The sequence below is a fragment of the Nerophis lumbriciformis genome, linkage group LG11 (assembly GCF_033978685.3).
Source record: "Nerophis lumbriciformis linkage group LG11, RoL_Nlum_v2.1, whole genome shotgun sequence".
NCBI lineage: Eukaryota > Metazoa > Chordata > Actinopteri > Syngnathiformes > Syngnathidae > Nerophis > Nerophis lumbriciformis.
In genome coordinates, this window is record NC_084558.2 from 30,721,749 (window position 1) to 31,010,106 (window position 288,358).

At 40.8% G+C, this 288,358-nt stretch overlaps 15 protein-coding genes, 1 long non-coding RNA gene and 15 other non-coding genes across 36 annotated transcripts in view; 20 read left to right on the forward strand and 11 right to left on the reverse strand.

Moving 5' to 3' along the window:
* LOC133610518 (voltage-dependent calcium channel gamma-4 subunit-like) overlaps positions 1 to 8,908 on the forward strand; it is a 13,480-nt gene extending 4,572 nt beyond the window's left edge. The window contains exons 3-5 of the mRNA XM_061966853.2: positions 3,148 to 3,231; positions 4,077 to 4,217; positions 6,420 to 8,908. Of these exons, the coding sequence (XP_061822837.1) occupies positions 3,148 to 3,231; positions 4,077 to 4,217; positions 6,420 to 7,231 (1,037 nt within the window). The 3' untranslated portion in view covers positions 7,232 to 8,908. The remainder of the gene's footprint in view (positions 1 to 3,147; positions 3,232 to 4,076; positions 4,218 to 6,419) is intronic.
* Positions 8,909 to 19,878: 10,970 nt separating this feature from the next.
* LOC133610522 (voltage-dependent calcium channel gamma-6 subunit-like) lies at positions 19,879 to 41,168 on the reverse strand. The gene is made up of 7 exons (XM_061966858.1): positions 41,126 to 41,168; positions 30,893 to 31,346; positions 30,721 to 30,831; positions 30,557 to 30,665; positions 30,379 to 30,453; positions 22,489 to 22,626; positions 19,879 to 20,823 (listed from the first exon to the last, which is right to left on the reverse strand). The coding sequence occupies exons 2-7, from the start codon at positions 31,082 to 31,084 to the stop codon at positions 20,603 to 20,605; spliced, it is 846 nt and encodes a 281-aa protein (XP_061822842.1). The 5' UTR covers positions 31,085 to 31,346; positions 41,126 to 41,168; the 3' UTR covers positions 19,879 to 20,602.
* On the forward strand, positions 30,390 to 66,025 carry LOC133610515 (uncharacterized). Of its 2 annotated transcripts, XM_061966847.1 has the most exons (8): positions 30,390 to 30,436; positions 30,536 to 30,701; positions 40,892 to 40,962; positions 53,992 to 55,126; positions 55,663 to 56,290; positions 60,064 to 60,314; positions 64,479 to 64,658; positions 64,732 to 66,025. In XM_061966847.1, exons 4-8 carry the CDS (start codon positions 54,320 to 54,322, stop codon positions 64,939 to 64,941), a joined length of 2,076 nt encoding a protein of 691 aa, XP_061822831.1. In that variant the 5' UTR covers positions 30,390 to 30,436; positions 30,536 to 30,701; positions 40,892 to 40,962; positions 53,992 to 54,319; the 3' UTR covers positions 64,942 to 66,025. The 2 variants fall into 2 exon arrangements, with proteins under 2 accessions (XP_061822831.1, XP_061822830.1); XM_061966846.1 differs by lacking the exons at positions 30,390 to 30,436; positions 30,536 to 30,701; positions 40,892 to 40,962 and adding an exon at positions 51,105 to 51,280.
* A 6,659-nt stretch (positions 66,026 to 72,684) lies between these two features.
* LOC133610517 (solute carrier family 2, facilitated glucose transporter member 1-like) lies at positions 72,685 to 100,322 on the forward strand. The gene is made up of 11 exons (XM_061966852.2): positions 72,685 to 72,901; positions 73,047 to 73,151; positions 76,778 to 76,879; positions 87,746 to 87,906; positions 88,032 to 88,272; positions 88,342 to 88,504; positions 88,816 to 89,003; positions 97,412 to 97,516; positions 97,593 to 97,691; positions 97,769 to 97,972; positions 98,051 to 100,322. The coding sequence occupies exons 2-11, from the start codon at positions 73,140 to 73,142 to the stop codon at positions 98,360 to 98,362; spliced, it is 1,587 nt and encodes a 528-aa protein (XP_061822836.1). The 5' UTR covers positions 72,685 to 72,901; positions 73,047 to 73,139; the 3' UTR covers positions 98,363 to 100,322.
* Positions 100,323 to 100,401: 79 nt separating this feature from the next.
* Positions 100,402 to 111,982, forward strand: LOC133610514 (polyhomeotic-like protein 1). The gene is made up of 15 exons (XM_061966845.1): positions 100,402 to 100,552; positions 103,427 to 103,557; positions 103,632 to 103,748; positions 103,830 to 103,901; positions 103,985 to 104,113; positions 104,183 to 104,341; positions 104,410 to 104,476; positions 104,546 to 105,408; positions 105,479 to 105,596; positions 108,439 to 108,596; positions 108,671 to 108,728; positions 110,435 to 110,522; positions 110,608 to 110,791; positions 110,855 to 111,044; positions 111,117 to 111,982. The coding sequence occupies exons 2-15, from the start codon at positions 103,432 to 103,434 to the stop codon at positions 111,266 to 111,268; spliced, it is 2,481 nt and encodes an 826-aa protein (XP_061822829.1). The 5' UTR covers positions 100,402 to 100,552; positions 103,427 to 103,431; the 3' UTR covers positions 111,269 to 111,982.
* A 23-nt stretch (positions 111,983 to 112,005) lies between these two features.
* LOC133610521 (uncharacterized) lies at positions 112,006 to 118,930 on the reverse strand. Its single transcript, XM_061966857.1, has 2 exons — positions 118,812 to 118,930; positions 112,006 to 113,906 (listed from the first exon to the last, which is right to left on the reverse strand). Exons 1-2 carry the CDS (start codon positions 118,867 to 118,869, stop codon positions 113,035 to 113,037), a joined length of 930 nt encoding a protein of 309 aa, XP_061822841.1. The 5' UTR covers positions 118,870 to 118,930; the 3' UTR covers positions 112,006 to 113,034.
* A 4,964-nt stretch (positions 118,931 to 123,894) lies between these two features.
* On the reverse strand, positions 123,895 to 135,819 carry LOC133610510 (uncharacterized). Its single transcript, XM_061966840.1, has 2 exons — positions 135,679 to 135,819; positions 123,895 to 127,974 (listed from the first exon to the last, which is right to left on the reverse strand). Exons 1-2 carry the CDS (start codon positions 135,731 to 135,733, stop codon positions 127,028 to 127,030), a joined length of 1,002 nt encoding a protein of 333 aa, XP_061822824.1. The 5' UTR covers positions 135,734 to 135,819; the 3' UTR covers positions 123,895 to 127,027.
* A 1,221-nt stretch (positions 135,820 to 137,040) lies between these two features.
* On the reverse strand, positions 137,041 to 144,390 carry LOC133610508 (uncharacterized). 4 transcript variants are annotated; one of them, XM_061966839.2, is made up of 2 exons: positions 144,058 to 144,390; positions 137,041 to 138,429 (listed from the first exon to the last, which is right to left on the reverse strand). In XM_061966839.2, the coding sequence occupies exons 1-2, from the start codon at positions 144,080 to 144,082 to the stop codon at positions 137,123 to 137,125; spliced, it is 1,332 nt and encodes a 443-aa protein (XP_061822823.1). In that variant the 5' UTR covers positions 144,083 to 144,390; the 3' UTR covers positions 137,041 to 137,122. The 4 variants fall into 4 exon arrangements, 2 of the variants coding, with proteins under 2 accessions (XP_061822823.1, XP_061822822.1); XM_061966838.1 differs by lacking the exon at positions 144,058 to 144,390 and adding an exon at positions 139,903 to 140,035; XR_009815888.1 differs by lacking the exon at positions 144,058 to 144,390 and adding an exon at positions 143,908 to 144,049 and having other exon boundaries at positions 138,294 to 138,429.
* On the forward strand, positions 143,173 to 149,059 carry LOC133610509 (uncharacterized). The gene is made up of 2 exons (XR_009815889.1): positions 143,173 to 143,460; positions 147,469 to 149,059. It is a non-coding gene; the product is annotated as an uncharacterized lncRNA (long non-coding RNA).
* On the forward strand, positions 144,182 to 144,255 carry trnan-guu (transfer RNA asparagine (anticodon GUU)). The gene has a single exon. It is a non-coding gene; the product is annotated as a tRNA-Asn (tRNA).
* Positions 149,060 to 151,596: 2,537 nt separating the features above from the next.
* On the reverse strand, positions 151,597 to 155,199 carry LOC140679147 (uncharacterized). The gene is made up of 2 exons (XM_072914116.1): positions 155,084 to 155,199; positions 151,597 to 153,590 (listed from the first exon to the last, which is right to left on the reverse strand). The coding sequence occupies exons 1-2, from the start codon at positions 155,136 to 155,138 to the stop codon at positions 152,620 to 152,622; spliced, it is 1,026 nt and encodes a 341-aa protein (XP_072770217.1). The 5' UTR covers positions 155,139 to 155,199; the 3' UTR covers positions 151,597 to 152,619.
* Positions 155,200 to 159,117: 3,918 nt separating this feature from the next.
* On the reverse strand, positions 159,118 to 163,625 carry LOC133610178 (uncharacterized). The gene is made up of 2 exons (XM_061966262.2): positions 163,507 to 163,625; positions 159,118 to 160,142 (listed from the first exon to the last, which is right to left on the reverse strand). Exons 1-2 carry the CDS (start codon positions 163,565 to 163,567, stop codon positions 159,316 to 159,318), a joined length of 888 nt encoding a protein of 295 aa, XP_061822246.2. The 5' UTR covers positions 163,568 to 163,625; the 3' UTR covers positions 159,118 to 159,315.
* Positions 163,626 to 179,552: 15,927 nt separating this feature from the next.
* On the reverse strand, positions 179,553 to 183,565 carry cart4 (cocaine- and amphetamine-regulated transcript 4). The gene is made up of 4 exons (XM_061966118.1): positions 183,459 to 183,565; positions 183,234 to 183,397; positions 180,837 to 180,920; positions 179,553 to 180,007 (listed from the first exon to the last, which is right to left on the reverse strand). Exons 2-4 carry the CDS (start codon positions 183,375 to 183,377, stop codon positions 179,900 to 179,902), a joined length of 336 nt encoding a protein of 111 aa, XP_061822102.1. The 5' UTR covers positions 183,378 to 183,397; positions 183,459 to 183,565; the 3' UTR covers positions 179,553 to 179,899.
* Positions 183,566 to 189,964: 6,399 nt separating this feature from the next.
* LOC133610056 (uncharacterized) lies at positions 189,965 to 201,518 on the reverse strand. 2 transcript variants are annotated; one of them, XM_061966117.2, is made up of 5 exons: positions 201,222 to 201,518; positions 197,612 to 199,457; positions 196,449 to 196,523; positions 196,237 to 196,354; positions 189,965 to 190,358 (listed from the first exon to the last, which is right to left on the reverse strand). In XM_061966117.2, the coding sequence occupies exons 2-5, from the start codon at positions 197,658 to 197,660 to the stop codon at positions 190,346 to 190,348; spliced, it is 255 nt and encodes an 84-aa protein (XP_061822101.1). In that variant the 5' UTR covers positions 197,661 to 199,457; positions 201,222 to 201,518; the 3' UTR covers positions 189,965 to 190,345. The 2 variants fall into 2 exon arrangements, with proteins under 2 accessions (XP_061822101.1, XP_061822100.1); XM_061966116.1 differs by lacking the exon at positions 201,222 to 201,518 and having other exon boundaries at positions 196,176 to 196,354; positions 197,612 to 199,427.
* Positions 201,519 to 219,106: 17,588 nt separating this feature from the next.
* rrm2b (ribonucleotide reductase M2 b) lies at positions 219,107 to 229,523 on the reverse strand. The gene is made up of 9 exons (XM_061966836.1): positions 229,356 to 229,523; positions 228,046 to 228,207; positions 226,075 to 226,191; positions 225,873 to 226,006; positions 223,381 to 223,475; positions 223,167 to 223,300; positions 222,987 to 223,091; positions 222,809 to 222,922; positions 219,107 to 219,585 (listed from the first exon to the last, which is right to left on the reverse strand). The coding sequence occupies exons 1-9, from the start codon at positions 229,410 to 229,412 to the stop codon at positions 219,433 to 219,435; spliced, it is 1,071 nt and encodes a 356-aa protein (XP_061822820.1). The 5' UTR covers positions 229,413 to 229,523; the 3' UTR covers positions 219,107 to 219,432.
* Positions 229,524 to 240,086: 10,563 nt separating this feature from the next.
* LOC133610505 (nuclear transport factor 2-like) lies at positions 240,087 to 250,269 on the reverse strand. The gene is made up of 5 exons (XM_061966834.1): positions 250,124 to 250,269; positions 248,007 to 248,119; positions 247,851 to 247,922; positions 240,438 to 240,536; positions 240,087 to 240,334 (listed from the first exon to the last, which is right to left on the reverse strand). Exons 2-5 carry the CDS (start codon positions 248,109 to 248,111, stop codon positions 240,218 to 240,220), a joined length of 393 nt encoding a protein of 130 aa, XP_061822818.1. The 5' UTR covers positions 248,112 to 248,119; positions 250,124 to 250,269; the 3' UTR covers positions 240,087 to 240,217.
* An 8,199-nt stretch (positions 250,270 to 258,468) lies between these two features.
* On the forward strand, positions 258,469 to 258,542 carry trnai-aau (transfer RNA isoleucine (anticodon AAU)). The gene has a single exon. It is a non-coding gene; the product is annotated as a tRNA-Ile (tRNA).
* Positions 258,543 to 258,801: 259 nt separating this feature from the next.
* trnai-aau (transfer RNA isoleucine (anticodon AAU)) lies at positions 258,802 to 258,875 on the forward strand. Its single transcript has one exon. It is a non-coding gene; the product is annotated as a tRNA-Ile (tRNA).
* A 1,561-nt stretch (positions 258,876 to 260,436) lies between these two features.
* Positions 260,437 to 260,510, forward strand: trnai-aau (transfer RNA isoleucine (anticodon AAU)). The gene has a single exon. It is a non-coding gene; the product is annotated as a tRNA-Ile (tRNA).
* A 1,853-nt stretch (positions 260,511 to 262,363) lies between these two features.
* On the forward strand, positions 262,364 to 262,437 carry trnai-aau (transfer RNA isoleucine (anticodon AAU)). The gene has a single exon. It is a non-coding gene; the product is annotated as a tRNA-Ile (tRNA).
* Positions 262,438 to 262,694: 257 nt separating this feature from the next.
* On the forward strand, positions 262,695 to 262,768 carry trnai-aau (transfer RNA isoleucine (anticodon AAU)). The gene has a single exon. It is a non-coding gene; the product is annotated as a tRNA-Ile (tRNA).
* Positions 262,769 to 263,688: 920 nt separating this feature from the next.
* Positions 263,689 to 263,762, forward strand: trnai-aau (transfer RNA isoleucine (anticodon AAU)). The gene has a single exon. It is a non-coding gene; the product is annotated as a tRNA-Ile (tRNA).
* Positions 263,763 to 264,008: 246 nt separating this feature from the next.
* Positions 264,009 to 264,082, forward strand: trnai-aau (transfer RNA isoleucine (anticodon AAU)). Its single transcript has one exon. It is a non-coding gene; the product is annotated as a tRNA-Ile (tRNA).
* Positions 264,083 to 264,338: 256 nt separating this feature from the next.
* Positions 264,339 to 264,412, forward strand: trnai-aau (transfer RNA isoleucine (anticodon AAU)). Its single transcript has one exon. It is a non-coding gene; the product is annotated as a tRNA-Ile (tRNA).
* Positions 264,413 to 264,956: 544 nt separating this feature from the next.
* trnai-aau (transfer RNA isoleucine (anticodon AAU)) lies at positions 264,957 to 265,030 on the forward strand. The gene has a single exon. It is a non-coding gene; the product is annotated as a tRNA-Ile (tRNA).
* Positions 265,031 to 265,837: 807 nt separating this feature from the next.
* On the forward strand, positions 265,838 to 265,911 carry trnai-aau (transfer RNA isoleucine (anticodon AAU)). Its single transcript has one exon. It is a non-coding gene; the product is annotated as a tRNA-Ile (tRNA).
* A 576-nt stretch (positions 265,912 to 266,487) lies between these two features.
* trnai-aau (transfer RNA isoleucine (anticodon AAU)) lies at positions 266,488 to 266,561 on the forward strand. Its single transcript has one exon. It is a non-coding gene; the product is annotated as a tRNA-Ile (tRNA).
* A 1,704-nt stretch (positions 266,562 to 268,265) lies between these two features.
* Positions 268,266 to 268,339, forward strand: trnai-aau (transfer RNA isoleucine (anticodon AAU)). The gene has a single exon. It is a non-coding gene; the product is annotated as a tRNA-Ile (tRNA).
* Positions 268,340 to 268,595: 256 nt separating this feature from the next.
* Positions 268,596 to 268,669, forward strand: trnai-aau (transfer RNA isoleucine (anticodon AAU)). Its single transcript has one exon. It is a non-coding gene; the product is annotated as a tRNA-Ile (tRNA).
* A 2,498-nt stretch (positions 268,670 to 271,167) lies between these two features.
* On the forward strand, positions 271,168 to 271,241 carry trnai-aau (transfer RNA isoleucine (anticodon AAU)). Its single transcript has one exon. It is a non-coding gene; the product is annotated as a tRNA-Ile (tRNA).
* A 4,370-nt stretch (positions 271,242 to 275,611) lies between these two features.
* The window catches only part of sf3a3 (splicing factor 3a, subunit 3), a 26,482-nt gene continuing 13,735 nt past the window's right edge, over positions 275,612 to 288,358 (reverse strand). Inside the window, exons 10-17 of the mRNA XM_061966833.2 lie at positions 287,587 to 287,654; positions 287,309 to 287,416; positions 287,165 to 287,234; positions 283,315 to 283,479; positions 277,808 to 277,918; positions 277,084 to 277,174; positions 275,939 to 275,994; positions 275,612 to 275,865 (exon numbers count right to left, since the gene is read on the reverse strand). Of these exons, the coding sequence (XP_061822817.1) occupies positions 275,788 to 275,865; positions 275,939 to 275,994; positions 277,084 to 277,174; positions 277,808 to 277,918; positions 283,315 to 283,479; positions 287,165 to 287,234; positions 287,309 to 287,416; positions 287,587 to 287,654 (747 nt within the window). The 3' untranslated portion in view covers positions 275,612 to 275,787. The remainder of the gene's footprint in view (positions 275,866 to 275,938; positions 275,995 to 277,083; positions 277,175 to 277,807; positions 277,919 to 283,314; positions 283,480 to 287,164; positions 287,235 to 287,308; positions 287,417 to 287,586; positions 287,655 to 288,358) is intronic.

Here is a 288,358-nt window from a genome sequence, read left to right on the forward strand (position 1 = left end):
GAATTATTTAACCCAAAAGTTGAGTTATGCTAACTCAATGCCGGGTGATTGTAAATAATGTTAAAGAGATTAATCCATGATAAAATTCCCTTCAAGAAAAAAGTAAATTTTTAATTTAAAGAAAATAGCTGTTTACCCAAAAATGCATTACTCTTTGAAAAATAACCCAAAAATGATTAATCATTTTGTAAACCCAGAAATTGAGTTAAAATAATACCCTTATAATCCAAAAAATGGATTGCTATTCTTAAAAATAACTCCAAAATTTAACCCAACACCAGCAACTCATAAATTGGGTTGTCAAAATAACCCAGTATTTTTTTAGTGTACATGACAGTGCTATTGGTTCTCTGTCCTCATATTGCCACGAATCAGCAAGGAGCCTTGGAATTACTTTTGACAGCTTGCTTAAGATGGACAAACAAATTAGCTCTGTCATTAAATCTAGCTTCTTTCAGCTAAGACTCTTGGCAAAAAATAAAACAGTATCTTCCACAGGCCGACCTTAAAAGAGCTATCCAAGCATTTGTGACGTCACACCTGGATGACTAGGTCTTTTAACTAAAATCAAACGACGTGAGCACATTACCCTTGTACTGGCTTCCCTTCAATGACTCCATGTTACTTTTAGAGTTCATTTGAAAATGGTACATATTGTTTCTCAATGCTTACACCAAGAAGCCCCGCCTTATCTTATTGAGCTGCTGCAGCCTTATCGTCCCAGCAGGACCCTGACGTCTTCAGACCAGCTCCTCCTAGCTGTCCCAAAAACTAGGCTAAAAACGAGAGTGGCAGGGCCCAGACTATGGAACAACCTTCCACTATCTATTAGGTCCTCCCAGTCTCTGAGCTAATTTAAATCTAGGCTGAAAACATCAGCACCTCCAAGTCCGAGTCCATGGTTCTCACCCGGAAAAGGGTGGAGTGCCATCTCCAGGTTGGGGAGGAGATATTGCCTCAAGTGGAGGAGTTCAAGTACCTCGGAGTCTTGTTCACGAGTGAGGGAAGAGTGGATCGTGAGATCGACAGGCGGATCGGTGCGGCGTCTTCAGTAATGCGGACGCTGTATCGATCCGTTGTGGTGAAGAAGGAGCTAAGCCGGAAGGTAAAGCTCTCAATTTACCGGTCGATCTACGTTCCCATCCTCACCTATGGTCATGAGGTTTGGGTTATGACAGAAAGGACAAGATCATGGGTACAAGCGGCCGAAATGAGTTTCCTCTGCCGGGTGGCGGGGCTCTCCCTTAGAGATAGGGTGAGAAGCTCTGTCATCCGGGGGGAGCTCAAAGTAAAGCCCCTGCTCCTCCACATCGAGAGGAGCCAGATGAGGTGGTTCGGGCATCTGGTCAGGATGCCACTCGAGCGCCTCCCTAGGGAGGTGTTTAGGGCACGTCCGACCGGTAGGAGGCCACGGGGAAGACCCAGGACACGTTGGGAAGACTATGTCTCCCGGCTGGCCTGGGAACGCCTCGGGATCCCCCGGGAGAAGCTGGAACAAGTGGCTGGGGAGAGGGAAGTCTGGGCTTCCCTGCTTAGGGTGCTGCCCCCGCGACCCGACCTCGGATAAGTGGAAGAAGATGGATGGATGGATGGACGGCTGAAAACATATTTTTACTCCCTGGCATTAAAATCCAGTTAGACAGTATATATTGGTTGTTTTTATTGATTGTTTTATCCCTTTTTACTTATTTATTACATTTTGAGAGATATATTCTGCACTTCTTTTAAGGTATATTTTACTACTGTATTCTATTCATCCTTCCGTGTTACAATGTAGACTTGTTAGCATATTTGCTAATGCTAGCGACACTATCTTGATTACATTACGATAGCGCGTACACCATACTTGCCAACATTGAGACCTCCGATTTCGGGAGGTGGGGGGGGGGTGCGGCTAAGAGGGGAGGAGTATATTTACAGCTAGAATTCACCAAGTCAAGTATTTCATATATATATATATATATATATATATATAAGAAATACTTGACTTTCAGTTAATTCTAGCTATAAAAATATATTTATTTTATTGTATATATATATATATATATATATATATATATATATATATATATATATATATATATATATATATATATATATATATATATGAAATACTTGAATTTCAGTGTTCATTTATTTACACATATACACACACACATAACACTCATCTACTCATTGTTGAGTTAAGGGTTGAATTGTCCATCCTTGTTCTATTCTCTGTCACTATTTTTCTAACCATGCTGAACATGATGATGCATTGCTGTGTGGCACGCACAAAAGTGCTTTCATCAAATGCACTAGATGGCAGTATTGTCCTGTTTAAGAGTGTCACAACATTGCTGTTTACGGCAGACGAACTGCTTTAGGGTAGACCAAAACGTGACTGCTGAGTCCGCCTGAATTTCGGGAGAATTTCGGGAGATAATTTGTCCCGGGAGGTTTTCGGGAGAGGCGCTGAATTTCGGGAGTCTCCCGGAAAATCCGGGAGGGTTGGCAAGTATGGCGTACACATATGCATGAAAACACTCTTACTGACATCACACGTGGGACAGTTTAGTGAGTACGAATGGTTTTAGTTATATTTTAAAACTTACAAACATTGCTTGGAGTAATAAATAATCATTTTGAATAGAAACACTGTCGGCGAGTGTACTTCCGGCACAAAAGAGGAAGCACATTGTCACACAAAACATTCTGGCCGTTAGCGAAGAAAATTCCATAAATTAAATAGTTTTATAAGCCGCATGGCTTCAATGCATAGGAAAAAAGTAGTCTGGAAAATACAGTAGTTACAATTGTTAGCCATTTCTGTTTGTATTTGTATATATTATTTATTCTCAGTTTTCTGGCGCCCTTTAGAAATTGCCGACCTCTGCAATCGCCCATGTGGCCCATATCAAAAAGCACCACTGATTTTTACATGAGTAAATGAAAATGTTATGTAACATTTCATGTTGAGTATTTGTGTTTCTTGGCGTCCCCTTGGACAGACTGACTCAAAATCAATAGAGGGAAGATGAAATATTAAATGTTTTTTCTGGTTGGTTTTTGCCTAGTCGAGAACATTGCTGGACGCTAAGTGGCTAAGCTAACGCTAATGTTTTTTGCTCCTGTCTTCATCGTATTCCACCTTGTCTTTGCTGTCAGGCTTGAAGCAAGGTGTGTGTTCCCAGATCAATCATTTCCCAGATGATGCCGACTACGACCAAGACGCTGCCGAGTATCTGCTGCGTGAGTGATGCACACACACACACACACACACACACACACACACACACACACACACACACACACACACACATAGAGAGAGAAAGAAGAGGATGTGGAAAGGACAGAAGGGGGTGGTGGGCGGACATCAATGCACGAATGTCAGAGTCAAGCAAAGAAGGTATGTATGTGTTAAAGCCCAGGTGTGTGTGTGTGTGTGTGTGTGTGTGTGTGTGTGTGTGTGTGTGTGCTGTTGAGTCTGGGGGTGTACACAAAAGCAGCTTTCACAGAAAAAAGCAGCTAATGGGTTATTTTCAGCTCAGGTTTCACATGCTGCCTCCGTTGTCAAGTGTACCGAATGTACTGTGTTCCTTTAGAACTTGGGTCTTGTCCACATGATTCTATCCTGGAATGTTGTAATGTTTCAAAGCAGGGGTGCCCTCGTAGGAAAAAATGTTTGGGCACCCTTGTTTTGTACTAAATCTTCAATCTGTAAAACAGGAACATTTGTCGGGTAAAATGTAAATACAGGGGCTGGTTTTACAAGAAGTACAAATTACAAGTTTCCCTTTCTTTCTTGATTTTGTTATAAAAAAAAACCCTAAAAAACCAGCAAATGTAATAATAAAGGTAACTGTTCAAATATGGAATAGAAATGAGAATGTGTGTGTTTTGCTGCCAAGTTGTAGTGTAGCACTTCCTCTGCAGAGTCACACCTGCTGCAACAACTATGTACACACTTTTAGCAGAATGCAGCCTAATTGTGTGTGTGTGTGTGTGTGTGTGTGTGTGTGTGTGTGTGTGTGTGTGTGTGTGTGTGTGTGTGTGTGTGTGTGTGTGTGTGTGTGTGTGTGTGTGTGTGCGTGCAGGTGTCGTGCGGGCGTCCAGCATCTTCCCCATCCTGAGCGCTGTTCTTCTTCTGATGGGTGGTGTGTGCGTGGCTTCCAGCGGCTTCTACAAGAGAAAGAGGAACATCATCTTGGGAGGCGGGATACTATTTGTGGCAGCAGGTGAGCAACGCTTATAGACGAGCAAAATGTATCCCATCAGACAACACAGGACGTTTTATTGTGTGGAGTTGATTGACACCATGATGTCGCTGTGCCATGATGTCACTTGGCTAGGATGTCACTTCTATGACATCACACTCTATTACATCACACAGCTATGCTGTCACTTTGACATCTACCCAGCTATAATGTCATTGCTATGATGCACATACTATGACATCATACAGTTATAATGTCACGAACTATGACACGTCACTGCTATGATACCTCTGTGCTATGATATTTTGCACTGTGCCATTACACAACTATGATTTCACTGCTGTCATACTATGACATCACACAGCTATTATGCCATTGCTATGATGTCACACACTGTAACATCACACAGTTCTGATGTCACTATGCTATGATGTCACAGTGCTGTTGTTTCACACTATAACATCAGTTATGATGTCACTCTGCTGTGATGTCACAGTGCTGATGTTTCACACTATGACATCACAAGGCAATCACAGCACTGGTATGATGTGACACATTGACATGACACACCTATTTTAAAATGCTATGACATCACACTGCAATGATGTCACTGCTATGCCACTGCGCTGCACGCGTGACATCACACAGTTATGTGTGATAGATAGGCTCCAGCACCCCCTCGCGACCCCAAAAGGGACAAGCGGTAGAAAATGGATGGATGGATGGACATGACATCACACAGCCATGATGTCAAAATAGTATGACATCACATCACTGTCACTGTGCTATAATGTCACACACTATGACATCTTACAGCTATAATGTCACCATTATGCTACACACTATGACATCATACAGCTATGGTGTCACTATGCCATGACATCATATAGCAATGATGTCACTGCACTATGATGTCACACAGCCGAGTCAGCATTAAAGGTCTACTGAAATGCGATTTTCTTATTCAAACGGGGATAGCAGGTCCATTCTACGTGTCATACTTGATCATTTCGCGATATTGCCATTATTTGCTGAAAGGATTTAGTAGAGAACATCGACGATAAAGTTTGCAACTTTTGGTCGCTGATAAAAAAGCCTTGCCTGTACCGGAAGTAGCAAAAGATATGCGCGTGACGTCACAGGTTGTGGAGCTCCTCACATCTGCACATTGTTTACAATCATGGCCACCAACAGCGAGAGCGATTCGGACAGAGAAAGCGACAATTTCCCCATTAATTTGAGCGAGGATGAAAGATTTGTGGATGAGGAAAGTGAGAGTGAAGGACTAGAGGGCAGTGGGAGCGATTCAGATAGGGAAGATGCTGTGAGAGGCGGGTGGGGTCTGATATTCAGCTGGGAATGACTAAAACAGTAAATAAACACAAGACATATATATACTCTATTAGCCACAACACAACCAGGCTTATATTTAATATGCCACAAATGAATCCCGAATATCAAACACCTCCCCCCTTCCGTCCATATAACCCGCCAATACAACTCAAACACCTGCACAACACACTCAATCCCACAGCCTAAAGTACCGTTCACCTCCCCAAAGTTCATACAGCACATATATTTCCCCAAAGTCCCCAAAGTTACGTACGTGACATGCACATAGCACCACGCACGTACGGGCAAGCGATCAAATGTTTGGAAGCCGCAGCTGCATACGTACTCACGGTACCGCGTCTGCGCATCCAACTCAAAGTCCTCCTGGTAAGAGTCTCTGTTGTCCCAGTTCTCTACAGGCCAATGGTAAAGCTTGACTGTCATCTTCCGGGAATGTAAACAATGAAACACCGGCTGTGTTTGTGTTGCTGCAGTCGGCCACAATACACCGCTTCCCACCTACAGCTTTCTTCTTTGCTGTCTCCATTGTTCATTGAACAAATTGCAAAAGATTCACCAACACAGATGTCCAGAATACTGTGGAATTTTGCGATGAAAACAGACGACTTAATAGCTGGCCACCATGCTGTCCCAAAATGTCCTCTACAATCCGTGACGTCACGTGCCGGCGTCATCATACCGAGAAGTTTTCAGCAGGATATTTCGCTCGAAATTTAAAATTGCACTTTAGTAAGCTAACCCGGCCGTATTGGCATGTGTTGCAATGTTAAGATTTCATCATTGATATATAAACTATCAGACTGTATGGTCGGTAGTAGTGGGTTTCAGTAGGCCTTTAAACCTTCCTATGTTGTCATTTTGTGCCTTCAGGCCTCAGCAACATCATTGGAGTGATCGTGTACATCTCTGCAGCGCTCAGCGACATTTCTCCCAAGAAGGACGAGGACAAGAAATGGCACTACTCGTACGGGTGGTCCTTCTACTTCGGTGGTCTGTCGTTTATCCTGGCGGAGATGGTGGGCGTGCTGGCGGTCAACATCTACATCGAGAAGAACAAGGAGCTGCGCTGTCGTTCTCGCGCCGACCTCTTCAAGAGCACCACGCACGCCATGTTGCGTCTGCCCAGCTATCGCTTCAGGAGACGCTCGCGCTCTAGCTCGCGCTCCACCGACCCGCCCCGCTCTCAAGAGAACTCTCCCATCGGCGCCTCCAAAACCTTCAGCCTGCCGCCGTCCGCCCCCCCGTTTTCCGTAGCCACCCTGCCTAACCCTCACCACGGCGGTGGCGGTGGAGGCGGGGATATCTCCATGTATACTCTGTCCAGAGACTCCAAGTTGGGTAGCCTGGGGGGTGGTGCCCCGCCCCTCTACGGCACCGTGGACCGCGCCACACTCTACCAGCTCCACAACTATTTCCCCAAGGAGGCCGGCGGGGGTGGCAGCGGCGGAGGGGGCAGCGGCACGCTACCCTCCCATTCAAAGTCCAACCTGGCGGCCGCCGCCCAGAACACAGCCCCACTGAATAGTTCCTCGTCAGCCGCCGCTACCACCCCCCAGGCTCCGATGTCCACCACCACCATGGAGAGGGACAGGGGCAACGTGGGAACCCTGGACCGACTTACGGCCAAGAGGGAACGAGACAGCAACTCGGACACGCTCAACAGGAAAACCACGCCAGTTTAAGAGCTCTCGTCCAAATATGAGCCAACATGAAGTCAAAGGAGGGCTAAGTTCTGTCCTCACATTAGGACACCTAGCAGCCATACGGACTTTAGGACACACTATACGCACTAAAGTATTGGGACACTCCCCTTAGTCAATCAGGGTTCATTAGACATTATTGAATGCTTCTTACTTGGAAACACATCGGAGAAACCCCATTTCTGTCTCCAGTGCACACAAAGTCAGGTCTTTAAAGCCATGTTTGCATGAGTTTGATATGAAAGAATGTCAGTGACCACCAATGGACAATACTCTGTTCTACTTTTTCCCAGAAGACTTAGCTGCCCCAATACTTTTGAGCATACAGTGTGTGATCAGCAGCTGACATGTGTTTGAGACATCTGCCTTAAAATGACCCCAGACCTTCTTAGCAGGACCAGCAAGGGTCCAGACTATGAATATTTATAATTATAGTACATGTTCATAACTTATTTATTCAGTTTATTATTATTATACATTATAGTATATGTTAATATGTATTTAAGTATATTTTTAACGTCGTGTGGTACTTTTCATTTTAGTATTAATACATGCTAATATATAATTATTTAATACCAATGATATTTTTTAGCAATTTAAATTTGAATTTTATGTATATATCTGTTATTTAAATAGTACTATTCTTGTTAGTAGACATCACTGTAAAAAAACTGCCAGGTGACTTCCTTCAAGCCTGTGAAATATTTGCTAAATCACTTCAAGGTCCGTCGGGTTTTTTTTTTCCTCTCACAGGAAGTTACATGGTTCTTTCCAGAAGACAAACGTATTTTTATAGCGACTTAGTCTCTTTCTGTTCGTAAACGAAACAAGACTTTGTTGGACGTGCTGGACGTTATGGACATTTGACTGTTGTGAAGACAAAATTTGGAATTCCACATTTTGGGTTGTAGCCAATCTGAGACACTTCTTTATTTCAGCGCACGCTCGCCGTCTCCCCTCATGGAACGACGTGGTACTGCGGGCACTCGGTCTCTAGCTTAAGTTCGTACTTTTTAAACGCGTTGACTGCAGCGTTTGAGCCTCAAAAGAAAAGCACATTTTAAGATGAAACTTCTCAAGCACCAAATGAGGAACTCTCTAAGAATTCTTCACTCTACTTTCTAATGTACAAATAATGTACATGTAGTGTATTCTCAGTGCGTTGTTTCATTGTTCGTGACTTTTTGCGTTTTTTATGATCTTTGTTGCTTTTTCTGCTCTCAGTGGACTTGACGTGTGCACAAAGTGTTGATGGTCAAACAACTTCACTTCAATTTTTATTATCGTTGTTTTGTTCGTTTGATTTCTGCCTTTTTATTACGGAGTGTTTTTTTCATGTTCTGGCTCGTGTACTGATGAGTGTAGGAAATAGAATTGATGTTGATTTATTTATTGGTGGAACGTAACAGATATATATGTAATATATTAATGTGTGTCATGTGACGTCAGTACTGAGAAATCGAGCTTTGTGTTAAAGCTTTTTGCCTCCAAAGCAGTGATGATATAAACATTTGAACGTAAACGCCAGCTCCTTTTCCCAACACACCGCATATATCAAATTAGAACAATAAAAGAAAGCAATACGAAATAGTGGTCAGAATATCAAATACATATATGAACATATATACAGGTATACAGTAGATATATTCAATAAAACTTTTTGAAAATCCCTTGTGTCATGCGGATTACTGAAGAGAAAAAGTCTTTCATACTCCAGGCCTGCAGGGGGCAGAATATACTGTGTATAATGGCCGCCATCTTTAACAGGACATCCTTCTATCCATTTTCTACCGCTTGTCCCGTTCAGGGTTGCGGGGGTGCTGGAGCCTATCTCACCTGCATTCGGGCGGAAGGCGGGATACACCCTGGACAAGTCGCCACCATTAACCATTTATTTGACGATTTTAATAAAGAAATATACCCGAAGACACTGTACAATAAAGTATTGTGGAATATATAATATTTATTTGTTCTTTATAAAGTATAGTCTGACATGTTTTCGCTTGTTGTGGGTCAAAGTGGATGTTTATGCTGAGCTCTGCACTATGATCGTACTTTTAGACTATTTTGGAGTTACAGATCTTGACGGCAAGAACATATTTTGCTTGAACACGGTCTGGTGCGAGCTACGTATTCGTTTATATTCCAATTTACGCTAGCCGCTAACAAGCTTGCTAATAGTTGAACATCAAAGCAAATGCTTAGCAACGAAATGGGACGCAGCACAAGAAACATAAATACACTAACTCAGAGGATGTGTGCCCAGAAATATCGAGCTAATGATGACAGAGTAGGTGGACAAACAAGAAACGTCATCTTTTGGAGAGTTAATGATGAGAGCGTTAGCTGTGTGGAAGGAAGTGAGGATATGGATAAAAAAAAGTGCAACAGTGATTGGAGGTCTAAAGATAAAGGACTACTGACATGATCAAATCCAAAAGGGAGGAGGTTGCTACTCACTACCGAACTGGTTGGAAACGGAGAGACTGATAAACTACAAAAAAACAGCAAATATAAACTTTTGCACAAAGTGGATAGACGGTGGGAGAGGAGGGGAAAGGATGGCTGAATCTTCAGCAGGAAGAGGATGGGAAAAAACATGGAGAAGTGTGACAAATAAACATCCTGAAATCCCTCTGTCAATGGCAGTTGAGCACGAGTGTTCCGCGAATGGGTCAGAAGTTGGCAGCGTGGTGGAAATGGAATGTTGGAAGAATGAATGGGCATGAAACATAGGTCTACGATCTGGGGAGTGTTGCATGCGACCAGTCTTCCTCTCAGGGAAAAAAACACACTGGTCAATCCCAAGTTCTTTTGGATGACATATATGTTGAGTAAGAAGAACCACAGAGACAGAATAGTACTTGGCCAAGTTTTACTAAAGATTTAGGAGACCAGCCCTTACAATGTGATAATAGCAGCATCAAGAAGCGGTCTAAACTCAAACAAAAAGAGTCAGCTTATTTAGTGCGAAAACAGCCCCTCCCGCCCAGAAAGAAATACAGTTTTTGTTCTAAACAGATAAGGCTTTGTCCACAAAAAGGGAGTATATTATACTCCCAGTAGACATTCCAGGCCTTCAAGGTGAAACACAGAGTTTACTAACGAACATAAGAAAAAAACACAACATGTACACATGGGAAATATTAGCTGCTTTAAAAATGACTATGGATACAGAAAGAACACATAAAAATATATGCATTCTCCACAGAAGCATGTGGGAGATCAATCAATCAATCAATCAATATTTTTTATACAGCCCTAAATCACAAGTGTCTCGAAGGGCTGCACAAGCCACATCGACATCCTCGGTTCAGAGCCCACATAAGGGCAAGGAAAAACTCACAACCCAGTGGGATGTCAATGTGAATGACTATGAGAAACCTTGGAGAGGACCGCAGATGTGGGTGACTTAGATTGGTCAGATCTAGTCTTAGACTTAGATTGGTCAGATCTAGTTTTGCGGCTGGTGCCAAAACCCCAAATATTTATACTCCAAAACTAGGAGAGTGTGCCTGGGCAAGGATGGGTTCACCCTATTGTAGTGAGAAAAACAACTGTTTTATTGCAAACAAGCAATCCTAACTGTCAAAGCCAACGACAGTCGTTGAAGTGTAATTTCCCCTCGTTAGCATTGAGGTATTGTGTGGCAGAACAATCACTGTGGATCAATTACTGCCAGTTCAAAATAGTCGGAATCCCCCACGTTAGCATTCTATTCAGTTGTAAACAAATGGCACAAATGGCATTCTGGTCACAGAAGGTGACCAGAATGTTTCTAACTCCTGTTATTTGTTGGAAGCTAAATTGCAGAGTATTTTAGGAATGGTTGAAAGGACGATGTTGTATGTGGGAGATAGGCGGTGTCGCAGTCCACCTCCTCTGTTCAGGGATGGTTTTTCAACCTTGACATAGATGGCTTCCCTCACTCCTCTTTCGTACCATCCGTCCTCCCTTTGCAGAATCTGTACATTTTTGTTCTCAGAGGAGTGCTGTTTCTCCCTGAGGTGCAGGTAGACAGCTGAGTCTTGGCCTGAAGAATTCGCTCGTCTATGCTGTGCCATACATATGTCAACTTAGTGGTTGTCTTGTTTCTCCAATATATGAATCAGTGCATTCATCATAACACTGAATAGCATACACCAGATTGTTTTTGTGGGTGTGGGGTATCCAATCTTTAGGATGCACTAGTCTATGTTTCAGGGTGTTGCCTGGTTTGAAGTGTACTGGGATGTTGTCATGGTTAAAAATTCTTCTGAGTTTCTCAGATAGACCTGATACATATGGAATGTTTTTTTTCCCCTCCTCCTCCACTCTGTTCTTGTTATTTCTGGAACTGCATGCATTTTTCAGTTTAAAAGTTAAAAAAATATATGATTAGAACATTTTAGCATATGTTTATGTTCAATTATAGTAAGCATGTTTATCCTAAACATACCTACCACTTCATTTTACACACTATGGCATTTTTACCAAGCTTTTTTGGGGGACATATACTGCAATAATATCGTACCGTGGCCTTAATACTGTGATAATATCGTACCATGAGATTTTAATATTTAGGTCATATATTTTAGCGAAATACCTGTGTGATGACAATAATATTTACAAGCAGCGTTGGTACAGTATATGCACAAGCAAACAAGCTTTGTGGAAAGCTTAGCATGTGCTCAGTATCTGTGAAGATCACACTTTTTAGAGCATATTGCAGTTGTATACTGCCTACCTGTGGTGTCGGTATAAACCAGGGGTAGGGAACCTATGGCTCTAGAGCCAGATGTGGCTCTTTTGATGACTGCATCTGGCTCTCAGATATATCTTACCTGACATTGCTTAACACGATAAGTAATGAATAATTCCGCTGATAATCACAGTGTTAAAAATAACCACGTATCAACCAGACTACAAAGCCATCAGCAAAACCATGCAGCACCAGAAGTTGCATTAATGGTAAGAAGTATTTTATTTATTATTGGTTAGCATCAGAATAACACTGTTATTTAAAATAATAAGAAACTTATTATACTCTAAAAATGTTGGTCTAACTTAAAAATGCACGCATTTAGTTGTATTCAGTGTTAATATTTTTTATACGGCTCTTACGGAAATACATTTAAAAAAATATTTGGCTTTCATGGCTCTCTCAGCCAAAAAGGTTCCCGACCCCTGGTTTAAACTAACCCAGTATTAAAAAGCTGTGTGGAGAGATTGAACATTTAGTAATCCACCCATCCATTTTCTACAGCTTGTCTCTTACGGGGTCGCGAGAGGGAGGCGCTAGAGCCTATCCCAGCTGCACATGGGCGGAAGGCGGGGTACTCATCGCAGGGCCAACACAGATAGAAAGACAACATTCACACTCACATTCATTCACTAGGGCAAATTTAGTGTTGCCAATCAGCCTATCTCCAGGTGCATGTCTTTGGAGGTGGGAGGAAGCCGCAGTAAACGAAGGGAACCCACGCAGTCACGGGGAGAACATGCAAACTCCACACAGAAAGATCCCGAGCCCAGGATCGAACCCAGGACCTTCATCTTGTGAGGCACATATACTAACCCTTGGTCCACCGTGCTAATTTTAGTAATGTTACTCTAATTTACTCTACTGTTTGTATTGCTTTTATTGCTCTTTCTGTTGTGGTTGTTGTATCGTTTTTTAATGTGATATGGATCCCCTGGGTGTAAAATAAAGAAATGATGATCTATAATTACATTAATAATACATGATAAAGGCTAACTGAGCCGTTGTGGAAGTCAGATATAGAAGTTAACTAAATACAGCTGGCTGACGGACGGCTGGCGAACAAATATAAAAGCAATAACATCACAAATCTCGACAGTGTCGTCAAATGTCTTGAAAACATAATCCAGGCTAACAAGAAGGATCCATGGAAGAAAATAACTGCACAAAGGAACAAATCATAGAGCAGATGAGGTGTGGAATATGTCATGATGCGTTGCCCGGGTCATGGCTTGATTTATGTTTAGTAGCTTTTTTCCTATGTTTTAGTCTGTTTCCTTGCTGTAACCTCTTTCCTTTCGTTTACTTTTGGTTCCCATGGACACTAATTCTCCACACCTGCCCTTGTTTAGTAATTAGTGTTCCCAACAGCTGTTTTGATTAAAGGCCTACTGAAACCCACTACTACCGACCGCGCAGTCTGATAGTATATATATTAATGATGAAATCTTAACATTACAACACATGCCTATACGGCCGGGTTAGCTTACTAAAGTGCAATTTTAAATTTCGCGCAAAATATCCTGCTGAAAACATCTCGGTATGATGACGTCTGCGCGTGACGTCACGGATTGTAGAGGACATTTTGGGACAGCATGGTGGCCAGCTATTTAGTCATCTGTTTTCATCGCAAAATTCCACAGTATTCTGGACATCTGTGTTGGTGAATCTTTTGCAATTTGTTCAATGAACAATGGAGACAGCAAAGAAGAAAGCTGTAGGTGGGAAGCGGTGTATTGCGGCAGGTGTTGTGCCTGATAACGCAACCCTGCCGTAGAATGCACCCCCTGACTGTTGTGCCGGATAACGCAGCCGGTGTTTCATTGTTTACATTCCCGAAAGATGACAGTCAAGCTTTACCATTGGCCTGTGGAGAACTGGGACAACAGAGACTCTAACCAGGAGGACTTTGAGTTGGATACGCAGACGCGGTACCGTGAGTACGCATGCAGCTGCTGCTTCCAAACATTTGATCGCTTGCCCGTACGTGCATGCCGCTATGTGCATGTCACGTACGTAACTTTGGGGACTTTGGGGAAATATATGTGCTGTATGAACTTTGGGGAGGTGAACGGTACTTTGGGCTGTGGGATTGAGTGTGTTGTGCAGGTGTTTGAGTTGTATTGGCGGGTTATATGGACGGGAGGGGGGAGGTGTTTATTATGCGGGATTAATTTGTGGCATATTAAATATAAGCCTGGTTGTGTTGTGGCTAATAGAGTATATATATGTCTTGTGTTTATTTACTGTTTTAGTCATTCCTAGCTGAATATCAGGTCCCACCCGCCTCTCACAGCATCTTCCCTATCTGAATCGCTCCCACTGCCCTCTAGTCCTTCACTCTCACTTTCCTCATCCACAAATCTTTCATCCTCGCTCAAATTAATGGGGAAATCGTCGCTTTCTCGGTCCGAATCGCTCTCGCTGCTGGTGGCCATGATTGTAAACAATGTGCGGATGTGAGGAGCTCCACAACCTGTGACGTCACGCTACTCGTCTGCTACTTCCGGTACAGGAAAGGCTTTTTTATCAGCGACCAAAAGTTGTGAACTTTATCGTCAATGTTCTCTACTAAATCCTTTCAGCAAAAATATGGCAATATCGCAAAATGATCAAGTATGACACATAGAATGGACCTGCTATCCCCGTTTAAATAAGAAAATTGCATTTCAGTAGGCCTTTAATCTCTCTACTTTATAGTTTTCAGTCACACAGCACAAGTTGTTGGGTCAATGCTCGCTCTTCATTTACGTTTTGTCCTGTTTTCTCCACGCTTAAGTGCTTTTCCCTTGTTATAGACCATCTCGCTGTTCACCCTTGGTGACTATTTGGTTTTTGGCCCCACGCTTGTTTAGCGTCCGAGTTTTTGTATTTTTTGTCCTGCCTCATCGAATTAAAGGCAGACTCCTACCTGCACACTGCTCCTGCTTGTCCTTCTGCATTCGAGAGAACACAGTGGCGAGCCGTGCATTTCTCACCTAGGCCTTCAGTGATGCCCTCCCTACCTAGTCCGGCTTCACCTCTCAAAATATCGTAATTTATGTCACCACATGGACACAGCTGAAGATACTACACAGAAACACACGTGACTGGGCATTGTGTAATGGCCATAGGGGTCCATCGATACGTATATATATAATAAATATTGCCAGTCACAATTAACTTGTGCTCAGCTGGGAAAATAAATATATATATACTTATTATGTCATCCATTTACTTATTATGAACTGTTACAGGCGTATTCTATAAATCATGCTAATATTAAAAATGTAACTTAATAATATGTGGGGATATAAAAGGCATCTGGTGCTATCAGACCGGGCGGAAGTGGAAATTGACGTCACAAACCACCTCGGAGCACCTGTCAGACCCAGCGTTTTTGCTACGGAGCCACTTCATGGAAGAATCCTCATTTTTGCCCTTTTTTGTGGACTTTCCATTGGCCTGTGGAGAACCGGGACAACAGAGACTTTTTCCAGGAGGACTTTGAGTTTGATGCGCAGACGCGGTACCGTGAGTACGCTGCTGCGGCTTCCAAACATTTTATCGCTTGCCCGTACGTGCATGCCGCTATGTGCATGTCACGTACGTAACTTTGGGGACTTTGGGGAAATATATGTGTTATAAGAACTTTGGGGAGGTGAACGGTACTTTGGGCTGTGGTATTGAGTGTGTTGTGCAGGTGTTTGATTTATATTGGCGGGTTATATGGACGGGAGGAGGGAGGTGTTTGCAGAGTTGGGTAGAGTAGCCAGAAATTGTACTCAAGTAAGAGTACTGTTACTTTAGAGATTTATTACTCAAGTAAAAGTAAGGAGTAGTCACCCAAATATTTACTTGAGTAAAAGTAAAAAGTATGTTGTGAAAAAACTACTCAAGTACTGAGTAACTGATGAGTAACATATACACACACACACACACACACACATATATATATATATATATATATATATATATATATATATATATATATATATATATATATATATATATATATATATATATATATGTATATATATATATATATATATATATATATATATATATATATATATATATATATACATACATTGATATATACAGTATATCATTTATATTTATTTATTTTGCCGTTTTTGTTTACATGTTAAAGGTGTTTTAATGAATATACAAGCATGTTTAACACATATAGATTCCTTTCTTTCATGAAGACAAGAATATAAGTTGGTGTATTACCTGATTCTGATGACTTGCATTGATTGTAATCAGACAGTAGTGACGATAACGTCCACGTTTTCAAATGGAGGAGAAAAAAAGTTCCTCCTTTCCGTCTAATACCACATGAAAGTGGTTGGTTTTTGGCGTCTTATTTGTCCAGCTTCCATATTCCTTTCTATACACTTTACAAGAAATACATTGGCGGCAAACTCCGTAGCTTGCTAGTGTGTTTGCGCTGGCTTTCGGAGACTCTTATTTTGAAAGCGCAGGCACGATGGAGCGGCACTTTTATTGTGAAGACAGGAACTGTGCAGTCAGTCTTTAGGCTTTTGACAGGATGTACGGTTGAAATAAAAAAGGGTCTTTTTTCCTTCACACTTTTGATTGATTGATTGGAACTTTTATTAGTAGATTGCACAGTACAGTACATATTCCGTACGATTGACCACTAAATGGTAACACCCCAATACGTTTTTCAACTTGTTTAAGTCAGGTCATGTGACCCCTGGCTCTGTTTGATTGGTCCAACGTCACCAGTGACTGCATCTGATTGGTGGAACGGAGTGAACGTCACCAGTGACTGTATTTGTTGAAACGCAAGCACTATGAAGGTCTGTCTGACAGACCAAAACAAAGAAAGCGTGCATTAACAGATCGATAAAAATTAGTAGCGAGTAGCGAGCTGAATGTAGATGAAAGTAGCGGAGTAAAAGTAGCGTTTCTTCTCTATAAATATACTCAAGTAAAAGTAAAAGTATGTTGCATTAAAACTACTCTTAGAAGTACAATTTATCCCAAAAGGTACTCAAGTAGATGTAACGGAGTAAAAGTAGCGCGTTACTACCCACCTCTGGGTGTTTGTTATGCGGGATTAATTTGTGGCATATTAAATATAAGCCTGATTGTCTTGTGGCTAATAGTTATACATGTCTTGTGTTTATTTAATGTATTAATCATTCCCAGCTGAATATCAGGTCCCACCTGTGACTCCTTAATTGCGTAGTGGCAAAGACACCCGGGGAACTTGGGTGCGTTTGTTACAAGTGTACAAAATGGTCTATTTTTGAGTATCCAATCACAGCGTTAGGCCAGCTAGTAGGCCTTACTGACAACAACTCGTGATCTGATTGGCTATCGCAATTGTCTATCACCTGTATGTGTCCATTCACGTACAGTGCACAGACGCCTGCATTGTTGATTCTGAAGGCCCCGGACAGATTTTGTACAGCATGGCAACATAAGCTAGCTGAATTCTGATTGGATACAAACTAAACTAAAAACAACAGCATTGGAACGAACATAATTTGACATGAAGTGAATTATATTTATATAGCGCTTTTCTCTAGTGACTCAAAGCGCTTTACATAGTGAAAACTCAATATCTAAGTTACATTTAAACCAGTGTGGGTGGCACTGGGAGCAGGTAGGTAAAGTGTCTTGCCCAAGGACACAACGGCAGTGACTAGGATGTCGGAAGCGGGGATCGAACCTGCAATCCTCAGGTTGACGGCATGGCCACTCTACCAACCGAGCTATACCGCCCCAATGACTAGAATATGAATACTTTTAGATACTTATGGAAAGTAAATTAGACATTACTTTTATCTTTAATTATGATCATGATTTCTGGTTATGTTAGGCCAGCAGAGAAGGCCTTGCTGGCAGAATTACACGTATTTATCCAATACTGAGGCAGTGAAGAACAGAGAACCAAAAAAATTGATCTAGCTTCAAAATAACAATTGGCCAACTGTTTCCAATCTAGAAGGGTGAATGTGGATGTCAACAACGTCGACACATGCATTTGACTTTTTATTTTAACACACTTGAAATGCTAAGTATGCGTAAGTCTCTCCTATCATGCACCTGGCTGGGATGAAGTCACCATTGGAGCCAACGTTTTAATTTCCTTCCTTGTCTGCTCTCGCTGATAACGTGCACAGCTTCCTGAGCCGCGTGCGCACTTTACTCAGGTGTGGGTGAGGCTGCCAGTCAAGATGACATTTTTTTTTTACTTGCTTTGCCACTTAAATCTGCCGTAACGCTCAGGCGAGGGTGCATCTTGTCACTCCAAGGGGGGAGATGGGAGGGAGGGGTCGTCAGATGTGGGACACGAAGACAACCAGGACATGTTAAATGGAAATGATGGCGCTGACTCAACGTGAAGACATTTGATGACAAGCCTCTGACTTGATGAGCTCTTAGTTAACTCATACTGACGGCGTACGAGTGTGAGTGTGCGCGTGTGTGTTCGTTTGTGTATGTGTGTAATGTTGTGTGGTTGTGTTCCTGTTGACCACGCTCTATATTTAGAGAAGGGGTCGCAGCCAAACTACGTAGGAGAGGCTCAATTAAGCCTGCAAGCGGGTCAACATGGAGACTGAGATGTACTGTGAGCTACACATCACTTGTCAATGTCACTGACAACATTGTCTTATTTTTTGATATTTTGTATTGTTCATTAGCTACATGAGGGGCTCTTATTAAAGAAACATAATGAAATAACACACTTTATTAAGTCCCTCGAATAAAATCTTCTCTACAAAGTGCACACTATCATGTGTCTTGTTTTTGAGGAGGATACATGTGATTAGCAACTCATGTGCAGTATATAATAATAACATGAATAACAACAACCCAAAACACAAAGAGGACATTTATTAAAAATTATCAACAGTCAGCACACACAGTATAACAAACACTTCCTGCAAGAGCACATGTTTAAATGATTAACGACTGGTTATTTTTTTAGCAACATGTTAGCAAAACATTTTTTATAGCTGCAAACAAAGGGATGTACAAAGTGCAGCCCAGGGGTCATTTCTTCCTGTGGCTCATTTTTCCATCCATCCATTTCCTACCGCTTGTGTATTGTCCAAATATACAATTAAACTAAACCAAATAAAAAAAAAAAAAAAAGATCTAAAATGAAGACTGGAGAAAAGAGCAGTGATTTTATAAGAATACAGTCTAAATATTGTTAGAATAAAGAGATAGTATTAAGAGATTAAAACAAATACTTAAACAGAAAAATGTCTTAATTTTGCAATAATAAAGTAAAAATAGGTTGGGGGAAATACTTTTAAAAACAAAAAGTTGAAATATTAAAAGAAAAATAAGTTAAATAATTTTTAGATGCTTCCGGCATGATATTAAGAGAAAAAAGTCATAATTTTGTGAGACTAAAGGAAATATTAGGACGATAAAGATTTTTCATACAATTATTTATTTGTGGCATAAGAATCAACAAAGAGAAGCGACAAAATGTCAGTTTGTAGTTTTAAAAATTGGTTTTGATTGTAATTTTTTGTACTCACTTTACAAATGCGTCATTGCAACTTATGCAAATGATTACTATGTTATTATAAGTCCTTATTATATATATATATATATATATATATATATATATATATATATATATATATATATATATATATATATATATATATATATATATATATATATATATATATATAATATAAGTCCTTATTATTATAAGTCCCCCAAAGCCCCTCTTCTCCCCGACAACCCACCACTAGATTGCTGTACTGTGAGAAACACTGTTAAATCATAATATCAAGAGAAAAAAAGTTGTAATCTTACGTGCTTTTTTAATAATATAATATAGTTATATCATAAGGGAACTAAATGTAATTAATTTGTTTGTTGTTTGCTTTTCTTTTCAGGTCAGAATAATATGAGGAACAAACAAACAAAAAAAAAGTTGGAAAAAAGGAATAAAGACGAAAAAATTAAGTCAAAATATTAAAGAAATAAGATACATTTTCAAATTGAATTTCAGAAAAAACTAAGTTTGAATATTTGTAATATGCAAACAAAAAAGGGATGAAAACGAGCACAAATTTTAAATACAGGGAGAAAAGGGTCATCACTTATAATACAAAGCTGTTTTTTCTTTAGATATATTTCACTTTCTGGGCGAGGCCACCGCTGCTGCCCACTGCTCCCCTCACCTCCCAGGGGGTGATCAAGGGTGATGGGTCAAATAATTTCGCCACACCTAGTGTGTGTGTGACAATCATTGGTACTTTAACTTTAACTTATCAGCTTGCAGCTTGGTTGGTTTCCTAAAAATGTCAAATATCAAAATGGCCGCCGCATGCTTTATTGAATTTTTTCAAAATGTGACCCTCGGTTGGAAACAATGGACAACGCTGTCATAGCAAGCCAAACAATATTAGCTTGCAGGCCGGAGACAACTGTAGTTGAGAGAGAATGAATCGTTTAAATGAGGCAGGATTGTCTGTGGATCCCATCTGAGCTTTAAGACTCCATATTGGATGTTTACATTGTAGTAAAGTAAACACCTTTAGCCAAACGTCTTTCCGAAAATGCCTCCATAGCCCCTCCCCCCAGCCCACGCTGACACAAAGTGCAATACGGCCTCCGGGCCACTAGCTGCTGCTGTCGCTGTGAGGGAGGCACCTCTGCCAGGGGCTGTAAGGCAGCGCCAAGAGCAGGAAGAGCACCCCGCCCACGATGAGGATGGGCCCCGCGCAGCCCAGGCAGGACACGGACCACGAGAACTGGTGATGGAGGGGGACAGAGTGGTCGCTATCCAGGAGCGCCCACACCGCCTGTTGGAAGACCAACAGGGACAGGAGGACCAGGACGCCTGAGGACGAGAAGACAGGATGTCTGTCCTGAGTACTTCCTGTGAGCTGGACTCTTTGGACTCAATCGAAAATTCTGAAATTCCACCACATAGTGAATTTGCAAACAGCTAAAATTATGCACAAAGCAAACTATAATCTGCTACCCAAGAATATACAACAAAAGAGGAGGAATTTAATCTTCTAGAAAAATGTAATTTAAAACATTTGTACGCACGTACAACACTTAAGACCTTCAGTATATTAGTATGTGGAATTAAACTATGGAATGGATTAAGCAAAGAAATCAAACAATGTACTACGGTTGTACGGTATACCGGTATTAGTATAGTACCGTGATACTAATGTATCATATTCGTTACTATAATGCCTCTGAAAAGTAACGGTCCACCAACCCCTCCGTCGTCGTCACGTCGTGTCATTGCTGGTTTACGAGCAGACGAGCATGTTCGGCAGCGCACAATCACGGAATACTTTCAAACAGACAATGTGTGTAGACAGAAAAGGGAGATCGGACGCATTTTGGCTTAAAAACTAAGCCAAAATGCTAATGATGTTAGGTATCATTACACCTAACATCCACTGTAATGATACCAAGTACAGGTACGTATCTAGTCGATACTACTATGATTACGTCGATAGTTTTTCTTTTCTTTTTAATTTATATTATATTTATAAACTCAGGAAATACGTCCCTGGACACATGAGGACTTTGAATATGACCAATGTATGATCCTGTAACTACTCGGTATCAGATTGATACCCAAATCAGTGGTATCATCCAAAACTAATGTAAAGTATTAAACAACAGAAGAATAAATGATTATTACATTTTAACAGAAGTGTAGATAGAACATGTTAAAAGAGAAATTAAGCAGATGTAAATGAACAAGTAGATTAATAATTAATTTTCTACCACTTGTCCTTAATAATTTTGACAAAATAATAGAAGGGGAAATGACACAATATGTTACTGCATACGCCAGCTGCTAAATTAGGAGCCTTTGTTTACTTACTTACTAATAAAAGACAAGTTATCATGTATGTTCACTATTTTATTTAAGGACAAACTTGCAATAAGAAACATATGTTTAATGTACCGTAACATTTTTTACTAAAATAAAGCCAATATTGCAATTTTTTGTGGTTCCCTTTATTTAGAAAAGTATCGAAAAGTATCGAATAATATCGAAATAATTTTGGTACCGGTACCAAAATCCAAAATATTGGTATCGGAACAACACTACAATGTACTAATATGATCCACTTCAAGAAACGCATCAAACTTAAAGTGTTTACAAAGTACAAAGAAGAAGAACCATGATAAACATTCTGAATTTATTTCATCCATTTATTCATTTTCTAGATAACCTTATTTATCTCACCATATGAAATAAAACTTACTTCACTAATTATCATTTATTTATTTATTTTGAATGTTATTACTTATGGAATATATTGTGAATAAATTGAGAACAGGAAGTGAACAAAAGTTTTAGCAACTACTATGTATAGGAAAAGGGGTAGGATTAAATAAGCTCTGCTTCTCCCTACTCCTTTTCGAACATGTTGAATAGAGAAACTGGAAATTGCGATGTATCATGTTGTATGCATGCATGTTCCAAATAAACACAGACTCAACTCAACTCAACTCTTTGGCACGGTACCTGACAGGATGAAGCAGATGGAGGCAGGCTTGAGGAAGAAGACGATATCCTTGCTTAGCGCCATGCTGATGCAGATGGCGCCCATCACCATCAGCACCAAGCTGAAGAGGGACAACATGGCCGCCGCCACGTTCAAATCTGCATGGGGGCGGAAGAAAGTCATTTGGAAAAGGCACAAGAATTGAAGACGGTTGAAAAAGGCTTACTGTGTCGCTTAACCAAAAAAGGAAGAGCGCCCCTAGGTGGCCTGACTTAGGACATCTTAAAACAAATGGCTGGACATATGTGTTCTTTCCAACCCAAGGGTGCCAAACCTTTTTGCCTCCAAGGGCCGAATTGAAAATGTGCCGATGGGCCGCTGGCCAAACACGGCGATTTTAAGCAGGTGTGTCCCGATGCAACTTTTTCACTTCCGATACGATCCAGATATTGGAGTCTTGAGTATTGACCAATAATGACATTATTCCGATACGATAAAAATAAGAATCATGCATACTTGTATTTTTTTTGTAGTGTGGAATGTGGAATAGACTTATGCTGTGATCAAATTGTGGAAAAAAATAATTTTTGGTGACACCTAGTGTCCACAATAATCAAAGATCATGATGCAGTAAGTTAATTAATGCGGACCCGTCTGTTACTGGATACTTTTTAATACGCTTCTGCTTTGACTCTGCATGTGTAAGTAGCATGTTCTATATTTATGTGTGTGTGTGACAATCATTGGTACTTTTAACTTTAACTTTTACCTTTTGTAAATGACTAAAATTCAATAAAACACCTACCACCATTACCTCCCTGCTTGGCACTCAGCATCAAGGGTTGGAATTGGGGGTTAAATCACCAAAAATGATTCCCGGGCACGGTCACCGCTGCTGCACAATGCTCCCCTCACCTCCCAGGGGGTGAACAAGGGGATGGGTCAAATGCAGAGGACAAATTTCACCACACCTAGTGTGTGACAATCATTGGTACTTTAAATTTAACTTTAATGTGTGCTTAGTGGATGAAATGTAGCTGTCAAATGGCTGCCCACCTTAGCAAAAATAGACTCTCTGCAGGTCTGCTTGCATCAGAGCTTATATCGGACATTTTACATGCAAGCCGATATAATTTGATACTTGTTTTTTTTCCAGAATGAGATTGGGGAATCCCTAATTTTAAGTGTGAAACACAAGCAGCCTAATATTAAAGTTCCCACCCTTTGGTGGGCCAACGAAACAACTTAGCGGGCCAAATTTGGTCCATGGGCCCCACTTAGGACACCCCTGTTCTAACTCATAAGAAGACGCAACAACGCTTTTAACAAATAACCAAGTTGGGTGCTGATTTAACCTATAAACAGGCATGGTGACACTTTAAATATGCTCAAATGTGTCCTAAAGAGCTTTGTTTTTGACTGTAAACCTACGTACTATGAACGCTACAAAAACTGAAATCTAAGTAAGATTAAATATGTCAAATAAGGGTGATATTTGCTTATTTTCTGTGTGATAAGATAATTCTTCTCACTAAGCAGATTTTATGTCAGAGTGTTTTACTTGTTTTAAGGGTTTTGGTCCTAAATTATCTCAGTAAGATAGTACAGCTTGTAGCTGAGATTTTATGACCTATATTGAGTAAAACATGCTTGAAACTAGAATATCAACTGATGCAAACCTGTGTCATCAACACTCACAAGTATAAAACTATTTTTTAAAGTAATAATTTCATACTTCAAGTATGAAAAAAAAAATCATGATGCTGAGCGCATATCATTATGTTAAGATAATGGCACTAGCATTTACTTAATTTAAGAATATTTTTCAACATATTGAGCAAAAAGGTCTGTTGTTTTTTCTACTAAGAAAAGTGCACTTGTTATTAGTGAGAATTTACTCATTTTAATGTATTTTAGGGTTCATTGAGGTTAGCTAATTTTACTTGTTTTGGAAAGTCTTGACAAGCCGAATTTTCTTGTTCTATTGCGGTGGTTCTTAACCTGGGTTCGATCGAACCCTAGGGGTTCGGTGAGTCAGGCTCAGGGGTTCGGCGGAGGTCAAAACACACCCGACTCATCGTGTAAATAAAAACTTCTCCCTATCGGCGTATTACGGATACGGCAACAGCAGAAGTCACACTGATTTGCAGGTGTGTAATTTGTTGTGAGTTTTTTGAACAAGGTGATGTTCATGCACGGTTCATTTTGTGCACCAGTAATAAAACATGGTAACACTTTAGTATGGGTAACATACTCACCATTAATTAGTTGCGTATTAACATGCAAATTAGTAACAAATTGGCTCTTAACTAGTCATTATTAAGTACTTATTAATGTTGACCCTGGATCTCAGGAAACAGAGTGGACCGACACCAGCAGATGACATGGCACCCCAAACCATCACTGATGGTGGAAACTTTACACTAGACTTCAGGCAACGTGGATCCTGTGCCTCTCCTGTCTTCCTCCAGACTCTGGGACCTCGATTTCCAAAGGAAATGCAAAATTTGCATGGTTGGGTGATGGTTTGGGGTGCCATGTCATCTGCTGGTGTCGGTCCACTCTGTTTCCTGAGATCCAGGGTCAACGCAGCCGTCTACCAGCAAGTTTTAGAGCACTTCATGCTTCCTGCTGCTGACCTGCTCTATGGAGATGGAGATTTCAAGTTCCAACAGGACTTGGCGCCTGCACACAGCACAAAATCTACCCGTGCCTGGTTTACGGACCATGGTATTTCTGTTCTAAATTGGCCCGCCAACTCCCCTGACCTTAGCCCCATAGAAAATCTGTGGGGTATTGTGAAAAGGAAGATGCAGAATGCCAGACCCAAAAACGCAGAAGAGTTGAAGGCCACTATCAGAGCAACCTGGGCTCTCATAACACCTGAGCAGTGCCAGAAACTCATCGACTCCATGTCACGCCGCATTAACGCAGTAATTGAGGCAAAAGGAGCTCCAACCAAGTATTGAGTATTGTACATGCTCATATTTTTCATTTTCATACTTTTCAGTTGGCCAACATTTCTAAAAATCCCTTTTTTGTATTAGCCTTAAGTAATATTCTAATTTTGTGACACACGGAATTTTGGATTTTCATTTGTTGCCACTTCAAATCATCAAAATTAAATGAAATAAACATTTGAATGCATCAGTCTGTGTGCAATGAATAAATATAATGTACTAGTTACACCTTTTGAATGCAATTACTGAAATAAATCAAGTTTTTCAAAATATTCTAATTTACTGGCTTTTACCTGTATATATATATATATATATATATATATATATATATATATATATATATATATATATATATATATATATATAGGTATATATATATGTATATATATATATATATATATATATATATATATATATATATATATATATATATATATATATATATAGGTATATATATATATATATATATATATATATATATATATATATATATATATATATATATATATACATACATACACAGTGTTTCCCACAGGACAGGCATCTATTTGTGGTGGTGTGGTTGGGGGGCTTGGGGTGGCGGCGGCAGCGGCGATGACCAAGAAGAACGCGGAGTTGGAATATAATTACAGCATTTTATGTACATATTTATATACAGATTTGAACAATTAGTGATTCACTGAAATATATTTATTAATTGTGGTTCTTACAAAAAATATATCTTATAAAATATAAAAGCTAAAATGTCTCTTAAAGCTCTGCCCCTTTAATTAGTGAATACTAAATAATTTAACTTTAGCCTACTACTACAACCATATTATTTACCAGCAACATGAAGTGAAACAGAGGCAGAGGTGTCCTGCCACAGTCAGTCAACCTCCTCCTCCTCCTCCTCCTCCTCCTGCTGCTGCTGAACTGGTCGCACCTGTGGTCCGGACTGTAGGTCTACCTCCTCTCAAAGTCGAGCCCTTTTTGGCCGTTGAAAATATTTTTCTATACTCATCTGTGTGAAGGAGTGAACATCCAACAATAGAATTTATTACTAACGAGCAGAACCGCTCTATGTACAGTGCCGTCTAACCTTAAGCGGCAGCAGCTCAACACATGCAGGGTTCAACGTTAAGGTTTTTTTCTACTTGCCTGACTTCTCAAATCTACTTGCCCCAATATTTTTACTTGTCCTGCCTAGGTTTTTTTCTGGCTGTGTAGTGCTCATGGCTTATATCTTACTAAAATCCTTCCCGTTGACTATTTACAACACTACACAGTATTTATTATTATTATTATTATTATTATCTATAATTACATTTAAATGGCATTGCATACATGTAAAATTAAAAGGCTATTTCACATTATTTGACCAGTAGCAGTTACACTCATCTGAACAGGTCAGCCACCTATTTAAAGCCCGATCACAGTTGAAATCTTGAAATGAAGGGCCTTTATTGGCCAAAACATTAACCTGGACAACATTTTAACAGCTGGTTGGCTCACATTTTATTCTTTTCATTGCATTCACATACTGTAGTGGACAATTTAGCTTCAGTCCATGTGTGTTTATTGACAACAGGGTTATAACCTGGACACGTTAGCTCGTCGGTATGAAAACACGTGACTGTTACTACGTGCGTCTGCCCGGCCCCCGAGTCAAACAGCGGCGATGTTAATGAAGCAGCGTCAAGCTGCTCACCGTTAGTGAAACGCTCGGTGAAATCGCGGATTAACGTTAAATATATGACGAGCCGCGAGCGATGCAGCTATAACCTATCTACTAGTGATGGGTTGATGAGGCCTCATGAAGCGTTTCGACACATTACAAAACTGTATTGATACTGTGTCGATACTGTGTCACGAAATACTGACATCTGCTGGACATTAAAAATCCCTACAGGCAACCTATGGACCGACTCAACTGACACTGATTTTATGACCTAGTACAGTGGTTCTCAAATGGGGGTACGCGTGCCCCTGGGGGTACTTGAAGGTATGCCAAGGGGTACGTGAGATTTTTTAAAAATATTCTAAAAATAGCAACAATTCAAAAATCCTTTATAAATATATTTATTGAATAATACTTCAACAAAATATGAATGTAAGTTCATAAACTCCGTGAAGCACAAGCTCAGGTTTGTCACTAAAATGTCTGTCAAAAAGAACTGTGAAAAGAAATGCAACAATGCAATATTCAGTGTTGACAGCTAGATTTTTTTGTGGACATGTTCCATAAATATTGATGTTAAAGATTTTTTTTTTGTGAAGAAATGTTTAGAATTAAGTTCATGAATCCAGATGGAGCTCTAATACAATCCCCAAAGAGGGCACTTTAAGTTGATTATTACTTCTAGGTGTAGAAACCTTTATTTATAATTGAATCACTTGTTTATTTTTCAACAAGTTTTTAGCTATTTTTATATCTTTTTTTCCAAATAGTTCAAGAAAGACCACTACAAATGAGCAATATTTTGCACTGTTATACAATTTAATAAATCAGAAACTGATGACATAGTGCTGTATTTTACTTCATCTTTTTTTTTCAACCAAAAATGCTTTGCTTTGATTAGGGGGTACTTGAATTTAAAAAAAATTCACAGGGGGTACATTGCTGAAAAAAGGTTGAGAACCACTGACCTAGTATATACAATAATATAAACCAAGTCATTGTATTTCATTTAGGATTATTTCATAACTTCATTTAAATAAAAATATATTTTTTGTCTTTTTTAGATACAGTCAATAAATAATGTGAACATGTATCATAACATGGAAATCTAAGAGAACGTGTTGTGAATGAGGATGCTTGTGGACCTGGAAATTATTATTATTTTTTTTTTACACATTTTTATTTTAAAAAGAAAACAGTTTTTCCAACGTATTCAATTTTAGACGCTTTCTCTTCTTAGTTATTATTTCTCCGGCTGTAGAAAAGAGCCGCTCACAGGGCACAGAGGAGGCGTCAGTGCGACACAGTTCGCGTATCGGTCACGTGATCAAAACAGCTCATGATCGATCACGTGACTTTCTAAAAGCCGTACGCGCACCGACACAGGGTTTCGCTCTATGAGCTCGACGCATGCGCCGATGCATCGGTGTTGCCGGACCCATCACGACTATCTACCTATAACACCTGTAAAAATGAAGCAATGCTACCATGCTAGCAAGCGTTAGCTAGCCGGCTATGAGCCACCAAGCTGCTAACTATCGCCAAAAGGCACCATTTAAGTTTTTTTCCCCATGGCATCCTGGATCAAGGCTTTCAGCAGCTTTTGGACGTTTGAGGTAGAAACGTAGGAAGCGCCATCATTATGAAAAGTAGCCGGCGAATATTTTGATCCCGTCCGTCGCTCTTCTTCTTCTTCTGCTTCTTCTTCTTCTTCTGGCCCACCAGGTGAATTAAGCGCTATTGGCGGAGTTACAATGCATAGTAGGCTACCGCCACCTACTGCACCGGAGGTGTAACTACAAGCAACATTCACAGACAGTCCCATTGCTTTTATGAGCGGTCGAGCGAGTCAAAAGCCGAAAAATCCATTTGTGGCGGACGTAATTCTTTCGTGGCGGGCCGCCACAAATAAATGAATGTGTGGGAAACACTGCATACATACGGTGCACAGTAATGAAAACACAGTTGTTCTACTAACTGTACTGTACTTGCTGCTTACTTTAAAAAACAACACTTACCTTTCACTATTTGAGTAGCCTTTGTTCTGCTATTTGAGTACTGGCGAGCGATCTCTGAATCCGGAAACATATCCATCACGGATTTGTTGAAAACATCCGCAAATGAGAACGGGATGTTGCTTGCAGCTATCAGCATGGTCATCTTTGTCTCGGCATATGTTACACCCTCGGGTCTCCATTTAGCAAGGTGGCCCATAATACTGCGTTGCCGCAGCCTTGTGCTTCTCTGACCGTTCATGAGTGACTATATCCATTCGGCCACCGTGTTATGGGTTATAGATAAACCTATGGATAACGGAGACATATATAATAGTCTCCTTTTCAGGTGAGAGGACGCTAAGGCAGTGCCTTTAAGGCACGCCCCCAATGTTGTTTGTCCAGCTGGAAATTTTGGACATTACTAATTGCCGTAGTTTTGAAGCAATGCATGATGGGAATCCGGATGTTGTGTGTCAGTGTATTAACGTGCCGGTTGGTATAAACACACGCTGAGAAATAGCTCCGTGCCTGCCTACTTTATGGGTTATAGATAAACCTATGGATAACGGAGGCATATATAATAGTCTCCTTTTCAGGTGAGAGACGACGCTAAAGGCAGTGCCTTTAAGGCACGCCCCCAATATAGTTGTCCGGCTGGAAATCGGGAGAAATTCGGGAAAATGGTTGTCCCGGGAGATTTTCGGGAAAGGCACTTAAATTCGTGAGTCTCCCGGAAAATTTGGGAGGGTTGGCAAGTATGCTAATTTCTAATCCTATTTCTTTCCATTAAAGGTCATTTTAACTATTCTATTGCTTTGGTAGGGTGTCAGATATCACAATTCAACATGTTTTACTGTATTTCTTGAGTTAATTCATTCAAAACAAGCTAGCACAATATCGCTTAAGATAAGCTATGGAAAGGCTAACGTGATGTCTAAATTAAAACAAGCTACTCAACATGTTTACTGTTTTAATTATTTGGAATGAATATATGTTATTTGGTTCATATCTGTAGTAATATATTAGAAACAAAAATGTCTTCTATGTGTTTCACTAGTCTGTGATATAGGTCAATAAATGTACTTCAAGCGCAAATGTCTTCTGCTAGCTCAAGTGGCAAAATGGCCATGTGATGTTTGCATCATGCGGCTGCACGGCGGCGGTGAAACACTGGAGCACAACGTCGTGGGCGGACTAGTCAGCAAGGCCACGGGAGCGAGGGGTTTAGCACCAAAAAAAAAAAAAAAAGCGTGGGCGGTGTGAGGCGACGCAGCCAAGTATGAGCTGACTCACTCTTGTGTGTCGTCTTGTTGAACACTACGGTGTTCTCCCCTGTGGTGAAGAACTTGAAGTAGGTGCAGTTGGATTCTGCAGGAAAGACGAGAGCGAGGCGCAATAATCCAAATAGTTTTGGACCATGTGATTTGCATCTATTTGTTTTTTACTGCAGGTCAAAGGTCGGGTAGTTCACCTCCAGGCAGCTCAGCGGGTCCGCAGCTCTCTCTGGCAGGGTCGATGTCGGCCACCCACAGCGTCTTGGTGCATCCCTTCCACAGGCCCAAGTGGACCGCCGGACATGTCTGCCACACAGGAAGTCACATGACAAGCACTAGCAGGTGAGTGTACGTGTCCTACCTGGTTGTCGTAGAAACTCTTTGAAGGTGCCAGCTCTACCCAAAACTCTGTGCACACCCCCAGGACCGTCAAAACTACGCCCACAATGGCCACGAAGAAGGCCAGCTTGATCTGTGTACAGCAACAACAGTTATGCTAAGACATGATGATAATGCTAATGGAAATGGCTAACCTTTCCTTCCTGGGCCTCCGTCATGACATGTCCCGTCCTGCGCCGCTTGTTGCCTCCGAACGTGCTGCGTCCACTCATGAGGCCGGCCAGGCCCCCCATGCTTTGGGCCGCGCCAGCTGGCGCAGCAGTGCCGGCGGCGGCAGGTCCCACGCCACGGCCCTCCTCGTCAGTCACCAGAAAGGTCGACCACATGTCGGCGAGGACCGACCTTAGCGGACGTGATGGTGAGGAATAGGCAGTGGGAAGTCAAGTATAAAAAAAGTACAAGCGGATTTTGCGATTTGAAGAAAATAAACGAAAAGTGTTCATAAAAACATCTTCAGCAGAAGGCGGACGTCTGCCTTTTGTTGGGGGAAAATGCCAGCTTTGACCGAAACGTGCGACTCCACAAAAGAGTCATCGTGAACGAATCATGAGTGAGTCATTTGCCAGGTCAAAGGACAGAGATGGAATGCTGCATGGAAAAACAAAAAATATATATTAGCCTCATGTTGGCTCTACTCTAATCATGCACTTCCATACTTACTTCCTTAATTCCGTACACATAGATAACTATACTACAGTATGTACACTGTGTACTTACTTGGTACCTAAGGCAGTGTGTGTGACCCCAATCTATTACATAGCTATCATTGTGCACTTTCTGAAAAATGACGATCATTATTCATTATTCTCTCATAGAGATGGGTTGATATGGTCTAAAACAGTGGTCCCCAAACTATGGCCAGCGTCCAAAATCCGGCCGGAGGGAAGTCCCAAGTTTAACATTTGTATTTATTTTTTCTAATTATTATTATTTTCAATCTGTCCTTTCTGATCCATTTTCTAACGCGTGTTACTCTTGGTGTCTCCTCGTCGCTCAGGCAAATCATATTGTCTAAAAATGCATTTTTCCATCGATAACATGACATCAAGTGCGCACTCTGTCAGTCAATTAGTGCGCAAGGAATATATATATATATATATATATATATATATATATATATATATATATATATATATATATATATATATATATATATATATATATATATATATATATACATACATACAGCCCGGCCCCCTGCCAAATTGTTTTAACCCAATGCGGCCCCCGAGTCAAAAAGTTTGGGGACACCTGGTCTAAAATATATTTTGTCATATATATTATTACTATATATTATATATATATTATATACCGTATTTTTCGGAGTATAAGTCGCAACTGCCGAAAATGCATAATAAAGAAGGAAAAAAACATATATAAGTCGCACTGGAATATAAGTCGCATTATTTGGGGAAATTTATTTGACAAAACCCAACACCAAGAATAGACATTTGAAAGGCAATTTAAAATAAATAAAGAATAGTGAACAACAGGCTGAATAAGTGTACGTTATATGACGCATAAATAACCAACTGAGAACGTGCCTGGTGTGTTAACGTAACATATTATGGTAAGAGTCATTCAAATAACTATAACATATAGAACATACTATACGTTTACCAAACAGTTTGTCACTGCAAATCGCTAAATCCGATGAAATCTTATACGTCTAGTCTCTTACGTGAATGAGCTAAATAATATTATTTGATATTTTACGCTAATGTGTTAATCATTTCACACATAAGTCGCTCCTGAGTATAAGTCGCACCCCCGGCCAAACTATGAAAAAAACTGCGACTTATAGTCCGAAAAATATGGTTAACCAAATACGATATGTTATTTGTTATATAAATGATAATTGAAGCATTTTAAAAGGGGTACAAAGGCTTCTAATTTAGCTGCAGACATATGCGGTAACATATAGCGCCATTTTCAGTTGTATTATTTTCTCAAAACTATTATTAATCTACTTGCTAATTTACTAATTATATCAGGTTACTTCCTGCAGTAACTTAGACTTGGACTTAGACAAACTTTATTGATCCACAAGGGAAAGTGTTCCACATGGTTGGTTTTATCTACACTTCTTTCAACGTGTATTAAACACATATTGTTCTGTTGTTTAGCTACTTTATATTAATTTTGGGTGGTACTATAAATATAAGAATCAATCCAATATCATGTAGTTACAGGAGCAGTATTGGTCAAACCAATAATGATACCTAAATTGGCAGGATGAATTGAATGATTCGATTTTTGATCACATTTCCAATCAGACAAAAAACACAGAATATCAATTCAATACTTCAATCCATCCATCCATTTTCTACCGCTTGTGCCTTTCGAGGTCTTGGGGGCGCTGGAGCATATCCCAGCTACATTCGGGAGGAAGGCGGACAATTCGCCACCCAATCGCAGGGCCAACGCAGATAGACAGACAACATTCACACTCACATTTACATACTAGGGCCAATTTAGTGTTGCCACTCAACCTACAAATAGTTTCCTAATACTGGTTTTGATTTACATCCTTTGGTGTTCGCCGTTAAGGGGAACTGCAATTTTTCGGGAATTTTGCATATCATTCACAATCCTTATGTTAGGCTTATACAACTGGCAGCCAGCGGGCCACATCCGGCCCGCCAAAGCTTTTCATTTTGCCCGCCAAACCTCACCCAAATAGGCTTGATGAAACCATTAAAACTAGGGCTGATCACGTATGCAGTACTCCCACCACCCTGAAGTGGGCAACAGCAAGGCATATGTGTCACAATGAAGCAGCAATGGGGTGAGTAGAATAAGACTACTCACTCAACCCTGGAAAAAAAATTACAATAGATTGCAAAAATCTGACTTTTAACAATGACTGGACAACAAAGTATGAATGTTCTATACCGAGCAAGTGCTTGAGTTTGAAGCGACAGACACTTTGATCCAGACAAGCAACAATGGTAGAAATCCCAGCGTGTAAGTTTAATCACCAAACCTGGTCAAACATTTGTAAGTAGATATAATTTGTGCATAAAGATATTTAGTTTGTTTTGTATTGAAATTGCTGACTTTGTGATGTATTTTGTATTTGTGGCCGTGTTGTTTTTTAACTGAGAGTAATGATCAAATCTTGTTTAATATATGTAGTGCTAAAATTGACTAGTAGAGGGCGACAACGCTAATAGTGTTAAGTCCTATGCAATGTTTGGTGTGTGAAAGTTGTATAATTTCTAAACGTGTAAACGTTTATATTAACACTAAACATTCTATTTTATTTATGTAAACTACACAATGGACGTTATACTTTTATGTTTATATTTTCAGTCTTACAAATCTAAATGAAGGAAGAAGTGTAAAGAAATTAAACTGAGAAAATAAAACTTTTCAGAAAAAAGAACATCAATCCTCAACAAAAACTAGAGCTTATTTTTCTTCATACTGTTAACTAGCTGCACACGCTGGAAACAAGTAGCAAGGGTAGAATAATTAATTTTTTAACAGTGCAGTGTGAAAGCCGAGGTGTTCACTTCGCAATTAAGTAAACACAGCCTCAAAGAAATATAACCTGCGGAGGCCTTTTCTTACGAAACATCCACATTTTGATGTCCGGCCCCTGAGCCCTTGGGCTCTTGAAACTGCGTCCCTCTTCATTATGTAGTTAAATAGCCATGCCTTATGTCAAACAGGCGCACATATGTTTCTTTTTTTATGCATTCTAACGCTAGCAAAAGTCAGCTAAAAACAAGCTAATGGGATTGGCTCTATTCCGCTCATCCATAAACCTCAATTAATGTTGGAAATACATGCTGTAAGTATATAAGTAATGTAGTGACAGGCACTTTGATAATAACATGTATATTTACATATTTTGGTCATTTTCAGCATGCAGTGGCAGTGTTTCCTACAACAACACAACTTATCATGGCAGACTCCATGAGAGCCAACAACGGCTACTTTGGAACAAATGATGATCCACAACCTTATCTTTCTGAGCCTGAATATACAGAGGACGTTTTAGAAGCTGCGTGCTAAACAGATCCAGCTTTGGGGAAACATTAAGCATCGTGCAGCAGTATTGCTAAGTGCTAAACAAGAAATACAAAATACTCTATAAACATAATAAATGATAATGATAAATGATAAAACAATCAGTTACTTAGTGTACAATATCTGCTCTCATTAGGATGCCGACTGATGGGATGTTTATATCTTACCGTTTGGATAAAAAAAAAAAATCATTACCTATATGCAGGAAAAAAAAATGCAAAAATGTGGTCGCAAACAAGCGTTTTTTGTGTCTTTCCTGTCATTTCAGTGTCTAAGTGGAATGTCAAAGTTGATCAACTTCCCGATGTATGGTCACAACATTCTACTTTACTAGTGAGAGGCATAATTTATAATCTTGAATTAATTTTCAGCAACTCGACTCAGTATATCAACAGCTGCATAAGCTAGTTGGGGCTCTGTGATCACGGCACCACTAAAAGCGTTAGCGCTTATAATAACGATGTTGCTAAAACTTGGTTTATATGCAGGTTACGACATGTAAATGGAGTATTCTTGGCGTTTTTTTTGAGTGTTTAATAGGTGAAATAGATTACTCCAAATAGCTCAGTGCTTCTCAAATATTAGGGAGGGCCCCCCGGGGGGCCGGGGGCCCGGTGAGGTTTCAGGGCGGGTCTGAGAGTCTTTTATCATTCTTGAATGATACACAAGCCTCCAGCCAGACTGCAGCACATTTAAAGTGTTGTAATCATAGACCAATACTTCTCAGATAGTGGGCAGGCATGATAAGATGTCTGGGTGGGGTGCGTCAGAAAATAATACGCTTCAGTTAAGTGGCATGTGTTGGTGCTGTAGTGGTTTGTACGAATAAATAAATACATATCAGGTTTTCAATCATATTTCAATCTGGTGGGCTTGATAAAAATGATATCCCCAAGGAGGGGCATGACAAAAAAGTAATTAAGAAGCACTGTATTTGCTTCTTGCTTGTCGTATATTATAGTACAAGTTAGAATGCATTAAATGAAGTAAGACATATGTGTTCTTGTCTTACATAAGAATTGTGAATGATAAGCAAGCTTTTTAAATAGCGCCGTTCCCCTTTAAATTCTTCCTATGTCCAATCACTTGTAAACAATAACAAAAACAACAACTGTTGTAATAAAAAATCTTGATCTAATTACTGAAATATTGACCATATACCGGCACTATTCTTGGTATCATTACGGTTGATATATCTATCGATCTGCCCACCTATGTTTTTATTCCAGAGCTTAGCAGTTAGAATGGCTTAATGTGTCCTCCTACAGTGTGTAGTGTAGCATGTTTAGCAATTCCTCATCTTGCAGTGATGATAATACGTGTAAGAAACAGTTCATTTGCCGCCATGGAGGAAAGGATTGCTGGCTTAGCCCCCGTTTACAAATCAGAATTTTTTTGCCCTCAAGTGAGTCAGATCAGATTTTTTTTGCCAGTCTTAACGCTTCAAAGTGCTTCAAATATGATCTTTTCACACCAGATTTAGGCCAATATGCCTACGTTTACACTGCAGGCCGAAGTGGCCCAAGTCGGATTATTTCAAAATTAGATTTTTTCCAGCTAACTGTTTACACTGTAAAATGTGATCTTTATCAGACTCCAGTATAAACGCACAAAGTGCCCAATGTGGCCCCAATGGGCCTCAACATGAAGAAAGTTGAACGAAGTCCGTAAATCAACAATGAAGTCGCTACTACTACTACAAAATAAAATAAAAGTCGCCACCATAGATATGGTCGCCACATCTTAAAAATGTATGTTTTTTTTTTTTTTACATAAAAACAAATGAAAGTAATATACTGTATGAATGGATGTGTATGAATGGATGTATAAAGTGTAATATATTTGGGAGGGTTGTAATCTTGTTATGGCTATTAAGTAAATCTACATGAGATTTATTTTTAACTCACATGAAAGCAAATACGCCACAGCATCAATTCCGGTCCTTCAACAATCGCAATTTTTTTGGAATGAAAATATATATTCATATATTACATGTAGCCTATTATTTGCGCACTATTGACTCGTGATGGACCAAAAATTTGGCCGTCGAAAATAGAAACCGGATGCACACGGCATGGCACGGTTGGGAGAGTGGCCGTGCTAGCAAGCTGAGGGTTCCTGGTTTGATACCCAGCTTCTATCAACCTAGTCACATCCATTGTGTCCTTGAGCAAGACACTTCACCCTTGCTCCTGATGGGTCGTGGTTAGCGCCGTGCATGGCAGCTCCCGCCATCAGTGTGTGAATGTGTGTGTGAATGGGTGAATGTGGAAAATATGTCAAAGCGGTTTGAGTACCTTGAACGTAGAAAAGCGCTATACAAGTATAACCCATTTACCATTTACCATTTACACAAATGACGTAGCTTGCCCAAAGCTGACCCAAAAGTCACATACGCATCGCATTAGGTCGCTTTGCATTTAAACTGAAGTCACATTTGAAAAGATCAGATTCCAATCGGATTTGGACTACCTCCTCATGTGGCCTGAATCGGATGTGAAAAGATCAGATTTGAAGCACATTGGAGCGTTAAGACTGGCTCAAAAAATCAGATCTGTGTCACTTGAGGGCAAAAAAATCCGATTTGGTGCAGTGTAAACAGGGTCATCAGGTGGTTTCTACAAATCCGATTTGGAATCGGATCTTTTCAAATGTGACTTCAGTTTAAAGGGCATTTCGACCTAAATGCGTCTTTTTCTTCAGTTTTGAGCGAGCAACATCAATCGTGTGCGTGGGGAAAGACGCAGTCCGCTACTGGAAGTGGATACTTCATCACAACATCCAGTTTATTGAGCAGTCTTTTTTTCGGCAGCCAAATTTTCGGGGCATCACTAGTCAATAGTGCGCAAATTAATAGACTAATGTAATACAGTATATGCATTATATATTTTGATTCCAAAGAAATAGCGATTGTTGAAAGACCAAAAATTACGTGCACACTGTGGTGTATTTGCTTACATGTTACGTATGTAAGTTGTTTACATAAGTAAGTTTAAAAATATAGCAAAGGTCGACCCATGCTGATGCTCATGTTGCCTCTTCGTAACAGCCATCAGAACCCATCCATCCATCCATTTTCTACCGCTTGTCCCTTTTGGAGTCGTGGGGGGTGCTGGAGCCTATCTCAGCTGCATTCGGGCGGAAGGCGGCGTACACCCTGGACAAGTCGCCACCTCATCACAGGGCCAACACAGATAGACAGACAGCATTCACACTCACATTCACACACTAGGGCCAATTTAGTGTTGCCAATCAACCTCCCCTGGTGCATGTCTTTGGAGGTGGGAGGAGTACCTGTAGGGAACCCACGCAGTCACGGGGAGAACATGCAAACTCCACACAGAAAGATCCCGAGACCAGGATTGAACTAAGGACTACTCAGGACCTTCGTATTGTGAGGCACATGCACTAACCCCTGTTCCACCGTGTTGCCCAAGTTGTTTACATAAGTGAGTTTAAAAATAAAGCTAACGTGGACCCATGCTGATGCTCATGTTGCCTCTTCTTAACAGCCATCAGAACCCAACCAAATATATTACACTATATACTGTATGTCCATTCATACATTATATACTTTAATTTATTTTCACATTAAAAAAAACACACATTTTTAAGGTGTGGCGACTTTGATTTTATTTTGTAGTGGTAGTAGCGACTTTCTTGTCCATATACAGAATCTGGTCAACTGTTTTCACAATATCGAACTGCACATGCAAGTGCATCCAAAGACATGCACTTGGGGATAGGTTGATTGGCAACACTAAATTGGCCCTAGTGTGTGAATGTGAGTGTGAATGTTGTCTGTATCTGTGTTGGCCCTGTGATGAGATGGCGACTTGTCCAGGGTGTACATCGCCTTCCGCCCGAATGCAGCTGAGATAGGCTCCAGCACCCCCCGCGACCCCAAAAGGGACAAGCGGTAGAAAATGGATGGACATGCAAGTGACGTTGAGGCCACAGTGGGGACACATTGGGGTCTGTGTGCGTTTATACTGGAGTCTGATAAAGATCACATTTTACTTGCAGTGTAAACAGCCAGCTGGAAAAAAATCTAAATTAAAAAAAAAGCCAGATTTGGGCCACTTTGGCCTGCAGTGTAAACATAGTATTAGATGCGGCTTTGCACTATGGCGAGGCGTTACATTTGGCGACAGCTCTCTTGCTGTCAAATTTGCGGGACACAGCTAGAATGTGTCATCAACATGCATTATTATGATATAATTTCTGTATATCGCCTATATCTTTGGTTCTTAAACTTTGTTCACCAAAGACCACCTCAGAAAACACTTTGTTCTCCAAGTACCACCATAATGACCAACATTAAAATACAGTAGTGCAGTGGTTCTTAACCTTGTTGGAGGTACCGAACCTCACCAGTTTCATATGCGCATTCACCGAACCCTTCTTTAGTGAAAAATAAAAAAAAAAATTTTCAAATTCAAGACAAAGTTATATGTTTTTGATAACACTTTAGTATGGGGAACATATTCTAAGTAACAAAGACTTAATTTAGAGTTTTTTGGACACTAGGGGACATATTCTATGTAACAAAGACTTAATTTAGAGTTATTTGGTTAGGGTTGGGTTAGAGGGTTAGGGTTATAATAAGGCCATGCCGAATAAGGCATTAATAAGTACTTAATAATGACTAGTTAAGAGCCAATATGTTACTAATTTGCATATTAATAAGCAACTAATTAATGGTGAATATGTTCCCCATACTAAAGTGTTACCGTGTTTTATTACTGGTGCACAAAATGAACAGTGCATGAACATCACCTTGTTCAAAGAACAAAACCAGCACAGTGCATAAACTCACAACAAATTACACACCTGCAAATCAGTGTGACTTCTGCTGTTGCCGTGTCCGTAATACGCCGATAGGGAGAAGTTTTTATTTACACGATGAGTCCGGGTGTGTCTTGACCTCCGCCGAACCCCTGAGCCCGACTCACCGAACCCCTAGGGTTTGATCGAACCCAAGTTAAGAACCACTGCAGTAGTGGCTTAAGTATTCATTAAAAACAAGCAATAGGTTTTATTTAACAAGTATACTTGATTTGTTTGGCGACTGTAACATTACACACAGTTTCAACAGTGACACTGTGTTTGAATATTTACTAGATGGAGCCCGCTAGTGGTACACATACCACAGTTTGAGAATAACTGCTCTATATCATGGAATCCTCTTCTCTCATATTTAATTGTATATATCAAGTTAGTCCCTTTCCCTTCTGCTACGTAGTCAAGATGGCTCCGTCACTACAAACTCACCCCCAACCACCGGTTACTGACAGGCTCACTACATTTTGCCTTACAATGTGAACGCATTTAACACATGCCAGCAATTGTGGCTGTGTGATAGTATGTGTGTAAACCACACTTCTTCACACCTTAAGAGTCACGCTGGACATCAATCACACAACTCTTGTTGCCGAGCACTATCGTCTCTCAATCTGCTGACCGTGGTCGCTCCTTGTCCAAGGCGGGTTACAGATGCACTAATGCTAAGTGTACGTGTTGAACTGTAACACGGCCACAGGTCACGAGGCTAAGTGCATGCCAAAGCAGCAGGTGACGCTATAACCCCAAAGGCCGCTTTAGCCAATCAGGGAAAAAGGACGTTCATTCAGTTCCTGACTTGTATTAATAATCCATCAACAAAACAGACGAGCTAGCGGGCATCTACGTTGAGGTCTAACTTTAGCACGCTAGGCGGATAAAAAACCCCAGCACGTTGAAATCAAAAGCTGTCGTCTATTTCTGGACCTGCCATGCTTCCTCAGCAGCTTCAAGACGGCCATCTTTTTTTAGAAGCTGCTGTACCTTCTTGCACCAGCAGGGTTAATGTCACAATGTGCGTGTGTGCAATGTTGAGAGACTTTCTCTCTGAGCCAGGATAAAAGAAATGAACCGATTGAATGCATCACAACATATCATAGCCATCCCGAGGTACTGTGCAAACGGGCCACCTAGTGGCAGCGTCTTGCAGAAAAAGTCAAACATTTGGCAACGGATGAAGAAAAAATAATTGTGAGATGTTGTCCTCGACGGCAACGTCGCAAATGCCCTAATGCAACAAATGTATGTTTTAGGCAGCAGTGCGAGGCATTGGCGAAGCGGGCGTGGACAAGTAGAAAGGACCGCTACTGCGATGCATTGACAGGTGAGTAAAATTTGGTAAGGTTTTGCGTTTGGGTGAATCTGGCAGTGACACATTAACAGCTGGTAGGTCACACGCACACATGGCGTCAGCATACAAAAGGTTCAGAGCAACAAAGCAGCGTGTTACCTTTTAGCTTTAAATGAAAATAAAAAAGGGAAGTTACCTGATGTCCAGTTCGGCTGCGCTCCTGCCTAAAAAGGCGCGGGATTGGAAGAGTGCAGCCTGAGGAAGAAACTCATTAGAGCAGCGAGCGGCGACAAACACCTTCTGACATGTTGAGCGCCTGAAAATATCTCCTCCACATCCTCCAAATATAGGCCATCGTAAAGCAGCCTCATGGGAGATTAGCCTCCAATTTATCATCACACAAGCCAGGAGACCATTTCCATGATACAACCCCCCTCCCTTCACACACACACACACAACCTCCTTAGCCCTGACCCCTGCTGACACAAGTCAAGACGTGAGCGCGTTAACATGACACACATTTTTCACTCTTAAACACAACAATGATGTTAACAAGCTGCTCACCGCCCTTGTGTGTAAGTGTGTGTGTGTGTGTGTGTGTATGTGTGAGTTGCATGTCTGTGTGTTAGCGTCCAAACACTTTTCAACTGTATTATACTTGCACAGTATTTAATGACGTGTCTCTGTTCTATGTCTGCGTGTGTTTGTGTGTATTGTAAGTGCAGACACACACACACCTCTGTATAGATGTGTAGTGTATCTGCATAGTGTCTAATGTTGAATGTCAACTGTGTGTTAGCTTTAGTCACTTGTGTGTACGTGTTTTGTACGTGCAAACCGTCCAATGACGCATGTCAGAGTGTGCGTGTGTGTGTTTTGTACATGCAGTGTCTAATGTTGCAAATCAGTGTGTTGGCTTACAGACACTTTTCCATGTGTGTTTGTGTGCGCGCATGTGTGTGTGTGTGTGTCTATTTCTGACACCCACCTGTTAATGACATCAGAGCTGACCCTTGGGGGGTGTTCGGGTTGAGGTGGTTGGGTTGGGGTGGCTGGGTGGGTTTCACATTGTGTGTGTGTGTGTCTTTGCGCGCGCGCGTGTGTGTGTGTTTGTGTGTGTGTATGTGTGTGTGTGTGTGTGTGTGTGTGTGTGTGTGTGTGTGTGTGTGTGTGTGTGTGTGTGTGTGTGTGTGTGTGTGTGTGAGATGCACATTAAAATGTGCACCATGCTGATCTTCAGATGTTTACATCAAGTTGTGGTCCAACATTGTAGAAAATGCTGCAGTAAATCCACTCTTAGTGTTGAGTAGTTTTAGCCAACCAGGTTGTGGGAGGGGCCTATCACTTCCTGTGTCCATATACGTCAACGTCTCGAACGACTGCTGTGCAGCACGGAGACTTGCAGTGGCAGGGCCTCTCCACGGAATGGCGCCACTATGCCGAGCTCTAATCATGGACTCACAGTCATGACCTCATGTCAGGGGTCATAGCTGGAAGATTATGTAACACGCTTAGGCTTGAGAAAGAGGTGACGACCTGTTGGGAGGCTGTCAAGAAACACCTGACGCCGTAAAAATAAATGTTGCCTTCATGTGTGGTCAACAGCTATCTATCTGTCTGTCTATATATATGTGTGTGTGTATATATATATATATATATATATATATATATATAAATGAAACTACAAAAAAATGTATATTGTGCAAAAGTTCATTCGAGTCAGCAATTGAACTTTAAATGTAAAACTAAAATGTTATATAAACTCATTACCTGCAGAGTGACATATGTAGAGCCTGATTTTTTTATTTTATTTTGAAGATCATTACTTACAGTTTTTGAAAACTCCAACATTTCTGATATTTTCAATCCAAGGTTTTCATAAGCTGTACAACATAATCATCCAAATTATATGAAAAGAAGGCTTGGAATATCTTGAATTTCATTTTACAAAACCCAAAAGCAGTGAAGTTGGCACATTGTGTAAATTGGATCTGTTGTGTAGGACTAGATGTTACAATCCCCTAATGCATACTTGAGACACCTATGGGACTTTGTGGGATGGTCAAGTGAGTGAAGGCATCCTCTGGGTTATCAAGTGGGCGCCCCCCTTCCTCAGTGTTTCGCTGATAGGCCCACGACACCTCCAGAGGGTTCAGCATTGAGTCCCAGCATCCCAGGATCACTCCCTAGATGCCATCACTCACTTGAAAGCTCAGGTGGAGTCCCTTCGCTTGACCCACAGCCACTGACTCCCCTTTTCAGCGGCTTTTGAGAGGTCTTTCACTGCCTGCCGGTGGGCTTTCCCTCGCACTCCCATTTCCCTGAGGAGCCTGGATGTTGAGGTGGCCACGAACCCTCTGCAGCCTACTTCCACTGGGCGTACCCTCGCTTTCCAGCTTTGTTGTTGCGCATCGGCTGCAAGCTCAGTGTACCTCAACTTCTTGCGCTCGTAGGCCTCCTCCATTGCACTCTCCCAGGGCACCGTGAGCTCTATGATGTACACGAGCCTGAGCGAAGCTGACCACAGAACAAGATCTGGCCGCAGGATGGTGGACACAATCTCAACTGGGAAGCAGAGTCTCTGGCCCATGTCTGCCAGAAGTTTCCAGTCCCGTACCCCGCCTAGCTGTCCAGTGTCTGGTCTTGTGGGGGTGAGGTTGGCTTGACCCTCGCCCTCCCGGACAAATGTTGTTGCTTGCCAACGGGATGACAGGGGAGGAAGGGCATTGACACTTGTCCATCGACTTTCCAGCACTGCTGCAAGACACTTTAGCACCTGGTTGTGCCGCCAGGTGTAACGGCCTTGGGTGAGGCTGGTCTTGCAGCTTCAGTGTTGCTGGACTTGGACACAGAGGGCATGTGGGGTCTTCCCCATACCACTGGCTGAGGTTTTTTGGAGAAGGCAGGACATCGTAGGCAGCCCTGATGGTAAAGCTCGCCCTGAATGCCTCCATCTCCCACAGCTCTTTCTAGGAGATCTTCCTCTTCTCTACTCTTTCCCATGTCATCCACTGCCCTTGTTTTGTAAATAAAAACAGAATACAATGATTTGCAAATCATTTTCAACCTATATTCAATTGAATAGACTGTATATTTAATGTTCGAATTGGAAAATTGGCAAATATTAGCTCTGGAATTTCATGCCTGCAACATTTTTCAAAAAAGCTGGCACAAATGGCAAAAAAGACTGAGAAACCTGAAGAATGCTCATCGAATACTTATTTGGAACGTCCCAGAGGTGAACAGGCTAATGGGTAACAGGTGGGTGCCATGATTGGGTATAAAAGCAACTTCCATGAAATGCTCAGTCATTCACAAACAAGGATGGGGCGAGGGTCACCACTTTGTGAACAAATGCGTGAGCAAATTGTCGAACAGTTTAAGAACAACATTTCTCAACGAGCTATTGCAAATAATTTAGGTATTTCACCATCAATAATATACCATCAGTAATATCATCAAAAGGTTCAGAGAATCTGGAGAAATCACTGCAAGTGAGCGGTGATATTACGGTCCTTGGATCCCTCAGGCGGTACTGCATCAAAAAGCGACATCAGTGTGTAAAGGATATCACCATATTGACTCAGGAACACTTCAGAAAACCACTGTCAGTAACTACAGTTGGTCACTAAATCTGTAAGTGCAAGTTAAAACTACTATGCAAAGCGAAAGCCATTTATCAACAACACCCAGAAACGCCGCCGGCTTCGCTGGGCCCGAGCTCATCTAAGATGGACTGATACAAAGTGGAAAAGTGTTCTGTGGTCTGACGAGTCCACATTTCAAAATGTTTTTGGAAACTGTGGACATCGTGTCCTCCGGAACAAAGAGGAAAAGAACCATCCGGATTGTTCCAGGCGCAAAGTTCAAAAGTCAGCATCTGTGATGGTATGGGGGTGTATTAGTGTCCAAGGCATGGATAACGTACACATCTGTGAAGGCACCATTAATGCTGAAAGGTACATACAGCTATTTTATTTATTTATTTTTTCCAAGATGGTGCCGCTGTAGTGCCTGCTGTTGGCAGGAGCCCTGTGCTCTTGTGTCATCCTTTTGGGTTTCCCTCTTGTTTTCATGTGTTATTATATATATATATATATATATATATATATATATATATATATATATATATATATATATATATATATATATATATATATATATATATATATATATATATATAAATATATATATATATATATATATATATATATATATATATATATATATATATATATATATATATATATATGGCCGAGTTAGTGGGCGGCCGAGAGTAGAGTCGGCTCTCTTGGTTGCTTTGTTGGGTCTGCTCCTGTCTCTGGCCATGCTCCCTCCACCCCAGCAGACGAAGGCGTGGAACACCGCAGATGCCACCACAGTGTATATGTTTCCTTTACTTTTTATTCATAGCTGTATGTAGAAGTGGCTGGTTGCATCAGCTGTGCTCTTTTAATGTCTTTAATGGCCTTTTGGTTCTTTGATGTTTGATGTTTCCCTCTTACACACATGTACGAGGGATGTGTGCTATGGCTATGAGTTGTTTTTCCCTTGGCCTCAGTCTAGACCCTTCGCCCCCCCAGTGTTTACCTGTATCTCACCTTTTTTGTAAGGGGTGCCGGAAGTTGACAGACCCGTCAGCGATCCTGTTCTGTCTCCCTGTAATGTTTGTCTGATCTTGAATAGGATTGTGCTGAAAATTTTTATTTCCCCTCGGGCATTAATAAAGTTTTTCTGATTCTGATTCTGATTCCGATACAGGTTTTGGAGCAACATATGTTGCCATCCAAGCAACGTTATCATGGACGCCCCTGTTTATTTCAGCAAGACAATGCCAAGCCACGTGTTACATCAACGTGGCTTCATAGTAAAAGAGTGCGGGTACTAGACTAGCCTGCCTGTAGTCCAGACCTGTCTCCCATTGAAAATGTGTGGCGCAATATGAAGCCTAAAATACCACAACAGAGACCCCGGACTGTTGAACAACTTAAGCTGTACATCAAGCAAAAATGGGAAATAATTCCACCTGAAAAGCTTCAAAAATTGGTCTTCTCAGTTCCCAAACATTTACTGTAACACAGTGGTAAAAATGCCCCTGTGACAACTTTTTTGCAACGTGTTGCTGCCATAAAATTTTTAATTAATGATTATTTGCACAAAAAAAAATAAGATTCTCAGTTCGAACATTAAATATCTTGTCTTTGTAGTTTATTCAATTGAATATAAGTTGAAAAGGATTTACAAATCATTGTATTCTGTTTTTATTTACGAATTACACAACGTGCCAATTTCATATGTCATATCCTAGGTTCACCTTGTGAATCTGATATAAATAAACTAACCTTTGTCAATGTTAAAAAAAAAATGAGTTTGACCTGTACAGTGCATCCGGAAAGTATTCGCAGCGCTTCACTTTTTCCACATTTCGTTGTTCCAAAAAAGAATACATTAATTTTTGTCCTCAAAATTCTACTTATAATACCTCATAATGACAATTTGAAAAGGTGTTTTTCTTTGAAAAAATTTGACATGTACATAAGTATTCACAGCCTTTTTTAATACTTCGTTAATGCATTTGGCAGCAATTATAGCCTCACGTATTTTTGAATGCAATTCCACAAGCTTTGCACAACTATATTTGGGCATTTCTGCCCATTACTCTTTACAGCACCTCTCAAGCTACATCAGTTTGAAGGCACAGTAATTTTCAGATCTCTCCAAAGACGTTCAATCGGATTCAAGTCTGAACTCTGGCTCAGCCACTCAAGGACAAGTTATAGCATACTTGCCAACCCTCCCGGATTTTCCGGGAGACTCCCGAAATTCAGCGCCTCTCCCGAAAACCTCCTGGGACAAATTTTCTCCCGAAAATCTCCCGAAATTCAGGCGGAGCTGGAGGCCACGCCCCCTCCACCTCCATGCGGACCTGAGTCCGCTTTCCCACAATATAAAGAACGTCTACAGTAAAGCAGTCCGTCTGCCGTAAACAGCAATGTTGTGACACTCTTAAACAGGACAATACTGCCATCTAGTGCATTTGATGAAAGCACTTTTGTGCGTGCCACACAGCAATGCATAATCAGAGAGGGTGTTCAGCATGGTTAGAAAGATAGTGACAGAGAATAGAACAAGGATGGACAATTCAACCCTTAACTCAACAATGAGTAGATGAGTGTTATGTGTGTGTATATGTGTAAGTAAATGAACACTGAAATTCAAGTATTTCTTTTATTTATATATATATATATATATAGCTAGAATTCACTGAAAGTCAATTATTTCTTATAATATATATATATATATATATATATATACATATATATGTATATATATATATATATATATATATATACATATATATGTATATATATATATATATATATATATATATATATATATATATATATATATACATATACATATATATATATATATACATATATATATATATATATATATCCATCCATCCATCCATCCATTTTCTACCGCTTATTCCCTTCGGGGTCGCGGGGATATATATATATATATATATATATATATATATATATATATATATATATATATATATATATATATATATATATATATAATATATATATATATATATGAAATACTTGACTTGGTGAATTCTAGCTGTAAATATACTCCTCCTCTCTTAACCACGCCCCCAACCACGCCCCCGCCCCAACCACGCCCCCCGAAATTGGAGGTCTCAAGTATGAGTTATAGAGTTGTCCTGAAGCCATTTCTTTGATATCCTGGCTGTGTGGTTAGGTTCGTTGTCCGGCTGAAAGATGAACCGTCGCCCCAGTCTGAGTTTAAGAGCACTCTGGAACAGGTTTTTATCCAGGATGTCTCTGTACATTGCTGCATTAATTTTTCCCTCTATCCTGACTCGTCTCCCAGTTCCTGCCGCTACAAAACCATCCCCACAGCATGATGCTGCCACCACTATGCTTGACTGTAAAGATGGTATTGGCCTGGTGATGAGTGGTGCCTGGTTTTTCCTCCAAACATGGCGCCTAGCATTCATGCCAAAGAGTTCAATCTTTATTTCATCAGACCAGAGAATTTTGTTCTCTCTCTCTTTGTGTGTCTCTGTCTCTCTCGAAGGGTTACCTCCCTGACTAGGGCCCTTCTGTCCCCAACGCTGAGTTTAGGCGGCCAGCCAGCTCTAAGAAAAGTCCTGATGATTCCAAACTTCTTCCATTTACAGATGATGAAGGCCACTGTGCTAATTGAGACATTCAAGGCAGCAGATACAGTACTTTTCGGTACCCTTCCCTAGATTTGCGCCTCAAGATAATCCTGTCTTGGAGGTCTACAGACATTTCCTTTGACTTCATTCTTGGTTCGTGCTCTGCCACGCACTGACCTTATATAAGCAGGTGTGTGCCTTTCCAAATCATGTCCAATCATCTGAACTTTCCACAGTTGGACTCCAGCTAAGCTGTAGGAACATCTCAAGGATGATCAGTTGAAACAGGATGCTCCTCAATTCACTTTTGAGATTCATAGCAAAGACTGTGAATACTTACTGTATGTACATGTAATGTCTTAGTTTTTTATTTTATTTTAAATATATTTACAAACACTTCTAAAGAAAACTTTTCACATTGTCATTATTGGGTATTGTGCATAGTGTTTTGAGGACAAAAATGATTTGTTTTCCATTTTGGAATAAGTGTGACGACCTGGTCGCATGGTGATGCGGGGTTTCGTTCTCCCAGGAATGCAGACGGGTGTCAGACACAGCGTGCAGGTAGGAAAAATTATTTATTAAGAATTAAATCAAAAAAAGGGAACAAACAAAAACGAGCTCATAGCACTTAAGGCAAAAAACTAAATGGGGTAGCGTGGGAGCTAGCAAGTGACCAGAGTAGGAAACAAAAGTCGTCAACTGTTGTACGAGAACAAACTAGGAAGCAAGACAGAATGACAGGGAAGGCAGGCTTAAATAATAATGTCAGTGATGACCAACAGGTGCGCGTCGGGAACACACGCGGCAGGTGAAAACAATAAGCAGCCATGGCAACAAACTCAGGTGTACAAAACAGGCATTCAAGGAGTCCAAAACTAACAAAAAACACAAGTACCTTGAAAACGTAAACAAAAATATGATCCGGGCAGCGGATCATAACATTAAGACTTCAAAGGGGAACTGCACTTTTGGGGGAATTAATTCACAATCATTACGAAAGACATGTTGATGGATGTTATTTATTTTTAAATCATGGTAAAATTGAGGGTAAAATCATGGCACAACTTAAAAATACAACTACGACAACTTCAGATGGTTTTCTTTGTTTTACTTTTGCCCAAAAAAGAACAGGCACATTCTGAAAACGTACACATCACAAATAATCCTCTTGACAAAACACTTCAAGTTATTGAAAATTCTGAGGAGCAAATCGGTGCAGTTTCAAAAACACGATGTAGAACACAATTAACTTAGACTTAATCTCAGTGTATCTACAAAGCAATCACACTTTAAATCACAGCCCATCTCGGATTGAACAAAAAAACAAATAAAGCATAAATAAAAACTGTAAGTACCAACTCCCTTATTTGTCATTTCCACATCATAATCCTGTGCTAACTCAACAAACCAAACAAACTGAGGTAGAAATTGTTCAAGAGGGTTAATCTACTCCCTGCCTTCTAGGCATCACTGTGTATCGATAGAAAATTAAAAGTCGTGCAATGCGTGAACAATTTCAACAAACCCAACAATAAAAACTTGAAAGACTGACAGTATTGTAGTAAATCACAAACTGTTCACTTTCTTTAAATTTGCACTGAAGACAATACTTTTCACAGAACTATATCAATGTGCAGTGTCCCATTCAGCATTCTAGGTGGCGTTACCAATTGTTTGTTTTACATTTGGTCGAGGGGGAGGAGTCGCAGCCCTGCTTTAACATGTACCTATCACTTGCTCGCCCTGGTATAAACTATTTGCTTGCCTAACAGAATTGCTATCCGACATCCAGTGGACACATTTAAAACAGCGGTTTTCTTTAATTTAAAATGCAGCTCTATTTTACACATAGCAAACTCATCTCGCGGGCCACATTGAACCTGTTCGCGGGTCTGATCTGGCCCACGGGCTGCATGTTTGACATCCCTGATCTACAATAAACCTACAGAGAGCAAGGAAGCGAGAAAGCAGCAGACCACTCAATGATGTAAACGTAGGCACATAAGCTTATGATCACGGCGCCGCTATAAATAGTTTGTCTGCGTTAGTCCTTATAATAACAATATCACTAATGCTTGGTTAATACTCAAGTCACGAAATGTAAATGGAGTATTTTTGGCGCTTTTTGAATGGTTATTTATTGGATTTTATGGGCGAAATAGTGGAGCTCCCATTGGCTACGCTGTAAGCAGACTTTTATTTACGTTTATTTGATATTTAGAATGCTTTTTCATTTTCAAACCCAACCGTTGTCATGTCTTTCGTAATGATTGTGAACAATTGGCAAAATTCCCAAAAAAGTGCAGTTCCCCTTTAACCTGCCAAAATGTGGAAAAAGTGAAGCGTGTGAGTACTTCAAGATGCACTGTATATACTGTAGGTGTCCAATCCAATTCTAGTTCCTATACATCAGAGAGCGACTATTTGGTATCTGTGGTTTGCTATGATACGTTGTGATGTATTTTATTTCATTGACATAATCTCAGCATTTAGTAGCAATATAGACATAGCATGTCCAAATGTTTTTTACACCAGATGGCCGCATATAGAAAAATGGAGAATGCATTTGCCTTTAACCTATTTATTAACCACGCTAAAACTAATCCAATGTCCTTTGGAAAAGCTGCAACATAAGATTATTGATTAACTATGACTGTATTAGTACACATTTTTGTGTCTAATGTAAGTCAGTAATACACATAGACATGAGCTTGGTTGAATTGTGCAAATGTAACTTTGGTAAACATTTCTAAAAAACATGCTGTACTAATATTCTGTGGGTAAATGAAAAAACATATAGGCTGCACTTTGGACACTCCCGCAGTAGCCAATGGAATAAATGGAGAACATGACATTGGTTGTGTCACATTTAAGTTTATTCTTACAGTATGTCATATCTCATGTTAAGATTGTCTTAAATTGGCTGGCAGCAAGAAATCATGTCGCATCCTAGCAAAGGGTCTTAAGTTCATTGAAAAACACCTGAGCAAGAGAGCATCGTTTGTGGTGAAATATTTGATTAAGGTGAGGGGCAGGGCTTCTGCATGACTGCACTGAGAGAGAGAGTTAAATTTATCTTCTAAAGCCAATCCTCTTCAAGCTGATCAGCAGGATGGACTAACAGGTTGGGAAGAGCGGAGTTGCAAACAGGTAGGAACATTTTATATTTACTTCTTTATATTCACTAAAGTTCATGTTTGGATTGACTCATTGTTTGTGTTGTTGCTTCTACTTCATGTGAACATTTTGAAGCGACAGACACGCTTCAAGACAGGGACGTCCCAACTTTTTCTACTGAAAAATTTAAAGAATGCTGGGGACAACTTTCATACATTTTGTACATGAAATATGCAAAAAAAAAACAGTCCAATGCAGGTTAAAGTATGCTGCACTACCTCAACAAAACATCCTATCTTAACAAAGCAAATTCGTGCAATATTTTATTAATATCTTAATATTAGAATATGCTAAGAGCCAATAAGAAACAAGGTGCGGAACACCCTTTGGATGCCCTTGCTTTGGAACATTAGACAAGCTCGTCTGCCTAAAATCACCACAAATGTATTATCAGCGGTGTTCAAGGTGTGACAGCGGCTCGATAGTTATTTGCCTGCGATACATGGAAAAATAAAGAAGCAAAAAGGCACAGTGTAAAAAGAAATGTTGAAATGTTTACACTAATAATCACACAAAGCTTTGTCTTTAAATACATAAATATATATATATATATATATATATATATATATATATATATATATATATATATATATATATATATATATATATGTATATATGTATGTGTATATATGTATTCATATATATATATATATATATATATACATATATATATATATATATATATGTAGATAGATAGATAGATATTTATGTATGTGTATATATGTATTCATTCATATATATATATATATATATATATATATATATATATATATACACATATATATATATACATACATATACACATACATATACATACAGTACATATATACATCCATATATATATACATTATATATATATTAGCCTTTTCACATATCTTTTTCGGTCTTTAAAGGGGAATGATTGCACACCCCTGGTATATACAGAAGTACAATTTGTAAATTTGGTGCCATTTTAAAGGTAAAGAGCACAGTCGTTTAGCTTTAGCACGACCAACGTCAGCATTTTGTAACGAAAACAAAACAAAATTCAGCATTCAGTTTGCTGAAAAAGTACTAGAGCGTACGTGAAAACACCCTGAATCGCCGTGACAACATTAGCATCAATGTACAGGGGTCACGTGCAGTGTATACCTGCCACCTTTACATCCTGTTAGCCTCCCCTAAAAGTTTCTGGATTTGGTCTAAATTAAAGATGAGAGTTAGAGATGTGACGTTCACAAACAAACCAAGTCTATTGAACGTCTCTTTTAAGTGAACAGGGAGAACCGTTTCTCAGTTGTGAGACGTTTTTTCAAGCACATGCAGATACAGCATGACCCGACTAGAAAATGAGTCAAAGAAAACATACAGGGATTCACTGTTTTGTTATTTTTACTAGTAATTATTTTTGTTTATTTATTATTATCCACTTTTTTTTCTTTTTTTTCTGGTATGTCAGGTAATTGAAGTGTACACACACAAGGTAGAGTGTACTGTACAATTTTGTAATCACATTGTTATTATTACTTAATGTTCTCATTGTATTTATATTTTTTCTGTATTGTTGAAATGTTCTTGCGCTACAAAGTTCTTTCGGTGAAGGACAATTCTAAATAATGAACTAAATAATTACTGTCAAAGCATGTGGATGTTGCACCACCTTAAGGAATATTTACAACAAAAACAAATCATGAATAAAATGATAGCCAATATTTGAGAATATTTACAATTACAAAAAAGTGATACATATCTTATCTTATAACTGCCACCAGTGATTGTTTCCTTGGTAAAGAAAAGACAATTAAAAAAGAAATAACTACAATAACGAGACAGTCTTTTTACTGGCTCTTTGAATCAGAATCAGAAATACTTTATTAAAAGGAACTGATCAAAGCCGGAAAAAGGAACTGATCCTCAAGATCCGGCTCCCTTCAAAGATCCATAAATCCCATTTCTAAGGGGAATGCAGAGAACGCACCGTTAGGCCGGAATTTGTAACCACAGGGCTGCGCAGCGCCCATACATGTAGCTGCTCATGTGGGAAGCCGCGTGCCTCGACGAGGCATCATGTCTGCTAAGTCTGTGCTAATGTTGTTTTTAAGTATCAGACAGTGGGGCTCACTGTCGGATTAGCATCTTAAACGCCCAACGGCTCATTAAAAGGCTCTCAGGGGTCCAATTGTTTGTTGTTGTGTTAGCGGCCATTACTGTAATGGTTCTGGCCCACACCGTTTTTACCTTCTGTTTGGCTTAAGGTTGAAGCTTACTGTTGGGACAAGCAATTTCATGCAGGAGAGTCACGACACAGAACACTAACTTAACCCACTGTATGCAAAACAATGACAGCGCAATACTTAAAAAGTAAATACAACTCACAAGGCTACTACAACACAGAAAATTACACAACTCACACAGAGACAATCATACAGCAATTGCAACATCCTTCTAAAAAGTGTTGCAAGGCATGCTGGGAAGCGGCATCACTCGCAGCCATGTTACAAAATACTTGCATTGACCTACATTGGATTCTTTAGCTAAGCACACATTGTTTATGTATGTACCTGTAATCTGATTACTCAGTGGCCCACTTAGGACTTGATGACCACACTGTTTCCCAGCGTCGTCATCGTTGTAAAAACGTCAGTGTCAGTCACATGTTTTGTCTGAGTTGTACTTGACTTGTCATATCCATGTCCTCCATTCAGGTGATGCTGCTTGCTCCTGTGATGTTTAGAGGCTAAACTTAAAGGGATTAATCTTGGCTGACAAACACAGGACGTCCTTCGGGCCAAGTCCGATCATCAGGTTGGAAGTGGCCCAGCGACTTGTTTCAGGGACAAGCGGAAGGATGTCTCATTTGAACCACCAGGGACCATAGGAACCCATTGTGGAAGAATGAGGTCATTCGTGGAGGTCTTCTTGAATACTTGAGATGTTGCTTTTATGTTTTCTGAGGGGAGGAGTTACCAGCTACTTCACTGTTGACATGGTGCACCTTGACGTCATCCAGTCCAGGGCAAATGTCCACCACTCATGGTGTGGGCCACAAAAAATCTAAAGCTTTGGAGGACTTGCAGGTCAGTTGACAAGGTGTACTTCGGATCTAAATCAAAGATGGCGAGAGTCAGTCTTCTGAGCCTTGACAACACAAGGCACCTGAGAGGCACCAGCCTGGTGTTCTATATCGCCTTGCGTTCTCTGATCGTCAGCTGCTTCCTTTTCTGCTCGGCGGCGTCCGCTAGCTTGCTCGGCGCGGAGCATGACTACGGCATTAGCCCCAAATTTGTTTGCACTCCTATACCCCCCGAAGCGGACCCCAGCTGCTACTCCCCGCCCAGCGTGCCGCACGGACCCAGCGGCCACACCAACGGCCACGCCAACGGCCACGATGGCAGCAACCGCAGAGTGGTGATATCTGACGAGGCCAAAGCCACCATCCTGCACCTGCGGGAGAGTCTGGTGAGGCAGAAGGAGACCATCTTAGATCAGCGGGAGACCATTAGGGAGTTAACCGCCAAGCTCACCTTGTGTGAGGGCTTTGGTGGTCATCATGGCAACGGCCACCACGACGACCACCACGATGACCACCACGATGACCACCATGACGACCACCATGACGACCACCACGATGAGCACCTTGGCCACCATGGCAGCCAACACACGCCTTCTTCGTCACACCACGGCTCGCATCACAGCACTGATCATCAGTTCTCCCACGGCAGCCACAGACCGGACCTCCATCCCAGGGAGGTGTCATCACATGGTAAACACAGCTCCTTCTCACCGGAGCAAACCGGCAAGACTCTGCAGACGTTGAAGGAGCGCCTTGAGAACCTGCAGGTAAGACCAGCAGAGACATGGCAATGTTTAGATGCCAGAAGGTGTTTGGCTGTGAAGCATGGGGAGATGCGTTTGAGGGAAACACTAGCATTAGCTCCCTTTCCCAAACTTGACTTCCTGTCGGGCTGTAAATGTCTCTATTAGGGTTAAGGTGATGCTGCCAAAAATCCGCCTGGATCCTGTTCATAGATGTGAGACAAACTTGTGGACAAGCCAGGATTGACCCCCGCCTCTACCTTGTCTAACAGGATGGAGGCAACTCCAGCCTCCAAGGGGCATAGGCCGGCGTCACCGTCAATTAGCTTCATCCCGCCTGACGAGGCTATTAATCGTGGCGTGCGCTGGCAGGGAACAAAGCCGGATTTTGTGGTGGGGAAGATGAGGGTGAATTAGGGAGAGGAAGGAGGAAGAAGAAAAACTGAGATGATAACTTAATCAATTAATAGAAGTTTTCCTGAGCTGTGTTTCGTTGAAGCTCGGCTACATCTTGACTCTTTCAAACTATCTAACTGAGTGAACTGTGTACATGTCGGCAGGCGAGGAACTCCTCCAGCTCCTACTCCAGCTCCCTGAGAGAACTCCTCCAGAGGAAGATCAATGCTCTCGAGGAGCAGCTGCACAGCTACTACAGGGACCACCATGAAGGTCACCATGATGACCACCATGACGACAACCGAGATGACCACCACGGTGACCACCATGACGATCACTATGGTACCGGTCACCACGAGGACCCCCATGAAAGCCATCGCAGTAACCACCACGGGGGGCGTCCCTATAACCACCACAGTGATCACAGAAACCGCCATCGCGATCATCACCGCGACTGGCACAACGGGCGCCGTTATGGCCACTACGGCAACTACCATGACGACCATCACGACGACCTCCACGGCCGCCACGATGATCAACACGGCGAGCATCACGAAGATCACCACGGCAGTGATCACCACGATGACCATCATGAAGATCACCATGGCGGCGATCACCATGAAGACCATCACGAAGATTATCACGGTGGCGCTCACCACGACGACCATCACGCTGGCGATCACCTCCCTCGACGACTTCCTTTTAGCAGCAAAGAGACGAGCCCTCGGAGCGGCGGACACAGCAAACTGGAGACTGTCCTCAGCCAGCTTCACCACAGCCACTCTGACTATGGTATACACTACACCATCACCATACACTCTACACCAGGGGTAGGGAACCTATGGCTCTAGAGCCAGATGTGGCTCTTTTGATGACTGCATCTGGCTCTCAGATAAATCTTAGCTGACATTGCTGAACACGATAAGTAATGAATAATTCCGCTGGTAATCACAGTGTTAAAAATAACAACTACAAAGCCATCAGCAAAACCATGCAGCACCAGAAGTTGCATTAACGGTAAGAAGTGTTTTATTTATTATTGATTACCTTCAGAATAACAATGTTATTAAAGAGAATGAGAGACTTAATATACTCTAAAAATGTTGGTCTTACTTAAAAATGCACGCATTTAGTTGTATTCAGTGTTAAAAATTATTATATGGAAATACATTTTATAATATCTGGCTTTCATGGCTCTCTCAGCCAAAAACGTTCTCGACACCTGCTCTACACTATCTCCATACACACTACACCAGGGGTCTCAAACTCTGGAGGCACTGTCTAGGTGGGGCTGGGCCACTTCAGGTATTCCACAAAAAAAGTTTTGTTAAAAAAAATTCCAATCTTCTCAAATGTCTTTAATTTTATTTTTTAACAAAAAATAAGATGAAGAAATAAGTAAACAAATTAAGAATTCATAAGAAAACAAGAAATTAAATGTTTGGGGCTGTGGATTATATTTCAATTACACTTAGTGTCACGCATTGTGCATCATTTCCACTTCTTTTTCCTGTAACAGCAGCACGGCAGTTGCAGTCTCCTTTTTTTTTTTGGCGCTCGATGTCCTTGCTGTTGGTACAAGAAAAAGAAGTGGAAATGACACCATGCTGTTATTGTTGTCGTAAACATAGTCATAGGAACAAAGACATTTTTTAATTACATCATAGAGAAATATATGTAATGTTCATCGTGTGAGGCAATGCAAATACAATACAACATGTGCAATGCAATTAAAAAATAATGACCCACAAATAACTGTGCGACCCTATAATCGGTCCAGGTTATCTGAGACTGTTATTGCCGACTGACAGGTGTTGCTATGTGAGCGCAGACTACATTAGGCTACATTGAGTTCCTTATTTTTCTTTTATCCCGCCACATACGCATCCCTTTAAATGAATTGGGTCAGAGAGAGATATATATATACGTATAATGTCCCACTGGGCAGCAACTTAAAAAACTCTTTATGGCAACGCTGCTGTAACTTTCACTCATTGAGGAAGGTTTCCCTGCTTGCATCAAGCTTGGTCGATGTCCCGCCCCCGAGAGCAATATACCCCATTGATTGGTAGGTTCATTCAGCTCCGCACACAACACTGTGAAGTGCCATTCATAAAAACTAACATTAAACTTTCATATTAAGGTGGGGGCTACAAAATATCGTCTAATGGGCCAATAGTTTGAGACCCCTGCTCTACGCCAACACCTTAACATTTCAATCACATCGACTCCTTTGAATGACCCACTTGTGTCCTGTAAACCTGGAAAACTCTGCGACTTAAATATGAAATCAGTGTACGACTATAGCACATTTGCCTTTTGCACACTTAAGTACTTACACTTAATCCTGCATTCACACTGACAAGTACGACAAAATGCAGCACACTGGAAGTTATAAAAGTACCTGCAAGTTGCTCTCAAAACCGTCAAAATAGTATTGGACTGCAATGATGGATGCTTAACATCTTTAACTGGATACGTAGCAAGAGGGGTAGGATTAATTTAAAATTATGCAGGTTTGGAGGCAACTCGTAGCAAAAGAAAGTAGTGTATAGAAGAAGCGGTGGGTAAATACTGCGTTATTTCGAAAGTAATGGATTAGAGGCAGAACAAACAGCAGTATACTATTTGAGACACAGCCATGTCTCAAATGGAATACCTCTGTCAGTAGGCTTCAATAAGTATACTGTGTACCCTGTGTACTACCCTTTCTTCTATGTACTACAGTACTTCCTGATGCTGTGAAATTTGACATGGTAGTGTCATTGTAGTGCCATTGTTGCGCGCTTTCCGGAAATGACAAATGCAGACTGTATATACCCATAGTGCACTTCATTTGGCACACTTGTGCACTGAAAAGAGTGTCCGCCCTAAGATTGGTAGGTTGTGAGTTCAAACCCCGGCCGAGTCATACCAAAGACTGTAAAGAAGGGACCTTTTACCTCCCTGCTTGACACTCAGCATTAAGGGTTGGAATTGGTGGGTTAAATCATCAAAAATGATTCCCGGGCGCAGCCACCGCTGCTGCTCACTGCTCCCCTCACCTCCCAGGGAGTGATCAAGGGTGATGGGTCAAATGCAGGGAATAATTTCGCCACACCTAGTGTGTGTGCGACAATCATTAGTACTTTAACTCTAACTTAAAAGACTAAGAACCTGATTTACTGAGATCCAAATACCACGTGCTAACCAGCGTGTGCAAAAAATAAAATAAGGCGTCCTATGACTGGTCGTGTTGCGTGTGATATACTCACCCATAATGAAAGACGTATTTACATATAAGAGGTATATTATAGAAATATGTTTCTTGAATAAATAAATAAAAAACGAACGATAATAAAAAAAAAACGCCAGCAGACACCAAAAAGCATGAATTGAATTCCTTTTAATCAGCACCATAAGTCATCCAGTGCTATAAAATTATAACATTAAATTGCTGAATTGATCTAATATTTTTATTTCTGACAGTCCAACAAAATAATAACACACACACGTAGGACAGAGGATTCTCGTCTGCCTATCGTCTGTCTGTGTAGAGCAGTGGTTCTTAACCTTGTTGGAGGTACCGAACCCCACCAGTTTCATATGCGCATTCACCCAACCCTTTAGTGAAAAATAAAATGTTGGTTTTTTTCAAATTCAAGACAAAGTTATATGTTTTTGGTAACACTTTAATATGGGGAACATATTCTAAGTAACAAAGACTTAATTTAGAGTTATTTGGACACTAGGGGAACATATTATAAGTAATAAAGACTTAATTTAGAGTTATTTGGTTAGGGTCAGGGTTAGAGGGTTAGGGCTATAATAAGGCCATGCCGAATAAGGCATTAATAAGTACTTAATAATGACTAGTTAAGAGCCAATATGTTACTAATTTGCATGTTAATAAGCAACTAATTAATGGTGAATATGTTCCCCATACTAAAGTGTTACCATGTTGTTTTACTGGTGCATAAAATGAACCGTGCATGAACATCACCTTGTTCAAACAACAAAACCAACACAGTGCATAAACTCACAACAAAGTACACACCTGCTAACCCGTCAGCTGTTGCCGTATCCTTAATACGCCGATAGGGAGAAGTTTTTATTTACACGATGAGTCGGGTGTGTTTTGACTTCCGTCGAACCCCTGAGGCCGACTCACCGAACCTCTAGGGTGCGATCGAACCCAGGTTAAGAACCACTGGTGTAGCGCAAGCCCTGATCCTGCAGCTGTCAATTTGCACGTCCTTCTAGCACATGCTGAATAAAGCGCCATATAATGCTCGCAAAACAATGATGAGTGTTGATGAATCACATTGCGCGTGCTAAATAATTATATTTGCATTTTCTCCTCCCTGTATTGTGGCCGTTTTGATGATCAGCATATATTTTGCATATTAATGAAGACATTGAGGCAAAATGGATTGCCCGCCTTGTTCTGCTCACTTGACAGTTGCAATCCATTTTACACATGTTTAGTAAATCAGCACGTAATTTAGTACACGCAAACCTTTAATAAATTAGGCCCTAAGTGCGCCAATTGAGACACAGCTTTGATAAATTCCTTCCGTTCCTAGGAAGCCACAAGAAGCTGAAAAATTCAAGCGCGTTCCTGCTGGACTTCCCCATGAGGACTAACTACATGTACGCCAGGATGAAGCGCTCCCTGGTCACTGAGATCTTCGCCCTCACGGTCTGCCTGCGTCTCAAAGCGGGTGCCGGTCCCGGTGTGGGCACGCCCTTCTCCTATGCCGTGCCGGGCCAGGCCAACGAGTTGGTGCTCATGGAGTGGGGCACTAACCCCATGGAGCTCCTCATCAATGACAAGGTAGAGAGGCCTAACACTCGGCTCAATCACGTAGATCGAAATAGCATTGTTTGATTTTTTTTTTATAATGGGCGGAGCTATGCAGATTAGTGTCAGCAGTTAATGGTGACCCAGTTTTTGGTTGGACTGTCAGGTCTTAACTGTGACACTTTCCGCCTGGTCGTCAGCAGTCTGGTTATTTCATTACTCCATTAACCTTCTAAGCTTACATTCTCAGAAACGCCGGTTGCTCTTGACACCAAACGGAAGACATTTGTCTTTTCTCCTTCTCTGCTTCAGTGACTATTAATCCTCTTAGTTTAATTGATTGACCTAATTGTTGTAGGAGCGCCATGTTGTCTCACGCCCTGCCAACAACAACACAAGAGTCGTGTCAGTGAGCTCAAGAGGGAACATTAGACACTTGGCAGCTAGAATATGAAGCTGAGTTTAGAGGCTAACTTCCAGCACAGTTGCCGAGGAGCATTATTTCTTAGATAACAACCCTTGTGCCGTCATTGTTTGATATTAGACTGCTTCCACACGTTTCGACATATTTAAACCATTCCAACATGAAAACGTTATTGTCATTCAGGACAAAAAGACTAATTATTCAACAAACCTAAGAACTCTCTTTTCCAAAAGTTCCACATTTTTGCAAATCATTTTAATATTAAGAACCATCCTCATTTCTGAACTGATTCAAAACATTCCACCGTCAGCTCACTCAGGACATTCAAATAAACAATTTCCATTTACCATAATTCCAATTTTTTCAGCCCTAACAGTCGTATGGAGAAAACATTAAACCTATTCAGGCAAAAAAATTTGATTGCACATTTTCCGGTCAAATAATTCTAAATTAATTACGTTTTTTTCCACGTCTCAACCCATTGAAAACATTCAGGCTAACAGTTTTCCGCATTTGCAAAATTCCAACTTATCCCAATATCCTCAATTTTCCCTAACTGAAATTCACTTTGATCTTTAGAATTTTTACTAATTTCGAACATTTTACAACTGATTCAAACCCTTCCAGCATCAAAATATTGAGCTCATTCATAACATTTGGGTAATCCAATTTTTGACATTCCAAAAATGTGTATTTTTCCTGGAATTTAACATTTTCCAACCAAAAAAATGTCATTTATATACATGACATGCATTTGTTTTCCCATTTTGCAACCTACTGAACATTTTCAAGCATCAAAAAAGTCAAGCTCATAAATATTGACAGTCCCAAAATTCCCATTTCCCCACGCCTTCATTTTCCATAACAGATACATTTTTGATCTTAAGATTTCTTACTATTGATATATTTTAAGACTGATTCAAACCCTTCCAACAACAAAATATTCAACTCATTCAGGCTGTTTTTCTTAAATCCAAAGATTTCTGATTTCCCTGGGATTCCACATTTTCCTGTCCAAAAATTCGAAATTAGATTTTTTTCCCACATTTCTCAAACTGCACAACATTACCAGCATCAAAACATTCAGGCAAACAAATTTTCCACATTTCAAAAATTCCCAATTTTCCCTAACAAAAATTATATTTTATCTTTAGAAGTCTTACTACTTCCATATTCCCCAACTTATTTAAACCCTTCCATCCATCCATTCATCCATCCATCTCTCTCCGTTTATACGAGGTCGGGTCACGGGGGCAGCAGCCTATGTAGAGAAGCCCAGACTTTCATCTCCCCAACGACTTCGTCCAGCTCCTCACAGGGATTTCTGAAACGATCCGAGGCCAGCTGGGAGACATAGTCTTCCTAACGTGTTCTGGGTCTTCATCATGGCCTACTACCTGTTGGACGTGCCATAAACAACTCCTCAGGATGACATAGCTTCTCACCCTATCTCTAAGGGAGAGCCCCGCCACCCGACGGAGGAAACTAATTTCAGCCGCTTGTACCCGTGATCTTGTCCTTTCGGTCACAACCCAAAGCTAATGACCATAGGTGAGGATAGGGCTATAGATCGATTGGTATATTGAGAGCTTTGCCTTCTGGCTCAGCTCTTTCTTCACCACAATGGATCGACACAGGGTCAGCATCACTGCAGATGCCGCACAAATAGACCTGTCAATCTCCCGATCCTCACTCGTGAACAAGACTTTGAGGTACTTGTACTCTTCCACTTAGGGCAAGATCTTTTTAAAAAGGTTCCAGCTGATTCAAACCATTGCAGCGTCAAAAATTATTGAGCTCATTCAAAGAATTTGGGTCATTAATTTTTCAACATTCCAAAAATTCAAATTGTTCTTGGAATCTAAAAACATTCTAAATTACATGACTGCCATTTTGTTCCAATTTTGCGACCCATTGAAATCTATCCAGCATCAAAACATTCAGGCTAACAATTTTTCACATCCCCAAAATGCTTTCCCTGACACAAATTTCCTTTTGATCTTTGGAATTCTTACTATTTACATATTTCTCAACTGACTTAAACTCCTCTAAAACCAGTGTATTCCACTCATTCAGGCATTTTTTTTATAATCCCAAAATGTCCTATTTCCTGGAATTCCACGTTTCCCGTCCAAAAATCCTAAATGAATGCAATTTTTTTTTTCATTTTTCCTCAACCGATTGAAATATTTCCAGCATCAAAACATTCTGAGTAACAATTCCACGTTTCCTTGAGACAAATTCCCTTTGATACTTAGAATCCTTACTAATTCCACATTCCCCAACTGATTCAAACCATTCCAGCATCAAAATTTTGAGCTCATTCATTAAAGTTAAAGTACCAATGATTGTCACACACACACTAGGTGTGGTGAAATTTGTCCTCTGCATTTGACCCATCATCCTTGATCACCCCCTGGGAGGTGAGGGGAGCAGTGGGCAGCAGAGGTGCCGCGCCCGGGAATCATTTTTGGGGATTTAACCCCCAATTCCAACCCTTGATGCTGAGTGCCGAGCAGGGAGGTAATGGGTCCCATTTTCTATAGTCTTTGGTATGACTCGGCCGGGGTTTGAATTCACAACCTACCGATCTCAGGGCGGACACTCTAACCACTAAGCCACTGAGTAGGTATTATATTTGAGTAATGTATTTTTTCAAGTTCTTTTTTACCTAGAATTTAACAGATTCCAGACCAAAATTCCTATTCACATGATTGCTATTTTGTTCCCAGTTTCCAACACATTGAAACCATTGCAGCATCAAAGCATTCACACTAACACTTTTTCACATTCCCCAAATTCAGTACAACACATTCATTTTGATTTTAAGAATTCTTATTACTATATTTACATATTTCTTTACTGATTCAAACCATTCCATATTGAAAATATCTGGGCTATTTATTTTTGACATTCTAAAAATTCACAGTGTTCCTGAATTTTTCAGGCCAAGAATTGTCATTCATTGATTGATTGATTGATTGAAACTTGTGTTAGTAGATTGCACAGTGAAGTACATATTCCGTACAATTGACCACTAAATGGTAACACCCGAATAAGTTTTTCAACTTGTTTAAGTCGAGGTCCACTTAAATTGATTCATGATACAGATATATACTATTTTCATAATACAGTCATCACACAAGATAATCATCACAGTATATAAATTGAATTATTTACATTATTTACAATCCGGGGTGTGGGATATGGAGGGGGTGGGGGGGTTAAGTTTGGTTGGAATCAACACTTCAGTCATCAACAATTGCATCATCAGAGAAATTGACATTGGAACAGTGTAGGACTGACTTGGTACATATGTACAGCAACTATTGGACACAGAGAGAGAGATCAGAAATTATAAGAAAAAGTGACTACCGTATTTTTCGGAGTATAAATCGCACCGGAGTATAAGTCGCACCTGCCGAAAATGCATAATAAAGAAGGAAAAAAACATATATAAGTCGCACTGGAGCCCGGCCAAACTATGAAAAAAACTACGACTTATAGTCCGAAAAATACGGTACATTTGATTATTTACAATCCGAGGAGGTATGATGAGGAAGGGAATTGGAATTAATGTTTTTTTTCCCACATTTATCAACTGATTTAAAATAAAATCCAAAAATTCCCACTTTTCCCATGACTCAATGTTTTCAATCCATCATTTCAGTTAATCTTAAGCAGTCATCTTCTCTTGCTGTCAATGAGACGCCAGACAAAAGTACCCAACAAAATGGTAATAAACATGCTAATCACTGAGCCTGTCCTCGTAGGCGGTCACCTTGCCTGTGACCATGACGGACAGGAAGTGGCATCACGTGTGTGTTACGTGGTCGACACGCGACGGCGTCTGGGAAGTCTATCAGGACGGGGCGAGGAAAGGCTCAGGTCAGAACCTTTCCGCATGGCACGCCATCAAACCAGGAGGGATGTTTCTGTTGGGACAAGAGCAGGTGAGCACACAAAATAATCTGAGGTCAATAATATCCTCTGTTGTCCTTCCTGACTGACGCCGCCTTCTTCCAGGACACAATGGGAGGTCGCTTTGACGTCACACAGTCCTTCATGGGAGAAATGTCCGACCTACAGTTCTGGTCCAGGGTCCTCACACCCGCTGAGATCTACAGTCAAGCCACGTGCGGCGGTCACCTGGTCGGGGACATCGTTTCCTGGGAGCAGGAATCATTGGAGCTCCATGGCGGCCTCACTGAGTTCCCCTTTGACCCCTGCCACTGAGCACGGATTTTCAAACTTTTGTCGTTTTCGCCATTCCAGTCCAATCTGTCTGCCTTCTCCGAGCACATCTGTACATTGTCCTTTCAAGGATTGGACAAACGCTAGCGCCTTTAGCAATGTTAGCATAGCAGGAGGCGGGTGGAGACACATGATACGCATCATGGGCGTCTTCATTATGACTTGAAGGCAAATTGCAGAAAGATATTTCCGCAATAATTCCAAACGGAGCACTTTCGTAAAGATTTGGACAGGACATCTCAATGGACGCCATGTTTTAAGATGGGTGAGCTGACATGCGGTTACGTAAGTTCCACATGAGGCGGCCCGTCCAGGCTAACTTTACCTCGACGTGTCCTAATGGCTGACGTATCCTTGGCAACCGGTGGCTTACGACAGGATTTGCTGATGCAGCCATGATCCCGCCTAATTCTCAGCTCTCTCACACACACACACACACACACACCTTTACTGAAGGTGCAGGCCAGGTGAAGGATTATTTGTTGATCTGCTAACTGTTTTTAGCTGCACTTTAAGTTTTTATAAGGTTTTGTATGAGTACCAAAATACATTATATTTTTAAAGGAGTTATTTAATATCTTTTTGTTTTGCACTTGTCAACAAGTGTATAGCACGTTGTTGACAAGGAAGGCGTTTGTCCTCAGACCTTGTCGCCATAGAGATGTCTCTGCATCAGGACCACTGCTGTAAATATCTGCACCACATTTTGACTGTAATGCCAAGTTAAGCTTGTTTCCTCCTATAGAGGGCCAAATGCCAGATGCATTTTCTTTGCGTGTAATATTTCTGACAATATTTAATTACAATGTTGTACTTCCCGACTTGTACGTTAAAACTCGCTCCAACTCGCCTTTGGTGCAAATGTCAACAGTCGATTGTTTCTAGAGTCTGGTGTCTTTTGCTGTAAATATATGAAATATGTAAATATGAGTACAACAGTGGCTTGAGTCAACAGTCATTTGAAAGCCAAAACTATAAACTTGTAAATGTAAAACTTGAACAAGGAAGAAGCTGTCAAATATTTGTCAAATGTTTGAATAAAGTTGTTCCGTATATGAAGCAGGTACACTGAGGAGAGAACATAACTTTCTCTTTAGCACTCAATCATGCATGCAGTACCGTAATAAGACACAAGAGGGCGGCGTTGCTCAGGCCTATAGCTAATTTTTAATGTTCACTGAACATGTAGATATATTTACGCATATAGTTCCTATTCATATATGAGCACATTCAACATTAGTAAGAAAAAAACTAAACATTAGTGGAGTCCACGTGTGTGATTTAGTTTGGCTGCACCAACTCGTTCCTCCAGCAGGGGTCAGTGACATCCCATCCATCCATCCATCTATCCATTTCCTACCGCTTGTCCCTTTCGGGGTAGCAGGGGGTGCAGGAGCTTATCTCAGCTGCAATCGGGCGGAAGGCGGGGTACACCCTGGACAAGTCACCACCTCATCGCAGGGCCAACACAGACAGACAACATTCACACACTATGGCCAATTTAGTGTTGCCAATCATCCCATTAAAAATAAATCAGGCTAAATAGTGCCAGCAAATATCACTATGGCTATAAATAAACACTCGTTTTTAAAGTTTCCCATTTATACGGTTGAATTTAATCCTCTGAAATGGTACCTTCACGTTTGGGGAAAGTGGTCTTCTTTTTAAACTTGATGAGAATAGGAAGAAAATAAATGTTAGAATGTTCCCTGACTGCTGGTACTTGAAAGGAAACCTTTCCTCACACACGTTGCAGCTGAACGCCTTTCCGGTGTGTGTCCTCATGTGTCTCAACATGTGTGCCTTGACGGATAACTTTTTTGGCGCAAACGAGGCAGGCGAAGGCCTTCTCTCCCTGTGCGTTCTCATGTGCACTGTCATGCTCTTCTTATCCCAAAAGCTTTTGATACACCGAGCAGTAGAACGGCTTCTCGCCCGTGTGTTTCCTTGTGTGTCGTATCAAAGTTCCTTTAACAGTGAAGAAGAAAACGGCTTTTCTCCGGTGGTGTGCCGTCAGGGCCAGCAAGGACTTCTCTGCTGGCCTAACATACCGTAACCAGAAATCATGATCATAATTAAAGATAAAATTGTTTTTTAATTTGCTTTCCCTAAATATCTAAAAATATTTATATTCTCTTGATATCATATTATGCTCCTTCCAGTGCTGTTGTTTTTAGTTTTAGTTTGTATCCAATCAGAATGCAGCTAGCTTATGTTTCCATGCTGTACCAAATCTGCTAGAAGCCTTCAGAATCAACAATGCGGGCATCCGTGCACTGTAAGTGAACGGGGACATACAGTTGATAGACAGTTGCAATAGCCAATCAGATCACGAGTTGTTGTCAGTAAGGCCTTCTAGATGGCCTCACGTTGAACGTGACATTTACGTGTCCTGTGATTGGATACTCACCGGGACCGTTAGCGGATGAGTTTGAGAACACATAGAGTTGAGAGACAGTTGCGATAGCCAATCAGATCACAAGTTGTTGACAGTAGCCTATCTAGGTAACCTGATGTTAACGAGACTGTGATTGGATACTCACTTGTCACTCCAAAGTGAATATCCATTCACAAGTTTCACTTTAACAGGAAGCGGGAAGTGTTGCGCCGTAGCCAGACCGGTATAGCAGAGAAGGAGAACAAAACGTTGATTAGGTGGCAGATATATATTTGCAAGGCCATTTTCAAGAAGGATATTTAAAGAGAAACTACATCTTGTGAGACCATGTCGGCCAACTAGCTAGCTCAGCTGTTCTGGCGATGAAATGGGGAAATGCCCGCCTCCTCCACTTGAATAAGCCGACGACGAGGTGTACCACTGGCTTATACGGCGTCGAATAGCTGCTACAAATTGTGAGTTCAAATATTTTATTTTTTCACTTTTAATATGTTTTTTGCAATTTTAATTTCGACAGTACCACATAAGATATGTTTTAATTGCTGATGCGTTTTAATTGATTTTTAAACGCGCCAGAAAATAACCCGTTTTGTACACTGTTGATGTGATTCAATGCTTAGTAGGGCGTAAATGTGTTCTGGTATAGTATTTCTCCAGCAATGCTCATGTGGGGACATAAATGATGGTATTTTGAGAGGTAATCATTGAAGTCGGACATCACTGAAGGCCTAGGTGGGAAACGTACGGCCCGTCACTGCTTTTCTCCCTCATACATCTGCACACAGTTTTTGTAACAAAACAATTTGCCACATTTAGAGCAGCAAAACTTCTTGTCGACAGCGTCCGTAATGTATTTAGACCTGACAAAGTGGTTCTGATCCAATAATCACCAACCTCAAGGAGTCGTGGCTCTTTCAAGATGGTCTCGCTGTGACTGTAATGGAGCTGAGACAACTCTGCTTGCTCTTCTTCATCGTCTTCACTCTTCACAATCACAAGTGTCCCTTGGCTGATGTCATCATCCTCCAAATATTTTTCTATAAAGTGAGGACACTTCTGCTCCAACCTGCAGGAAAAGGACTGGGGGATGTCTTTCTTGCAGCTGCTGGATGTCTGCAGGACACAACAAAATTTAAAGTCGTATTTATTAGGGATGCATGATATAAACGATGTGAATTTGGCCAACGATAAAGGTTTTTAATACATTGTTATATCGTGATCATGCATGTTGATGACACATTTCAGCTGTGTGCTGCAATTTTGACATCGACAAGAGAACGAGCGTGTCCTCAACACACTGTAGCATACTCCATAGCGGCTAACGTCCCTCCACAGTGCAAAAACACGTTCAAGTCAGCAATACTCACCTCCATGTGATATGGTTACACAGAGGGAGATGACGGCTCAGACACCAGGGGGCTTGTGATGTTCAAAGATTTATTATATATATATAATAAATATATATATATATATACATATATATATATATATATATATATATATATATATATATATATATATATATATATATATATATATATATATATATATATATATATATATATATATATGTATAATAACAAACAATACTACTAAACTATAGAATGGAGCGTGTGACCAAAATCCAAGAGTGTGTGGTGTAAGACTGTGTGTGTAATTAATTGTTGTATATTGCCGAGTGTTGAGGAGAGAGAGAGCGAGAGAAGCGGCAAGGTCCGTGTCCAGGCGAGGGTCAAGGATAGGGTTGAGGCAGCGTAGTCCGTGTCCGAGCAGGGGTCGAGGAACGAGGGAGGCAGTCAGAATCCAGAAGGGAACGACAAGAGATCACGACGGGAAAACTCTGGAAAGCACTGTGGGAGATCAACAAAGGACATCAGACACGGAAGGAAACGCAGAGAGCAAAAGAGAGCATAAAGCCTGTGTCGGCTTACGGTACACAATAGAGAACTAAGCACAAATACATGCATTATATAAGAGCTATATAACTGTCATTTTTTTTACTAACGTGTGAAAAGGACGCCATGTGTAACAAAAATAAAACAACTTTTCTTCCCAAAAATGTTTATAAAATGTTGATTTGTATGTCGAAATGATGATGATTATCACTCTAGCCATCCCCCCGGAGAGTTGGCTCCGTTGCCCTGGTTATATACCGGCTGATGAGCGACAACCGGCAGAACTCGCTGGTTAATACTCTCTGCCCACGAGAAGCGCGATCTCATCAACTACTTTTCTTTTGACTTGTACTGTGGGTGAGTGAGCCTATTATTATGTTTCTGACTTAATGCAGTGGTTCTCAAACGTGTGTACCACCTCAGGAAACATTTGGCTCTCTAAGTACCAGCATGATGAACAACATTAAAATACAGTAGCGTAGAAGGCAGAGGTTTTATTTACAAGCATATTTAATATTTTTGGTTTGTGGGGGGGGGGGACAAGTGCTTTTCGTGTCGTTCTCGCCAGTTCCAGGTCTTATATGACTGTCAACGTGTCCCAACTTGTCGGAAAAATCATTGGCTGCCCCCTCCCCTCCCTGAAGGATTTACACAACTCCCGCTGCCTCAACAGAGCAAAAAACATTACCAAGGACAGCACACACCCTGGCTTCCACTTGTTCGACCTGCTACCATCGGGCAGGCGCTACAGGTGCATCAGAGCCAGAAAAAAGAGGCTCAGAGAAAGCTTCTTTCCCAGAGCTGTCACCATCTTGAACTCAAACTTGTAATAAATAATTCACTCCTATACCTCCTATATCCCACCCTAATACTCTACTCTGCAATATTACCCTTCTAGTGCAATACGTTCTCCACTGATTGTTACTTTATTACTCTGGTACTCTTGTTTTGTTCTGTATATTGTGCAGTATTTTGTATATTGTTTTGTATATTGTACAGGATTGCAAATGTTTATTGTTTTATTGTATAGTAGTCTATATATTTAAATTATTATGTTATATCTTTATTACTTCTTGTGTGGTTTATTCTTATTCCATATTTGTTTCCACTACCAAACCTTAAATTGGAGTCCTTAATCTCATTGTATGCACATATAATGACAATAAAGTCCATTCTATTCTATTATATTCTATTCCATTATACCAACAGCCACCTTCTGTCCAGGTCAGAGGCATGATTTATGATCGACAATAAACTTGCAGGGAGCAGGGAAACGAGGAAGCAGCTGATCAGTCAATGATGTAAACATCGGTACACAGGCAGTGATCACGGCGCCGCTATAAATAGTTTGTCTCTTTTAGCCAAAGTTAAAGTTAAAGTACCACTGATAGTCACACACACACAAGGTGTGGTGAAATTACCCTCTGCAATTGACTCATCCCCTTGTTCCACCCCCTGGGAGGCAAGGGGAGCAGTGAGCTGCAGTGATGGCTGCGCTCGGGAATCAAAGCGCTTGTAATATTAATATTACTAATGCTTGGTTAATTAGACTTAGACTTAGACTTCCTTTTTATTGTCATTCAAATTTGAACTTTACAGCACAGATAAGAACGAAATTTCGTTACATAAGCTCATGGTAGTGCAGGATAAAAAAGCAGTACGGTGCATATATAAATAAATAAATATATATAAATAATATATATATAATATATATATAAAATAAATACATATATATAAATATATATAAATAAAATAAATAGATTACTGTACAGATAAATATATTGCACTTTTTCACATGCGTCCATGTTTATGGATGTATGTTATATTGTCTTTTTTATTCCAGCGAGTTAATCCATTTTGGGGGGAGTTGAGGGGATAATTTAATTTAATTATGATGCGTTCAAGAGTCTTACGGCCTGAGGGAAGAAGCTGTTACAGAACCTGGAGGTTCTGCTTCGGAGGCTGCGGAACCTCGTTCTAGAGTCCAGCAGTGAAAACAGTCCTTGGTGGGGGTGGGAGGAGTCTTTGCAGATTTTCTGAACCCTGGTCAGGCAGCGGCTTTTTGCGACCTCCTGGATAGGAGGAAGAGGAGTCCTGATGATCTTTTCCGCCGTCCTCACCACTCTCTGCAGAGACTTCCAGTCTGAGGCATTGCAGGCTCCTGTCCAGACAGAGATGCTGTTGGTCAGCAGGCTCTCTATAGTGCCTCTGTAGAATGTGCTGAGAATGGGGGGAGGGAGCTGTGCTCTTTTCATCCGACGCAAAAAGTGCATGCGCTGCTGAGCTCTTTTTAAAAGAGCTCCGGTGTGTAGGGACCAGGTTATATTGTCAGTTATCTGCACCCCCACGAACTTGGTGCTGCTTACTATCTCCACCGCTGTGCCGTTGATGTAGAATGGAGTGTGGCTGGACTGGAGCTTCCTGAAGTCAACAATGATCTAATATTCTAGTCACAAAATGTAAATGGAGATGTTGGCACTTTTTGAATGGTTATGTTTTGGATTTTATGGGTGAAATATTGCAGCTCCCATTGGCTCCACTGTAAGCTGACTTTTATTTACGTTTATTAAATATTTAGAATGCATTCAAAAAGGATTTCATAATGATTGTGAACGATTGGCAAAATAAAAAAAAATAAAAAGTGCAGTTCCCCTTAATCATTTTTTTTTTTTAAATATTATTAAATTGTATTCTAGCTCTGCATTGCTTTAAGATGCATATTATTGTCTTTCATGCATGCATACTGTTTTGTGCGAATAATCATCTGCTCTGTTATTAACATCTAACACTGTGAATTGTCAATTGGATGTCTTTCTCTGATGATGCAATTGTTGATGACTGCAGTGTTGATTCCAACCAAACTTAACCCCCCCGCCCCCCTCCATATCCCACACCCCGGATTGTAAATAATGTAAATAATTCAATTTATATACTGTGATCATTATCTTGTGTGATGACTGTATTATGAAAATAGTATATATCTGTATCATGAATCAATTTAAGTGGAGCCCGACTTAAACAAGTTGAAAAACGTATTCGGGTGTTACCATTTAGTGGTCAATTGTACGGAATATGTACTTCACTGTGCAATCTACTAATAAAAGTTTCAATCAAAAAAAAAAAAAATTCAATAAGGGGTAACAACAAAAAAAGACCTGCGAACTAAAAAAAAAGCGTGGTTATATTTCTCATTGTTTATCTTTTTGCATTCATATGTAATTGTATTAAGGGGTGGCGCATACTTAAAAACTCTGTTGTCCTGGAAACGGCAGGGCGCACGGTGTTACGTCATCCTGCGCAGCATCAGCAACAGTCAACCAGCGCGGCAAAAGTCAAGGTCGCAAGCGCGGGGCATCACGGGAAGGTGAGGTGACTGGCGTGTTTACAGCGCGCATGCGCCCTCTCTTTCAGTGGGCTGACCAACTCACCGACTGAACGCAAATACAGCAGGACGTGATGATGAGGATGAGGATGACGACGACGCGGACGTCACGCGACCGGGGGGGCGGAGCTACGTCACGACATCCCTTTTTCTAAATAGGATGCTAGAGCGAAGAAGAAAAAAAAAGGTGGTGTACGTGCGGCTCTTCACGAAGCCGAGGACAGGCGGCATACATCCCTGAGGATCGTCCACGCAGAGGACGCACAGGTCAGTTATATCTTGTTACCACCATCTTGTTTTACCATTTTGTGAAGCACGCCGCGTTAACTCGTGCTTCTTGGACGCGGAGGACATTTTAGCACGTTTTAGCACCACGGACAGCGCCTAAGCAGGTGCGTTCGCTTCCCCGCAGGAGCGAGCTCAGACGGGTGGGTCCTGCCTGCAGAAGAACCAGCGGGGATCTCGGTTTGCTTCTCACTTTAAAGCCGACTGACCGAGGAAGACGATGGAAGGAAAGGCAAGTGTCGTGCACGTATGAGCGCCATATAAGCTTAACAATGAGCTTCATGCACAACTTCAACAGTATGTTACATCATCTTTGTAAAGATCAAAGTTGGCTTTAAAATAGAGTGCCATTTCAGTTCAGCACAAGAATGTTTGATGTTATCAAACAGTCTGTTTTTATTGACTCCCTCACGTGTACACACAGGTCAGATATTCACACACATTTGAGTTGCATGTGGAGACGAGAGATTATTGACAGGGGTCAGGGGGCACTTCTTAATAGACAGATAGATAGATGTATAGATAGAGATGTATGGATGGATAGATGGATAGATAGATAGATAGATAGATAGATAGATAGATAGAATCTGATAGATGGATAGATCAGTGTTTTTCCCTACCTCTGTGCCGCGGCACTAGTGTGCCGTGAGATACAGTCTGGTGTGTCGTGGGAGATTATCTGATTTCACCTATTTAGGTTAAAAATATTTTTTGCAATGTGTTGTTGTTGAGTGTCGGTGCTGTCTAGAGCTCGGCAGAGTAACCGTGTAATACTCTTCCGTATCAGTAGGTGGCAGCCGGTAGCTAATTGCTTTGTAGATGTCGGGACAGCAGGAGGCAGGGTGCAGGTAAAAAGGTGTCTAATGCTTGAACCAAAAATAAACAAAACTCTAAGAAAAGGCATTGAAGCTTAGGGAAGGCTATGCAGAACGAAACTAAAACTGAACTGGCAACAAAGTAAACAAAAACAGAATGCTGGACGACAGCAAAGACTTACTGTGGAGCAAAGACGGCGTCCATAATGTACATCCGAACATGACGTGACAATCAACAATGTCCCCACAAAGAAGGATGAAAACAACTGAAACGTTCTTGATTGCTAAAACAAAGTAGATGCGGGAAATATCGCTCAAAGGAAGACATGAATCTGCTACAGGAAAATACCAAAAAAAGAGAAAAAGCCACCAAAATAGGAGCGCAAGACAAGAAGTAAAACACTACACACAGGAAAACAGCAAAAAACTCAAAATAATTCAGGGTGTGATGTGACAGGTGGTGACAGTACACCTACTTTGAGACAAGAGCTATAGTGATGCATGCTTGGCTATGGTTTAAAGTCATATCCAATAATTGGGACAACGACTTTTTACTGTCAACAAGGTTTCGTTTTTTAATGATTTCTGCTAGCGGTGTGCCTCCGGATTTTTTCAACGCAAAAAATGTGCCTTGGCTCAAAAAAGGTTGAAAAACACTGAGATAGATAGATAGATGTTTAGATAGATGTATAGATAGATAGATAGATAATACTTTATTGATTCCTTCAGGAGAGTTCCCTCAGGAAAATAAAAATTCCAGCAGCAGTGTACAGAATTGAGAACGAATTAAAAAAGTAAAAAGTAAATAACGGGGGTGTAAATGGAAATAAAATAGAAAATATATAACAATAAGAATAAAAATAAAAAGCAACAATAAGAATAAAAATATAACAGTAAAAATAAGAATATAACTAAAGAAACTAGGCAGTAGTGACCATGTTATGAAAATGTATTGCACTTTAAAAAAAAATTGTTATTGTTTTGCATCCCCTGTCATCCTCGTACCCACCTCCCCCCCAGAGAGGAGTTTGTACAGTCTGATGGCGTGTGGGACAAAGGAGTTTTTTTAGTCTATTAGTCCTGCACTTGGGATGAAGCAGTCTAGCACTGAACAGGCTCCTCTGGCTACTGATAACGCTCTGCAGAGGGTGACTGGCATCATCCAGGATGCTCACTAGTTTTTTTCCACAGTCCTCTTCTCTGCCACCGTCGCCAGTGAGTCCAGTTTTATCCCGACAATAGTTTTTTGCAATGAGGGAAGTTCTATAATTCCTTCTACACTGCTTTCCACGTTGTTTACTGGAAGATACTAGTGGGATAATAGCAACATGCTAATGTGTTTGAAGCCTGATGAAATTCTGCCTCTTATCTGCCTCGTAACATCACATCTTCATAGATTAGTTTGCAGCGAGGCTTTAATGCGCGCAAACCAATACAATGCTTTTAACTTCGATGGCTGATGGAGCTAACACCTCACCCCACCCGGTGCTGGTATCATCTGACGGAGCAAGGGCGGCCTTCAATGTCCTCTGATATGCTTCCATTTTATGCTCCATCAGCGCCAGTGACTGTGCATTACTGACCTCAGCGCAAACAAGAGACCCACTGGCCCAGTTTCTACTGTTATGACCCGCCAGAACTTTCATCCTGGTCCTTAGTCTCCTCAGATAGACGTGTGACTGACCCTTAAAGTCCTTTCATGCCTTTTATACAGTTATGATATGGCAATTCAGTGTAGGTCAATGTATTCAACATGTGGCCTGGGGGAATGTGAGTTCAGTTCTTAACTTTGGAGACAAGATTTTTGCAGCTAGTTCCTAAAGCACTCGAGTGCTTCTGCTGTATAGAGGAACTTGGACCACTCAGATACCTGCACTGACTTTTTTTAAACTTGCTAACAAACAGGACACTGGTCCAAACTTGTTATTCACATAACCAAGACTTCCCTTAAGTCACCTCTTTAGGATAAGATATAATATACTTTATTTATCCTGCATTAAGTACATTAAATGGTTGCAGTACAGATTCAAGAAGTCCACAAAAATAAGTTAAAAACATATGAAAACAAGAGGGAAACACTAAAGAACACAAAGGACATAAAAGACATCAAAGGAGCACAGAGCTGATGCAACAGGCTGTCAATTTAGCAGAGTCATTTCTACATACAGCTACAAAAGTAAAACACGACGACAAAACAAAAAATGAGCATTAAATAATATTGCACACATATGCTTGCACCTTGCATAGACAAACAACAAAACAAAACGAAAACACAATTTTAACACTCACCTGCACAGTGGTGGCCTCTTAAGTCCTCCTCTTTGTTGGGATTTATGTAACTTAGTTGTTGCTGTAGCTTGTTTACTTCAGATGCAGTCTTAAGTCATTTCTTCATCTTCTTTAGTTACACTATTAGTGTTACTCAAGGCTCCATTTTAGGTCCTCTCTTATTCATCATTTTGGGCTATTAACTGGTGGCCCGCAAGTTCAGTTAAAAAAAAATTGTAAGAGACTCACATTTTTGCAGCAGAGTCTTAAAAATAATATAGTGCTTTCATAGAAATGATCTTTGACTATCTTTTTTGCAAAACAATTAAGTTGAATATCAGAAGCAATCTGAACAAAACACTGTAGCGTTGTAGTTGGAATACGGACGCCCCTTCAAAATGAAGCAGATCACAACAAACCAAACTGGTTGTTTATAACGAACCAGAGTTAGTTTTAACAATCATTCAATGATGCTTGCTGCGAGCAAATAGATGCTGGCAATTGACTTGAGTTCTGTTACCATGACAACAGCGAGGTTTAATCTAATACTGATGTTGATTTTGTTAACGAGATGAATGGAGCATGACTCACAGCTTTAATATGAAGATGTTGTTTTGCGTTATTTAATATGTGTGTGGCAACCATGAGGACAGTCAAGAGTTCACTGATACCACATAATTGGATTGGTTTGTCTGAGCGGTTTGTTTTTCTTTGTTAATAATAATTACACCTCTTTCTCCTTCCTCCTCCCTGTCTTCTCATCCTCGCCCTGCAGGAGAAGCAGGTCACAGGTTACCTCCTCTTCTCGCTGGGCACGGCTGTGATCGGCTCGCTGCAGTTTGGTTACAACACAGGAGTCATCAATGCACCAGAAGCGGTAGCTGTCATAGTGTATCACATGTGTATATTTATGTATGGATGTGTGTGAATGAATGTATGAAGGTGTGTATAGGGATGATGTTTGATAAGAAATTATCGAGTTTGAGCCCATTATCGAATCCTATTATCGAACCGATTCCTTTACGATTCTCTTATCGAATCCAGATAGGTTGTTGTGTATGGAAAAAAACACAATATTTGGTTTAACATAAGCTCACAATTATTTTATAAGAAAAAAATAATAATAAATAAATTTATAAATATTGACTGTTGTTACCCCCCTAAAAAAATAAAATAAAAAAAATAAATATTGACTGTTGTTACCCAAAGTATATTAAGTGGGCTTTTTCAGAAAACAAATATATACAGTAACACAAAAACAACCTGTCTCTGTGATCACTATAGGTGTATAAATAATAATATAGTGTTAAATAAAATCAGTCTCTTGGGCACAAAACTGAAAATAATACAGCTCTCCAAAAAGTGCACTTCTGCTGCTATTGGAACATCCTTCTGGGGTCCATCAGCGTGGCCTTCTCCAGGAATGACTGCACGTCCTTGTCCTGGAGGGAAAATGAGGGACAGACACAGCATAGAATTAGGGGGGAAATTAGCTGAATGTGAAGACTAGGGTGTCTGTTATTAAGTCTTTAGCATTAGTATGTGGAATTAAATGATGGAATGGAATAAGTAATGAAGTTAAACATTGTACTGATATGATCCACTTTAAGAGGTTGTTCAAATTAATAGTGCTTACAAAGTACAAAGAAGAATTATGAGAAATACTTTCAACCTTATTGAAAATAAGATATTCTTCATCTCAGTATATTAATAATGACTGAATTAATTAATTACATATTACAAAACTGTTGTATATACTAATTCACAGATGTTATTTTATTATAAAAAGGTCAGTAAATTATGTATATATTTGTAAACGCTCTGAAGTGGGAAATGGGTAGGATTAAATAAGCTTTACTTCTTCCTACTCCTTTTCGGACATGATGTAAAGTGAAATGATATGAAACTGTGATGTGTTATGCTGTAAGTGTGTTCATGTACGAAATAAACTAAAGAAAGAAAGAAAGCACTAGTTTATTAGACAGACCTGCAAACTCTGGAGTGGTGTAGGCTACAAGATACCGTTAACATTATCAGACACATACAAAAAGGCTAACGTTAACGTTAACGTTAGCCACTGACTATGCTTAGGTAACGTTAGTCTAGCTAACATTACTGCAGTCCTGTTTGACATAAGAGGTAACGTTATTTTAGCCTAAAGGCTACGAGTGAGCTGATATGGAAATTAACGAGCAACAGTTAACGTTAGTTACTCACCAGCACTATCACTGGAATTGGCGCTGCAGATTGAAGCAGAAGAAGAGGGGCGCACTTCGTCATCTTTGTCGCTGCTTCTCCACGACACCTTTCTTGAACGTTCAGGTTATGTACGCCCTGAACATGTTTCAACATGCTTGTTGTACTCCCCCCCCCTTACATGAGAGCGAAGCCTGGCAATAATTGCAGATAGCCGTTTCCTCGTCATATTTTTTTGTAAAATAAAGCCATGCCTTTAGGCGTTTTTTCCTGTCCATTGTTGTTGCTGCTTCTGTATCTGCCGCCTAATGACCGAGCTACGTCATTTCCTGGGACGTGCCACAGGGCATTTCCTGTAGGACGAGATTCGTTCCCAGGGATTCGAATAAAGAACCAACTATTTTTCTTTACTATAGTGGCCTCGATAACGGGAACCGGTTCTCAAAAAGGGATTTGGGTCCATGGAATCGGTTCTTTTCTTATCGAACAACCGGGAAAACCGGTTTTGACCATCATCCCTAGGTGTGTATGTAGGAATGTATTACACTTGGCTGCGATGGTTGTCTTCCCTCCAATGCAAAAAGACAAGCAGGAGCTGTGTGCAAGTAGGAGTCTGTCTTTTATTCTTTGAGGCAAGCCAAAAAATACAAAAACTCAAGACGCTAAACAAACATGGAGCCAAAAAAGCAAATAGTCACCAAGGGTGAACAGCGAGTCTATAATCGGGGAAAACACTGAGGCGTGGTGAAAAACAAGAATGAACATAAATGTCGCAAAAGCGAGCATTGACTTGTGCTGGGTGACTAGCACATATAAAGGGTAGTGATTAACTAAACAGCAGGTGGGAACACTAATTACTAAAACAAGGGCAGATGTGGATAATTAGTGTCCATGGAAACCAAAAGTAAACGAAAGGAAAGCGGTTAGGGCACGGAAACAGACTAACGTAGGGAAAAAAATCCACAAAACATAAATCAAGCCATGACGCGGGTAACGGATCATGACAGAATGTATACACACCTAACACATTGATCCGGACAAGCAACAATTGTAGAAATCCCAGCGTGTAAGCGTCATCACAAAACTTGGTCAAACATTGTAAGTAAATATAATTTGTGCATAAAGATATTTAGTTAGTTTTGTCTTGAAATTGCTGACTTTGTGATGTCTTTTGTATTTGTGGTCGTGTTTTTTTGTTTGAGAGTAACGATCATGTGTAGTGCTAAATTTGACCGGTAGAGAGCGACAACGCTAATAGTGATAAGTCATATACAATGTTTGGTGTGTGAAGGTTGTGTAATTTCTAAACGTGTAAAAAAAAAGGTTGTTTATTGTGTGAATGTACACTAAACATTCTATTTTATTTATGTAAAATACACAATGGACATTATGTAAAATACACAATGGATGTTATACTTTCATGTTTATTTTATGTTTATATTTTCAGTCTTACAAACCTAAATGAAGGAAGAAGTGTAAATCAGTCGTGGTCAAAAGTTTACATACACTTGTAAATAACATAATGTCATGGCTGTCTTCAGTTTTCAATAATTTCTACAACTCTTATTTTTTTGTGACAGAGTGATTGGAGCACATACTTGTTGGTCACAAAAAACATTCATGAAGTTTGGTTCTTTTATGAATTTATTATGGATCTACTGAAAATGTGAGCAAATCTGCTGGGTCAAAAATATACGTACAGCAATGTTAATATTTGGTTACATGTCCCTTGGGAAGTTGCACTGCAATAAGGCGCTTTTGGTAACCATCCACAAGCTTCTGGTTGAATTTTCTCTGTCCATTGGCAGAAAAACAGGCCCAAAGCATAATACTACCACCACCATACTTGACAGTAGGATTGGTGTTTCTGGGATTAAGGCCTCACCTTTTGTCCTCCAAACATATTGCTGGGTATTGTGGCCAAACAGCTCCATTTTTGTTTCATCTGACATCCCATGGACAAAGATAAGACCTTCTGGAGGAAAGTTCTGTGGTCAGATGAAACTAAAATTGAGCTGTTTGGCCACAATACCCAGCAATATGTTTAGAGGAAAAATGGTGAGACCTTTTTATCCCAGGAACACCAATCCTACTGCCAAGCATGGTGGTGGTAGTATTATGATTTGGGCCTGTTTTGCTGCCAATGGAACTGGTGCTTTACAGAGAGTAAACGGGACAATGAAAAAGGAGGATTACCTCCAAATTCTTCAGGACAATCTAAAATCATCAGTCCGGCGGTTGGGTCTTAGGCACAGTTGGGTGTTCTAACAGGACAATGACCCCCAAACACACGTCAAAAGTGGTAAAGGAATGGCTAAATCAGGCTAGAATTAAGGTTTTAGAATGGCCTTCCCAAAGTCCTGACTTAAACTTGTGGACAATGCTGAAGAAACAAGTCCATGTCAGAAAACCAACAATTTTAGCTGAACTGCACCAATTTTGTCAAGAGGTGTGGTCAAAAATTCAACCAGAAGCTTACCAGAAGCTTATGAATGGCTACCAAAAGTGCCTTATTGCAGTAAAACTTGCTAAGGGACATGTAACCAAATATTAACATTGCTGTATGTGAAGTGAAGTGAAGTGAATTATATTTATATAGCGCTTTTCTCAAGTGACTCAAAGCGCTTTACATTGTGAAACCCAATATCTAAGTTACATTTTTAAACCAGTGTGGGTGGCACTGGGAGAAGGTGGGTAAAGTGTCTTGCCCAAGGACACAATGGCAGTGACTAGGATGGCGGAAGCGGGGATCCAACCTGCAACCCTGAAGTTGCTGGCACGGCCGCTCTACCATTCGAGCTATACCGCCCCATGTATACTTAAGACCCAGCAGATTTGGTCACATTTTCAGTAAACCCATAATAAATTCATAAAAGAATTAAACTTCATGAATGATTTCTGTGACAAACAAGTATGTGCTCCAATCACTCTTTCACAAAAAAATAAAAGAGTTGTAGAAATTATTGGAAACTATAGACAGCCATGACATTATGTTCTTTACAAGTGTATGTAAACTTTTGACCACGACTGTAAATTAAATGAAGGAAGGAAAATAATTCAAAACATGGAACATTAATCCTCAAAAAAAACTAGAGCTTATTTTTCTTCATCCTGTTAACTCGCTGCACACGATGGAAACTACAGTGCCGTGTGAAAGCCGATGTGTTTACTTTGCAAGTAGGTAGACGCTCAAGAAAATATAACCTGCGGAGAAACTTTCTGACGAAAATATCCACATTTCGATGTCTGTAGTTGAATAGCCTTGGTTTAGAATGATCAAGCGCCAGTGTTTGGTTTCTCATGCAGGTTTATTGGAGGCAATTCACATTAACTCTCTACCAGCGTGGTAACAACACACAAGAGCAACAGTTACGTTTGGTCTGCCGTAGATCAGTTCTTCTGCCGTAACTGTCATGACACTCTTAAACATGGAAAACTGCCATCTTTATGCACATGTGACATCTGCCTACTTTTCAAGTTATCTCAAATAACTGCAAAGTGTATCCAACATAGGTAATAAAAGGTCTATAAAAACAAACAATATTACAATTGTGATGCCAGCAGTACTGCTGTGCTAACTTCTGTGGTAGTGCAGGGAGTTGAATGATAGCACATTAAGGGTATGAGTGGCTCTTCTTGCTGTAGGGTTCTTTTCGTTTCTCGTTTCGCAAGACCGCTTCCTTGATGGTGATGAGGGTTGGATGTAACATGTCTAAAGTCTAGCTGTCGTGCCAACTCCTGGAATTACACACTGCAGAATTAAGGTCCATTGTTACTCAACACCTCATCCGGGATCCCAAACCTAGCAAAGGTAGTTTTCAGTCTCTGAATAACAATAGCGCTAGTCTTTGGCGGTAAGTGTAAGATTTCTAGGTACTGTGAATACCGCAAGATAATTGTGCTTGTTGTGGTCACTGAGGTGAAGAGCGTTTTCATGGACAATGAGGTGTGGAGATGAGTGGCTTTTTCCGCTGAGCCCGCTTCTGCTCCTGACAGGTCCTGCATGACTCTACAATGTTCTTAAGTTCTAGAGAGAGCCCTGGCCACCAAACCGATGTTTTGGCCATTTCTCTGCACTTTGTGAGTTAAAGTTAAAGTACCAATGATTGTCACACACATACGGTGGTGAAATTTGGTGAAATTTGTCCTCTGAATTTGACCTATCCCCTTGTTCCACCCCCTGGGAGGTGAAGGGAGCAGTGAGCAGCAGCGGTGGCTGGGAATAATTTTTGGTGATTTAACCCACAATTCCAACCCTTGATGCTGAGTGCCAAGCAGGGAGATAATGGGTCCCATTTTTATAGTCTTTGGTAGGACTCGGCCAGGGTTTGAAGGCACAACCTACCGATCTCAGGGCATACGCTCTAACCACAAGGCCACTGAGCAGGTCCTGAGCCCCTGATGTCTGTCGATTGTATATTTTCTGCAAAATGTCTGCTCTTAAAGGGGATCATTATCACAATTTCAGAATTGTTAAAACCATTAAAAATCAGTTCCCAGTGGCTTATTATATTTTTCGAAGTTTTTTTCAAAATTTTTCCCATCACGCAATATCCCTAAAAAAAGCTTCAAAGTGCCTGATTTTAACCACCCGTCCATTTTCCTGTGACGTCACAAAGTGAAGCCAATACAAACAAACATGGCGGAAAGAACAGCAAGCTATAGCGACATTAGCTCGGATTCAGACTCGGATTTCAGCGGCTAAAGCGATTCAACAGATTACGAATGTATTGAAACGGATGGTTGTAGTGTGGAGGCAGGTAGTGAAAACGAAATTGAAGAAGAAACTGAAGCTATTGAGCCATATCGGTTTGAACCGTATGCAAGCGAAACCGATGAAAACGACACGACAGCCAGCGACACGGGAGAAAGCGAGGACGAATTCGGCGATCGCCTTCTAACCAACGATTGGTATGTGTTTGTTTGGCATTAAAGGAAACTAACAACTATGAACTAGGTTTACAGCATATGAAATACATTTGGCAACAACATGCACCATTGCTTGCCGTGCTAGCGAGGTCCTTTGTCCCTGAATTGCTCACACACTCCGGCAGATTCAATGGGGGTCTGGCGGCAGATTTCTTTGGCTTTATCGTTGGAAATGCATCTGCTTTGAGTGTCGCAGGATATCCACACATTCTTGCCATCTCTGTCGTAGCATAGCTTTCGTCGGTAAAGTGTGCAGAACAAACGTCCAATTTCTTGCCACTTTCGCATCTTTGGGCCACTGGTGCAACTTGAATCCGTCCCTGTTCGTGTTGTTACACCCTCCGACAACACACCGACGAGGCATAATGTCTCCAAGGTACGGAAAACAGTCGAAAAAACGGAAAATAACAGAGCTGTTTTGACCCGGTGTTTGAGAAAATGGCGGATTGCTTCCCAATGTGACGCCACGTTGTGACGTCATCGCTCCGAGAGCAAATATGTAATTCGCCAAAATTCACCCATTTAGAGTTCGGAAATCGGTTAAAAAAATATATGGTCTTTTTTCTGCAACATCAAGGTATATATTGACGCTTACATAGGTCTGGTGATAATGTTCCCCTTTAATTACTGCGTAATAACAATCCTGTTTACTCGTGTGACCAAGCAACAGCGCCTGATAATTTGTTTTCGAATTTCAGGAAGCACGTGGTGGGACGTTACCAATGTATTATGGCCATCCTGACCTGATAAGTTTGATAACCGCCTGTAGCTGGCTGTTGGCTGTTGTTGTCGTTCTGATGCTGTCCATTCTGGTTGGATATGCTGTGATGCCCTGCATCACCCATGGCTACGTAGCACCCCACATCATCCTAAGTGTCAGTCTCTCTTGTGTTTGTTTGAGGGCTACGAGACAGGGCCTCAGCAACTACAAGAGTTTTTCCTGGCACACATTCTGCTACCGGTTTGTACCTTAAGAAAGAGTCTCTCATCAGTAAGCGCTGACATCTCAAGGTGTCTAGACTTCTGTTGATGACAAGCAGTACTAGTGGTTTGTGATTGGTCCCAAGCCTGAACTGGTCCAAGCCGCAAAAACACTTGTCAAAATTTCTCACAGGTCCATACGCCAGCCAGACACTCTTTCTTGATCTGGGCATAGCGTGTTTCGGCTTTGGTGAAACGGAGCTGGAGGATTACACCCCGCAGGCCGCAGCTACTGCCATCGGTGGACACAGCTGTGGGCTTAGCAATATTGCAGAAGGAATGAACCAGCGCTGTGGTCAGCGTCTCCTTAATGTTCTCAAAATTTGACTGCTGTGTGTGGCTCTATGTCCAGATGTTCTTGGTTTCCAAAAGCTTGTATAGTAGTTGATCTATTGTAGATAGGCTGGGAACGTACCTCCCCAGGGAGTTCACCATGCCAGGGACTCTTTTTAGCTCCTGGACATTTTCTGGTGGGGCCTGCTGTTGAATGGCCTTAACCGTTGACTGATCAATGAGATATCCCAAAAAACGTAGTTTGTGTTTGTCTGAGGGAGTATTTAAACTTCACGCCTGCTGATTCAACACGTTGAAGTACCTTCTCAAGCCTGATGTTGTGCTGTTCCATCGAGGTCCCATAGACCAGGATGTCATCCATGAATATTTAGAAGCCTTCCAGCCCTTGCAGTGTCTCCAGCATTTTTCCGCTACAAGATTTCCGGTGCACTGGTAGTCCTGAAAGGTAATCTCTTGAAACAATATCTGCCAAACGGTGTGATGAAAGTTGTTAACTTTCAGCTGTCTCAAAGCTCAAAGCATTCTAACTGGTTCAGTTTTTAGTGTGCCATGCTCACCATAAGCTTGCTGATGTTGTGTGTTACCTCGTCGACTCGTCGCACCAAGTTCATTCCAATTGACAGGGACCAGCTGAGTGGATGGTTGACACTCCGGCCGCAGACCACATATGCTTTGAAGGGGCAATTCTGCTTTTTTTTTTAGCTAACTGTCGCTTTAAACTGGCCCAGACACACCAGTTTGCCTCCAACTGTCCAAAGGAATGTCAGCAGGTTCCAGTGCTTTCGGTGTGTGAAATGCATCCTCGATTAATACACTGACATCAGCTCCTATGTTGATTTTGAATTAAAGTGGGATGGAATCAACTTGTAGTTGTACAGACAACTGCTCTTCCTCATCTGCACTGCACACTGACCTTAAAAAATAGGACGTCTTGTCTGTTCAACCTGCACAGTTTCTGTGACTTCATTCACTGATCTGTTGCTGTTGAGACAGACTGATTGTATGGCAGCTGTGGCATGTAACTTTTCTTGCAGGGCACTTTTTATCCTACATTTAGTAACATTTATTTTCCTTCCCCGATTTTCAATCTTTTGTCTTGCCTGGTTGTTGTTGTTGCTGCTTTTAATTTTTTTTTTGTTCGTAACGCACCTTCTGTACGGAACCGATATTTCCCCAATGCAGGTTTACTTGTGCTGCAACCTCCTCCGATTGTCCGACTGTCTCAATTGTCAGTGCGAGCGTTAGGTCTGGCATTAGCTGTAGCCTGTGCGAGAGTTCCTTTTCAATTATCCCGACAACAATACAGTCGCGGGTATTTTCTTCTCGGCTGATACCAAAGTCACAGTGCTCTGATAGATCATACTGGGCTAGAATAAAACACTCTGCATTCTCCCCTGGCTGCTGGACAAGCTAGTGAAAATATCCCCTCATGGATAATATTCCTCCTCAGGAAAAACTATTCGTCAAACTTCTTCACCAAGCGGTCAAAGTTGTTTTTATGTCCATCTTCGGGAAAGGTGAACAATTTATATATGTAACAGCCAATCAGCAGTGCATATTCAGAGCGCATGTAACAGCCAATCAGCAGTGCGTATTCAGAGCGCATGTAACAGCCAATCAGCAGTGCGTATTCAGAGCACATGTAACAGTGCTCAGGCAGGCAGAGAGGAGAGACGTTGGAGTAAGCAGAAAGGTGTTTAGCAGGGGAGCATAATGCAGCGGACTCTCCCCAAATTATAATAAACACTTCCAAGTCAACTACTAGTAACATCACTATGAGCCCGTTGACGTTCTAGAAACATAAGCGGCAGCTCAGCTCGCTCGCAGTCCTTGAGGTGAAGGCTAATTAGCTTTTAGCGTAATGTTAGCTCACTGTGCGGTGTGCGTGCGTGTGTGTGTGTTACGGACAGCAAAGCCCTGTCTGTTTGAGAGAAAGACAAGCATTATTGACCTACAGTTAACAACTAAGTTATTTCACTTTAAAGTTAAAAGTTAAAGTTAAAGTACCAATGATTGTCACACACACACTAGGTGTGGCGAAATTATTCTCTGCATTTGACCCATCACCCTTGATCACCCCCTGGGAGGTGAGGGGAGCAGTGGGCAGCAGCAGTGGCCGTGCCCGGGAATCATTTTGGTGATTTAACCCCCAATTCCAACCCTTGATGCTGAGTGCCAAGCAGGGAGGCAATGGGTCCCATTTTTATAGTCTTTGGTATGACTCGGCCGGGGTTTGAACTCACAACCTACCGATCTCAGGGCGGACACTCTAACCACTAGGCCACTTACCTTTTTCTGTGTTGATTGAGCTGTGTTGACGCAGCAAAAAAGGACATTATGTTAAATGAAGAGTTTCCTGAAGCTGTCTCTGATAGTTGATATAATAATAATGTAACTGTATCATTAAGCCTACATGAACTCCATGGTGTTCAGGGATGAATAGTCTCTCCTATTGCTATTGTGCTATTTTTCCAGTTATAGTTACATTAATCATTAGTAATGTAGCAGCCTAGTTTTGAATGGCAGGGTCCCTGCTATCACATGTTGATAAAAATATAACATTTACATAATAAAAATCAACTACAGGCTTCCCAAATGCTGTAATAAATTAAGCATGATGAGTTGAGTAGCACCCCCCGCGACCCCAAAAAGGGACAAGCGGTAGAAAATGGATGGATGGAGTTGAGCATTTGTCAGCATGTGGCCCCACTTTTAACTATTTTTTTCAAACGCTTATTGCAAACGCTTACTTACAGTAAGTCATTAATTTGACTTTGTAAGTCATTATTTTGACTTATTAAGTCATTATTTTGTCATTAGTTTGACTTAGTAAATTACTAAGTCACAATAATGACATACTGAGTATCTCAGGTAACTAGGACTGTTTTGTTTTTACTTTACGGAAAACATATCGAGATATATATCGTATATATTACCATTCAGCAAATGGAGCGGAAAACAACCAAAAGTTGTAGGCTTCTTCACGCGACGAAACCGGCCTACTTCACCGCAGTCTGTCGTCTATTGCCCACCAGGCTGTGGTGGCAGCAACGAGGTGGAGACGTGATGGCGACAGGCCGAGTTACACCGATCCTTACACACACCCACCCACCCCCTTCCCCCAACCCCTCCCCCTGGAGAGTCACCACCTTAACTAACAAATTTTCCGGGGGGAAACACTGAAATGGCTGCCAGCGGGACACACTATGAATGAATGAATGAATGAAGCGTTCGTACACTGGGCACATTTGGCTCAAGTTTGTAAACCGAAAAGTTGGCCAATAGAGGGGTTCGTAAATCAAGTTTCCACTGCAGGAGGCCTAACTCTTCTTCTCTTCCCCAGAAACTTCGCTCTTTCTTCAACGACACATGGATAGAGCGTTATGGCACCCCCATCAGCTGGGACGTGTGCACTACGGTCTGGAGCATCACGGTGGCCATCTTTAGTGTGGGCGGCATGGTGGGCTCCTTTAGTGTTGGCGTCATGGCCAACAGATTTGGCAGGTGGGGAGCGGAATTTCCTCCTTTACTGAATTAAATGACTGTGAAAAGCAGAGGAAATACCTTTTTGTGTAATTAATGAATGATCCTTGATATTGTGCTGATCTAATGGTGCCCGTCCCCTGCAGGAGACGCTCTATGTTTCTGGTCAACATACTGGCGGTGATCGGCGGCTTACTGATGGGCTTCTCCACCATCTGCTCCTCCTACGAGATGGTGATCGCTGGCCGTCTGGTCATCGGACTCTTCTGCGGCCTCTTTACGGGCCTCACCCCTATGTACGTGGGTGAGGTGTCACCCACCCCGCTCAGGGGGGCCTTTGGCACCTTGCACCAGCTGGGCGTAGTGGTGGGCATTCTGGTTGCGCAGGTGAGAGAGGGCATGGGAAGAAGAGGTGCCACATGTGCAGGGAATGTGACTGCCTCCATTTTCGTTCAGATCTTCGGCCTGGAATTTCTGCTGGGCTCCTCCAAGCTGTGGCCCCTGCTGCTGGCCCTCACTGTGGCCCCTGCCATAGTGCAATGCATCCTGCTGCCCTTCTGCCCCGAGAGCCCCCGGTTCCTGCTCATCAACCTCAAGCAGGAGGAGCAGGCACGCAAAGGTAAATGAAAAAATGATTCACGTGTCTGCAGCAAGGAGAAAAAGTGAAGCATCCTTGAGCTGACAGAAGGTTTAGACGGGCGTTAAAGGCACTTCTTGTTTACGCCTGTCACCCTAAGCAAGCACCAGGAGATAAACATGGAGGCCCTGTGAGAAGCACAGGATTCTTCATGCTGACATGTTGACGAACGACATGTGTAGTCTTCTGTGACGCTGGAAGAAAGAGAGAACATAGACGATGCTCTGTGGTAGAATATATCAATACAGTATTGACAATCCATCAGGTGTGATGTTGTTTGTTTGTGTCGACAGCGCTGGTGCGTCTGCGCGGGAGTGAGGACGTGAGCAGAGACCTTCAGGAGATGAAGGAGGAGAGCAACAAGATGGCGCTAGAGAAGAAGGTGACCGTTCTGGAGCTTTTCCGCTCGCCGGCCTACCGCCAGCCACTCCTCATCGCCGTCATGCTGCAGCTGTCCCAGCAGCTGTCTGGCATCAATGCGGTGAGTCCACTCTTGCCAACGCTCACATCTTTGGTCAGTTTTCAATGCACACTTGACAACTGATGTCCCCTTTGGGATTAAATGAGCTCTGCTTCTTCCTATTCCTTTTCACGCGTGTTCACACATGTCCTTCGGCTGTGTCTCAAATGGAATACTTCTATCAGTACACTTCAATAAGTATACCTTGTATGTTGTGCACTAAGGCCCTGATTTACTAAAGGTTTGTGTGTACTAAAGCAGATGCAAACTTGAGGGCACATGCAAAGCTGATTGCATTTGTTAAGTGGGCAGAATATAATGTGCAATTCATTTTGCGTCTCTATCTTTATTAATATGCAAAATATATGCTGATCAAAAATATGCCCACAATACTGGTAGGGGGAAGATTATTTATCACATGCAATTAGGGATGATGTTTGATAAGAAATTATCGAGTTTGAGCCTATTATTGAATCCTCTGATCGAACCGATTCCTTATAGATTCTCTTATCGAGTCCATAAAAAAACACACACAATTTTTGGTTTAACAAATCACTTCACATTCTCTACTGCTCGCTACTATAGTATTACCATATTTGAGTTATTGTGCAGAAAAGTGGGGCAATAACTACAAATGTGCGCTACATTCGTTAACTGTGTTACAAAAAAGATCAATTAGACTGATACATAATGTTGGATATAGAGAACATACAAACACTTTATTTATTGAGTCAATAATATTAAAGTTCGATGATTTGGTAAAATTGCAAACAGCTAAAATGATGTGGAATTGAATGATGGAATGGATTAAGTAAAGAAGTTAAACATTGTACTGATATGATCCACTTTAAGAGGTTGTTCAAATGAATAGTGCTTACAAAGTACAAAGAAGAAGAATTATGAGAAATACTTTCAACCCTATTGAAAATAAGATATTCTTCATCTCAGCAGTGTTGGGTTAGTTACTGAAAAGCAGTAACTAGTTACAGTTACTAGTTACTTCATTTCAAAAGTAACTCAGTTACTAACTCAGTTACTTACACCAAAAAGTAATGCGTTACTGTGAAAAGTAACTATTTAGTCACTTCTTTTTCTTTTTTTTTTAAAGCTCCAATTAATGCCCTTTTAGCCTTCATTTCAGTACTGTTATTGTAGTGGAGAATAATACAATCTGTTGATCAACTTGACATGCATTTGCATCACTCAACTCTGCTAAGCCATGTGGTCGACATACAACACACAAAGACAAAGATATGTTACAAAGGCCAATTTGTTTCTGGCCAGAACAAATTGACAAAACTATTTTAAGTAGCTGCAACATAACATACATAAACAAACAGCATAATAACAGCATAGATGTAAACCAAGAAAGGCACACACTACATACACAAAGTCTAACCAGGCATTTTCTTCCTCAAGTAATTCTTATACAAAATCATGTCTGAAACCCAGAACACTACACATTTCCCCAGTTTTAGTTTAGAGATAAGGAAAGATTGGCCTGGCCCACTAGGATCCCTCTTTATGTTTGTGAACTTTATAGTCTATACATTTAGAGTGATGTGATAATCAAACACTCTAGAAGTCTAGAATGAAAGAGTATATAAGAGAATTGACAGCAACGTTCCCTCTCAGGAGCGCGCATGTACAATTGCGCACTGCTCAAGCGTCCTCTGCGCACGGCAAATCTATGCCATGCACAAAATCAAATAAAAAAATAAGCGCATAACAATTTTCGACACGACACGGACACGACAGAGAAAACCGTTTTCGTCATCATTGTTCAAATATTGTAACGTCTGTCGAGACGCTTTGAGGACACGAATTCCATCCATCACTTTACTGAGCAAAACTCTTTACTGTCGGCCATAAACACATCACCAAAACATTAGTAAAAAAAATTATATCTGGCAAAACTGGTCATTTTCTGCAGTACAAACCAGACCAAAAGCAACTTTGTTATATCAACAGCAGCCGCTCGCTCTCTCACGTGCGCCAACACTTGCACATATGGCACTTAGCCAGTGATGCGTTTACAGCCACACAAAAAGTCGGACAACTCCAACACCACACATAAAGTGTCATTCCAGGTCGTTACACTATGATTTACCAATCAAATGTGTGCTTATTCTAGTGTCATTTATTAGGAATCTTAATTTATAAATATTAATCATTAAATGCTGTTAGTATATTAAATAAATACTAATAAAAATATATTTTTTACAAACAGGAAGTTGCAGGAATGTACACATGATCCCCTGCTTACATCTCATTGTGCAACATGTGAATGTTTTAATGGGAACTAAATGCAATGTCTGAAAGGGGTACAAATTATTTCCAAAGCAGGACCTCCACCCAGACAAACAATACAAGTACACAGTTCATGAAAAACAATATTTTTTGTTATTGTCATTATAAGTGGGCCTAAACACTTATATTAGTAATGGAAATGACTGCTGTCATTTGATTATAATAATAAGAGAATGTTGTCTGTCTATCTGTGTTGGCCCTGTGATGAGGTGGGGACTTGTCCAGGGTGTACCCTGCCTTCCGCCCGAGTGCAGCTGAGATAGGCTCCAGCGACCCCGAAAGGGACAAGCGGTAGGAAATGGATGGATGGATGGAGATGTAAGTTGTTATTTAGTGAGGTTTGGGACAGGTGTGCTGCTGGTGTAGCCACAGTGTGCACGTCTAAAGTTGCTCACATGGACTCCACTCAATGCTCAGGGAGTTTTTGCGTTTGCTCACACATGAACAATTAGAGGGAACATTGATTGACAGAGTGTGTACCTTCAGCGGTGAATGGTGGTGGTGGTGGAGGTGAAGTGGCATCAGAGTCTCTGTCTCTCTTTACTAGCTTCGTCGAAGCATGTTGCTATGTAGCTTGTTTCAGCAGATTTGAATTGCTGTTTTGGGCAGTAGATGGCATCTTTGATCCAAAGCACAATTTACATTTAACTAAAATGTTATTTTCTTTGTGCTCGACAAAAGAAAAGTAGTGAAAATATCTCCATGTTAGCAAACTCGACTTCTGGCTCCGCCATGATCAGACACGCCCCCCCCCACCCCCCCCCACCCCCCCCCCCCACCCCTCGCTCCCCACACTCACACTCAGACACACCCACACAGAGCGCGTGTCTCTCTCTCTTCTCCGGATTGTGACACAAGAAGAATCAGAACGCGGCGCTCCGATAAAACACACTTTATACTACATAAAAAGTAACATAAAATAACGCAGTAACGCATCATGTAGTAACGGTAACTGAGTTACTGAATATAAAAAAATAGCGCGTTAGATTACTAGTTACCGCCGAAACTAACGGCGTTACAGTAACGCGTTACTTTGTAACGCCTTAGTCCCAACACTGCATCTCAGTATATTAATAATGACTGAATTAATTAATTACATATTACAAAACTGTTGTATATACTAATTCACATATATTTTATTATAAAAAGGTCAGTAAATTATGTATATATTTGTATGAAGTGGGAAAGGGGTAGGATTAATTAAGTTTTACTTCTTCCTACTCCTGTAAAGTGAAATGATATGAAACTGTGATGTATTATACTGTAAGTGTGTTCATGTTCCAAATAAACTAAAGAAATAAAGAAAGCACTAGTTTATTAGACAGACTTGCAAACTCTGTCGTGGTGTAGATTACAAGATAACGTTAATGTTATCAGACACATACAAAAAGGCTCACGTTAACGTTACCGTTAGCCACTGACTATGTTTGGGTAACGTTAGTCTAGCTAACATTACTGCAGTCCTGGTTGACATAAGAGGTAACGTTACTGCAAGTGAGCAAATATGGAAATTAACCGGCAACAGTTAACGTTAGTTACTCACCGGCATCACCGCCACTGTAACTGGGACTGGGGCAGCTGGCAGAAGAAGAGGGGCGTTCTTCGTGGTCTCTGCCGTTGCTTCGAAGACACGACACGCTTGTTGTACTTCCCCCGCTTACACGAGAGCGAAGCCTGGCAATAATTGCATATTGCCGCTTCCTCGTTTTTTTTGGTGAAATGAAGCCATGCCTTGGAGCACTTTTTCCGGTCCATTTTTTTCCTGTTTTTCCTATCTGCGCCTAATGACTGAGCTACGTGACGTCATTTCTTGTGATGTCACACGGGGCATTTCTTGTTGGGACGAGATTCGTTCCCAGGGATTCGAATAAAGAACCAACTCTTTTTCTTTACTATAGTGGTCTCGATAACGGGTACCGGTTCTCAAAAAGGGATTCGAGTCCAAGGACTCGGTTCTTTTCTTATCGAACAACCGGGAAAACCGGTTTTGAGTATCATCCCTACATCCAATGTGATTTATCAACACTCATTGCCATTTTGCAAGCCCTATTTTGCGTTGTATCTAGCATGTGCCGGAAGGACGTGCAAATAGGCAGTTCCACGCACAGCTGCAGGATTGGTGCTCGTGCTGCACAGACAGACGATCAACAGAGAATCCTCCGTCCTACATGTGTGTATCAACATTTTGGATGGTCAGAAATAAAAAAAATATTAGACATATCGTCTATTCAGCAACATCATTTTATAATTTTATAGCTGCTATGGACTTAATAGTAAAAGTAGAGTGGAAAAACATGTTGCCTCTATACTGAAGCTATTATCATATATATCTGATTTATGCCACCTTAAGACTTTTAAAGTTTGTGAATAAATAGATATGATCAAAATAGTATCAATTTTACGAGGATTCCCGAGCCTTTTTGAAAAAAATGAAAAAGCCAGTAGCGTAGTCGCGTGACGATGCGCTAGAAACCAAAAATCCCTTCCCCATCAACAACAATGACTTTGTAAGAGCCAACAACGATTACTTTCGGAAAAAATATGATCCAGGACCTTATATTTTCGAGCCCGAACACAAAGGGGATGAGCAATACGTTTTAGAAGCCGACTGCTACCCGGCAGATGCAGCTTTATTGAAACACTAGCATCCGCAGCATTGTTAGGTGCTAAACAAACAAAGTAACCCTTTTAAACCATAATAAAACAAACATTGGAAGATTTGTGTCCACTCTCGCTGGGATGCTGACACTCACATCATCTCGTTGAGATGAAGAATTAATCGCAATCCCGATGAAGGGTTTTAAAAAACAGAATTGTTAGCTATTTATTTACGATATCGAAGGCATAAATAAAGCCAAGCTTATTTGTTTCAACGACAAACACCACATCTCTTTCCAATTTTTGCGTATTTCCAGTATGACTGATCTGATAACATGGTCAGAGTGCAGAAGCGTTACTCCAGTGATGTCAATCTCCGAAAATAGCCGAAGATATTCAGAGTGGAATACTCAAAATGGCTGACTGAATTTGTGCCATTTTGTGATGTTTAAACTGTGTTTTCACATACTTTGCGAAATATAAATACAATTGGATATGGTTTAATAGATACAATGAAACACAATTAAGCATATAAAGTCAACTTTTTTCCACTCTACTGATATTTTAAGTTGTTAAATAAAACAAATTCAATTGATGCGTTTTGGTGTCCTTTAGAATTTTTTTCATGAGTTTTTTTTGAGGGGGTTTACATTGAATATACAGTATACTATTTAAATATTTTTAAATGAAAAAAACAACTTATTTGCTCAATGCCACCCACACTGGTTTAAATGTAACTTAGATATTGGGTTTCACTATGTAAAGCACTTTGAGTCACTATAGAAAAAGCGCTATATAAATATAATTCACACTTCACTTCTTTAAGCAGGTGTATCAATTTGTTTGCGTCTTGAGCCGGTGTAAGTGCAGCCTCTCACCAATGAGTGCACCTTTAGCTGTAAAAAGACAAAATCAAATGGAGGGTTCAATGTAGATGCACTGCATGACTGCTTCTAAAATGCCCATAAAAACTAGAAGATGTCTCGGGCTTGTTTGAAAACATAGCAAAACTCCACAGGCAGGTGCATCTTAACATGGATGTCAGGTAAATGAAAGTATCTCCATGGTGATGCCCTGTATAGTACACACAAAATTCTAATTTAAATAAGGCGGTCGGAACCACTATACAATTGCACACGCAGTGTTAGTAAGTCACACGCAACAAGCCCACTAAATAGTACACGCTATTGTAGAGATTCCACACTCTTTAGCACGTGGTATTTGGATCTTCATAAATCAGGCCCTTAGTGTGCACTTTGTTTTTGAGTGTGTGAATTTATGACACTGTAGTGCTGTTCCAACGACAAACCAATAATTACCAGCTTCTTTTTCTTTTGCGCAGTACTTTCCTACCGGCTACTCCTCAGCCGCCATTATTTCATGTTAGTTGTTCCCTTGCTCTGCATAGCCAAAATGGTGACTATTGAGGGTAGTACAAGTGCACGCTCCTCCTTTTGATTATTTTGAGTGGAACATCGAGGTACTGACAGTGCACTGCATTTCTCAGGATAAACGCACTTACGCATTCAAAACACTAAAAGTAATTTTGTGAGGGCGCCAACTGAGAAACTCTATGGGCTGTGTTCTAAATCGTGCACTTCCACAAGTACACTTAAGTACGCATACTTAGTTCCTGAGGGCGTGAATTTGAAAATATTGCTGTCGGGGAGGCTGGGGCCGTGCTCTGGCTTCCACGCACACTGGGCGTCAAATATATTGTACATACAAATTCACATATACTCACATACATACATACACACACACACATACATACATACATACATACATACATAGGTACCTACGCTCCCACATACATACACAAATACAGTACATATTTACATACTCAAAGTTCGTACATCCACACGCATATTCATTATACAAACATACACATACTGTACATATACACTCACTGTACAAACACATATACACATTATGTACATATACATTCACTGTACAAACATACATATACACATGCTGTACATATACATTCACTGTACAAACACATATACACATTCTGTACATATACAAGTACATATGCATACGTACACTCATGCACATAATCACGTTTCATCAAACATATATTAACGTTGTTGCCCTAGGGTAAACTGGGTATAACACATGGCACACTGACAAAGCTGAAGCTATTGTTACTATAACAATCTACAAGGTTAATGTAGGTTGCTTCTCTTTCTCCCCCTCCATTTTTCTGCATTCTTTCGTATCTCAAGTTATCATTACGTATATGTATTGTTGCATTTGAACAACTGTATTGTTGATAATAGAGGTAAATGATTGGTATTGTTCATTATCAATAGTGCTATTTCTATTGGTATTTGTATTGCTCCATTTGTAGGGTAATAATGCTCATTGTCATTTCTGTATTATTTTTTATTTTCGCTAACTGCTTATTTGCTATCACTTTTACCATCATATTTGTACATGTCGTATTTGCTGATGTTGCTCTATTGTTGTTGTTGTGTTTGCTGTTGTTGTTCTGCTTTATAAATAAAGTTGATTTGATTTGATTTGATTTTCGTCTCTCTGTCTAATCCCCCTCTTGTCCCCACAATTTCCCCCTCTGTCTTCTTTTTTTCTCTTTCTATCCCCTCCTGCTCCGGCCCGGCTGCACCAAATGATGATATGAATACATTTAATAAAGTCAAATACAAATAAGGCAACAAGAGAAGTATCCTACACTTCCCTTTTGTAAAGTAAATCTGAACAGCCGTTATGGGCATCTATATCAACTATATGATTTGCCTGAGAAGCTGGACAGGACAAAAAAAATAAATAAATAGAAAAAATAAAAAAGTGCTGTCCCAAATCAATTGCTGTCGTTCCGCACTTGCCGGAAATAACAATTGCAATTATTCCCTTTTCTTAGTCTGTTTTTGTAACAGTGAATTGCAACCACTCCATTTCGTCCCTGCCCTTCTGCTATGTAGACTAAATGACTATTGCGGGTGGTCATTTTCCAGCACTGTGCACAGACACCATTTTGATTGTTCCGAGCGCAACATCCGGGTACTGATAGTGCACTGCATTTTGCACTACTTCTCAGTGCCAACGCACTTATGCACTCAAAAGACTAAAAGTAAGTACGTAAGTGTGCCCACTGGGAGGTGTTTCAAATCGTGCACTTCCACACTTACACTTAAGTATGCATACTTGGCAAGTTGCATACTTAACACCTGAGGGTGTGAATTTTAAAATGGTTTGTCCCATATTCATTACTGCCGTTCCGCACTTTCCAGGAATAAAGAATACAGTGAATTGCAACCATTCCATTTAGTCCCTCCCCTTCAGCTGCATAGCTAAGATGGTGATTATTATGAAAGTGTCCAGCACTGTGCACAGACACCATTTTGACCAGTTTGAGTGTAACAGCCAGGTGATGACAGTGCACTTCATGTTGCCATACTTCTCAGTGTACTCAAAAGTGTATAAGTATGCAAGTATGCTAATTGATTTATGCACAGCCTGAAAGATGTCATTTGAGATGATTGTTCCTGTCATCTCAGGTGTTTTATTATTCCACAAGCATCTTCACGTCAGCCGGCGTCAAACAGCCTATCATCGCCACCATCGGCGCCGGCATCGTCAACACCATCTTCACGGTCGTCTCGGTGAGTGAAGGTGGAATTCGCTCTCGGTGCCGTGAGCGCTTCTGCGTCATGGTGTGCTCGCTTTTGTGTCTCGCAGCTCTTCCTGGTGGAGAAGGCGGGGCGGAGGACGCTACACCTTTTGGGCCTGAGCGGCATGGCGGTGAGCGCCCTGCTCATGACGGTCTCTCTGCAGCAGGTGAGCGAAGGTGTCCTCCCGTTTCCTGTGAAGTGCGTTTAAACGTCGCTTTTCTATCTCCCCCGTCGTTCGAGCAGAAGGAAATCGTCGCCATGAGCTACGTGGCCATCTTTGCCGTCATGATGTTCGTCGCCATGTTTGAACTGGGCCCCGGTCCAATCCCGTGGTTCATCGTGGCCGAGCTGTTCTCGCAGGGGCCGCGCCCAGCAGCAATGGCTGTGGCTGGCTGCTGCAACTGGACGTCCAACTTCCTGGTTGGAATAAGCTTCCCCAAACTGGAGGTGAGAGGGGTCAGACGTTTCCCCAAAGTGACCTGGCGGACCTTTGATGGACTTGACTCTGTCTCCCCTTATCCGCAGCAACTATGCGGTCCGTGGGTCTTCCTGATCTTCACCGCCTTCCTCATCTTCTTCGGCGTCTTCACATTCTTCAAAGTTCCGGAGACCAAAGGCAAGACTTTCGACGAGATCGCCCGCAGCTTTGGTGGCGAGCTTCCTACCGCCCCCTCCGAAGAGGTCCCGCCCGCCAGTCTGCCTGCCGCCGGCGAGCCGCTCGCCTCGTCGGCCAAGGAGAAGGTCCCCTTGGTGGAGGAGGCCGGGGTGACCTTGGAGCTGGCTGAAACCACGCCCCTTGAGGATAAATCCAAGCCTGCGCCGCAGGAGAGCGTGTAGGCTGCGAACGTGAATGAAGGAAGGGATTTTAAATCGTTTACGTTTAAATCCTTCAAATTTCCAAACCACACTGCGCTTGTTAGCCTCTCAATGGCGCCATGACGCCTGTTGAGGTTACATGACAGGTGTGTTTAAGGAAAGATCACCATGACGACCGTACGCAACAGTTAATCTTTGTAATATTTTAGTGTGTTACGAAAATCCTATTTTCTATCCTTGAATTCGATCTTAACCTAAGCAGTGACGTTCCTCTGCTGTAGCCACAAGCTAGCTGAGCTTCGTTACGCCACCATACGTTCTCATCGTTGAGTTCTACGCCGCCACCTGCTGACGCCGCATTGTGTTGTTCTGTTTTTGGTCGACGTTTGCCTTCAACCACTGGCCGAGCTAGCACCGCCCGTCAGGATACCAAAGTTTTTTTGTTATGTAACATATTTATTACAAATCGCCTATGTTCACCATAAATAAATATTTTATTACACTACTATATGAAAAGTATTTATTGAAGATTAGAGAGAGATATTTATTAGATGTTAAGAATATATTTACGATTAGTAAGTCTAAAGGTTAGCTTATGCTAACATGTTAACATTGAGCTGAGCACATACGCAGCAAAGCAATCGCAATAAATTGTTTAGCACTTTTAATCTAAAATATCTACCTAATCAGGTGCTCCTATTTGGCCTCGTCAATCTTAAGCGTTAAAACGTATGCGTTTTTTGCAGCTTACAACGTGTGAAGGGCAAGTGCTAATAACGAAATGACATATGCTAATGTACGTACGTCTTCAATTGTTGCCTTGTCATCCATAAATTATTTTGGTTTTCATATGAATTGTTAGACAATGTGGTCATCAAAAGTAATGTCTTTGTTTATAATGTACATTTTAAAACAAGACCTAAATTGCGCGCAAAACTAGACATAGGTCAGGCCCTCCGGTTGCTAGGCTAGTTAGTGGCTAGCTTGCCAGTAAGATAACACTCAAGCTCATGTACTGATTATTGTCGAGATACGAATTATTTTGTGTGTGTCCTTATGTGTCTTCCGGTGTGTTTTAACGTGACTTATTTATTTAAACAATCCGAGGTGTGGACGTGAATTCGTTTTGTGAGAAAAGAGCTCTCTGAATGATAGAATAACCAAAAATGCTGTCAAAAACGCTTTATTTAATGGAATAACTTAAAATTCCTCCAATGCTTTTTATTTTTATTTTGAAGCTACACGTGTTTTGATGCATGATTGTAGTAGTTGGCGTCGCAATTGAAGTGTTCCTAAGTATTGCTCTCTAATGCGGACAGACAAATTAAATAATTTTTTGTTTTACATGTAGCAGCTAAACACACTGACAGCGTTTATGTTGTCTTGTTCAGATTGTGTCTTTCATTGGATTTGTGGGACAACTTTGTGCGGCCTTGTCGTCGACCTTAACTGATGTGTGTTGTTTTCTTTCGGTGCAAGTTGTGTATTGTTGCATTTGTGTGTGTTGTGGTCACCCTGCGGAATCTACAGTTCCACACACACACACGTACACACACACCCACGCACACACACACGTACACACATTTTTGTTTCTCAAAACCTAAATACCACTTTTTGCAAAAATGCACAGTGAGTTGTGTTGTTGTTGTATGCAGGCTGCTTGTGTGTACAGGAGGATGGAATTATAATGTAAAATTGTTTGCTTTTACACCTTGTTTAATAGACAGGCTTTGTAATGTCATGTTGCGCCTAAGTAACACTGAAATGTTCACATTGTGATGTTGTGTCGATGAGCTTGTGTGTTTATTGCTTAATATACTGTTTTTTTGTACGTTATATAATGTTCTGTAATAAATTATATAAATATATATATATCAACACAACCGTTTTTATTGGTTCATTTAAGATGAACACTTCATAATAAGGAATAGTTTTAGTTGATAGGTGTTTTCATCAATAGTAAATAAAACATGTATAAATATTTTTTGTCCTCATCAAGAAATATGACTGCCAACGTCATCTTTTCGCGCCGGCTGAAAAGTGGGCGTGGCCGCGTGAACATCAGCCGCAGATCTGTCACTGCTTGTGCGGCTCCGTCCGGTGGAAGCGTTCTACCGGAACCCAAGAGAGACGTTCCGTAACCAACCGCGCCGCACCGTCTGCTTGGTGGCCGCCGGAGCGGTGCGGGGCTGAAGAAGAGGGCCGGTGTCGGTGAGCGAGGAAGCTTTTCGGGGATGCTAGCTAGCTAGTTTGCTAACGTTAGCTTGTGAGAAGGGTTGCCCACTCCCTGAATAAATAGTCACTCTTTGGTTGGCAGGGCTTGTCCACCCGATAATATGTATTTTTTTTATTTGTGTTAAGTTTCATACTTGCTACAAATGTTGAAAGGACTCTTCCTTGTTGAAGATTCAATAGTGCAGTTGCCTCTATTCGACCCTTGGATAATTTGACCTAATGAATATCAGTCAACATACTCTTATTTGTATACTGTTTGACTCCAACCAGGGACAAGCGGTAGAAAATGGATGGATGGATGGGATGACTCCAACCACAATTGATATTTTGTTATGTTATACAGCCTTATTCCAAAATGGGATACACTCAGTTTTGGTCTCAAAATTCTAGAGAAAATACCCCATAATGACAATGTAAGAAATTGCACATTTATTTAAAAAAAAACACAAACTCAATTTACGTGGGGGCCACTGGATACAGAAACTGGGTGCTTACTTTAAAAAAAAAATAATACTTACCTTTCACTATTTGAGTAGCTTTTGTTCTGCCATTTGAGTACTGGCAAATCCCAGGAATGTAGGCTCATACGACGTCTTTGTTTGTTTGTTTTGAGGGACGGCGTGGCGCAGTGGAAGAATGGCCGTGCGCGACCCGAGGGTCCCTGGTTCAATCCCCACCTAGTACCAACCTCGTCATGTCCGTTGTGTCCTGAGCAAGACACTTCACCCTTGCTCCTGATGGGTGCTGGTTAGCGCCTTGCATGGCAGCTCCCTCCATCAGTGTGTGAATGTGTGTGTGAATGGGTAAATGTGGAAGTAGTGTCAAAGCGCTTTGAGTACCTTGAAGGTAGAAAAGCGCTATACAAGTACAACCCATTTATCATTTATCATTTATCTTGTCTTTATTGCACAAGATGTAATTCAACCACACAACAGCTCCAATGTGTGTCTATCCTCCATGCTCTGGAGATTATACTGGGAGACACATCAAATCTTGCAACAGCACGCATGGATGTGCCATCCTGGAGGAGTAGGACAATCTGCGCAACTTCAGGAGGGTTAAGAAATCGCCTCATGCTCCCAGTCGTGATAATGACTCTAGCTAAAGCCAACACTTGTGGAAAAACAGTTAAAAAAGATCAAGAGGGAGGAACTTGAAATGGCCTCCACCTGCAAAACCAGTCCTGTTTTGGGGGCCATCTCGTTGTTGCCCCTCTAGTGCACCTGTTGTTAATTCCATCAACACCAATGCAGCTGAAACTGATTAACAACCCCTTCTGCCATGTACCTGACCAAAACCTTATCTGAAAAGTGCAATTGAATTCATGCCATACCCTGATAAAGAACTGTTCCTTTAATTTTTTTGAGCAGTGTAGGTTTTCTCCTTCGCTGTATACTTTTAATGTGGGGACAAGTGCTTCTGTCTCCAATATTGTCCACACCGGTCTCCGTCTAAATACAGCAGTGCGAGGGAAAATGACGTTAAACCAAGCGCTTAGCTTTGTTTATTTCGAGGGGAAATCTTCCCAGCAAAGTCAGTGTAGTTAGTCCGCCATGATTATCAAGCCAAACAACGCTAGTGCGCATGCGCCGGACTTTGTGTTGCCTAAAATACATTAATAAATGACAGGTTTTCAGTAATTAAAAAATTAGACGGTAATACTAACCGTCTGGAATTTTATCGCAAATTATCATTATACCGTTTACCGTTACATCCGTAGTCCATTAACAAATAAAAATTCAAGGGCAGTCACGGCATGTTCTTTTTAGGGCATTACGGAAAATGACAAGGGTGGTCGCGGCAATCGCCGCGGTTGCCGTGGTTAAATTCGAGCCCTGTATACTGTATGTATATATGTACAGTTCAGTTCTGTTGCAGTTAATTTCGAACATGCATTCGATACAATGAAATGCATCACATATTTCCAGATGTTTCATTACAGCACGTACGAAAAGGAGTAAGAAGAAGCAGAGCTCATTTGATCCTACCTCTTTTCATTCCATAGCAATTTATCCCATGTCCTTGTTCTCTATAACAGAACAGTGAATAAATAAAGAATACATTAATAATATACCATAGTAAGTAAACAAATATGAAATACATAAATAATCTTTATGTCAAAAGAAAAAACGAAAAAAAGGGTTCAAGATGTTCATCATAATTATTATTCTGTGTATTTTGTGAACACTTTTAGTTTAAACAGTCTCTTAAACTGAATCATATTGGTGCTTTGTTTTATTTCTTTGGTTAATCCATTCCATAATTTAATTCCACATACAGTGTTGTACGAGCATACAAATATTTTAAATTAAATTTTCCTCTAAGTTTATATTTATCCTCTTTTGTTGAGAAAAATTGTTGTACATTCTTGGGTAGTTGTGTGGCTTTATATGTGTGTAGTTATATATGTGTATATATATACATATGTATGTGTATAATGTGTATTTATAAATGTGTATATATGTACATATGTATGCGTACACCCTGCTTGACACTCAGGTTGGAATTTGGGGTTAAATTACCAACAATTATTCTCGGCCGCGGCCACCGTTGCTGCTCAATGCTACCCTCATCTCCCAGGGGGTGATCAAGGTTGATGGGTCAAATGCAGAGAATAATTTCACCACATCTAGTGTGTGTGTGTGACAATCATTGGTACTTTTTACTTATATATTTATGCGTATATATGTGTGTAAATATTCATATGAATATATGTCATTGTTTTATCACATCCTGTCAAGCTCACTGCTCCATGCTTGCTACCTTATTGCCCAGTTCACAGGTCATGTGGCGCTGACATTGTTGACAGATGTCTGTCATTTTTTTTTGACGTCGGCTATGTGCCAACAGTCACCATGGATACGGGTGACGAGAAGAACCAGCCGCAGGAGGCATCGGCCAATGACAGCGCTTCATCTGGAACGAGTGCCCGCTCCTCTGCCATGAACTCCATGTCTTTGTACGAAAGGCAGGCTGTGCAGGTAAGTGTGTGTGTGTCTTCTGACCTTCATCATTATCACCATCATGGTCGTTAACTTGTGTCGCCCCCATGAAGGCCCTGCAGGCGCTCCAGAGGCAGCCGCACGCCGCTCAGTACTTCCAGCAGCTCATGCTGCAGCAGCACATCAACAAGGCGCAGCTGCAGAACCTGGCGGCCGTGCAGCAGGTCCAGGTGTGTGTCCTCGTCTTACTTAGCGTGTCGCCTCTCATCAAAATGCAAATAGTATGCTAGTTCAACTTCTTGTCCCTCCAGGCCAGTCTGGCGGCAGGTTGTCAGCCCAGCCAATCCGGCGGTAGCCCTTCTCAGACTGCCATCACTTCAGCAGTAAGTGCCATGCTATTTTCCCGCAAGTTAAAGGTGAAAGACAGAAATTGTGGTAGATGACGTCTTGATGGTGTCTGTTTCAGGCCAGTGTGACGTCTAGCTCCGCCTCCACAGCAAGCAACCGCCCTGTTGGCGTCTCGGCGACGACCACCATTAGCCAGTCGGTGCTGCTGGGCGGAGGCGCTGGGGGGCGGGGACAAATGTACCTCAGGGTCTGTTTCTTTTTACTCAACATTTTGTTAAGGTTTTGTCATGATCTTATCATTACCTCGCTCCTGCAGGTCAACCGTTCGCTGAGAGCGCCCATCTCCCCGCAGCTCATCTTCATGCGTGGTAACACGGCGACCGCTGCCGTGGCAACCCTCCCTCAGCTTCCTCAGCCTCGGAAACCAGAAATAGCGGCCACATCGTCCTCCGGCTGCCAAACTGATAGCGATCAGGTCAGTGACGCCAGCAGCCATAATGGAGTTATTGCCACTAGGACGCATTTTTATCTCGTCTTATTCAGGTGCAGAACCTGACTGTGCGGAACGTGTCCGGTCCAAAAGGTGTCAAAACTGAGAGGAGTGATGCTGGTGAGCCAAATGTTTGCTCAGTATGTGAGGATTGTCTCTGAAATAAAAGCACTTTTTTTTCCTGTGTAGCTGCCTACTCGCTCGTCCACTCCACCCCACAGTCTCCCAACAAGGCCAGTCAGCCTCAGCCGCCCCCCATCAAGATCCCAACATACCCTCAGCCCGCCAACATCAAAGCACCCCCTCCCCTGTCCTCCACTAGCGGCGCGTCTTCCTCCGTCCCTCTTACGCAGCTTCTGCTTCACAGTACTCAAACTACCGCTCCCGCCGTGACACACGCTCTGGTCCTAACATCCACCGGGACATCGCAGGCCCACGCGTTCCCGGTCGGCACGGCGACAATCAAGCCGGCAGTCGGTGCTCAGACGTTGGTAGTGCAGCCTCTGCAGAAGAGCTCACTGGGTGGGGACAAATTGGGTCATGGCAACAATCCTGTCCCCATCCAGCCTAAAACCCTGCAGGGTCTGCGCCTGCCCCTGCAGCTACCTTCGAGGAACCCACCTCCCATCATGCCTGCTCCGACGCCAGCCAGCAGCTCCGCCATGACGCCGCATATCCCCGTTCAGATTGTTGGCGCCAGGCAGAGCACGCTGGGAAGCAGCCAGGCGTTAGCCTTAGCCAGGGGTGGTTGCAGCCAGGAAGGGGCCGCCATCCTCACCAGCTCGTCCAGCCTGCTCACCATGGTAGCGTCCATTGCCTCAAGAGAGAGCGGGGTCATGGGTGGAGGGGTGGGCGTAAAGGCGCTGTCCCAAGAGCCCCACCCATCATCCCTGACCTCTAAGGTTCATGCCAATCAGAGTGAAAATGGACCCCTCACTGTAAGAGCCGCCTCCTCTCAGTCTGCAACAGTCTCCTCCCCCACCTCCTTGCTGGCTAGCGCCCCCCTCCCCTTGGCGGCCAATGGCGACTTAGTGGGCTGTCGGACGGCGCAGGTGAGCTGCCTTAAGAGGTCATAGTTCAACTCCTCTATAAAAAAAAAACATGTCCTTTGGCCTTTTGTAGGTAAAAGAAGCGACCAGCATGCTTAAACGCAAGTTGGATGAAGATGGCCCCTCTCGTCCACAGTTGCTGCCCGTTAAAAATTGTTCCTCAATGCTCACCAGCGTTTCCATGGAAACAGGTAAACTAGCAGATACTTCTCACTCTAGAACAGGTAGGTCAATTTTGATGGTTTTTATTTCCTGAAAAGGCTAAAAGAAATCTGTGTGGTTGCTTGTAAATATTCTACATATCAGCTTTGTGTAATAGGTGACAAGGCGTATTATTGTTACAAAACCCAAAACCAGTGAAGTTGGCACGTTGTGTACATTGTAAGTAAAAACAGAATACAATGATTTGAAAATCCTTTTCAACCTACATTCAATTGAATAGACTGCAAAGACAAGATACTTAACGTTTGAACTGATAAACTTTGTTATTATTTGCAAATGTTAGCTCATTTGGAATTTGATGCCTGCAACATGTTTCAAAAAAGCTGGCACAAGTGGCAAAAAAGACTCAGAAAGTTGAGGAATGCTCATCAAACACTTATTTGGAACATCCCACAGGTGAACAGGCTAATTGGGAACAGGTGGGTGCCATGATTGGGTATAAAAGCAGCTTTCATGAAATGTTAAGTCATTCACAAACAAGGATGGGGCGAGGGTCATCACTTTGTGAACAAATGCGTGAGCAAATTGTCGAACAGTTTAAGAACAACATTTCTCAACGAGCTTTTGCGAGGAATTGAGGGATTTCACCATCTACGGTCTGTAATAACATCAAAAAATTCAGAGAATCTAGAGAAATCACTGCACGTAAGCGGCAATGCCGAAAACCAACATTGAATGCCCGTGACCTTTGATCCCTTCTGCACTGCATCAAAAACCGACATCTGTGTGTAAAGGATATCACCACATGGGTTCAGGAAAAATTCAGAAAACCACTGTCAGTAACTACAGTTGGCCACTACATCTGTAAATCCAAGTTAAAACTCTATTATGCAAAGCAAAAGTCATTTATCAACAACACCCAGAAACGCAGCCGGCTTCGCTGGGCCCAAGCTCATCTAAGATGGACTGATGCAAAGTGGAAAAGTGTTCTGTGGTCTAACGAGTCCACATTTCAAATTGTTTTTGGAAACTGTGGACGTCGTGTCCTCCGGACCAAAAACGAAAAGAACCATCCGGACTGTTATAGGCGCAAAGTTCAAAAGTCAGCATCTGTGATGGTATGGGGGTGCATTAGTGCCCAAAACATGGGTAACTTACACATCTGTGAAGGCACCATTAATGCTGAAAGGTACATACAGGTTTTGGAGCAACATATGTTGCAATCCAAGCAACGTCTTTTTCATATTTCAGCAAGACAATGCCAAGCCACATTATGCACATGTTACAATAGCGTGGCTTCGTAGTAAAAGAGTGCGGGTACTAGACTGGCCTTCCTGTAGTCCAGACCTGTCTCCCATTAAAAATGTGTGGCGCAATATGAAGCATAAAATACGACAACGGAGACCCCGGACTGTTGAACAACTTAAGCTGTACATCAAGCAAGAATAAGAAAGAATTCCACCTGAAAAGCTTAAAAAATTGGTCTCTTCAGTTCCCAAACATTTACTGAGTGTTGTAAAAAGGAAAGACCATGTAACACAGTGGTAAAAATGCCCCTGTGCCAACTTGTTTGCAATGTGTTGCTGCCATTAAATTCTAAGTTAATCATTATTTGCAAAAAAAAATGTTTCTCAGTTCGAACATTAAATATCTTGTCTTTGCAGTCTATTCAATTGAATATAAGTTGAAAATAATTTACAAATCATTGTATTCTGTTTTTATTTACGATTTACACAATGTGCCAACTTCACAGGTTTTGGGTTTTGTAAAGTAGTTAGGTCTGGGCAATATGGCGAAAAAATTATATTTACTTATTTTTATTTTTTTTTCAAATTCTTTACCCTACTTTTTAAGGAAAGTTTAGAAAAACTAGTGTACTGCATATACTGCATCTTACTCTTAGCAAAATTCTCATTTTTATTCGACTTTGTATAAAATATTTTTAACGGATGAAACTGAATACATTTAGCTGTTGTAGTAGCTAATTCTGGCATATTTACTGTGATGCTTTTGCTCATATATTGATCAATGTGCATTGTCCTAAACAAATAGTTATTCAATACAGAGCTTCCTATAGGAGGCAAACTTATGTCTTGAATATAATACTTATGTAAATAAAAATGTAGCATTAGGTTTATAAACGCAGGCTTTTTCACTGTTTGGGCACCACATGTTTAGCAACGTGCAGTGCGAACGCTTTAGTGATCGTTCTCCACTGTGCTTCTCTCTTGTCAAACATGGTACCTTGTGTAAATGATTCCACCAAGGTAAGTTGCTTTTTAGCTGGAGTTTGTTAATTTGTTGTTATGGTCTTGTTTGCCTTGGAAAGAGTTGCATTTCCACTACTCGAATAGATGCTTCTGTTTCAGATGCTGGCATATGTTTGTTGTGCTGCTGCCTTTTTGAAACAAACTTTTCACGGGGCAGTCATGTGTTCCATGCCTGTCAACCCAAAACCAAACCACCGACAACAGTTTTTCTTTTTTTTGGAACATCTCTCTCTTGTTAGCGTTAGCATTAGCCATGTTGAGCTATGTGTGTCTGAATCTCTTTAAGGAGCCAAGGGGGTTGGCGAAATCTACGGAAGCTCCTGGGGGCAAAAAATGTGCCGTAGCAAGAAGAGAAAAACATAGTTTGTCATTTTTAAATAATCTGGAACAAATTTTTTTTATTTATTGACAAAAATCGATTTATCGCCCAGGCCTTTTATTATTATTACTATTAGTTGTAGTAGTTGTGTCTACTACTTTTTCCATCATTATTGCTGTTGATTTATTTCTTGTTCACTTGTAGCAAATAAATTGTCCCCAGGCCACACTTTGGACCCCCTTGATCTTGACAACTATGATATGAACGCTCTCTTACCTACAGGCTCAGCCCCTCCCCCAGCCTACCCAACCCTGCCAGTGTCTCGCAGTGGCTGCGCTCGTAGAGAGAAGGCTCCTCCCCCTCAAGCCGTGATCAAACCGCACGTCCTCACGCACCTCATTGAGGGCTTCGTCATCCAGGAAGGGCCGGAGCCTTTCCCCGTGAGTTCCCAGGATGCGTTAATGTCACACTTTTTCAAACTAAGTTTTGTCTCTTATGCTTGCTTGACTGACAGGTGTGTGGAACAATAAAAGACTCAGCCGGGGAAGATCAATCTGTTACTACGACAGCAGGTCAGTGCCTCTCACACTGACAGTGGGCACAAGGAATGGGTACGGAATTCTGTACTTTTATAGGCACGGACCGAATTCCGTCGGTACTACCGGGTATCGATTCATGTAAAATCAAACAGTACCTTTGCTGCATGTGACGTCACGTCCGGTGGCAGACCGTGACGGGCTCAAGGAATCGATCACTCAAGCAGCGCTCAGGGCAGACTCAGCCAAACTCTCTAAGTAATGTTGCAATTTTCAACACAAACAAAGGCAAGTATGTTTGGTAACGTAAAGTAAGGCTCCACTCTTCCATAACGCTCTAGCTTGATGCTAACTGACATTGGATTTGCCATAGACAGGCTACTATTAGCATGAGCGATTTTACATGGAAATTTCAACAACTCCAAATTTGATAGTGAAAACTACAGCTGAGATTAATGTTACATTCAAACAGCTAGTGTGTAATCAGCTGTAATTGGCTACTTACAGTCTAAAGCCTTTGTATGGCGCAACATACCACATAGAGGTTCCTGGAAAAAGCTACTTCAAATTATCTGCTACTTCTGCTTTTGTTTTTAAACATAAAATATTACAATATTAATATATAAAATAAGGTGAAACCAATCTCTTCAGGTTAAATTAACAGTGGATTTAACTGCTACTTTTTCGGTTGTTTTTTGAGATAGAGATAATACAAATACAAATTAAATTATTATTAAAAAATAAATGCAACAAATCTCTTCAGGTTAAATGAGCAGTGGTTTGACCTGCTCTTACTCTTATTTTAACAGCTACGCTAGCAGAGAAAAGTCACAATAGATGCAAATGTCCCAACACATCAACTGTAGGCCAAAACACAACAATATAAAGACGGAATGGAAATGAGAGCGAACAGGTTTCAGCGACTCACCGACATCCTAAAGCGGAAAGTTGAAAACCTGGAATTGACAAAGCTGGAAAAGTAAGAAAAGCGTGACCAATTTTTCAGTCATAAATAACTTTTTCAATAATAATAATATACTTTGTTCATTACACTGTTTTCAACCTTCCGGTTCAGGAGGTCAGTCCATCGCCGTAACATGCTCCGCTGTCACTTTCCTTTTGTCCATCGCGTCCTCTGTGGCTTAAAGTTGTGTTTTGGAGTTTATATTTGCTGTGGCTTTTGCAATCATACTGTCGCTGAAAGTAGTTAAGTTATGTGACTTTTCTTGGCCATCGTAGGTATTCGCCATTTTTGTTTGGATGACTGATGGCTATGACGCCACAGCTGGGCAGACAGACTGGAGTAAGGTTTAACTTCCTTACCGTTAAAAGTGCTGAACTTTACATAAAGTATGTTCTTAAATCCAATGTTTTACTTTTTGTAGTATCGATTAAAATCGATTGATTGCCTTTCAAAACGATGTTGGATCAATACCTATCTTCCTGAAAGCAAACTTGCCGAGCACAGATAGATGTAGTTTAATCTGAAGAATATGAATCTTTACACTGATTAAATCATTACACCCCTAGTTATCATAAACAGTTAATTTTTAAATCTTACATTAAACTATAAAATTAACATTTATTAAAAGTAACAAAAATTGGTACTGTCGATTCCCAGATACCGGGAATTGGTACTGTATTGGTTCAAATGTGAATGGTACCCATCCCTTGTGGGCATCCCACGTCGTCACACGTTTGAACAATACTGGTGACGTCCTTATGTCTCCCGTCCCCCGCAGTGCTGGAATGTGAGTACTGTAAGAAGTTTGCACCCGCCAGCCAGTTCCGAGGCACTAAAAGGTTTTGCTCCATGTTGTGTGCAAAAAGGTACAAACAACAACATAATTCTGCATGCACGTCCTCATCTTGTTGTAATCGCAACTAAGTGTGTGCGTCTACGATGCTTCCTCAGGTACAACGTCAGTTTCAGGCAGCCATTGAGCGTGCGGCACACTCGGGAATGCCGCCAGCCTCCCCGTCAAGATCAGCTGTCCCACTCAGACGAGGACGCAGGGGTAGCCAGGAGGAGGGTTCCTCGCAGGACCAGCTCAGAGATAGCCAGCGCCAAGATAGCGGGAAGACCCCTTCCTGTCACGGTGAGACGGCTCTAAAAAAAAAAAATTATCAAGTTGTGACCTATGACCTGCTCTGCACCACAGCGCCACTCCGAGTCCAGCCACTCTGACACAGAGTCCAGCGGCGAGGAGGAAGAGGACAACCCCATGTCTCTCTCGCCTGCCTCTTTAGCTTCCTGCCATGCCAAGGAGACTCCCAGCCTCAGCTCCCAATCTTCAAGCCCCGCCCACTGGAGTGTTGACCAAGTGTCGCAGTACATTTCCTCCTTACAAGGTGCGGATAGCCTTGTCTTCTTAATGTCCATGCCCCACCCATTTTTTTTTTTTAATCTACCCCTCTTTGCAGGCTGCGAGGAGCTGGCCTTGCACTTCCTGTCGCAGGAGATTGACGGACAGGCCCTGCTGCTGCTAAAGGAGGAACATCTCATGTCCACCATGAACATCAAGCTGGGCCCCGCCCTCAAAATCTGCGCTCACATCAACAACCTGAGGGACTAAGGCGGGTCAAAGTGGAGGTACTGAACTTGTCCTGTTCCAGTATTTTTTCGAACTTCTAAAAGAGAAATTTGGTTTGGGTTTTTGTCTTTCCTTCACGTTTGAGTCCAATTCATCATGTGACAAAAGTTGGACCGAACCAAGGAAGACAAGGATAGTTTTACTCTTCAGTCTTAAGTGGTTTATTTGGACAGGACCACATCCTCGGTATTGACTCTTTTCCTTCAATTTAAACTGAGAACATCAAGGTTCTCGCACATTTTTGGACCTCACCTCCAAAAGAAATATTTTTTACCACCAGGTTCATCCAGATCTGGATTTGATCACATCAGACTAAACAAGCACTTGGACTTGCAGCGTGTCCCCAAATCTACTCTAATGTTCTGTGTAATGTGTGTGTGTGTGTACCGCTATTTAAATTTGTGTATGTTCGTCGTGTGGACCTTGACGACTGTCTGGATCGTCCCTTATAAGGGTTTTGTCACATAGCAACACTTGTTAGCTTGATAGGTAGCGCTCTTCATCATTATTGGTAACTTCTAGAAGGTTCTTGAGTCATTGTCAGATGTTTGACACTGTGATGAAGCACAAACTGACTTATTTATAAACTCCAAAGCACTTAGCTGTGTAAGAACAACGAAAAGCCTGCAATGACACTCAACGTGTTCAGAATGTTAGCTCAAGCAAATAAAACATGGAGGATTTGATCAAAATGAAGCCGACTGCTGCTTTAATGCTGCTTTTTATTGCCGCCTGTGCCGTTGCCATGGATACAGGGCTTTTCCTCCATAAACTACAAATGACTGTATTTGAAAGACCGTTTGTGTTACTTGAAACAGCGCCCCCTGCCTACATGTGGCGGGAAAAGACCTCAACAGATGACCAGACATGTTTGGACATCTGTGTCCACACTTGACAGGTAAGATTTTAATACAGTTCACAAAGCACTGCTGTACAATGTGGTGGTCCTTTTAGAGTTTCTGATTGGACGCTGACAAGTTTACATAATTATTAAATACCACAGTTTTACTGCCATAAAAGATTCAACAAATCTCTGGAAAAATATTAGAGTCATGGCGACATGATCCTTTTTCCACCAAGGGATGCATACTGAAAAATTGTAATATATTTATTTAAAATATTGTAAAAACGCTTTAAAAAAAACTTGCAGGCAGAACTCGTGTTTTCATTTCGTGGTTATGATGCAGTCCCACAAATGATTAATACTGTATAAAAATACAACCAGCTGCGTGCGATTCACTTTTTCCCCATCATTGCATCTTCCAAGCGGGAGGCAGACTTTTCTGATGGCAGTACGTCAAAGAAAATGAAAGTGAAATGAAATTAGAAATGGTAAAATGTTAAGAAAGTGGGGAAATCAACACTAGATGCCTGGTCCAATTCGCTTAAATGCTGCGACTGAAGGATAAAGACTATCTTTAAACTTGGAAAAATCCCGCTCCAGCGAAAATAAAGCAATGCAATGGTCTCTCTCCCAAGCCCGCAAAGGAATAGAAGAAAAGCGTTTGAGGGACGTAGGTGGTCATTTAGAAATAATGTAGCTTTAAGTTACGACGTTTCTTTAACTCTCCTCTTTTTTATTGTCTTTTTGCTCATAAAAAACAAGCTGCTGGCCACACTTTGGACACTGCTGCCTTAGGTCAAGGAATGCTTGAACATTTGTTTAGCGTGTTGGATTCAACATCCAACACGTATGTATTAAAGTACCAATAGTTCCATATTTTTCAGACTTTTTAATCATCACACACTCAACTACAAATCTCTCCTGTGTGTGTTCTCATGTGATGGACCAAAGCTGACCGCCGACTGTAGCTGGTGTTGCAGATTAAGCAGGAAAAAGGTTTCTCCCCGGTGTGGCTCCTCCTGTGTCTAGCCAAGCTACCTTTTTGAGAGAACTTGACACCGCAAAGTGAGCAAGTGAAAGGTTTTTCTCCGGTGTGAATGCGAGAGTGGACGATCAAGTCGGAGCGCTGACACAAACTTACGTTGCAGACCGGGCAGGTAAACGTCTTTTCTCCAGTGTGAGTCGTGGTGTGTCTCACCAAGCTGCCTTTCTGAGAGAACTTAAGGCCGCAAAGCGAGCAGGAGAACGGTTTCTCTCCGGTGTGAATACGACAGTGGGTGATTAAATTGGAGCGCTTCTTAAATGTTTTACTGCAAAACGAGCAACTAAAAGGGTTTTCTGCCGTGTGAAGCGACATGTGTGTTGTCAGATTCTTTTTTTTCCCAAAACTTTTGTTACAATGAGAACATTGAAAGTGTTTGTCGTGGTCGCCTATCGAGTGTTTTTTAGTCTTCAGAAGTTCTTCATCAGTGTCCGTAGATTGTGATGTGTCTTCACAGTCTGACAGTGGATCTAAGATGTAGTCTTCGCCTCTCATCTCCTCACTGTGATGAAAATGTGACCACTCGGCTCGCTCCTCATCATCTTCTTCATTCTTCACTTGGACCTTGCTTATGTCCACCTCCTTAAACCCTTTTAGTTCCTCTTCTTCTTGGCTGATGCTGTGCTCCTCCTCTTCCTCTTTAATGTAGGCGGGCAGTGGCTCCTCCTGCTTCACCCTGCGCTCCTGCTGCTCTTCTTCACCAATGACTACTTTTAGCACATCTGATGGTAAAACTAAAACATAGACCAAAACAATGGATAAAACATACAGTTATCAGCAAATGCCATGTACAACTGAAGTATAGCACACCTCCCTCTTGTTCCGGTAACAGTATTGATAATACAAGTGGTACCTCAGTTTTTTGTACACCCCACTTTTTGCACAATACTGTCTTCATCTGAACTTTAAGATCGGATGACTATTGAAACCCAAGGTACCACTGTATTTGTTTTTATGTACCTATACTACGACTACACACAGATAGGAAAATAGAAATTGGTTAGTTGAAATTTATTTCGAACATCTATACAGTTTCAATATGATACATTAATAGTTTCAATTTCTCTTTACAACATGCCCAAAAAGGAGTAGGGAAAACTATCCCACCTCTTTTCCACTTTATAGCAATTACTAACACATATGTTCACTTCTTATTCTCAATTTGTAACACAATTTGCATCAAGGATATCTAAATACAACAGTTCTGCTAATAAATAGCTATGATTATCGCAATAATTTTTCCTTGTACTTTGTAAACACTTGTAGTTTGATGAGCCTCTTAAACTGAATCATATTAGTACATTATATGTATATATTATATGGGCTGCAACAACTAATCGATTAAAATTGATTATAAAAATAGTTGGCGATTAATTTTGTCATCGATTCGTTGGATCTATGCTATGCGCATGCGTAGAGGCTACTTTTTTTTTTTTAAGAAACCTTTATTTATAAACTGCAACATTTACAAACAGCTGAGAAACAATCAAAATAAGTATGATGCCAGTATGCCGGTTTTTTTTTCAATAAAATACTGGAAAGGATAGAAATGTAATTTGTCTCTTTTATCCGATTATTAATCGACAGATTAATTGATTAATTATTAGTTGCAGCCCTAATTATTTGATTTATTTGCCTAACCCATTCCATAATTTAATTCTACATACTGTTTTGCTAAAGGTTTTAAGTGTTGTAAGTGCATACAAATGTTTTAAGTTAGATTTTTATCTAAGGTTATATTTCTCCTCTTTTGTTGAGAAGAATTAGTACATTCTTAGGTAGCAGGTTATAGTTTGCTTTGTGCATAATTGTAGCTGTTTACAAATGCTCCAATTCATTGAATTGCAATATTTTAATTAAAAAAATAAAAGGTGTGAATGTTCTCTATATCTAACTTTATGTAACATACTAACTGACTGACTTTTTGTAACACGGTTAGTGAACAAATTGTACTTTTGTAGTTATTTCCCCATATTTCTGCAAAATAACTTAGATATGGTAAAACTATCGAGCATTAGAGAATATGAAGTGATTTTTGGCCTAGAACATATTTTGCTTTGGTTATTATAGAAATATTTATTGCCACTTTATATTGTATATTTTGTATATGCTATTTCCAGTTAATTTGAACATATATTACACACAAAAATGTTATTTATTTCACCCTATCAATGTCTACTCTATCTGTTTGTATGTGTGTTTGACTTTCTCTTCTACTGTTACCAAATTGAATACTTTTTAATAATGCTGTTTCTTCCTATAAAATGGTTGAACAAAAACAGAGTTAATTAATCCCAGCCCTTGTCTCAGCTATGACTGATTTTTAGTTTTTGTTTACTTTCTGTATTTAACACACTATACAAGTGAAAGAAACGGATAAAGATGTATAACAGTAAAGTTAATGTTTGTAGGTAGAGATGTCCGACAATATCGGACTGCCAATAAATGCTTTAAAATGTAATATCGGAAATGATCGGTATCGGTTTCAAAATGATCGGTATCGGTTTCAAAAAGTAAAATTTATGACTTTTTAAAACGTTGCTGTGTACACGGACGTAGGAAGAAGTACAGAGCGCCAATAAACCTTAAAGGCACTGCCTTTGTGTGCCGGTCCAATCACATAACAACTACGGCTTTTCACACACACAAGTGAATGCAGGCATACTTGGTCAACAGCCATACAGGTCACACTGAGGGTGGCCGTATAAACAACTTTAACACTGTTACAAATATGCGCCACATTGTGAACCCACACCAAACAAGAATGACAAACACATTTCGAGAGAACATCCGCACCGTAACACAACATAAACACAACAGAACAAATACCCAGAACCCCTTGCAGCACTAACTCTTCCAGGACGCTACAATATACACCACCCGCTACCCCCCACCCCACCTCAACCCCGCCCCCCCAACCCTGCACCACCTCAACCTCCTCATGCTCTCTCAGGGAGAGCATGTCCCAAATTCCAAGCTGCTGTTTTGAGGCATGTTAAAAAAATAATGCACTTTGTGACTTCAATAATAATAAATATGGCAGTGCCATGTCTGCATTTTTTTCCCATAACTTGAGTTGATTTATTTTGGAAAACCTTGTTACATTGTTTAATTCATCCAACGGGGCATCACAACAAAATTAGGCATAATGTGTTAATTCCACGACTGTATATATCGGTATCGGTTGATATCGGCATCGGTAATTAAGAGTTGGACAATATCGGATATCGGCAAAAAAGCCATTATCGGACATCTCTATTTGTAGGTATAGCTTAATAGTTATCTCCACACGATAATACAGATTTTAGTAATGCCACTGATTCAGAACATGTTTTGCTTTGGTCAGTATTGGAGTGTTTGTCACTTTGTGTTGTCTATAATGCAATTCCTATGCAGAGCAATTCAAAGTCCTTTACAGATGGACAAAATTACATAAAGGCAAAAAAAATAATGAACAAAAATACATTTATTATTTAAAAAATCATTAACTAAAAGCAAATAGTATTTCCAACTACCTTTGTCTATTCAAATGTGTAGTTTGTCAATGTCTATCAGAGGTGGGTAGTAACGCGCTACATTTACTCCGTTACATCTACTTGAGTAACTTTTGGGATAAATTGTACTTCTAAGAGTAGTTTTAATGCAACTTACTTTTACTTTTACTTGAGTATATTTATAGAGAAGAAACGCTACTTTTACTCCGCTACTTTTATCTACATTCAGCTCGCTACTCGCTACTAATTTTTATCGATCTGTTAATGCACGCTTTGTTTGTTTTGGTCTGTCAGACAGACCTTCAAAGTGCCTGCGTTACTGGTGACGTTTCACTCCGTTCCACCAATAAAATGTAGTCACTAGTGACGTTTGACTCCGTTCCACCAATCAGATGCAGTCACTGGTGACGTTGGACCAATCAAACAGAGCCAGGCGGTCACATGACCTGACTTAAACAAGTTGAAAAACTTATTGGGGTGTTACCATTTAGTGGTCAATTGTACGGAATATGTACTGTACTGTGCAATCTACTAATACAAGTTTCAATCAATCAATCAAAAGTGTGAAGGAAAAAAGACACTTTTTTATTTCAAACGTACATCCCGTCACAAGCCTAAAGACTGACTGCACAGTTCCTGTCTTCACAATAAAAGTGCGGCTCCATCGCGCCTGCGCTTTCAAAATAAGAGTCTCCGAAAGCCAGCGCAAACAAGCTAGCAAGCTACGGAATTTTCCGCCAATGTATTTCTTGTAAAGTGTGTGAAAACGAATATGGAAGCTGGACAAATAAGATACCAAAAACCAACCACTTTCATGTGGTATTAGACAGAAAGGAGGAACTTTTTTTCTCCTGCATTTGAAAACGTGGACGTTAAGCACTGCTGTCTGATTACAATCAATGCAAGTCATCAGAATCAGGTAATACACCAACTTATATTCTTGTCAACATGAAAGAAAGGAATCTATATGTGTTAAACATGCATGTATATTCATTAAAACACCTTTAACATGTAAACAAAAACGGCAAAATAAATAAATATAAATGATATACTGTATATATCAATGTATATATATATATATATATATATATATATATATATATATATATATATATGATATGTGTGTGTATGTTACTCATCAGTTACTCAGTACTTGAGTAGTTTTTTCACAACATACTTTTTACTTTTACTCAAGTAAATATTTGGGTGACTACTCATTACTTTTACTTGAGTAATAAATCTCTAAAGTAACAGTACTCTTACTTGAGTACAATTTCTGGCTACTCTACCCACCTCTGATGTCTACACAGTCTTTCTATTTGTGAGTGTCTTTTCTACTACTACCAAATAACATTGTTTTTAAGTTTTGCTTGCGTTAAAACATTGTCTGTTTTTTTTAATCAACACACATTTTTAACGTGTTAATTTCCACTGATTTTAATGTTTTAGCTCCCGTACATTTTTACCTGAATAATGCTTTGTAAAGGTGGTAAACTTCCAAATTGAGTATTATTATTATTATTTTATTTTATTTATTTTTTTATATATAAACCTTTGTTTATAAATTTCAACATTTACAAACAGTTGAAAATAATAATCAAAGTAAGTACAAAAGAAGTACATAACAGTACAAAAACAGTACAAAACAGCGCGGGTTGTAAATTCAAAGTAACTAAAACAGAATGCAAAATATATATATAATAAACAAAGTGCAAAGCCATAGGCTCACTCAATCTCAGTAACTTAAATTTGGAACACAGCATCATATTTTTTTACAGCTTTTTGGCTAAATTGAGTATTATTTCCATCACTATTGCACTCCACGTGATGTCACTCAAGCAGGTATTTATGCTGAACTTAGCAGCACAATTCAATTTTACTTTTGAACGACAGTTGAACAATGCAGAGTAAAACATTTATGAGTTACATAACCAGGTAGATGTTATAAACACACTGACAAAGAAAAAGTGAAAATAATAATATGCTCTTTAAGTCAGCATGTAAACATGGCAGTATTGAGTTAGCTGAGGCTAGTAGTATGAGTGGATGTTTAGCTAGCTTTAGCTTAACAATGGTTGCATTATTCGTTATTAGTCATGTTTTCAGCAACGCTATGTTCCTTTATAGAGCGGATATACCACAAACCTTCACATTTCAGCTTCGTTTCAGGACATAAACATGTTTGCAGGCGGTGGTCCATCATGATGTCCCAGAGACTGTCGTTGATATTTTACGTGATGTCGTTATTTTTAACATCCGGAAAGGCACTTCAAAATAAAATATTGTACTGGGATCTCGCACTTAAGGTTCAAGAGACAAACTATCTTCGTGCCTTGTTTTGAAATTCGAATCAGAAATTGTTCTTGCTTCTAATTTTCTCACTCGACTTTAAAAACTTAATACTGAAGTCCTACATACCATTGTGTATTATTAACAGAGGTGGGTAGTAACGCGCTACATTTACTCTGTTACATCTACTTGAGTAACTTTTGGGATAAATTGTACTTCTAAGAGTAGTTTTAATGCAACATACTTTTACTTAAGTATATTTATAGAGAAGGAACGCTACTTTTACTCCGCTACTTTTATCTACATTCAGCTCGCTACTCGCTACTAATTTTTATCGATCTGTTAATGCACGCTTTGTTTGTTTTGGTCTGTCAGATAGACCGTCAAAGTGCCTGCCTTACTGGTGACGTTTCACTTCGTTCCACCAATCAGATGCAGTCACTGGTGACGTTGGACCAATCAAACAGAGCCAGGTGGTCACATGACCTGACTTAAACAAGTTGAAAAACTTATTCGGGTGTTACCATTTAGTGGTCAATTGTACGGAATGTGTACTGTACTGTGCAATCTAATAATAAAAGTTCCAATCAATCAATCAAAAGTGTGAAGGAAAAAAGATACTTTTTTATTTCAACCGCACGAGGACGTTCCTGTCTTCACAATAAAAGTGCCGCTCCATCGCGCCTGCGCTTTCAAAACAAGAGTCTCCGAAAGCCAGCAAACAAACTAGCAAGCTACGGAGTTTGACGCCAATATATTTCTTGTAAAGTGTATAAAAACGAATATGGAAGCTGGACAAATAAGATGCCAAAAACCCACCACTTTCATGTGGTATTAGACAGAAAGGAGGAACTTTTCTTCTCCTCCATTTGAAAACGTGGACGTTATCATCACAACTGTCTGATTACAATCAACGCAAGTCATCAGAATCAGGTAATACACCAACTTATATTCTTGTCTTCATGAAAGAAAGGAATCTATATGTTAAACATGCATGTATATTCATTAAAACACCTTTAACATGTAAACAAAAACAGCAAAATAAATACATATAAATTATATACTGTATATATCAATGTATGTGTATATATATATATATATATATATATATATATATATATGATATGTGTGTGTGTGTTACTCATCAGTTACTCAGTACTTGAGTAGTTTTTTCACAACATACTTTTTACTTTTACTCAAGTAAATATTTGGGTGACTACTCATTACTTTTACTTGAGTAATAAATCTCTAAAGTAACAGTACTCTTACTTGAGTACAATTTCTGGCTACTCTACCCACCTCTGATGTCTACACAGTCTTTCTGTTTGTGAGTGTCTTTTCTACTACTACCAAATAACATTGTTTTTAAGTTTTGCTTGCGTTAAAACATTGTCTGTTTTTTTTAATCAACACACATTTTTAACGTGTTAATTTCCACTGATTTTAATGTTTTAGCTCCCGTACATTTTTACCTGAATAATGCTTTGTAAAGGTGGTAAACTTCCAAATTGAGTATTATTATTATTATTTTATTTTATTTATTTTTTTATATATAAACCTTTGTTTATAAATTTCAACATTTACAAACAGTTGAAAATAATAATCAAAGTAAGTACAAAAGAAGTACATAACAGTACAAAAACAGTACAAAACAGCGCGGGTTGTAAATTCAAAGTAACTAAAACAGAATGCAAAATATATATATAATAAACAAAGTGCAAAGCCATAAGCTCACTCAATCTCAGTAACTTAAATTTGGAACACAGCATCATATTTTTTTACAGCTTTTTGGCTAAATTGAGTATTATTTCCATCACTATTGCACTCCACGTGATGTCACTCAAGCAGGTATTTATGCTGAACTTAGCAGCACAATTCAATTTTACTGTTGAACGACAGTTGAACAATGCAGAGTAAAACATTTACGAGTTACATAACCAGGTAGATGTTATAAACACACTGACAAAGAAAAAGTGAAAATAATAATATGCTCTTTAAGTCAGCATGTAAACATGGCAGTATTGAGTTAGCTGAGGCTAGTAGTATGAGTGGATGTTTAGCTAGCTTTAGCTTAGCAATGGTTGCATTATTCGTTATTAGTCATGTTTTCAGCAACGCTATGTTCCTTTATAGAGCGGATATACCACAAACCTTCACATTTCAGCTTCGTTTCAGGACATAAACATGTTTGCAGGCGGTGGTCCATCATGATGTCCCAGAGACTGTCGTTGATATTTTACGTGATGTCGTTATTTTTAACATCCGGAAAGGCACTTCAAAATAAAATATTGTACTGGGATCTCGCACTTAAGGTTCAAGAGACAAACTATCTTCGTGCCTTGTTTTGAAATTCGAATCAGAAATTGTTCTTGCTTCTAATTTTCTCACTCGACTTTAAAAACTTAATACTGAAGTCCTACATACCATTGTGTATTATTAACAGAGGTGGGTAGTAACGCGCTACATTTACTCTGTTACATCTACTTGAGTAACTTTTGGGATAAATTGTACTTCTAAGAGTAGTTTTAATGCAACATACTTTTACTTAAGTATATTTATAGAGAAGGAACGCTACTTTTACTCCGCTACTTTTATCTACATTCAGCTCGCTACTCGCTACTAATTTTTATCGATCTGTTAATGCACGCTTTGTTTGTTTTGGTCTGTCAGACAGACCGTCAAAGTGCCTGCCTTACTGGTGACGTTTCACTTCGTTCCACCAATCAGATGCAGTCACTGGTGACGTTGGACCAATCAAACAGAGCCAGGTGGTCACATGACCTGACTTAAACAAGTTGAAAAACTTATTCGGGTGTTACCATTTAGTGGTCAATTGTACGGAATGTGTACTGTACTGTGCAATCTAATAATAAAAGTTCCAATCAATCAATCAAAAGTGTGAAGGAAAAAAGATACTTTTTTATTTCAACCGCACGAGGACGTTCCTGTCTTCACAATAAAAGTGCCGCTCCATCGCGCCTGCACTTTCAAAACAAGAGTCTCCGAAAGCCAGCAAACAAACTAGCAAGCTACGGAGTTTGACGCCAATATATTTCTTGTAAAGTGTATAAAAACGAATATGGAAGCTGGACAAATAAGATGCCAAAAACCCACCACTTTCATGTGGTATTAGACAGAAAGGAGGAACTTTTCTTCTCCTCCATTTGAAAACGTGGACGTTATCATCACAACTGTCTGATTACAATCAACGCAAGTCATCAGAATCAGGTAATACACCAACTTATATTCTTGTCTTCATGAAAGAAAGGAATCTATATGTTAAACATGCATGTATATATTCATTAAAACACCTTTAACATGTAAACAAAAACAGCAAAATAAATACATATAAATTATATACTGTATATATCAATGTATATGTATGTATGTATGTATGTATGCATATATATATATATATATATATATATATATATATATATATATATATATATATATATATATATATATATATATATATATATATATATATATATATATATGATATGAGTGTGTATGTTACTCATCAGTTACTCAGTACTTGAGTAGTTTTTTCACAACATACTTTTTACTTTTACTCAAGTAAATATTTGGGTGACTACTCCTTACTTTTACTTGAGTAATAAATCTCTAAAGTAACAGTACTCTTACTTGAGTACAATTTCTGGCTACTCTACCCACCTCTGATTATTAAATACGTATGTTGCGTCATGTTATTTCGTAGCGTGCTACCTGTGGAACTGGCGGAGGCTTCCACGCCGTCATCCTAATTTTGATGAAATGGTAGTATTATTTATCAACTTGAGACGATGTTAATGAAATCGATACATTTGTCTTGTTTATTTCCACACATATATAGGTAAGGATTTTCCACATTGTTACATAAAGTTATATTTAAATATTGTTATATATTTAATTATCAATATACTAGGGCTGCAACAACTAATCGATTAAAATCGATTATAAAAATAGTTGGCGATTAATTTAGTCATCGATTCGTTGGATCTATGCTATGCGCAGAGGCAATTTTCTTTCTTTATTTTTTATTTTATTTTTATAAACTGCAACATGTACAAACAGCTTAGAAACAATAATCAAAATAAGTATGGTGCCAGTATGCTGTTTTTTTTCTTCAATAAAATACTGGAAAGGATAGAAATATAGTTTTTCTCTTTTATCCGATTATTAATCGATTAATCGAAGTAATAATCAAGAGATTCATCGATTATCAAATTAATCGTTAGTTGCAGCCATACAATATACATTTTTAGACAAATCTGAACATACAAATGTACCAAACTTTAAACAAATCACTCAAACTTAGCACCAAGCTTTAGTGACAAAAACACAAAAGCCTCTAAATCGTCGACCAGTTGTGTTTTATAAACATTTTAAATTTGGTCAAAGTCGGTTAAATTAAGGTCAAACAGTCAGGTCGGGTCCACAGAAAGGTAAGATTTTTTTTAATTTTTTAAACGGTCATAGGTAAACGTTACAGCGTTGGTCTCACTCCTGCAAAAGCACACTAAAACTAAAACAGTGTGTTTTTACAATTGCAAGATGGCTGCCTCAGCACAGCAGCAGCCTCGCCGAGAACATCGCACTTTTAATCTTAAATGTTTTAAACCAAAACCTCGTTTAAAGACAACTCATTTAGTTCTCTTCTAAATTCATTTTATAATAGAATCCCACATACAAACACACTAAATAACTTCAAAATTGTGTGTGTGCATAAGCATGCTTCAAACATCATTTATTCCTAAAATGGTATTTTCCTTCTCTTGTTGAGAGGTATTGTACATTTCTGGGGAGCTCAATATTTGCTTTCTACATGATGTTTGCAGTTTGAAAAGGTACGAGATCTGTTAGTTTCTGTGAGGAACTCTGTGAGGTAGTTGTGACCCCAAGATGCAGGAAACAGGAGGGCGATGTGCAGGTAAGAGTCTTTTATTGAAGTCAAAATAGGAGGAGCAGTCATGCCTGCAGCAAATGGTCCTCAACATAATCAGTCCTCCAGCCCTGACGAACAGGTGAGGCAGGCATAAATAGCAGCCTGATTGGCAACTTCAACCAGGTGTGCAGGCTGCCAATCAGGGACAGGTGAGGAAAACGAGCGTTCAGTGAGACATGCAGGTAGTGGAACAAAAATAAGAGCGCTGACAGGAAATAAACATCAACTAAGGAAACATAACCAGACATGAAGTGACAAATCGTCGCAAGTTTCAATTATTCAGAATTAATGAACAAATAATATGTGTGTTCTCTATTTGTGTATAATTCTGACCGATCTTTTCTGCAGGACTATTTGAATCCTTCCCCCATATCTCCACACGATAACTCAGGTATCGTAACACCAAAGAACAGTACAGAGTATGAAGTGACTTTTGATTCAGAAGTTCTTTCGTCTTACTCAATACTGAAATGTTCTTGCACTTTATAGACGGCGTTGCTCAGATGGTAGAGCAGCTGTTTCAGCAACTTAAGGGTTCCTGGTTTGAATCCGTTGTGTCCTTGGGCAAGACACTTGACCTGCTTTGCTCCTGATGGGTCATGGTTAGCGCCTTGCATGGCAGCTTCTGCCATCAGTGTGTGAATGGGTGTGTGAATGAGTGAATGTGACGTATAGTGTAAAGTGCTTTGGGTATTGTGCAGGTATAGTAAAGCGCTATAAAAAAGACCATGTTGTTAAAGTTAAAGTACCAATGATTGTCACACACACACTGGGTGTGGTGAAATTTGTCCTCTGCATTTGACCCATCCCCTTGTTCACCCCCGGGAGGTGAAGGGAGCAGTGGGCAGCAGCGGTGCCGTGGTGATTTAACCCCCAATTCCAGCCCTCGATGCTGAGTGCCAAGCAGGGAGGTAATGGGTCCCATATTAATAGTCTTTGGTATGACTCGGCCGGGGTTTGAACTCACAACCTACCGATCTCAGGGCGGACACTCTAACCACTTGGCCACTGAGTAGGCATGTTGAGTGGTTTCCAGCTCATTTTATTATCTATTATGACTCCTTAAAGTCAGTTTTCTTGCACTATGTCAATGTCTACCCTATTTATTTGTATTTGTGTTTGACTATTTGTCTTATCTTTTCCAAATAACAATATTTTACTACTACTTAAAGGTAATCGGTTTTCATCAAAACAGTTTTAGGTTTTTCATTTATACCTGCACTATTTTCATGATTTCTCGAGCAGAAGGTGACATCTGCAAATAGTTTTAACTTGAGGTCTAGATGTAATAGTTTTTGGCCCAGAAGTGACCCTTGATCTAATAACAACAATAACTAAGCAGTCAGATGTGTATTCTCCTATCCTGTTTGTTAGCTTTTCACCCAATTCAGACCAATCCCCTAATGCCGTCTCGTTCTCATTTGTCGATTAGGATATTGTGATTGTGTCAAATGATTTTGAACATGTATGTATGTTAACATCCCCGCGTATAAAAACATTTGAGGTTATTACTTGTGTAAGTTGTATTGATCCTGTCCATGCATTTCTCTGACTGATTTTGGTCTTCTGTATAAGCAGCTGACTATAACAATAGTTCTTCTCCTGGTGGATTTCTATTGTTATACATTCTGGTATGTTATCAATAGCCTTTGTTTAATCTTTTACTACTTAAAAGTTATTATTTTACTATATACTATATACCCCTACTCCGCCTCCACTCTTATGGTTTCTGTTCTTCTTAGTCTTAGTCTTAATCGTCTTGGCCCCCTTGGGAGCATAGGGCGTCCACCATGGATCTCCACCTCACTCTCTTCTGCGCGATGGTCTTCACTTCTTGCCAGGAGGTCCCCATCTTGGTCAGTTCATCAAGAGTGGACCACCTCCAGTTGGATTTTGGTCTCCCTGGCTTCCTCTTGCCTTGAGGATTATAGTCCAGGGCACTATGTTTCTCGGATCCTTCCTAAGTGTATGGCTGATCCATCCCCACTTTCTGCTTTTGATTTCTGTTGATGTAGTTAAATTCATATCCTTCCAACTCAAACGTGAGTCCCCTTTCTACATCAAGCCATGTCTCTGAAATTGTAATTACTTTAAAAGGTTGATTATCTCAGGAAGTTGGCGTACATGCTTTTGCTATTGATAATGGTAATTGGGTTGTACTTGCATAGCGCTTTTCTACCTTCAAGGTACAAAGCGCTTTGACACTATTTCCACATTCACACACACATTCACACACTGATGGCGGGAGCTGCCATGCAAGGCACTAACCACGACCCATCAGGAGCAAAGATGAAGTGTCTTGCTCAAGGACACAACGGATGTGACTAGGTTGGTAGAAGCTGGGGATCGAACCAGGAACCCTCAAGTTGCTGGCACGCCACGCCGTCCCATTGATGCGTATCATAGATAGCCTATCTTCTGAATGTATGTTTTTATTGTTCCACTTTGTAATAGTGACAAATACTGCTAATTGTGTGGGAAAAAATGGTGTCTGGGTCTATGTCATCCGGTTTGAGCCGTGTATCGTCTGCGTAATGAAGGGTCATGTAAACATTTTCATTACTCACTGAAAATGCTGTTTTCTGAGTAGGGCCTGCAGGGCGAATTTTTTCATTAGAGATTGTGTGTGACATATCACGGAACAGAAGTAGAAGGAAGCAAGTAAACGTGTATCAGAATTAATTGTATGCTGAATGTTAGCAGCTAACAGCTTGCTGCCCGGAAAGTTTGGGTATATTTTGTCTGGCCGGAATATACACTCAGTACACTGGATCAACTTGAGGTACGTGAGCTGGCAGTTGCATGTCCATGCCCTCTTCCGACTTCGAAATGAAGCGGCTGATTCAGAGCCTCACCTCACCAGCCATGAACCTCACAGCACATCACTGAATAAATGTATCTACATGATGAGTTAGGACTAAATGTAGCGTTGCCATGGCGACAGCCACAGTACTGGTAGACCAGCAGGAAAGAGGAAGAAGGAAGCTTATGTTTTATGTGTCACAACATACAAACCTGAGAGGAGGTCTGACAAAAGCAGTGCGAACATGCAATACTTTAGTCGTTTATTAAGTTAGAAGTGGAATAAATGTTTTGCAAGTGCCACATGACAATGACAGAACCACTAGGTGGCGCTCTTCCCCTCAACACACTTGTGTCTTTTAAACTGCGAGTGCCAGGTGAAGCGCTGCTGGCAAACGTCGCAGCCGAACGGTTTCTCTCCGGTGTGGGCCACCATGTGCGTGGTCATGTGACCCTTCTGAGAGAACCTTTTGCCGCACACTGAGCAGGCGTACGGTTTCTCTCCGGAGTGCGCCGCCATGTGTCTGGTCAAGTGACCCTTCTCGGAGAAGGTTCGCCCGCACAGCGAGCAGGAGAAAGGTTTGGCGCCGGTGTGCGTGCGCATGTGTATGTTCATGTGACCTTTTTGAGAGAAACTCTTGGCGCAAACGGAGCAGCTGAAAGGCTTGGCGCCGGTGTGCGTCCGCATGTGCTGAACCAACGCGTTGCTCTTGGCGAAGCTGGCCTCGCAAACGGAGCAGGAGAAGGGTTTCTCCCCGGTGTGGATCCGGAAGTGAACCACCAGATCCGAGCGCTTCCGGAACCTTTTGCTGCAAACGATGCAACTGAAGAGTTTCTCAGCGTGGACCTTCTTGTGCCATTTCAGGCTCGACTTGGACAAGAAGGTTTTCCCACACTGCGAGCACGTCAACGACGCTTCGTGAGGCTCGAACTTCTCGCTCGCAGCCGCTTCTCTGGGGTCGCCGGGGTTTAAAGCGGGCGCGGTGGTACTGATCCAGTTGTCATCGCTGACGTCCGTCTCACCAGAGTCCGACGTCACGTCGTCAGCCTGAACCAGCGAGCCCAAGATAAGGTCGGCTTCTTGTCGACTCGTCGCCTCCTTGCCGCCATGAAGCCGTGACCACTCGGCTCGCTCTTCATCTTCTTCACTCTTCACCTGGAACTGGCTGATGTCAGACTCCTCCTCTTCCTCTTTCAGCTGAGGGGGCTCTGGCTCCTCCTGCTGCTCCTCTTTCACAACGACCACCTTGAGGACGTCTGATGGCAGCACTAAAACAAACGCACGCATTAATCCGAGGAAACACTGGAAGTCTTGTTCATCAGTAGTAGTCCCTTCAAATATCGTGGCTTCACTTAATAACAGATTTTTTCAAACACTTTTTTTTAAGTAGATTCTATATATTTGTGGTCTAAATCAAGTGTTATGTCTTATTTATGTTAAAGTTAAAGTACCACTGATAGTCACACACACACTAGGTGTGGTGAAATGACCTTCTGCATTTGACCCATCCCCTTGTTCCACACCCTGGGAGTTGAGGGGAGCAGTGAGCAGCAGCGGCACTCTGGAATCATTTTTGGTGATTTAACCCCCAATTCCAACCCTGGATGCTGAGTGCCAAGCAGGGAGTATTATATTTATTACAGTGCAAGATTTGTCTTATTTTCTATTACTATGCCGTAGCGATCGATAAAGATATTTACAAAGCGGGACTTCTGTTTCCGGATTAGAGCTAAATGCTCTCTCTCTCTCTTTGTGGCGAAGTTGGTAGAGTGGCCGTGCCAGCAATCGGAGGGTTGCTGGTTACTGGGGTTCAATCCCCACCTTCTACCATCCTAGTCACGTCCGTTGTGTCCTTGGGCAAGACACTTCACCACTTGCTCCTGATGGTTGCTGGTTAGCGCCTTGCATGGCAGCTCCCGCCATCAGTGTGTGAATGTGTGTGTGAATGGGTAAATGTGGAAGTACTGTCAAAGCGCTTTGAGTACCTTGAAGGTAGAAAAGCGCTATACAAGTATAACCCATTTATTATTTATTTATTATCACTACTTGCTGTACATATCCTACCATGTCAGACCTACACTGTTTCAATATCCATTTCTCTGTTCTCAATTGTTGATGACTGATAATAACAACCAAACCTAACCCCCCCCCCCCCCCCCCCCCCCCCACCACCACCCTCCACACCCCGGATTGTAAATAATGTAAATAATTCAATGTATACACCCTGATGATTATCTTGTGTGATGACTGTATTATGATGATAGTATATATGATAGTATATATCTGTATCGAATCAATTTAAGTGGACCCCGACTTAAACAAGTTGAAAAACTTATTCGGGTGTTACCATTTAGTGGTCAATTGTACGGAATATGTACTTCACTGTGCAACCTACTAATAAAAGTCTCAATCAATCAATCTCAAAAAAACATGTCGGCTAATCTTGTCGCTACTGCAGCTTCACCACAAAAATACATTTGACTAACTTCGGTGTTTCCCACAGATTGCTAAAATACATGTGGCGGTAGAGGCATGGCCAGGTCAGTGTTATATGTAGGCATGTGAACACCTTTTTTTTTTTTTTTTTTTAAAGAGGAAAACTGACAAAAAAAAAATAAAAATAAATTTTGGCACACAGTGCTGCCGCGCAAACCTCAAAAGAACATTTTGAAAATCAAGACTACATTTCCTGCAATTGAGTGCATGTCTACACTATATTTTACTGTTAGGTTTATTCTCATCTACCAACCCCTTTTGCCTGTCTTTTTGACACCTATGTGTCCCATGAATGTACCACAGATTTTTTTGCAAATAATTTATTATTATTGAAAATGTCATGCATGCTAAGAACTCAGAAAACGTTTACCTTTTGGCAACTCTATCTTGTAGCCACGCCCCGTCATGTAATATAGTTAATCAGCTGTGTGTCGGGCCCCACCCGGATTAACTGCGGCCCTGGACGTGCTGGCCCCCGCCAGGTTCGGTCTTGTGAACGCAAGATCTTTGACAAACAAAACGTTTATCCTGAAGGATTTCTTCACTTCCCGCGGACTGGACTTCCTCTGTGTGACGGAGACATGGCTGAGAGCCGGTGAGTCCGCCCCTCTTAATGAACTTCTGCCTCCGGAGTGTTCCTACTTTAATTCCCCACGGCCGTCCGGTCGAAAAGGAGGAGGATTAGCAGTCGTTTTTAAAAATGACTTTAAATGCCGTCAGATCCGCCTACAATCCTCCTTTTCAAGCTTCGAACTGTGCATGTTTGAACTGGGTCTTTCTGATGTCGTCCTGTGTGCCGTCATCTATCGACCACCCAAGTACCACAAAGACTTTATAACTGACTTTTCTGAATTTCTGGCTGAAATCCTGCCCAAATATGATTGTGTCCTTATTGTGGGTGATTTTAATATTCACACCTGCTGTCCAGACGAGCCGCTTTCCAGGAGCTTCCTGAATATAATCGACTCATTTAACTTTGTACAGTCTGTGTGTGGTTCTACACATGAACGCGGGCATACACTCGATTTAGTGCTCTCGTATGGTTTGTGTGTTTTTAATTTGGACATTTGCGACGCTGTGTTCTCTGATCACATGCCGATCTTGTTTGATATTCCCACGCAGTGTCCAGTTAAATTGTGCGCTCCGCCCCAACGCTCTCGCATGTTTAATTCTTCGTCTCCTGCTCGGTTTTCCTCTATTTTTTCGACTCTTTGTGATGATAATTCTGCAGCCTCTGTATGTCTGAATACTGAAGAGTTGGTTTCTGGGTTCAACTCTATTTGTTTACAAACACTGGACACGATCGCGCCTTTCAAATTCCGCCGCTCTAAAGCTACGCCTCAGCCCTGGTTGAATGACGTCACTCGTGCTGCAAGGCGCGTATGTAGAAGAGCAGAGAGAAAATGGAAAAAAGACAGACTGCATGTGTCCTTTGCCATTTTTAAAGAAAGCCTGTTTTCCTTTCAGATGACTGTAAAAGCAGAAATGAATATACATCTATCTCAGATTATATCTTCTAACTGTAACAACCCCAGAGTTCTGTTTAAAACTATTAACACTGTCATGGATGCTCCCAAATCTGTTGGTTTTGATGCTTCTTGTGAATTCTGTGAAAATTGTCTCCATTTTTTCACTGACAAAATTGTGTCAACTAGAGCCAGTCTATCTCAGCCTTCATATGACCCTTCTGTTCCTCTGCATTTCTCTTCTGTTTTCCATCAGTTTGATGTTTTTTAAGTGACACAGTTAGTCATATGAAGCCCTCTGGTTCTCCTGCAGATGCCCTCCCACCTCGCCTGTTTAAGGAGGTACTTGCTACTATTGGATCAAGTGTCCTTAACATTATCAATAGTAGCCTCTCTTCTGGAATAGTTCCAGTAGAGTTTAAACATGCAGTGGTACGACCTCTACTTAAAAAACCCAGCCTCGACCCCTCTCTCCTCTCTAACCTCAGACCTATCTCTAATCTTCCATACATTTCCAAAATATTAGAGAAGGTTGTCTACAGTCAGTTGTTGCCCTTCTTAGAGGATAATGGTATCACTGAGCTGTTCCAGTCCGGTTTTAAAGCCCTCCACAGCACAGAGTCAGCGCTTTTAAAAGTTTTTAACGATATCCTCCTGTCCACTGATTCTGGTAAATATGTTGTCCTGGTGCTTTTAGATCTGTCCGCTGCGTTCGACACCGTCGACCACGCCACCTTAATCACTCGTCTTGAGAACTGTGTGGGCATTAAGGGCGCCGCCCTCAACTGGTTCCGGTCGTACCTAACCGACAGGAGTTTTTGTGTAAAAGTAGACAGTTTTATGTCGTCCACAGCTCCTTTACCACATGGGGTCCCCCAGGGCTCAATCCTTGCCCCAATTTTATTTGCGCTTTACCTTCTCCCCCTTGGTTCTATTTTTAGGAAATACAGTATTGCATTTCATTTTTACGCCGATGATTGCCAGATTTATTTTCCCATGGCACAAAATAACACGGTTCAACATCTTACTGACTGCCTGCACGACATCAAAGTCTGGCTTTCAGCTAACTTCCTGAGCCTAAATGAAGACAAAACAGAAGTTATGTTGTTCGGTCCAAGTCGCTCTCCCTCCCCCAACGTTGACCTCGGCACTCTGACCCCGTATCTCAGCGACTGTGTCACAAACCTGGGGGTAAAGTTTGACTCAGATTTTAAATTCGAAAAACAAATCAGCAGCGTCGTTCAAAAAAGCTTTTATCAATTACGCCAAATAGCGAAAGTGAAACCGCTTCTATCAAGTCATGATCTTGAGAAATTAATCCACGCCTTTATCTCGACTCGTCTTGATTACTGTAATGCCCTGTATGTAGGCATTAGCCAGGCCTCCCTCGCCCGCCTGCAGCTCGTGCAGAACTCTGCTGCTCGTCTGCTAACACAGACCCGCAGACGTGAGCACATCACCCCTATTTTAGCGTCCCTTCACTGGCTCCCTGTGCGTTACCGAATCAATTTTAAACTCCTTTTATTTGTTTTTAAATGTCTAAACAACCTCGCGCCAACCTATCTCTCCGACCTCCTTCAGCCTTACTGCCCCACCCGATCCTTAAGATCAGCCGATCAGCTGCTGTTGACGGTCCCTGACACAAGGCTGAAGCTTAGAGGTGACAGAGCTTTCGCCGTGGCTGCTCCCAAGCTCTGGAACGACCTACCCCTGAGTGTTAGACAAGCCTCCTCTCTTCCTGTTTTTAAATCTCTCTTAAAAACATACTTTTATTCCATGGCTTTTAACACTGAGTGATATCCATCCTGCAATGGCGCCCCATAATACACCTGCTGTGAACCTGTTTTTATGTTTTTATTTATTCTATTTTAATTATTTATTTTTTATCGTGTTCTGTTTGTGTTGTGTTGTGTTTGCTTGGTACTCGTTTTATCTTTTAACCTGTTCATTATACAGCACTTTGGCTACCCCTGTGGTAAATTTTAAATGTGCTTTATAAATAAAGTTGATTTGATTTGATTTGATTTGATCAAAAATATACCTTCTTGCTGGATACTAATAAATGCTCTAGAGCAGGGGTGTCAAACTCATTTTAGCTCAGGGGCCGCATGGACGGAAATCTGTGCACATTAAAATCATGGCATTAAAACTAAAAAAATAAAGACAACTTAAGATTGTTTTCTTTGTCTTACTTTGGCCAAAAATAGAACAAACACATTCTGAAAATATTACAATAAAAATATGGGAAAAAAATACCGGCAGCGGTAAAGTTTAGATCCACGAAGGAAAGAAGAAAGTGAATGAACGTTTATAACTGAATCAATTTACATATCCATAAAAATGTGTTTTCTTTTGTATTTTTTTTTTTAACGAATTAAGTAACGTTTATGACAACCTTGGAGTCTTGTTCACAAGTGAGGGAAGAGTGGATCGTGAGATCGACAGGCGAATCGGTGCGGTGTCTTCAGTAATGCGGACGCTGTATCGATCCGTTGTGGTGAAGAAGGAGCTGAGCCGGAAGGCAAAGCTCTCAATTTACCGGTCGATCTACGTTCTCATCCTCACCTAAGGTCATGAGCTTTGGGTCATGACCGAAAGGACAAGATCACGGGTACAAGCGGCCAAAATGAGTTTCCTCCGCCGGGTGGCGGGGCTCTCCCTTAGAGATAGGGTGAGAAGCTCTGCCATCCGGGGGGAGCTCAAAGTAAAGCTGCTGCTCCTCCACATCGAGAGGAGCCAGATGAGGTGGTTCGGGCATCTGGTCAGGATGCCACCCGAACGCCTCCCTAGGGAGGTGTTTAGGGCACGTCCGACCGGTAGGAGGCCACGGGGAAGACCCAGGACACGTTGGGAAGACTATGTCTCCCGGCTGGCCTGAGAACGCCTCGGGATCACCTGGGAGGAGCTGGACGAAGTGGCTGGGGAGTGGGAAGTCTGGGCTTCCCTGCTTAGGCTGCTGCCCCCGCGACCCAACCACGGAAGAAGATGGATGTATGGATGGATGGATTATGACAACCTTTTTCCAAAACACAATATAGAATGTGAGATATAACAGGATATTGCATACATTGTTTTCTAAACGGTTACAAAAAAGTGGGACCCCAAAAATGTACTGTAGGACCCCATTTTATGACTTGATGGGGTCGCTGGGACCCCAGTTTGAAAATTCCTAGCGCCAACACTGATGGAGTATTGGTGCGTGCAAAACAGCAGCAGGCGGCTGTGGCCTGCGGGCCGGTTCTAATACTACTCTAATATCATTCTCGGGGGCCATAGATAATTCATTCAGATCCCGCCCGCGGGCCTTGACTTTGAAACCTCTGGTCTAGAACTACAACCGGTTCGGAACTAAGAGTGTTCAAATCATCCAAATAGGGCTGCAACTAACGATTAATTTGATAATCGATTAATCTGTTGATTATTACTTCGATTAATCGATTAATAATCGGATAAAAGAGACAAACTACATTTCTATCCTTTCCAGTATTTTATTGAAAAAAAACAGCCTACTGGCACCATACTTATTTTGATTATTGTTTCTCAGCTGTTTGTACATGTTGCAGTTTATAAATAAAGGTTTATAAAAAATATTTAAAAAATAATAATAATTGCCTCTGCGCATGCGCATAGCATAGATCCTATGGAAAGGATGACTAAATTAATCACCAACTATTTTATAATCGATTTTAATCGATTTAATCGATTAGTTGTTGCAGCCCTACATCCAAATATGATTAGCAGCAGAGTAGACGGCCGTCAACATTGTGCCTCGGAGAACACTGAAACACTGAACTATAGGCAGAACACCTTTTTGATGAGCTTCATCTACAACTCCTGCCTCATCAATAACCCATATCCCCACTGGTGACACCAGCGATATCGCAGCATCGGACACTTTAGTCTAATAAGACAATGAACGGGCATAATGGAGATGAATTAGTTTTGATGGACGGATGGATGGACATCAATAACATGGTTTAGGCTAGAGTGATGCGGAATGGAAACATATACAAGCAATCCCAACAACACGGAACGCTAACAACAAAATCTAATGATCATTGTGCGACTGTCAAGTTGACCAAGTTTTTGCAAAACAACACGTATCCGTGGTTTTACACGTGGAAGCTTAATTCTAACTTGGAGAAATGACCCAGGATGTGACAATTAAGAATTTCCAAAATTGTGGAATTACTTCTGTCAATACATGGCATTGACAAGTGAGGCAGTTCTGGATTATTACATCTGGAGTTTAAGGTGGCTTGCTGCAGTACTGAAAATATGAGTCCGTTATTTGGACTGCCACAAATAGATTGGCCACGACCTGTGAAGTGGAGGTTGGCATCATTATTGCTCCAAATACACATCAGACACAGCATAAAAAGGGATATACAGGTAGTATTTGTTGCATTATTCTAATAAAAATACAAGGAGTCGAGCAAGGCACAGGGGAGACGAGGCGTGGAAGAGTACAGAAATCTCCACAAGAGTGCAGTTGCATGTCCATCCATCCATCCATTTCCTACCGCTTGTCCCTTTCGTTAAAGTTAAACTTTGTTTAAGTACCAATGATTGTCATACACACACTATAGGTGTGGTGAAATTTGTCCTCTGCATTTGACCCATCCCTCAGCTGCATTTGGGCGGAAAGCGGGGTACACCCTGGACAAGTCGCCATCTCATTGCATGTATTTATATTAAATTCGTTGTAGTTGATAAAAAATTTGTTTTAAAACAAGTTTTCCACGGACAAGTGGATCCCTGCATTGTAATAGCGTTAGATCGGCTGCTTTAACGCAACCACTAAATGATGAAGTGTGAATGCTGAACAAGGAGGTAGAGCATATGGAAACATTATAAACACGCTGACACCGAAAGCGTGCAGAAAAGAGTCATTGCGTCAGCAAATTGAACATGGAGCTAGCAGCGTCTCCAAACATGTTATGCTAGCATTAGCTTAGCAATGAAGGTGCTATGGTCGTAAAACATGTATGGAGTAAAAATGTCACAAACCTTCACTTTGTAACTGTGTCTCGGGATACAAACTTCGCGGCAGCTCTCGATCCATCTCAAGTTTTAAACTTAATGTTTACGTCTTTGTTTTATTTGTTCACGCTACCATTGTCTCTAGTGGGCGCGACCACTGTGCTTGTCTCAACATCCGGAAACACTTTTCAAAATAAAATACTCCGAAGCGACCAGCGGTTAAACAACGTAGAAAGTATCCGAGGCAGGTCTTTTTTTTTTTTTTAGCTTATTTAGAAATTTCCTCCGGATATTCCTATTCGGTTACTTCGTTAAGAAACAGAATGGTCTTATTTGTTTTAATTATTTAACGTGACACACGTACACTGAGTTAGTGTCTGGCTGTGACGAATCTATGTCCAGACTTGACAATTGTTGTATAGAATACGATTTAAAAATGACGTATCCTATTTAATGTAATATCGTTACTGATTTTTGTGTGTCTTTGACTCTTTCTAACAAGGTTATTTGGTGACCGGTAGGCGGCGTGGCTTTTGGCTGCTTTTGCAACACTTATATTCTTCATTTATGCTAAAGTTAAAAAGTACCAATGATTGTCACACACACACTCGGTGTGGTGAAATTTGTCCTCTGCATTTGACCCATCCCCTTGTTCACCCCCTGGGAGGTGAGGGGAGCAGTGAGCAGCAGCGGTGGCCGCGCCCGGGAATCATTTTTTATGATTTAACCCCCAATTCCAACCCTTGATGCTGAGTGCCAAGCAGGGAGGTAATGGGTCCCATTTTTATAGTCTTTGGTATGAATCGGCCGGGGTTTGAACTCAGAACCTACCAATCTCAGGGCGGACACTCTAACCCAGGGGTCGGGAACCTTTTTGGCTGAGAGAGCCATAAAAGCCAAATATTTAAAAATGTATACCGCTGCTGTTCACTGCTCCCTCACCTCCCAGGGGATGGAACAAGGGTATGGGTCAAATGCAGAGGACAATTTCACCACACCTAGTGTGTGTGACTCTATCAGTGGTACTTTAACTTTAACATAATTCTGAAGCTAACCAATAATAAATAAAATACTTCTTACCATTAATGTGACTTCTTGAACAGGTGCGGTAGAAAACGGATGGATGGATTAAAATGCATGAGAATATTTTCTCTTTTCAACGTTATTTTTAACACTGTGATTACCGGTGGAACTATGTTAAGCAATGTCAGCTAGATGCAGTCATCGAAAGAGCCACATCTGGCTCGAAAGCCATAGGTTCCCTACCCCTGCTCTAACCACTAGGCCACTCCAGTAAAGACAATACTTTATTAGATGTAACAAGGAACAAGATACATCATACACCTGTCAGTAAATGATGCGTACCACAGAAAGAGTAGAAAACAAAGAATAAAATGTCATGTCCATCACATTCACTTCCAACGATGACATCTTGTTGTTTGTCCACATGGACCTCATTCATCAGCATGGGTCAATGAGGAAAATGCGTCCTTGTGTGTCTCATCATGCTTCCCTTTTGAGAGAACCTTTCATTGCACACTGAGCAGGAGAAGGGTTTCTCACCAGTGTGCGTCCTCATGTGTCTCATCATGTTCTTCTTCACGGAAAAACTCTTAGCGCACACTGGACAAGGAAAAGGCTTTTCTCCCGTGTGTGTCCTCATGTGTATCATCATGTTTTTCTTATCTGAGAACTTTTTCGCACAAACCGTGCATGAAAACGGTTTTTCTCCAGTGTGCGTTCTCATGTGCGTCATCATATTTTTCTTAATTGAGAAAGTTTTAGCACAAATTGGACAAGCAAATGGTTTTTCTCCAGAGTGTGTCCTCATGTGCGTCATCATGTTTTTCTTCACTGAGAAGGTTTTGGTGCAAACTGAGCAGGAAAAAGGTTTCTCTCCCGTATGAGTCCTTGTGTGTCTCATCAAACTGCACCTCTGAGAGAATCGCTCGCCGCAAGTTGTGCAGCAAAAAGGTTTCTCTCCGCTGTGTGTTCTCATGTGAATCATCATATTTTTCTTATCAGAGAATCTTTCACCACAGACCGAGCAACAAAAAGGTTTTTCACCCGTGTGCGTTCTCATATGAACCGTCATGTTTTTTTTATCGGAGAACCTTTTAGCGCACACCAAGCAGGGGAAAGGTTTCTCTCCAGTGTGCGTTCTCGTGTGTTTGACCAAAGCTGATCGCCGACGGAAGCTTGCGTCGCACTCTGAGCATGAAAAAGGTTTCTCTCCTGTGTGTCCTCTTGTGTGTCTCACCAAACTGCCTTTTTGGGAGAAGCTTCCGCCGCAAACCGAGCAAGTGAAAGGTTTCTCTCCAGTGTGAATGCGACAGTGAACTATTAAATCTGAACGCTGCTTGAACATCCTGCTACAAAATGAACAAGCCAGAGTCTGGTCTCCTGCGTGGGTCCTCATATGTCTCGTCAGATTCTTCTCTTGAACAAAACTTTTGTCACATGGCGAACATTTCAGGGGTTTGTTGTGGTCACCTTCCGAGTGTTTGTTAGTCTTCAGAGGTTCTTCAGTGTGGTCGCTGTCATCACGGTCAGTAGATTGTGATGTTGTGTCTTCACAGTCTGACAATGGACTTAAAACATAGTCTTGACGACTCGTCTCCTCACTGCAATGAAGTTGTAACCATCCAGCTTGCTCTCCGTCATCTCCTTCACTTTTCACACGGAACTTGTCAGCTTCCTTGTCTTTGTCTTTCACGCGGGAGGGCTCTGGCTCCTCCTCTTTCACAACAACCACTTTGAGGACATCTGATGGCAGCACTGAAACAAATCAAAGCCCATCAATTCAATTGATAAGAAGACAATTGAAAGCCAAACCACTCCACCTCACTCATCAAATGCAAAATGTGTGTTTTCTTTTCAGAGGCACTTAAATCTTGCAAAATGGTCAAATATATATATATATATATATATATATATATATATATATATATATATATATATATATATATTTTATGTTGCTTCTATGCCGCGGTGCATAATCAATATATATATATATATATATATATATATATATATTTTTTTTATTTTTATTTTTTATGTTGCTTCTGTGCCGCGGTGCATAATCAATTAAATTGGTCATATGCATGTATGCCCTGGCTCACGATTTTCATAGTTTCATGACCAAAGCAAAACACTTTTTACAGTTTTATACTAAAAAAAATACACCTACAACTTCCATCCATCCATCCATTTTCTACCGCGTATACCCTTTTTGGGGTCGCGGTGGGCGCTGGAGCCTATCTCAGCTACAATCGGGCGGAAGGCGGGGTACACCCTGGATAAGTCGCCACCTCATCGCAGGGCCAACACAGATAGACAGACAACATTCACACACTAGGGCCAATTTAGTGTTGCCAATCAACCTATCCCCAGGTGCATGTCTTTGAAAGTGGGAGGAAGCCGGAGTACCCGGAGGGAACCCACGCAGTCACGAGGAGAACATGCAAACTCCACACAGAAAGATCCAGAGCCCGGGATTGAACCCAAGACTACTCAGGACCTTCGTATTGTGAGGCAGATGCACTAACCCCTCTCCACCGTGCTGCCCCACCTACAACTTATTAAATAAAAATATTTAAAAAAAAATTGCGGCAGCGGTAAAGTTTAGATCCATGAAGGAAAGAAGAAAGTGAATTAATGTTTATACTGTAACTGAATAAATTGACTTATGCATACAAATTTGTTTTCTTCTGTTTTATTTTGGGATGAATTAAGTAACGTTTATGACAACCTTTTTCCAAAACACAATATAGAATGTAAGCTATAACAGGATAATGCATACTTTCATCATTTGTTTTCAAAACGGTTACAAAGAAGTGGGACCCCATTTTTATGACTTGATTTGGACAATTCCTAGCGCCAACACTGGATATGTAAGATAATGTATCTCAAAATACGATAATTGTAAGCTTCTGGGACGATAATTTGCCCTTTCCCAAATGGCAACACTGCTTCTACGGGCGAGGGTTGCAGAAACCACTCTTCACCTTTATTGGGGATACAGCATAATAATCAGTAAATACTCAAATGAATTACACAACAACGAGGTAGAAGATAAACACATTGAGACACAAGATGTGTACAAAATGCGTCTTATGTCAGCAAAACATTGCAGCAGGAGCTAGCGGCGGCGAGTAGTCTTATTGTGAATGTTTAGCTCGTTTTAGCTTGTTTGACCTAGCAGTGGCTCAACTGTTCATAAAACACGTCGGGAGTTGAAATTGTACAAACCTTCACGTTTTAACTTGGGTTCGGGGTTTAAAACTGATTGACGATGTTGTTCCATTTTTTGTTTTCTTTTAAACCGAACCGTTTCCCACGATTTGGCTTCATCTGGTTGTTTTCTCCACATCCGAAAAATATTTTTCAAAATAAAACAAATTGCTGCGAACAGGTGTCGTTGATGCGCGCAGTCTAAGACTTTACTTTGAAAGCTTGCCCAGACATCCGCTCTAGCTTGTTGTTGTTTGGCGTTATAACAATAATTTAACTTTACAACGAGATAGACTGTTCAGTTTTCGTCTTTTGGCTTTGTGGAATTTGAGACGCTAAATATATTCGTCAGCGGCCGTCGTGGAAATATTTGAATACTTTGAGAGGACATTTATGGAATAGGAGAAGGAGCGCTAGATGTTTTTGTAAGCAGTGTTGGGTTAGTTACTGAAAACCAATAACTAGTTACAGTTACTAGTTACTTTATTTCAAAGGTAACTCAGTTACTAACTCAGTTACTTACACCAAAAAGTAATGCGTTACGGTGAAAAGTAACTATTTAGTTACTTCTTCTACTTTTTGTTTTTAAAGCTCCCATTAATGCCCTTTTAGCCTTCATTTCAGTACTGTTATTGCACTGGAGAATAATACAATGTGTTGATCAACTTGACATGCATTTGCATCACTGAACTCTGCTAAGCAATGTGGTCTACATACAACACACAAAGACAAAGATATGTTTCAAAGGGCCAATTTATTTCAGGCCAGAACAAATTGACAAAACTATTTTAAATAGCTGCAACATAACATACATAAGTAACAAACAGCATAATAACACTAACACTAACACTAACCACGTTAAACCCAGATTCCGAACTAACAAAGGTCTTAATACATTCTCTTTCTATGCCACTTCAATATGGAATGCACTCCCAACAGGTGTAAAATAAAGGGCATCTCTATCCTCCTTCAAAACCGCACTAAAAGAACATCTCCAGGCAACTACAACCCTAAACTAACACCCTCCCTTCCGCATAATACCTCTTCGGATTGTAAATAATCAAATGTAGACATTTTTTCTTATACTTTCTGATCTCTCTCTCTGTGTCCACTACTTGCTGTACATATCCTACCAAGTCAGTCCTACACTGTTTCAATGTCCATTTCTCTGATGATGCAATTGTTGATGCTGATTGTTGATGACAGAAGTGTTGATACTAACCAAACCTAAGCCACCCCCCCCCCCCTCCATATCCCACACCCCGGATTGTAAATAATTCAATGTATATACTCTGATGATTATCTGGTGTGATGACTGTATTATGATGTTAGTATATATTTGATAGTATATATCTGTATCATGAATCAGTGGACCCCGACTTAAGCAAGTTGAAAAACTTATTTGGGTGTTACCATTTAGTGGTCAATTGTACGGAATATGTACTGTACTGTGCAACCTACTAATAAAAGTTTCAATCAATCAATCAATCAATCAACAACATAGCTATAAAGCTGGCTTCACCGAAGGAAGGCACACGTGACATACACAGAGCCTAACCAGACAGATTTGAATTGTTGTTTTGGGCAGTAGACGGGATCTTTGATCCAAGACACAACTTACATTTAACTAAAATTTTATTTTCTTTGTGCTCGACAAAAGAAAAGAAGTGAGAATATCTCATACTTGCCAACCCTCCCGAATTTCAGTGCCTCTCCCCAGAACAACCATTCTCCCAAATTACTCCCGATTTCCAGCCGGACTTAAGGCACGCCCCTCCAGGTCCGTGCGGATCTGAGTGAGGACAGCCTGTCGTCACGTCCGCTTGGCCAACCAAAAAGTAACCACAGAACACTATACCGTATAGTCGTATAGTGTTCTGTGGTTACTTTTTTGTTGGCCAACGGTTTACGTTGTATTGCGCACCCCCCTCCCCTCCCCTCCCCTCACCCAGACACACACACACACACAGAGAGCGCAGAGGAAGAATCAGAAGCATGTCATTGCTTCGCTGCCATAAAACACGATCAGATCCTCAGTTTCTAGCCGATACTACATAAAAAATAACGTAAAATAACGCAGTAACGCATCATGTAGTAACGGTAACTGAGTTACTGAATATATAAAATAACGCGTTAGATTACTAGTTACCGCCAAAACTAACAGTGTTGGGACTAACGCGTTACAAAGTAACGCGTTAGTCCCAACACTGTTTGTAAGTTAGGAGATCATATTCTGAAATCCCAAAAAGAGGACACATATATGGTGCCAAGGCGGGCAGCACGCCAAGGCCGGGACTAGGTGAACATTTTCCAATGATACTCGAACTTGCTTTATAAATAATATATTTATTTGAATAAAGCATTTTTTCTCCTCTGTTGATATCAGTGTTGCCGCTAGGAATTTTCAAAATGGGGTCCCAGGGACCCATCAAGTCATAAAAATGGGGTCCCACAGTAAATTTTTGGGGACCCACTTTTTTGTAAGCGTTTTGAAAAAAAATTATAAACGTATGCATTATCCTGTTATATCTCACATTCTATATTGTGTTTTGGAAAAAGGTTGTCATAAACGTTACTTATTCATTAAGAAAGAAAAAAAAAAAGGAATATTTTTTTTATACATATGTAAATGTATTCAGTTATAAACATTCATTCACTTTCTTCTTTCCTTCATGGATCTGAACTTTACCGCTGCTGGTAGTTTTTTCTATGTTTTTATTTAATAAGTTGTAGGTGTATTTATTTCAGTATAAAAATGTAAAAAATGTTTTGCTTGGGTCATGAAATGATGATAATGGTGTGCCAGGGCATACATAAATTTTATATTTAATGCTTAAATCTCTGGAGTCTGCATCAACTTCAGATCTATTCCTCATTTCAAAATGTTTTAGTTTTTTTAATGTTGTTTTTTTGTTTGTTTGTTTTTTCTATGTTTTTCATGGCAAACACAAAATATGCAAAATCTTCCACCAAAAATATTTTTCAAAGTGGAATATTTGGTGTGAAGTAATCGGAACCTTGGATAGGTCAATAATTCATAATAACAATGATTTTAATTCAATATTATGTTTTGAGCAATGACAGTTTGAAAGAAAAAAAACAGCTTTGTTTTATTAGTCAACATTGCAACTTTTTCTAAATTACATTTCACCTTTGAGCTTTTTTATTTCACTTTTGTTATGTTTTTGTTTATTTTAATTGTATTTTTAGAATGTGCCGTGGGCCTTTAAAACATTAGCTGTGGGCCGCAAATGGCCTCCGGGGCACACTTTTGACACCAATGCTATAGATAATAAAAAATTAAATCTGATAAATGTATCGATAAAAAGCAGAGCTTGGCGACGCATGCGCATTTATCATAATTCTCTCGCTCTCTCTGTCTCTGCCCCTCCCTCACGAATGCTGCTGCACGCACAGTTTTGTTTTTAACCCCTTCTTAACCCTGAACATACATTGAAAATACACGCAACCCTAACTCAAAATGCCGGACATTTGAGGCATTTAAGATACTCCGCCCGGACCCAGGCCCGCAAAAGAGGACATGTCCAGGGGAAAGAGGACGTATGGTCAGTCTAGGTAAGAGATTCAATAAAGCTGCCACACACAGGTGTGTCACATTTTAACACACTAACCTAAAGTTAGCAGCCTGTTAGCCGTGGTGAGCTAATGCCCAAGTCTTCGTATTATTTTTCTTCGTGTTTTACGGTGGTTGGCATCCAGCTTAATGGTGCATTACCGCCACCTTCTACTCCACAGAGTGGGTCAGACAGTGGGTCACAAACAGCAGTCATTTGGGGGCTGGGGCAAGATGGCGGGCAGATTCAGGGAGCTCCCGACGTAACCGACGTTACCGCCACCTTCTACTCCACAGAGTGGGTCAGACAGTGTGTCACTAACAGCAGTCATTTGGGGGCTGGGGTAAGATGTGGCGGGCTGATTCAGGGAGCTCCCGACGTAAGTCCCCAATGAAAGGCAAATATACAACATCAATTCACAGAAAATGTGAAAGAAAAAAAGGGAAACCTTCAAGATCCGTCTGCTCTGTGGCCCAAGAAAGGAAGGTTGTGGCTGACGTATAGGCGCGCTTTTTGAAGTGGGAATTCGAGACAAGATGGAAAAAGAACACGACTATGCTTAAAAGATGGCGACATCAAACAAAAGAGATAGTTGCACCTTCAACTCCAACCAAATCATCCATCCATCGATCTATTTCCTACCGCCAGGCTGTCCCTCTTGTGGTCAAAGCATGGGGAAAAACGACAACTGCATGAAGCGGTGAGTAAGCGGAGGTTTCCATGTCTCTGTGGCGCAATCGGTTAGCGCGTTCGGCTGTTAACCGAAAGGTTGGTGGTTCAAGCCCACCCAGGGACGAATTTCTTTTACCATCAATTGATTAACGTGGACCCCGACTTAAACAAGTTGAAAAACATATTCGGGTGTTACCATTTAGTGGTCAATTGTACGGAATATGTACTGTACTGTGCAATCTACTAATAAAAGTTTCAATCAATCCTCCAACTTTATTCTAATTATTTCCGGGCAGCGCGGGGCGTGGTCATCCCTGCTCTGCGCGAGGGTTCCGAAGCTCCCGCCCTTTAGCTTGGTAAAGACGCACATTGATGACGTTTATCCTCGCGCCAATGAACACGGGCTTGTTAAAACTAAAGCTAAAAAACAATATTCAATTTTTTTTTAAATGAGACAAATTGTTATGTCATTAGTCTTTTTTATTTTTTTTTGTCTGTTTTTGTATTTTATTTTCTTTAACATATTTTGTTCGTTATGGATTTTTTTCTACATGTGTTACATTTTTTATTTACAAACCCCGTTTCCATATGAGTTGGGAAATTGTGTTAGATGTAAATATAAACAGAATACAATGATTTGCAAATCCTTTTCAACCCATATTCAGTTGAATAAACTACAAAGACAAGATATTTCTCCTATTATCTTTTCTCCTCTGCTCCCCTCTTCCTTGTGGAGGGGGGGGGGACAGGTCCGGTGGCCATGGATGAAGTACTTGCTGTCCAGAGTCGGGACCCGGGGTGGACCGCTCGCCTGTGCATCGGCTGGGAACATCTCTGCGCTGCTGACCCGTCTCCGCTCGGGATGGTGTCCTGCTGGCCCCACTATAGACTGGACTCTTACTATTATGTTGGATCCACTATGGACTGGACTCTCACAATATTATGTCAGACCCACTCCACATCCATTGCATTCGGTCTCCCCTAGAGGGGGGGGTTACCCACATATGCGGTCCTCTCCAAGGTTTCTCATAGTCATTCACATCGACGTCCCACTGGGGTGAGTTTTTCCTTGCCCTTATGTGGGCTTTGTACCGAGGATGTCGTTGTGGCTTGTGCAGCCCTTGTGATTTAGGGCTATATAAATAAACATTGATTGATTGATTGATGTTTGATTTTTCAAACTCATAAACTTTTTTTTTTTTTTTGCAATTGATAATTAACTTAGAATTTCATGGCTGCAACACGTGCCAAAGTAGTTGGGGAAGGGCATGTTCACCACTGTGTTACATGGCCTTTCCTTTTAACAACACTCAGTAAACGTTTGGGAACTGAGGAGACACATTTTTTAAGCTTCTCAGGTGGAATTTTCTCCCATTCTTGCTTGATGTACAGCTTAAGTTGTTCAACAGTCCGGGGGTCTCCGCTGTGGTATTTTAGGCTTCATAATGCGCCACACATTTTCAATGGGAGACAGGTCTGGACTACAGGCAGGCCAGTCTAGTACTCGCACTCTTTTACTATGAAGCCACGTTGATGTAACACGTGGCTTGGCATTGTCTTGCTGAAATAAGCAGGGGTGTCCATGGTAACGTTGCTTGGATTGCAACATATGTTGCTCCAAAACCTGTATGTACCTTTCAGCATTAATGGCGCCTTCACAGATGTGTAAGTTACCCATGTCTTGAGCACTAATACACCCCCATACCATCACAGATGCTGGCTTTTCAACTTTGCGCCTATAACAATCCGGATGGTTCTTTTCCTCTTTTGTCCGGAGGACACGACGTCCACAGTTTCCAAAAACAATTTGAAATGTGGACTCGTCAGACCACAGAACGCTTTTCCACTTTGTATCAGTCCATCTTAGATGAGCTCAGGCCCAGCGAAGCCGACGGCATTTCTGGGTGTTGTTGATAAACGGTTTTCGCCTTGCATAGGAGAGTTTTAACTTGCACTTACAGATGTAGATACCAACTGTAGTTACTGACAGTGGGTTTCTGATGTGTTCCTGAGCCCATGTGGTGATATCCTTTACACACCGATGTCGCTTGTTGATGCAGTACAGCCTGAGGGATCGAAGGTCACGGGCTTAGCTGCTTACGTGCAGTGATTTCTCCAGATTCTCTGAACCCTTTGATGATATTACGGACCGTAGATGGTGAAATCCCTAAATTCCTTGCAATAGCTGGTTGAGAAAGGTTTTTCTTAAACTGTTCAACAATTTTCTCACGCATTTGTTGACAAAGTGGTGACCCTCGCCCCATCCTTGTTTGTGAATGACTGAGCATTTCATGGAATCTACTTTTATAGCCAATCATGGCACCCACCTGTTCCCAATTTGCCTGTTCACCTGTGGGATGTTCCAAATAAGTGTTTGATGAGCATTCCTCAACTTTATCAGTATTTATTGACACCTTTCCCAACTTCTTTGTCACGTGTTGCTGGCATCAAATTCTAAAGTTAATGATTATTTGCAAAAAAAAAAATGTTTATCAGTTTGAACATCAAATATGTTGTCTTTGTAGCATATTCAACTGAATATGGGTTGAAAATGATTTGCAAATCATTGTATTCCGTTCATATTTACATCTAACACAATTTCCCAACTCATATGGAAACGGGGTTTGTATATACTAATTGTGACACAGGGGTTAGTGTGTGTGCCTCACAACACGAAAGTCCTGGGTTCGATCTTTCTGTGTGGAATTTGAATGATCTCCCCGTGACTGCGTGGGTTCCCTCCGGGTACTCCGGCTTCCTCCCACCTCCAAAGACATGCACCTGGGGATTGATTGATTGATTGATTGATTGATTGATTGATTGATTGATTGATTTAAACTTTTATTAGTAGATTGCACAGTTCAGTACATATTCCGTACAATTGACCACTAAACGGTAACACCTGAATAAGTTTTTCAACTTGTTTAAGTCGGGGTTCACGTATTCAATTCATGGTAGGTTGATAGAATAGGTTGATTGGCAACACTAAATGGTCCCGAGTGTGTGAGTGTGAGTTTGAATGTTGTCTGTCTATCTGTGTTGGCCCTGCGATGAGGTGGCGACTTGTCCAGGGTGTACCCCACCTTCCACCCGTGTGCAGCTGGGACAGGCTCCAGCACCCCCTGCGACCTCGAACGGGACAAGCGGTAGAAAATGGATGGATGGATGTTCTGCCAGCCTGATATCGTTTGTTTGTTTGCTTTGAAAGTGCCTTATTTAATTTGTATAGTCATTGTTTAATTAAAAAAAGAAAATATATAATTATTGACAAAGTGTCTGTCAAATGTCACTTACTGTGTATAAGATAATCACGTGTTTGTGTTCTGGTGTTCTGCAGAGGCCCAAAAGATTCTTCTTGTCCTCCAGGGTGGAACAGGACGAGCCTGAGAGCCCCACATCAAAGAAGAATAAGATGATGGGGAGGAGCCGAGTCCCACTTGTCCTGGCTGATGGGGACTGATCCAACAGGACAGGTCCAGGATCGACAGACGCGCACTCTCACATCAAACCTTTCACCTGCAACAAGACCTTCCTCAAGTAAGTCGTACTTGAGGAAGCACCTGAAAGTTCCCTTGCTCGCTGTGCGCCAAAAGGTTCAAGCAGCACCGAGAACTCGTTGCTCACTTCCGGGTCCACACCGGAGAGAAACCTTTCCGCTGCACCATTTGTCACAAGCGCTTCCAATACAGCGGACACATGAGACTCCACACAAAACTGTGAACGTTTGGACTCTCCTGACTTGTTATTTCTTAATTTCCATCCATCCATTTTCTACCGCTTGTCCCTTTTGGAGTCGCGGGGGGTGCTGGAGCCTATCTAAGCTGCATTCGGGCGAAAGGCGGGGTACACCCTGGACATGTTGCCACCTCATCACAGGACCAACACAGATAGACAGACAACATTCACACTCACATTCACACACTAGGGCCAATTTAGTGTTGCCAATCAACCTATCCCCAGGTGCATTTATCATTACGATTTATTTTGTCTTGACAAAGTCTACTGTATTACGTTATGCCTTAGGAGCCGCGGTAGACAATGAGCCGATAACTCAGGGCTTTTACTCATTGTCTAGTGCTTGTACTTAACTTTGATTCATCGGGGAGCCGTGGTCGCTGGTTCTATGCTGATTCCAGAGGCTGGACTGTGCAGACAGGCTCACTTCTTGCTTCAGGAAAAAACATTTATAGTCCTGGTTGAAGTTAGAAAACAGGTTTTCTGATGTTGTTTGACTTGTTCCAACAAAATAAAGTCAATAGTTAATTGAATCACATCAACAAAACTAGGGATGTCCGATAATATCGGCAGTCTGATATTATGGGACATCCCTTAAAGCCGATAAATGCTTTAAAATGTAATATCGGAAATGATCGGTATTGGTTTCAAAATTATCGGTATCAAAAAGTAAAATGTATGACTTTTTAAAACTCCGCTGTGTACACGGACGTAGGGAGAAGTACAGAGCGCCAATAAACCTTAAAGGCACTTCCTTTGCGTGCCGACCCAGTCACATAATATCTACGGCTTTTCACACACACAAGTGAATGCAACGCATACTTGGTCAATAGCCATACAGGTCACACTAAGGGTGGTCGTATAAACAACTTTAACACTGTTACAAATATGCGCCACACTGTGAACCCACACCAAACAAGAATGATAAACACATTTCGGGAGAACATCCGCACCGTAACACAACATAAACACAACAGAACAAATACCCAGAACCCCTTGCAGCACTAACTCTTCCAGGACGCTACAATATTCACCCCCCGCTACCCCGCCCCACCGCCCCCCAACCCCGCCCACCTCAACCTCCTCATGTCCCAAATTCCAAGCTGCTGTTTTGAGGCATGTTGAAAAAAATAATGCACTTTGTGACTTCAATAATAAATATGGCAGTGCCATGTTGGCATTTTTTTCCATAACTTGAGAGATTGATTTTGGAAAACCTTGTTACATTGTTTAATGCATCCAGCGGGGCATTAGAACAAAATTAGGCATAATAATGTGTTAATTCCACGACTGTATATATCGGTATCGGTTGATATCAGAATCTGTAATCAAGAGTTGGACGATATCGGAATATCGGATATCGGCAAAAAAGCCATTATCGGACATCTCTAAACAAAACACACTAAAATTCCAAAATTGTAACATTCTCTGTGTGTGTGTGTGTGTGTGTGTGTGTGTGTGTGTGTGTGTGTGTGTGTGTGTGTGTGTGTGTGTGTGTGTGTGGGTGGCTGTGACGAGTTGACTTTGCAATAAAACTAAGTGAAGTATGTTTATTAAATTGCGATAATGGAAGTAAACTTTATTACTAACTAATACTGACTAATGCAGGATGTGTGTGTGTCAATTGTTACACACTTCCTGCATTAATCCCGATGACATGGTGAACATCTTGTGTTGTCCAGGTGCAGACAGAGATTTTTAGGGGCCCCAAAATTTGTAAAAAAAATCATTTAAAAAAACAACAACAACGTTTTTTGTCTAAATGTGTGCGCTTCTATCGTTAATTAGTTAATTCATTATTCATCAATCAATTAAAAATATTCAATCAATCATGATCGTTTTTTTCCCCATGCTATTACACATTCGCAGACTTGATTCTGGAAGTCAGACCAAAACAGAGGCACAGAGAGGTTTTTATAAAGATTAAGCTAAAACAAGATGAAAGCAAACCGTTTTTAATAAAACTACCACTCAAAATGTTAAACTGGTAGGATGTGGCAAACTTGGCAGGTAGGAGCTCAAGATGTACTTAAAAAAATTTTTTTTTTAAAAAGCAACAGTTTCATCTCTTGTTCACGGCCACCAAAAAGAGACCTCTGTTTTCCACCAGTCACACACTTCCGGCCTTCACAATAATAGCGACGTGTGTCACATCCTGTCCAACTGTGCTAACAAAATAATGATCTCCAAAAATGCCTTATACTTTATTAAATGTTTGTAACTTCCTATCATTAGTGTAAATGTGTTAGGATCAGTAATACTTTATTGTGCCGCTCTCACGGTTGTATGGAACAACATGCTAAATTACAATGCCATCCATCCATTTTCTACCGCTTGTCCCCTTTGGGGTCGCTGGAGCCCATCTCAGCTACAATCGGGCAGAAAGCGGGGTACACCCTGGACAAGTCTAAATTACAATGTTGTTTTTCTAATGGAATGTGCCCCAATGACTAGGTTTGCCTTGGGCCCCCAAATGGCTAAATACACCTTATGCTTGTGGTGTTAACCCTCTTCTTTTGTTCAAGGGTTGTTCCTCAGCCAGCATCATTTCAAGTTAGTCTCTCCCCTTCAGCTTGTAGCCAAGACAGCAACACCTGCGTGTGGTAAGTGTTCATGACTGCACTCACCATTTTGAGTGCAATATCCGGTTGCCGACAATGCACTGCATTTTGCTGTACTGTGAATAGAGTGTAAATGCACTTATTCACTCAAAAGACTAAGTGCAAGTATGAAGTGGGACGACTGAGACAAAGTTTTTATTGAGTGACAAGAACAAACATTTACATCACATGACAGGATTACTTTATTTTAGGGCATTTAGCAAGAGTGAGTGCACTGACACGTGCTCAAGTACGGCACATTTCCCCTCCTTTGACACGGTTTGGAAGAGGTGGTCTGGGGATGAGTCCACGTGGGCGAGTCCCAATCGCTCCTCACTAGTTACTAATGATAACCACTATATTTCATAATGGAAATTAAATACAAAGAACATTATCCAAAAGTTAAAAAAAACATCCCTACATTTATAACTTCTGACTCATTTTAATTTGATGCCGTTGAACCTCCCAGTAAATACCATATTTCCCGGACTATATGCCACTACTTTTCCCCCCTGCTTTAAACCCTGTGGAAGTACCGTATTTTTCGGACTATAAGTCGCAGTTTTTTTCATAGTTTGGCCGGAGGTGCGACTTATACTCAGGAGCGACTTATGTGTGAAATTATTAACACATTACCGTAAAATATCAAATTATTTAGCTCATTCCCGTAAGAGACTAGACGTATAAGATTTCATGGGATTTAGCGATTAGGAGTGACAGATTGTTTGGTAAACGTATAGCATGTTCTATGTTCTAGATATTTGAATGACTCTTACCGTAAAGTTAACATACCAGGCACCTTCTCAGTTGGTTATTTATGCGTCATATAACGTACACTTATTCAGCCTGTTGTTCACTATTCTTTATTTATTTTAAATTGCCTTTCAAATGTCTATTCTTGGTGTTGGGTTTTATCAAATACATTTCTCCCAAAAAATGTGACTTATACTCCAGTGCGACTTATAGATGTTTTTTTCCTTATTTATAATGCATTTTCGGCGGGTGCGGCTTATACTCTGAAAAATACGGTATTCATCTATAGCAGTGCTTCTCAATTATTTTCTATTACACCCCCAAGAGGGAGAAGAAAATATTATGCGCCCCCCCCCCCCCCCCCCCCCCCCCCCCACTTTCCACTGTGACTATGAATAGTATAATTTGTCTATAATTTTTTTTTTAATTACACCTCTGCATAACTTTGTAATTTTATTAACATTAAAGGAAACAACACACCAGCATTTCCTCGCCTCCTACCGTGGTTACAGTGAAGCCGTATGTTACATACACGTCATCATATTCTGGTATGACAAAAAAAGCATGTTACCCGAGGTTACACGCCTCACCCGACTATTTGAGAAGGTATGATATATAGCATTTTGGCTCGCAAAGGATTCTTCATTCATCACTCCAAGCAACGGTTGTAAGTTTACAATATAACTAAAACAAGTCATACTTACTAAACCATCTCATGTGTGATGTCTGTAGGAATGTTTTCACGCATGTGTGTGTGCGATTGTAATGTAATCAAGCCAGTGTTGTTAGCCTAAGCAATATGCTAACACGTTTACAAGTGTCTGTGTATTAAGTATTGATAACTTACAATGACATTCTTTTTTGTGTTGTTTCAGTTTGGTAAATTCACCAAAACGTCACAGTGGAGTTGTTAAATCTGTTTAGCTGATTGGAGAGCTAGTTTCTGCAGCTAGTGGGTCCATGACAATGACTTCTGTTTTTTTTTTTATCAGCCGTTTTACTACCCTGTGACAGGCACTGTTTGGAAACAATTAAGGTATGTGAATAAACATTAAAAAAATATTTTGTACCGGTATGTATCTGCGGCTTATAGTTTGGTGAGACTAATATGTGTTAAAATATTTAATTCTTCTAAAATTTGGTGGGTGAGGCTTAAATACCCGTGTGCTCTATAGCCCGGAAAATACGGTAATGAGAACCTCCTGTTTTTCCAGTGGTAATAAACAGAAAGACTCAACGTGAGAGTGGAAATAATATCCAAAGTCAGGGAAATTGCATTATAAAAGCACGAGAGCGGGAATTGCGCCAAAGTCCATCACGATACGAACGGCAAATTGTGAGTACGTCATTAGAAGTTACTTCATTTGAGTACAAAAACTTTGTGAAGACATGCCCAGCTGTCATTGACTGCTGCTGCTGTCACACAAGCACTTGTGTCTGGTGATCTGGTACTTGTGTGGGAATCTTTTGTGACACACAGTGCAACTGAAAGGTGTCTCTCCAGTGTGCGTCCTCGTGTGTATTATCATATTCCTCTTCGTGGCAAACAGCTTCCCACACAGCGAGCAGGAGAACGGTTTCTCCCCGGTGTGCGTTCTCACGTGTGAGATCATGTGTCCCCGTTCGGAGAAAGTCTTCCCGCAGAACGAGCAAGAAAAAGGTTTTTCTCCCGTGTGCGTCCTCATGTGCGCCCTCAGCTGTCCCTTCTGGCAGAAACTCTTGGCGCACACCGAGCAAGAGAAAGGTTTCTCTCCGGTGTGCGTTCTCATGTGCAGCACCAGCGACATGCGGTAACTGAAATCTGCATTGCACACCGAGCAGGAATAAGGTTTTTCCCCTGTGTGTGTCCTCATGTGGGACATCAAATATCTCTTGACTGAGAATCCTTTGCCGCAAACAGTGCAAGTGAACGGTTTTTCCCCCGAGTGCGTCCTCATGTGGGTCCTCAGATTGCTCTTGCTGGAGAAGTCCTTGCCGCACACACAGCAGATGATCTTTTCTCCGGTGTGCGTTCTAATGTGGTAGACCAGCTGATACTTATTGGCGAATATTTTGTCACATTCAGAGCAGCGGAACTGCTTTTTGTCCACTTTGGAATCGTCATTAGAGTCGGTGTCCTCAGAATCCGAGAGCGGACCTGAATGACGGTCTGCTTCAGCTCCTTCCCGGCGGTCTCGGCTGCGACGATGAAGTTGAGACGACTGAGCTTGCTCTTCATCACCTTCACTCTTCATACGGATCTTGGCGACGTGAGCCTCCTCATCTTCTTCCTTGATGTGGGGGGGTTGTGGCTCCTCCTGCTCCACCCTGGAGCTGCACTCCTGCTGCTGGTCTTCACCAACGATCACTTTGAACACGTCTGATGGTAAAGCTGAGGCACAGACACACACGACATGAATAAATAAAGGAATAAAATTATGACACACAGACTGATAACATTAGGTTAACAGGTTAACGCATGTGATTAATAAAAAAAAAAAAAAGAAAATTAATCACAGTGTTTGTTTTGACCGCCAGAAGGTGGCACACATTGCACATGCAATGATCACGTGACACCCCAGTGTATTTGTATGTGGTGTGCTTTGCATGGTGTGCTTTGCGCCCTTCAAAACAAACTCCCACGAAACTTGGGATAAAACTGAGCTAATTAAAAAAAGACCAGCGCTGTCGTCTAAAAAAGTAAAAATGCTTGGTAAAATAACTGGTTAAACTAGGGAGAGAATAAATGCAGATGTAAATGATAAACTATGTAACATCGTGTAATGAGGCCTTTCTTACATTATCTATTAATATAGTGTACATGGGGCGGTATAACTCGGTTGGTAGAGTGGCCGTGCCAGCAACTTGAGGGTTGCAGGTTCCACCATTCTAGTCACTGCCGTTGTGTCCTTGGGCAAGACACTTTACCCATCTGCTCCCAGTGCCACCCACACTGGTTTAAATGTAACTTAGATATTGGGTTTCACTATGTAAAGCGCTTTGAGTCACTAGAGAAAAGCGCTATATAAATATAATTCACTTCACATCTATACCTAGTCTGCTACATTTCATTTCATTCATTCAAATTTTTTTTCATTTATTCATTTATTTCAGGCAATGACATAAAAAAAAGTACAAGATAGACAACACATAATAATATTAATAATATAATGCAAAAGGTAATGTACAATATGTAAGACCATGAATTGATTAAAGGGACAATTGATCTAAGTTGAAAAACTTATTGGGGTGTTACCATTTAGTGGTCAATTGTACGGAATATGTACTGTACTGTGCAATCTACTAATAAACGTTTCAATCAATCAATCAAGCAAGCAAACATTATAGCTAAGACTTTCAAAATGAACACTTAATTCTTACTATACTTACTGTCACCAAGTTTTGAGCAAATCAATGACTTGCAGTTCAGTAAAACATTTATAAACATTCCCGTATGACATGATTGCATTTGTATCCAAATATTGGAGTATTTTCTTAAGCAAATTTGACTTATGCAAGCAAATGGGAAACTGTGATTAATCATGATTAACCAAAGTTCAAGAGTGTGATTAAACTGATTTTAAAAAGTAACCAAGTGACAGCCCTAATATTTATGTGTTATATTTATGGTTATCTTTTGTGGTAAAAATGAGAAACATTTTCCTAATCCCGGGGGAATTGTAAACGTAGTCTATGGATGCATTACAAACACGGTGTGTATGCATGTGTGAATAAATATAAATAAGCGTTCAATAAAGAGTTATTACACATGTTGCACGTACAGCTACGGCTAAAAATATTAGTCGCCGTTTAGCTAGCCTTAGCATAGCACTGGGTATCCACTGTGCTCATAAAACACAATTTGAGAATGCAGCGATTACAAACCTTCCGCTTTCGAATTAGGTTGAAAACGTAAACTCAATTGCACACGTCTTTCCATTTCTTCTTAGTTTACAATGATCGATTGTGATCACTTGTGACAGTGGACTCCTTCGTCATCCATTACAAGGAAGTACATGTTCTGTATCTCTCATTTTTTCAAAATAAAATAAACACCGGGAACCAACAGCGTTCTTGTCACATCGTTAAACCACCGTTACGGTTAATATATTCGGATTGGTTATTAATATATCTATGGTTTATCATAATGTACGGGTAAAATCTATTATGTGATACATTTTTAATCAAAAAGGGAAGGCAATACATTTTATTTTGAAATAAGACCAATAAATTGTCACGTGAGCGCTTGGGTCAAATGACAAGTCCAGCTTGACAGTGTACTTTGCAGCTAACAAGAAAATACATATTCTCGTGCCGCTGCCTTTTCAAAATAAAATGAACATGTGGTGAAACTGCTTTTTTTAAAAATAGAACTAGGTGGGTTGCAATCACGTGAACACGAGGCACATCCGGGCACTTCCGGGTTTCAGGCGATGGTCTAGAGCAGTGGTTCTCAACCTTTTTTCAGTGATGTACCCCCTGCAGGGGCGCCGCTAGGGATTTTGGGCCCCATGAAAAGAATCTTTACAGGGCCCCCAACACAGTGTCATTATTTTTTCTGTATTATAATTTCATCATCATTATAGGGGCCTCTCTGGGCCCCCCTCCATCATGGGCCCCTAGAATCCGTCTCTTTTACCCCCCCTTTCGGCGCCCCTGACCCCCTGTGAACATTTTTTTAATTCAAGTACCTCCTAATCAGAGCAAAACATTTTTGGTTGAAAAAAGGAGATAAATAAGTAAAATACAGCACTATGTCATCAGTTTCTGATTTATTAAAATGTATAACAGTGCAAAATATTGCTAATTTGTAGTGGTCTTTCTTGAACTATTTGGAAAAAAAGATATAAGAATAACTAAAAACTTGTTAAAAAATAAACAGGTGATTTATAAAGATTTCTACACATAGAATTAATCATCAACTTAAAGTGCCCTCTTTGGGGATTGTAATAGAGATTCATCTGGATTCATGAACTTAATTCTAAACATTTCTTCACAAAGAAAGAAATATTTAACATCAATATTTATGGAACATGTCCACAAAAAATCTAGCTGTCAACACTGAATACTGCATTGTTGCATTGTAATGAATGGAATAGCCTACTTGATGTGATGTTCAGTTTATGAACTTACATTCATATTTTGTTGAAGTATTATTCAATAAATATATTTATAAAGAATTTTTGAATTGTTGCTATTTTTTAGAATATTTAAAAAAAATCTCACGTACCCCTTGGCATACCTTCAAGTACCCCCAGGGGTACACGTACCCCATTTGAGAACCACTGCTCTAGAGCAGTGTTTTTCAACCACTGTGCCATGAGATACAGTCTAGTGTGCCGTGGGAGATTATCTAATTTCACCTATTTGGGTTAAAAAATATTTTTTGCAAACCAGTAATTATAGTCTGCAAATTAAGTGTTGTTGTTGAGTGTCGGTGCTGTCTAGAGTTCGGCAGAGTAACCGTGTAATACTTTTCCATATCAGTAGGTGGCAGCAGGTAGCTAATTGCTTTGTAGATGTCGGAAACAGCGGGAGGCAGCGTGTAGGTATAAAGGTGTCTAATGCTTAAACCAAAAATAAACAAAAGGTGAGTGCCCCTAAGAAAAGGCTTGAAGATTAGGGAAGGCTATGCAGAACGAAACTAAAACTGAACTGGCTACAAAGTAAACAAAAACAGAATGCTGGACGACAGCAAAGACTTACTGTGGAGCAAAGATGGCGTCCACAATGTACATCCGAACATGACATGACAGTCAACAATGTCCCCACAAAGAAGGATAAAAACAACTGAAATATTCTTGATTGCTAGAACAAAGTAGATGCGGGAAATATCGCTCAAAGGAAGACATGAAACACCAAAAAAAGAGAAAAAGCCACCAAAATAGGAGCGCAAGACAAGAACCAAAACACTACACACAGGAAAACAGCAAAAAATGGCGTGATGTGACAGGTGGTGACAGTAGACCTACTTTGAGACAAGAGCTATGGTGATACATAGTTGGTTATGGTTTAAAGTCATATCCAACAATTGCGACAACGACTTTTTACTGTTAACTGAGTTTCGTTTTTTTAATGATTTCTGCTGGTGGTGTGCCTCTGGATATTTTCAACGCCAAAAATGTGCCTTGGCTCAAAAAAGGTTGAAAAACACTGGTCTAGAGCCCCTAGTACGCAATTGTTTATTTACCTGAATCCTTGTAGATGTAGGCATATTTTTAAAGGTTTAGAGGCAAATATAAAAGCAATCATGAAAACATATTCAAAATGGGATGTAGTGGAATTTTTATACTCTAATGAAAAATATTTGTTAAAAAGATTTAAATCATTTTTCATCACCAAGATGTTACTGCTACCTCACTTCACACTTACGGTATTTAGACAAGAAACATTTAAGGCACATCATGTCTTTACATAATTAAACATTCATCTGTGAAAGACAAAAATGGATTTATATGGATAAGTCCATCTTTGTGTTTAATTGACATAACGAGTGCCGTGCTGCTGTGATCGTGACGCTAATGAGAAAAGGATACGTTTGAAGTTGATTTCCTGCTACAAACATTAATCGAATCTACAATTCTTGTTTGTAGTTATTTTATGCTGGGAAGTTCATATTTTATTTCATTATTTAGCTGTATATGTCCCTGTTGTTCAGCAATGTTTGCTAGCGATATTAAGATTCAGTATATGCTGTTGAGCCTACAAGAGATGTATTCATCTAGTTTATTAATACTATTAAGGATATTTGCTTGATGCTAACAAATAGCACCAAAGACGCTATAATGTGGTCATCCGTGTCGAATAAAGCACTTGGTTTCCTGCACAACTAAGCGTTTAGTTTCTGTTATGAAAATCGGCAACAAAAATATGGTAGATTGTACCAACAATTACAATATTTATTACTAGGACTTAACATGACATTAGTTTATTTGCACAAGCAGGTTTATATTTAGGCATAACAACCACAAAATAACAAACAACTCATGCGATCTATTGCCCTTTCTGTACGTTTAGTTCTGCTCTCCAACACTACTAATAGTACAGAATAAACTTGATTGCATCACAGAAAGTTTCTCAAACAAATCAAATGTTCATCCATTCATTTTCTACCGCTTGTCCGTTTCGGGGTCGCGGGGGGTGCTGGAGCCTATTTTAGCTGCATTTGGGCGGAAGGCGGTGTACACCCTGGACAAGTCGCAACCTCATCACAGGGCCAACACAGATAGACAGACAACAGTCACACTCACATTCACACACTATAGGGCCAATTTAGTGTTGCCAATCAACCTATCCCCAGGTGCATGTCTTTGGAGGTGGGAGGAAGCCGGAGTACCCGAAAAAAACCCAGGCAGTCATGGGGAGAACATGCAAACTCCAAACTAACATTTTACAAAGTGATCGTTGCAGACACAAGCGGTCTGATTGTATTCCACAAGGTGGGGAAAGTGATATTTTTAAAAGTCATTTCCTTTAACGCACTTTTGTTTTTCCCTGACTTCATTACCTTTATGAGCCACTTCTTTAGGGCCTCTATGAAAGCTATTTCCCATCTCTCCGTATGAACAACTGGAACACCCCAGAACAAAACAGCATTACAGCGTTTTCTGATCAAAGTCTCCATTCACTCTCTCTTAATTTAATGCTACACTCAAGCTGCTTGACCATCGTGTGAATTAAGCCGCGAAGAAGAAAACGGATGTGACATCATATGCAACCCATCGCAATTACGGCTAACAAGGTGAGTTTTACAATCAATATGCAAGTATCAACGTGTAGATCATGTATTTATGAAAAACTATATGCAGCAGCATTTATTTTTGAATAAGAATAGTAAATCATTTTGATAATCTTTGTTTAGCTTCTACTTTCCGCATAATTTGCTATCTTTTGTGGTGTTCGATTATAAGTATATAAATAAGCTCACATAAAAACAGAATGTGCATGTGTTGATTTGCCAGAGTTTCAGGACTTTATTTAGGATCACATGATGACTAATCTTGAAACATATGTAGGGAAAATCTACATAGAGATGCAGATGTCTGCTGGCGCTATTCATGGAAGTTGTCATCTTCTGTCAGCATCATGTGGTTGTCACCAGAGGTCAAAGGTTGCCATCATCCATCACACACACACTTCTTCTCATCAGCATGACTTCTCGTGTGTATTGTCATGTTTCGCTTATCGGAGAAAGCCTTCCCGCAAAATGAGCATGTAAAGGGTTTTTCTCCCGAGTGTGTTCTCGCATGAGACATCATGTGTCCTTTCTGAGAGAACAGTTCCCCACAGAACAAGCAGGGAAAAGGTTTTTCTCCCGTGTGCGTCCTCATGTGTGCTCTTAGCTGTCCCTTCTGGCAGAAACCTTTTGCGCAAACCGAGCAAGTGAAAGGTTTCTCTCCGGTGTGCGTTCTCATGTGCAGCACTAGCGACATGCGGTAACTGAAATCTGCGTTGCACACTGAGCAAGAATAAGGTTTTTCTCCCGTGTGTATCCTCATGTGGGACACCAAATATCTCTTGACAGAGAATCCTTTGCCGCAAACAGAGCAAGTGAAAAGTTTTTCCTCAGAGTGCGTCCTCGTGTGTGTCATCATGTTGCTCTTATCTGAGAAGTTTCTGCCGCACACTGAGCAAGTAAATGTTTTCTCTCCGGAGTGTGTTCGTGTGTGCGTGATCAGGTGTCCTTTGCGAGAAAAGCTTTTGCCACAAAGCGAGCAAGAAAAAGGTTTTCCTCCCGCGAGAGCATCGCGATACCTCAGCGTCTCCTCCTCTCTGTGATGATGCTGTGACCACTCGGCTTGCTCTTCCTCACTCTTCACATGGGACTTGCTGACGTCAGCCTCCCCCTCTTCCTCTTCCATGTCTTCCTGCTGTTCCAGCCTGGAGATCCAACCCTGCTGTTGGTCTTCACCAACAATCACCTTTCTTACATCTGCAGGTAAAACTGACAGACACACGTTCTTGTCAATAAAATATCCTGACGGGGGCAAACACAGCAACATTCAAATGCTCAATACAATTGATCCGAACCATAAATCACAAAACGCCAAACAAAAGTTAGCCAGGCTACCAGGGGAGACGGACCAGTGGGAGGTTCGTCTTTGAGCGAGATGCCCAGTAGACATTTGGCTGACTTTTGGCAAAAAAAGGTGTTGATCCTAATATCTTACAATTTCAGAGCTCAATCGATTAAAAAATCTAATGTTAGCACAACCCATAGGACTACAGAATATATGTGGCATTGAGTTGCATTGTCCAATTTGCATATTTGGCCATGATGCATACAAATTTAAAATTAACAAATCTGTTTGTGGCGGTCCATATGTATTCATGGCAGGCCACAACAAACAATTGAATAAATAGGAATCTGCATTAGAATGAAATCCAAGATGGACGCTCAGGTTTGGCTTCCCTGTTTCTAGAAACTTCTGTTTTGTTTCCTTCCATCAACTTGTCACATTTCTGTCATGCAAATGTTCTAATACTGATGTGTTTATGTAATTGCAGTATTTCCCCATTGTATTTGTTTTATAAGGTTGTGTAAATTGTGGTTTTAGATCATTTCTGTGTATGAAAATATTAAGGCAAAGTTAGAAAGAGATTGGCACATTCAGAGATATCGGCTCAATGACTCAAAAATGAAGCGCAAATGAGAGATCTTTCTAACCACTGTAAATAAAATCTGTGCTCTGAGCAGGGAACCTAACAATTTGCATTTTCAACAGGTGATGCTGAGAGGAGTGCACAGGAAAAATGAATAAAATGTCTTATTTTGAAAAAATATTTTTTTTCTCAGAAATATTTTTAGTTTTAATTTCAAATAGCGTTATGAATGTACATTATAACGTCCCAAAAAGACATAGTGTGTTAATGTTTCAAATAATATCCTACAAGTCTAATTTGTCAAAATTAATGTGAATGTGAGTGTGAATGTCATCTGGTCCAGGTGGCGACTTGTCCAGGGTGTACCCCGCCTACCACCTAAATGCAGTTGAGATAGGCTACAGCAGTGTTTTTCAACCTTTTTTGAGCCAAGGCACATTTTTTGCGTTGAAAAAATCTGGAGGCACACCACCAGCAGAAATCATTAAAAAAACAAAACTCAGTTGACAGTAAAAAGTCGTTGTCGCAATTGTTGGATATGACTTTAAACCATAACCAAGCATGAATCACTATAGCTCTTGTCTCAAAGTAGGTGTACTGTCACCACCTGTCACATCGCACCCTGACTTATTTTGAGTTTTTTTTGCTGTTTTCCTGTGTGTAGTGTTTTAGTTCTTGTCTTACGCTCCTATTTTGGTGGCTTTTTCTCTTTTTTTGGTATTTTCCTGTAGCAGTTTCATGTCTTCCTTTGAGCGATATTTCCCGCATCTACTTTGTTTTTATCCTTCTTTGTGGGGACATTGTCGATTGTCATGTCATGATCGGATGGACATTGTGGATGCCGTCTTTGCTCCACAGTAAGTGTTTGCTGTCGTCCAGCATTCTGTTTTTGTTTACTTTGTAGCCAGTTCAGTTTTAGTTTTGTTCTGCATAGCCTTCCCTAAGCTTCAATGCCTTTTTCTTAGGGGCACTCACCTTTTGTTTATTTTTGGTTTAAGCATTAGATACCCTTTTATCTGCACGCTGCCTCCCGCTGTTTCTGACATCTACAAAGCAATTAGCTACCTGCTGCCACCTACTGATATGGAAGATTATTACACGGTTACTCTGCCGAGCTCTAGACAGCACAGACACTCAACAACAACACATCATTTGCAGACTATAATTACTGGTTTGCAAAAAATATTTTTACCAAAAATAGGTGAAATTAGATCATCTCCCACGGCACACCAGACTGTATCTCACGGCACAGTAGTTGAAAAACACTGGGCTACAGCACCCCCCACGACCCGAAAGGGACAAGTGGTAGAAAATGGATGGATGGATGGAATATGTTGCCGTTTATTCAGAAAACATTTTTAATAGCTTTATTACGGTGGCCGATAGGGGCAAACACGCAGCAACGTCTTGTACTAGAAAAAACTAGGCACCATCTATGTGTCATGATTTTAGACCTTGTAATGTATATTTAAATTTAAAAAGAGCTCTGAAAAATCTGCAAAATATTTATTTCCAAAATAAAACTTGCAGTATATTCATTCCTATGAAGGTTCTCATTCATCCATGAATTGATTAACGTGGACCCCAACTTAAACAAGTTGAAAAACTTATTCGGGTGTTACCATTTAGTGGTCAATATACGGAATATGTACTGTACTGTGTAATCTACTAATAAAAGTTTCAATCAATCAATCAATCAATCCAGGTCGTTGTCATCTCAGGGCGTTCAATCGTTGGCAACTGGACTGCTTGGTTTGTCGCCCTGAGTTGTTTATATTCATTTTACAAGCCATATATGTGCCATGTGTTTTAGAACCATATAATTTAGATCAGGGGTCCCCAAACTTTTTGACTCCGGGGCCGCATTGGGGTAAAACAATTTGGCTGGGGGCCACGCTCTATATTATATATATATATATATATATATATATATATATATATATATATATATGTGTGTGTGTGTATATATATATATATATGTGTGTATACATATATATATATATATATATATATATATATATAATATATATATATATATATATATATATATAATATATATATATATATATATATATATATATATATATATATATATATATATATATATATATATATATGTATATTCATACATATATATTCCTCGCGCACTAATTGACTTAAAGAGTGCACTTGCTGCATGTCACGTTATCGATGGTAAAATGCATTTTTAGACAATATGATTTACCTGAGTGGGTAGGAGACGGTAGAAAATGGACTAGTAAGGACAAATTTAAAAAAATTATAACACAAAAAAAATTTTTTAACTTGGGACTTCCCGCAGGCCGGATTTTGGACGCTGGGGGGCCGTATCCGGGCCGCGGGCCGTAGTTTGGGGACCATGATTTAAAGATCCCTTAAGTACGGTGGCCTGGAAGTTGCTGCGCGTTTGCCCCTATCAGCCACCGTAAATATCACATTCATATTACGTTCATGGACTCTATCACTTAATTTTTCCACAAACTAGTTCGTCATTATATTGTAAATTTTACATCAAGCGCAAAACGATGAAGAGTGTTGTATAATTACTTTAGCTATAAAGCAATGAGCACGGTAGCATGAGGAGCTAGCTGCGGCTAGGAGCTAGCTGCGTGGATTTTTATCTAGCATTCGCTTAGCGTCGAGTTCCTTCAATAACACATTTTAAACAAAGCACAAAAGTGACGAACCTTCCGTCGTTGACTTGTGTTTAGTGTTACGAAACAAATGTAGGCATTGTTCCGTCTCCATTCTGTTGGTGCTGGTTTTCCCAACTCATCGGCACCGGAAGACACGATCGGTTTACGCATGCGCGTAGGTACGTCACTTTCTAGACTTGCATTTATTTATTTTTTACGACAAAGCTTTGCGACGTCATGTTCTGTGATATTTGAATGTTTAATGAATGTTTTGTATAAAAAATGCTTTTTAGGAGTAAAAGGGAACGAGAATATAAACATAAACAAGGGGTAAATAAAAAATAAAAAAAACGGAGTATTATCGCCCCCAGGGGCGTCACTAGCTTTTAAGGACAGGGGGGCTTAGCCCCCAGGAGATGCACAGGATGTGAGCGAACGTAGCGCAGAGCACAAAACTTCACAAACGGCTAACAAAGACTTAGAAATTATTCATTGTTATTATTATTATTTCAGTCGGTTTATTTTCAATCTGTGTTCAATACAACAACAAACATGGGTTTGCAGAGTGACATTTTGTTTACAGCATCAACAAGAAACAATTACTTGCATGATCCTTCAAGATACACTGAAACACAATGAAAGTCATGGCATTAGTCTCTATGTTATTAATTCACAACTTAGAGGCTAATGCCACGACTTTCGCTCACAATACAATAATTGTTTGTTCCAAATATTTTGAAGTTGCACAGATTACATTTTGGGCATATATGTGACTAAAATGGTTGTAAATTCAAGCCCTGGAAATATTACTTAGGTACTTGAATTAAAGTATAATTTGGCTTATATATATATATATATATATATATATATTATGGCAAGCCGTTAAGGAAATTAAATGTATATGGAAGTCTGAATAGAAATGAGAAGCGTTTATATATACTGTAAATAAGAAAGACTTAGAGTCCGTCTGCTGATCTGAAAAAGAGCCAAAGCTGTCAAAGAGCTGAGGGACCATCTTCAAAGTGTAATGCTGAAACAAATAATGCAAACAATAAAATGTAACTTCCAGGGTTTGAGATTAATGTAGTCCCGTCGTCCCGGGGTCGGTAAAAAAAATGCACGGGACGAAATGAAATGCTCCCCCGGACGATTTTTTATTTTATTTATTTATTTTTGTCATAAAGAAATGCAATTATGTGTGCTTACGGACTGTATCCCTGCAGACTGTATTGATCTATATTGATATATAATGTGGCCTGCCAGGCTTTTATTCATTTATTATTGTTATATATATATTTTTTATTTTTAATGTATTTATTATTTTTATTTTTATTATTACTCATTTTTATTTTATTTTATTTTTTAAATTTTATTTTTTATTTTATTTTTTTATTTTATTTTATTTCATTTTTTTTAAATCTTATTATTTATTTGTGTGTGGCGTCGCGCGGGTCTCACTTCCTGTTGGATGGGGTCCGTGCCCGTGTGGCCCGACCTTGCGCTGTTGGGTCTCTGTCGGTGACTTGGTGTGGTGGCGGCGCAGCCCCCGTGTCTGGTCTGGATGCTGTGTCCCGGTTGTTTGGGCGGTGGTGTGTTTGTGCGGGTTTGGGTTGGGGTGGGGGGCCTTTTGGTTGGGGGGGTTGTTGGTGTCTCTTGTTTGCGTGTTGGCGTTCGGGCTGACCGGCGGGCTGGCGCCGGCTGGTCTCCGTGGCCCTGGTGGCGTGTGGTTGCTGGTCGCAGTTTTTCTTTGATCGCTTTGATTTGATTGGCTGGTGCTGGCTGTCTGGGGTTATTGCGGCTGCTGTTTCTGCTGCCGTTTGTTTGTGGTGTGGGCGCCCGTGGCTGCTGGGTCTGGTGCAGGGGTGTGGCTGATGTTGTGACTGGTGGCAGCGCGCGCGCGTGATGGCTGTCGGGGCTGACGAACTGTGTATATGTATGTATATGTGTGTGTATGTATGTATGTTTATATATGTGTATGTGTACATATGTGTATGTATATGTATATATGTGTATGTGTGGGTATGTATACGTGTATGTGTGTATGTGTATGTGTATGTGTATGTGTGTATGTATGTATATGTATGTATGTATATTTCTGGGGGTACGCTCTGGGCCTGCCTGTCAGACGGGGGTCGACGCCTCAGGCTACTGCATCCGAACTGCGTGTCTGGAGCTCTTGGGTCCCGCTGTCCATCCCTTCCGGGTGCCCGTCTTGGTTGGGGCCTGTTGGGCCTAGTCCCTGCGTCTATTGTGGTAGCTTGGTGCTGCAAGGTATTCCGAGGTGCTGCGAGTCGGCCAGTTGCTGGGGTAGTGACCTTGTTTGTCAGCATGTCTGTGATCTTCTTTTAATTCTTTTATTTTTTTTATTTATTTATTTTTTTTTTTTTATTAATTAATTAATTAATTAATTTATTTATTTATTTATTTTTTTAAATATATTTTATTAATATTATTTTTTAATTTTTCCCCTCCCTCAGGGGTGGGGCTCGGCGGGGCGGTTGCTGGTTGTTCCATCTCCATCGTTGGGGTCCCTGCGGGTGGGGTGGGTGGTTCCCGTGGCCTTGTGCCTGGGTGGTCCTGCGGCGGCCGGTTTGGGTGGGGTGGCCGGGGGCTGGCCTCGCCGCGCTCTCCGGGGGTGGGGGGTGGGCTCGTGGGGGCCCGGTTGCCGGTGGGGCGGGGGCGGTCTTCCCGTCCGGTTGCGGGGAGTCTCTGGGTCCCTCGGGCGGGGCGTCTCGCCTTTCTGCCCGTGTGGGGTGTGGTCTCTCGCTGGCTTGGGGTCTGGCTGTCCCCTGCTTTTCTCGTGCCCTGTCCTCTGCCGGGTGCGTCTGTCTGCGGCCTGCTGCTGGCCCTTGTGGGCGGTACGGTGGGTCGGGCTCTGGGGTTCCTGTCGCTGGCCGGCTTGGCTGCGTGGGGGCGGTGGTCCCTGGTTCCCTGGGCACCACGCCTCCTGTTTGTGGGTTGGGCTCTCGGGGGTGATGGGGCCGTGCTCTGGCTCCCACGCACTCTGGGAGTCGAATGTATTGTACATGCAAATTCACATATGCTCACATACGTACATAGGTACCTACGCTCCCACATACATACACAAATACAGTACATATTTACCTACCTAATGTTCGTACATCCACACGCACATTCAATATACAAACATACACATACACATACTGTACATATACATTCACTGTACAAACACATATACACATTCTGTACATATACATTCATTGTACAAACACATATACACATTCTGTACATATACAAGTACATATGCATACTTACACTCATGCACATAATCACGTTTCATCAAACATATATTAACGTTGTTGCCCTAGGGTAAACTGGGTGTAACACATGGCACACTGACAAAGCTTAACCTATTGTGACTATAACAATCTACAAGGTTAATGTAGGTTGCTTCTCTTTCTCCCCCTCCATTTTTCTGCATTCTTTCGTATCTCAAGTTATCATTACGTATATGTATTGTTGCATTTAAACAACTGTATTGTTGATAATAAAGGTAAATTATTGGTATTGTTCATTATCAATAGCGCTATTTCTATTGGTATTTGTATTGATCCATTTGTAGTGTAATAATGCTCATTGTCATTTCTGTATTATTTTTTATTTTTCGCTAACTGCTTATTTGCTATTACTTTTACCATCATATTTGTACATGTCATATTTGCTGATGTTGCTCTATTGTTGTTGTTGTTGTTGTTTGCTGTTGTTGTTTTTGTCTCTCTGTCTAATCCCCCTCTTGTCCCCACAATTTCCCCCTCTGTCTTCTTTTTTTTTCTCTTTCTATCCCCTCCTGCTCCGGCCCGGCTGCACTAAATGATAATATAAATACATTTAATAAAGTCAAATACAAATAAGGCAACAAGAGAAGTATCCTACACTTCTCTTTTGTAAAGTAAATCTGAACAGCCGACATGGGCATCTACATCAACTATATGATTTGCCTGAGAAGCTGGACAGGACATAAAAAAAAAAATAAAAAAATAAAAAAATTTAAAAAATGCCTTGGAAAGTGGTATGATGATTCCATGACAGATAAAAACAGCATCTCCAGCACCGAAAATCAAGTTGAAGAATGGTTGAAAAAGATTGACAAGTCTGGTCTGCCTGGGAAATACAAGTGCTGGATATACCAGCATGGCCTACTCCAAAGACTTATGTGGCTTCTCACCGTGTACGAAGTGGCCATAACAACAGTTGAAGGGTTGGAGAGGAAGTTCAACAAGCATCTTCGTAAATGGTTGGGAATACCCCCAAGCTTTACATCTATGGGGCTCTACATCAGCTCCAGCTCCCCGTCTTCAGTTGTGGAGGAGTTTAAAGTCGCAAAATGCAGACTTTCCCTGACGTATAGAGACTCCCAAGATCAACTCATCAGGGAAGCTGGAATAAGAACAAGATCTGGTAGGAAGTGGGCCGCCAGCACTGCTGTTACCCAGGCAGAATCATCTCTCAGGACCAAAGATACCATCGGAAGCCCTTGCACTGGAAGACAGGGTCTAGGAACATCACATTTCCAGCAGTGGTCCAAGTCCACGCCCAGGGAAAAGAGGACCATGATCCAGGATGAAGTTCGAAACCTTGAAAAAGAAGGAAGAAGAGCTAAAGCCGTCAAGCTCGCAACCCAAGGTGCCTGGACAAGGTGGAACTGTGGAGGCTGGAGCCGTTTCGTATCTCGTTTCTGCTCCGAGCAGTATACGACACCATGCCGACCCTAGTCAACTTGCATAGGTGGGGAATGAGGGAGGACCCGCTGTGCAGGTTGTGTGGCGGTAAAGGAACTATGGTGCACATTCTTTCTGGGTGCAAAACAGCATTGACCCAGGGAAGATACAGGTGGCGCCATGACAAGGTGTTGGCAATGCTCGCAGACATCTTAGAGCAAGAGAAAAAAAAAAAAAAAAAAAAAAAAAAGATATATAATGTAGGAACCAGAAATATTAAAAAAATATAATAAAAATAATAATAATAATTAAATATTAAAAACAAAATAATAATAATATAATATAAAAAAAATATTTAAAAAAATATAATATTATTATTTTTTATTTTTTTTATTTTAATTGTAATTTTTTTAATTTCTTGTGCGGCCCGGTACCATTCGATCCACGGACCGGTACTGGGCTGCGGCCCGGTGGTTGGGGACCACTGCTTTACAGGTTAAAAAGCATAGAGCAAAAAAAAACAAAAACAAAAAACAAAGAACATAAACAATGCATAAGCTAAACAAGATAGTGCAAAATAAATACTGTGAAAGGGTTCGGATTAAAAGTCAAATTGCAAGATAAAAATAATGAAATAATAAAAGTGCGACAAATTGAAAAAAAAAATAAAGCGAAGGGGGAGGGGGAATTTGATGATGCACTGGCTCCCCTCGTTTTTTTTAAACAATTGTACAAACAAACAACATGTAATCACAATGTAGACACAAATCAAGGCACTTACACATGTCAACATTTTCAAACATCCACCAGGTTGAGCAATTATCGTCTTTAACAAAAAAAAAACATGTCAAGGAAAAAAAGTAAAAGACAATACAAATAATAGATTATTGAAAAAATAATATCCATCCATCCATCCATCTTCTTCTGCCGCTTATACGAGGTCAGGTTGCGGGGGCAGCAGCCTAAGCAGAGAAGCCCAGACTTCCCTCTCCCCAGCCACTTTGCCCAGCTCCTCCCGGGGGGTCTCAAGGTGTTCCCAGACGAGCCGGTAGACATAGTCTCCCCAACGTGTCCTGGGTCTTCCCCGAGGCCTCCTACCGGTCGGACGTGCCCTAAACACCTCTCCAGGGAGGCTTGCAGGGGTCATCCTGACCAGATGCCCAAACCTCATCTGTCTCCTCTTGATGAGCTCCTCACGGATGACGGACCTTCTCACCCTATCTCTAAGCCCCGCCACCCGACGGAGGAAACTCATTTCGGCCGCTTGCACCCGTGATCTTGTCCTTTCGGTCATAACGCAAAGCTCATGACCATAGGTTAGGGTGGGAATGTAGATTGAGCGGTAAATGAGAGCTTTGCCTTCTGGCTCAGATCCTTCTTTACCACAACAGTACAGACACCGCACCGATCTGCCTGTCGATCTCACAATCCAGTCTTCCCTCACTCGTGAACAAGACCCCAAGGTACTTGAACTCCTCCACTTGGGGCAGGATCTCCTCCCCATCCCGGAGATGGCATTCCACCCTTTTCCGGGTGAGAACCATGGACTCAAACTTGAAGGTGCTGATTCTCACACTTGGCTGCCGACCGATCCAGTGTGAGCTGAAAACGTAATAATAATAATAAAAAAATAAAATAAAATACAAAATACAAAAATAGGAATAATCTACATACATTTTAATTCCTCCAATAAAGATACTAATTTAAGGGCTTTTCTACTTTTAACCATTTTCCAAGATTTCATTAATACTTTGAAATCATTAAGTCAATGTAAAAATGTAGATTTTACTTTCAGAAATCGACGTTTATGTATAAAACATGTGTGGCGCAGTTGGGAGAGTGGCGTGCCAGCAACCTGAGGGTTCCTGGTTCAATCTCCACCTTCTACCAACCTCGTCACGTCCGTTGTGTCCTTGAGCAAGACACTTCACCCTTGCTCCTGATGGGTCGTGGTTAGGGCCTTGCATGGCAGCTCCCGCCATCAGTGTGTGAATATGTGTGTGAATGGGTGAATGTGGAAATAGTGTCAAAGCGCTTTGAGTACCTTGAAGGTAGAAAAGCGCTATACAAGTATAACCCATTTACCATTTAGCTTGCAACATAATAATAAACAATCATTTCTAAGTTACCATCATTTATAAATATGCTAAATTTGATCTCTTCTATTGTAAATGGGGAAATCGCCACACCCTTGCCTCTCAGCCAATCTCAGATCTCCTCCCAAAACAAATGTACAGTCTCCATCCATCCATCCATCCATCCATTTTCTACCGCTTGTCCCTATCAGGGTCGTGGGGGGTGCAGGAGCCTGTCTCAGCTGCATTGTCACGTTCCAAAAACAAATGATTCACATTCTCTACTGCTCCACAGATATAACATCAGTCAACCTCTATGTTCAATAAATCAATCAATAAATCAATCAATCAATCAATCAAAGTTTTCTTATATAGCCCTTAATCACAAATGTCTCAAAGGAACGCTCATCAAACACTTATTTGGAACATCCCACAGGTGAACAGGCAAATTTGGAACAGGTGGGTGCCATGATTGGGTATAAAAGTAGATTCCATGAAATGCTCAGTCATTCACAAACAAGGATGGGGCGAGGGTCACCACTTTGTCAACAAATGCGTGAGCAAATTGTTGAACAGTTTAAGAAAAACCTTTCTCAACCAGCTATTGCAAGGAATTTAGGGATTTCACCATCCACGGTCCGTAATATCATCAAAGGGTTCAGAGAATCTGGAGAAATCACTGCACGTAAGCAGCTAAGCCCGTGACCTTCGATCCCTCAGGCTGTACTGCATCAACAAGCAACATCAGTGTGTAAAGGATATCACCACATGGGCTCAGGAACACTTCAGAAACCCACTGTCAGTAACTACAGTTGGTATCTACATCTGTAAGTGCAAGTTAAAACTCTCCTATGCAAGGCGAAAACCGTTTATCAACAACACCCAGAAACGCCGTCGGCTTTGCTGGGCCTGAGCTCATCTAAGATGGACTGATACAAAGTGGAAAAGTGTTCTGTGGTCTGACGAGTCCACATTTCAAATTGTTTTTGGAAACTGTGGACGTTGTGTCCTCCGGACCAAAGAGGAAAAGAACCATCCGGATTGTTATAGGCGTAAAGTTGAAAAGCCAGCATCTGTGATGATATGGGGGTGTATTAGTGCCCAAGACCTGGGTAATTTAGGCATATGTGAAGGCGCCTTAATGCTGAAAGGTACATACAGGTTTTGGAGCAACATATGTTGCCATCCAAGCAACGTTACCATGGATGCCCCTGCTTATTTAAGCAAGACAATGCCAAGCCACGTGCTACATCAACATGACTTCATAGTAAAAGAGTGTGGGTACTAGACTGGCCTGCCTGTAGTCCAGACCTGTCTCCCATTGAAAATGTGTGGCGCATTATGAAGCCTAAAATACCACAACGGAGACCCACGGACTGTTGAACAACTTAAGCTGTACATCAAGCAAGGATGGGAAAGAATTCCACCTGAGAAGCTTAAAAATGGTGTCTCCTCAGTTCCCAAACGTTTACTGTGTGTTGTTAATGGAAAGGCCATGTAACACAGTGGGGAACATGCCCTTTCCCCATACTTGCCAACCCTCCCGGATTTTCCGGGAGACTCCCGAAATTCATCGCCTCTCCCGAAAACCTCCCGGGACAAATTTTCTCCCGAAAATCTCCCAAAATTCAGGCAGATTCAGGTCCATGCGGACCCACAATACCACAATATAAACAGCGTACCTGCCCAATCACGTTATAACTGTAGAATGATCGAGGGCGAGTTCTTGGTTTCTTATGTGGGTTTATTGTTAGGCAGTTTCATTAACATCCTCCCAGCGCGACAACAACACACAACAACAGCAGTCACGTTTTTGTCTACCGTAAAGCAGTTCGTCTGCCGTAAACAGCAATGTTGTGACACTCTTAAACAGGACAATACTGCCATCTAGTGCATTTGATGAAAGCAGTTTTGTGCGTGCCACACTGCAATGCATCATGAGAGAGAGTGTTCAGCATGGTTCGAAAAATTGTGACAGAGAATAGAACAAGGATGGACAATTCAACCCTTAACTCAACAATGAGTAATAATAATAATAATAACTGGGATTTATATAGCGCTTTTCTAAGTACCCAAAGTCGCTTTACATGTAGAACCCATCAATCATTCACACTTGGTGGTGGTAAGCTACTTTCATAGCCACAGCTGCCCTGGGGTAGACTGAGTGAGTAGATGAGTGTTATGTGTGTGTATGTGTAAATAAATGAACACTGAAATTAAAGTATTTATTATATATATATATATATATATATATATATATATATATATATATATATATATATATATATATATATATATATATATATATATGTATGTGTGGGAAAAAAATCACAAGACTATTTCATCTCTACAGGCCTGTTTCATGAGGGGGGGTACCCTCAATCATCAGGAGATTTTAATGGGAGCATTCGCATACCATGGTTTATATAGGGCACAGAGTGGGTGGGTACAGGCTGGCCTAGGGGCGTGGTGATTGGCTCATGTGTTACCTAGGAGGTGTTTCCGTCTATGGCGGCATGTTGTTACAATTTCGCTGCGCTTGTTGAGGGATGACAGGTCTGGACGGTAAATAATAAACAGTTTCTCTTTCAAGCATAGGTTGCATCTTTTATTACCACTATTGTAAGGTGTGCTGGATGCAAGAATTTGCCATGTTATTGAATATTCAACATTATTGTCTTTGAGGTCCCAAATGTGTTTGCTGAGTTCTGTGGTATTTCGCAGGTTTTTGTTCCTGAAAGAAGCCTTGTGATTGTTCCATCTGGTTTTGAATTCTCCCTCGGTTAATCCTACATATGTGTCGGATGTGTTAATGTCCTTGCGTATTACCTTAGATTGGTAGACAACTGATGTTTGTAAGCACCCCCCGTTGAGAGGGCAATCAGGTTTCTTTCGACAGTTACATCCTTTGTTGGTTTTGGAGTCGCTCTGTCTGGGGGTCGACGGCTCATTTGCAATTGTTTTGTTGTGGTTTGAGATGATTTGTCGTATATTGTTCATGCAGCTGTAGCTCAATTTAATGTTGTTCTTGTTGAATACTTTTCTTAGGGTGTTGTCTTTGGGAAAGTGTTTGTCAATCAGATTGAGGAATTTGTGTCCAATGTTCGTTGAGACGTTTTTGCTGTATGGGGGGTTGTACCAGATGATGTCGTTTAGTTTTCTGTTCTTTTTTGGCTGGTTTCCTGGCGTGGGTTCATAGGTGAGGGTGAAATTGTATCCGCTTTCATCAAGGGCTTTTTGGTACGTGGGGGTTGCTTGGTCAAATTCAGCTTTGCTAGATGACAGCATCGATAGCCTTTTATTGATTCCGGTAGGTATTCTTTTCGTGGTGGTGGGTGGGTGGTTGCTGTCATGGTGCACGTATTGGAGTGTTGTGTTGGGTTTCGTGAATGGTTGGTAGCTGTTATTTCTCATGTTGAAAGTGACGTCAAGGAAGTTGACGGTTTGCTTGTTGGCTTCAATCGTGATCCGTAGGCCGTTCTCTTTGAAAATTTGGCATATGCGCTTCTTGGTATTCTCGCTGCTCCTATATATATATATATATATATATATATATATATATATATATATATATATATATATACATACATATATAATAAAATAAATATATATTTATAGCTAGAATTCACTGAAAGTCAAGTATTTCCTATATATATATATATATATATATATATATATATATATATATATAGGAAATACTTGACTTGGTGAATTCTAGCTGTAAATATACTCCTCCCCTCTTAACAAGAAGCCAGTGCAGGTGAGCCAGTATAGGCGTAATATGATCACACTTTCTTGTTCTTGTCAGAAGTCTAGCAGACGCATTTTGTACCAACTGTAATCTTTTAATGCTAGACATAGGGACACCCGGAAATAACATGTTACAGTAATCGAGACGAGACGTAACGAACGCATGAATAATGATCTCAGCATTAAGTGGGACACATTTTAGCGATATTATGTAGATGAAAGAAAGCTGTTTAAGTAACACTCTTGTGTGACTCAAATGAGAGAGTTGGGTTGAAGATAATACCCAGATTCTTTGCCGAGTCGCTTTGTGTAATTGTTTGGTTGTCAAACGTTAAGGTGGGTTTATTAAATAGGTGCTGTTTAGGCAAGAGAAACAGCAAGTGCCTGTGGCTGAGGTGAGCTTTTAACACATTTTGTTTTGAACCTATTTTTTAAATATTGTAGTGGGTTTACATAATTCCTGGTAAGTTTTGTTATTTGTTAGAAAGTTTCGGGCAGACGGGTTTTCAAGCGACACATTTCCGGTGTTGTCTGTTGTTGTCAGATGTATAGATACTGCTTGATTGCTGGTAAAAAAACAAAGTCATTAAACCCAATAGCTTCATCTTTTTCCAACTCCCGTTCTTACACGTGACGATATTTCATTAAAAAAAAATGATATTTTGACGTAAAAATTAATGTTTAAAAACGCGTTCACATCCCTGATTGTAAGTTTATTAGCTGGAGTATGTTCAGAACTATATATAGACCTATTATTTTGGTTTATTTTGTCAGAAAAACTAACATCAAAACAACAGCAATTGCATGTACCCGGGCACAGCCACACACATCCTTGGTAGCAGTCATGGCGCCTGTTGTTTAGTTGACCATGCCCTTTTTTGCATGACTCTGTCCGTGACGTTGCACAATGCTGACATCTACTGGAGACGTTTGGCTTCTACAGGCAGTTTTGTCCTTTCCAGGTCACTGATGAACATTTTCTTTAACAAGATTAGAAAATATGAACATTGTCATCAATTATGACACATTTGACAGCTTTGTGTAAATAATGCGTATTTAATTTACAATCACATGGACATTCATCTTGTTAGGATTTGATCAAGGAGGTGACCCCAGGATGCAGAGACTGGAGGCGAGGTTGAATTACAAAATGTTAAACAATTTAATGAGTCCAAAAAGTGTAACAAAAAGCGATGGGGCAGAAGTGCACACCATGAATAAGCAAACAAAAGCAGGTCCCTCAGTGGTCGGCAGGGGAAATGGCCAGGGCGTACTGAGCTCAACTAGTGATGGGTCCGGCAACACCGATGCATCGACGCATGCGTCGAGCTCATAGAGCAAAACCCTGTGTCGGTGCGCGTACCGCTTTTAGAAAGTCACGTGACCGATCATGAGCTGTTTCGGCCACATGACCAATACGCGAACTGTGTCACACTGACGCCTCCTCTGTGTCCTGTGAGCGGGTCTTTTCTACAGCCGGAGAAATAATAACTAAGAAGAGAAATCGTCTAAAATTTAATACGTTGGAAAAACTTTTTTTTTTAAATAAAAATATGTAAAAAAAAAATAAAATAAAAAATTCCCAGTCTACAGGCATCCTCATCCACAACACGTTCTCTTAGATTTCCATGTTATGATACATGTTCACATTATTTATTGACTGTATCTAAAAAATATAAAAATATATTTTTATCTAAATGAAGATATGAAATAATCCTAAATGAAATACAAAGACTTGGTTTATATTATTGTATATACTAGGTCATAAAATCAGTGTCAGTTGCCTGTAGGGATTTTTAATGTCCAGCAGATGTCAGTATTTAGTGACACAGTGTCGACACAGTATCAATACAGTTTTGCAATGTGTCTAAACGCTTCATGACGCCTCATCAACCCATCACTAAGCTCAACAAAAGGCCCAACACAAAATCCTCTTTACCTCAGGGAGGCTAGGAAGCAAACACAAAGAGGTGAGGAATTTCAGGAATAAGGAGAGACGACATACCAGACAGGACGAAGTGAATCAGGCACATGCACGTGGAAGGTGCAGGAGACAATAACCGGCAGGGACCAGCTGTCGGTGACGAGCTTAAATACTACTGGGTAGAGATTTGTTGCAGGTGTGCCTCGCTGGGGACTAATTGACTGAAGAAAAAACAGACACCAAAAAAGAGAGGGCAGGGAAATGACAAAACGCAACACATTTGTCTTAGTGTGATAAACACGTTCAACCTGCTAAAGCACATTATTTGAAATCTTTAATCACAAAAACTTGTATTCCGAGTGTGTTCTCATCAGTCTCATCCGAGACTCTTGGAACGTCGACATGTTTCTGCGGTGTGTCCTCATGTGTGACATCATATGTCCTTTCTGAGAGAATCTTTTAGCACAGACCGAGCAGGAAAAGGGTTTTCCTCCCGAGTGTGTCCTAGTTGAGTCATCAAATGTCCCTTTTGAGAGAAGCTTTTTGCACAAATCATGCAGGAAAATGGTTTCTCGCCAGTGTGAGTTCTCATATGCGTCATCAAATTATCTCTTCGGGAGAATCTTTTCGGACAGACCGAGCAGGAAAATGTTTTTTCCCCACTGTGTGTTCTCATGTGCTCAATGAACGCCGAGCGATGATAGAAAGCGGCGTCGCAAACCGGACAGAAAGACGTCTTGTCTTCACTGTGTGTTGCTTTGTGTCTTAGCAAATGTCCTTTTTGGGAGAAGCTTCCACCACAAACTGAGCAAGAAAAAGGTTTCTCTCCGGTGTGGATACGAGAATGGACAGCTAAATTGGCACTCTGGCTGAACGTTTTACTGCAAACTGAGCAGTGGAAAGGTTTTTCCTCCTGTGTGGATCCTCATGTGAGTTTTTCGATTCCTCTCATGGACAAAACTTCTGTCACATTGAGAACATTTCAAGTGTTTATTATTTCTCAGAGGTTCTCCAGTGTGGACGCTGTCATCGGTGTGGGTGGATTGTGATGTTGTGTCCTCTATGTTCTCCTCACTGCAATGAAGCTGTGACCAACCACCTTGCTCTTCGTCATCATCTTCAGTCTTCACATGGAACTTGCTGATGTCGGCCTCCTCCTCTTACTCTTTCACGTGGGCGGGCTCTGGCTCCTGCTGCTCTTCTTTCACAACAACAACTTTGACGACGTCTGATGGAAACACTGAAACAAACACAACCAAATGATGTCATCAATAACACAGCCATTTAAATAAACAGGAAGTAAACCGGAAGTGTCAGGCTGTTATTGATTCATAAAGGCCTACTGAAACTCACTACTACCGACCACGTAGTCTGATAGTTTATATATCAATGATGAAATTTTAACATTGCAACACATGCCAATACGGCCGGGTTAGCTTACTAAAGTGCAATTTTAAATTCCGCGCAAAATATCCTGCTGAAAACGTCTCGGTATGATGACGCCGTCACGTGACGTCACGGATTGTAGAGGACATTTTGGGACAACATGGTGGCCAGCTATTAAGTCGTCTGTTTTCAACGCAAAATTCCACAGTATTCTGGACATCTGTTTTGGTGAATCTTTTGCAATTTGTTCAATGAACAATGGAGACAGCAAAGAAGAAAGCTGTAGTTGGGAAGCGGTGTATTGCGAGCGGCTGCAGCAACATAAGCACAGCCGGTGTTTCATTGTTTACATTCCCGAAAGATGACAGTCAAGCTTTACCATTGGCCTGTGGAGAACTGGGACAACAGAGACTCTTACCAGGAGGACTTTGAGTTGGATGCGCAGACGCAGTACCGTGAGTACGCATGCAGCTGCGGCTTCCAAACATTTGATCGTTTGTCCGTACGTACGTGCCGCTATGTGCATGTCACGTACGTAGCTTTGGGGACTTTGGGGAAATATTTGTGCTGTATGAACTTTGGGGAGGTGAACGGTACTTTGGGCTGTGGGATTGAGTGTGTTGTGCAGGTGTTTGAGTTGTATTGGCGGGTTATATGGACGGGAGGGGGGAGGTGTTTGTTATGCGGGATTAATTTGTGGCATATTAAATATAAGCCTGGTTGTGTTGTGGCTAATAGAGTATATATATGTCTTGTGTTTATTTACTGTTTTAGTAATTCCCAGCTGAATATCAGGTCCCACCCGTCTCTCACAGCACCTTCCTTATCTGAATCGCTCCCACTGGCCTCTAGTCCTTCACTTTCACTTTCCTCATCCACAAATCTTTCATCCTCGCTCAAATTAATGGGGAAATCGTCGCTTTCTCGGTCCGAATCGCTCTCGCTGCTGGTGGCCATGATTGTAAACAATGTGCAGATGTGAGGAGCTCCACAACCTGTGACGTCATGCGCATATCGTCTGATACTTCCGGTAGAGGCAAGGCTTTTTTTATCAGCGACCAAAAGTTGCGAACTTTATTGTCGATGTTCTCTACTAAATCCTTTCAGCAAAAATATGGCAATATCGCGAAATGATCAAGTATAACACATAGAATGGACCTGCTATCCCCGTTTAAATAAGAAAATCGCATTTCAGTAGGCCTTTAATCTGCTGAGGAAAATCTTCTTTTTTTACAACATAATCTGACATACCACCCGCTAGTCGAGGTTTAACAAAACCATTGACAAACAAAATGTAGAAAAAGACTACTTTGGTCAGAAGAAGGGGGTTTGTATCGTATGAACGTTTAGCTAGGTTTAGCCGAGCAACGTCGCTGCTATGTTCGCAAAGCATATGTTTGTAGAGTACAAATATCACAAACCCCCAAACGCTGATTTCAATTGAGTACTCTGGTCCATTCTTTGGGCTAATTTGCGTCGTTATTGTGCGCCGAATTACATCGCGACTATTTGAGGTTTAGTGTTTCAAAATAAAACACCGTGTCACTATAGATGCGCTGCATCCAGTAGGAATAGATATTAGTTTGGATTATTAGTGTCACAATGACATTCACATCAAACATGTCGACAATATAATATAATTGTATGGCTTAAATATAAAATACATTTATATATGTCTGTTTATTCCATTTTTAAAAACATGGGCTTTTATTGTGATTTACAACCCCAGCACATATATGTTTATGTTTGTCTTCAGGTTTCGTGTTTAAAAGATGAATAAGTCCCTTTATATTCAATAAAATCATGTGAAATCATGGGGTGGCATAGCTCGGTTGGTAGAGCGGCCGTGCCAGCAACTTGAGGTTTCCAGGTTCGATCCCAACTTCCACCATCCTAGTCAAAGACACTTCACACACCTGCTCCCAGTGCCACCCACACTGGTTTAAATGTACCTTAGATATTGGGTTTCACTATGTAAAAAGCGCTTTGAGTCACTAGAGAAAAGCGCTATATAAATATAATTTACTTCATGTTGATATCATTTGACTTCAAAGGAACACAGAAAAAGGACAACCTTTCTATTTTATTTTCATCTTTAATTAAACAAGCAGAGGAGTCTTGCTGTGAAAAGGCCATGTTGTCCTTTTATGACACACAGCTCGAAGACGCGTGTGTGCGTGTGTGAGTGTGCTCTTATCTGAGGACTAAATGTCATGCTGTTGATAAGCATCCTGCGTGTGAAGCTGAGAAACGAAAAGAAGCTTCCACGTATGACGCTGACCTCAGCGCGCTCGCCTTTGATTGGACGATCAACTTGTGATTGCCAAAAATATTCTCGCAACAAAGCGACACAAAGGGACGCAATTTGCGACCTTTTTGGGTACCTTAGTGGGTGACCAGGCCTGGAAGTAAGGTACCCAAAGCCAGACATAACCCTGCACATTGATTAGTGACTCACAGAAGCGGCTGCATGGTGAATGGACAAAGACAAAGACATATTGGACATGTTTATTGTCCTGTATGAGCGTTTAGATGTCTTACAGTGGAAGTGGGGAACAACATTTATTTGACAAAGGACAACAAGGACACATTTGAGTTCAAACAATGGGTCAAGAAGGTTTTGGGTGCCCTCAGTAGCAGCGCAGGAAGAAGGTGTTGCACGCCGCCCCCCGCAGACAGTCGCACAGTCGGCCAAATCGGGGCCCATGTTTCATCGCGCAGCGCTCGCCAACATCACACTGTGACACACAAACGTGCTTCTTTTAACACACACAGTAAGTAACATTGTATTTTTGCCTCATTCCTGTGAGAATCTTGCGTGTTACTGAAGCATCCAGGAGAGTGTCCGCCCTGAGATCGGTAGGTCGTGAGTTCAAACCCCGGCCGAGTCATACCAAAGACTATAAAAATGGGACCCATTACCTCCCTGCTTGGCACTCAGCATCAAGGGTTGGAATTGGGGGTTAAATCACCAAAAATGATTCCCGGGCGCGGCCACCGCTGCTGCTCACTGCTCCCCTCACCTCCCAGGGGTGAGACAACCATGGGTACTTTAACTTTTAACTTTAACTAGCTCAAACAACCACCAGGTAGCATCGTCATATCAGGTCGGTAGTGCATTCTTCACTCACGCCTAAAGTGAAGGATGATCTATTGTTGTTGTTGTTGTTGTTTGCTGTTGTTGTTTTTGTCTCTCTGTCTAATCCCCCTCTTGTCCCCACAATTTCCCCCTCTGTCTTCTTTTTTTTTCTCTTTCTATCCCCTCCTGCTCCGGCCCGGCTGCACTAAATGATAATATAAATACATTTAATAAAGTCAAATACAAATAAGGCAACAAGAGAAGTATCCTACACTTCTCTTTTGTAAAGTAAATCTGAACAGCCGACATGGGCATCTACATCAACTATATGATTTGCCTGAGAAGCTGGACAGGACATAAAAAAAAAATAAATAAATAAAAATAAAAAATAAAATAAAATAAAGTGAAGGATGAGGCAAAAATGACAGCGGTGCATACTCTACTCTACACAAACACATTTGATTGACAGCTGTCGCTCACGTCCTCACCCGCGGGATGACGCTGGCCTTCTTCTCCACCGAGAGGCCCACTCTGCTTTCCGCCTCGTCCACGAAAGCCTGCAGCGCCTCTGCCTGCACGGACAAACACACACACACACACACACACACACACACACACACACACACACACACACACACACACACACACACACACACACACACAGGTGACAGTTCATTATCTTCGTCAGCTGCTGGTGTGAAAAAACCCTTTAAGGAGTCACTTTGTTGACATTATTGCTGCCAAGCAGTCACAATAATAAAATCAATACCTTTGATACATTTTTTTTTAATGAAAAATGCACATAAATACATGCTAAGCCAGTAGGTTACATAACAGCACCAAAATAAATGAAAAAAACAACAACAAGCAGTTGTAACATTTGATAACAAGAGAAGAATTCATGTCCTGGCCTCGCCCACAACACTCCCATAGTGTTCATTTCTAGAACCTTCTCATTAAAACATTAAAATAAACAAAAGGCCCGAGACTTCTTATTAATCAATTGATTTTATTTTAGTTTTGCCGGAGAGCCTAAGGATTGCACAGATCGCTGACATTTTAAAAAACAAAGGTTAAAGACAGGGCAGCACTCGTTCTTCTCATCATGTTTACTATTATGTTTCTTATTTTTATTGTGTTATTTTCTATTTTGGATGGATGGATCTTTATTGTCATTGCACAAATACAAATAAATCTTGTTAGGGACCACAATGGAAACAAGCCTTTTGGCTTTTTGTGCCATCCATTTGCCTTTTTAAAGCATTACATGGATTCAATTCTTTAAGATGTCAATAAACTTCTCAATCAATCAAAAAAGGGGTAAGTGCTGGTGCCTCACTATAAGAAGATCCTGGGTTCGACTCCCAGTCTCGGGGTCTTTCCGTGTGAAGTTTGCATGTTCTCCCCGTGACTGCATGGGTTCTCTCCAGATACTCCGGCTTCCTCCCACCTCCAAAGACATGCACCTGGGGATAGGTTGGCAACACTAAATGGACCCTAGTGTGTGAATGTGAGTGTGAATGTTGTCTGTCTATCTGTGTTGGCCCTGTGATGAGGTGGCGACTTGTCCAGGGTGTACCTCGCCTTCTGCCCGAATGCAGCTGGCATAGGCTCCAGCCACCCCCGCGACCCCGAGAAAGACAAGCGGTAAAGAATTAATGGATGGATGGATACTTTTTATTGTATTATCTATTATTACTACTATTATTCTCTCAATGTAATGTTTTTATTAATTTATTAATGTATTATTCATAACTTATTTGTATATATTTTTTAATGTTTCACACTTTTTTTTTTTAGATGGCGTTAATTTTACTTATTCTCCAGTATAGACGCCTTAAAGATGGCATTTTTCCTTCATCCTCAGTGCCATGCCATGTTTTTTTTATTGCCAATAGAGCTGTGTGCGCAGTGCATCCGGAATGTATTCACAGCGCTTTTTCTTTTTCGACATGTTGTTATGTTACAGCCTTATTCCAAAATGGGATAGTATAATTTTGCCTTTAAAATTCTACAGACAATACCCCATAATGACAATGTGAAATGTTATTTTCAATTTTTTTTTTTGAGCAAATTTATTGAAATTAAAAAATCATATAGTGGGAGACTAGTGAAGATAGAGAGAAAGATGAATGCAGCAACATCATGGATGAAAATCAACACTTCCCATCCAACCTGGTGGATCATTTTTAATCCACCTTGTATCTTTTTTATGGCATTGCCCCTGTTGTTTTAAATTGAATTGTTGTTTTACTTCACCTATGTTTTGTGCAGCGTTTTGTGATTTTATCTGTGAAAAGCACTTTATAAATAAAATTTACTTACTTACTTACTAGGTGTTGCAAAGAGGAATGGGCAAACATGCCAAAGGTGCATCAATAAAGTATTGAGCAAAGCCTGTAAATATTTATGTACATGTGTTTTTATTTATTTATTTATTTATTTATTAGCAAAAACAATTCTAAAATATATTTTCACATTGTCATTATGTGGTATTATCTGTATAATTTTGAGGACAAAAAAACATTTATTCCATTTTGGAATTAGGCTATAACATAACAAAATGTGGAAAAAACTATTCAATTTCTGGTTGCACTATTCGATGAGGTGGCGACTTGTCCAGGGTGTACCCCGCCTTCCGCCCGAATGCAGCTGAGATTGTCTCCAGCACCCTCCGCGACCCCAAAAAGGGACAAGCGGTAGGAAATGGATGGATGGATGGACTATTCGTTTGTATGTTGGGTTTTCATCCCTCCTTTCTTTTTTTTACTGTAAAGCACTAGCGCTATATAAATAAAGTTTGATTGATTGATTTACAATTAAAAAAAAACCGAGACAAAAACGTCCCCCAGGCCACACTTTGGACAGCCCTGCTCATAACTCACCAGGTCCACCTTGGCCAGTCCCAGGATGGGATCATCGGGCGCGGCGGCCGGAACCTGAGCGTCGGCCGACCTTTGACCCTCACAGAAGGACGTCAGCGTGGACAGGCAGACGGACAGAAGAAAGACCAGACGCATGCTCTCCATCACCAGAAAGTCTAGATGTGCTGAAACAAAAAAGGAAGAATAAGACCAAGAATAAGACACGTCAAACATCTTCTCATCCACCTTCTTCTCGTTTGGCGTCTTCTACTTCTTCTTCTGCTGCTTTGAAGTGCTCCTGGCACGGGTCCCCTCCGCCGCCTTTATGAGCTGCTCTCGCCTCCCATTCGTCACGTTTTCAAGACGTCGCATCGCTGCCCCTTGATGGATGATGATGCTCGTCGCTCATTAATATTCAACAAGTGTTTACATGCCGCACAGGTTAGAGGTCAAACACGGTGTGTGTGTGTGTGTGTGTGTGTGTGTGTGTGTGTGTGTGTGTGTGTGTGTGTGTGTGTGTGTGTGTGTGTGTGTGTGTGTGTGTGTGTTCTGGCAATGCTTACTTAATGGGGACATCACTCTGTTTACACAGTCACCTTTAGGGGACCTCTGACGGTATGGGGACAAAAAAACAGGTCCCCTAAAGGGAAACCTTTTTAAATGATAGTCAGATCCATTCTGACTATCTGACTGGATTGGTTAAGTAGAACAGTTTTTTATGTTCTTTATGTTCAATGTTGTTAAAAATAAAAAGTAAAAAATAAAAGTTTAAATGACTTTGTATTTTATTTCTGTGATTTAAGGTAAGATAAGATAATCCTTTATTGACCCCACAACAGGGAAATTTGGGGTACTTTGTTTACGTGTTTTAAATACTGGTAAAAGAGAAAATTAATTTTTTTGAAAAGTGAAACATTTGTTATCCTGGCATTAATAGTACTGTGATTCTGTATGGTGTCCATCCTTAGTTAAAACTATTATATGTTTCCAAAAACAAAATCTGGTTTAGTGTTCCTTAGGATGACATTTTCATACAGCATGATTATAAAACATTATTACCTTAAAGTATGATTCACATTCAGAATTCTCCATCCTTCTATATATGGTAGTTGGAGTTGCAGACAACTTCATTACTGCTAAATAGCAGTTTTCAGTAATGTCACAGAAGATGCAGGATTTGCTTTAACATTTAAGTCAGTGGTTCTTAACCTCCTCTCTGAGCTGCCACCTTACCGTGGTAGAGGAGTTTGCGTGTCCCAATGATCCTAGGAGCTATGTTGTCCGGGGGCTTTATGCCCCCTGGTAGGGTCTCCCAAGACAAACTGGTCCTAGGTGAGGGATCAGACAAAGAGCAGCTCGAAGACCTCCATGAAGAATAAAAATAAAGGACCCAGATTTCCCTCGCCCGGACGCGGGTCACCGGGGCCCCCCTCCGGAGCCAGGCCCGGAGGCGGGGCACGATGGCGAGCGCCTGGTGGCCGGGCCTGTCCCCATGGGGCCCGGCCGGGCACAGCCCGAAGAGGCAACGTGGATCCCCCCTCCTATGGGCTCACCACCCATAGCAGGGGTCATAGAGGTCGGGTGCAGTGTGAGCTGGGCGGCAGCCGAAGGCAGGGCACTTGGCGGTCCGATCCTCGGCTACAGAAGCTAGCTCTTGGGACGTGGAACGTCACCTCGCTGGGGGGGAAGGAGCCTGAGCTAGTGCGCGAGGTCGAGAAGTTCCGGCTAGATATAGTCGGACTCACTTCGACGCACAGCAAGGGCTCTGGAACCAGTTCTCTCGAGAGTGGCTGGAGTCTCTTCCACTCTGGCGTTGCCGGCAATGAGAGGCGACGGGCTGAGGTGGCAATTCTTGTTGCCCCCCGGCTCAGAGCCTGCACGTTGGAGTTCAACCCGGTGGACGAGAGGGTAGCTTCCCTCCGCCTTCGGGTGAGGGGACGGGTCCTGACTGTGGTTTGCGCTTAGGCGCCAAACGGCAGCTCAGAGTACCCACCCTTTTTGGATTCGGTCGAGGGAGTACTTGAGAGTGCTCCCCCGGGTGATTCCCTCGTTCTACTGGGGGACTTTAATGCTCATGTTGGCAGCGACAGTGAAACCTGGAGAGGCGTGATTGGGAAGAATGGCCGCCCGGATCTGAACCCGAGTGGTGTTTTGTTATTAGACTTTTGTGCCCGTCACAGATTGTCCATAATGAACACCATGTTCAAACATAAGTGTGTCCATATGTGCACTTGGCACCAGGACACCCTAGGCCGCAGTTCCATGATCGACTTTGTAGTTGGGTCATCGGATTTGCGGCCTCATGTTTTGGACACTCGGGTGAAGAGAGGGGCGGAGCTTTCAACCGATCACCACCTGGTGGTGAGTTGGCTGCGATGGTGGGGGAGGATGCCGGACAGACCTGGCAGGCCCAAACGCATTGTGAGGGTTTGCTGGGAACGTCTGGCAGAGTCTCCTGTCAGAGAGAGTTTCAATTCCCACCTCCAGAAGAACTTTGAACATGTCACGAGGGAGGTGCTGGACATTGAGTCCGAGTGGACCATGTTCCGCGCCTCTATTGTCGAGGCAGCTGATTGGAGCTGTGGCCGCAAGGTAGTTGGTGCCTGTCGTGGCGGTAATCCTAGAACCCGTTGGTGGACACCGGCGGTGAGGGATGCCGTCAAGCTGAAGAAGGAGTCCTATCGGGTTCTTTTGGCTCATAGGACTCCTGAGGCAGCGGACAGGTACTGACAGGCCAAACGGTGTGCGGCTTCAGCGGTTGCGGAGGAAAAAACTCGGACAAGGGAGGAGTTCGGGGAAGCCATGGAAAACGACATCCGGACGGCTTCGAAGCGATTCTGGACCACCATCCGCCGCCTCAGGAAGGGGAAGCAGTGCACTATCAACACCATGTATGGTGAGGATGGTGTTCTGCTGACCTCGACTGCGGATGTTGTGGATCGGTGGAGGGAATACTTCGAAGACCTCCTCAATCCCACCAACACGTCTTCCTATGAGGAAGCAGTGCCTGGGGAATCTGTGGTGGGCTCTTCTATTTCTGGGGCTGAGGTTGCTGAGGTAGTTAAAAAGCTCCTCGGTGGCAAGGCCCCGGGGGTGGATGAGATCCGCCCGGAGTTCCTTAAGGCTCTGGATGCTGTGGGGCTGTCTTGGTTGACAAGACTCTGCAGCATCGCGTGGACATCGGGGGCGGTACCTCTGGATTGGCAGACCGGGGTGGTGGTTCCTCTCTTTAAGAAGGGGAACCGGAGGGTGTGTTCTAACTATCGTGGGATCACACTCCTCAGCCTTCCCGGTAAGGTCTATTCAGGTGTACTGGAGAGGAGGATTAAGGAGGAACAGTGTGGTTTTCGTCCTGGTCGTGGAACTGTGGACCAGCTCTATACTCTCGGCAGGGTCCTTGAGGGTGCATGGGAGTTTGCCCAACCAGTCTACATGTGCTTTGTGGACTTGGAGAAGGCATTCGACTGTGTCCCTCGGGAAGTCCTGTGGGGAGTGCTCAGAGAGTATGGGGTATCGGACTGTCTGATTTTGGCGGTCCGCTCCCTGTATGATCAGTGTCAGAGCTTGGTCCGCATTGCCGGCAGTAAGTCGGACACGTTTCCAGTGAGGGTTGGACTCCGCCAAGGCTGCCCTTAGTCACCGATTCTGTTCATAACTTTTATGGACACAATTTCTAGGCGCAGTCAAGGCGTTGAGGGGATCCGGTTTGGTGGCTGCAGGATTAGGTCTCTGCTTTTTGCAGATGATGTGGTCCTGATGGCTTCATCTGGCCAGGATCTTCAGCTCTCGCTGGATCCGTTTGCAGCCGAGTGTGAAGCGACTGGGATGAGAATCAGCACCTCCAAGTCCGAGTCCATGGTTCTCACCCGGAAAAGGGTGGAGTGCCATCTCCGGGCTGGGGAGGAGACCCTGCCCCAAGTAGAGGAGTTCAAGTACCTCGGAGTCTTGTTCACGAGTGAGGGAAGAGTGGATCGTGAGATCGACAGGCGGATCGGTGCGGTATCTTCAGTAATGCGGACGCTGTATCGATCCGTTGTGGTGAAGAAGGAGCTGAGCCGGAAGGCAAAGCTCTCAATTTACCGGTCGATCTACGTTCCCATCCTCACCTATGGTCATGAGCTTTGGGTTATGACCGAAAGGACAAGATCACGGGTACAAGCGGCCGAAATGAGTTTCCTCCGCCGGGTGGCAGGGCTCTCCCTTAGAGATAGGGTGAGAAGCTCTGTCATCCGCAGGGAGCTCAAAGTAAAGCCGCTGCTCCTCCACATCGAGAGGAGCCAGATGAGGTGGTTGGGGCATCTGGTCAGGATGCCACCCGATCGCCTTCCTCGGGAGGTGTTTAGGGCACGTCCGACCGGTAGGAGGCCACGGGGAAGACTCAGGACACGTTGGGAAGACTATGTCTCCCGGCTGGCCTGAAAACGCCTCGGGATCCCCCAGGAAGAGCTGGACGAAGTGGCTGGGGAGGGGGAAGTCTGGGCTTCCCTGCTTAGGCTGCTGCCCCCGCAACCCGACCTCGGATAAGCGGAAGAAGATGGATGGGATGGATGGATGGATGGATTCATTCTTAACCTGGGTTCAATCGAACCCTAGGGGTTCGGTGAGTCGGCCTCAGGGGTTCGGCAGAGCCTCCGCCGTGGAGGTCAAGACACACCCGACTCATCGTGTAAATAAAAACTTCTCCCTGTCGGCGTATTATGGATACCCCCAAACAATGTTCCCTCTAATTTTAGATATGTGTGAGCAAACGCAAAAACTCCTTGAGCATTCAGTGGAGCACATGTGAGCGACGTCAGACCTGCAGCACACCTGTCCCAAACCTGACTAAATAACAAGTTCAATGTTTTATTATTGTAATCAAATGACAGCAGTCATTTCCATGAGATTATTTTCTAATATAAGTGTTTTGGCCCACTTACAATGACTGTAACATATTGTTTTTCATGAGCTGTGTACTAGTATTATATGTCTGGGTGGGGGGTCCTGCTTTGGAAATAATGTGTACCCCTTTCAGATATCACATTTAGTTCCCACTAAAACATTCACATGTTGCACAATGAGATGTAAACATGGGATCATGTGTACATTCCTGTAACTTTCTGTTTGTAAAATATACCTTTATTAGTATTTCTTTAATACAATGACATCATTTTATGATTACGGTTCGAGTTCAGTGAATGCGCATATGAAACTGGTGGGGTTCGGTACCTCCAACAAGGTTAAGAACCACTGATTTAAGTGGTGAAACTTCCTATAAGAGGACAGCTGTAGTGCTGTATTCTGAGGATCATGTCATATTTAATTTGAACTTTTTTTTTTTAAATGGTCCTCGGTAGTCACGTACAAATTTGTGTGAATTATGCAAAATTATTTACATTTTGGTTCCCATGAACCATATTAACTCTTTTTCCCAAGGGTCCCCAGTAAGAATGATCAGCACATTACTTCATCAATCCAGAGATTTAAAGACGTGTATGAGCTAACTGGGCAGTGGCCATTTTACCTACCGTATTTTTCGGACTATAAGTCGCAGTTTTTTTCATAGTTTGGCCGGGGGTGCGACTTATACTCAGGAGCGACTTATGTGTGAAATTATTAACACATTAGCGTAAAATATCAAATAATATTATTTAGCTCATTCACGTAAGAGACTAGACGTATAAGATTTCATGGGATTTAGCGATTAGGAGTGACAGATTGTTTGGTAAACCTATAGCATGTTCTATATGTTATAGTTATTTGAATGACTCTTACCATAATATGTTACGTTAACATACCAGGCACGTTCTCAGTTGGTTATTTATGCCTCATATAACGTACACTTATTCAGCCTGTTGTTCACTATTCTTTATTTATTTTAAATTGCCTTTCAAATGTCTATTCTTGGTGTTGGGTTTTATCAAATGAATTTCCCCAAAAAATGCGACTTATACTCCAGTGCGAATTATATATGTTTTTTTTCCTTCTTTATTATGCATTTTTGGCCGGTGCGACTTATACTCCGAAAAATACGGTAATTGTTTTTATGCCTCCACAACCTGTAGAAAGGGTGGTCCCCACAAGTGATGATCAAAAACGTGGTCCCCATTCCAAATGATAACGTGTGTGTGTGTGTGTGTGTGTGTGTGTGTGTGTGTGTGTGTGTGTGTGTGTGTGTGTGTGTGTGTGTGTGTGTGTGTGTGTGTGTGTGTTAAGAAAGGAGGATCAATAGTCAGCCAATCACACAATGTTTTGTTTCAATTAGCTTGGACCAACCGCGTGGGACGACGGTGATCATTGGACGTTTATGCAAACATAAAACAGGAGAAAGAAAGACTTTGGAGATGTCGTCCTCGACCTCCACTTTTTCAAGCGGAGGTCGAGGACGACATCTCCCGAGTGCCCATTATTCATGACATGAAAGGAGGACGTTTTGACCTCCAGAAGAAAAATGAGACTCGGTCAAATTATTCAGCACCAAAATATTTGAAAAAAAACAACAACGAGTTGTCACATTTGATAAGAGAAGACTTCCTGTCTTGGCCCCGCCCACAACACTCCCGTAGTGCTCACTTCTAGAACCTTCTCATTAAAACACTAAAATAAACAAAAGGCCCGAGGCTAAACCCCCCCTCCGTCCATCATTATCCGTCAACACTGGGTGCGTGTGTGTGCGCGTGTGCGTGTGTGTTTGTGTGAGTCAACACAAGACAATTAAAAGCTGACCTCTGACCCTTCATTAGACTTGTTGCGTGGAAAAAATCGACGGCGTCTGAAAGTGACCACATTGTCTTTAATGTCTCATTCTCATGTCAACATTTGTCTTATTAGGAAAATAAACTTTTCAAATATTTTACCAGCCAACATGAAGACAATCATCACTTTAAAAAGAGTCAGCACACACACGCACACACACACACACACACACACACACACACACACACACACACACACACACACACACACACACACACACACACACACACACACACACACACACACACACAAACACACAGGTGGCCTATTTGATATCTGGTGTGCTTTTATTTACACATACAAATGTTTGCTGTCATAAATCCACGCAGTCAGTGCGGCTCCAGCGCATGAACTTTGACTTTTGTCTCACAGTGAGTGGTGCACAATCACCGCCATCATCAGCATCCCATCCTGCACATAGGAAGTCACACAAACTCTCAGCATAATTGCTCTGACCATATCAGCATATCAAGTATGTTGGCATGAACACATTTATCATGTTAGGGTTTAGCACGTTATCACTAACACATATTGCATGTTGGCCTTAACATGGTTAGCATGTAAGCATTAACATATTTATACTGATATAATAAACATACTAAGTATGTTGGCATGAACACATTTAGCATGTTATGATTTAGCCTGTAAGCAAGAACACAATTAGCATTTTGGAATGGATACATTTAGCTTATTTGCATGAACATGGTTAGCATTAACATATTTAGGCTGATATTATAAACATAATAAGTATGTTGGCATGAACACATTTAGTATGTTAAGATTCAGCCTGTTAGCAAGAACACAATTAGCATTTTGGCATGAACATATTTACCCTTTTTGTGTGTGTAACATGAACATTTAGCATATTAGCATGAACATATTTATCATGTTGGCATTAACAGATTTGTTCTTGTTTTTGCGACGAGGTGGCGACTTAGCCAGGGTGTACGCCACCTTCCGCCCGAATGCAGCTGGGATAGGCTCCAGCCCCCCGCGACCCCGAGAGGGACAAGCAGTAGGAAATGGATGGATGGATGGCATGAACACATTTTTCTTGTTATCATGAGTATGTTTAGCATGTTAGCATGAACCCATTTAGCATTTTGGCACGAACACATTTAGCATGTTTACATGAATATATTTAGCAAGTTTGTATGAACACATTTAGCATGTTTAAATGAACATGTTTAGCATATTAGCATTTTACATATTGACATGTTAACATAAAACATTTAGCAAGTCGGAAATAACACATTTTGCTTGTTTACATATTTAGCTAGTTAGCATGGAAGCATTCAGCATGTCGACATTAACAAATTTTGCTTGTTTACATAACCATGTTTAGCATATTAGCATTTTAGATATTAACATGAAACATCTAGCGTGTCGGAACTAACACATTTTGCTTGTTTGCATACTTAGCATGTTTACATGAATATATTTAGCATTTTGGCATGAACACATTTAGCATGTTTGCATGAACATTTTTAGCATAAACACATTTAGCATTTAGGCATGAACACATGTAGCATGTTTAAATGAACATGTTTAGCATATTAGCATTTTACATATTGACATGTTAACATAAAACATTTAGCAAGTCGGAAATAACACATTTTGCTTGTTTGCATATTTAGCTAGTTAGCATGAACGCATTTAGCATGTTGACATTAACACATTTTGCTTGTTTACATAACCATGTTTAGCATATTAGCATTTTAGATATTAACATAAAACATCTAGCATGTCGGAATTAACACATTTTTCTTGTTTGCATACTTAACATGTTAGCATGAACACATTTGGCATGTCGACATTAACACATTTTGCTTGTTTACATAACCATGTTTAGCATATTAGCATTTTCGATATTAACATGAAACATCTAGCATGTCGGAATTAACACATTTTGCTTGTTTGCATACTTAGCATGTTAGCATGAACGCATTTGGCATGTCAGCATTAACACATTTGGCATGTCAACATTAACACATTTGGCATGTCGACATTAACACATTTTGCTTGCTTACATAATAACCATGTTTAGCATATTATCATTTTAGATATTAACATGAAACATTTAGCGTGTCAGAATTAACACATTTTTCTTGTTTGCATACTTAGCATGTTTACATGAATACATTTAGCATTTTGGCATGAACACATTTAGCATGTTTACATAAACATGTTTAGCATAAACACATTTAGCATTTAAGCATGAACACATGTAGCATGTTTAAATTAACATGTTTAGCATATTAGCATTTTACATATTGACATGTTAACATAAAACATTTAGCAAGTCGGAAATAACACATTTTGCTTGTTTGCATATTTAGTCAGTTAGTTTGGACGCATTTAGCATGTCGACATTAACACATTTTGCTTGTTTACATAACCATGTTTAGCATATTAGCATTTTAGATATTAACATGAAACATCTAGCATGTCGGAATTAACACATTTTGCTTGTTTGCATACTTAACATGTTAGCATGAACACATTTGGCATGTCGACATTAACACATTTTGCTTGTTTACATAACCATGTTTAGCATATTAGCATTTTAGATATTAACATGAAACATCAAGCATGTCGGAATTAACACATTTTGCTTGTTTGCATACTTAGCATGTTAGCATGAACGCATTTGGCATGTCAACATTAACACATTTGGCATGTCAACATTAACACATTTGGCATGTTGACATTAACACATTTTGCTTGTTTACATAACCATGTTTAGCATATTAGCATTTTAGATATTAACATGAAACATCTAGCTTGTCGGAATTAACACATTTTGCTTGTTTGCATACTTAGCATGTTTACATGAATATATTTAGCATTTTGGCATGAACACATTTCACATGTTTACATGAACATTTTTAGCATAAACACATTTAGCATTTAGGCATGAACACATGTGGCATGTTTAAATGAACAGGTTTAGCATATAAGCATTTTACATATTGACATGTTAACATAAAACATTTAGCAAGTCGGAAATAACACATTTTGCTTGTTTGCATATTTAGCTAGATAGCATGAACGCATTTAGCATGTTGACATTAACACATTTTGCTTGTTTACATAACCATGTTTAGCATATTAGCATTTTAGATATTAACATGAAACATCTAGCGTGTCGGAATTAACACATTTTGCTTGTTTGCATACTTAACATGTTAGCATGAACACATTTGGCATGTCGACATTAACACATTTTGCTTGTTTACATAACCATGTTTAGCAAATTAACATTTTAGATATTAACATGAAACATCTAGCGTGTCGGAATTAACACATTTTGCTTGTTTGCATACTTAGCATGTTTACATGAATATATTTAGCATTTTGGCATGAACACATTTAGCATGTTTACATGAACATTTTTAACATAAACACATTTAGCATTTAGGCATGAACACATGTAGCATGTTTAAATGAACATGTTTAGCATATTTGCATTTTACATATTGACATGTTAACATAAAACATTTAGCAAGTCGGAAATAACACATTTTGCTTGTTTGCATATTTAGCTAGTTAGCATGAACACATTTAGCATGTCGACATTAACACATTTTGCTTGTTTACATAACCATGTTTAGCATATTAGCATTTTAGATATTAACATGAAACATCTAGCATGTCGAATTAACACATTTTGCTTGTTTGCATACTTAACATGTTAGCATGAACACATTTGGCATGTCGACATTAACACATTTTGCTTGTTTACATAACCATGTTTAGCATATTAACATTTTTGATATTAACATGAAACATCTAGCATGTCGGAATTAACACATTTTGCTTGTATGCATACTTAGCATGTTAGCATGAACGCATTTGGCATGTCGGCATTAACACATTTTGTTCGAGGATGATGCCGCTAGCATGAATGTTACATCGTCAACCAGCAGAGGAGAACGGTAAGCTGGCTCAGTGTACCTGCTTCAATGCTGTTAACAAAAGTACCACAGATACGTTAAACAATGCCTTTGCAAAATGGACAGCCGCCGCATGCATACCCCTTAACATCTGTGAAGATTAGATCTATCGTATTACCGTCGCGATGCGTGGGTTCATTATTTGTGTAAGACCTCAGCTATCAATGCTCTTATGGACATTAAAATCCGCATTATAATTATATTATCTGCATGCCTAACAAGATCAAAGAGCTGCTAGAAGATGTCATTCATATCACCAAAGCTGATCTGTCGTACAATACCTTTGAGAGGCACAATTACAGCAAGGATAAACAACTGTACTACAATATCAAGAGCATCAAGTTGCAACTACTGGCTGAATGTGAATTTATTATTGCTTCCTGGAGATGATTGGACACATGTAAGTAATCACAACAAGCTGGGGTCGCATTGTACCAAAAAAAGAGATCAGCATTGTCTTTTGAAAAAGTAAATACACCTGTTTCTTTAAACAACTGATTAAACTAAAGAAGAGTAAATGCAGATTTAAATAGTGCATTATATTAAGTTGTTTATGTGAGTGTTTACTACATTAACTATTAGTGCCTTGTTTGCAATATTATTGCAAAGACTTTCAAAATGTGCACTTAATTCTTACTATACTTATCATCACCAAGTTTTGAGCAAGTCGATGACTTGCAGTTCAGTATATTGGAGTTGGGGTATAAATATTTGGAGTTTTGACACCAGCCACTACACGAGAGCTGACAAATCTACAGTAATTCTAAGACTAGATCGGACCAACCTAAGTCTATGAGCATGAACGGTTGACGCCTACTTGACTACTTGACAGTTCAGTAATATATATGACAGTCTGACTACATTTTTCTTAAGCAAATTTTATTTACCGTTTTTTCCGGACTATAAGGCGTACGTAAAATCTTTTTTTTTCTCTCAAAACTCGACAGTGCGCCTTAGAACCCGGTGCGCCGACTTTACGGAATAATTCTGGTTTTGCTTTCCGACCTCGAAGCAATTTTATTTGGTACATGGTGTAATGATAAGTGTGACCAGTACATGGCAGTCACACATAAGAGATACATGTAGACTGCAATATGATGGCAATATGACTCAAGTAAACAACACCAACATTTTATATGTTCCATTGAAAATATATAACATTACACACAGCGCTCAAAAATCTATCGAAATGTTTTAGTACGACTTCGGTAAGCTATGAAGCCGCACCGCTTGATTGATTGTACTGTGCTTCAACATACAAATATTATTATGGTGTGTGTATAAGGTAAGACATATGATCTGGCGTTTTGTTTCGCAATATTATGCAAACGCAACTTTTCTTACCTTCTGGTACCTGCCAATCTGTATTTGGGATCTGTATAAATCCTGAAAAATTGCACGGGTCCGCCTTTGTAGTCCGTGCCGACCCCGTAGTCGATAAGCTTCTTCTTTTTCTCTATCTTCTTGTTATGGGACATTCATCCTCCGCTGTTGCCATTTCTAATATAAAGTAGTGTAAAGTTCTTGCTTATATCTGTCAGTAAACTCGCCATGAAAGCGCTAAAACATACCGGTGTAGTGAGTTTACATTATTCACCCAAGGAACTTTAGTTATTGGAGAGTTCCGGTCGGACGGTTTTTCACGGGACACATTTCCGGTGTTGTTGTTTCCGTATGAGGAGTTGCTGCTCCGTTATTGATTTAAGTAAAGTCTGAATGTCAATAAAACAGTTAGCTCCATCTTTTGACACTTCATTCACTCCCGTCCTTGCACGCTACACCGCTACAACAAAGATGACGGGGAGAAGACGCTGCCGAAGGTGAATAAGACCGCCCACAAAACGGACTGTCAGAAAGCGGCTTGAAGATGATCTGTAAAACATAATCTATGCAACATTTGGACCAAAGAAACACCATTACAGGTTATGTAGACCACAAGGAAGTGTTTTCCATTTTTTTTTAAATAATAATAATACGACTCCTTTAATGCGCCCTATAATCCGGTGCACCTTATATATGAAAAAAGATCGAAAATATACCATTCATCGGCACTGCACCTTACAATCTGGTGCACCCTACGGTTCGGAAAATACTGTATGTAAGCAAATAATAATAACCTGTGATTAATCATGATTAATCACGATTAATCACAGTTGAAGAATGTGATTAATCTTATTAAAACCATTTTAACTTGACAGCCCTATGTTTAAAATGTCAGCATGAACATATTTAGCATGAACATATTTAGAGGTAATCTAATTATCGCTCTCACCAGACAGACGCACGAGGATGCGGTGTTGTCGATGATGACTCCGCCCTTCGGTGTGTTGTACCGTTTAGTTGTCGTGGTGATGATCACTTCCTCCTCGTAGTCCTGCCTATTCTCATGTGAATCCAGGTAGTCGCTAGTGTTCTTCAGGAAGGTCTCCAGATCCTCGCTGCTTGTGTTGCCTGTTCGCCCACACACACACACACACAAAAACACACACAAACAATTAAAGTGCTGACTCAGTAAAACAGTGTGTGTGCATGTGTGTGTACTGACTGTAAAATGTGTAGCCAAAGGTTGCGTTGTAGTCGTAATCGTAGTCTGGTGATGATGTCACCTCGACCTCACCGCCTGCACACACACACACACAACCAAACACTAGGCAGTTGCCATGGAGACCAGCAGATAAGATGGATGAACACAAGTAAAAAGGTTAAGAAAGCATCAGCACACTCTCTACTAAAGTATTTCAATGCTAAGCAAAACACTGATGTTTTTTTAATGTGAGTTCTCTCAGAAGCTTCTATTCCAGTAAAAACACATAATTTCACCACCTGTCATGATTGACAGTGACCAGCCAGCCAATGGCAGTGCAGGAAAGCAAGACTTTAACAAGTGGCATAACACATGTTGACGGACTTGTTGGAGTTGGACAAAAGTTACTGCAATGATTAATAATACTGCTGCTAAAACACACTCTGACTTCTCCAACATAGCACTGTTTTGTGTGTGTGTGTGTGTGTGTGTGTGTGTGTGTGTGTGTGTGTGTGTGTGTGTGTGTGTGTGTGTGTGTGTGTGTGTGTGTGTGTGTGTGTGTGTGTGTGTGTGTGTGTGTGTGCGTGTTACGCTCAAGATGACAATGTGATGACACACACGCACACCGATAGGAAGTGAAGTGTATTGATTATTTATAGAGAGGGTCATCAGCTGCCAATCAATCAGCTTCCTGTCACACCAATGTGAAGGATGACATGATTGACAGCTGATACACACGCTCGCACACACAGACACACACTAAGTGCCAATACATGTGTGTCTTTGATAAGTTACATTTAACCTGACAACACACACGTATGCACACAACTGACTGACCCCTACACACACACACACACACACACACACACACTAAGTGCCAACACATGTGCATGTCTTTAAGTTACATTTAACCCGGCAACACACAAGTATGCATACAACTGACTGAACCTAGCACACACATACGCACACACGCTCTCTCACACACACACACACACACACACACACACACACACACACACACACACACACACACACACACACACACACACACACACACACACACGCACACATACACACATATTAAGTGCCAACACATGTGTGTGTCTTTGTTAAGTTCCATTTAACCTGACAACTCACACGCATGCACATAACCGACTGACCCCAGCATGCACACACACACTCACCAGCCGCCATGATGATGATGATGATGATGAAGAGTGTGAGTACAGACATGTTGCAGTGACTTGTGAACGTCCTTACTGTAGACGTCCTAAAGAAGAAAAGTAGAGGAGAGAAGAGGGGAGGGGCACAAGGGGGGGTAGTTCATCGTGTGTGTGTGTGCGTGTGTGTGTGTGTGTGTGTGTGTTTCTGTGCTTTTCCTGCCAAGTTCACTGCTCATTTGCCAGAAAAGGTCCACAGAGACAAAAACAAATACCAGCAGGAAAATCTTCTCATATTGTTGTTTGTCCACATTGTAGAGAACACATTTATGTCTGTTAATCCTACAAAGAGTCTACATTGTACAGGACACACTCATGTCCAGGAGTCCCACAAAGAGTCTACACTCATGTCCTACAAAAAGTCTATACTTTTTTTTTTGCGTATGAGGCCGCTATGTAGTTTGGTTCAGGCGTTGCAGCCAGCACTGGTGTCAGGGTCGGCGTTGAACAGATCAAGAAGTATGTCTTCAGGCGGGCGTAGGGTGCGGCACTCGTGGAGTATGTGGTGTGCAGTTAGGCTGCTGATTGGCGCAGCCCCCAGCGGTGCATGTTGGAGTTGAAATGGTCGACTCCAGTTGGTAGGCGATTTGGAGTCACCCATTTTCTGTGAGGCAGGTTGGCCCCTGGTGACAATTATGTGTTAGGGCATACTGTAAATTGAGTGGGTCGTGAGGTTCCCTGTCCGGCAGTTCTCCATCTGTCAATGATGTTGATAATGGAGCCGCAAAAAGTTGCTGCATTGCAGAAGAAAGGGGGGCTAGGACGCAGACGTTGGCGGTCAAGTTTAGAGTTCTGAACAAGGTTGTGTAGGGGATGGTTTACAGCCAGCAAGGCCTTGTTCATCAGTCTCTGTGAGAGGTCTTCTCTGCAAAGAGTCGCAAGTGCAATGCAGACTAACACTGCCAGGAACTCAGATTGAGTGGGTCATAGGCAGCCAGGGCTAATTCTCAAGGTGCTGTTGAGAATGTGTCCAGCTTTTTAATGTGTACACTTGGCACCCCGCTGGGGTCAACATATTCTGCAGCACTGTAGAGTAGGGTCAGGGCAACAGTGGACGTATTGGCTCTCTAGGATGTGCCTGCAGACAACAAAGGAGTTTGTTCCTAGATGAGACTTTGGTACATAGAGCTTCAAGGTGTTGCCTGAAGGTCAGTTGCCCATTTACCCCAAGGTATGTCGGAGTGGGTAGAGGTGTCCCTTTAAGGTTGACTGTAAGCTGACGCAGAGCTTCGTTGTTGTTGAGTTGGAAAGTTGTAAGGGTGGGTTTTGCAATGCTAAGCTGCAGACTAAAGGTCTGGAGATAGGCTGCGGTCAGTGCCATGTCTGCCATGAGCACGTCTTCTACTTTCAACTAGCATCTGTCAGAGTGAAGAAGAGCGAGGTGGTCGGCATATCTGTACTGCAGAGATGTTGTGCATGGTAGGTCAATAATGTAAACGTTAAATACCATTGGAACCAGTACTGATCCTTGGGGAATTCTGTTTCTTAGGCGTCTTGGGCAGCAGGACTGGTTATCACTTGTCTTCAATATGAATTGGCGAGGATGTTGGCAATGAATTCCACTATGTTACATTCAGGGATTATCCAGAGGAATTTCAGAATCAGGCCCTAGTGCCAAATTGTGTCGCAGGCTGCGGTCGGGCCCACTGAGATGACACCCACCTTGCATCCTTTATCAAAGATGACTTCAATGTCATTTGAAAGCTTCACATTGTGTTGTACATTGCTGCGTCCGTGAGGGAAGCTCGCTTGACGGAAGTTGGGGGTCTGGACTGGTTCCATCCCGGCAAGGAGGAGTTGTCCGAGGTGCCTGAAGGGGACGCAGAGGAGTGAAATAGGGTAGTAGTTCTTTGAGTCATCTGTAGGTTTGTGTGGTTTTGGCAGAGCAATGACGGTAGCCTACTGGCAGATGAGGAGTTTTCAGAGGGCTGAGGAGGCACCATCTGGGTTAGGAGCAGGGGTGTGGACTCGAGTCACATGACTTGGACTCGAGTCAGACTCGAGTCATGAATTTGATGACTTTAGACTCGACTTGACAAAATGTAAAGAGACTTGCAACTTGAGCCCTTGACAGGGGTCGGCAACCCAAAATGTTGAAAGAGCCATATTGGACCAAAAATACGAAAAAAAAATTTGTCTGGAGCCGCAAAAAATTAAAAGCCATATTACATACAGATAGTGTGTCATGGGATATAAATTGAATTAAGAGGACTTGAAGGAAACTAAATGACCTCAAATATACCTACAAATGAGGCATTATGTTGCAATATGTACATACAGCTAGCCTAAATAGCATGTTAGCATCGATTAGCTTGCAGTCATGCAGTGACCAAATATGTCTGATTAGCACTCCAACAAGTCAATAACATCAACAAAACTCACCTTTCATGCACAACCTTAAACGTTTGGTGGACAAAATGAGACAGAAAAAGAAGTGGCAAAAAACACGTCCTAGAAAGTCGGAGAAAGTTATACATGTAAACAAACTACGGTGAGTTCAAGGACCGCCAAAATTAGTAGGACAAAACGGCGTTCGCCAAATACTCGAATCAGTGAAGCATGTTTAATATAAACAGTGTGCTTTATAACAATTAGGGAGGTTTGTGTCATGTTTGTCCTCCTACAGAAACCATATTAAAACAAAAAATAGATTTTTTTCTCCTCATCTTTTTCCATTTTTCATACATTTCTGAAAAAGCTCCAGAGAGCCACTAGGGCGGCGCCAAAGAGCCTCATGCGGCTCTAGAGCCGCGGGTTGCCGACCCCTGGTCTACACCGTGAAAGAAACTACCAATTTCTACAAAAGGTCTACATTGTGGAGTACACACTCATGTAAACAAACCATCAGTGTTGGGACTAACGCGTTACAAAGTAACGCGTTACTGTAACGCCGTTAGTTTCGGCGGTAACTAGTAATCTAACGCGTTATTTTTTTATATTCAGTAACTCCGTTACCGTTACTACATGATGCGTTACTGCGTTATTTTACGTTACTTTTTATGTAGTATAAAGTGTGTTTTATCGGAGGGCTGCTGTGTCGTTCTGATTCTTCTTGTGTCACAAGCCGGAGAAGAGAGAGAGACATGCGCTCTGTGTGGGTGTGTCTGAGTGTGAGTGTGGGGAGCGAGGGGGGGGGGGGGGGGGGGTTGTGTCTGATCATGGTGGAGCCAGAAGTCGAGTTTGCTAAAATGGAGATATTTTCACTACTTTTCTTTTGTCGAGCACAAAGAAAATAACATTTTAGTTAAATGTAAATTGTGCTTTGGATCAAAGATGCCATCTACTGCCCAAAACAACAATTCAAATCTGCTGAAACAAGCTACATAGCAACATGCTTTGACAAAGCTAGTAAAGAGAGACAGAGACTCTGATGCCACTTCACCACCACCACCACCACCATTCACCGCTGAAGGTACACACTCTGTCAATCAATGTTCCCTCTAATTGTTCATGTGTGAGCAAATGCAAAAAGTCCCTGAGCATTGAGTGGAGTCCATGTGAGCAACTTTAGACGTGCACACTGTGGCTACACCAGCAGCACACCTGTCCCAAACCTCACTAAATAACAACTTACATCTCCATCCATCCATCCATTTTCTACCGCTTGTCCCTTTCGGGGTCGCTGGAGCCTATCTCAGCTGCATTCGGGCGGAAGGCAGGGTACACCCTGGACAAGTCCCCACCTCATCAAAGGGCCAACACAGATAGACAGACAACATTCTCATATTATTAGAATCAAATGACAGCAGTCATTTCCATTTCTAATATAAGTGTTTAGGCCCACTTATAATGACAATAACAAAAAATATTGTTTTTCATGAACTGTGTACTTGTATTGTTTGTCTGGGTGGAGGTCCTGCTTTGGAAATAATTTGTACCCTTTCAGACATTGCATTTAGTTCCCATTAAAACATTCACATGTTGCACAATGAGATGTAAGCAGGGGATCATGTGTACATTCCTGCAACTTCCTGTTTGTAAAAAATATATTTTTATTAGTATTTATTTAATATACTAACAGCATTTAATGATTAATATTTATAAATTAAGATTCCTAATAAATGACACTAGAATAAGCACACATTTGATTGGTAAATCATAGTGTAACGACCTGGAATGACACTTTATGTGTGGTGTTGGCTGTAAACGCATCACTGGCTAAGTGCCATATGTGCAAGTGTTTGCACACGTGAGAGAGCGAGCGGCTGCTGTTGATATAACAAAGTTGCTTTTGGTCTGGTTTGTACTGCAGAAAATGACCAGTTTTGCTAAATATAATTTTTTTTACTAATGTTTTGGTGATGGTTTATGGCCGACAGTAAAGAGTTTTGCTCAGTAAAGTGATGGATGGAATTCATGTCCTCAAAGCGTCTCGACAGACGTTACAATATTTGAACAATGATGACGAAAACGGTTTTCTCTGTCGTGTCCGTGTCGTGTCGAAAATTGTTATGCGCTTATTTTATTATTTGATTTTGTACATGGCATAGATTTGCCGTGCGCAGAGGACGCTTGAGCAATGTGCAATTGCACATGCGCACTCCTGAGAGGGAACGTTGCTGTCAATTCTCTTATATACTCTTTCATTCTAGACTTCTAGAGTGTTTGATTATCACATCACTCTAAATGTATAGACTATAAAGTTCACAAACATAAAGAGGGATCCTAGTGGGCCAGGCCAATCTTTCCTTATCTCTAAACTAAAACTGGGGAAATGTGTAGTGTTCTGGGTTTCAGACATGATTTTGTATAAGAATTACTTGAGGAAGAAAATGCCTGGTTAGACTTTGTGTATGTAGTGTGTGCCTTTCTTGGTTTACATCTATGCTGTTATTATGCTGTTTGTTACTTATGTATGTTATGTTGCAGCTATTTAAAATAGTTTTGTCAATTTGTTCTGGCCAGAAACAAATTGGCCTTTGTAACATATCTTTGTCTTTGTGTGTTGTATGTAGACCACATGGCTTAGCAGAGTTGAGTGATGCAAATGCATGTCAAGTTGATCAACAGATTGTATTATTCTCCAGTGCAATAACAGTACTGAAATGAAGGCTAAAAGGGCATTAATTGGAGCTTTAAAAAAGAAAGAAAAAAGAAGTAACTAAATAGTTACTTTTCACAGTAACGCATTACTTTTTGGTGTAAGTAACTGAGTTAGTAACTGAGTTACTTTTGAAATGAAGTAACTAGTAACTGTAACTAGTTACTGCTTTTCAGTAACTAACCCAACACTGCAAACCATACACAGAGTATACAATGTGGAGGACACAAACATGTCCAGCAAAAGGTCTACACTGTGGAGTACACACTCATGTCCACATGTCCTACGAAGAGTCTACCATGTGGAGGACACTCGGGTCCACAAAACCTCTGAAAAAGTTGACATTGTGGAGGACACACTCATGTGCACAAATCATACAACGAGTATACAATGTGGAGGACACACTCATGTCCTACAAAAGGTCTACACAGTGGAGGACACATCCATGTCCACATGTCCTAGTAAGAGTCTGCACTGTGGCGGACAAACTCATGTCCACATATCCTGCAAAGAGTACAATGTGGAGGACACACTTATGTCCACATGTCCTATAGAAGGACTCCTCACAATGGAGGACACACTCATGCTTGCATGTCCTACAAAGAGTCCACACTGTGGAGGACACATTCATGTCCACAAGTCCTACGGCGACTCTATACTGTGAAGGACACACTCATGGCCTAAAAAAGTCTAGACTGTGGGGGATGCACTCATGTCCCCAAGTACTATAAATCATCAATCAATCAAAGTTGACTTATATAGCCCTTAATCACAAATGTCTCAAAGGGCTGCACAAGCCATAACAACATCAGATCCACATCAGGGCAAGAAAAAACTCAACCCAATGGGGACAACGAGAAACCTTGGAAGGGACCTTGGGGAACCGGTGCAATAGATGCCAAGTGGATACAGTTAATAACGTGAGCGTCCAGTTCATAGTGAGAACTACAAAGAGTCTACACTGTGGAGGACACACTCATATCCACAAGTACTTTTTCTGATTTTGGAGCAGTGGAGTTGCTCACTGCTGGACATCATCAAGTCTAAATTCCCGGCACCAGTGGGTGGAAGACAAACACTTTGTTTGTTGGACTGCAGCACAGCTGGACACTGAACAATGCACACACACACACACACACACACACACACACACACACACACACACACACACACACACACACACACACACACACACACACACACACACACACACACACTTGTGCATGCGCACACACACAATATCCATGGGTCTTTTTCCTATTTTCCGTTCTCAGGCAAATGCACCTGATAGTAAGCTCGTTAAGTGATGTCATCAACTTTAAAAATGAAAAACACTGATGAGGTCAGAGGTCAGTCCATGACTATTAAACGGAGAGAGGTGGACATTTTATATTGAAAGTCAGCAAGTATCCACTGTGCATGCTTGGAAAAATGCAAATGGTTGTTGTAATGGACGAGGACGTTGTCCACAAAGGGAACAATTGTTGACAACCCAGCTAAGTTTTGAACCCCGAAAGTGGACAAAACATTTTATTTGAAAGCTACACAAAACTACTAAAGAAGAAATAAGAAAAAACAGACCAACTATCGGCTGCATCCACCTGCCTGGTCCACCCAGCCACTACACACTGCTTGCAAAATAAAGCACAAACAGGAAAGGCAGGGGGAAACAGGAAATACAACAATAAAAGTAACTTGTTTACAAAGTAATGTATTTCAACTCATTCCTTTCCATAAAATACGCATTTGATCATGAGTCAATATTAATATGTCATTAGTCTCATGCTGCTGGCATGGCATTTTCAGTGAAATGCATTGTGGGGAAACAGTGACGACAGAGTGCATGTGTGTGTCCTGTAAACGCGTGAAAAGTGTTGTTTCCTTTCAACACAATACAACAGGAAGTGTAGTACACAATATGAGCGAACACAAAGAGACTTTAAGAATAACATCATGGCGTCCTTCCTGCTCGTCACACGATTGGCCCAGAAGACAATTTCATCTTTACACACGCCCTTGGTCATAAAGAGCACAGCAGGGGTCAGAGGGCACGGATGTCCTTCCCAGTATGCATCTCCCAGCTGATCATGACATCCTCGAGGGGTTGCTGCCTTGCTCAAAGGCATGCTGGGAAAGTCAGGGTGTTCTCATGGAATCTAAATTTAACCGCAACAGCAGGAACGTTTCACGCTGTGTGTGTGAGAGAATACGCTTGTCCTCAGCATTTAGACCACTTCTCTCTTGGAATCAACATGCGTTGGTAATTCCTCAGTAGTAACGTTGATCAAAGTCATGACAATAAACATTCGCTTTATTGCCGCAACACAAAAGCAGACATTCATTCTCAGAATTACCATGTAGTTCATAAGCGAACAATAACTAGGGACCAAGAGGAGTCGCCTTAGTGACAGTTTTAAGTTACACTTGTTGGCGTCACCGTGGTCCAGTTGTGACTTGTGGTTCTGGTCCTTTGGTTGCGGTCTTGCTCCTCCTGGAGACTTTGACCAAATGAGCCGCAGTTAAAATGACAGATACTACAAATATAGGATATTATAAATTGCGAACTAATTTTTTTCTACGCCATAAAATGTAGCCATAATATGGCGGAATACTCTGCTCTAGGGTTGTACGGTATACCGGTATTAGTATAGTACCGCGATACTAATGAATCATTTCTGAAACGTACCAAACCTGCACCCCCCCCGGCCCGCGTCGAAGTCACGTCGTGACATTGCTGGTTTACGAGCAGAGGAGCATGTTCGGTAGCGCACAATCACGGAGTACTTACAAGCAGACACAGCGTGTAGACAGAAAAGGGAGAACGGACGCATTTTGGTCTAAAAACTCAACTGAAACGCCCTCAGACATGGCTAGCTCACTAGCGGCTAACATCCAGCCCCATTCGGCAGTGTTTTAGCTACTTCTAAATCTCTAATCCTCGCCTCCATGGCGACAAATAAAGTAAGTTTCCAAGTACAGGCACGTATCTAGTCGATACTACTATGATTTCGTTGGTATTTTTTGGCATCACAACATCTTCTTTCGTTTAAAAAAAATATATATTATGTTTATAAACTCAGGAAATATGTCCATGGCCACATGAGGACTTTAAATATGGCCAATGTATGATCCTGTAACTACTTGGTATCGGATTGATACCCAAATTTGTGGTATCATCCAAAACTAATGTAAAGTATCAAATAACAGAAGAATAAGGATAAGAAGTTATCTAACAATTAGGAAACAATACGTGAAGCTAGGCGAACACACATCTACAACGCTAAATATATCCTGTGGTGTACCTCAGGGATCAATACTAGGACCTAAATTATTCAATCTCTATATAAATGACATTTGTAAAGTTACAAAAGATTTAAAGTTAGTATTATTTGCGGATGATACAACAGCGTTTTGTTCAGGAGAGAACACACAGAAGATAATACAAATAATAACAGAAGAAATTAACAAATTAAAAAGATGGTTTGACAAAAACAGACTATCGTTGAATCTAAGTAAAACTAAAATAATGCTATTTGGTAACAGTAGAAGAGAAAGTCAAACACAAATACAAATAGACAGAGTAGAAATTGAAAGAGTAAATGAAACCAAATTTCTAGGTATAATGACTGATGATAAATTGAACTGGAAATCTCATGTAAAAAATATAACATAAAGTAGCGAGAAACACATCAATAATGAATAAAGCAAAACATGTTCTAGACCAAAAATCACTTCATATTCTCTACTGCTCGCTAGTGTTACCATATCTGAGTTACTGTGTAGAAATATGGGGAAATAACTACAAAAGTGCACTTCATTCACTAACGGTATTACAAAAAAGATCAGTTAGAATAATACATAATGTTGGATATAGAGAACATACAAATCCTTTATTTATTGAATCAAAAATACTGGAATTCCATGACATAGTGAATTTGCAAACAGCTAAAATTATAAACAAAGCAAACTATAACCTGCTACCCAAGAATATACAACAATTCTTCTCAAAAAAAGAAGAGAAATATAATCTTAGAGAAAAATGTAATTTAAAACATTTGTATGCACGTACAACACTTAAGACCTTCAGTATATCTTTATGTGGAATTACATTATGGAATGGATTAAGCAAAGCAATCAAACAATGTACTAATATGATCCACTTCAAGAAACTCTTCAAACTTAAAGTGTTTACAAAGTACAAAGAACAAGAACCATGACAAACATTCTCAATTCATTTCATCCATCCATTCATTCATTCATTCTCAAAATAAACTTACTTATCTCATCATATGAAATAGGACTTACTTCACCAATTATTATTATTAAATTATTATTATTTTTATTGTGATTACTTATGGAGTATATTGTGAATAAATTGTGAACAGGAAGTGAACAAAAAGTCTTAGCAACTGTTATGTAAAAGAAAAGGGGTAGGATTAATTAAGCTCTGCTTCTTCCTACTCCTTTTCGAACATGTTGAAAAGAGAAACTGGAAATGGTGATGTATCATGTTGTATGCTTGCATGTTCGAAATAAACTCAAACTCAAACTCAACTCAAACTCAAACTAAGTGATTATTACATTTTAACAGAAGTGTAGATAGAACATGTTAAAAAAGAAAGTAAGCAGATATTAACAGTAAATGAACAAGTAGATTAATAATTAATTTTCAACCACTTGTCCTTAATAATGTTGACAAAATAATAGAATGATAAATGACAGAATATGTTACTGCATATGTCAGCAGGCTAATTAGGAGTCTTTGTTTGTTTACTTACTACTAAAAGACAAGTTGTCTAGTATGTTCACTATTTTATTTAAGGACTTAACTGCAATAAGAAACATATGTTTAATGTAAGATTTTTTGTTAAAATAAAGCCAATAATGCAATTTTTTTTTTGTGGTTCCCTTTATTTAGAAAAGTACCGAAAAGTATCGAAATCATTTTAGGACCGGTACCGGTACCAAAATATTGGTATCGTTACAACACTACTCTGCTCCAGTGGTTTTTGGCCTTTTTTCAGAAAAAATAAGGGATTGTACTTTAAGGAATTCCTCCTACAGACTTTGGACAAATGAGTTGTGGTTAAAATTACAGATACTACACATAGAGGTAATGACAAATTTCTAAAAATGTTGCCTACGCCATAAGATGTGTGCGTGGCATGGCGGCAAACATTGCTTTAATGATTCGCCACAAAACACGAAATGTTAATTCAGCTACACAAATTCAGATCTCGATCTTCCATCCATCCATCAATTTTCTACCGCTTGTCCCTTTTGGGGTCGCGGGGGGTGCTGGAGCCTATCTCAGCTGCATTCGGGCGGAAGGCGGGGTTCACACTGGACAAATCGCAACCTCATCGCAGGGCCAACACAGATAGACAGACAACATTCACACTCACATTCACACACTAGGGCCAATTTAGTGTTGCCAATCAACCTATCCCCAGGTGCATGTCTTTGGAGGTGGGAGGAAGCCGGAGTACCCGGAGGGAACCCACGCAGTCACGGGGAGAACATGCAAACTCCACACAGAAAGATCCCGAGCCCGGGATTGAACTCAGGACTATGCAGGATCTTTGTATTGTGATCTTATTTTGTAGAAATGATGATGACACCCTGAAGTGCCTTGATGGCTCAGTGCCTGTTCCTACCTACTCGTAATGGGTGGAGCCAAGCCGCGAGAACAGCCACATGCCATCACCAATCTAACACTTTAGTTGATCTGAGACAAATACTAAGCTGATGGGTGATAATAAATTGCAAACAAAAAGTTTTGCAAATAACAGGATGTGGGCGTGGAATGCCACCAAACTTTGATCTGATGGTTTGCCACAAAACACAAAATGTTAACTCAATTTTACAAGTTCAGATCTTGATCCTAATTGCTACAATTGACAATGACAGTCTGAAGTAGCTTTGTTTTATTTCATTTTATTTTACTTTATTTTATTACAGCCCGAGCAGTGGAGCAAGCCCCGCAGGGGCTATGCAGAGCCCCACAAGGGCCCCATTGAAATTGGAAGCATTTAGGATGGTCTCTGAAATATCACAAAATCTCATAACTTCATCTCCAAGTCACAACAACGACAGAAGAAAGTTTGTGTAGAAGTTGTGTGTGAACGCTGAAGAGCCAAAGCTGAACTGAAATGCTGCAAGGAAAATATAAACTTGGAAGGTGAAAAATTGCTAGTCTTCATGTTTTGATGCTGGAATAGTTTGACAAAATACTGAAGAAAGCCTTAATGTTTTCTCAAGAACAGAGAAAGATTTGTTGGGGAATGCAGAAGTTTCGGATAATTCGGAATGTTGGGATAAGTAAGAATTTTGGGAGGTGAGGGAAAACTGTTTGTCCGAATGTTTTGAAAGTTTTCAATTTGGAATGGTCTGAGTCAGTTGAGAAATGTGGGAGACAGGAAGCTGTAAAAAAAAACAACTAAAGTGTCTACACTTCACTTTGTTATTGAGGAATGTGCCGAGATTAAGTCCAAAATTAAATGAACATTATGTGGCTCTGAAAACTGTTGGTAGTAGTTAAGCATAAAAAGTGACAGAATAGGAATAAAAAAACGTTGGTGCAAAATATTGTGTGAATGCTCCTCAGCATACAATAACTAAGAGTTCAGTTAGCACCATCTGCTGGCGGATTTAGTTTTGTTGTACCAAATAAAAATAACTGACAAGCTCATAAAAACAAGTCTTCCTATTAATTACAGAATGAAAAATGCCTACCTCTTTAGGACCAACCTTTCTAGATATATAAAGATTTGTATTTGTATTTACATTTGTGCAATATTATGATAAAAGTTGGTATTTTACTCGATAACAGTCGCAATTGTAAAAGAAAAGCTTAAAATGTTGGCAATTTTATGAAAAGAGTCGTAATTTTACTCGACAAAAGTCACAATTTTATGAGAACATTTTAAAATTTTGGCAAATATAAAATAATAATTGGAATTTTACTTGAAAAAATTATGACAAAATTGATAATTTTCCGCAAAAAAATGCCCGTGTTTCACAAGAACAACAAAAACTTTGGCAATATTGTGATAAAAGTCAGAATTTCATATGACAAATGTCACCATTTTGCATTAAAAAGTAATAATTTTACATAAAAAAGTAATACTTTTACGAGAAAATATTAAATATTACAGAAACAGAAAGTATATGATAAATTGTTCTCAATTTTAATAGGAAACAAGTCGACACATTTTGAGAAAAAGACTGCTTTTAGTTATTTTCCATCCATCCCTTTCCTACCGCTTGTCCCTTTTGGGGTCGCTGGAGCCTATTTCATTTTTTTGAATTTTTTGTTGGTAATTGGTTTTTTATCTTCATTACTTACTTCAAGTTATTACAGTATGTCTCAGCACAGAATATCCAACATGGAGAGAGGTTCAAGAGGTTGTAAAGCATGCGAGATCAGCTTCTGCCCCAGGTCCCAGCGGTATACCTTACAAAGTGTACAAGAAATGCCCTAAGCTCCTACACAGGCTGTGGAAGCTTATGCGGGTGATATGGGCCAAAGGAACCGTACCAACAAGCTGGAAAAGGGCAGAAGGGTGCTTTGTGCCGAAAGAACGAGGATCCACACAGATCAGCCAGTTCCGAACCATTTCCTTGCTCAGTGTGGAGGGGAAAATCTTCTTTTCAGTGCTGGCCAAAGAATGAGCTCCTTCATGACACGGAATGGATATATTGACACCTCTATCCAGAAGGGCGGTATCGAAGGGTTCTCTGGGTGCCTGGAGCATACAGGGGTCCTCAGCCAACGTATCCAAGAAGCAAAGGAGAAGAAAGGCAACCTAACAGTAGTCTGGCTTGATTTTGCTAATGCATATGGGTCAATTCCCCATAACGTGATCCAAGTGGCTATGGACCATTACCACATCCCACATCACATCCAGGGGATGATCACCAGCTACCTGGGAGATATTAAGTTACAATTCCAAGCAGCCATGTTCACAACAAAATGGCAGCCAGTGGAGAAAGGAATAGTGACAGGGTGCACCATCTCCCCCATCTTGTTTGTCATGGGAATGAACCTGATCATCTCTGCAGCGATCATAAAGTCAAGAGGACCAAAGACTGTAGCAGGAAGCCAACAACCAGCAATCAGGGCATTCATGGATGATCTTACCGTGATAACACCAACTCACGTGCAGGCAAGATGGGTCCTGGCGGAACTGGATTGTATGGCTACTTGGGCAAAGATGATCTTCAAGCCCAAGAAATCAAGGTGTCTGGTGATCTAAAAGGGAAAAACAACGGTAAAGTTCAAGCTGCTTGTTCAATCCCGAGCATCCAGGGGAACCCTATTAAATGCCTCTACTCCTCCTACTTATAGCGCACACAGTCACACATATATAGGACTTTGGGGATTGTCCTGCGGGGAGGCATGGCGGGGGGTTGAGGATGCCTCCAATGGGGCTCCAGTCCTCCTGTCTTGTCCCCTGCTCGTCCATCCCTCAATCTTAGCTGCATATTAGACACTTAGGATTTGGGGGGCTTGGTTTGGTTGGGACCCACCATGACCTTGATGTCCCCCAATTTTAATCGCATTATTAGTTCCCACAAGCATACATATCTCACTCACGCTACAGTACACACATCAATAGGGACTGGAGGTCGGCTGTAACGGCTGACCTCCTAATTTTAACTACACAGTAGACACTCTGGGGGCCTTGTACACATGCATGGGGGGTTTGGGGTTCGGCGCACCCCTCATTGCCTCGTCGGCCGGCGGGGACTGCGGTCTGGTGGCCTGCCAGGCTTTTATTCATTTATTATTGTTATATATTTTTTTTTATTTTTAATGTATTTATTATTTTTATTTTTATTATTTACTTATTTTTATTTTATTTTATTTTTTAAATTGTATTTTTTATTTTATTTTATTTTTTTATTTTTTATTTTTTTAATCTTATTATTTATTTGTGTGTGGCGTCGCGCGGGTCTCACTTCCTGTTGGGTGTGGCCCGACCTTGCGCTGTGGGGTCTCTGTTGGTGACTTGGTGTGGTGGCGGCGCAGCCCCCGTGTCTGGTCTGGATGCTGTGTCTCGGTTGTTTGGGCGGTGGTGTGTTTGTGCGGGTTTGGGTTGGGGTGGGGGGCCTTTTGGTTGGGGGGGTTGTTGGTGTCTCTTGTTTGCGTGTTGGCGTTCGGGCTGACTGGCGGGCTGGCGCCGGCTGGTCTCCGTGGCCCTGGTGGCGTGTGGTTGCTGGTCGCAGTTTTTTTTTGATCGCTTTGATTTGATTGGCTGGTGCTGGCTGTCTGGGGTTATTGCGGCTGCTGTTTCTGCTGCCGTTTGTTTGTGGTGTGGGCGCCCGTGGCTGCTGGGTCTGGTGCAGGGGTGTGGCTGATGTTGTGACTGGTGGCAGCGCGCGCGCGTGATGGCTGTCGGGGCTGACGAACTGTGTATATGTATGTATATGTGTGTGTGTATGTATGTATGTTTATATATGTGTATGTGTACATATGTGTATGTATATGTATATATGTGTATGTGTGGGTATGTATACGTGTATGTGTGTATGTGTATGTATATATGTATGTATGTATGTATATTTCTGGGGGTACGCTCTGGGCCTGCATGTCAGACGGGGGTCGACGCCTCAGGCTACTGCATCCGAACTGCGTGTCTGGAGCTCCTGGGTCCCGCTGTCCATCCCTTCCGGGTGCCCGTCTTGGTTGGGGCCTGTTGGGCCTAGTCCCTGCGTCTATTGTGGTAGCTTGGTGCTGCAAGGTATTCCGTGGTGCTGCGAGTCGGCCAGTTGCTGGGGTAGTGACCTTGTTTGTCAGCATGTCTGTGATCTTCTTTTAATTCTTTTTTTTTTAAATTAATTAATTAATTAATTAATTTATTTATTTATTTATTTATTTATTTTTTAATATATTTTATTAATATTATTTTTTAATTTTTCCCCTCCCTCAGGGGGGGGCTCGGCGGGGCGGTTGCTGGTTGTTCCATCTCCATCGTTGGGGTCCCTGCGGGTGGGGTGGGTGGTTCCCGTGGCCCTGTGCCTGGGTGGTCCTGCGGCGGCCGGTTTGGGTGGGGTGGCCGGGGGCTGGCCTCGCCGCGCTCTCCGGGGGTGGGGGGTGGGCTCGTGGGGGCCAGGTTGCCGGTGGGGCGGGGGTGGTCTTGCCGTCCGGTTGCGGGGCGTCTCGCCTTTCTGCCCGTGTGGGGTCTGGCTGTCCCCTGCTTTTCTCGTGCCCTGTCCTCTGCCGGGTGCGTCTGTCTGCGGCCTGCTGCTGGCCCTTGTGGGCGGTACGGTGGGTCGGGCTCTGGGGTTCCTGTCGCTGGCCGGCTTGGCTGCGTGGGGGCGGTGGTCCCTGGTTCCCTGGGCACCACGCCTCCTGTTTGTGGGTTGGGCTCTCGGGGGTGATGGGGCCGTGCTCTGGCTCCCACGCACTCTGGGAGTCGAATGTATTGTACATGCAAATTCACATATGCTCACATACGTACATAGGTACCTACGCTCCCACATACATACACAAATACAGTACATATTTACCTACCTAATGTTCGTACATCCACACGCACATTCAATATACAAACATACACATACACATACTGTCCATATACATTCACTGTACAAACACATATACACATTCTGTACATATACATTCATTGTACAAACACATATACACATTCTGTACATATACAAGTACATATGCATACTTACACTCATGCACATAATCACGTTTCATCAAACATATATTAACGTTGTTGCCCTAGGGTAAACTGGGTGTAACACATGGCACACTGACAAAGCTTAACCTATTGTGACTATAACAATCTACAAGGTTAATGTAGGTTGCTTCTCTTTCTCCCCCTCCATTTTTCTGCATTCTTTCGTATCTCAAGTTATCATTACGTATATGTATTGTTGCATTTAAACAACTGTATTGTTGATAATAAAGGTAAATTATTGGTATTGTTCATTATCAATAGCGCTATTTCTATTGGTATTTGTATTGATCCATTTGTAGTGTAATAATGCTCATTGTCATTTCTGTATTATTTTTTATTTTTCGCTAACTGCTTATTTGCTATTACTTTTACCATCATATTTGTACATGTCATATTTGCTGATGTTGCTCTATTGTTGTTGTTGTTGTTGTTTGCTGTTGTTGTTTTTGTCTCTCTGTCTAATCCCCCTCTTGTCCCCACAATTTCCCCCTCTGTCTTCTTTTTTTTTCTCTTTCTATCCCCTCCTGCTCCGGCCCGGCTGCACTAAATGATAATATAAATACATTTAATAAAGTCAAATACAAATAAGGCAACAAGAGAAGTATCCTACACTTCTCTTTTGTAAAGTAAATCTGAACAGCCGACATGGGCATCTACATCAACTATATGATTTGCCTGAGAAGCTGGACAGGACATAAAAAAAAAAATAAAAAAATAAAAAAATTTAAAAAATGCCTTGGAAAGTGGTATGATGATTCCATGACAGATAAAAACAGCATCTCCAGCACCGAAAATCAAGTTGAAGAATGGTTGAAAAAGATTGACAAGTCTGGTCTGCCTGGGAAATACAAGTGCTGGATATACCAGCATGGCCTACTCCAAAGACTTATGTGGCTTCTCACCGTGTACGAAGTGGCCATAACAACAGTTGAAGGGTTGGAGAGGAAGTTCAACAAGCATCTTCGTAAATGGTTGGGAATACCCCCAAGCTTTACATCTATGGGGCTCTACATCAGCTCCAGCTCCCCGTCTTCAGTTGTGGAGGAGTTTAAAGTCGCAAAATGCAGACTTTCCCTGACGTATAGAGACTCCCAAGATCAACTCATCAGGGAAGCTGGAATAAGAACAAGATCTGGTAGGAAGTGGGCCGCCAGCACTGCTGTTACCCAGGCAGAATCATCTCTCAGGACCAAAGATACCATCGGAAGCCCTTGCACTGGAAGACAGGGTCTAGGAACATCACATTTCCAGCAGTGGTCCAAGTCCACGCCCAGGGAAAAGAGGACCATGATCCAGGATGAAGTTCGAAACCTTGAAAAAGAAGGAAGAAGAGCTAAAGCCGTCAAGCTCGCAACCCAAGGTGCCTGGACAAGGTGGAACTGTGGAGGCTGGAGCCGTTTCGTATCTCGTTTCTGCTCCGAGCAGTATACGACACCATGCCGACCCTAGTCAACTTGCATAGGTGGGGAATGAGGGAGGACCCGCTGTGCAGGTTGTGTGGCGGTAAAGGAACTATGGTGCACATTCTTTCTGGGTGCAAAACAGCATTGACCCAGGGAAGATACAGGTGGCGCCATGACAAGGTGTTGGCAATGCTCGCAGACATCTTAGAGCAAGAGAGGAGAAAGAAACACCCGGCCAAAACTAAGCCACTAGTGAGCACCATCACCTTTGTGAAAGAGGGTCATAGACCAGTTGTCCAAGACCAAGCCAAGCAAAACTTCCTGCAGTTGGCCCAGGGTTGGGAGATGGAGGTCGACCTGGGGAGGAAGCTCCTCTTCCCAGAGGCGGTACTGTCCACCACTCTAAGACCAGACATAGTTATTGGTCCCCAGAGGGAAAGAAAATCATCCTGGTGGAACTTACTGTCCCGTGCAAGGAGGGATGTGAGGAAGCGGCAGAGAGGAAGAAAATAAAGTACCAACAACTTGTCCAGGACTGCCGGGACAAGGGGTGGACAGCATGGCTGATGACAGTGGAAGTTGGATGTCGAGGATTCCCTGCTCAATCTGTGTGGAATCTGATGACAAAGGTCGGATTGAGAGGTCACTTGAGGAAAACAGCCGTTCGTAGGCTGGGAGAAGCGGCAGAGAGAGCCTCCTGTTGGCTCTGGCATAAAAGAGAGGACTATAGCTGGAAGCCTGGATGAGAGGGGCAGTGATCTGGCCAATCACTGCTGACCCACCAACCGTAGAGTGTTGTGGTTAAGGGTCGAAACACTCGGTGAACGTTGGGGACCACCTGATGACCTCTTGTCCAGGCCAAAGCTTTATCCATTAGAAATAGATTAAAATAGCATCTTTGATGTATTTGCAAACTAAACGATGTACACTACATATTTATTTATTTTCTTTTATTAATTTTGGCTAAAGGGTGTGCATTTAAATTCCTTACACACACTTGTTACTACATACAGTGGGGCAAAAAAGTATTTAGTCAGCCACCAATTGTGCAAGTTCTCCCACTTAAAATGATGACAGAGGTCTGTAATTTTCATCATAGGTACACTTCAACTGTGAGAGACAGAATGTGAAAAAAAATCCAGGAATTCACATTGTAGGATTTTTAAAGAATTTATTTGTAAATTATGGTGGAAAATAAGTATTTGGTCAATAACAAAAATTCAACTCAATACTTTGTAATATAACCTTTGTTGGCAATAACAGAGCTCAAACGATTACTATAGGTCTTTACCAGGTTTGCACACACAGTAGCTGGTATTTTGGCCCATTCCTCCATGCAGATCTTCTCGAGAGCAGTGATGTTTTGGGGCTGTCGCCGAGCAACACGGACTTTCAACTCCCTCCACAGATTTTCTATGGGGTTGAGGTCTGGAGACTGGCTAGGCCACTCCAGGACTTTCAAATGCTTCTTACGGAGCCACTCCTTCGTTGCCCAGGCGGTGTGTTTGGGATCATTGTCATGCTGGAAGACCCAGCCACATTTCATCTTCAAAGCTCTCACGGATGGAAGGAGGTTTTGGCTGAAAATCTCACGATACACGGCCCCATTCATTCTTTCCTTAACACGGATCAGTCGACCTGTCCCCTTAGCAGAAAAACAACCCCAAAGCATGATGTTTCCACCCCCAAGATTCACAGTGGGTATGGTGTTCTTGGGATGGAACTCAGTATTCTTCTTCCTCCAAACACGACGAGTTGAGTTTATACCAAAAAGTTATATTTTGGTTTCATCAGACCACATGACATTCCCCCAATCCTTTGCTGTATCATCCATGTGCTCTCTGGCAAACTTCAGAAGGGCCTGGACATGCACTGGCTTAAGCAGGGGGTCTGGCACTGCAGGATTTGATTCCCTGTCGGCGTAGTGTGTTACTGATGGTAACCTTTGTTACTTTGGTCCCAGCTCTCTGCAGGTCATTCACCAGGTCCCCCCGTGTGGTTCTGGGATTTTTGCTCACCGTTCTCATGATCATTTTGACCCCACGGGATGAGATCTTGCGTGGAGCCCCATTTTCTGATAATTGCTCCCCCAGTTGATTTTTTTTTATACCAAGCTGCTTGCCTATTGTAGATTCACAGTTGAAGTGTACCTATGATGAAAATTACAGACCTCTGTCATCATTTTAAGTGGGAGAACTTGCACAATCGGTTGCTGACTAAATACTTTTTTGCCCCACTGTATGTTGACCAGAGGGGGAGCACTTTTAAAAGCGACACACAGTCAATTTGAAAAATCCCTCCTTTTTGGGACCAACCTAATTTTGATAGATTTCACCACCAGGGGTGCAAATGAGACATTCTCTATGAGATGCAATGGTTTTCCGTATTGGGACCATGATTTATGTTCTAACTTGTTCACCGGTCCTCATATGGAAGGTACTTTTCCTTCTTGATGTCTCAAGAAGGGTGGAAACACAAGAACACACACACACATGGATTTTGTCAGTGAACCACTAACAAAATCCAGGTCACAGATCTTACACTTTGCTGCAACACAAACAGGATTGTTTGCATGTTGCCTACTATTGTGTGTAAACATAGCTCGTATAAACTTCATTTCTGAAGTGACTCAGACGAAAACTGCTATTAGTTTTTGACGTGATTCCATTTATTGTGAAAGTTGTCACACATCAAAGATACATGCCGAAATACCATCCATCCATCCATCCATTTTCTACCGCTTATTCCCTTTGGGATCGCGGGGGCGCTGGAGCCTATCTCAGCTACAATCGGGCGGAAGGCGGGGTACACCCTGGACAAGTCGCCACCTCATCACAGGGCCAACACAGTTAGACAGACAACATTCACACTCACATTCACACACTAGGGCCAATTTAGTGTTGCCAATCAACCTATCCAGCCTAGAAGCCTTAAAAGTCCACAGCAGTTGCATGAACTCAGTTGGCGTGGGGCGCTGCACATATTGGTAGGATCCATGCATAGCCTATCAAGTGAATACAGGGCAACTATTCATTATCTATATTTTTCTGCGCTTGAGAAGGCCTTGCTGGCCCACCCCTGTATAGTTTCCCCCCAAGCAAAAAGTATTATTGTCTTTCATTCAAATCCTCACCTGTGTCAAAAACATAAAGTATGTTCACAGTATAGCCTAACAATACTATTCGTGATTGACAACTGCCAAACTGATTGTGCTAGTGTCGATCCAATACGGATATTAGCATTTGTGTCGAAACTGTCGATATATGCCTCGCCTCTCCCTGCATTCTGGATTGTTTCACTGTGCTTTTGGGTGGGGGGGCAACTTCACGCAAGTTATTTTTTTTACTTTTGTTTACTTAGTTTGCACTGTTGACAATTAGTTTGAACAATTATGTGTAATAAAAATGAATAGTTGTATCTATACTCTCTGCGCTGCTGACTTGTATACATTCAAGAGGATCCCCTGCTGGCATCGCTATGGACTGGACTCTCACATTATGAAGTCCTTTATGCATCATTCGGCGCTCCGACCTGACCAACTTATGGACTGGACTCCATTGCACAGGTCACCCGGGGGCGTTGGGTGGGTTTCGGGGTCCCGGTCCCCGTACCCACATCTGCGGTCCTTTCCAAGGTTTCTCATTGTCCCATTGGGTTGAGTTTTTTCCTGTCCTGATGTGGGGTCAGAGCCAAGGATGTCGTTGTGGTTTGTGCAGCCCTTTGAGGCATTTGTGATAAAGGCTATATGAATAAACTTTGAAACTTGTTTTCCCCTAACCTGCACAGCTGTGTTTAAAAGCCGTATTCTATGAATATTTTTTGCGATGGGTGCCCTTTCTTCTGGCTTGAGCAAAAGCCCCTGGAAATTCGCAAGGTTGAGGGTAGAAATATATTGTTTGGTAAAAAGCGTTTTATAATTCTTATCATCAACACGGTTGTCAGGTTTAACAAACTAAAGGGGGGGCGGGAAAAATCACAAAATCATTCAATGCTCAGGGAAAATGTAACATAAGTATGTGTATCAGCGATACATGTTCCTATTACTGTATTTACTTGGTATATAAATACAAAAATTGGTAGTATCTCCTCTGCGATGAGGTGGCGACTTGTCCAGGGTGTACGACGCCTTCCGCCCGATTGTAGCTGAGATAGGCTCCAGCGCCCCCCGCGACCCCGAAGGGAATAAGCGGTAGAAAATGGATGGATGGATGGTAGTATCTCCTACTTCTAATGTACAGTTTGCATTTTCATCATCCATTCCATAAATTGTGCTCTGTATTAACTGTTATACTTATAACATATCATTTCCACCTGGAGACAATTTTCTGTTCATAAAGTATATTTATTTTTGCATTAGACATTCAGAAATGATCAAACAATACACTGTAGAAGCGGTCGACACCATCAAATATACTTAGCTTTTTCTAAAATAAGTACAAAACGCTTGCAATAAATTATTTTAAAAGTCTATACCAATATCACAAAAAAATAACCAGCTTTTTTACATATAGTGATGTCAGTCCTTCATGGCAAAATGGATGAATGCTTCAACCTGTCAATACAAATGACAGTACTGGAAAGATTTTAGTTTTTTGGTATTTGCAAATTAACTAGATAAAATACAAATACGTATCCCAAACAGCTGTATCAGAAGTCTGCGTCCAGAGTGAATTCGCAGTCCTTCATGCTGGACATGACTCCAAATCTCTGGTACTCGCCAACCCGTTTCTCAAAGAAATTGGTCTTTCCCTCCAAGGAAATGGATTCCATGAAGTCGAACGGGTTCTCCGCCCTGTAAACCTTGAATCATAGTGATTGACAAGAAGATTTTTAATGATATTACAGGAAATTATGGAATACAATCCCAGAAGAAGTTGGAGTCACCGGGCTTGAAGGGTGTTTATTCAGTTGTTTTATTTTGTCGAACAATATTAGGTAACAGACATAACACAAAACTATAGCCTTTTCAAATAGCCATTTTCTGGTTTTAATAAAAAGTTAAATAAATCAAGAATGTAGTCAGTAATAGTTTCATTATTAGATCAGAGTAAAGAAATTATGTAATCACTCAATTCTGAGAAAATAATTATGAAATTCCCCTGTAAAGTTGTATTTCCAAAAGCTTACATCTGCATCAGATAAAATATGTTCATTAGTCTGCAGTTAAAAAGGATTGTTCACACCTTGGCTTAGAGAGCTGTTGCACCAGGTGGTTTGACATGAATCATTTGTCCAACAGATAGATGTCAATTAAGACAAAGGAGAGGATCATCAAACTTCCTCAAGAAGGTAGTAGACATCAACGCTTCAAGATAAAAACAACGTAAAACAATATGTCGTAACAGAAAATGCCCAGCAAAACAAATAAGGAACCAACTGGAGTCACAGAAAACTGTAAGAAATCGCCTTATGGAAATGGGATTTAAATACAACAAACCTAAACAAAAGCAGTCATTAACAGCTAAACATAAAAAACAAGGTTCCAATGGGCTAAAGAAAAGCAACTGTGTACTCTGGTTGAAAGTCATATTCAGCAATGGACAAGGTGATGATGCTGGAACCTTTGTCTGGTGGCGTTCCAATGAAAGTTATAAAGACGACTGCTTGAAGAAAACATGCACATTTCCACAATCATTGATGATATGAGGCTGCATGTCAGGTAATGGCTCTGGGGATACGGCTGTCCTTATAGCTTCAATAAATGCACACGTTTAAATTGACATTTTGCACACTTTTCTTATTCGATCAATCAGAAGGATGTTTGGGGATGATGACATCATTTTTGAAGATGATTATGCATGGTGCCATTGAGCAAAAACTGTAAAAACTTTTCCTGAAGAAAGATGTATAAGATCAATGTCATGGCCTGCAAATAGTACAGATCTCAATCCAATTGAAAATGTGTGGTGGGAATTTAATAAAATGGTCCATGACAAGGCTCCAACTTGCAAAACTGATCTGACCGCAGCAATCAAGAAAGTTGGATCAAGATTGATGAAGAATACTGTTAGTCACTCGTTAAGTCCATGCCTTAGAGATTATAAGCTCTTATAAAAACCAGAGGTGGTGCAACAAAGTAAAAATGGTGTATTGTAGTGTTTTTGTTTTTCATGATTAAATAACTTTTCCTCAGAATTGAGTGACTCCATTTGTTTTACTCTGCGTTATTAATATTATTAATAATCTAGTTATTAATTTTGACAGCAGCCTTTAATTTAGTTTTGGTTATAGTCTTTTGATGAAAATGTATTTTAGTTTTAGTCAGATTTTAGTCATCTAAATTGATTCAGTTGTAGTGTAGTTTTAGTCAACAAAATTACACATTTTAGTTTGCTAAAATTACAGTAAATATAGTCAACTGAAATATGAAGTATAAATGATAAGGCCTTTTTAAAGTTGATTAGAAAGCACCTTTATTGAGACTCCATGCAAAGCATTTGTTTAACACAAAAGTTGCATGACCTTATTGTCAAGAATGATATAATTAGTCATATATAATAATTAGTCATTTTTTGCTACACAAGTCAATGCAAAAAAAAATCTTCAAGGCACTTATTAAAAAATGTTTCTATGCTACGTCTCGGCGAAGAATGTGTGTATGTGTGTTGTGAAACTGAGTTACGATGCATGCTTTTATCATAAATTGTTTATGAACGCAGCCAAACCGGAAGCAACAAATACACATCTATCCATCATCCATCTGTCCATCCATTTTCCACCGCTTGTCCCTCTTGGGTTCACAGGGGGCAGGGGCTGGAGCCTTTCATTTGTTCATAAATGTCCACTTCAAATAAATGAATAAATAGGAAACATTGTACCCACTTCCTCGAGTCTTTTTGCTGCATGTGCGACGTAAGTGCGTTGGACCACATTAAAAGTTGTCATGCTCTTTTGATTTACCACTAAATAAACCAGTGGTTCTCAAACTTTTTTCCCCAAGTACCACCTCAGAAAAAAACTTGGCTCTCCAAGTACCACAATGATGACCAACATTAAAATACAAAATCATAGTGGGCCTAAGTATTCATTAAAAACAAGGCAGGTGTTTATTTTAACAGGTGTATTTAATGTTTTTGGCCACTGTAACATTACTCACAATTTGAACAGTAACACTGTGTTTAAATAAAGAAAAATAAAACAATGTACTTGAATCCACTAATCCTGATTTGGCATACACTTCAAGATAAAAACCAACTTAAAACAATATGTTTTGGATGGAGTAGTGGTACACGCACTATAGTTTGAGAATCACTGAAATAAACGATTCCTTGAGGCAGAGAAAATTACTTTATCATTTTTTTGTAAAGAAGTAATACGGTACAATCAGTTTTAACTTACAGTTGTGTAGATGTCACAATCAACGACTCTCCTGCTGATGGCATCCTAGCACCAAAAATGAAATGTGTCCTCTTCACTTTCTCCCAGGTGTACACATACTTTGATGTTGAACGTGTTAAATCTATACAATTTTGTTTTGGTGGTGAGAAATCAAACTTCCTGATTTCACAAAGAAAAGTATTTGATTGGCTCTCCTTCGTAACCAACTACTGGCCCTTTTTAATATGTACTCGGTTAAATCACTGTGATGGGATATATTCCCAACTTGTCCTACCCATCTACAAGACAACATTTGTTGTCTTATTTTCGTCAGGGGAAAATAGGTTGACGATAACTAAGACAAAAACTATTAGTCAACGTAATTAACACTGCTCTGCTTGATGTAAAAATGAAACTGTTACTGATTACTTTTAGACAAACCAAACAGTCCAGCTGCAATCGATTGAATGGCCTAAGGATACAATGACTTGGATGAATGAGAACATCCATAGCCATGTTACTGATTACCACACTTTATTTTCTGGATTTCTTCTAGTGTTTCTTAAAGCCAGAAAGATGCCATTTGAAATGACTGTAGTCTTGTGTCATGTCTGTTATCTGCTTTTTTTCTACTAAATTAAACAACTGAATGAGCATCCTCCAATACTGTTGATTGCATAATTTTTGCCAGGGGTTGTAGACGTACCTTGGCTAATCCCAGGTCAACCAGGAGGCGGTCGGCCACAAATTCGATGTACTGCTTCATCAGAGAGCTGTTGATTCCAATGAGATCCACTGGCAAGGCCTCCGTCAAGAACTCCTGTCTCAGCATAACAAAAAGATTAGGTAAGGTCAAGCTCTTGCGAAAGACAGCACTTGATGACCTGTTCAATGTTAACAGCCTTGGTGATGATGTCCTTCACCCGGTCCTCTGAGGGCTTATTCTGGAGGTAGCTATGCAGCAGGCAGGCAAAGTCGCAGTGGAGTCCCTACAGGAGACATAGTAGCACATTTCACTCATCTACCACCATTTGTTAGTTTCACTTTCCAAAGATTCTTCCTACTTCATCTCGACTGATCAGCTCATTCGAGTAGGTGAGGCCGGGCATAAGGCCTCTCTTCTTCAACCAGTAGATAGCAGCGAAGGAGCCGGAGAAGAAGATGCCCTCCACTGCCGCAAAGGCCACGATTCTCTCCCCTGACAGCACAACATAAATAAAATTAATAAATATGGTTAGATGCCTGTTTTTTAATGAATTGCATGGGATTCTTCCTGACCAAATGTGGACTGGCTGTCATTTATCCACTGGAGGGCCCAGTCTGCCTTGCGCCTCACACACGGCATGGTTTGGATGGCATTAAATAAATACTCCCTGGACAGAAACACAAAGTCAATACATCAAGTTTATTCTCAGCATTTTCAAAAACACAAAAATGAATTTAGCAATTTGGTTGATGAGCTACTAATTTATTATGTATCATAATGAGAGCTTGGTTTTATTATTTTGAAAGTTTTTTAAGCTGTAGGGCTGCAACAACTAATCCGATTAGAAAAAAGCTCCGATGTATATTCTGTTGCTTGAATAATCGTTTGATAAGTGTAACTAATAACATTTATAAATTCGAACAGCATGGAGTGCCCGGAACTTTATATACGCGTACATAGTTTCTGCACAGTCCTAGAATAGAGCACACATGAGAGCAACGCTGTGTGGGTGTCAAGATCACTGTGACACAAATTTAATTTTAATTAAAGCTTGTTATGTAACACAATGTTAAATGTGCAATTTTAGTGTTGATGATGATGTACATGTATTGGAAAACATTTATGAAAGTTATGGCAAGCAGAAAAATCGGTTTTCATTTCAACTATTTTCACTAAAATACGAATTGGGGCTACAAAGTGTATTTTATCCGATTACTCAATTAATACAACAAACTATCGATAGATTACTCGTTTAGTAAAAATAATTAATAGCTGCAGCACTAAAATTACGTAACCATAATATTAGAACTAAACCAGTTTTTAGACAGTAAACAGACTTTTAAATGGTGTAAATTAGCTTTTGCTTTTTTACTACCGGTACTACTGTAATGTAGTATTTATTTTAGTAGCATTTTTATTACAATTTTACTGGGATTTTTTAAATACTCTATTATTAATTATACATTTGACCACAAGCTGTTCAAACATATTGATCCATTTGTTGGGATGGATACAGATGTCAGAAAAACAATATGTGTTTGATTTGATCTTTCATCAATTACAATGTAGGAATAGAATCTTTGATAATTTATATGTAGCACCAATTGATTTTTTTTTTAGCAGTATTTAAAAAAAATACAGATATGGCTTATTTTATGATCATATATTTTTAAGCACTATTTGCTTGCATGCATGTGTGTAATGTGGATGTGAAGTATGACTGGATTATACCATAATTTATTTTGTTAATATTTAGTTATTTTATACACTTTTTATGGGTTTCACCTTGTGCTGCAAATTAAATTGGATTGTATTTATTTACAATGCCAATAAAAAATTATCAATCTAATGTAGTTTAATTCATGGACAATTTTGATATGATGTAATTTTGATATGATGTAGTGTTGAATATTAAATAGCCCCAATTGTAATATTCAACCTAATGTCAGGATTTATTTAATAAAATTACAACTAATAAACAATGTTACATTTCAATTAATACTATGTTCAGTTCAGTTTCAGTTTATTCTGAACATACATACAATACAATTACAATGTAACACATCACATATTTCCAGTTGTTTCATTACAGTATGTCCAAAAAAGGAGTCGGAAGAAGCAGAGCTTGTTTAATTCTACCCCTTTTCGTATCATAGCAGTTTTATCCCATTTGTTTGTTTTCTACTTGTAACAGAACAGTGAATAAATAAATCAATATACAAGTAAGTAAACATATCATGATATAGACAATAATTAAGTTATTATAATTAAATAGTTAAGTAGTTTATGGGTTAACTAGGAGATGAATGAGATTATCTTTTCTTTTTTTTATTAAGGTTCAATTATAATTCTTAATAATGAATAATTCTTCTGTTTGTACAGGTGTAGTTTGAACAGTTTCTTAAACTGAATCATATTAGTACTTTGTTTGATTTCCTGGCTTAATCCATTCCATAACTTAATTGCACATAGTGATATGCTAAATATTTTAAGTGTTGTACGTGCAAAATCAGATGTATTTCTCCTCTTTTGTTGAGAAGAATTATAGTACATTCTTGAGTAGCAGGTTATAGTTTGCTTTGTACATAATGTTAGCTGTTTGCAAATTCAACAATTTGTTGAATTTCAATATTTTTGATTCAATAAATAAAGGGTTTGTCGTGAAAAATTAATCCATCCATTTTCTGCTGCTTGTCCCTTTCGAGGTCGCCACCTCACCTCATCACAGGAAAATACATTTAATTACTTTTATTTATTATAATTTTAGTACTGAAAAACTCTGCTTACTGTATTTTCTTGTCAATTAATATACCGTACCTATTTTTCATGCATAAAAGAAGCCAACTGAAATTGCTGTTTTGAGTCTAAAATGAGAGGATGCAACAGGTGCTAAAACCACAGAACTGTTGTTTAAGTGGTCTGGGTGTATCCTGTTATGAACAGGTGCACATTATAAAAGTAAATTTGTTCATTCTAGCAACGTTCCCTAAAGCTTTTACTTTGTTGCTCTGAAGACGTAGAACGGTGTATGTTAACGTTCATAAAAAGGCAAAACCAGGTTGACCTTTCCTGCAGGTCTCGGATGTAAGTGTTGAGGAGCATGCTGTACATCTCTGAGTGAACCGTTTCTATCAGGATCTGGAAGCTGTAGAAGGAGCGCGCTTCAGGGACTTGCACCTCCTGGCAGAACCTTTGCACCTGCAATAGCATAAAATAGTCATCTCTTGATGACAAGTTTAATGTCACAACATGCATTGAAGTCTCACCAGGTTCTCGTTGACAATGCCGTCGCTGGCCGCGAAGAAGGCCAAAATGTGAGAGATGAAATGCTTTTCCTCTGATTTTAGACGGTCCCAGTGAGGCAGGTCTTTGGAAAGGTCCACCTGGAAGACATCAGCAGCATTAAAAGTACAAACATAAAATACTTTAGATTAGTGATTCTCAAACTGTGTAGTGGTACTCGGGCCTCATCTAGTGCTACGCCAAAGAAGTCTGTAAATGTGTACTGTATGGAGTATCATTGTTGATGATATTTGTGCATTGTGTGTAATGTTATAGTGGCCAAAAATATTAAATATACTTGTTAAATTAAAACTCTGTCTTGTTTTTAATGAATAGTCTAGGCCTACTATGCTAATGTATTTTATTGTTGGTCATTATGGGGGGTACTTGCAGTAGAGATGTGATGTTTGCGAATGAATCAAGTATTTTGAACGGCTCTTTTGAGTGAATGATGAGAACTCATTTGCAGTTGCAAGGCATTCGTTTGTTAGCCGTCCAGTTACCCAACTGGTAACTGGAATATAAAATGAGTCAGAGTCAAAAGGAAGCATAGCATCATTTGGATTCACATTTTTAAATTATTTTAATTTTTAATTAGTCCATGATTCTCGCCGGTCGATCTACGTTCCCATCCTCACCTATGGTCATGAGCTTTGGGTTATGACCGAAAGGACAAGATCACGGGTACAAGCGGCCGAAATGAGTTTCCTCTGTCGGGTGGCGGGGCTCTCGCTTAGAGATAGGGTGAAAAGCTCTGCCATCCGGGGGGATCTCAAAGTAAAGCCGCTGCTTCTCCACATCGAGAGGAGCCAGATGAGGTGGTTCGGACATCTGGTCAGGATGCCACCCGAACGCCTCCCTCGGGTGGTGTTTAGGGCACGTCCGACCGGCAGGAGGCCACGGGGAAGACCCAGGACACGTTGGGAAGACTATGTCTCCCGGCTGGCCTGGGAACGCCTCGGGATCCCCCGGGAGGAGCTGGACGAGGTTGCTGGGGAGAGGGAAGTCTGGGCTTCTCTGCTTAGGCTGCTGCCCCCACGACCTGACCTCAGATAAGCGGAAGAAAATGGATGGATGGATGTTTTTAATTTTTATTTGTATTTATTTTTTTAATTTAGTTTTGCTTTTCTGGTTCACTGTTCTAAAGTAGTTCAAGTTCAAACTTTTTATTATTTTGTTCTTATCTCCAGCACCCCCTGCGATCCTGAAATGGACAAGCGGTACAAAATGGATGGATACATGGATATTCATGTGTTTTTTAGGGTTCTTAATCTTTGGGCACCTACCCGTTCGATCCGATTCTGATTCCTGGGGTAACAATTCCATTCAAAATCGGTTCCCGACTCAACACGATCCAAACCAATTTTCGCAATGTATTATTTGATATTATAATTATAATGAAAACTTTTTCAAAACAGGTCACAGGCTAGAAAAGCTCCTTCTAGTGCATTGAGATGGCCTAAAAATGTATTCTTATAATTTAAATCGATTTTTTAACATTATGAATTGTTTTAGAATCAAGATGAATAAGAATCGCAATTGTATTGTGAATTTTTTGTGCACCCCTAGTATTTTTTTTGTATTTTAAAAATGTTCTTGTGCTGTAAAGTTTTTTTTGGTGAGTAAAAAAATTAACGAGTGATGTCACTGTCAAAGCATGTGGATGTGCACCGCCTAATAGAATACTATAAATTACAAATATTTGTATAGATGTACATTATTCTGAACCACATTTTATATTTTAACTGCTACCAGTGATTGATTTGTTGATTAAAAAACTAACTATAATAACAAGCCAGTCTTTTGAACAGCTTTTTTAAAAGGAACAAGATCCAGCTCCTTTCAAAGAGCCATCTCCAACTTAGAGAGCCAAGGGTTTTCTGAGGTGGTACTTGGTGAAAAAAGTTTGAGAACTACTGCTTTGGATGATGATGTGACAAAATAGCATTACTTACCTCCTCCACTGTCCAGAAAGAAGCTTGAGCCTTCTTATACATCCTCCAGATGTCAGGGTACTGGATGGGGAAGATGACAAAGCGTCTGGGGTTCTCTCGCAGCAAAGGTTCTTCTTCTGTCTCTGAAATATTCTGGCAGGCTCCATTTTCCTTCAGGCCATTCTTGGGTTAAAGTTATTGTATTAGTTAATTTCCAACATGCACAAAGTTACAATATGGTACATTAAGTAATTCCAGTTTGTCATAACAGCACAGCTTATTTATTCCTACCCCTTGTTTGGTTCATATCAATTTCTAACACATTTATTTGTTCACTTCCTGTACTCAACCTGTAAATGAGTAAATTAATAAAACTTGAATTTGTCATCAACGAATAGCTATGATTCGCATAATGAGATCCAAAAGATTATCTAATTTCCCAATTAGGTTCAATATGTTTATCAGGATTCTTCTTCCTTCACTTTATAAACACTTTGCACTTAAACTGGATCATAATAGTACTGTACATTGTTTGACTTATTTACATGTGTACCTAATGATGTGGCCGTCTGACAGTTGATTGGAGTTTTTTGATTGATTGAAACTTTTCTTAGTAGATTGCACAGTACAGTACATATTCCGTACAATTGACCACTAAATGGTAACACCCGAATAAGTTTTTCAACTTGTTTAAGTCGGGGTCCAAGTTAATCAATTCATGGTACAAATATATACTATCAGCATAATACAGTCATCACACAAGTTACTCATCAGAGTATATACGGTACATTGAATTATTTACATTATTTACAATCCGGGGGGTGGGATTTGGAGGGGTTGTGGCGGGGGGGTTAGGTTTGGTTGCTATCAGCACTTTATCCATCCATCCATCCATCCTTTTTAGTACTGCTTGTCCCTTTTGGGGTCGCGGGCGTTCAGTCATCAACAATTATGCATTATATTTAAGCACATTTTGTCACAAAGAAACTTTGTTCATAAGTTAACTTTAATAACTACCATTTTGTACTAATACAAAGGTTTTCTCATATTTTTCATTATGTTAGAAGCTAACTGCGCCTGCTCAATAAAATGACGGCGACCTACTCCACCAACACAAAGGACATTGAAAATATACGCACAACATTGTGCCACTTCTATTACATATACAAATGTTTGAATTATGAATAAATCACAGAGTTCCGTGTGCTACGTCATGATGAACTTAGTAACAATAATGTGCGGACAATTATGTTGTTCGCTGCTGTAGCACGTAGCTAGCATTAGCATACGATGCTAGTCACTGGCTACGATGACGTTAACATACATCTTACCGGCTCTCTGTGCTTGTCTGTCTTCCCCATGTCTTTGTTTGTCTGCGTCGGTGCCATTCCTGATAACTTTTATAAGAGTCCTGGTGGCGACCTGATGGTGTGCTGTTATATGTCAGCCATTTTTAAAGTGACTGGAAAGCAGAGGGGCCTCTAGCGGTCAGTCATGGCGATGCAAGTCACTGCTGGACACAACATTAGGAACACCTGCACATCTAATGCAGGGGTGTCCAAACTTTTTTCACTGAGGGCCAGACATCGGAAATTTAAAGCATGCAGGGGCCTATTTGATATTTTACATTTTCAAAAGTAATACAATACAAATTGTTGTAACCATTAAACAGTGATGGGCAAGTTATTTGGAAAAAGTAGTAAGCTAAGCTACAAGTTACTCTCGAATAAATGTAGCTAAGCTACAGGGGAAGCTATCCCCTGAGAATTGTAGCAAGCGACACTACAAGCTACATGGCAAAAGTAGCTTGCCACATCAAAACTACATTTAACGGCGTTTATATCCATCGGCCTACATGTATAATATCAATGTTAATGTAACTGAGAGTGTACCCAATAAGTAGGGTGACCATTTCCATGACACCAAAAAGGAGGACATTATGGGGCATATCAATAAATTACTATGGTGTACATAGGACTCTGGTATACTCTTATTTATAGTACAATTTTGAGTGGTTTAAAGATGATGTTTGTGTGGCTGAATAGGAAAAAATATTAAAGTCAAGTGTTTGTTAACAGTATTTGTATTTATTCAATACATTGTGGTGTTCAAAAAGTGACCACTGAGATGAATCTTTTCAAGTGCAGAGTGCCACAAAGCATAACATGTGTGGACTTAAATGTAAACAACAATTAACAGGTAACATATATAATTTAAAAAAATGCCACAAAAAATTTTCCACATCAGCATCAAGGCTGCTTGCTGCATATCTGGTTGCATTATGCAGAATATGGGCCAAGCAGTTTGCAGGGAGCATATCTTTTTGGCTCAGTTTCAGCTTCTGATACACACTGTTATGTTTGCCATAATTGACACTGGCATTGTCTGCTGCATATGCAGACATGTTTTTCACCTCTAAGCCAGACATCTCAAGTTTTGCCAGCAGCTGGTTTGTTATGGCTTCTGACGTTTCGTTGCTGTCACTATAAAAATCCAACATGACATGTTGGATGCCTTCATCAAAGTGAAAATACCTTACCACAATGGGAAAACACTTGTTTGTTCCTTTATTTGGAAAAAGCTGGTTGTTTTCTTTTATGTAGTCGGTATGTTCCTGTACCGAATAGTGAGCGATGACGTTCTCGCACAATGCCTTGGCTTTTGTTCGGCCACAGGCCATCCTTTTAGCTGTGGGCGAGTCACTGAAAATCTCCCGGTCCACTTTCATGCCGCAGTCTAAACTTCTGTAGGACTGGTGATGCTTTACAGCATGGTACACCTTGCACAGCTCCGCAGCGGTTATCTTGTCATCCAGGGGCGACGAAACTTCACAAAAAAATTTCCTCATTGAAGAGGTACCTGCCGCACGTTTATTACTTTTATGTTTATCCGTACCCGCATGCCGTTCAATTGCAGCTTTCCCCTGACTACTTACGTCGACATCACATCGACAAAGTGTGCAGAAGCCATGGAATGAGTTTCGACTGCTTTTCGTTATAAATTCGTGCTCTTTTATCCATTCAGAATTAAACGAGGTCTTGCGTTTTGGCATAATGCTTACTTTCTGTCAATGTCATGCCGCAGCAGCACATGGACCCTTGTTTACTTTTTAACCAATGATAATCAGATTTGTATCCGACACCGCTCTTAGCAAATCATTTGATATGTTACTGCGTTGGGGGCATTTTTTTACGGTCTTTGATTGGCTATTGCGCTGCAGCCCAGCAAAGATGAAAAAACTCTGCTCTTCAAGCCTAGTGCCTCAAAAAGGAGGACAAATACGTGTCCGGCTTGATGCTGCGCCGGACGCCGGACAGGGCATTAAAAATCCGGACTGTCCGGCCTAAATCCGGACACCTGGTCACCCTACCAATAAGGGTCCATTACTATTAAAGGCCTACTGAAACCCACTACTACCGACCACGCAGTCTGATAGTTTATACATCAATGATGAAATCTTAACATTGCAACACATGCCAATACGGCCGGGTTAGCTTACTAAAGTGCAATTTTAAATTTCGCGCAAAATATCCTGCTGAAAATTTCTCGGTATGATGACGTCTGCGCGTGACGTCACGGATTGTAGAAGACATTTTGGGACAGCATGGTGGCCAGCTATTAAGTCGTCTGTTTTCATCGCAAAATTCCACAGTATTCTGGACATCTGTGTTGGTGAACCTTTTGCAATTTGTTCACTGAACAATGGAGACAGCAAAGAAGAAAGCTGTAGGTGGGAAGCGGTGTATTGCGGCAGGTGTTGTGCCGGATAACGCACCCCCGCCGTAGAATGCACCCCTTGACTGTTGTGCCGGATAACACAGCCGGTGTTTCATTGTTTACATTCCCGGAAGATGACAGTCAAGCTTTACCATTCGCCTGTGGAGAACTGGGACAACAGAGACTCTTACCAGGAGGACTTTGAGTTGGATGCGCAGACGCGGTAACGTGAGTACGCATGCAGCTGCGGCTTCCAAACATTTGATCGCTTGCCCGTATGTGCGTGCCGCTATGTGCATGTCACGTACGTAACTTTGGGGACTTTGGAGAAATATATGTGCTGTATGAACTTTGGGGAGGTGAACAGTACTTTGGGCTGTGGGATTGAGTGCGTTGTGCAGGTGTTTGAGTTGTATTGGCAGGTTATATGGACGAGAGGGGGGAGGTGTTTGTTATGCGGGATTAATTTGTGGCATATTAAATATAAGCTTGGTTGTGTTGTGGCTAATAGAGTATATATATGTCTTGTGTTTATTTACTGTTTTAGTCATTCCCAGCTGAATATCAGGTCCCACCCGCCTCTCACAGCATCTTCCCTATCTGAATCGCTCCCACTGCCCTCTAGTCCTTCACTCTCACTTTCCTCATCCACAAATCTTTCATCCTCGCTCAAATTAATGGGGAAATCGTCGCTTTCTCAGTCTGAATAGCTCTCGCTGCTGGTGGCCATGATTGTAAACAATGTGCAGATGTGAGGAGCTCCACAACCTGTGACGTCACGCACATATCGTCTGCTACTTCCGGTAGAGGCAAGGCTTTTTTATCAGCGACCAAAAGTTGCGAACGTTATCGTCAATATTCTCTACTACATCCTTTCAGCAAAAATATGGCAATATCGCGAAATGATCAAGTATGACACATAGAATGGACCTGCTATCCCCGTTTAAATAAGAAAATCGCATTTCAGTAGGCCTTTAACTATCTGTCATTTAGCTGGGGACACCCTACAACTACCTCTAGGGGTCCCCACATGCCACTGTATTTATTTATTTAGTTTGACTTTTCTTTTGCCCACCCCTATAATGTTATAATGTTATACAGTAAATAAAAAGCATTTATCGATATCTTGACTAAAAAACAAAACAATGACTTGTGTGTTGTTTGGGAACAGTTGGTAATGGTTATGTGCAGTAAAACTTTTTATGAACTCAACTCACCTTAATGTGTGTTCCTAAATTTGTGTTGGACATCTTCAATTAAGAGAGCAGTTATGAATTTGGTTTACAGAGTAAAACACTAAAAAATAAGGTTTTGGACATTGTTTTCACTAAATGCATACATTTGTCATGGTCAAGGACACACATTATTGTGGGCTTCCTGGATGTCTTTTTTATTACTAAAGGAAAAATCTAATCCGTGAGAGAGAATACCTCTGCCATTTGCAAGTATGGTTCTTTTTTTGAGTTGTCAGCTTGAATCGTCCCTCTGTCTCCGACTCCCTCGTCGTCATGTGACATGAGTGCGTGATTGTTATGATTTTGCTTAATAGTTTCAATGACCCACCTTGGGGCGGTATAGCTCGGTTGGTAGAGCGGCCGTGCCAGCAACTTGAGGGTTGCAGGTTCAATCCCCGCTTCTGCCATCCTAGTCACTGCCGTTGTGTCCTTGGGCAAGACACTTTACCCACCTGCTCCCAGTGCCACCCACACTGGTTTAAGTGTAACTTAGATATTGGGTTTCACAATGTAAAGCGCTTTGAGTCACTTGAGAACAAGTGCTATATAAATGTAATTCACTTCACTTCACTTATCTTGCCTCTGATTGGCCAGTCCGTAATGTTTCGCTCTAACCTTAGCCAACTGTGACTCATCATACAAACACCAACCAATCATCATGGATTTTCTCTGTATGTATGAATGTTCTCATTCATGTAGATCATTGTATTTTCTCTGTATTTTATTGGCCTGGATTTGAACGGTGGTACAGGGGTTAGTGCATGTGCCTCGCAATACTAAGGTCCTGTGTTCGATCCTGGGCTTGGGCTCTTTCTGTGTGAAGTTTGCATGTTCTCCCCGTGACTGCGTGGGTTCCCTCCGGGTACTCCGGCTTCCTCCCACTTCCAAAAATATGCACCTGGAGATAGGTTGATTGGCAACACTAAATTGGCCCTAGTGTGTGAATGTGAGTGTGAATGTTGTCTGTCTATCTGTGTTGGCCCTGCGATGAGGTGGCGACTTGTCCAGGGTGTAAGCGCCTTCCGCCCGATTGTAGCTGAGATAGGCTCCAGCGCCCCCCGCGATCCCGAAGGGAATAAGCGGTAGAAAATGGATGGATGGATGGATGTGTGAACGCAAGTGTGAATGTTGTCTGTCTATCTGTGATGAGTTGGCGACTTGTCCCAGAGTGTAGTCCGCATTCTGCCCAAATGCAGCTGAGATACGCTCCCCGCGACCCCAAAAGGGACAAGCGGTAGAAAATGGATGGATGGAGTTCTCTCTTTGTAGCTTGTAGCTTTGAAGGGAATATCATAGAAGTGGTGCATGCATATAAATACCTTGGTGTTTTAATTGATGACTCACTCACTTTTAAACATTGCACTACCTGGTACCCTAGCACCTCCAAAACCCTCAAATCTAGACTCCAAACATCCCAGAACAAGCTAGTCAGATTACTTTTAGACCTCCACCCCAGATCACACCTGGCTCAGGGTGGAGGACAGATTAAAACAACTTGCACTGAGCCTAGTCTATAAAATTCGCTACACCTCCCTGATACCGAAATACTTGTCAAACTACTTCCATAACATAAATGACCGCCATAACCACAACACCAGGGGTAGCTCCACAAACCACGTTAAACCCAGATTCCGATCTAACAAAGGTCTTAACTCATTCTCCTTCTATGCCACATCAATATGGAATGCACTCCCAACAGGTGTAAAATAAAGTGCATCTCTATCCTCCTTCAAAACCGCACTAAAAGAACACCTCCAGGCAACTACAACCCTTGACTAACACCCTTCCCCCTCCACATCCCACCTCCCCGGATTGTAAATAATAAAATGTAAATAATCAAATGTATATACTTGTTCTTATGCTTTCTGAACTCACTTTGTTCACTGCTCTCTGTACATATCCTACGAAGTCAGACCTACCGGTACACTGTTTCAATGTCAATTTCTCTGATGATGCAATTGTTGATGACTGAAGTGCTGATTTCAATCAATCAATCAATCAATAATGACAAACTGGTGAAGAAACTAAAACTTAAATTGGGATTTTTCTTCCAATATAAGTGATGTTTTTATTTTGGTGTAAATATGTGCTTTGTCTGATCCACATTTTTATCTGTGATAGATTATGGTGATCTTTTTTTATATGAATGCTCCACGTTCCTGTCTTCAGATGGTCGACTCTGCTTACTATGCTTCTTTGAGGTTCATCACAAACTGTAGAGCCTGTGACTGTGACTTGTACTGTCGGGTGGGATGGCCTTCTCTGTCCATTAGGAGGCAGTGTCATTGGTACACTTTTATTTACAAAGCTCTTCTGGGACAATTGCCCGATAACCTCTGTACATTGATTCCACAGAGAAGTACGGACTCTGCTCTGAGATCAATCAGCTGTTGCTCTCTGCACCTTTTGCTTGCATCTCCTTGTGCTTAGAACATGTTACAAAGAGACTGGAAGCTGACTGAATTTTCATCCTTAAATGCTTTTTAAATCTAAACAGAGCATTAGAAGCAGCCTCAGTTATCTGTAACTGTTTTACTTGAAGTCAATCCTGTCATTTGAATGTGTATTGTGAATGTAATTGTATGTGTAACTTTGCTGCCTCTTGGCCAGGACTCCCTTGAAAAGGAGGTTTTTAATCTCAATGGGATTTTTTATCCTGGTTGAATAAAGGTTAAATACATTTTAAAAATATATATATTCTTCTCTAATCATGTTACGAGGTAGTAGTATAGCACAATGTTCCAACAGAGTGTCACGAGACATTCCATCTCACTTGTCGTACCTCAGTTCACAAAAAAAATGTGGGTACCGTACTTGGTTTGAAGACTATTGGCACATAGTCTGCACTGGACTCTTTCACCGCTGCCAAACAAACCCGTTTGTCTTCTTTCACTGTCTTGAAAACGCTGTCATACCTGGCCTGAGAAATGTCCACAGTTGTCTTCTTTCCTGGGTTCTTGTGCCTACTGGGTTTATGCAGAAAAACACAAACATCACAAACCCATCTACAAACAAAGCGGTCCTAGTTTTCAAGGCTCTTATGGTTTTGAAAGTCCTTTAAAGTGTAAAATGAGCCCGGTTGGGAAATTACTTTTCACCAAGTCTGGGTATGAGACCTTGGGGAAGATGTCGGGGTCTCTGCTCCCCTCAGACTTGTCGATCTGGTAGGAATCCTTGCATCCAATTACGGCCGTTTTCTCCTTGTAACAACAAAGGGACTTATGATCCAATGACTTGCAGTATTTCACCATGGTATCACAGCTTGTGCAGTGTTATTTTTCTCCTAGTAGTTCCTAAGTTTTGCGCCTTTCAAAATAGATTCTGGCAATGCATTGTGGGATACTTTCGGGAAAAATCCAAAGCCCTATATAGAAATATAATTAGTGTAACTTAAAGCCCAGTTAAGAACTTTCAGTTTTGGTCGATTATGGCAGCGCCAGTGGACCAAAGTGTTAAGTGTTTAGTCAGATGAAAACCACATTTCTCTATTGTGCGTGCCTCACAATACAAAGGTCCTGAGTTCGATCCCGGGCTTGGGGTCTTTCTGTGTGGAGTTTGCATGTTCTCCCTGTGACTGCGCCGGTTCCCTCCGGGTACTCAGGCTTCCTCCCAAACCAAAGACATGCACCTGTGGGATAGACTGATTGGTAACACTAAATTGGCCCTAGTGTGTGAATGTTGTCTGTCTATGTGTTGCCCATGCGATGAGGTGGAGACTTGTCCAGGGTGTACCCCGCCCGAATGCAGCTGAGGTAGGCTCCAGCACCCCACGCGACCCCGACAGGGAAAAGCAGTAGAAAATGGATGGATGGATGGATTTTGATTTGAGCATTGAAAGTCACTTAGTAGTCCAGCAGGAACAGTCAAGGCAGCATTGGTCTGAAATTCCTCGTCTTGGAGCTCACGCCAGCGAGTGAAAGCCGAGGCAATGTTGACCCTGACTGTCCTTTTAAGCTCCGGTTTCCTTTTTTTGTCTCCTCAGATAAAACGTTTTGTTTATTTGGTTGTTTTGGAGCTTTGGCCATGATAGCAGTAATTGCACGTAGACATTCTTCTTCTTTTATTTTTCTGGCGGCACGCAGGCGTTCGCAACAACTTCCGCCTTTTTAACGAATGGGGATAGGGGGAGTGACGTATGCTGTAAAGCAAGTCAGCACATTTGTAGTTTTTTGTGTGGCAGTGTTCTGCCACCCTCAATGTCGCTAACTGCCAGGAAAAGCGATACAGACGCTCTCAGGCCATGACAGAAGTGTCATTCAACTAGTTGTAAGTCCAGGTATCATCCCAAAATTTATGAAAATATTTTATGAAAGTTGAAAAGTTACTTTGTGCTGCTTTAAAACAAAAATGTGTTCATTCAGTATGCCTGCTGGTCCCAGCAAGCGTGTTCATATGTCTGTGATGGCCACATCAATCAGTCTGAGGAGTAATAGTTGGCACTTTTTCATGTGAACTGTTACCCAGCATCACTATTGTGTGTAGCTAAAATATCCACAGTCAGTAGAAATGTGCGTACGCCAGCTGTGAAGTTGCCGTGAGCCATCGCACATTTACGTCAACGTCAGTTTTGACACATCTCCCCTTTGCCATGAAAAAGGGCGTACCAGGTTTTTGTGCATATGCAAGCTTTGTGCGTGAGGCCCTGGGTGAGGCTAAAAGTTGAAAACAGTGTAATGAACATAGTATATTAGTATTATTACAAAAGCTTCATTCAATAGACCGTTTTCAACTTTACGCCTCAGGAAGTCAGTCCGTTGCCGAAACTGGTTCGCTGCCACTCCTGTTCAGTCTTTATATTGTTGTTTCGGCGTTTGTATTTGTTGTGGCTTCTGCAATCATGCTATAGCTGAAAGTTGTGTTGTGGCTAATGTTGTGTCGTTCGCGAACGATTCGTTCGAACGAACGAATCTTTTGAGTGAACATACTGAACCGAATCACTTCAGGAACTGATTCGTTCCTTTCTCAGTTCAGTTGAGCTCCGCCGCGACCATGCCGGTATGAGTGGAGCTGGTGCATTCTGTGACTCACTGAAACCTCGATGTCGGCGAACGACACAGCCAGCTGCTCATCATGGGGGCGGGGGGAGGGACTGAGCGAACGATTCGTTCACCGCGGATTAACGACATGAATCACTCAGTGAACGACAGAATCAGGACTCACGAACCTACTGACACAGAGAACTGACTGTGTCGCGAAGGAGGACGTCACATTGAGGCTCTCGTTCAGTCACTGTGTGCGTCGTTCATTGGGTGCTGAGGGCTTGTTGTTCGCGAACTGACACACACCGAGATCTGCCGCTGGGGAAGCTGTTACTGACTGACTCATGATTCGCCGACCAGCACACAGAACTGCTGTTGCAGAAGTGATTCAGGTTCACGTACTGAACTGTGCTGACTGTGGCGCTGTGTCAGTCACTCACTGTCTGGTGTACTGCATGCACAGAGCTGTGTAGGGACTCGCGTTCACCCTATTTGCTGCTTCTCCCGCGAATGTCTGCACTGTACTGTACTACGCACGCCCCCCCGCCCCTCCTATTTTTTTGGGGGGGGGATTCGGTGAACGAATTTTTTGAACGACTCAATTTAAGGAACTGATTCTAGTGATTCAGTACAGTCAAAGGAACTGCCGATCCCATCACTAGTTGTGGCTTCATGTTACTGTGTTGCAGCGTTTGTAATTGTTGTGACTTTCCATGGCTACCGTAGCTGTTTATTAAAATGAGAGGAGTAGCAGGTCAAACCCCTGCTCATTTAATCTGAAAATATTTGGTTGTACTTAAAAGTGCTGTTTGCAACTTTGTCACAATAACATTTTTCAAAGCAAAAAATATAGCGAAAACACCTGTCTGTTTCGCCCCCGACAGGAAACTGGGTAAAACACTGCACACTGATAATGCTTAACCATTTTTACTCTAACAATGGTTGAGATAGTTCATGTCTCTTTCTTCCCCGCCATTTGTCCGCTTTCTTTTATAATTCAAGTTTTCATTACATATATGTATTGTTGCATTTGAAACAATTGTATTGTTAATAGAGGTAACTATTATTAATAGTGCTATTTTTATTGCTCCATTTGTAGTGCAATAATGTGCATGGTCATTTCTCTATTAATATTTACTTCACTAATTGCTTCTTTGCTATTGTTTTTTGTATCATATTTGTACATATCGTATTTGCTGATGCTGTTCGTTTGTTGATTTTATTGTTGTCACTCGGTCTTATCCCCCTCTGGTCGTAGCAATTTGCCCCCGTCTTCCTTTTTTTCTATCACCTTCTGCTCCGGTGATAGAAAATCCATTTAATGAAATCAACTACAAATAAGGTAACAAGAAAAGTATCCCACACTTCTCTTTTGTAAAGTAAATCTGTACAGAAGATATGGGCATCTACATCAACAATATGATTTGCCTGAGAAGCTGTACAGGACAAACATTTTTTAAATCCAACACTAAATCTTAAAATGTTTATTTAATTTAAAGTCATCTTTCTTTCATTTTAAATCACGCTTCTCGAACAGAGGTGCTGTGAGGAGCAGGAAGATGAAAAATAAGTACACTAAAAAGGCACATATTTGCATGCGCTGGATCCAAACCTATGACCAAATGATGACTTCACACTCACTATAATCATGTTTTTACAATTTAGCTCACAATTAAGACATATTCTTTAGGACTGATCCAAAGCGAGCCTCATGTCAGCTGGCTGCTGCTTGCAGCAAACTTATGTGACAGTGACCGCGTTTACAGTGATAGTACAGCTCATATGTGACACAATCATGAAGTTGGAGCACAGCGAAATTGTGAAAGTCACATACAAATAGAAATAGGTGTATTCCAACAGACTGCATCTCTCGGTGTAATTAGAAGCAATTCCATTCATTGTGAAACGCGAAGTGCAGTCTTAACACCATGCACACTCAGTTTGGAGCTAACCATTTTTTTTAAATGCAACTTTTAGAATTATTTGTCATTAAGCATCTGGCAAGTTTTCTTCTTCTGCAGTAAGAAAGGTGTAGGAGTGTCTGTACTAAGAGGCAGTGGTGTGGGCACGGCTAAAATTTAGGGTTAGATTTAACATTCAGCGCTCACACAAAAACACATGACATCAGCAGTCTAGAAAAGAAACGTTTACTCGCCTGGAACTCTATGACATTATATATTATTAATAGCAGAATCAGCAAACACTGAGGAACATTAAAATGCCCTCCATATTGACATCGCCGCCGTGATGCGCTGTTGACTGCTACACTCCTATGTTGTGTATACCCAACCGGAACACGTCATTCGTGCACACCCAGTTGCCGTTCTGGGCCTTCAGCATGAACACTTGATGAAAGACCATTGGTAGATCGTTGTCAGTCTGTTGCATGAAATAAAACAAATGTACTGTCAGGCTATGGGTCTGTATTGTTCATTGTTTGCAGAACATATTTCCTCAAATAGTGGCCCACTGCAGAACTTACCTGTAGCTGTCCAAACACCATAATGAGGATGCTATTATCCACCGTGGGCTGCACATCTTTGTCTGTAATCTTGTGTTGAATTTTCTGGAAGGGCAAGCTCTGCAGATACATGCACAACAAATGCCATCACCAACACAATAGTGATGGTAAATGTGACTCAATTTACTTGATTCACTCATCACAAAACACATGCGCAAAAGATTGCACATGGTTACTGCATGGTAAGGCTTGCCCCCACTCGATTCACTTGATTCAGTCAGCACAGACTACACGTACAGAACCTTACACAAGATACACTAGATTCACTCAACACAGAGCGCATGTGTAGAACGTTGCACATGATTGGCGACAGCACAAGTCCAGCCGTCAACAGTCACAAGGCGCATGCGTAGGGACTCGCACATATGTAACATATACTTCCATTTAATAACCCGCAAAAGTAAATACTGCACAACTTTAGAGGTAACAGTATTGGTTCTTCAATTATGAAAACAATAAGTTAACCTTGTCTTGATGAACTGCAGCCTTTATTCAATTGATTATATCCACAGTTGCAACAGTTAATGGCGTAGTTTTTGCCAACCACTCATGTCTCTGTGTGTCTGTGGGCTCCCTTTGCAACTACGAACAATATTAATGCAAATTGAATGAGATCGCCATATCACTGTTGGGGGATGAACAAGTCTATATGTGATGGCAGAAGTGGTGCAACAGCGCCTGATGCTGGTTAAAAGGTGGCATACACTGCAGGAAACAGCTGTGAATTATTTTGGACAAAATAAAAACTTAATGTAAAAAAACAAACAGTGCAAAATTACAAAAAGATTAAACAGTGCAATATTAAATAAAATAACTAACTATAAAATAGAGGACAACAGGCTCACAAAGACGCAAATTCAGTTACCGTAATGATTATTTCCTGACTGGCCGACGTCGATGGCCCCACTCCCAAAGACCAGTGAGTTAAGGGTCACCGAGTATGTGTCCATTCACTAAATTAGTCTGATTTCTCAAATAGCTCGGCTCTAAATAAGCATGCAATTTTGTTATACTTATAGCCAGACCTGTGTGTTTACTTCCGTACCTGACAGTTTTGACTGTTGCCTTCCTCAGAGGTCGTCACGTGAGTTCTGGCTATAAGAATAACAAAATTGCATAATTTTTTGAAGACCTAATGAACCTCTTTGGATTTCAAAATTAGCATACTACAAACTATGGAAACACCTTAATCTGATCGCGTTCGGTTTTTGTAAAGTCGGACTAACACACCTCGATTATGAGACTGTAAAGCAGATCTCTCAAACGCCGGAGGAGACCCTTCGTATCATGCATGCGCCAGTCTCAATGCGCGGGACAAACCCGGAGGCAGATACCATTCAATAAAAACAGAAGGAACAATTGTAATGAAGAGGAGACTATTTGCTTCACAAAGTAAAAGAAGATAACATTTTACAGTGAATCTAATGGAGACAAACGAAACACATTTACTTATGACAATAGCCAAGGAAATGTAGAATGCCGGCTTTATTCGGACTCCTGAACAAAATACGAATGAGATTAAAGAGAATGATGCAGGTATATTAAAGGCTAGTAATAAAGCGTGCACAAACCACTCCACGCTGCATTTGTGCACTCCAAACTGATAAACCATAACTCTGTATTCCACACAACTGGCTAGATAGTCCAGAACAATAGCAACCTTCATCTTGAATAGTATCGGCCAGGACACAAACAGTCTTTTCCTTTGGATTTAAAACTCCTTCCATCGTTCCACAGAGCCTTATGAATGAACTCGGAGATATTCAAATGTTTAGTTTCCATTATTCTTCGTCCGAAAATTCCTTTAAAAAAATCTCTGCAGCTTGATTTCTTAGCTTCGGGCCTGCATACATTCTTGGTAGTACCGTCACGTTCGTAGCGCAATATAAGATCCTTCCTTGATGCTGTCTGCTATTTAACAACAGCATATCCATTAGAGATGTAATATTTACAATCTGAGCCAATATTACAGCGGACATAAAGTACTACTTGTATGGAGCTGCCGATGCCTAGTGTGATGTAATAGGTCAGCCGTAAAAGCAATACATCAATCCGTGCTAAAAAGAAATAAAGCGCCCCCCAATGTACGGGAGACACAACGTATGACCAATAGTCACATTAGAGAGAGTGCATGGACAATCGGACTTCACATGCAGGTGATACAATACAAAAAAACGAACTATTTGAGAAATCAGGCTAATTTAGTGAATGTAAACATAGTGATTGTGATTATGTGACAATCATTGGGACTTTAACTTTAGTGACTGAATCATGATTCAGTGGGACTAATTTGTAGTTTGTTTACTCAGCATCTGTGATTCAGTGGGTCATCGTCGAGGACGTGCAGCAGAAAACGCTGAACCGCGACACAGCTAGTGATTCAGCTCGGGGAGGAAGTGGAAAGGAGAGTTGATTTGAGGCAAAAAAACGTATTTGTTGCTGTTTCTATGGAGCTAATACATTTATAAAAACACAGACTAACAGGAGCATAATTAATTACATACTACATGACTTATTCTCTTAATTGGCTAGCGTGTCAGGGACGAGTCACAGACTGAATTAATTGCGACGACAACCCGTGAGTGCCGAGTCAGAAAAAGACGTACGGGTTTTGTACCGTTCGTTCATGACTCGCACAACAGAATATTCCCAACAATGTGAGTTGCCAAAGAGTGTGACGGTCAACTTTGCTTTAGAAAATACAATTAAGGCCTTAAAACAGCCTTTTTGGGGTGTTTTCTGCTAAACCGAAGACTATGTTTAAGGTACAAACCCTGTTTCCATATGAGTTGGGAAATTGTGTTAGATGTAAATATAAACAGAATATAATGATTTGCAAGTCATTTTCAAGCCATATTCAGTTGAATATGCTACAAAGACAACATATTTGATGTTCAAACTGATAAACAAATTTTTTTGCAAATAATCATTAACTTTAGAATTTGATGCCAGCAACACGTGACAAAGAAGTTGGGAAAGGTGGCAATAAATACTGATAAAGTTGAGGAATGCTCATCAAACACTTATTTGGAACATCCTACAGGTGAACAGGCTAATTGGGAACCGGTGGGTGCCATGATTGGGAATAAAAGTAGATTCCATGAAATGCTCAGTCATTCACAAACAAGGATGGGGCGAGGGTCACCACTTTGTCAACAAATGTGTGAGCAAATTGTTGAACAGTTTAAGAAAAACCTTTCTCAACCAGCTATTGCAAGGAATTTAGGGATTTCACCATCCACGGTCCGTAATATCATCAAAGGGTTCAGAGAATCTGGAGAAATCACTGCACGTAAGCAGCTAAGCCCGTGACCTTCGATCTCTCAGGCTGTACTGCATCAACAAGCGACATCAGTGTGTAAAGGATATCACCACATGGGCTCAGGAACACTTCAGAAACCCACTGTCAGTAACTACAGTTGGTCGCTACATCTGTAAGTGCAAGTTAAAACTCTCCTATGCAAGGCGAAAACCGTTTATCAACAACACCCAGAAACGCCTTCGGCTTCGCTGGGCCTGAGCTCATCTAAGATGGACTGATACAAAGTGGAAAAGTGTTCTGTGGTCTGACAAGTCCACATTTCAAATTGTTTTTGGAAACTGTGGACGTCGTGTCCTCCGGACCAAAGAAAAAAAGAACCATCCGGATTGTTATAGGCGCAAAGTTGAAAAGCCAGCATCTGTGATGGTATGGGGGTGTATTACTGCCCAAGACATGGGTAACTTACACATCTGTGAAGGCGCCATTAATGCTGAAAGGTACATACAGGTTTTGGAGCAACGTTACCATGGACACCCCTGCTTATTTCAGCAAGACAATGCCAAGCCAAGTGTTACATCAACGTGGCTTCATAGTAAAAGAGTGCGGGTACTAGACTGGCCTGCCTGTAGTCCAGACCTGTCTCCCATTGAAAATGTGTGGCGCATTATGAAGCCTAAAATACCACAGCGGAGACCCCCGGACTGTTGAACAACTTAAGCTGTACATCAAGCAAGAATGGGAAAGAATTCCACCTGAGAAGCTTAAAAAATGTGTCTCCTCAGTTCCCAAACGTTTACTGAGTGTTGTTAAAAGGAAAGGCAATGTAACACAGTGGTGAACATGCCCTTTCCCAACTAGTTTGGCACGTGTTGCAGCCATGAAATTCTAAGTTAATTATTATTTGCAAAAAAAAATAAAGTTTATGAGTTTGAACATCAAATATCTTGTCTTTGTAGTGCATTCAATTGAATATGGGTTGAAAATGATTTGCAAATCATTGTATTCCGTTTGTATTTACATCTAACAAAATTTCCCAACTCATATGGAAACAGGGTTTGTATGTGTGTATTTGCCACTGGCTCGCTCTCCGCAGCGATCACTCAGAGCGTTCTATGTTTGAGTGCTCATCATGAGTAGCGATCGGACTGCTGTTTTCAGAGTTCAACTGTGTTCGCGTTGTTTTCATCAGCACTATACACCTGTACTCATGACGTAAACACATATGCTTGTTTGTAAAAAATTCAAAAATTTTCGGATTGGACAAGTACTTGCGCCACAAAGCTCCGACAAAATTTGGCATGTTTACACTCAACAAAACTCCCCTGCAAAAAATCTACTGTGAGTAAAAAGTTAACTGGAATTCCTTTTTAAGTATAAGTTATACATGTATCTGTGAGTTCAAATATATTTTAAATTGATAGATTCGCACACCGTTGACTTCCTCTTCCTGGTCACTGTGATGTGACTCATGTCACAAGTTGAGTCAGGCCAATCATGTTTACTCAGATTTTCCGGCAATTCCTAAACTAATGTCATGAATCAATTAAAAATATTTTCTGTTTCTATGTTTAACAAGCTTTCCAATGTTACAAACCTTTTTAAAATGAGGAAAATATGAAGATTTTTTTAACAAAATGGTCACACCTAAAATCTGGATTGGACTTTGTATTGAAGAGGTTGACCATAAATTAGTGCATTTTCACCAGGTTAAAAATTCATAACTTTCTCAATATTTATCACAGGAAAATTATACTTATATCACTGAAATTGTCTTAAGACTTGTCTGATAACACTGGTTTCATCTGAACGAATGAATTTTTTTTTTACACAAATACCTACAATGTTTACTCTCTCAATTCAATTTGACATAACTAAAGGTAGATTGGCAGGTTTGGATAAAGTTGGTTTTCTCTATTTTTCTTTAAGTGTTGCAATTCACACTTTGAAAAGCTCTCTGAAGTAACTATATCAAAAGAGTACCATATTTTCCGAACTATAAGCCGCTACTTTTTCATAAGCTTTGAACCTTGCGGCTTATGAAACGGTGCACACGAGCCATAATGTTTTGTATTCAACAAATAGATTTCATAAAAGACCGCCGGACACAAAAAATTTGTTATTTTTTTGTGCTATGGCGCCAGATTTTGGAAGAGTTTGCTGACTGCAGGTACTGCTCGTTAAACATCTAGAGTATTTCCTTCGGTTTAGTGCCTTTAACCGGAAGTGCCATTTCGTCTTAGTGGTCCATAATGTTTTTACTCGTATGGTTTCTTCATTCATCACTCCAAGCAATGTTTTTAAGTTTTACAATATAAATCAATTCATACTTACTAAACAGACACATCTTGATAGTAGTGTTTTCATGCACATTTGTACATGCTATCGTAATGTAATGAAACATTAACTAATATGCTAACACATTGACAAGTGTCTGTGTTAGTATTACCGTATTTTCCGCACTATAAGGCGCACCTAAAAACCACAAATTTTCTCAAAAGCTAACAGTGCGCCTTATAACCCGGTGCGCTTTATTACGATTAATTTTCATAAAGTTTCGATCTCGCAACTTCGGTAAACAGCCGCCATCTTTTTTCCCGGTAGAACAGGAAGCGCTTCTTCTTCTACGCAAGCAACCGCCAAGGAAAGCACCCGCCCCCATAGAACAGGAAGCGCTTCACCCGCCCCCATAGAACAGGAAGCGCTTCACCCGCCCCCGGAAGAAGAAGAAAAAACGCGCGGATATCACCGTACGTTTCATTTCCTGTTTACATCTGTAAAGACCACAAAATGGCTCCTACTAAGCGATCCGGTTCATAAAAAGACGCAATCTCTCCATCCGCACACGGATTACTACCGTATTTCACAGCAACTGAACCGCACTGTGGAACGGGAGCACGTACGGTGAATATTCGCACCACAGGGAATGAGAAGTCATCCTTCACTGTGGTTCTAGCTTGCCATGCTAACTTCCACTCATGGTGATATTCAAAAGGAAGACCTTGCCAAAAGAGACCTTTCCAGCCGGCGTCATCATAAAAGCTAACTCGAAGGGATGGATGGATGAAGAAAAGATGAGCGAGTGGTTAAGGGAAGTTTACGCGAAGAGGCCGGGTGGCTTTTTTCACACAGCTCCGAAGGCGAACACACCTTCACTAAGACGGGCAGACAGCCTCGGACGACATACGCCAACATTTGCCAGTGGATCGTAAATGCTTGGGCAGATATTTCGGTCACAACTGTGGTCCGAGCTTTCCGGAAGGCAGGATTCACAGAACAACAGCGATGACTGACTCCCGATGACTTCTACGAGACGGAACCGGCCATTTTGGATACCACGCTTGCGCAACTTTTCAATTCGGACACCGAAGACGAAGAATTCGAAGGATTTACGAATGAAGAATAACTTCAGAAGGTGAGCGCTATGTTTATTTTGTGTGTTGTGACATTAACGTTCGAGCAACATTATGTTACTATTGCTCTACACCATTTTGAATTTTACTATGTTTGTGATTGCACATTTGCGTACATTTTGGGACAGAGTTGTTAGAACGCTGGTTTTCAATATATTATTAAAGTTTGACTGAACTATCTGACTGTTTTTTTGACATTCACTTTAGCGCAGCGTTTTTTTGACATTCACTTTAGCGCAGCGTAGGCGCGGCTTATAGTCCGGGGCGGCTTATTGGTGGACAAAATTATGAAATATGTAATTCATAGAAGGTGCGGCTAATAATCCGGTGCGCCTTATAGTGCGGAAAATACGGTACCTTACAATGGCATTATTTTTGTAATGTATCAGGTTTGCAAATTCCTCAGTAAATTCACCAAAACGTCACTGTGGAGTTATTTAGTTTGTTAAGCTTATTAGAGAGCTAGCGGGTCTAAGACGATGACTTCTTTTTTGATCAGTCGTTTTACAGCCTTAATTGGAAACAATTAAGGTATGTAAATAAACAATTACACAATCTTTCTATGTAAATAACTAATTTCACAATGTATATAATTGCGGCTAATATATGGGAAAAAAATGTTTTCTAAAATCAGTTGGTGCTGCTCTATAGTCCGGAAAATACGGTACGTAATCTATCTTTTACAACAGATGCAACACTTACGGTAAGTTTGGCACCGATTGCTTCTCTCCCATGGTAAAAGCTTCCTTCCCATGTCATAGTTGCACCTTCAGCCTACGAAAAGAGCAGAAATGGGTGACATATTGGCCATAATTAACATATCTATTGAGGCATACAACAAATATAACCCGAGCTCACGTATAGGTTAACTAGGTCCATTCTGTTGGTGTTGTCAAACTGGTTGTAGTACACCTGCACAAAACCTTCGCCGAGCTTTGTCCAGAAGTTCTCGCACTGCTGCATGGCTGAAACTGTAAAATGAAAAACAGATGTATAACTTAATGTACAAACCCCGTTTCCATAAGAGTTGGGAAATTGTGTTAGATGTAAATATAAACGGAATACAATGATTTGCAAATCATTTTCAACCCATATTCAGTTGAATATGCTACAAAGACAACATATTTGATGTTCAAACTGATAAACATTTTTTTTTTTTGCAAATAATCATTAACTTTAGAATTTTATGTCAGCAACACGTGATAAAGAAGTTGGGAAAGGTGGCAATAAATAGTGATAAAGTTGAGGAATGCTCATCAAACACTTATTTGGAACATCCCACAGGTGTGCAGGCTAATTGGGAACAGGTGGGTGCCATGATTGGGTATAAAAACAGCTTCCCAAAAAAATGCTCAGTCTTTCACAAGAAAGGATGGGGCGAGGTACACCCTTTTGTCCACAACTGCGTGAGCAAATAGTCAAACAGTTTAAGAACAACATTTCTCAAAGTGCAATTGCAAGAAATTTAGGGATTTCAACATCTACGGTCCATAATATCATCAAAAGGTTCAAAGAATCTGGAGAAATAACTCCATGTAAGTGGCATGGCCGGAAACCGACATTGAATGACCGAGACCTTCGATCCCTCAGACGATACTGTATCAAAAACCGACATCAATCTCTAAAGGATATCACCACATGGGCTCAAGAACACTTCAGAAAACCACTGTCACTAAATACAGTTCGTTGCTACATCTGTAAGTGCAAGTTAAAGCTCTACTATGCAAAGCGAAAGCCATTTATCAACAACATCCAGAAACGCCGCCGGCTTCTCTGGGGCCCGAGATCATCTAAGATGGACTGATGCAAAGTAGAAAAGTGTTCTGTGGTCTGACGAGTCCACATTTCAAATTGTTTTTGGAAACATTCGACATCGTGTCATCCGGACCAAAGGGGAAGCGAACCATCCAGACTGTTATCGACGCAAAGTTGAAATGCCAGCATCTGTGATGGTATGGGGGTGCATTAGTGCCCAAGGCATGGGTAACTTACACATCTGTGAAGGCACCATTAATGCTGAAAGGTACATACAGGTTTTGGAACAACATATGCTGCCATCTAAGCGCCGTCTTTTTCATGGACACCCCTGTTTATTTCAGCAAGACAATGCCAAGCCACATTCAGCAAGTGTTACAACAGCTTGGCTTTGTAAAAAAAAAAAAAAGAGTGTGGGTACTTTCCTGGCCTGCCTCCAGTCCAGACCTGTCTCCCATCGAAATTGTGTGGCGCATTATGAAGCGTAAAATACGACAGCGGAGACCCCGGACTGTTGAACGACTGAAAAAAAAACAAGAATGGGAAAGAATTCTACTTTCAAAGCTTCAACAATTAGCTTCCTCAGTTCCCAATCGTTTATTGAGTTTTGTTAAAAGAAAAGGTGATGTAACACAGTGGTGAACATGCCCTTTCCCAACTACTTTGGCACGTGTTGAAGCCATGAAATTCTAAGTTAATTATTATTTGCAAAAAAAAATAAAGTTTATGAGTTTGAACATCAAATATCTTGTCTTTGTAGTGCATTCAATTGAATATGGGTTGAAAATGATTTGTAAATCATTGTATTCCGTTTATATTTACATCTAACACCATTTCCCAACTCATATGGAAACGGGGTTTGTAAATGAGCAAATTGGGCAGTGCTATAACAACATTTCACTGTTAAATGTTCCTGGTTAACACATGTGTTTACGAACCGTTTACCTTCTATGGTTAAGAATATAGTAATCTATAGTGAAAAGGGGTGAAATCCGCACAAATACGGAGAAAGTCAGCGTACACACAGGGAGAACATTTGAAACTATGTATCGTACCAAAACGTGCAGTAATGCTACAATAATAGGACGCTAACCAACAGTTAGCATTAGCATACAACTGAAGTTTCCAATTTAGTGTTCTGCTGCAAACTAACGACGACACGTTTTGTTGAACAAATCAACAAAACGCCAAAGTATATAATTGAGGATGGGGTACTTTACCGTGCAACGCGTTTAATGTGCTTTATTTGGCTGTATGGACGTCGAGCAAGGGACGAGGCAATAGCAAAGATGGAGGACTTTCGCTAACCTTTCAACCGGTGACGTCACTTACGAGTCGAACGTTATAGAGCCGCGTGCGCGTGCGCACCCTATCTGGCTTTATTCGTCATACGTCATCACCGCTCTATTGTCATCCTACTCAAACCGTTCAACTATCGAAATCTTCTGCCCATTCATGACATGGGCTACCATTTTTTAAACTCCTCTCAAACTTTTTAAATTAACAGGAATTCCACATTTCTTTGGCAGTTTTACGGCTGGAAATGAATGGCACTTATTCCAAGTTCCACATTTCCCAATCAATTTAAACAATTTCATCATCGGCACAATCTAGACCAAACCTGGGCAAATTAAGGCCCGGGGGCCACACGTGGCCCGTTAAGCTTTTCAATCTGGCCCGCCTGACATTCCCAAATATTTTTTTTTAGATCTTTAAGATGGAAAATGTATCTGCCATGAATTGATTATGTGGACCCCAACTTAAACAAATTGAATAACTTATTCGGGTGTTACCATTTAGTGGTCAATTGTACGGAATATGTACTGAACTGTGCAATCTACTAATAAAAGTTTCAATCTATCAATCAATCTGCCATTGTGATGTGCAGTCATGTTTTCTAATGACCAGAAGTCTTGAACTATACCAAGTATTTCAATGGTTGGAATCTGTGCTTTTGCATGATATTTTAGTGACTTTTGTTGTCCTGATACCAATATTATTTCCATACTTTTCGATACTTTTCTAAATAAAGGGGACCAGAAAAAATGACATTAATGGATTTATTTGAACAAAAAATCTTAGGGTGTGGCGGACCGGTACTTTTCAGCGGAGGTATGGTACAGAATATGATTCATTAGTATCGCGGTACTATACTAATACCCGTATACCATACAACCCTACTAGTTACTATGGTAACATACGTCACAGCAGGTCAGACGAGGCACCAAGCAGTGTGGGTGGGGAGCGTTTCCACAGAGTGTTTCCATAGCCTAAAATGTGGGTGTCAGGGACGGACGCGGAAGGAGATTTTTACAAGAAAGTTCTAAAGCTTAGTGATATATCAAATGTATCAGATTGTAGATGTTTTTGTTTTTTTACCCTTCACGTTCATATTTCGCTGTGTTTGTTGCATTTTTGTTGCGTTTCGCTCGATTGTAAAATATGTGGATGGCATACTTGCCAACCTTGAGACCTCCGATTTTGGGGGGGTGGGGGGCGTGGTCAGGGGTGGGGCAACGGTTGTGGTTGGGGGCGTGGTTAAGAGGGGAGGAATATATTTACAGCTAGAATTCACCAAGTCAAGTAATATATATATATATATATATATATATATATATATATATAAGAAATACTTGAATTTCAGTGAATTCTAGCTATATATATATATTTATTTTATCATATGTATATATAAATAAAAGAAATACTTGAATTTCAGTGTTCATTTATTTACACATATACACACACATAACACTCATCTACTCATTGTTGAGTTAAGGGTTGAATTGTCCATCCTTGTTCTATTCTCTGTCACTATTTTTCGAACCATGCTGAACACCCTCTCTGATGATGCATTGCTGTGTGGCACGCACAAAAGTGCTTTCATCAAATGCATTAGAGTCTGGAATCTTCCATCTCTCCTTAGCATGGCCCAAAACCGGTCAATCTTTGCTTCCTGAGGAAGATCTTCATGCTAAGCACTTGGTAGTCCACTACTTCTTCCCGGAGGCTATCCAGGTGCAATCGCAGCTGCGGCTTGCAACTTACAAGCGTATTTCTTCATCTTACTCGTCGTCGGCGTCGCCACGGCTGTATCTTCCTTGTTCTTCTGCTCGTCTCCTTGTCGTGTGCGCAGTTGTGCACTGCACTCTCTAAAAGCCGTAGATGTTATTGTCACAGATGCATGCACAGTAGATGGCAGTATTGTCCTGTTTAAGAGTGTCACAACATTGCTGTTTACGGCAGACGAACTGCTTTACGGTAGACGAAAACGTGACTGCTGTTGTTGTGTGTTACCGCGCTGGGAGGATGTCAATGAGACTGCCTAACAATAAATCCACATAAGAAACCAAGAACTCGTCCTCGATCATTCTACAGTTATAACGTGATTGGGCAGGCACGCTGTTTATATTGTGGGAAAGCGGACGTGAAAACAGGCTGTCGACACGTCACTCAGGTCCGCATGGAGCTGGAGGGGGCGTGGCCTCCAGTTCCGCCTGAATTTCGGGAGATTTTCGGGAGAAAATTTGTCCCAGGAGGTTTTCCGGAGAGGCGCTGAATTTCGGGAGTCTCCCGGAAAATCCGGGAGGGTTGGCAAGTATGGTGGATGGAGAGGGGGTGTGACGTTTATATGTTCTCAATATTCAGGGTTTTATCCAACATAGAAAAAATAAAACTCCATTCCGTTTTCAAGGGGGTCTGTCATAAAATTTTTAGCATACAATCAGACTTTTTTGTTTGGTTTTGTATTGTATTTGTATTTTGTATTAGAACACAACTGAAGATGTGTTGTACTGGTGGCACCACATGATTATTGCCAAACTCCACCCCACCCAAGAGGACATCTCCAACCCCATTTAATTGTTGTGCTTAATATTTAGGGATCTTTAACAACTAGTCCTATTAAGAATCCTGATGTCTGGTGTCAAAACCAGTGACCACTGCGAAAGGGCAGCTGACAACCTGGGAAAGACCTGGTGACGGCCTGAAGAGACTGCTGACAGGTGGGAACAGACCCCAACGGGGCTGGCACGGGTTAGCTACCCTTGCTAGCAGGATCCTGTCACTACACAGTGACCTGGATCCACCCAACAATTGCTACGAAAAATTCAAAAGGAAAAATACCCCTAGAGTCTGCGAGAGCGGGGGCGGAAGATGACTCACCGGTAGACCACAGGGTAACAGACCCTGGAACGGAAACGAGAACGAGTCAAATGATCAGCACGATAGTTGATGGAGTAACAGCACTGGCAGGACACAAGCTACAAAGCTGCATCTGTAGCTGGAAAAAGTTTACATCAGAGAAGGGTCTCAAGATCCACCAGGCAGGAAAAAGTGTCTGAGAGAGCTTAGCGAGGGGCCTCGCATTGACCACTACTTCCTCAGAGGTAGGGCAAATCAGTCGATGGAAGCCCAGCGACAGGATAGTCACCACAGTCCACAGGGTATCACAACCCCAGACAAAGCTCAATCAGGCAAAGATCCACCAACGGATGTGATTTCCGAGACCACTCAACCTCAGACAGCAGTAGAGAGGAAGATTAATGGACGGAAGCCTCAAATCTTGTGGCCTAAATCCTGCCAGAAAAAGGAGTGGGAAACCACCGACACAGACCTTGTCCATCTTTTAGAAGGTCTGAAAGGGTGTGTGGAAAAAAAAGCTGGACAAGATTGGAGAGATTATTTACAGCTATGGAGCGGAGAGATTTGTGGTGAAAAGTAAGAACCTTATGACACAGACGGAACCATCAGCCCCTCTCAAGTCCAGGAGACAACAAGAGATTGAAAGACTTGTAAAAGAAAGAAGGGGCCTGCAAAAGCAGTGGAAAAAGGCTACAGAAGTGGAAAGGAAAGGACTTGAAGCACTACAGGGCGACATCAGGGACGGCGTGACGAAGTTGGTAGAGTGGCCGTGCCAGCAATCGGAGGGTTGCTGGTTACTGGGGTTCAATCCCCACCTTCTACCATCCTAGTCATGTGCGTTGTGTCCTTGGGCAAGACACTTCACCCCTTGCTCCTGATGGCTGCTGGTTAGCGCCTTGCATGGCAGCTCCCGCCATCAGTGTGTGAATGGGTGAATGTGGAAATACTGTCAAAGCGCTTTGAGTACCTTGAAGGTAGAAAAGCGCTATACAAGTATAACCCATTTATTTATTCATTTATCAAGCAGCGACTTGCAACACTGCGAAGAGCAGAATGCCTGAGAAAGCAACATAAAAAGAAAGAGCAAACGAGGACTGCCTTCTACAGAGATCCCTAGAAGTTTGTCAAAGACCTCTTTGTCAAGGAGAAAACTGGAATGCTCAAAGTACCCATAAGGGAACTAGAGGAGCACCTGAGGAAGACCTACTCTGACAGCCAGAGGCATGTGCCAGCCAGCATTCCAGATGACATGCCACCAATCCAACCACCTGAGCACCAGTTTGAAACGAGGCCCCCCACATGGAGAGAAGTTGAGAGCACCTTAAAGCGGGCAAGAACAGCCTCAGCCCCTGGACCCAACGGCGTCCCATATAGGCTCTATAAGAACACTCCAGGCGTCTTGAAGTACCTGTGGAAGCTAATGAAAGTGCCGTGGGAAAAAGGAATTATACCAAAGGCATGGCAAAGGGCAGGGGGGATCCTGATTCCCAAAGAGAAGAATTCCTCAATCATCGACCAGTTCCGCCAGATCAGTCTTCTGAATGTGGAAGGAAAAATATTCTTCAGTGTTGTGGCCCACAGGCTCTCAGTATTCTTGCTGAAGAACAACTATGTTGACACCTCAGTGCAGAAGGCAGGGACAGGCGGTTTCTCAGGATGCCTGGAACACACAAATGTCATCTGGCACCAGATACAGACGGCCAAGAAGGACAAGAAAGACCTGCATGTGGTTTTCTTAGATCTTGCCAATGCCTTCGACTCAGTGCCTCATGAGATTCTATGGACAGCGTTCAACTTCTTCCAGGTCCCTGAGGGCATCACAAGGATGGTCAAAACCTACTTCCAGGACCTCCAGTTCTGCGTCACAGCACAGGCCAGTACAACTGCCTGGCAGCACCTCGAGATAGGCATAATGGCGGGCTGCACCATCTCTCCACTGGCGTTTACCATGGCAATGGAGCTCATTATTCGAGCATCTCGATGGGTGGTTGGAGGGGAGCGGTTGAAGAGCGGGCTGCGTCTTCCTCCAATAAGGGCGTAAAATGACGACATGATGACAATAACAACATCAAATGCATGCACCAAACGCCTGCTGGATAAACTCCAGGGAAACATCAAATGGGCACGAATGGAGGTTAAACCAAGCAAATCCCGCAGTATCTCCATCATCGAGGGCCAGCTCACCAATGAGAGGTTCCACATCAACAACGAACCAATACCAACAGTTCTAGAAAAGCTTATCAAAAGCCTTGGCCGCTGGTATAGCGCAGAACTCAAAGACTCGAAGCAGGTGGACCAACTCAGGCAGGATACAATCAGTGGACTCAATCAGATCAATAACACTGCTCTTCCTGGGAAGCTGAAGCTGTGGTGCTTTCAGTTTGGGCTGCTGCCCCGTCTCATGTGGCCAATTTCTATCTATGAGGTCGCTCTATCCCATGCCAATCGGCTGAAGAGGCTGGTGAATGCACAAGTGAGGAAATGGCTTGGACTTCCGAGATGTCTTAGCAGCGTAGGCTTGTATGGCAACGGAGCCCTCTCCCTACTGATCTCAAGCGTGGTGGAGAAGTACAAATGTGCCAAATCAAGGCTGGAAATGACTCTCACAGAATCCCGGGACCCATTCGTCAGAGGTGTTGCTCCAACCCTAGCGGCAGTGAGGAAATGGAATCCATCTGCAGCAGTCACAGTGGCAAAGACTGCCCTCAGACACCGGGATATAGTGGGGCATGTCCAATATGGCAGAGGGGGCCTTGGTTTGGAAGCAACAACACCCACGTGGCAAACGGCAACTGCAACCGAACGGCGGCACATGGTGGTGGAGGAAGTGCGCCACCAGGAGGAAGCAGCCAGGTGTGCCAAGGCCGTCTCCCAAGCCCAGCAGGGCCGCTGGATAAGGTGGGAGGGCGTGGAGAGGAGAACAATCACGTGGAACGAAATATGGAGCATGGAGTCTAAAAGACTAAGTTTCATCATTAGAGCCACATATGATGTCCTGCCCTCTCCAACCAACCTACATCTCTGGATGACCCAGCCTGTCTCCAGTGTACAGCCCCAGTAACCCTCAAACACATCTTGGTAGGTTGCAAGACCAGTCTGACTCAAGGGAGATACACCTGGCGCCACAACCAAGTACTGAAGTGCTTAGCTGCCGAACTTGAGAATAAGAGAGTAGTCACCAATGCCATGCCTCTAAATGCTCAGGCTACCTTCCCACACAAAACAACTTTCATCCGGGAAGGAGAGAAACGGCGGACCAGGCCATCACCTCCAGACTTAGGCCCACTGAACGCAGCCCGAGATTGGGAAATGCGGTTAGACCTCAGCCAGAGGCTTATCTTCCCACCCGAAATTGCAGCAACCAGCCTGTGCCCAGACCTGGTCCTCTGGTCCATGTCCTGCCGCCGTGTCTTCATCGTTGAGCTAACGGTCCCATGGGAGGATGCCATCGATGAAGCATTCGAACGGAAGAGGCTGCGATATGCCAACTTGGCAGCTGAAGCAAAGGCAAGGGGCTGGGACGTGAAGGTGTGGCCAGTGGAGGTGGGCTGTAGAGGCTTTGTAGCCAGTTCCACCACAAGGCTCCTGAAAGAAGTAGGAATCAGAGGACAGGCCCAACGCAAGGCTATTAAAGAACTTGCCACCACAGCAGAATGGAGCAGTCACTGGCTGTGGCTGAAGCGCAAGGATGCAGCATGGGCTGCCAAATAACCACGTGGTGCCACCATGCGACACACACCCAGGTCTGATCAGCCTGTGGTGGGCCAACCTCGGCAGAGGGTGTCTTGTGATAAATGGCCGAAACGCCCAATGACGTCGGGGAACACAACTGAAGATGTGTTGTACTGGTGGCACCACATGATTATTGCCAAACTCCACTCCACCCAAGAGGACATCTCCAACCCCATTTAATTGTTGTGCTGAATATTTAGGGATCTTTAACATCTAGTCCTATTAAGAATCCTTAGTTTTCCTAAAAATAGATATACCGGCCCCCAGACATCTTTTTCTCAAAATTTGGCCCCCCGAGTCAAAATAATTGCCCAGGCCTGATCTGAACATTCAAACCAACAATTGTCAAAGTTCCAGAAATTCCCGCTTTTACCACTTTTCAATACCACTGTGTCCACTGTATTGTCTTTTGACTACTTCTCCCACATTTTTAAAATCAGTTTTCATGTCCGAATATTCCAGGTTATCCAGTAATTTCCGCTTTTATCCTCTATTAAAAAGTTGCTAACACCACATTTCGCGACCGATTCGAACCGTTCCAACTCTGCCAGTAAGATTTAATATCGGGGAAAAATTACATTGTAGAAAAAGTTGTATTGGCACCAAAACAAGTTTTGGCAACTAGGGATGATGTTTGATAAGAAATTATCGAGTTTGAGCCTATTATCGAATCCTCTTATCGAACCGATTCCTTATCGATTCTCTTATCGAGTCCAGATAGGTTGTTGTATATGGAAAAAAACACACAATATTTGGTTTAACAAAAGCTCACTTTTATTATATAAAAAAAACAATTAATCTAATAAATAATTAAATATTGACTGTTACCCCTCTTAAAAAAAATAAATAAATAAATAAATAAATATTGACTGTTGTTACCCAAAGTATATTAAGTGGGATTTTTCAGAAAAACAAATATATACAGTAACACAAAAACAACCTGTCTCTGTGATCACTATAGGTGTATAAATAATAATATAGTGTTAAATAAAATCAGTCCCTTGGGCACAAAACTGAAAATAATACAGCTCTCCAAAAAGTGCACTTCTGCTGTTAATTGACATAACTGTTTGTTATGATGCTTTGACATTTTTGCACTTTATTTCTTTATTGAAAGAAAATTCTATGAAGAGAAAAGTTGTTTGCAAATGTGGTTACAATGCTAAAAAATGAAAAGTTAAAGATAAAAAAAGAAATACACTTTATTGAGTTAACATTATTTCTTTATAGGTGGAAAGATGTGATGTTATGAGCTAGGCCAGTAGACCAAAACAGATTTTCTTTTCCTAGGAACTCAATGTCTTGTTCAAACCTAAACGCCAAATTAATTTGAGTTGAAAATGTAAGGAAATTGATAAAGTATGTGGCCGGTTGGCTCAGTTGGTCGGAGCGTGGGGCTAATTACGCCAAGGTCATGGGTTCAACCCCTGCACAGGCCACTGGTTTCCCTTGAAAGAGGATATAACTATAGAATAACAACATTGACTCAATGCTACTTTCTGTCTATAAAACACTGTAGGAATGGATTTTTAGTGTCACTTGCACTTGACAAACTGACAGAAACTGCCAAAGCACTTTGGATCTTAGTTTGAGTATACCAAAAAATATTTGTTTTCCCTAGGAACTCAATGTCTTGTTCAAATCTAAATACCAAATTTTTCGTTGAAAATGTCAGGAAATTTCAAGAGTTTGTGGCCGGTTAGCTCAGTTGGTCAGAGCGTGGTGCTAATAACACCAAGGTCATGGGTTCAACCCCCATACAGGCCACTGGTTTCCCATTAAAGAGGTTTAACTATAGATTAACAACATTGAGTCAATGCTACTTTCTGTCTATAAAACACTGTAGGAATGGGTTGTTTTTGTGTCACTCATACTTGACAAACTGACAAAAACTCCAAAAGCTCTTTGGATCTTAGTTTGAGTAGACCAAAACAGATTTTTTTTTTCCTAGGAACTCAATGTCTTATTCAAATGTAAATACCAAAATAATTTGAATTGAAAATGTAAGGATATTTAGGAATTTTGTGGCCGGTTAGCTCAGTTGGTCAGAGCGTGGTGCTAATAACGCCAAGGTCATGGGTTCAACCCCCATATGGGCCATTGGTTTCTCTTTATATAGGTTTAACTATAGATCAATAACATTGACTCAATGCCACTTTCTTCATTTAAAACACTGTAGAAATGTTTTTTAGTGTGACTCGTACTTGACAAACTGACAAAAACTGCAAAAGACCTTTAGATCTTAGTTTTAGTAGACCAAAACAGAATATAATTTACCTAAGAACTCAATGTCCTGTTCAAATACCACAATAATTTGAGTTAAAAATGTAAGAACATTTTAAGGGTATGTTGTTGGTCAGCTCAGTTGGTCACAGCGTGGTGCTGAATAAGCCATGGACATAGGTTCAACCCCGGTACAGGCCACTGGTTTCCCTTTAAAGATGATTAACAACATTGACTCAATGCTACTTTCTGTCTATGAAACACTGTAGGAATATATTTTTAGTGTCACTCGTATTTGACAAATTGACAAAAACTGCAAAAGCACTTTGGATCTAAGTTTAAATAGACCATAACAGATTTGTTTGTCCTAGGAACTCAATGTCTTGTTTAAATCTAAATAGCAAAATAATTTTCGTTGAAAATGTAAGGAAATTTAAGACGCTTGTGGCCGGTTAGCTCATTTGGTCAGAGCGTGGTGCTAATAACACCAAGGTCATGGGTTCAACCCCCATACAGGTCACTGGCTTCCCTTTAAAGATGTTTAACTATAGATTAACAACATTGATTTAATGCTACTTTCTGTCTATCAAACACTGTGGGAATGGATTTTTTGTGTCACTCATACTTGACAAACTGACAAAAACTCCAAAAGCTCTTTGGATCTTAGTTTTAGTAGACCAAAACAGAATATATTTTACCTAAGAACTCAATGTCCTTTTCAAATCTAAATACCAAAATAATTTGAGTTTAAAATGTAAGGAAATTTCAAGAGCATGTGGCCGGTTAGCTCAGTTGGTCAGAGTGTGATGCTAATAATACCAATGTCATGGGTTCAACCCCCATTCGGGCCACAAATTTCCTTTTAAAGAGGTTTAACTATAGATCAACAACCATGACTCAATGCTACTTTCTCTATATAAAACACTGTAGGAATGGATTTTTAGTGTGACACGTACTTGAAAAACTGACAAAAACTGCCAAAGCAATTTGGATCTTAGTTTGAGTAGACCAAAACAGATTTTTTTCCCCCTAAGAACTCAATGTCTTGTTCAAATCTAAATACTAAATTAATTTGATTTGAAAATGTAAGGAAATTCAGGAAGTTTGTGGCTGGTTAACTCAGTTGGTCAGAGCGTGGTGCTATTAACACCAAGGTCATGGGTTCAACCCCTGCAAAGGCCACTGGTTTCCCCTTAAAGAGGTTTAACTATAGAATAACAACATTGACTCAGTGCTACTTTGTGTCTATAAAACTCTGTAGGAATGGATTTTTAGTGTCACTCGCACTTGACAAACTGACAAAAACTGCCAGAGCACTTTCGATCTTAGTTTGAGTATACCAAAAAATGTGTTTTTTTCCTAGGAATTCAAAGTCTTGTTCAAATCTAAATACCAAATTAATTTGAGTTCAAAATTTCAGGAAATTTCAGCAGTTTGTGGCCAGTTAGCTCAGTTGGTCAGAGCGTGGTGCTAATAACGCCGTGGTCATGGGTTCAATCCCCATACAGGCCACTGGTTTACCTATAAAGAGGTTTAACTATAGACTAACAACATTGACTCAATGCTACTTTCTGTCTATAAAACACTGTAGAAAAGTTATTTTAATGTCACTCGCACTTGACAAATTGACAGAAACAGCCAAAGCACTTTGGATCTTAGTTTGAGTATACCAAAAAATATTTGTTTTCCCTAGGAACTCAATGTCTTGTTCAAATCTAAATACCAAATTCATTTTAATTGAAAATGTCAGGAAATTTCAGGAGTTTGTGGCCGGTTAGCTCAGTTGGTCAGAGCGTGATACTAATAACGCCAAGGTCATGCGTTCAACCCCCATACAGGCCACTGGTTTCTCTTTAAAGAGGTTTAACTATGGATTAACAACATTGATTTAATACTACTTTCTGTCTATAAAACACTGTGGGTATGGATTTTTTGTGTCACTCATACTTGACAACCTGAATATATTTTACCTAAGAACTCAATGTCCTTTTCAAATCTAAATACCAAAATAATTTGAGTTTGAAATGTAAGGAAATTTCAAGAGCATGTGGCTGGTTAGCTCAGTTGGTCAGAGTGTGGTGCTAATAATACCAATGTCATGGGTTCAACCCCAATTCGGGCCACACATTTCCTTTTAAAGAGGTTTAACTATAGATCAACAACCATGACTCAATGCTACTTTCTCTATATAAAACACTGTAGGAATGGATTTTTAGTGTGACATGTACTTGAAAAACTGCCAAAAACTGCCAAAGCACTTTGGATCTTAGTTTGAGTGGACCAAAACAGATTTTCTTCCCTAAGAACTCAATGTCTTGTTCAAATCTAAATACCAAATTAATTTGATTTGAAAATGTAAGGAAATTCAGGAAGTTAGTGGCTGAATAACTCATTTGGTCAGAGCGTGGTGCTATTTACACCAAGGTCATGGGTTCAACCCCTGCAAAGGCCACTGGTTTCCCCTTAAAGAGGTTTAACTATAGAATAACAACATTGACTCGGTGCTAATTTCTGTCTATAAAACTCTATAGGAATGGATTTTTAGTGTCACTTGCACTTGACAAACTGACAAAAACTGCCAGAGCACTTTCGATCTTAGTTTGAGTATACCAAAAAATGTGTTTTTTTCCTAGGAACTCAAAGTCTTGTTCAAATCTAAATACCAAATTCATTTGAGTTGAAAATGTCAGGAAATTTCAGGAGTTTGTGGACGGTTAGCTCAGTTGGTCAGAGCGTGGTGCTAATAACACCAAGGTCATGGGTTCAATCCCTAACAGGCCACTGGTTTCCCTATAAAGAGGTTTAACTATAGATTAACAACATTGACTCAATGCTACTTTCTGTCTATAAAACACTGTAGGAGTGGACTTTTAGTGTCACTCGTATTTGACAATCTGACAAAAACTGCTAAAGGACTTTGGATCTTAGTTTGAGTAGACCAAAAACAGATGTTCTTTTCCTAGGAACTCAATGTCTTGTTCAAATCTAAAAGCCAAATTAATTTGATTTGAAAATGTAAGGAAATTTAAAAAGTATGTGGCCGGTTAGCTCAGTTGGTCGGACGGTGGTGCTAGTAACGCCAAGGTTATGGGTTCAACCCCTGCACAGGCCACTGGTTTCCCTTTAAAGAGGTTAACTATAGACTAACATCATTGACTCAATGCTACTTTCTGTCTATAAAACACTGTAAGAAAATGTTTTAATGTCACTCGCACTTGACAAATAGACAGAAACAACCAAACACTTTGGATTTTAGTTTGAGTATACCAAAAAATATTTGTTTTCCCGAGGAACTCAATGTCTTGTTCAAATCTAAATAGCAAAATAATTTTCGTTGAAAATGTAAGGAAATTTAAGAGTCTTGTGGCCGGTTAGCTCAGTTGGTCAGAGCGTGGTGCTAATAACGCCAAGGTCATGGGTTCAACCCCTATACAGGCCACTGGTTTCCCTTTTAAGAGGTTTAACTATAGATTAACAACATTGAGTAAATGCTACTTTCTGTCTATAAAACACTGTGGGAATGGATTTTTTTGTGTCACTCATACTTGACAAACTGACAAAAACCCCAAAAGCTCTTTGGATCTTAGTTTGAGTAGACCAAAACAGATTTTTTTTTCCTAGGAACTCAATGTCTTAATCAAATCTAAATACAAAAATAATTTGAGTTGAAAATGTAAGGACATTTAGGAATTTCGTGGCCGGTTAGCTCAGTTGGTCAGAGCGTGGTGCTAATAACGCCAAGGTCATGGGTTCAACCCCCATATGGGCCATTGTTTTCTCTTTAGATAGGTTTAACTATAGATCAACAACATTGACTCAATGCCATTTTCTTCATTTAAAACACTGTAGAAATGTTTTTTAGTGTGACTCGTCCTTGACAAACTGACAAAAACTGCAAAAGATCTTTAGATCTTAGTTTTAGTAGACCAAAACCGACTATATTTTATCTAAGAACTCAATGTCCTTTTCAAATCTAAATACGGTACCAAAATAATTTGAGTTTAAAATGTAAGGAAATTTCAAGAGCATGTGGCAGGTTAGCTCAGTTGGTCAGAGTGTGGTGCTAATAATATCAATGTCATGGGTTCAACCCCCATTCGGGCCACAAATTTCCTTTTAAAGAGGTTTAACTATAGATCAACAACCATGACTCAATGCTACTTTCTTTATATAAAACACTGTAGAAATGGATTTTTAGTGTGACACGTACTTGAAAAACTGACAAAAACTGCAAAAGCACTTTGGATCTTAGTTTGAGTGGACCAAAACATATTTTTTTTCCTAAGAACTCAATGTCTTGTTCAAATCTAAATACCAAATTAATTTGATTTGAAAATGTAAGGAAATTCAGCAAGTTTGTGGCTGGTTAACTCAGTTGGTCAGAGCGTGGTGCTATTAACACCAAGGTCATGTGTTCAACCCCTGCAAAGGTCACTGGTTTCCCCTTAAAGAGGTTTAACTATAGAATAACAACATTGACTCAGTGCTACTTTCTGTCTGCAAAACACTATAGGAATGGATTTTTAGTGTCACTCTCACTTGACAAACTGACAAAAACTGCCAGAGCACTTTCGATCTTAGTTTGAGTATACCAAAAAATGTGTTTTTTTCCTAGGAACTCAAAGTCTTGTTCAAATCTAAATACCAAATTAATTTGAGTTGAAAATGTCAGGAAATTTCAGCAGTTTGTGGCCGGTTAGCTCAGTTGGTCAGAGCGTGGTGCTAATAACGCCAAGGTCATGGGTTCAACCCCCATACAGGCCACTGGTTTCCCTTTAAAGAGGTTTAACTATAGACTAACAACATTGACTCAATGCTACTTTCTGTCTATAAAACACTGTAGGAAAGATTTTTAAATGTCACTCGCACTTGACAAATTGACAGAAACAGCCAAAGCACTTTGGATCTTAGTTTGAGTATACCAACAAATATTTGTTTTCTCTAGGAACTCAATGTCTTGTTCAAATCTAAATACCAAATTAATTTTCGTTGGAAATTTCAGGAGTTTGTGGCCGGTTAGCTCAGTTGGTCAGAGCGTGGTGCTAATATCGCCAAGGTCATGGGTTCAACCCCCATATGGGCCACTGGTTTCCCTTTAAAGAGGTTTAACTATAGATTAACAACATTGAGTCAATGCTACTTTCTGTCTATAAAACACTGTGGGAATGGCTTTTTTTGTGTCACTCATACTTGACAAACTGACAAAAACTCCAAAAGCTCTTTGGATCTTAGTTTGAGTCGACCAAAACAGATTTTTTTTCCTAGGAACTCAATATCTTACTCAAATGTAAATACCAAAATAATTTGAATTGAAAATGTAAGGACATTTAGGGATTTTGTGGCCGGTTAGCTCAGTTGGTCAGAGCGTGGTGCTAATAATGCCAAGGTCATGGGTTCAACCCCCATATGGGCCATTGGTTTCTCTTTAGATAGGTTTAACTATAGATCAACAACATTGACTCAATGCCACTTTCTTCATTTAAAACACTGTAGAAATGTTTTTTAGTGTGACTCGTACTTGACCATCTGACAAAAACTGCAGTTTTAGTAGACCAAAACAGAATATATTTTACCTAAGAACTCAATGTCCTGTTCAAATACCACAATAATTTGAGTTGAAAATGTAAGAACATTTTAAGGTGTTGGTCAGCTCAGTTGGTCACAGCATGGTGCTGAATACGCCATGGACATAGGTTCAACCCCTGTACAGGCCACTGGTTTCCCTTTAAAGATGATTAACAACATTGACTCAATGCTACTTTCTGTCTATGAAACACTATAGAATATATTCTTAGTGTCACTCGTATTTGACAAATTGACAAAAACTGCAAAAGCACTTTGGATCTTAGTTTAAATAGACCATAACAGATTTGTTTGTCCTCGGAACGCAATGTCTTGTTCAAATTTAAATAGCAAAATCATTTTCGTTGAAAATGTAAGTAAATTTAAAAGGCGTGTGGCCGGTTAGCTCAGTTGGTCAGAGCGTGGTGCTAATAATGCCAAGATCATGGGTTCAACCCCCATATGGGCCACTGGCTTCTTCTCAAATAGGTTTAAATATAAATCAACAACATTGACTCAATGCTACTTTTTTCATATGAAACACATTATTAGTGTGACTCGTATTTGAAAAACTGACAAAAACGGCAAAAGCCTTTTAGATCTGAGTTTGAGTATACTAAAACAGAATTGATTTTACCCAAGAACTCAATGTCCTGTTCAAATCTAAATACCAAAATAATTTCAGTTGAAAATGTAAGGAAATTTAAAGAGTAAAAGACTGGTTAGCTCAGTTGGTCAGAGCGTGGTGCTAATAACACCACGTAAAAGTTTCCTTTTAAATAGTTTTAACTATAGATCACTGTAAGAATGTTTTTGTGACACGTACTTGACAAACTGACAAAAACTGACAAGTCACATTGGATCTTAGTTTGAGTATAACAAAACAGATTTTTTTTCCAAGGAACTCAATGTCTTGTTCAAATCTAATTACCAAAATAATTTGAACTGAAAATGTATGGACACTTTAAGAGTTTTTGGCTGGTTAGCTCAGTTGGTCAAAGCGTAGTGCTAATAACGCCAAGGTCGTGGGTTCAACCCCCACACGGTTTAACTAAGGAATAACAACAGACTCAATGCTATTTCTTTTCTCTATATGAAACACTGTAGGAACGGCTTTTTAGTGTGACTCGTACTTTACAAACTGCCCAAGCATTTTGGATCTTAGTTCGAGTAGACAAAAACAGAATATTTTTTTTCAGAACTCATTGTCATGTTAAAATGTAAATACATACCAAAATAATTTGAATTGAAAATGAAAGGACATTTTCAGAGTATGTGGCTGGTTAGCTTAGTTGGTCAGAGTTTGGTGCTAATGACGCCAAGGTCATGGGTTCAACCCCCATACAGGCCACTGGTTTCTCTTTACAGAGGTTTAACTATAGATTAACAACATTGACTCAATGCTACTTTCTGTCTATAAAACACTGTAGGAATTGATTTTTAGTGTCACTCGCACTTGATAAACTGACAAAAATTGCAAAAGCACTTTGGATCTTAGTTTGAATAGACCAAAACAGATTTTTTTTCCTAGGAACTCAATGTCTTGTTCAAATCTAAATACCAAAAACATTTGAGTTGAAAATTTGAGAAAATATAGATAGTTTGTGGCCGGATACCTCAGTTGGTCAGAGCGTGGTGCTAATAACATCAAGGTCATGGGTTCAACCCCCGTACGGGCCACTGGTTTCTCTATAAATAGGTTTAACTCTAGAATAACAACATTGACTCAATACTATTTTCTTCATTTAAAACACTGTAGAAATGGATTGTTAGTGTGACTCGTATTTGAAAAACTGCAAAAGCCCTTTAGATCTTAGTTTGAGTAGACTAAAACAGAATATATTTTACCTAAAAACTCAATGTCCTTTTCAAATCTAAATACCAAAATAATTTGAGTGTAAAATGTAAGGAAATCTCAAGAGCATGTGGCCGGTTAGCTCAGTTGGTCAGAGCGTGGTGCTAATAACACCAAGGTCATGGGTTCAACCCCCATATGGGCCAAAATATTCCTTTTAAAGAGGTTTAACAACATCAACAACCATGACTCAATGCTACTTTCTCTATATAAAACACTGTAGGAATTGATTTTTAGTGTGACACGTACTTGACAAACTGACAAAAACTGCCAAAGCACTTTGGATCTTAGTTTGAGTAGACCAAAACAGATTTTTTTTCTAGGAACCCAATGTCTTGTTCAAATCCATCCATCCATCCATTTTCTACCGCTTATTCCCTTCGGGGTCGCGGGGGGCGCTGGAGCCTATCTCAGCTACAATTGGGCGGAAGGCGGGGTACACCCTGGACAAGTCGCCACCTCATCGCAGGGCCAACACAGATAGACAGACAACATTCACACACTAGGGCCAATTTGGTGTTGCCAATCAACCTATCCCCAGGTGCATGTTTTTGGAGGTGGGAGGAAGCCGGAGTACCCGGAGGGAACCCACGCAGTCACGGGGAGAACATGCAAACTCCACACAGAAAGATCCGAAGCCTGGGATTGAACCCCAGACTACTCGGCACCTTCGTATTGTGAGGCAGACGCACTAACCCCTCTTCCACCGTGCTGCCCCTTGTTCAAATCTAAATACCAAATTAATTTGATTTGAAAATGTAAGGAAATTTAAAAAGTTTGTGCCTGGTTAGCTCAGTTGGTCAGAGTGTGGTGCTAAAAACGCCAAGGTCATGTGTTCAACCCCCGTATGGGCCATGAGTTTCTCTTTAGATAGGTTTAACTATAGATCAACAACATTGACTCAATACTACTTTCTTCATTTAAAACACTGTAGAAATGTTTTTTTAGTGTGACTCGTACTTGACAAACTGACAAAAACTGCAAAAGACCTTTAGATCTTAGTTTTAGTAGACCAAAACAGAATATATTTTACCTAAGAACTCAATGTCCTGTTCAAATCTAAATACCACAATAATTTGAGTTGAAAATGTAAGGACATTGTAAGAATATGTTGTTGGTTAGCTCAGTTGGTCAGAGAGTGGTGTTAATAACGCCAAGGTCATAGATTCAACCCCGGTACAGGCCGCTGGTTTCTTGTTAAGAAGTTTATCTACAAATCAACAACATTATAAATAATGATAAATGGGTTGTACTTGTATAGCGCTTTTCTACCTTCAAGGTACTCAAAGCGCTTTGACACTACTTCCACATTTACCCATTCACACACTGATGGAGGGAGCTGCCATGCAAGGCGCTAACCAGCAGCCATCAGGAGCAAGGGTGAAGTGTCTTGCTCAGGACACAACGGACATGACGAGGTTGGTACTAGGTGGGGATTGAACCAGGGACCCTCGGGTCGCGCCCGGCCACTATCCCACTGCGCCACGCCGTCCCATTGACTCAATGTTATTTCTTTTCTCTATATAAAACACTGTAGGAACGGCTTTTTAGTGTGACTCGTACTTGACAAAATGCCAAAAACTGCCAAAGTGTTTTAGATCTTAGTTCGAGTAGACAAAAACAAAATATTTTTTTCACAACTCATTGTCATGTTCAAATCTAAATATATACCAAATGATTTGAATTGAAAATGTAAGGACATTCCAAAAAATTGTGGCCAGTTAGCTCAGTTGGTCAAAGCGTAGTGCTAATAACGCCAAGGTCATGGGTTCAACCCCCATACAGGCCATTGGTTTCCCTTTAAAGATGATTAACAATATTGACTCTGAAAGGACATTTTCAGAGTATGTGGCTGGTTAGCTTAGTTGGTCAGAGTTTGGTGCTAATGACGCCAAGGTCATGGGTTCAACCCCCATACAGGCCACTGGTTTCTCTTTACAGAGGTTTAACTATAGATTAACAACATTGACTCAATGCTACTTTCTGTCTATAAAAAACTGGAGTAATGGATTTTGAGTGTCACTCGTATTTGACAAACTGACAAAAACTGCAAAAGCACTTTGGATCTTAGTTTGAATAGACCAAAACAGATTTTTTTGTCCTAGGAACTCAATGTCTTGTTCAAATCTAAATACCAAAATAATTTTCGTTGAAAATGTAAGGAAATTTAGGAAGCTTGTGGCCGGTTAGCTCAGTTGGTCAGAGCGTGGTGCTAATAACGCCAAGGTCATGGGTTCAACCCCCATACAGGCCACTCGGTTCCCTTTAAAGAGTATTAACAATATTGACTCAATGCTACTTTCTGTCTATAAAAAACTGGAGTAATGGATTTTTAGTGTGACTCGTACTTGAAAAACGGACAAAAACTGCCAAAGCACTTTGGATCTTAGTTTGAGTATACCAAAACCGATTTTTTTTCCCCCTAGGAACTCAATGTCTTGTTCAAATCTATATACCAAAATTAATTTGTGTTGAAAATGTAAGGAAACTTAGTAAGTTTGTGGCTGGTAAGCTCAGTTGGTTATAGAACGTAGTGCTAATAATGCCATGGTCATGGGTTCAACCCCTGCACAGGCCACTGGTTTCCCTTTAAAGAGGTTTAACTATAGAATAACAAAATTGACTCAATGCTACTTTCTGTCTATAAAACACTGTAGGAATGGATTTTTAGTGTCACTCCCATTTGACAAACTTACAGAAACTGCCAAAGCACTTTGGATCTTAGTTTGAGTAGACCAAAAAATGTTTTTTTTCCTAGGAACTCAATGTCTTGTTCAAATCTAAATACCAAATTAATTTTCGTTTAAAATGTCAGGAAATTAAAGAATTCAGTGGCCGGTTAGCTCAGTTGGTCAGAGCGTGGTACTAATAACGCCAAGGTCATGGGTTCAACCCCCGCACAGGCCTTTGGTTTCTCTTTAGATAGGTTTAACTATAGATCAACAACATTGACTCAATGCCACTTTCTTCATTTAAAACAATGTAGAAATGTTTTTTTAGTGTGACTCGTACTTCACAAACTGACAAAAACTGCAAAAGCCCTTTATATCTTAGTTTTAGTAGACCAAAACAGAATATATTTTACCTAAGAACTCAATGTCCTAATCAAATACCACAATAATTTGAGTTGAAAATGTAAGGAATTTTTAAGGTTATGTTGTTGGTCAGCTCAGTTGGTCACAGCGTGGTGCTGATAACGCCAAGGTTATAGGTTCAACCCCAGTACAGGCCACTGGTTTCCCTTTAAAGATGATTAACAACATTGACTCAATGCTACTTTCTGTCTATGAAACACTGTGACAAAAACTGCAAAAGCACTTTGGATCTTAGTTTAAATAGTCCAAAACAGATTTTTTAACAAAACAGATTTTTTTTCCAAAGAACTCAATGTCTTGTTCAAATCTAAATACCAAAATAATTTGAATTGAAAATGTAAGGACATTTAAAGAGTTTGTGGCCGGTTAGCTCAGTTGGTCAGAGTGCGGAGCTAATAACACCAAGGTCACCGGTTCAACCCCTGTACAGGCCACAGGTTTCTTATTAAGAAGTTTATCTATAGATCGACAACATTGGCTCAATGCTACTTACTCTGTATAAAATACTGTAGGAATGGCTTTTTAGTGTGACATGTACTTGACAACCTGACAAAAGCTGCTAAAGCTCTTTGGATCTTAGTTTGAGTTGACCAAAACAGATTTTTTTCCCTAGGAACTCAATGTCCTGTTCAAAGCTAAATACCAAAATAATTTGAGTTAAAAATGTCAGGAAATTTAGGAAGTTTGTGGCCGGTAAGCTCACTTGGTCAGAGCGTGGTGCTAATAACGCCAAGGTCACATGTTCAATCCCCGTACAGGCCACTGGTTTCTTGTTAAGAAGTTTATCTATAGATAGACAACATTGGCTCAATGCTACTTACTCTGTATAAAATACTGTAGGAATGGCTTTTTAGTGTGACATGTACTTGACAACCTGACAAAAGCTGCTAAAGCTCTTTGGATCTTAGTTTGAGTTGACCAAAACAGATTTTTTTTCCTAGGAACTCAATGTCCTGTTCAAAGCTAAATACCAAAATAATTTGAGTTAAAAATGTCAGGAAATTTAGGAAGTTTGTGGCCGGTAAGCTCACTTGGTCAGAGCGTGGTGCTAATAACGCCAAGGTCACATGTTCAATCCCCGTACAGGCCACTGGTTTCTTGTTAAGAAGTTTATCTATAGATAGACAACATTGGCTCAATGCTACTTACTCTGTATAAAATACTGTAGGAATGGCTTTTTAGTGTGACATGTACTTGACAACCTGACAAAAGCTGCTAAAGCTCTTTGGATCTTAGTTTGAGTTGACCAAAACAGATTTTTTTTCCTAGGAACTCAATGTCCTGTTCAAAGCTAAATACCAAAATAATTTGAGTTAAAAATGTCAGGAAATTTAGGAAGTTTGTGGCCGGTAAGCTCACTTGGTCAGAGCGTGGTGCTAATAACGCCAAGGTCACAGGTTCAACCCCCGTATTGGTTTCTTGTTAGGAAGATTATCTACAGATAGACAACATTGGCTCAATGCTATTTTCTCTATATAAAACACTGTAGGAATGGCTTTTTAGTGTGACTCTTACTTGACAAGCTGCTAAAGCCCTTTGGATCTTAGTTTGATTATACCAAAACAGATGTTTTTCCCCCTAGGAACTCAATGTCTTGTTCAAATTTAAATACCAAAATAATTTGAGTTAAAAATTTAAGGAAATTTGGGAACTTTGTGGCTGGTTAGCTCAGTTGGTCAGAGCGTGGTGCTAATAATGCCAAGGTCATGGGTTCAACCCCCATACAGGCCACTGGTTTCCCTTTAAAGAGGTTTAACTATAGATTAACAACATTGACTCAATGCTACTTTCTCTCTATAAAACACTGTAGGAATGGACTTTTAGTGTCACTCATATTTGACAAAAGACTTTGGATCTTAGTTTGAGTAGACCAAAACAGATTTTGTTTTCCTAGGAACTCAATGTCTTGTTCAAATCTAAAAGCCAAATTAATTTGAGTTGAAAATGTAAGGAAATTTAAAAAGTATGTGGCTGGTTAGTTCAGTTGGTCAGAGCGTGGTGCTAATAACGCCAAGGTCATGGGTTCTCTTTCAAGAGGTTTAACCATAGATCAACAACCATGACTCAATGCTACTTTCTCTATAGAAACACCTGTAGGAATGGATTTTTAGTGTGACCTGCAAAAGCCCTTTAGATCTTAGTTTGAGTATACCAAAACAGAATATATTTTACCTATGAACTCAATGTCCTGTTCAAATCTAAATACCAAAAATAATTTGAGATGAAAATCCATCCATCCATCCATTTTCTACCGCTTATTCCCTTCGGGGTCGCGGGGGCGCTGGAGCCTATCTCAGTTACAATCGGGCAGAAGGCGGGGTACACCCTGGACAAGTCGCCACCTCATCGCAGGGCCAACACAGATAGACAGACAACATTCACACTCACATCCACACACTAGGGCCAATTTAGTGTTGCCAATCAACCTATCCCCAGGTGCATGTCTTTGGAGGTGGGAGGAAGCCGGAGTACCCGGAGGGAACCCACGCAGTCACGGGGAGAACATGTAAACTCCACACAGAAAGATCCCGAGACCGGGATTGAACCCAAGACTACTCAGGACCTTCGTATTGTGAGGCAGACGCACTAACCCCTCTTCCACCGAGCTGCCCTGAGATGAAAATGTAAGGAAATTTCAAGAGTATGTGGCTTAGTTCAGTTGGTCAGAGCATGGTGCTAATAACGCCAATGTCATGGGTTCAACACCCATATGGGCCACGAGTTACCTTTTAAAGAGGTTTAACTATAGATCAACAACCATGACTCAATGCTACTTTCTCTATATAAAACACTGTAGGAATGGATTTTTTCTGTGACTCGTACTTGACAAAATGACAAAAACTGCCAAAGCACTTTGGATCTTAGTTTAAGTAGACAAAAACGGAATGTTTTCCCTTGGAACACAATATCTTGTTCAAATCTAAATACCAAAAACATTTGAGTTCAATACATAAGGAAATTGATAGGGTTTGTGGCCGGTTAGCTCAGTTGGTCAGAGTGCGGAGCTAATAACACCAAGGTCACCGGTTCAACCCCTGTACAGGCCACAGGTTTCTTATTAAGAAGTTTATCTATAGATCGACAACATTGGCTCAATGCTACTTACTCTGTATAAAATACTGTAGGAATGGCTTTTTAGTGTGACATGTACTTGACAACCTGACAAAAGCTGCTAAAGCTCTTTGGATCTTAGTTTGAGTTGACCAAAACAGATTTTTTTTCCTAGGAACTCAATGTCCTGTTCAAAGCTAAATACCAAAATAATTTGAGTTAAAAATGTCAGGAAATTTAGGAAGTTTGTGGCCGGTAAGCTCACTTGGTCAGAGCGTGGTGCTAATAACGCCAAGGTCACATGTTCAATCCCCGTACAGGCCACTGGTTTCTTGTTAAGAAGTTTATCTATAGATCAGCAACATTGACTCGAGCTATTTCTTTCCTCTATATGAAACACTGTAGGAATGGATTTTTAGTGTGACTCGTATACTTGACAAACTGACAAAAACTGCCAAAGCACTTTGGATCTTAGTTTGAGTAAAACAAAACTGAATAATTACTGAGCAACTCATTGTCATGTTAAAATCTAAATACATACCAAAATAATTTGATTTGAAAAACTAAGGACATTTTAAGAGTTTGTGGCTGGTTAGCTCCGTTGGTCAGAGTGTAGTGCTAATAACGCCAAGGTTTATCTATAGATCAACAACATTGACTCAATGCTACTTCTTTTCTCAATATGAAACACTGTAGGAACGGCTTTTTAGTGTGGCTCGTATTTATTGCAGTCTATGTGCCTCCTTAAGCCAATGCTAAAGGAGCCATGGATTCGCTTTTATTGTCCATCAACCAGCATTTATCTGTGCAGGCAGACTGTATAATTATAGTAGCAGCCAACCTGAAATCTGTCCTGTCCAAATTCCACAAATATGTGAATTTCCCCACCATAGAAAATAACACTATAGACCAAGTCTACTGCAAAATCTCTAACGCTCACAAAGCCAGCCCTCTACCTCATCTGGGTCTCTCTGACCACCTGTCTCTCTCCCTCATCCCTGATCTGCCAACAAAAAAACAGCTACAAAGTCAGTCAAAGTGTAGACTGAGAAGCCACCTCAGCCCTGCAGGACTGTTTTGATGTCACAGATTGGGTTTTTTTGCAGAGGGGACAGAACTGAACTGCAGTACTGGATTACATTTTTTTTCCCCCTGAGAATATGACAGAAACAAGAACTGTTGAAGTATTCCTCAACCAGAAACCGTGGCTCAACAGCAAAGTGAAAACCCAGCTCAAGACACGGGATACTGCCTTCAGAGCTGGGGACCCACAAAGCTACAAAGAAGCACGGAAAATCTGAGGAAGGTCATTAAGAAGGCAGCCCAGTGACAAGCAGAGCATCTACCACCTGAAAAACATTGCCAAAATCAGAGGAAGACTAATCAATGCCTTTGTTTCCAGCAGGTTAGACTACTGTAATGGCATTCTCACTAGGCTCTCTAAACAAGCTTTAAAGCAGCTGCAGTACACACCCAGAATGCTGCTGCTCGAGTCCTGAATAGAATGAGAAAACATTTATTCATATTAGTCCAGTGCTTAGGTCACCGCACTGGCTTCCTGTTGGTCAAATAGACTTTAAAACAACTCTTTCCTTGTGTCCAAGTATTTGCATTGTCTTGTACCAAAGTACATCTCTGACATGTTAGAGCCATATGAACCATCTCGAGCTCTAAGAACCTCAGGGAGTGGTCTCCTGCTGGTGCCCAGAGTCAGGACCAAACATGGTGAAACTGTGTTGCAGTTTTATGCTCCTAAAATCTGGAATAGTTATCTGAAGATGTGAGACGGGCCTCAACGTTGGCGATGTTCAAATCCAGCCTGAAAACACTTTTTTAATTGTGCATTTGACAACTAAAAGTATTTTGTCTACATTTGAATAGATTAATTATGATTGTATTTTATGATTTTTCTGTATCGCACTTTGAATTGCCTTGTGAACGAATTGTGCTCTATAAATACAATTGCCTTGATAAAGACAGGGAAAACAACGCATACTCGTAGACGGCACGTGCAACAGCAACAAGAAACATGGTAGTTGACGCAAAGGTAAATCATGAGATGCAACCTCACCTGAGCAAAAACAATGCTTATTTATTCGGGAGAGTCTTGATACCAATTTCCTTGACCAATGGGCTCCTAGACCTCCATACTTTTCCAAATTTTCATCGGTTTTGTGCGTATAGAATGATGTCTGGAGCACCAGATAGTTCGATATGTCTGGGAACGCGCCCGACGGATAATCCTTGATATCACTCGACAAAACTTTTTTTGATGTAGGGATCTATTCCATTGCATAGTTAAATTTTTTGTTTGTATCTGCTTTTTGCAGAAAGATCTAGGACCCTTGCGTACTCAGATAGTCTGCGCACTGCTTGCTGTACAATAGCCATCTTAGCTTGGTTGACCACCACTGGTTTTCACTTCCGGGAAGAAGTCAGGGAATACAAGCAATAGAGCTGTCCCAGGCTAAACAGGGGCCTTAAGCAGACTTGTATTTGGAGCCCCCATTACAATTTTTCCCCCACATTTTATTTATGTGAAACGATTATTTTTTTAATCAATCTTGTGTTAATTTATTCAAATTGATGTTTTGTAATAAAACTAATTAATTGGAAATACATTGTTAAAAATATTTTTTTTTCGTGCAAAATAATTTTAACATCATTAAAACAATTTATTTCCGATTGGGATTTGATCCCAGTACCACTGCCTTACAAGGACAAGCACGAGCACAGCGCCACAGGAGCCCGTGTGACTTTGGGGATAATTTATTATATTCTTATCAGTGACAGAGCTGAAAGCAGCAAGGAATGCATTTACAAAATAAGTGCCATGTAATTTAATTATTGACATTTTTCAGGGGAAAAAAAGGCTCCAAGAGATTGCGGGGCCCTGCATACAGTGCGTGTGTAAGAGGGGCGGCCTTGTTTGTTGCCATCTTTATCTGTTTAAATACTGCATGTTTGCAACTGGTCTAAAATAAACATTTACCGAGCATGCACTTATAATTGTATAAAATAAATGATTTAAAAAAAAAAAAAAGAACTGGTGGCCCGGGTATTTTTTTTATTGTGCAAATCAAAAAAGGACATTTTACATTGATTTTTAAAAAGGGGGATATAGAGTGTGTTAATATGAAACCTGTTAAGAATACATTAACAAAGTGTCACAAGAAGGTCAAATAAGTTTTACCACTGAATGAAAAGGTGTACTTTGTTAGCTTATCTACAGCAAGCCTTGTCTCTTCAGATCTTCGTAGGTCTTCTTGTTGACTACATTTCCGCTTGAGTCTTCATATTCTTCCTAAAAATAACAAAGAAGGATGTTCAGCATTACTGTATTATAACATCCTTGTTGTGTTGTGCTACAAACGTACCTCTGTGTCAGGCTGCCAACGCTCCAAAGCCTTTTGGGATTTCAGCTTCGCCCACACTAACGTTGGTGAACATTAGGTCAAGTTAGTCCAACATTCTTTTTATGCTAACTATACATTTGCAGTGCACAAAAAGTATGATAGCAAAGTGAAATTTCCTGAATTATCAGTCCTACAACACTGTGAAACGAGTCAGGTGCTCCACTGTCCAGCCAGAAGACTTCAGCCAAGTCAAACTTTTTTTTTAGTTAAACCATTCCAGCTTCTAAAGAGTACAATCGGAAAAGTCACTGAGCTGAACCTTTTTAACTAGTTTTTGTAGGGGCTGAGCTTCAAGAGGTAGTCGTCTGAAATGGTTTTCAATTCACAGGTGTGCTTGAAGCTCATCGAGAGAATGCCAAGAGTGTGCAAAGCAGTAATCAGAGCAAGGGGTGGCTATTTTGAAGGAACTAGAATATAAAACATGTTTTCAGTTATTTCACCTTTTTTTGTTAAGTACATAACTCCACATGTGTTCATTCATAATTTTGATGCCTTCCGTGACAATCTAGAATGTAAATAGTCATGAAAATAAAGAAAACGCATTGAATGAGGAGAAGGTGTGTCCAAACTTTTGGCCTGTACTGTATACATCAGATATATATACACATATATGATGTATATATATATTTTTTTTTATGGGGGCAGCAGCGTCGAGAGCCGCAAGATTAGAGGCTGAAGAGAGAGAGGCAAAAGTTTGCGTGTTCAGGTGCTAAAATGCTTGCCTGATTGCGGGTCTGTTGGTCACTCCCCAAATGGGGGTTGTCACGTACTGATGTCATATTAATACATTTCTTTCCTAATATTTTCGCAATCGACTGGTAGAGTCCCAAAGATCGACCGGTAGATTGCGATCGACAAGTTGGCCACCTCCATTCTAGAAGGACATCGGCTGTGAATACTTGTGACTTTAGTTTATTATTTTTAGTCAATTTGCAAAATTGTCCCACTACTAATATTTTCCGGCTGCACTTGATGTACAATTCTGACTGCAACGGTATCTTAGTGCCGTCTTTTAGTACCTTGTAAAAACTTGGCATTTTAACGAGCATGTGGCGGGGAGACCTTCTAAAATCCATGTCGTGTTTTCAAAGAAAGGCAGGACTTACAAGAGACGGCATCTTCAATCTGTGTGACGTTGGCAAAATGAGCTGTGTTGGGGATTCCAAGACAGCGCATACCATGGGCATGTCTCCATTCCTAGCCAGAACACACAAAAATGAAAACTTTTCAGTTAAGAAAGAAGCTCTTTTTTCCAAGTTAATTTAAATAATGCAAGCCAGTAATAACCTGTGATTAATCATGAATAATCCAAATTCAAAAGTGTGATTAAAAATAGTAATTTGACACCACTAATTTTTATATATATATATATATATATATATATATATATATATATATATATATATATATATACACACACACACACACACACACACACACACACAATATATATAACATATGGTAATAATAATTAATCTTGATTGTATCTGAAAATTATTCCCTTAGGTTAATTCATATTTATTGGATCATATTTTTATTCATATATCATAAAACGCAGAAGTCATATCTTAATGCAAAAATTCATGTTTAAAAACGCGAATATCCGTGTTCCCGCGGACATTTCACATGCCTGCATGATAATAACTAAAAAATCACATACTTACATAGACACTTGAATGTTTCTTTTAAGTTTCTATAGTTTTACCACATAATATGACTGTTGTTTCCACTGTATGTACTATATTATACATCAGCGTGATCACATGACAACAATGGATGTAACGTGTTTCTGTAATTGTGAAAGAACAAAGTATGAACATTAGAATTTACCGCAAAGTGTCGTTGGAAGGCTTTGGGTCCTCGGTAGGTGTAGTTTCCACAGATTTCACAGTTGTAGTTGATATTAAGTCCGTGTAGCTTATAGAGCCAATATGGAATGGGCTGGAAGGAATAAAAGCAGACAATTAAAGGTTGAGACCAGCAGGAAAAATCTATTGAGACAATTAATGCTCAACAGTCCAGTATTACATTCTATATATATATATATATATATATATATATATATATATATATATATATATATATATATATATATATATATATATATATACCTATACCTATATATCTATCTATCTGACAGATGGATAGATAGATAGATAGATAAATACAAACCCCGTTTCCAAATATGAACGGAATACAATGATTTGCAAATCATTTTCAACCCATATTCAGTTGAATATGCTACAAAGACAACATATTTGATGTTCAAACTGATAAACATTTTTTTTGTGCAAATAATCATTAACTTTAGAATTTGATGTCAGCAACACGTGACAAAGAAGCTGGGAAAGATGGCAATAAATACTGATAAAGTTGAGGAATGCTCATCAAACACTTATTTGGAACATTCCACAGGTGAACAGGCAAATTGGGAACAGGTGGGTGCCATGATTGGGTATAAAAGTAGATTCCATGAAAAGCTCAGTCATTCACAAACAAGGATGGGGCGAGGGTCACCACTTTGTCAACAAATGCGTGAGCAAATTGTTGAACACTTTAAGAAAAACCTTTCTCAACCAGCTATTGCAAGGAATTTAGGGATTTCACCATCTACGGTCCGTAATATCATCAGAGGGTTCAGAGAATCTGGAGTAATCACTGCACGTAAGCAGCTAAGCCCCTGACCTTCGATCCCTCAGGCTGTACTGCATCAACAAGCGACATCAGTGTGTAAAAAGTTTTACCTGACTGAGACATTAAGTGCAATCAAATCTTTTCAGATAAAATGAGCAGTGGTTTGACCTGTTACTAATCTAATTTTAATAAAAAGCTACAGTAGCTGAGAAAAGTCACAACAAATGCCAACGCCACAACACAACATGAAGCCACAACAACAACTTTCAGCTATAGCACAAATGCAAAAGCTACAGCAAATAAACGGCACAACACAACAACTATAAACAAAATATCAGACAGACTTGAGTCACGTTTAAATTCCTTATTCCTTAGTGCTAAACTTCATATAAAGTCGGCCGTTCGCAAATCCAATGTTTTCTTTTTTCTAGTATCGATAAAATGGATTTGATTGCCTTTTAAAATGATATAAGATCGATATATAGATTCCAGAAGGCCAACTTGCCAAGCACAGATCGATGTAGTTGAATCTTAGCAATATAAATCAATCAATTGATCTATCCATGAATCGTTACACCACTAGAAAATAATACAACCTGAAATGGCGCACTAAGTTACAACATACGTCAGTAGCCAAATTAGGAGCATTTGTAAACCATTTTAAAATGTATTTGCTAAAGAAAATTTGTAGTCACGTACCGTATATCACTATCGCAAGAGGCTGCCATATATGAAATGTGAAATGTGTTATTAAAAAGACGTGTAATGTGATCTGCGGAAGAAGTGGTTACATAAGGATGTTTTGTGGAAAATGTTAAGGAGTTATTTAGCTTATAACAGGAGTTTTTAAAAAGAACACCTGCTACATTCATGCTAGCTACTAGCTACACACTGCTAGCCTTGAGTGTAGGAGACCTGTCTTGAATGAGAGTGTAACGTCTAGGAGGCATTTTGTGTATATTTTGCTCGCAAGTGTGAGCATAGCGGTTATATATCTGTGTGTGTGTGTGTGTATGAATAAATACATTGATTATACTTGTATACAGCTTGCTTGCTTGTAACATAAATAAAGTCGTATGAGCACACAGTCGTTCACCAGCACTTTGAATTCAAGAGGGAACTGATAGCAAAGTACGAAAGTAGTGCCACGCGGCTTCTCCTGTCTTCGCCTATCACTAGTTGCATTTCCATTACCTCAAGAAATGTGCAAAACCTAAATATCGCAATAAAAAAAACGGTAATGGAAAAACCCATATATTGAAAAACCTCTAAAAAAAAATCGCTAAAACCTTTTTACGTTCTCATGAGGTGTTTTTTCAGATGTTTCGATTTTGAAGTGTTTGGCAAAACATGATAGAAACACTTTTTTCACATTTACAGGGCACCTTAACACTGAACCGGGACTGATGCAGAACAACTCGTGCAGACGGGTCGTCTTGATCTTGTTTCCGATCGGTTGGCCAGGGGGAGCGAGGCGGCAACGGGCCGTCTCGCAAGTCCCTTTTGGGCAATAGAGGGCGACCCTCAGGCTCAGAGAAACCCATACAACAAATATCGAGGGGCTTTGAATCAACAATTTGTCTGAATTCCTCGTTCACAATTCTCACCCAAAAATCCCTTATTCGTGGCTGTTGCCATACGTAAGGACGTTGCCTTTGAGCAGGGGTATCAAACGTATGGCCTAGTAAGTATAAAAATGAGCTGCAATTTTTTTAATGAAAAAAATTGCTGATCTAAATGTCTCCACTGGATGTCACAATAGCAATGTAAGTGTAGCTCAAGTCTCACATGACACAGTTTTAAAGATGACATGTCAGCTGACTTCAAGCGCCCTCTAGATTGGTTGCCACTACCCCAATCAGTGCAGGTGCAAGCAATCAGCTGCTCCTGTTGTGGCTGGCAGCAGGTAACACAGACTGATGCAGTAGGACACACAATACCTTCTTTCATTCTAAATTATCCACTCAACAGATAAAATACCGAAACGGTAAGATGCAAAGACTTAAGTCAACATGACCATAATCTCTGTTGTAGTTCAAGTTCGACTAATTCATGTGCGACTAATGTACGGAATAATTCTGGTTGTGCTTACCAACCGCCAAGCTATTTTATTTGGTACATGGTGTAATGATAAGTGTGACCAGTAGATGTCAGTCAAACATAAGAGATACGTAGAGACTGCAAGATGACAATAGTAAACAACACCAAAACTTTAAATGTTCCATCATTTAGAATATAGAACATTACACACAGCGCTCAAAAAACTGTCAAAATGTTTTAGTGGTAAGCCATGCCGCTTCATGGATTGTCTGAGCATTACAGCTACCGTAGTCAGACGTACTGTGCTTAAACATACGGGTGTTATTATGGTGTGTGTGTATAAGGACTGCAAATTGGCACCTCTTAGCAGACATATTATCTGGCGTTTTGTTTCGCAATATTATGCAAAACTAACCTTTCTTACCTTTTGGTACCTGCTGATATTTGGGATCTGCATTAAGTCCTGAAAAATTACACGCGTCTGCCATTGTCGTCCGTGACGACGCCGTAGTCGATAAGCTTCTTCTTTTTCTCTATCTTCTTGTTATGTGGCATTCATCCTCCGCTGTTACCATTTCTAATACAAAGTAGTGTAAAGTTCTAACTTATATCTGTCAGTAGACTCGATATGGAAACGCTAAAACCTAGTGGGTTAACATAATTCACACACGGAACTTTAGTTATTAGAGAGTTCCGGTCGGACGTTTTTTCACGGGAAACATTTCCGACGTGTTGCACTAGTGAACCACGTATGCTGCGCCGTTGATTTAAGTAAAGTCTGAACGTAATTAAAACAGTTAGCTCCATCTTTTGACACATCTTCGACTCCCGTCCTTGCACGCTACACCAGTACAACAAAGATGACGGAGAAAAGACGCTGTCGAAGTGAAGCCACGTGAATAAGACCGCCTACAAAACAGCGCATCCTGAAGCGACGGTCAGAAAGCGACTTTAAAATGGTCTGTGAAACAATCTATGCAACATTTTGACCAAAGAACCACTATTACACGTTATGTAGACCACAAGGAAGTGTTTTAAATTTAGAAAAAAATCATATGACCCCTTTAATGCGCCGTATAATCCGGCACACCTTTTGTATGAAAATAGACCTGAATAGACCTGCTCCTCGGCAGTGTGCCTTACAGGTAAAAGCCAGTAAATTAGAATATTTTGAAAAACTTGATTTATTTCAGTAATTGCATTCAAAAGGTGTAACTTGTACATTATATTTATTCATTGCACACAGACTGATGCATTCAAATGTTTATTTCATTTAATTTTGATGATTTGAAGTGGCAACAAATGAAAATCCAAAATTCCGTGTGTCACAAAATTAGAATATTACTTAAGGCTAATACAAAAAAGGGATTTTTAGAAATGTTGGCCAACTGAAAAGTATGAAAATGAAAAATATGAGCATGTACAATACTCAATACTTGGTTGGAGCTCCTTTTGCCTCAATTACTACAGAAATACCATGGTCCGTAAACCAGGCACGGGTAGATTTTGCGCTGTGTGCAGGCGCCAAGTCCTGTTGGAACTTGAAATCTCCATCTCCATAGAGCAGGTCAGCAGCAGGAAGCATGAAGTGCTCTAAAACTTGCTGGTAGACGGCTGCGTTGACCCTGGATCTCAGGAAACAGAGTGGACCGACACCAGCAGATGACATGGCACCCCAAACCATCACCCAACCATGCAAATTTTGCATTTCCTTTGGAAATCGAGGTCCCAGAGTCTGGAGGAAGACAGGAGAGGCACAGGATCCACGTTGCCTGAAGTCTAGTGTAAAGTTTCCACCATCAGTGATGGTTTGGGGTGCCATGTCATCTGCTGGTGTCGGTCCACTCTGTTTCCTGAGATCCAGGGTCAACGCAGCCGTCTACCAGCAAGTTTTAGAGCACTTCATGCTTCCTGCTGCTGACCTGCTCTATGGAGATGGAGATTTCAAGTTCCAACAGGACTTGGCGCCTGCACACAGCGCAAAATCTACCCCTGCCTGGTTTACGGACCATGGTATTTCTGTTCTAAATTGGCCCGCCAACTCCCCTGACCTTAGCCCCATAGAAAATCTGTGGGGTATTGTGAAAAGGAAGATGCAGAATGCCAGACCCAAAAACGCAGAAGAGTTGAAGGCCACTATCAGAGCAACCTGGGCTCTCATAACACCTGAGCAGTGCCAGAAACTCATCGACTCCATGCCACGCCGCATTAACGCAGTAATTGAGGCAAAAGGAGCTCCAACCAAGTATTGAGTATTGTACATGCTCATATTTTTCATTTTCATACTTTTCAGTTGGCCAACATTTCTAAAAATCCCTTTTTTGTATTAGCCTTAAGTAATATTCTAATTTTGTGACACACGGAATTTTGGATTTTCATTTGTTGCCACTTCAAATCATCAAAATTAAATGAAATAAACATTTGAATGCATCAGTCTGTGTGCAATGAATAAATCTAATGTACAAGTTACACCTTTTGAATGCAATTACTGAAATAAATCAAGTTTTTCAAAATATTCTAATTTACTGGCTTTTACCTGTATAATCCGGTGTGCCCTATGGTCCGAAAAATATGGTATATAAAGTTTCATTTGATGCATCTCCAGTGAGAAAATTGCTTCACGTAACTGGTAGAATGTGGGCGCGGCTATGTAAAAGTACTACCTTGCCGTCCCAACCCAGTGGCAGATTTTTTGGGTTATAGATGATCTCATTGTCCTCGTCTTCACTTTCACTCTCGCTGAGCTGCTCCTCTTCCTCTTCCTCACGTTCCTCTCCAGTCCTGGCTTGCTTCCTTTGCACATTCTCATGAGTGAGCTGCCTCTGCTCCTAAAAAGTGACACAACATGTTGTTAAAAAGGAACTTCACTTTTTTGGGATTTTTGTCTATCGTTCACGATCATTATGAGAGACAAGAACACACGTCTTTTTTTTAGGATCCTAAAGATGGTTAAAAAAAGCTTGCAAAATGCAGCTAATGGGAGTCCCTGTTTCAGCCTTCAAAGCCCTCAAAAAAAAAATTCTAAACCCTATAGCAACGTTTTATATACACACTGCAAGTACATAATGTATTAAAAGACACGTTTATAACAATATGTAATATGTTCAATATTTACCGTATTTTGGTCATTTTAAGCTTTACCGGAACATCTTTTCTCAGCACATTTATTTCCATTTTTAAGCTGCGCACTTCCAATTTCCGGCAACAAATGTGTGTTCCTACTTCTGGAAATGATCACAAGTGTGTTGCAATCATGGCAGACTTGGTAAGAGACAACAAAGATGACTGTTTATCAACAAGTGAGAATTCACAACCCTATCTTTTTGAGGCTGGATGAACTGCTGGTTGTAGGAGCAAGCACGGAAGCCAAGAGAGTGAGGTCGGCGTGCCTTGCCGGTACAAATGTGTAACTTAGAACCAAGCTATGTGGTGGTAGCGGGGGTGTATATTGCAGCCCGGAAGAGTTGGGGCTGCATGAGATTCTGGGTATTTGCTCTGTTGTGTTTATGTTGTGTTACGGTGCGGATGTTCTCCCGAAATGTGTTTGTCATTCTTGTTTGGTGTGGATTTACAGTGTGGCGTATATTTCTAACAGTGTTAAAGTTGTTTATACGGCCACCCTCAGTGTAACCTGTATCGCTGTTGATCAAGTATGCGTTGCATTCACGTGTGTGTGCGTACAGAAGCCGCACATATCTTGTGACTGGGCCGACACGTTGTTAGAATGGATGAAAAGCGGACGTGACGACAGCTCGTAGAGGACGTTAAAGGCAGTGCCTTTAAGGCACGCCCCCAAGACTGTGGTCCGGGTGGACTACGAGATATAATGACTGATGAACACCTTCGTTTGATAATGAAGGTTGCCTCAGCTCAAAGCCTGAGCCCGACATTAATGAACTAGCATCCAAGAAAAGATGCCAGGTATCTGGCTTGGGCACATCAGATTAGATCAGTGTGTAGCAAACTGAGCAGTTTAAAGTCCTGAATGGTTGGTTTATTCATTGTTATTTTATTTTCAAATTAGCCTGTGGAAAAAGTTAATGTTGATATTTACCTCAGAAGGCTGCAAACAGAAAAGAGGCATTCAATTTTAATTTAAATTGTATTTGATATGCCATTGTTATTTTTTAATTATTATTATTATTATTTGAAACTCGATTTTGCATGTCACTATAAAGTTATATAAGCCTTGCTTGTTCAATATTCAATGCAAAACTTGTTTGGGTCCCTATTAAAAGGTTAATTTGTTCAACTTTGGCCCGTGGCTTTGTTCAGTTTTAAATTTTGGCCCACTCTGTATTGGAGTTTGACACCCCTGTTCTAGATAATAAAATTACCGTATTTTCCGCACCATAAGGCGCCCTGGGTTAAAAGCCGCGCCTTCAATGAACGGCATATTTCAAAACTTTGTCCACCAATAAGCCGCCCCGTGTTGTAAGCCGCATCTAACTGCGCTAAAGGAATGTCAAAAAAACAGTCAGATAGGTCAGTCAAACTTTAATAATATATTAAAAACCAGCGTTCTAACAACTCTGTTCACTCCCAAAATGTACGCAAATGTGCAATCACAAACATACGTATATCAACATGGACAGAGCTGCGTGAAAAAAGCCACCCGGCCTCTTCGCGTAAACTTAAACTTACCTTAACCACTCGCTCATCTTTTCTTCATCCATCCCTTCGAGTTAGCTTTTATGATGACGCCGGCTGGAAAGGTCTCTTTTGGCAAGGTCTTCCTTTTGAATATCACCATGGGTGGAAGTTAGCATGGCAAGCTAGAACCACAGTGAAGGATGACTTCTCATTCCCTGTGGTGCGAATATTCACCGTACGTGCTCCCGTTCCACAGTGCGGTTCACAGGAATATCAGTTGCTGTGAAATACGGTAGTAATCCGTGTGCGGATGGAGAGATTGCGTCTTTTCATGAACCGGATCCTTGTCGCTTAGTAGGAGCCATTTTGTGGTCTTTACAGATGTAAACAGGAAATGAAACGTACGGTGATATCCGCGCGTTTTTTCTTCTTCTTCCGGGGGCGGGTGGTTGCTTACAGTAGAAGAAGAAGCGCTTCCTGTTCTATGGGAGCGGGTGCTTACCTTGGCGGTTGCTTGCGTAGAAGAAGAAGCGCTTCCTGTTCTACCGGGAAAAAAGATGGCGGCTGTTTACCTAAGTTGCGAGATCGAAACTTTATGAAAATGAATCTTAATATTTATCCATATATAAAGCGCACCGGGTTAAAAGCCGCACTGTCAGCTTTTGAGTAAATTTGTGGTTTTTAGGTGCGGCTAATGGTGCGGAAAATACGGTAGGTCTCTCACCTGGATAGTAGAAGGATGAGGACGTATTCCCACGAGTTAGTACACTTTGACAGCCAATACAAACCCGGAAATGGTGAGAACGGCACGAAAAGACAGTTGATTCCACACCCTTTTTCTTCGTGAGAATTATGAGTAATTTTTTTATCTAAATGGGAATATATGAACACCCGATCAGTCGGCATTCTAATGACAGCAGACCTTGTACAGTAAGTGATGTTTTATTATGCTTGTTGGCTCTCAAAGTCTGCAGTGAGTAATAATCAGTGATGTATTTAAAAAAAGAAAAGAGTGAACATCGTGATGCATTTTTGAAATTAATTTTGCGTATGCTTAAAATAATCAAAATACCTAAATAATAAATATTATTATAAATGTGCCTACATACACACCTACATTACATATATAATTACATTATGTATATAAAACATCAATGGAGGTCTTTGGATGCTTTTAAGGGCGGAAAAGAGCAGCTCCCATATGCTCAATTGTAAGCGAACTTTTGATCACATTTAATTAATATTTAGAATGCATTAAAAAAATACATCTGCTGTCTTGTCTTTCATAATGATTGCGAATGATAAGCAAAATTCCAATAAAAGTGCAGCTCCCCTTTAATTTAAATGTAATAACTTCATGAATTATTGTGGCCACTAGGTGTCGCCAAAAAAAAACTTTGAATTACAACTCCACTTCAACCTAATCAAAGACAAGTCCATTCCAAATCCATCCATCCATCCATTTTCTACCGCTTGTCCCTTTTGGGGTGCGGGGGTTGCTGTAGCCTATCTCAGCTGCACATGGGTGGAAGGCGGGGTACACCCTGGACAAGTTGCCACCTCATCACAGGGCCAACACAGACAACATTCCAAATCATTAACAATAAAAAGGTAACTGTTTTTTATACCTACCATTGTTCCCTGTATGAATTATTTGACTTCATGTAGCCTTTTTTAACAATCCAGGCTACAAAATAATACAATTATTATGATAATCCAGCTAATATTGTATTAGATCAATATCGGTATGGGCTAATATTAAGGCTACAATACTGATATTGTATTAAAAGTAAAAAGGTTGTATCGGGACACCTCTAATTAGAACTAATGAGGCATAACCCATAACTAACAAAAACTGGCTAATTCACAGCTACAGTAGTCCTCATGATGTATCCAGTATATCATACAAACTTCTCTTACCCCAAGGACTTCCACATACTCGTAGAGTTGAGCCTCCAGGAAGCCAATTTCCTTGTTTCGCTCTGTGTCTCTGCAGGTATAGTGAGTAGATTATTTTTAAAAAGTAACTTTGGTATTAGACTATAATTATTTCAACCCACTTACTTTTTGGGACCTTTGGCTTTAGGATTCTTTGCAAACAGTGACGGGTCCAGTAGATCTAGGGATTTGCCTTTGGTGCCGAAAAGTCTCTGAGCTCTCTCTTCGAGAGTCCTTTCCATCATTAAAAAAACCAACATAAAATAAATATTTCAATCAGGAGTTTGAAAAATATAAATACATCTTTTGGTGCAGACAACTGTTTAATAGAAAATAATTGTCATACACAGGACTTGAACGCAAGACTATTTAGAAGATCTATACAGTAGTTCAGACATGCTTACCCTCCACACTTGAGTCCCAAAGCCATGAGAGCAGACTTCAGTCTGTCCAGACCTAAGGAAGCCAACTCCTGTGTGACAAAATTTCCAATTTATTTCAAGATACACTGTAATATACAATACTTAAAGTTTGAAAGGCATATAAATATTTACATCTGAAATTAAGTTGACCTATACAATGTTTCACTACTTAATACACAACAAGGTTCTAAACATCAAAATTGACAAAGGTGTGTGTGCCCCATGAAAGGATCAAAAAATGTCCTGATTCAATTTGAATTGGTATTTCAAGTAGCGATCGGCAGATATTGATAGCAATTATTTAGTAAGGAGGCCGATAACGTTTTGGATGCCTCTATTCGCGGTGTTTGGCATTTTGGCTGCATCGAGATGTCAGAGCGAGGTGGAAGCACTTATTTAGATATTAAGTCAAGCTCTCAGGGGAGGAGCTTAAGCCTAATTGTTGTAAACACCTGCTGTGATAAAGGTTGGGTTGCACACTTTGAGGTTTTTGCATATTATTTACAGATATAAAGTCTCCAAGAGAGAAGCGTATTAGAAAGTAAAAACAATTACCACTCCACTTCAATTTACTCAAATCTACAATTGTTCTCTGTTTGAGTAATTTTACTTGATCAAGCCTTTAACTATATTTCACATTACAAAATAATAAAAGTATGTAAGATTTGTGCTATCTTTTCGGATCAATATGGGTAGTGAAAAAGTTGTATGAGGACAACCCAAATACCGTATTTTCCGCACTATTAGCCGCACC

What these genes read in the sequence shown, in the direction of transcription:
- LOC133610522 (XM_061966858.1), bottom strand. Translation starts at nt 31,084, where the DNA reads ATGTGGTCGACCTTTCTGGTGACTGACGAGGAGGGCCGTGGCGTGGGA. An exon ending in CGGAGGCCCAGGAAGGAAAG is followed by an intron (nt 30,832 to 30,892) that starts GTTAGCCATTTC and finishes TGCTGTACACAG; the next exon opens with ATCAAGCTGGCCTTCTTCGT. An exon ending in CAACAAGACGACACACAAGA is followed by an intron (nt 22,627 to 30,378) that starts GTGAGTCAGCTC and finishes GCCCCCATGCAG; the next exon opens with ATTTGAACGTGGCGGCGGCC.
- LOC133610515 (XM_061966847.1), top strand. Translation starts at nt 54,320, where the DNA reads ATGGTGTGGGCCACAAAAAATCTAAAGCTTTGGAGGACTTGCAGGTCA. An exon ending in CCACAGCCACTCTGACTATG is followed by an intron (nt 56,291 to 60,063) that starts GTATACACTACA and finishes TTCCGTTCCTAG; the next exon opens with GAAGCCACAAGAAGCTGAAA. An exon ending in TTCTGTTGGGACAAGAGCAG is followed by an intron (nt 64,659 to 64,731) that starts GTGAGCACACAA and finishes GCCTTCTTCCAG; the next exon opens with GACACAATGGGAGGTCGCTT.
- LOC133610517 (XM_061966852.2), top strand. An exon ending in AGCTGTCTGGCATCAATGCG is followed by an intron (nt 89,004 to 97,411) that starts GTGAGTCCACTC and finishes CTGTCATCTCAG; the next exon opens with GTGTTTTATTATTCCACAAG. An exon ending in CCATCTTCACGGTCGTCTCG is followed by an intron (nt 97,517 to 97,592) that starts GTGAGTGAAGGT and finishes TGTGTCTCGCAG; the next exon opens with CTCTTCCTGGTGGAGAAGGC.
- LOC133610514 (XM_061966845.1), top strand. Translation starts at nt 103,432, where the DNA reads ATGGATACGGGTGACGAGAAGAACCAGCCGCAGGAGGCATCGGCCAAT. An exon ending in AACTGAGAGGAGTGATGCTG is followed by an intron (nt 104,477 to 104,545) that starts GTGAGCCAAATG and finishes TTTCCTGTGTAG; the next exon opens with CTGCCTACTCGCTCGTCCAC. An exon ending in ATCTGTTACTACGACAGCAG is followed by an intron (nt 108,729 to 110,434) that starts GTCAGTGCCTCT and finishes CGTCCCCCGCAG; the next exon opens with TGCTGGAATGTGAGTACTGT.
- LOC133610521 (XM_061966857.1), bottom strand. Translation starts at nt 118,869, where the DNA reads ATGATGGACCACCGCCTGCAAACATGTTTATGTCCTGAAACGAAGCTG. An exon ending in AACGAAGCTGAAATGTGAAG is followed by an intron (nt 113,907 to 118,811) that starts GTTTGTGGTATA and finishes TCTATGTTTTAG; the next exon opens with TTTTACCATCAGATGTGCTA.
- LOC133610510 (XM_061966840.1), bottom strand. Translation starts at nt 135,733, where the DNA reads ATGGATCGAGAGCTGCCGCGAAGTTTGTATCCCGAGACACAGTTACAA. An exon ending in GACACAGTTACAAAGTGAAG is followed by an intron (nt 127,975 to 135,678) that starts GTTTGTGACATT and finishes CGTTTGTTTTAG; the next exon opens with TGCTGCCATCAGACGTCCTC.
- LOC133610508 (XM_061966838.1), bottom strand. Translation starts at nt 140,023, where the DNA reads ATGTGGAGAAAACAACCAGATGAAGCCAAATCGTGGGAAACGGTTCGG. An exon ending in ACCCAAGTTAAAACGTGAAG is followed by an intron (nt 138,430 to 139,902) that starts GTTTGTACAATT and finishes GATTTGTTTCAG; the next exon opens with TGCTGCCATCAGATGTCCTC.
- LOC140679147 (XM_072914116.1), bottom strand. Translation starts at nt 155,138, where the DNA reads ATGGAAAGACGTGTGCAATTGAGTTTACGTTTTCAACCTAATTCGAAA. An exon ending in ACCTAATTCGAAAGCGGAAG is followed by an intron (nt 153,591 to 155,083) that starts GTTTGTAATCGC and finishes TCTGTGCCTCAG; the next exon opens with CTTTACCATCAGACGTGTTC.
- LOC133610178 (XM_061966262.2), bottom strand. Translation starts at nt 163,567, where the DNA reads ATGGAGACGGAACAATGCCTACATTTGTTTCGTAACACTAAACACAAG. An exon ending in ACACAAGTCAACGACGGAAG is followed by an intron (nt 160,143 to 163,506) that starts GTTCGTCACTTT and finishes TGTGTCTGTCAG; the next exon opens with TTTTACCTGCAGATGTAAGA.
- cart4 (XM_061966118.1), bottom strand. Translation starts at nt 183,377, where the DNA reads ATGGAGAGCATGCGTCTGGTCTTTCTTCTGTCCGTCTGCCTGTCCACG. An exon ending in GACTGGCCAAGGTGGACCTG is followed by an intron (nt 180,921 to 183,233) that starts GTGAGTTATGAG and finishes TTGTCCGTGCAG; the next exon opens with GCAGAGGCGCTGCAGGCTTT. An exon ending in AGGCCAGCGTCATCCCGCGG is followed by an intron (nt 180,008 to 180,836) that starts GTGAGGACGTGA and finishes TGTGTGTCACAG; the next exon opens with TGTGATGTTGGCGAGCGCTG.
- LOC133610056 (XM_061966116.1), bottom strand. Translation starts at nt 197,660, where the DNA reads ATGTCTGTACTCACACTCTTCATCATCATCATCATCATCATGGCGGCT. An exon ending in CTTTGGCTACACATTTTACA is followed by an intron (nt 196,355 to 196,448) that starts GTCAGTACACAC and finishes GTGGGCGAACAG; the next exon opens with GCAACACAAGCAGCGAGGAT. An exon ending in CATCCTCGTGCGTCTGTCTG is followed by an intron (nt 190,359 to 196,175) that starts GTGAGAGCGATA and finishes TCCTATGTGCAG; the next exon opens with GATGGGATGCTGATGATGGC.
- rrm2b (XM_061966836.1), bottom strand. Translation starts at nt 229,412, where the DNA reads ATGGCACCGACGCAGACAAACAAAGACATGGGGAAGACAGACAAGCAC. An exon ending in CTTTCTGGACAGTGGAGGAG is followed by an intron (nt 226,192 to 228,045) that starts GTAAGTAATGCT and finishes GATGTCTTCCAG; the next exon opens with GTGGACCTTTCCAAAGACCT. An exon ending in AGCTGATCAGTCGAGATGAA is followed by an intron (nt 223,092 to 223,166) that starts GTAGGAAGAATC and finishes TGTCTCCTGTAG; the next exon opens with GGACTCCACTGCGACTTTGC.
- LOC133610505 (XM_061966834.1), bottom strand. Translation starts at nt 248,111, where the DNA reads ATGCAGCAGTGCGAGAACTTCTGGACAAAGCTCGGCGAAGGTTTTGTG. An exon ending in TGGACCTAGTTAACCTATAC is followed by an intron (nt 247,923 to 248,006) that starts GTGAGCTCGGGT and finishes CTCTTTTCGTAG; the next exon opens with GCTGAAGGTGCAACTATGAC. An exon ending in CAATCGGTGCCAAACTTACC is followed by an intron (nt 240,537 to 247,850) that starts GTAAGTGTTGCA and finishes ATGTATCTGCAG; the next exon opens with AGCTTGCCCTTCCAGAAAAT.